General features: G+C 32.6%; 6 protein-coding genes and 3 long non-coding RNA genes across 16 annotated transcripts; 3 read left to right on the forward strand and 6 right to left on the reverse strand.

Moving 5' to 3' along the window:
* Positions 1-2,556: 2,556 nt before the first annotated feature.
* LOC126750246 (neutral alpha-glucosidase AB) lies at positions 2,557-59,764 on the reverse strand. Its single transcript, XM_050459801.1, has 18 exons — positions 59,603-59,764; positions 49,415-49,510; positions 49,115-49,354; positions 48,881-49,057; positions 48,694-48,788; positions 48,092-48,197; positions 47,948-48,031; positions 42,301-42,550; positions 41,919-42,246; positions 26,485-26,580; positions 26,280-26,422; positions 14,933-15,110; positions 14,782-14,858; positions 14,473-14,722; positions 12,063-12,214; positions 3,158-3,384; positions 2,967-3,067; positions 2,557-2,896 (listed from the first exon to the last, which is right to left on the reverse strand). Exons 1-18 carry the CDS (start codon positions 59,611-59,613, stop codon positions 2,787-2,789), a joined length of 2,721 nt encoding a protein of 906 aa, XP_050315758.1. The 5' UTR covers positions 59,614-59,764; the 3' UTR covers positions 2,557-2,786.
* A 2,391-nt stretch (positions 59,765-62,155) lies between these two features.
* On the reverse strand, positions 62,156-65,053 carry LOC126750336 (uncharacterized). Its single transcript, XR_007665687.1, has 2 exons — positions 64,552-65,053; positions 62,156-63,615 (listed from the first exon to the last, which is right to left on the reverse strand). It is a non-coding gene; the product is annotated as an uncharacterized LOC126750336 (long non-coding RNA).
* A 4,521-nt stretch (positions 65,054-69,574) lies between these two features.
* Positions 69,575-79,710, forward strand: LOC126750327 (OCIA domain-containing protein 1). The gene is made up of 6 exons (XM_050459903.1): positions 69,575-69,775; positions 69,885-70,005; positions 70,069-70,249; positions 79,063-79,214; positions 79,268-79,385; positions 79,438-79,710. Exons 1-6 carry the CDS (start codon positions 69,695-69,697, stop codon positions 79,565-79,567), a joined length of 783 nt encoding a protein of 260 aa, XP_050315860.1. The 5' UTR covers positions 69,575-69,694; the 3' UTR covers positions 79,568-79,710.
* Positions 79,711-91,508: 11,798 nt separating this feature from the next.
* LOC126750270 (proton-coupled amino acid transporter-like protein CG1139) lies at positions 91,509-146,918 on the reverse strand. The gene is made up of 9 exons (XM_050459842.1): positions 146,763-146,918; positions 127,706-127,801; positions 127,118-127,246; positions 118,641-118,791; positions 98,057-98,266; positions 97,702-97,974; positions 92,690-92,868; positions 92,424-92,599; positions 91,509-92,261 (listed from the first exon to the last, which is right to left on the reverse strand). Exons 2-9 carry the CDS (start codon positions 127,798-127,800, stop codon positions 92,014-92,016), a joined length of 1,461 nt encoding a protein of 486 aa, XP_050315799.1. The 5' UTR covers position 127,801; positions 146,763-146,918; the 3' UTR covers positions 91,509-92,013.
* LOC126750342 (uncharacterized) lies at positions 108,667-109,980 on the forward strand. Its single transcript, XR_007665689.1, has 3 exons — positions 108,667-108,782; positions 108,841-109,089; positions 109,845-109,980. It is a non-coding gene; the product is annotated as an uncharacterized LOC126750342 (long non-coding RNA).
* A 35,584-nt stretch (positions 146,919-182,502) lies between the features above and the next one.
* Positions 182,503-186,806, reverse strand: LOC126750279 (proton-coupled amino acid transporter 2-like). Of its 2 annotated transcripts, none has more exons than XM_050459850.1 (7): positions 186,695-186,806; positions 186,446-186,626; positions 183,621-183,830; positions 183,295-183,570; positions 183,070-183,248; positions 182,844-183,016; positions 182,503-182,790 (listed from the first exon to the last, which is right to left on the reverse strand). In XM_050459850.1, the coding sequence occupies exons 1-7, from the start codon at positions 186,727-186,729 to the stop codon at positions 182,555-182,557; spliced, it is 1,290 nt and encodes a 429-aa protein (XP_050315807.1). In that variant the 5' UTR covers positions 186,730-186,806; the 3' UTR covers positions 182,503-182,554. The 2 variants fall into 2 exon arrangements, with proteins under 2 accessions (XP_050315807.1, XP_050315812.1); XM_050459855.1 differs by having other exon boundaries at positions 186,683-186,797.
* A 67-nt stretch (positions 186,807-186,873) lies between these two features.
* On the forward strand, positions 186,874-196,215 carry LOC126750306 (UPF0602 protein C4orf47-like). The gene is made up of 5 exons (XM_050459886.1): positions 186,874-187,099; positions 194,977-195,112; positions 195,167-195,406; positions 195,458-195,674; positions 195,963-196,215. The coding sequence occupies exons 1-5, from the start codon at positions 186,964-186,966 to the stop codon at positions 196,197-196,199; spliced, it is 966 nt and encodes a 321-aa protein (XP_050315843.1). The 5' UTR covers positions 186,874-186,963; the 3' UTR covers positions 196,200-196,215.
* LOC126750347 (uncharacterized) lies at positions 190,203-191,276 on the reverse strand. The gene is made up of 2 exons (XR_007665692.1): positions 191,072-191,276; positions 190,203-190,724 (listed from the first exon to the last, which is right to left on the reverse strand). It is a non-coding gene; the product is annotated as an uncharacterized LOC126750347 (long non-coding RNA).
* A 3-nt stretch (positions 196,216-196,218) lies between the features above and the next one.
* Positions 196,219-282,660, reverse strand: LOC126750197 (uncharacterized). Of its 7 annotated transcripts, none has more exons than XM_050459742.1 (16): positions 272,860-273,076; positions 272,731-272,802; positions 267,327-267,480; positions 254,017-254,178; positions 247,970-248,023; positions 247,154-247,864; positions 237,877-238,023; positions 237,704-237,751; positions 219,640-219,724; positions 219,214-219,396; positions 200,661-200,855; positions 200,391-200,608; positions 200,126-200,325; positions 199,916-200,076; positions 197,241-199,859; positions 196,219-197,038 (listed from the first exon to the last, which is right to left on the reverse strand). In XM_050459742.1, exons 1-16 carry the CDS (start codon positions 272,934-272,936, stop codon positions 196,704-196,706), a joined length of 5,421 nt encoding a protein of 1,806 aa, XP_050315699.1. In that variant the 5' UTR covers positions 272,937-273,076; the 3' UTR covers positions 196,219-196,703. The 7 variants fall into 7 exon arrangements, with proteins under 7 accessions (XP_050315699.1, XP_050315692.1, XP_050315722.1 ...); XM_050459735.1 differs by lacking the exon at positions 247,970-248,023 and adding an exon at positions 248,784-248,837; XM_050459765.1 differs by lacking the exons at positions 247,970-248,023; positions 272,731-272,802; positions 272,860-273,076 and adding exons at positions 248,784-248,837; positions 282,495-282,660.
* Positions 282,661-288,358: the final 5,698 nt, after the last annotated feature.

A 288,358-nucleotide genomic window follows, 5' to 3' on the forward strand; every position in this document is an offset into this window, starting at 1 on the left:
TGAAATCGATAAATAAGTTTACGGATGTTTTGTGTTAATTTTAGAATGTGTTGGTCCCATTTTAAATGTTTATCCACAATGATACCCAGATATTTAGTAAATGAAACTTCCTTGATATCAATTAATTCAAGTTTAATTTGTTGAAAGCTGGGGCGATTAGCAGCTGTTATAGAAAATGCAATATAGTTTGTTTTTTGACTATTGAGACTTAATTTAAAAGAATCCAGCCAGTTCTTGACTGTTGCTAGACCAAGTTCTGCAGTTTTTTTTGTGTCTCCCCAAGAAATTCCGTGAAACACCGCAACCGTGTCATCTGCATATGATATCAGTGACCCGTCATGAATTTTAAGATTGGTAAGAGCGTTAATATAAGTTATAAAGAGTATAGGTCCAATAACTGTTCCTTGTGGAATTCCAATTTTTATATAAGATGGTTCACTAATCTCATTATTTATTTTTAAAGACTGTTTTCTGTCCCCCAAGTAACTTTCAAAGACCCTTGACACTGGACCTCTAATACCATAAGATCTTAAAGTATCTAGCAAAAGCTCATGCGGTACAGTGTCAAAGGCCCTTGCTAGGTCCAGAAACACTGCCAAACACTTTCTATCACCATCAAAAGCCTGATTCACTCGCTTTGTTAATTCGCAGACAGCATCGGATGCGCTGAGCCCCCCAATGAAACCAAACTGATTTTGTGTTAATATGTTATTTTTTTGTAAATAGTCAATAAGTCTATCTTTCAAACATTTCTCGAAGAGCTTGGAAAAATTATTGATCACACTTATAGGACTATAGTTACCTATTTCACATTTATCACCTGATTTATATATTGGAGTGATTATTGATACTTTAAATTGAGTAGGTACTGTTCCTGTTTTAAATATTAGGTTGATAATGTGAACCAATGGTTCAATAAGGTAAATATGAAATTTTTTTATAAATTTTGAGCTAATAGTATCTATCCCAGGCGCTGAATTGTTTTTTAACGAAAAAATATGTTTAATTATTTCATTCCTATTAGTTGGTTTTAGAAACATTGAAGACACACTGTTATGATTAATTTTGAATTGTTTTTTTGGTTTTTTTATTTGGTTTTGCATATTTACTCCTACGTTTATAAAATACTGATTACAAAAGTTTGAACAAGCTAGCAAATAAAACATAATATAAACAAAAGAATATAGATACGTCTCAACTGTTACAAGAACATACTTTTATTAGCTCTCCGAGCTCGTTTAGTTGGTACTGCAGTACTACTTCCGCTACTGGAACTTTCCAACTCATAGTCAGAATCATCCTCTGAATCATTTTGATAAGGATCATCCACACTCATATCAGAATCTTCCTCCCACATTCTACGCAACCTAGCTTGTTCTTCCTCGCATGTGTTCATTTCAACAACAAAAACACCGTATGTGGTATATGCGACACAAGAACTGCACCACGTTCCAGACGAAAATAATGAATATTTGCGGTTCGGAGGATTTTTCCTGTCTAAACCGTGTATATCGCCGTATACACGGGGCGTAGAAAATATATACTATATATATATTTTTTTTCACTTCTACGCCACGTGTATATTATATTTTATACACTAGCCCTAAGGGCATAATAATAATAAAACTAACATTTATAACATATGAGTGGGTATTACAGAGCCATTTTAAATAGTTTTCTATAAAAAAATAACCTTGGCGCACGTGACCCTTCCATTGAATTTGGCATGGCAGTTAAAGTGTTAAACAAAAATTGCAGAACAATTAGCCATGTATGGACCCTTGTTGCGAATGATTTAAGTCACTTGATTAGATTAGGAATAAGGGTGACTTGTGAGCAACCTCTCATTTCGACCGCGACTGTAACTTGCCATTGGATTCGCATATTACAGGCAGACAGTAATCCAATTTGACTGCGACATCAAGTAAAATTGGCTTTGTACTTCCAAAAGTTTGAAACAAAAAAAAAATCTTCAAAAATATAGAACAAATAATTCGATCGTCTCACGTTGTCGTCGGTTTCTTTCGAATTTCCCAAAATCATATTCATGTTTTAAAAATTAAAAGGTTCTTTATAATTTATAACATTATGTTCGTGGATCAAGAACTATCACCAACTCATTATTACTTGGTGTTTAAGCTTTAAAATGTGGTTTTTCTTCAAGTCCGATTTATCTCAAAGAATTATATCTATCAGTGACTGGATCATTCAATGCTTGTTTTATCTTTATTTTCTTACTATAAAATATATTAATATCTCTGGACACATTCTCGGATTTCTTATACTTTCTTATTAATTTTCTCAGTTAAATATCTTAAATCTGCTTAAAGTTTATGTCCAAGTTTACGAATTTCTTGATCTATATTTTATAAAATACATCACATTGATGTGGTTAATCTTTTCTGGTCCTATTCCAGGAAGACTGGTAACTCTATCTACGAATATAGGATTCCGTTGATTTATGAATCGAATGTTTCAGGTTTATAATTTATTTAGCTACGATCATCAATCTTTTTCCTTCTTACAAACTTCAAAACAAAAAAAAAACCAAAAGCATTGTATGTAACTACATTATATTTACGTAACTTTTAATTCACAAAGGCTATTTGTTTGTGAATTGGCTATTGAGAAATCCCAAAAAAGTCTGATATGACTAACTGTATAGTATCACTTTCACATATTGATTTTAATTAATTTATAAAACTGACAAAAAGAAAAATGAACGCCCTTAATAGGAACACAAACCATAAAATGTACTTTATAATCTAAATATCTTAATTAAAACTTTAATAAAGTTCTATTGTAAATGGTTCTCTGATGGAAACTCCCGGTTTTCTCACCGTGAGTGACCTGAACTCACTATCGTAAGAAGTTTCCAGCTCGACTGTTCCTAAGCCTGCAAAAATGTTATTTTAGAAAGTTCCATTAGACATTTAACAAAAGAATGCTTAAAAAATAAAACTTACTTTTGCTAGTAAGTCTTGCTCCCTTAATACCCTTGGGAGCTCCCAAAACTACCACTCTTTCAATCCATTCCTTTGTAGGATAATCAGTCTTATCGATTAGGCTAAAAGAAGCAAGAAAAAACTCTTCCTAAAGATATTCACTGATATGATTACCGAAAGACGTGCGAAAGAAACTGTAAATTAACCCTCACCTGCTAGTTAACTTATTGTTTTCATAATTAAAGTGGACATAGACATATTTTTTGTCATTTTTGTACTCGAAACTCTCATAGTCGTCCACATATAAAGTTCCAGAGGCGGACTTGCTGCTATCAAGGGCCACATATAAAGTGAAAGGGTCGTTACGCATTACAGTGGCTGAACGTCTTGGGCGGTCTTTGCGAGGTACTATTGAGCCCCCCCTGTAGAATACCACGTGCTACAAAAAAAGGAAAAGAAATTAGTCAAATATCTAGCGCAATGTAACTGAAAAAGAAGAAAATAGGTTATTTATACAATATGGGCATTAATAATAATAGTACAGTCAGAGTTTTGGTACCAACAACTTGTGGACCTTACTAGAATAATAATGAGGTTTATTACAACATACGATAGTCGCAAAAACATAATCTAAATTTAATTATATTATACGTATAAAAAAAAGTTTCAATAACTTTTTTTTACAAAAGCACAAGCCCTTGTACACGAATAAGAGGGCAAATTAAGGGTTTTATCAAAATTCGGTGTGAAGTGCCACTTTTATTACTGATTATAAGGCCGGTCGCTACGATGCTAGTCGTACGAATTAAGTGCGCACACTGAATACGTTGTTCCCCATCAAATAGGATAGGGGATAAGCAGTGTTTCGGTGACATTGTATTCATTAAACCCTCTTACTTTTTATTTGTTTTGTTTGGAATTTGTAGCGTAATGAACCTATACCTTCAAGATAATTCTCTTCTAATTCGGAGACTGTGGAGACGTCGTCACTATCGAAGAACTGAGTAGGTGCGTGAAATATATTTGAAAAGAGAGGAATTCGGTGAATTTCATTATATTATGGAAAACTTATCTAATGACCAATCACTGTATCATGGTTATACACGTATAAAGAAAGAAACTTTTAAATACATTCTGAACATTATCAGACCTAAGGTAACTAAATACAGTAACTTTCGCGACACAATATCACCTGAAGAACGATTGATTGTAACTTTGAGGTAAGGAAGTAAAATATAGTTCTTTTAATCATACTTCTTTATTCAAAACATAACTTACATATTATATTAATTACTGGTGTTTGGATTAAATTGCATACTGAGAGAGAGCACCTGTTGAGAATTGTGGACAAATATATTCCTGCGATAGTCCTTGTGCTGAATTATTTTGTGACATACTGAGATCAACATTAAGCTGGGACACTAGATTGATCAAGCACTACCACAGGAGGTACAGCATTTTGTTCGTCTATAAGAACTTGCTTCAATTTTGATCTTACCATTAATTTGCGATGATTAGGGATATCTTTTAAAAACGGCAGAAGGCTCATTAGAAATTGGGCATCAGGATCATTTGCAGTCTCTTAAAAGCACTTTAACTTTTCCTCTTTAATCTGTAATAGTCTTATATCGATTTCATCTCCCTGACGTGTTTTAATTTTTTTTCTAATTGGAGATTTAAAAGTCTTCTTTGGAATTTGTTCCCTACTTGGTTCCGAAGATTGACCGGGGAACTGCTACTTGTCTTTGAACTATCTTCTCCATCAGAACTGTTACAAGTGTCTGGCACGCTACTTTTAAGCTCACTTTTACACATTGTACTTCGAAGAAATAGCAGAAGCTGAAAATATGGCCATTTGGAATCGGGATCTGAAGTACTTGCTTGGCCAGATTTTTTGTTGCTGACTTTTTTGAGCTCCTTCCCAAAAGTATCTTGTAGACCTCGCCATTTCTTTTTTAGCTTATCAACTGAAAAATAAAATAAAATTTGTCTTTTATTACAGGTACCTAGCGACAGGTTCATCTTTCAAGACTCTTGGATATTCATTTAGAATTTCAGACAATACTGTTGGTTGTATTGTACATGAAACTTGTAACGTTATTTGGGAAAATCTTTCCGAAATTCATATGAAGTTTCCATCAAATGAAAATATGGTTAATATCTAATGATTTTTGGACAAAATGGAGGTTTCCTAATTGTTCTGGGAGCATTGACGGTAAACATATACGGATAAATGCGCCAGCGCACTCTGGCAGCATGTTTCGTAATTACAAATAATTTTTCTCAATTGTATTGCAAGCTGTTGTAGATGCAAACTACAGATTTATTAATATAGATGTGGGAGCCTATGGCAAAGAGAGTGACGGTGGAATATTCTCTCATTCAAATCTCTCAAGACAATTGAAAAATGGTGCTCTCAACGCAAGCCAGGAAAAAGTATTACCAGGTACTAACATAGCTTTGCCTCACTTCTTAGTTGGTGATGAAGCTTACCCGTTAAAGACATATCTCATGCGTCCCTATCCCCAAAGAAATTTGGCACCGAAAGAAGAAATATTTCACAAACGCTTAACAAATGCAAGGCAAGTTGTTAAGTGTGCCTTTGGTATTCTGAGCAGCAAATGGAGATTATTATTAAAAGCAATTGAAGTAAATCCCGATCGTGCTAATGTCATAATAAAATGTATATGTTTACTTCATAACGTTATAATTGATAAGGAAGGTTTTTATGATTTGCCTATGGAAACACCACTGCCACAAAATAAAATTAAAAACAAATTCATGACTGCAGGAGAGAACAAAACCACAACGAGAGCCCACAAAATCAGGGATGCACTTAAAAATTATTTTGCTCGTAACACTTAAAGAATTAATTATAATATAAATAACTAAACTAATATAATTAACTTAATCATTAAAACTGTTAATTTATCTGTTAATTATTAATAGCCGTATTAATAAATTTACTTACCAGATATTTTCATTTCTGTGGATATTTCTAGCCATGCCTTGCGCTGAAGATCTCGTAATTGATAACTTGAATCTTTCTGATCCCACAAACATTTGTGATTATAAACCAAGTTAATTAGTTTTTCTACATCCATGTCTATATATTTTATTTAATATATGTAATAAACGCACGAAAAATCCCAACAAGTTTGGATTGACTTCGGGCATCGGAACTAGACGTACGGATACGTACGATTAATTCGGATCCAGTCTGCGCGCTGTCATAATACTTGAAAGGTTGGGATCGTTCGGGCGTGTACGTACGTATTTGCGTATAAACTTCGTACGAAAACGCGTGCAGTGTGCGACCGGCGTAAAAGTTACATCCAGGATATAATTAGCTCCATATTAGGCAGCACTATTGATACTTATATAAACCAAACGAATCAATAATCATTGCAGGAATTTTAAATTAAATAAATAATTAAAAGCGTCTCTGCATTTTTTTAAAATATTCAGTCTTTACCGTTAGTTTTTAGAGTTTTCGGGCTTCCTATTCACTTTAAGTGATACAATCATGGTGAAAAGTATTTCAAGCTTCTTTGACATAACTTTTATTGGTTGTTATTGGACATGCTGAGGTCATCAAATCAAAAGTCATTTGTTGGACACATTTAAACTTTTTTTTGAATAATTTTCAGAGACTCCTTCCCAACCGAATATACCATATGATAAATGGTCTTGAACTAATAACAAATACAGAACTTTCATAGTAATAGATAAATTTTCTGTAATTTCATAATTTGCCAGTTTTCAATTTCTTAATTTCGGGAGAAAATTCCTGTAGGCTTTAATTAAGAAGTGTATTATGGCAAACTGTATCAAACGTTTAGAAAGATCCACAAACAGGCATAGGCAAGCTTCACAGTTGTCCCTTGCATCAAATATATGAGATATTAAAAATTTAATTGCATTGCTAGGTTCATCTTCCCTCTTTAAACCTAAATTGTATATCAGAAAGGATTTTATATTTCTTTAAAAAAAAACTAACAATTATAGGTTCTTCTATTTAAAAAAAAAATGAAAAAAGAGAGACGGGTCTATAAATCGATACTATTTATTTGTCCCCATATTTATGTAATACTTTAATAATAATAAAATCTTTAGACAATCTGGAATTAACCTGTATCAAATAATTTATTTATTATTGAGGTACTACTTAGAAGAGAAATTTCTTTTCATATTTGTTTTAATCACTCCCTTCTTATATGATCCCACGGAGGCGATTCAGAAAGAAACGGAATGAAGATTCTACCATATTTAAAAAAAAAAGGAAATTTCATAGCAGTAAACTGTCAAATATTTCATTCAGTTTATATTTTATTTACATATTGATTTTTTTAACCCAAATATAATGTAATCACGGATTTTAATTATTTCGTACTTTTTAAATTAACTAATTAAATTTCTTATGCACAGACTAATTAGTAGTAATTGTAGTAAAGTTTACAGCTTTATGGTACTGACTTTATGTCGCTAGTTAGCTAGTACGGAAATATCAAGCGGTACAAGTAATAAAAACTTAACTAGAAGTAATTAAAACTTATGGGAAATTGCAAATACATCCTTTTTTAATTCATCAGAAAGTTTATTTCTTGAAACTTTCATTTGTACATTTTAAGAAATTGTGTTCAGGATCTCCTGTTTTCCCCAAATCACAATTATAATTTTTTGTTTTTGGCACAAACAGATAAATGCAATACTGTATCCACTGTCTGCATTGCATCCAACCACTGCATTTTACATATTAAAAAAATGAAAGATAAAGTCACTATTTTGTAAAGTGCAATATCAAAGCACTAAAAATCAATCAAAAAGAACCTCTAAAATTATAAACGACACCTCCTCAATATACCCATTAGGTCACATTGAAAATGAAAAAATAAATCTAATTGTGTTCGTATTGTACTTGTATTGTTCTTAACGAACTTTAGCATTCTGCAAATTGGTGAAAATTGTGAACTGTTGGTTTGAAGGCATGTGATTATCGAAAGATATCTGTGACGTAAGTTGTCCAGGTAAAAAGTTGAACAATATATGTTGCACCGACTTCAACCCTATTATTTAATATTTTATGCAAATATATACTATCCGCTAGTTTCCTCCTAGTTTCGAAAGTTAATATTTTGTTAACTAAATTTTTATATCATTAATATTATTAGTACTACTACATTTAAATTTTGCTGATAAGATAAACTTAAAAAAAAAATTTAATTTGCACTTTTCTATTTAGTAAGTAAGTGAGCAAACAGGACTATATATAATAGAGACAAAATTTAATCTACTATAGACAAATGCTAAAAGAGAAAAGGATATGATTTAGCATGTTGAAATATGTAGATTGTCTATTAATAAACCCGAGAATTTATAAGCAAGTATTTTTGGACCAAGTAATTAACACGTTTATCGTCAAAGATTATACGCCAGGCTTTAACTTCCTGCACTCTATATATAAATTTTATAATTGAGTTAATGATGAAGTAATTATATGTAATTTGGTTTGTATTGAATTGTAAAACCATTTAGAAGCTATATGACTAGGAAACAAATAACTGATAGTGAACCATTAGACTATTTATCAGCATACCTCAAGGCACTGTTCTAGGACCCCTACTTTTTACAGTTTTTATAAATTCTTTAATAGATATAATAATTGAAGAAGGTAATGGTGGTTCTCTAGGCTGATGATATAACTATAGTCTTTGTAGGTGATACTTGGGAGGAAGTTAAAAAGAAAAAACTGCTGTAGGTCTTCCAAGGATAAAAAATTGACAAGTGCAAACCGACCTAGATTTTAAAAACGTAATAAAAGAGGTACCATTAATTAAATACCCTAATAGAAATCTTAATCGGCAACAATATATTATTAGATTAACAAACAATAGAAAGTTAATTCGAAAAGTTTACCTAATAAGAAACATTTAAAATAAACATTTGTTAATTATAACCAATTAAACTTCTGAGAATAGCAAATATATGACAAATTTAAATCTCAAATAAATTAAGTAACTTGGTCGTAAGATCGGTATTTTACCTGATGTAACAAGAAAAATTAATAATAATAAATCGCTTATCCATAATTGTAAATGATATATTAGTAGGAATTTAAAATTTTTGTTCTAAATCCCTTTATTAAGTATTTAATTTGCTTAATGATTAATTAATCACATTTTGTATTATCAGATGTAGCTTCTATAGTTGCCAAACAACGAAAAATTAGTAAATATTGTAAATTTATTATAACGCAAATTTATTTATAAATATATTGAGTATACAGGGTGTTTCAGAACTATGGGATTCTAGAACTAGAACTTACTTCTGGGGGTTGTGCAGTGCAACAGAAGAATCCATTTGAGTATGGTACGACGGCCCTAAGACGCGTTAAAATTTACAAAAAACATTAAGACAGGCATGTTTAAGACCAAGATGCATGATACTGGTGTTGCTCGAACCGTAAGAACGGTCGAATTTGAAGAAGAGGTGCTTCAGCGAGTTGCCGATGAACCATCAAATAGCACACGTGACGTCGCTAATAATATGAATACGAGTAACGCTTCTGTCTGGCGAGTACTACACGAGCAACAACTCCATCCTTACCACTTGCAGAAAGTTCAAGATATGACTGCAGCCGATTATCATCCTAGAGTTCAATTTTGTCGATGGCTTCTGGATCACATCATTGCACAACCAAATTTTTTACGATATATTTTGTGGACCGATGAAGCCTCTTTCACAAGAGACGGTATTTTTAATAGTAGGAATAGCCATGTTTGGGACGAAGAAAATCCTTATGCAATTTTTCCAAGAAAACATCAGAATCGTTGGTCTGTCAACGTATGGGCAGCCATTTTTGATGATTATTTAATTGGGCCATACCTTCTAGCGGAACGGTTAACAGGACCTATTTATCTACGTTTCTTGGAGGAAGTTCTCCCAGAACTCCTTGAAAATGTTCCACTAAACGTTAGACAGCAAATGTGGTTTCAGCATGATGGAGCGCCGGCTCACTTTGCTATACAAGTACGCGAATATTTGGCTCAGCGGTTTGGGCACCGTTGGATTGCCAGAGGTGGAGCAGTTTCTTGGCCTCCTAGGTCACCCGATTTAACGTCGCTCGATTTTTTCTTGTGGGGACATGTAAAGTCTTTAGTCTACGAAACTCCAGTAGAATCAGAGCTAGACTTAATTGGACGAATATTAGCAGCATTTGAAATCATTCAAAACGAGGATCAAATTTTTAGTGTAGTCCGCCGAAGTTATGTTCGGCATTTAAATCGGTGTATTGAGGTTGGAGGAAGACATTTTGAACAATTGTTGTGATGGTATCATATACAAAAGGTAAAAATAAATGCATCAGATCCTATTTAGGTAATTAATATTTTTTCTAAATTTAAACGCGTCTTAGGGCCATAGTGGCGTAGTGACACATTTCCGGACATGGGTTCCTATACTCAAATGGATTCTACTGTTGCACTGAACAACCCCTAGAAGTTTGATCCCATAGTTCTGAAACACCCTGTATAAGTACCTTTCAAATAGCTTGGCGAAAATAAATTAGATGGATACATTATAATAATGTTTAATGCAGGAATCTAGGCAATATGTATCACTTACTTTATTTCATAAGCGTCAGGAAGTAGAAATTCTATTCTAGTTTGAAGGACCATTCAACCTTCAGAAATTTATTCACTCTAAAACAATCAACGATTACTACTTAAGAATTAAAAATTAGTTGAAAAGTTTTCAATAAGATCAGTGAAATTTTAATCAATATTAAGTATTACTTTGTAATTTATTTTTAGGCGTAGATTTAATTTTATGTGAAATATTTTAACTAAGATTTTATAGACTCTGTTAATTTTTTTTAAGAAAATTTGATTTTTTAGTTGCGAAGTTAATTTAAATATTTTAGCAGTTTAATAGATATAACGTAATGATACAGACTATTTTATTACCTGTTTAAAACCGGAATCTGGAAATATTCGTCATTTACTTTATTTTGTATTTCTTTTAGTACTTCGATGGGAATGTATAATATCTCAATATGTTTATTTTTAACAATTACTATTTTTATTCATGAAAACAGCTACATGAAAAGTCTGTATGACAGACAGCTGAAAAAGAGAGATAGGCTTAAATCGTATATAAGCTACAATGTATTGAGTTGATATGTATGTATTGAGGCATATGATACATTAATTGAAAAAATCAAGATATCCTCAGATTTGAGAAAAGCTAGAACTGCTAGAAAAAAGAGAGACAGACAATCTCAGCGGAATGAAGCCAAAAACTGTCTTTCTTACAGGTATTTGAAACAGAGAGATAACCCTATCTTTAAAGTAATTCTATATCAATAGCAATTACCTGGAAGACATTATCTACTGTGGTAATTTCACAATGAATGAAAATAATGACTCCATTAATTGCCTGGAATATAAATAAAAGTCAATCATTTTTCCAGACAGTTTTAAAGTTGTCAAGGAGAGACAATCTACTTCTCGACATACTAATAATTTGTTGTAATAATTTTCTTTGGCACTTTTTATTTGATTTCATAATAAACCACTTTTAAAAAAATTCGTTAGGCGTGATTGTGGTATTTTTTTCGTAGAGTTTAATATGAATCCTGGCATAATAATTATGACGAAACGAAAAGTTTTGGGTTCTTATTTGATTTGCCACAATAGCTTTTTTCCTTCCATATAATTCGTTGTCACCCATTTTCCCATCAAAGGAAAGTTAGTCTTTAGGCTACAACTGAAGAAAATTTTCAATTTCAGAATTTTCTACTTTTTTATCTCAGAATCTCAAGGGTCTGTACCAAATTGAATATAACATGCCCACTAAATATAAAATTAAAGCTCTGGCCATAGGGTTTATAGGTTTCTAAAAAGATTTCATGGTGTCGAAATCCTGGACAAGATTCCGAATGACTTCGGATAATAAGGGAATTCAGACACTTTTTTAAGAAATTCCTAATGTGTTCTCTAAAAAAACTGTAAAATTAGTAAATAGAGCTAATTCATTGTTCTCTACTTAATTCTTAATTCACTAACAGAGTCATCTGTATATTTAAAATTATTTTAGAGTAGATTTAAGATCATTTACCCTATCTAAAGTGACAGGAATCGTGTGTATTCCTCCTTGGTAGGCTCTAAAGTCTTCTAAATCGTACCAGATTGCTTTCGATTCGCCAGGAAGATATACTTTTACAGACGATTCACCAGGGTCTGTCACAGGACGAGCTAGCACTGAATGGCCTGAAATGCAAAAAAATTCAAATAAATGAAATGACTACTTAAAAATAATGTTTCTCATTTATAGTCCGAAAAATCTATTTTGGTTTTTGGAATTGGTTTTCTAAGATGCAGGAATTTAAAATATTGACTAATGGCTTAAGACAAAAAGGAAGACATAGTTTAAGATCTCTAACGGACTGTATTTGACCCTATTTTATTTATAATATCGACAGTTTTATTTTCAGTTATAGGACTTATATTAAATTCCGTCTCAAAGTGACTAAATGTATTTGAATTATAAAAGTTAAGTTTTTCTAATGATGTTGAATTAGTAGGGCCCACGGTGTTCGAAAAAATTATTTAAGTCCTCGGGTAAATTGAGATTTTCAAGAATAGAGTCAATCTTTTTTTTAGTAAAATTAAGTTTTTTTGCTTTGTTCCAAAATTCTTTACCCTTTTCTATAGACATTTGCTTAAAAAAAGTAATTTTTTCGCGATTAATTGCGTGTTTAGTATAATTCTTTAATTGCCTGTATATATTTATCGTTCTTTGCGAAATTAGGTAGAATTTCTTAAGTATCGCTTAAATGAAGCCATACTGGAGAAAAATATATCATTATTCAAATTAGTTTCTTGAAAATTATTAAAACTACGGGCGCATCTGAACAATGGAGTGTTAGACAAATAGTTTGAAGGATATCTTCAGATGCTAAAGGTCGATCTATTACGCAAAATATAAGGATTAACGTTGATATGTAAATTTTCCAGACAGAAAGTGCATTTATTAAATTATTAATAATTTTATAAATCAATATTAAATCAAAATTGTTTCTATGACTCTCTAAGGGTTTCATACCATAAAACTAAGTTATCATAGTAAGTAAAAAAATGTCTTTGTCTATTAAAGCGGAAATTTACTATATTTACAAACTTGCGTTGAACTCTTTCAATTTGGTCAATATATTTCTCATACATCGGATTCCAAGCCACTGTCGCATATTCTATAGTAGGTTTAACGAGTGCATTATATAGTAATATTAATGTTAGATTCCGAAAACCCTTTGTAATTCGAGATATAAAACCGAGATTTTTTGGAGCTTTCTGAACAATTTTTTCTATATGAAAGTCGAAGAGCAATCTGAAATTCAACGTCACACCTAAATCCTTAATAAACTCTACTACATACTTCAAGATAGTGCCCCCGAGATAGACATCACATTTGTTTTGTGTCTGAGATGGTTTTCTGTTAAAAAGTATAGAATGACATTTTTCTGGATTAATAAATAATTTATTTAAGGTACAGTACCTTTCAAAATTTGCAAGATCAGAGTGCAGGGCACGAAAATCTGATACCTTCTTAGTTGTTGTAAAGATTTTTAGGTCATCTGCATATGCAAGATATTTACAGGTAGAGAAACATTGACCAATGTTATTTAAAAAAATTGAGAACAAAATCGGTCCCAAATGAGAACCTTGCGCTACTCCTGAAGTTACGGTTGTACAAGAAGACTCCATTTATGACAACGTACTGAGAGCGATTTGTTAGATAACTTTTAATGAGTTTGATTAGGGCTCCGTGCACATCGAAATTCTCCAACTTGAACACGAAAAGTGTAGGATGATGTACCTTATCAAAAGCCTCGAAAAAGTCGGTGTACACGGCACAAGTTTCCAGACCACTATCCATACTTTCGTTTATACTCTGAATAACTGGTATTAAGTTGGTTATTACCGATCTTTTTTGGAAAAAGCCATGTTGGTTAACATCAATAGCTTCTTTGACTAATACTGACTTATGTTTAAGTATATTTAATTAAAAAAAGAGTGATCGCGTGTCATATGTGTCGAAGCCCAGAAGAAGTCGAAGGGAAAAAAATGCTCCGAGGAAGGTGCAGATACTCAAAGTGTTTTAAATTTAATGAAATTATTGCTTGTATCTCCATAATCAATCAATGACAACACAAGACTTTCCCATAAGCTATATTTTACTTTAGATGATAAAAAGTTTTAAAATTTATTTAAACTCTTTAACCGCATGTAAGTAATACGAAGTTTAGCAGCAATATGTGACTCAAATGATGAGTCTAAAATTAGGTCAAGATTTTTTGATTCTTTAACAATAGGCAACACATTATTTTGAGTTTGAATTTTAGTGGTATTTTTAATATGATTATAATTAATATTATTATTACCAAACAGCAATATGCAAGATTTTGTGGGATTTAAATTTAAGTTATGACTTTGTAATATAGTAAAATGTATGTCTTAATTTCACTTACCAACTAAGACCGTATCATCAATATCAAGAACATTGTCATCCTGCGGGTAGTGATAGAACAATGGCCGAATAACGGGTTCCCCTTGGGTTTCGTGTTCCCAAAACAAAGTATACCACAAAGGCAAATGAGCATAACGGAGCCTCAAAGCGTTTCGGATGCGAGCCATTACATCTTCAGGGAATAAAAAGGGTTCGCGACGCCTGGTGTCGATGTGAGCGTGCGCGCGGAAGAACGGAAGCCAAATCGCACCCTAGAAAACAGAATGTTCATTGTAATTATTTATTATACTCAAGTGATTTTATGACTCACCTGATACCACCTTTGCAGTAATTCGACGTCTGGATTATTGAAAAATCCTCCTACGTCCGCTCCACAGAAACTTATACCTAAAAGGATACAGATTCCTATTTACATTTAATTGGTACGAGAATAATTAGGTTCTAAAGGAAATATATCTAACCTCCCAAAGCTTCTGAAAGACACATGGGGAAACTAGCGGCTAAATGGGACCATTTGGCATCGTTGTCGCCCGTCCATATGGCGGCGTAACGTTGGGTACCAGAAAAATGCCCTCTGGTTAGGATAAAAGGTCTTCTATGGGGGGAGCGGTCGATTAATCCTCGATAAGTACCAATTACCTAAAAATAAAGTAAGTCAAAGTATGGATACTGAGTCAAAAAAGAAAAGGACCCATAGTTATGAGTTAAATTATTTTATTCATATTTATTTATTTATGACAATATAATATATTTATCAAACAGCATATATTTGACTTTAAAAGGTTCTTATTGTAAGATTTCTAAATTGCTTATATGAAATATATGGATTTCGTGGCACTCATTATACAGAGAAGACATCCCCTCGAGTGAGAAATGGATGTGCAAACCATTTTAGAATGAGTCGGAACATAAAATAAATTAGTACTTCTGGTTTGACGACTAGCCATAAAATTTAAACTTGCTAACAATGCATGGCTGTCTACAAATACATGCACTAGGTTATAAGAAAATAAAAGAAAATATAATGATCTGCTAGACTGGATTGTTTTTAAATTAAGAGTGATTAGAGCAAGATTGTAATTAATGTGATGGTTATATTAAAGATTATGAGAGTCTGTATAAATATTGATTTAATATTTCCGTTCTGCTAATTAATCTTAAAAATGTAGTAATAAAAAACTGGACACTGCATGTCCACTTAATGATATGCTTGAGATGCCCTTTCAGTTGCTTATGAATAATGCTTTTAAAAACTTAATTTATAATGAAATCTATTTACATAGTCATAAAATAGTAGAATTTGAAAGTGTTATAGTAATTCCTATAAAAAAAAACCCTGGAAAAATTCCGGATATAGAGAGCTCTTCTAGACCAATATCACTTTTTTATGTGTGATTAAAACCTTGGAAAGACTTATTAAAAATAGATTAGTTTTGATTGAAAAATAAAAATCTGTTATCCACCAATCTTAATGGTTATAAAAAACGATTTGGCTCTACGGATGGAGTAGCACAAATAACAACCGATATTCAAATCTGTTTCTCAGAAAATGATTACGTTACTTCCCTATTTCTGGATATCCAAGGTACTTATGATGCCATATATTTAAACATATTTCAAGAAAAATTCATTCTTCAGTTTTATTTACTGGACAATATTACATATATCCATTATATCCTTATATTCGATGAGAAAAATTTACATTAGAAATCGGAAAAATTCAAAAATTGGCCCCAAATTCACGTATATGGGTCTACCTCAGGGTCTCGTCTTTAATATGTACACTGCTGATGTGCATAATATAAGTTCCTATAGTATTACTCAATATGCTAATGACATCTGCATATATAATTCTCGTAAAAAATATGCACATTGTATAAATAGGTTACGAAAAATGTATAAGAAAATTTCAAATTGGTCATTAGCAAATGGTTTTGAGATTTCTATAGACAAATCAAATACATATATATTTCCAAGACACAATACCCCTAGAATTTTCCATGTTTATGTAACACAAAATATCAGATTATCTTATAATACAAAAAACCATTTGGAAAGCGCTATCTTTCTAAAATACGTCACAAACACTTGGTGGGGATGGGAGCTAACGAAGGCATTAATTTTTTATAAGTCTTACATAAGATCTATAATTGATTATGGATGTTATTTTTATGTATCTGCCTCCAATAGCTTACTATTAAAGGTAGATAGAATTCATTATAGAGCCTTACGTATTAGCCTTGGTGCTACGCGCTCCACACCTGTTAAAGCACTTTTAGTTGAAGCATTAGAGCCTTCCTTGGAATTAAGTCGCAACATGCTGTGCTCCAAGTTTCTTGTAAAACAAAAATATGTAAATACAGAACTATTATGCAAAGTTTCTAAATTCAGCACATATGACTTAACCAATAAATATTGGCGTCCTAAACAATCTCCACCTCTATGTTTACAATTTACTATTTAAGCTCCTTACAAACCACAATAGTCCGATGATTAATGAAAACCTGCTTAAATTAGAATTAAGAAATCACTCTGATAGTGTACAAATATATACAGATGCTTCAAAAAATGCTGAAGGTAATGGAGCAGGAAATCATTATATTCCTCCCTTAGAAAATAGATACCAATTTCAAATTCATAAATATTGCAGCGTATTTACATCTGAAGCTATTGCTATTAGGGAAGCATTTAATTTATGTTTAAAATACAAATCCACTAATTTCGTCATTTTGCCAGAGTCCATGTCTGCACTTCAGTCGATTGAGAATGGATATACATGGTCAAATAAAGTAAATCCTATAATATGGGCAATTAATAATTTAATTATACATAACTTATCAGAATAAAAATCTAATATTTATGTGGGTTAAGGCACATATAGGCTGAGGTAACGAAATTGTCGATTCGCTAGCCAAAAAATGAGTAAATCAAGAAGAACCCTTATCAGACTCACCTGTGAAAGTGATAGAAAAAGGCTATTGGACAGTAACCAACCCCATAATTCATTCAGATAACTCCGGAAGCATCAGCTTTACATTCAAGGTTTCTATACACTTTAAATATAATAAAGTCATCTGCAAACACAAAAAGAAGAATAATTGACTGGTGTCCGTCAAATAATTAACAAAAATTAAATTGTATGGGGGCACAGTGGGAATTCTGCGGACACTCGAAGTAACACTAAAACATTCAGAAATAACTGACTGTGAGATGAGACGGCAGAATCTATATCGTATTCCTATTAACTAAGATTTAGATCTTAAGAATGATGTCTATTATTATGATTATGTAAACTATAATTTTGTTGCTACTAATAATTCCATGATAGTATATGTTTGAATAGCAAGATATAAGAAAATCATTGATGTTTTTTACAATACTCTATATTTTGCTATTAAGTTGTTTGTTCCAATTAAACAATTTAAATAATTCAATTTTCCCATGTGATTATGTAGAAAATTACAGAATTTTGTTGACCAAAAAAGATTGCTCATACAAAATTCAAAAATAGTAAGGATTATTAATTTTCCGACTATGTTTTTCTTACCATCTATTTTTCTTAAAAAGTGTGTGTACTCTAAGTAAGGCTTCACATCACCTGTTCAATCTTTGCTTGACATTAGGCAAATTTCCTGACTATTGGAAGATTAGCTTTTTAACTCCGAATTCATAAAAATGGCAATAGAACTAATATTCGTAACTATCGATGTGTATGTGTTCAGTCTGTAAATCCTTAGCTGTTTGACAAGTTATTTTCTGTACACATTTCATGTAACTGTAAGTGACTGCTTAGTGATCATCAACATAGTTTTACTTGGGGTAGACCCAGGGGGACCAACTTGTTGACTTACCAGTATGATTTGATATGTGCTTTTGAAAGGTCTGTACAAGTTGATATAATGTATACAGCCTTCTGGTTAGGCAGGCTATGGGTTTTGGTGAAACTTTGGTTTAATTTTTCTTGAAGGTTTATGGACAAATAATTATATTTCTGATGGTATTAATTATGCGTGTGTGCCTCAGGGTTTGAATATTGGCCCTATGTGTTTTAACTTCTTCATAAGAGATTTGAATTATGTAATTGTTCATTTAAAGCATCTTGCTTTTGCTGATAATTATAAACTGTATAAACCCACAAAGTCTTATCTTAATGCTGAGTTGCTTCAACTGGATATAAATAATATTGCTAGGGGCTATAGTAGGAATAGTTTGGAACTCAATGTAAAGAAGTGAGTATGAAATTCGTTTAGTCGTTCTAATAAAATTATTAATTATCAGCATACAATCAATAATAATAAGGTCAGATAATACAGTGAAATATTAAGGTGTTCCTTTCGATGCCAAGCTAACTTTTTTACTGCACATTTTGAATATTATTAACCCGTAGCTACTACTGATGGGTCCTGAGGACCCATCCTATTTTTAAATAGGGTATATTTTTTAAGTTTGGCAACATTGGATACTCGCTGTCTCGGTTCTCCTCCGCAATACCATACGCGTGATTTCGCCGGCATAGATTCATACTTCAATATTCGTTCGTGTCGGCGAGGTTCAAAGGCAGTGTTTACTGGGTCCTGAGGACCCATCAGAAGTAAATAGGCGACAAGTTAATAACTGCTTATTGGTTTGAAAGTATCTATTTCGTTGTTATTTTTTGCAAGGTATTTATCTATTTCACAAGAATAGGTACTAGTGGCCATAAGGGATAAGTTAATAGATATAAAATGTGTTTTTTTACTATCTTTCAGTAAATGCAACGCAATGGCGTCCAGTTCTAGGGCATTGTCAGCAGATGCGTTAAGAAATATTTTAGAGTCTGAAGACTTTTGGGAAAGTATGGAAGACTCAAACCAAATGGGCTCGAGTAAGAAAAGTGTATCCGTTGGTGTTCCAAATAGAGAAGCTGTGTTAGAGGAACTAGAAAGATTGGCTGAAGAGAGTCACGAGAAAGAAGAGGACAATGAAATACTGAGCGACCACAATTCCGAAACAGAGCAAGAAAACTCCGATTCGGAAGAAGAAGAGTTGCCCATCAGGAACAGTTGGTATGGGAAAGACAATACCTAATGGTACAAAAGTTAGTTGATTTTACCAATTTGAAGATAACCTCCACCAGAGAAAACTATAAAAAGTCTAAAAGGTTTGCTCAGTCACAAACTAAATTTTGGCCTTCGTTTACTGAAAATATCAACATATGTGAAATCAAGGCGTTTTTTGGGTTGTTGTATCTTCAGCCCATCTTTAAATCTAATCATGAAGACGTCCGTTCTATGTGGGCAACAGATGGGACAGGAAGACCTATTTTTCGTGCTACTATGAGTCTGGCCAGATTTTCGTTTTTATTGAGCTGTCTCAGATTTGACAATGTAGAAACCCGAAAAGAAAGAGTGAAAACTGATAAGTTGGCCGCTGTGTCGGAATTATTTAATGAGTTTGTAGCTAGATCAAAGTCATGTTATTTAACCTAACTGTAGACGAAATGCTTGTACCGTTTCAAGGAAGGTGTGGATTTCGGATGTATATTCCGAACAAACCTGCCAAATATGGAATTAAAGTGCAGATTTTGGCTGACGCTAAAACGCATTATCTCGTAGATGCAAAGATTTATGCCGGTTCCGAAATAAAAGTGATGGTGCAAAAAAGCCTACATTATCAAATTCAACAAGAGTGGTTCTTAGGCTTGTGGAGTGTGTTAAAGGCAGCAACAGGAACATCACCGGGGACAACTGGTACAGTTCAGTGGAACTCGTCGACGAACTCGAGAAAAACAGTTTGACGTACATGGGAACCTTACGAAAAAATAAAAAATCTATACCACCTGAATATTTACCGAACCGAAAACGTGCAATTCATTCATCAACGTTTGGATTTACTTCTTCAACCACTATAGTGAGCTATGTGCCAAAAAAAAGTAAAAGCGTTATATTACTTTCTAGCATGCATCATGACAATTCTGTCAACGAAACAACCAAAAAGCCGGAGATCTGGAGTTGACGCATTAGATGCGAAATGTGCGTTGTATTCAGTATTCAGTGTATTCAGTAAATTCTCGAGTATTGTACCAATTTGCATCAAAAGGTAAAGAAATAAAACGATACTCATTTATCAAAACTCTTGGGAAGCAATTAATAGATGAACATTTGCGACTCAGAATGGCCAACAAGAAGGTGCACTCAAATGTACGAATCCTCATTGCTGAACTTTTGGGGGTTGCGAATCCAGTTTCTGAGCAGCCTCAAGTACCTCCTGAAAAAAGTAAAAGAAAAAGGTGTGCCATATGCCCCACCAACAAGGATAAGAAAACTGCTATCCAGTGTTACATACATATGTAAGTTGCCCATTTGCAATCAATGCTGCAAGAAATTATGCCCTAAGTGTTCTGAAAAATAATTTTAGGTTTTTTTCGGTTTATGTACTGTAATATACCCAAGTAATTTTAAATTTTTGAATAAAAGTTTTTTTTTATTGATTTTATGGCAATTTTATTATTATGGGTCCTAAGGACCCATCAGTAGTACATATGTAATAAAAATGTGTCGGTAGTAGTTCAGGGTTAACAGGAGTATTAACTTTGTATATCTAACTTTTAATTTTGAAAGAAGTTCTGCTATTTTCTTAATTACTTTAAAGGTTGTCCTTGTCTCTCTGAAGTCCTTGCAGTGATATTATATTGGAATATGAAACTTTTGGTAGTCGGGAACTATATATAGAATAAAACATAAAAAGAACCGTGCAATATCTTGACCAGTATTAGCAATAACTGAGTCAAGAACCATACTGTTACGTTAGGATACCCATTAAATGTTTGATTATCTGTCAAATGATGCCAGAAATGTTGATTGGATTTCGTAAAAATAAAATGTTACTGAAATTTAAATCTTGTTCAAATGACGATAAATTTGCTTACAAAACACGAACTTCAAAGAAAAACTTGACATTTCAAAATAGTTATTTTGCATATTTGGCTCTCTTATACATAAGAGTTAAAATGATAGGACTTCAGAACTTACATGTTAACATTTATTTACTTGAATTAAATACCTAGTTCAGGCCTACCGAGAGGGGGAGGCGAAGAATGGGGAGAATTCTCGCGGGCCTGAAGTTTTTAGAGAAGCCCGGAATTCTGAGGTGGTGATTTTTTCTTTTTTTTCAAATGGCATGCTCAAACAACACACGATGCTTAAATAAACGTTTATTTTTGGTTTAATTCAACTACAAATATCGGATAAATTGTCCGCGTGATATACGTTGAGGAATGTAATATTATGTTTATGTTTTATTCACGTTTAACAAAAAGGTTCATTACATATAAATAATATAAAATTATTAATCCATAAAAGTTAAACGTTTAACGTTGGTATATTGTATACTATCTAAAGACGCTTTTAAAATTAAACGCCTTTTATAAACATCTTTGGATGGAATGATATATTTTTTAAAATATTTACTACCAATGTAGATATTTTTTTAATTTGCAGATGTGTTTTATGCATCAGGCGCAGTTTTCGACTGTCAATGAAAAAAAATTAATTTTTACCAATGGCATCCATAAGGAATTTTTAAAATTCTTTTTTAGTTTTGAGCAAATTGATATTCTTGGATTTTTTTTATTTGTATATCTTATTTGGTATAATTATTGTTTCATACACGTTAAAGTATTTCCTACTATTTTCTAGATTTATTTGTGTATGATATTCCATATATGTGATATTGAAGTCATTTTATCACATATTTGAAGCGTAGTAATCGAGTGTAAACTATGTAAATCTCTTGTCAATTTTTTTAAATGCCAAAATTTTCTCTCTTGTGTAAGCATAATCATATATGATATACGTATATTCTACAGTTAATAAATATACCTTGACCATGTACGGTTGATAAATATACCAATAGTTTTAATTTAAAAACTGTATTTTTGCACCTAGATAATGAAAAGTGGTTTAGAACCAAAAAACATTAAAATTTTTCAAAACTTAATGGGTTACTCTAAAAAAAATTAATTTCTACTTATTTGCGATAAAAAATGGCATAACTATTGCAATTTTCATAGCAATACGCATTGCCTTCGAGAAATAAAATAGGTTTTTTTCACGTTTTATTCGAAAACTTTAAGGTTATGTGAGAAAAGTATAGATACAAAAACTATAGATTTCTTTATCACCTATAATTTTTTTAAAACGCATTTTTTTCTCAGGCAATTATTTTCTGCAAAGAAAACATTTTTCAATAACCCTACCCTTAACCCCTCCCACCCATTTTTACACAACTTACCAGTAAGAAATTGTTTTCAAAAACCATTATTTTCCAAAATAATACGCATCAATAACAGCTGGTTTCGTCGTTAATATTTAATCTAATAACGTAGTTTGTTTATTTAAATTTGATATAATTATATTTTAATGAATATTTAATACAAAAACAGTGCTATTAGATTGGATTTTATAGACGAAAAACGGTGATTTTTCAAAGAGTTTCTTACTGGGCAAATATTTGGGGTAGGTGGCGGGGTAAGGGTTGTGTTGATGAAAAAACAATGTTATTGCAGAAAATATATATTCAATATTGAATTTAATAACACTGGTTATTTAGATTCGTTATAATTTTATATATTAATAAAAACAGCGTTATTATATTAGATAATATAGACGAAAAACAGTGATTTTTCAGACGAATTTCATCAAATATTCGAAGTGTAGTAATCAAGTTTATAAACTAGATATATAAATCCGGGGTCAAGTTTTTAAATGCCGAAATATTCTCCCTTTTGTAGGCAGAATATACCTTGACTAAAAATTTACAAAAAATCGTTGCATAGATAAACATTAACGATAATAATATATGTTTGTCTAAGGTCCCGTAATTTTTTAGACCCGGGCCGCATATTCATTTTCTGCCAACGTAATAGACCCTTCGGCTGAAGACGCAAATGTTCGAGCCTACCGTTTGCAAAATATGATTAAATTGGACTAACGTTGGCAGATTATATTCCATGCCGCCCGAAGTATGCGATAGTTTGTATTATTCACATAGAATTTAACGGTTAATGTTATAGGCTAGTAAAAATTGTTTAAAAATTGACCATTATGTCTATCCAAAAGCCTCCAGAGTACAATTATTTTGATGTCAGCCAAAGTGAATTAAAAATTAACATTAATACTGAAGAAGAACTAGATGTAAGTTGTTTTTTATTTTTAACATAACCTCACTGGTGAGGAACATATTATGTTGTACTGATTTTATACACATATGAACTAAATTTCGGTTGATAATGTAATAATGGTTGTTGGAGCAGAAAATAAAAAGTTCATTTTACAACAAAGAGGCACAAAGTTAAATGACTTTAATGCAGAGGAAAGGCGCCTAATTTATGATAAATTTTTGTTGTTATCTATTAGAAATTCAAATTAAGATTGCAGCTAGAATTGCCAACCGCCCTTTATTTTAAAGGATAGTCCTTTATTTGGAAATTTAGTCCTTTGAGCTTTAAAAGGGTATTAAAGGGTTATATATAATTATCAATGTACTGTTAATTTTTTATTTAAGCACCTGGCGCTTCTGAGGTTAGATCGCGCGTTGAGGTTAGATTGTGTTACACATAGTGGTTATCAAGTATACCTATACAATAAATTTAAGAGATAATTATTCAAGTGATTTTAAGACAAAAATATAAAAGAGGAATCAAATCGTTCGTGAACGAGAACGAACTGGAGAAAGCATGCTCCTAACTTTAGAACATAATTTAATGAAAAATAAAAGTACTCTTCCTAAAATTATTCGTATTGGTGATCATTATGCGGTCTGTTTATGCAACGAGCTGATCAGTACCTTACACAGGCCTCAGAAATTTTATTTGTTGATGCATCAGGAAACTGCGACGCGCAAAATCACAAAATTTACTCTTTTGCAACGCAGTCTCCAGCAGGAGGCATTCCAGTTGGATGTGTCATCTCTAGTAGTCAGAAACAAGAGTTATTTGATGAAGCAGTTAAGCATTTGAAGGCAATCATGCCTCGAAAAATTTCTCCAAAAATAATATTAACCGATGATGACCTCAGTGAAAGAAGTATTTTAAAAAAACATTGCCCACAGGCAGAGCTTCTGCTTCGTTCTTTTCACGTGTTAAAGGCAGTATGGAGATGGCTGACTGCATCGAAAAATCCGATCAAAAAAGATGATAGGCAAAGGCTGTACAAAAACTTTAAGGACATATTGACTTCGTCAACGTGACAACGTCAGAACAGCAGGTGAAGTTAAACATAGAATGTTTCTTCAATGAATGCAAGTATCAACCATTGGCAATATACATTCAGAATATGATAGATACGAAAATGCATGCGTGGTGCTTCTATTATAGACAAACACTAATGACTCGAGGCTCAGACACTAATAACTACGTAGAGGTTATGTTCAGGTTGTTCAAGGACATTCCATTAGAAAGAACAAAAGCCTTTAATCTAACACAGCTAACAGATTTTGTCATTACGAACTTTGAAACGTATTACAAACAGAGAATACTTGATATAATTCTAAATAGAGAACGTCAAAGTAGATTAAGGCATTTAGGCCCTGACGAGAAAAACGTTTCCTTAGGTAAAATAAAATGTTTAAATGCAACAGAGTATAATGTTCAGAGCTCGTCAGATTCCGATTTTCACTATTTTGTAGATATGTTATCGTGCATCTGTACTTGTTTACAAGGAACAACTGGAAAACTGTGCAAACACCAGTCTGCAGTTATAAAATTTGTTCATGTTGTTGATGTAGTGAATACGTTGACCACTACCACTAAAAAAATTATGTATGAAATTGCAACCAATATGAAACCTTCTGCGCAAACATTTGCCCCACTGATTTTGGAAAAATTGAAGAAAATTGATGACGTTGATATTAATCCTATCTGTACCCCTCAAACTACCGACATACAAATTATGGATGGTATACAACAAGACGAAAAAGAAAATCTGTTTCAGGAATCTGAAACAATTATTAGTGTTAACAATATATCCGAAGAGGATGTGAAAAACGTCAAGAGATATTGGAAATCATTTAGTGAAAAAGAAATGGACCATTTGAATAATGACTCAGTTAATTTTTATCCAGCAATTAAAACGTTTCTCCATAATTCCCAGGTTCACGGTAGAAGTTCTGGTTCTTTAATGCCAGGGCTTTACACAGCTTTCAAATATCAGGATGTAAAAACAAAAAATAGACAATCGTATCCAGAAAAGGGAAGAAAATTGATGTGCAGCCAACTTCTGTTGCAAGAAGAAAAACATCAATGAGTGGACGCAGAAATTTAACAGCCGGAAGAAAAGCAGAATCAGTGTTGGTTAAGCGCAAGCATGTGTTGACAATAATATTGCTTTAGGTGTTAATAAATTCAAAAAATAATATATTATTTTTTAAATAAATTTTATTTGTTTATTTGCTTGTTTTACTCTTTTTTTATTGAAACTAGCTATAAAATACTAACTATATATAAAATAATTGGAATCTAAAACAAAATTTTGTCATTCATTTAGTTAAAATGTGCATTTTGAGAAGTTTTAAATTATTCTTATATCACTTTTTGTTCATTTTTTCTTCAGATAATTACTGTCTATTATGCATCTAATTCAATTAAATTATTCAAATTATATCTGCTGCCTAGACAGACATAAATTGCCAACGTCAAGTTGCGATACTCATAATTTGCCAACGCTTCACGGCTCACGGGACGAATCCAGCCGAAGTCGTATTACGTTGGCAGAATATGAATATGCAAACTTTATTGTAATTTAAAAGAAATATATTATAATTATTTCATACCTGACTAAGAGGATACTCGTTGTGTATATCTCTATGTTCCCACCCTCCATAATGAACCACATCTTTGGGCATGGTTATTTCAGGACCGTTAAAAACTGAGGGCTCGTTCATATCGTTCCAGATCCAAACGTCATGGCTAGTACCTAAAAACATTCACAATAAATTTATAACATTGATTTAAAAATAATTTTTCTTGAGTTTAAACCTTTGAAAGTTTCTAGGCTGTACAGTTTTTTATAATAGTCCATGGTGGCTGGGTTGTAGAAGTCCAAATAAGATGAGGATCCAGGCCAGCACCAACCTGAAATTTAATTTATTTACTTGCAATAACAGGATTGGTAAACAAAAAGTAATATTTCCCCATAGACTTGACCTTGTATACCTAGCAAATAACTAACGTTAAACGATTCGATTACTATGCAATATTCAAAAATCAGACAAGTATAACGCCAAATAAATAAATTTATAGGAAATAGATAGTTACATCCAGGGTGTCCCACTTAAGATCGATACAAGCCAATAGCTTGGTTGTTTTTTAGCGATCTTTTTCATTTCTGAGGGAAAGAAATGCGATACCTCATAGATGTACGTTTCAATGGGAATTGATATTTTTCGGTTCAAGAGTAAACTACCTTAGGAACACTATTTATTTCAAATCTGTTAAATTATATGGAATCTTCCTTCCCAAGATACTTAAATTCTAAGCTTGATAAATATTGATTTAGATTTTAATACACAGTCTCATTAAAATAAGAAATTTTTATTAATATTCTATTTTTTTAAAGTATACAGTTACGACGCCACTAGATAAACGACTGATCTACATCATAGTAATAATTAATTTACGTTCTTAAAAAGCTTTCTTAGGTTTCAATAATTTCTCTAATATTCCTGAATGGGTTAAACTTTATTTTTGATAGAACCCTCTTGGAAAAAATCCAGATCTAGAAGGCCATGCTACAAAAGGGCTATTGCGACCAATCCATTTATCTTGAATTTTTTCATTGAGCCATCTTCTCACAAGTATACAGTAATCTTGATCGGAGCGTCATCTAGCTGGATATACATTTCTCTACGTAGTTAGCGGCAAATAGTATGAATATTTAATTTTTTTAGTTTTTAATTTTATTTTATTATTCGTAATATTACACATAGTGTTTTTACAAGTCAATATAAACGGTAATATATAAAATTCAATTTCATGATTTAAAACTCAAGTATTAACTAAAATTAATAAATAAAAATTATATACGCACATATACAATAAGATTCTAAAATTTATATATAATTAAAATCTGCAGACACTCAATTTAAAAATACTTATAATAGACAAACAATATTTATAAACAGTTAAATTAGGTCATTAAACTTGTTATTTAGATACTCTTCAAATGAATAAAAAGACTTTTTTAATAAATAGTTTTTAATTTTTTTCATAAAAGCTTGTTCATTAAGTTCGCTAACCTGCAATGGTAACACATTATAGAAACAAATCCCATGATAAACAGTTCCTCTGCGGTTTCTTCCAAGCCTGCGAAATTCTGGCAAAATATTTAGACTGTTTCGAGTTGAATACTGATGTATATTACTGTGTGTTAAATATGATGGTAGATTATTTTTTATAAAAGTCAAACATTGCATTTACACATGGAAAAGTGAGAATGCTAAGTTCGGAACAACAGTGTCGACAACAGTCACGGTGCCCCAAACCAGTCATAGCCCTTATGCACCTGCTCTGTAAACCAGATATCTTCTCCCCATGAGTAGAGTGACCCCAGTTCAGCACAGCATATGACATAACGGAGCTAAAGTAACCATGATAAGCGAACAACAAAACTTCCCTCGATACAGAGCTGGATAGATTTCTTATTAGAAAGGTTATTTTGGATAACTTGATGCCAGCTTAATAATGTGGTTTTCCGAGGTGAGACCAGAGTCAAGAAGTACACCCAAGAACTTTACAGATTCATCCTGTGGCAAATATATTTGAGAGTTTCGAAGTGAAAAATTTAGATGCTGTGTTTTTGAAGCATTAAGGTTTAGTTTGTTTGCTACAAACCATTCCCTCATTTTACTCTCTATTTCCTCTCTACTGGCGATTTTCTGTTTTGCCGGGTGATGATGCTGGAGTAGTGTCATCAGCAAACAGGATCAACTTATGCTCATGTGCCCGGTCTGTAAAATAAGACAAGTCATTTACATAAATAAGGAATAAGAGTGGGCCTAGAACGGATCCTTGTGGTACTCCATGATGTAATGGCTGTTTATCAGGTACACTAGCATTGTATGACACATATTGGAGTCGGCCATACAGGTATGACCTGACAAAGGCAATGCTCTCTGAATGAAAGTTGTAGTAACAGAGCTTGCTTGATAAAATTTCATAAGATACACAGTTAAAGGCCTTTGTCAGGTCAAAGAATGAAGCATAGGTGTCGAAACCCATTTCCAGACCCCTTGATGAAAAATCCATCAAACTCTCAATAGCCAATGCAGTTGACCTGTTACTCCTGAAACCAAACTGACCTTGTATAAGGAGATTGTTATTTTCAAAATGTTGGTACATTTGATCCTTCATGAGTGATTCTAGAATCTTTGAGAAAATTGGCAACAGTGATATTGGGCGAAAGTTTGACACATCATCAACTGAACCTTTATTTTTATATATTGTTATCACTTTAGCAACCTTATAGGATGTAGGAAAAATGTTTTCTTTTATGCAGGCATTTAAGAGATTTGTCAATGGATAAATGATAATATTTTTAATTGTTTTGATGAGTTTAACGTTAAGATCAAAACAGTCTTTGCTCTTTTTATTTTTAAGAGAGTTTATTCTCTAACCACATTGAAAGTCACCTCATGAAATTTAAAAGAGTCAGTGATGAATCTATTAGGAGTTAAAAATGTGAAAAAATTGTTTGTGGGTGTAGGTAATTCTGAGACTATACTTTCTACAATGTTAACAAAATTAGAAACCAAGATGGTGATGGACACAGAATAAATTTATTTTTAGGTCACCCGTCTAAATTTTTGACATGTTACTATTACATTGTTAAGATTAATAAAATTTATACACTATAAACAATTAATATGCGGTTAAACTTTAGCAAAAAAAAAGCAGAAATAGTGAGATTAGTAGAAGATGGTCCGCGAAACCGTCGAGGATGGCCGCACAAGAATTCCATTGGAAGCACCCTGGTGTGTAAAGTAAATCGAATATTTAATCAACGGGACTCGGTGCTATAGTAGAAAGTAAGGCGCAAAGAAGAAACATCAACAGGATGCAAGAATTTTAATCATTTGCAGCTAAATGTAACATCGAGTTTAAAAAGAGAGTACAGTGTTTGAAGAAATGGAATTATTCCGTTTAAACTAAAATTTTTGCATACGTTGTTACCAACCAAATGATGATCAGAGAATAAAGGCGTACTAATTAACCAGGCCAAATTCTACGAAGACCACAGTCTTCCCTGTTAATTAGAATATTATTTACTGATGAGGCGACATTTTCTACCAATGGGACAGTATCATCTCAGAATATTAGATTGTAATATTAGAATTTAATTTTTTTGCAAAATGATTCTTGGGATTCTGTCTATGATTTGCCGTGAACTTATAGAAAAAAATTGCATATTCAGCTAGATGGCGCTCCGATCCATAATGTTGCATCTGCCATATAACGAGAATTTTCAAGATAAACGGATTGGCAGCAATAGTCCTTTTGTAGTATGGCTCCCTAGAACTCCAGATCGCACACCGCTAATTTTCTTTCTGAGGGTTGCTATGAAAAATAAAGTTTATAAAGCCCGTCCAAGAACTAAAAAGTCGAATATGGCAGGCATGTGAACAAATTTCTAGACAAGAAATACGAAATTTGAAATAAAAAGAAATAGGAAAATTTCTGAAAAATGCATTGAAGATGTTGACTTTTAGTTTTTTTTTTAATCTAGTGATGTCATAAGTATGTACGTAAAAAAATAATTATTTATTTATTTATTTATTCTCTTTAAACAAGCAATTGCCCAATTTACAACAATATAAAACATTTTACAAGAAAAGAAAACTCTAACCTACACTACACAAAAATCATAATACCTCATAAAAACCTTAAAAATTGTAGACAGGGTGCAATTTGACATAAATATTTTCACATCACTAAGTAAATTATATTAAAAATGTGTTATTTTAATGACACACCCTGTAATAATATTTATCAAAAATAGAATTTAAGTTTCTTGTGTAAGGCGACTTCAATATAATTTAACATATTTGAAATAAACAGGGACCTAAAGGCAGTTTACTCTGGAATCAAAAAATATCAAACTCCATTAGCAAAGTAAATAACGTAAATGAAAAAGAACGCTCAACAAACAACCAACATATTGGCTTGTATTTATCTTAAGTAGGATACCCTTACATGGCTACATACAGTATATGTACAGTGCTTTCATTTCAAAACGATCCACCCTTAATAACTTTCTTAAAAAAAAAAAAAAAAAAAAAAAAAAAAAAAACACACGTCAAATTAGATATACAGGGGGACGTTTAATTATGCATTTACTGAAGTTCTGTCAATTACCTCCTCACCTCCAGCTAACCTCACTTTAATATGTCAAATGGGAAGCCCCATCGTGTGATACATCATAGTAAGCAGCGTAAAATTCTCTATTCAACGGTGCCAAAAAAAAATGAAATCGGTAAATGTGTAAGCAAATAGTTAGCGAAAATGTCTAGAAATAATGAATATTTTATTTACGCCAAACTTTTAAATGAATACTTTTAGTGTGGTACCTACATCATTTTAAAATTCTTACATTTTTTATAATAAATCAAAAAAAAAAACAAGCAATTTAGAAGTTAAAATGTGTGGTAAAAACAGTACATTTAGTTCAAGCAAATTATTTATTTTTTTAAGTAAATAATGTGTACCGTTATTTGCGAGAAAAAAGAGCGTCTTCAAATTTTTTGCAAAAATCTTTGCAGTCTTATAACTTTATATGTGTATTTATTTCACTTATATTTTTTGCGAAACCTACCTAATAGGTACAAAAAAACACTGCAATACCTTACATTTTTAAGGCGTTTAAAAAGCAGGCGATTTATTATTGTTAAACCTGTCAGTTTGACGCGTGCAATTTTTCAATTTTAGTTAAAACAGTGAGTTAATAAAATGGTGTATACGCTAGCCGAAAGAATAGAAATAATTTTCCTTTATGGAGCTCAACATCGGTGTGCTCGCAGAACCGCGAGAGCATTTAATGAAATGTATCAAGATAAAAACGTGAGCCATAAATACGTATTAGAATTGATACGAAAATTTGAAGAGACGGGATCGATTTGCAATAAGAAAAAATATGAAAATAAAGTTGTCGATGAAGCATGCCAAGTTGAAGTACTAGGACAATTTGCTATGGATCCAACTTTGTCTATACCAAAGGCCGCAAAACTAACAAATATTTCCACTAGTTCCGTACATAAAGTTTAAAAAAAAAAAGTTCTTTCCTTATAAAATTCATATTCTTCATGAACTCGGAGAAGATGATTTTGATAGGAGAATTCAATTTTGTGAAGTGATGTGCCAGCGAATTGACGACGATCCCCATTTATTGAAGAACATTTGCTTCAGTGACGAATCGACCTTTTTTTTAAATGGCCTGGTGAACAGACATAACTGTAGATAATAAAAATCCGCATGTTTTTCGGGAAGGCCATACCCAATATCCCCAAAAAATTAATGTTTGGGCAGGAATTTATGGGAATGAAATAATCGGGCCATTTTTTTGGAAGAAAATTTGACTGGCGAAATTTATTTAAACCTTTTAGAAAATGCAACATACCCTTCCATCATCCAATCTATGGAAAATCAAGTAGATCAACATGGTGCTATATTATTGAATAAAAATAATATACATTTTCAGGAGGATGGAGCTCCCGGGCACTACACTTTGGTAGTTCGAGAGTGGCTTGATGAAAATTTTCGAGAGAAGTAGATTGGCAGACGTGGTGCAATCGAATGGCCTGCGCGGTCTCCGGACCTAACCCCACTAGACTTTTTTCTTTGGGGCTACTTAAAAAACAAAGTTTATAAAACCCCACCTGAGAGTATTTAGAATTTAAAAAATAGAATATTTCAAGAATGCAGAGAAATTAGCGGGCAGACCCTTGCCGATGTTCGTAAGGAGTTTGAAAATAGGCTTTTTTATTGTCTTGCTAATAACGGCGCGCATTTTGAACATTTAATAAAATAAATTTGTTAAACTAATTAAATTTGTTTTTCTACCCTACCGATTTACACTTTAATTGCTTCTTGGTCAATCAATTTAATTTTTTTTTACAACCATTGATAGCATAATGAATGCCCTTTAAAATAATGTATCACACCATGGGGTAGCCATTTGACATACCAGAGTTTGGCGAAAATAAAATATTCATTATTTCTAGACATTTTGAATAGAAATATTCATTATTTCTAAACATTTCTAAACTATTTGCTTACACATTTACCAATTTCATTTTTTTTGGTACCGTTGAATAGAGAATTTTACACTCCTTACTATGATGTATCACACGATAGGGGTTCCCATTTGACATATTAAAGTGAGGTTAGCTGGAGGTGAGGAGGTGATTGACAGAACTTCAGTAAATGCATAATTAAACGTCCCCCTGTATATCTACTTTGACGTTTTTTTTTTTGAGTTATTAAGGGTGGATCGTTTTGAAATGAAAGCACTGTAGACGCAACATATTTGATGCACAATTATATTTAAAATACTGTATCCCAAAAACCCTTTAAATTAAAAAAATATATAGAACCGGAGAAGAATTTAAAATATCTGGAATAGTTTCCTAAGTATTTCTAATCTTTTTCCAGGCATTCACTACATAGGTAAACAAATATTAGATGCATTGAAAAGTGTATTGCAAATTTTTTTATGGCGTTCTAGTCAGACAAAATATCTAACCATCCCTCAAACAAAGCCCAATTTCCCATCAAATATTTTAAAGTTAAAAAAAAATATTTTTCTGTTATTCTGATATGGTAAGTACAGCTCCTCATTGGTTCTAATATTAAAGCAATGGGACTTTTATTAACCTTTAAGTTATAAAAAAAATAAGATACTTAAGTACAATGGAAACAAAGAAAAAATGTGTGAAAACTTAAAAAGCGAAGACTAGCAAGCTGCTATGCTCGCGCTATTCTTGACATAATTATGTTGTATAACTATTTTTCAACAAAACAAAAAAAATACCCTGTCGGTTCATGACTTTACCCATGTTAGCAATAGACAATCGACCCCCCCCCCCTCCCCAATCTCAGCAAAAGCATCGAAGGCACCCCGCGCCCACCGCAGGTCATCACCCAGCACTTCCTTGCATGTTCACATTTGTCTGTCCATTAAAAACGGTCGAGATTTAAATTTAAATTTATTTATATTGAGAATTTTAAAATTGTCTGGTATGAGATTGTATATGCTGAGGGCGTTGAAAATACAAGATCTCCGAAACATGGCTGTTTTATGTTGTGTTACAGTAACGTTAAGAGGGCGGTCTACCTGCGTAAAACGGGGTTAGCTCCTGTACCAAGACAAAAAAAGTTAGAAAGCTCAAATTTTGTGTAGGGATTGTTTATTGGATTATCTAGGCGGGATGCTATTTAAAATTTTGAAAATCAAAAAAAACAATGTTGACAATTTTTATTTTTTATTAAAACAATGTAAAATTGACCATCCCGTGTTCCTTAAATCTAATAAAACATAACACACGAAATATATATGTTGTAAACATTTTTGGTTTCTTTTAAAACCTAACCCAAAAAATAATAATAATTTTGGCTAAAAATTGGGTCTCCATAGGATATTTAGGCAGATCTGGCAACACCGTTCTTGTTTCTTAGGACGCGCAATATTTGCCGGTCAGCTTTCATTGGTCGAAACGGTTTCGATAAACGGGTAGTGCTAAGTAGTCTTGATTTTATTCTAAGTGATATTCGCAATTATTATTTTCCTTTATTTTATTAGTGCATTGTGTTTTGTACTTTCCTGATTGTGTACTTTCGTCGTTGTTTAAAAATTTTCGTTATGGGTCGTAATAAACGAAACGTTGTGGATAAAAAACATTTAGGTTTAGCTACTTTTCGTAAAAGTAAAAAACGTATTTCAAAAAATGCCTGGTATAGTTTAGGTGAAGTGACTTGGTCAAGCTCCAAAATTGAGTATGTACAAAATACAATCAACATACTACATATATATACGCATTAAAATAAACTGCAAAATATATTACGATATTTAGTGATCGATTCCCGTATATATTTACGGTCGATTCGAGTCTTTCCAGCACAGCCTCCGGCGGCCCGTTCAACAATCAGTGTTTGTCAGATAAAGATAGGCAAGTTCGGCGCGGATAACGTATAACGTGAAACAGATACGAGATTCTCTCGATGCTGCTGGGATTGAATTGTGGACGGGCCGGAAATAGGAAACACAGTCGCGCGATCAAAAATAGGAAATGCAATTATTTTATACGTTTCATTATTTTTATTTTACAGTTTTCTTCAACTAAACAAATATAAGCAAAATATTAACTTTTATTGTGCTCCATTATTTATAAACGTAATTTTTTAATAGATATTATATATTATACGACGTGTTACAAATTCCTAGCTCACTATTGGGATCTCGGTAAATATAAGAGTTACGAAGATGGTTAAATTTAGGGCAAAGTTTCGCATTTTTGAGCCTAAAAATGTGCCATTTGAAAATTTGTTTAAAAAATATTTAAATTTATATTTCTTGTTGGGGCGCTATTGGACCACCCCTTTTGTACGTGGAAATAATGTTGCGAAGAATCAACCATTTCTTAAGATGCCTGCCATAATATATAGGTCTGTATATGGTAATAATTAAAACAATTTTGAATTTTGTGAGTGTGTTAAAATTAGCATGGTGAAGACTTGGCTCACCCTAAAATCGGTTTCGCGTTTATATTATACTGTAGTACTTGTTGTTATTCTATTTGTTATATACTGTTGATGTTTTGTTTTATTTACTTTCGTCTCAACTTTTGAACAATAAAAATGATATTTTTGCGGCCTTTTGATACTAGTGATAATGAATCGAATAGTTATGGTAAATAGGTATTTTTAGGCATTTCATAATCTGTTTATGATCGTTTTACCGATCAAATTTTAAGAGAGCATCAATTTCTTAACACGTGTCATTTTTGACCTGAATATATTTTAAACCTGAATTATAATTTTTAAACATAATGTACGTTAAAAAGTATCATTAATATTTGCTTAATAAAAGAAATACAGTACTGTTTTTTTAAGATAAAAATTCAAGGTTAAATAAATTTTTTGACATTAAAATTAACGAGTCACTTATTTTGGGTATTATGTCACTTATATTAAATATCAATTTAGAAAATACTATCTCATACGCTCAAATATTGAAAAGAAGAAGAAAATAAACTTATTCACATATTTAAAATATATTTGAACTTAAATTTTTATTTGAGACCGGTGACTTGGAGTTGTATAAAGTTTTCGTGTTATTGGTAGAGGGCGTTCGTCGCGTTAGTTTTTACTTTTTTAGAACATAATCGCACTTTTAGGTTTTCATAATATGTGAATGACTTAAATTTACTAGATTTTTAGCAATGCAATCCTAAACAAAATAAAATTAATAGCTAAGATTATTTTTAAAAAAATATTACGACTTTTGTTAATTCTTATATCTGCCGTATTTTAAAAAGAAGATCCTCATTATTTTTTAACATATTTACAGATTTTACAATTTTTACATTTAGTTCATTTAGATTATTAATTATAGGACTATCATAAACAATTGATTTGAAATATCCCCAAATACAGAAGTCCATGGGGTTTAAGTCTGGACCACGCGTAGGTCAAAGCAAAGGTCCTCCACGGCCAATCCAACGTTCGGGATATTATTCGTCAAGATAATTGCGTACCTGTCGAGAAAAATGCGCGAACATGTATCTTACATAAAATACATGTTCTGCTTAACATTTAATGGTTTATCTCTAAGTACGAGTCTCCGTTCAAATTATTAAAATTAAATGCCCATTTGTAATTTCAAAAATTAGTACTGAAATGGGAATTAGAGAAAAAAACTTACATTTGCTATCATTGAAAATGGTTCCTTACATCTAAAAAGGAACCACAACTATTACTATCAAATCCAGGGACAGTTGCAAGTTACAAAAAGAAAATTCTGTTTCTTTGTAGTATGGAGCCCTCTTGGATTAATTTTATAGAAGGTAAATCATTGTATTAATAAGTTCTCATTCACCCGATAATCCGTAATTTTAACAGTACTAAAATTTAACTTTCGTTGAGGACATTTAAAAAAAATGTTATAAGATCAATAATATTGCGATAAAGGTATAATTTTAACTCTTACTTTAACTACACACTACATAATGTATTTCTTTTTGAAAAATGTATTATGATTTTTTAAATATGAAACATCATTATTCATTATAGCTATGCCTTATAGTTGTTAATAGTCGTTTTTCTTGCAGATTCCTCATAATGAAGAATTTTGGAGAGTTAAAATGTTGCCCAAACTAAAATATTTTTATGAACATTACCTTTTACCGGAATTAGTTGATCAACTTTATCCAGAAGGAATACCACTTAGAGACAAAGCAGAAGAATCAAACATATTATTATAATACAATATAATCATTAGGTTTGTTCTAGCACAATATTTGGAATAGTTTGAAACTAGTTTAGTGTATATCCCAGTTGCGCGTGATTAGCCTGAAACCTCGTTGCAAACGGTTCCATTACGTAATGCCTCACACATTCACCCATAGGGAGTATTATTCATGTATGGTTTCTGTAATGGTAGCGCATTACGTGCTGTTGATGAATACCGACGTGGTTTTCCAAATCGAAGAATTCCTAATCGAAAAGTTTTTCAGACAGTTTTTGCAAACGCCCAGGAAACAGGAATGTTTCCAAGCATAAGAATTAATTCTGAACGAGAGGCGGACTAAATGTAGAAAATGTTCTGGATATGGCTGAAGAGAACCCGAGTGTTAGTACGAGGCGGATTACAAAAGAACTTCGATTAGCATCACATGTAGACGTTTAGAAGACACTTAGGAAAAACGGTTTTAAGCCTATCCATATTCAATCGGTTCAACATCTTCAAGAGGATGATTTTGGCTTAAGGGTTCAGTTTTGTGAATGGATCCCACAAAATCGAGACCTACATAATTACATTTTATTTAGCGATGAAGCTTATTTTACCCGCAATGGAATTAATAACCGACACAATGAACATCGGTAGTCAGATGAAAATCCTCATGCCACGTTTGAACAAAACGGCCAACAATCTTACAAATAAACTTCAGAACCGATTATTTCTGAAACGGTCGAGAATCGGATTAAAACATATGAGTTAATTTATCTTATTTTGACCTTCTGAACATGTTCCCAAAATATTTCCTTTTCCTCCCGAAACACCCTGTATGTACATATGTAAAACTTTATAACATAAAAAGTAGTTAATAAACCTAACAAGAAGTAAGACCAGTTGACTTGCGTCTCTGGTAATCGAGATTCGATATATCAGGGAGAAGGGAACGGTGGAGTGGGTAATTATGGCAGCCAGTGTTGCTACTTTCAGCGAAAGCTGCACCGGCCACGAAACTACTGTCGCGCTTCGAAACCGATTTTGTCACGTGGTGGACCGCACTCTTAACATTGTGAATTGTTGTGCATGGTAAAAATTTGAATTTAAGAAGTTGAGATGCTTCCGCTTCAGTAAGCAATTTATGACCAAAATTTAAAATATGGTGTGTTCTTCGGTTTTCCATATTCAGCCAGTTGCATTCAAAGATCAAATGAGAGACATGGTCACATTTACGTATTCCATACAAAACACTACAGCTGTATACTGTACTTTTTGAATTTTATATTTATTCTTCGCAGTTAGACAAGGCCCGTACAGAAAGTCACAATAATTAAAATGCGATAAAACAAGGCTATCACACAATATCTTTTTTAATGGAAAGTTTAACAGTTGTCGGTTGTTATGAATTAATTGAAGAGTATAAAATCCTTTTTTAATAACCGTCCGTACATGTTCATGAAATCTTAGATCCTTATCCACTATTAAGCCCAAATTTTTTGCACAAGATACAAAGGATAAATGTGTGGCGCCAATGTGCAGATTAAAAGACTTTTTTACCATGTCTTTTTTGGTTTTACTACCAAAACACAATATCTTTGTCTTGTTGGGGTTTAAGTCAAGATTATATTCGTAAGCTAATTGATTAACGATATTAAGATCTGAGTTTCTTTTTCCGGCAGCTTTCTGATCTTGGGGATTGAAAGAAAAGTAGATCTGAGTATCATCAGCATAGGCATGTGCACTACAAAACAAAGGAGCAGCAATAACGTCTATTGTGTAAATAATAAATAAGAGCGGGGATAAAATAGCACCCTAAGGTACACCAGATTTAATCAAAATATTATTTGATGCCGAGTCACCTAAACTGATCTGTCCCGAAGAAATGATCCAACCAGGTTAAGTGCATCGGCCTCAAAGCCATAGTACTTAAGTTTAGCTAATAGGAGCCTATGGTCTAAAGTATCAAAGGCCTTAGACAAGTCCAACAAAACCAGAACCTTCATCGAAACTCTTAATGACATGATCAAGTACCGATGCTAAAGCGGAGGGCGTATTAAACCCTTTTCTAAATCCGCACTGAAAATCAGGAATAATTTTATTATTGTTAAAATGAAAAAAAGTTGGTTATATAAATACTTTTTGATTACATACTAACTTTTTCCAATACTTTAGACAATGTCGTTAATATACTTATAATTCTTAAGTCGGAAAAGGTCTGAGGATCATTTATTTTAGGTAAAGGGATGCAAATTGCAGTTTTCCAGAGAGTTGGTATATCGCTCGTTTCAATTGAAGAGCATAACTTCTAAAGGGTCTAAGTGCCAAATCGCAAGAATGTGCTTTTGCAACGCGACGAAAGATGGCGCAAGGTCTAAGTCCCAGCATTGCGTTTAAGTTAAAAGGGCCTATGTGCCACCAATGTTAGTCTGTTTATTTAATCATTAAACTTCAGTATAACGTGGCGCTGCGATGGAAAACAGTAAACAGGCTGGCAGAAAAAGGCGAAAAAGAAATACGGAAAGTATCCTAAATGAAAGAAAAAGATTGAGGCTATCTGGAAAGCAATATACAAACTATAAAGGCGTTTTAGTGTCCAAAAGAAAAACACCAACAGACAACATGGTAAGTTAACCTTAATGGATTATTTATAAACCGGGGTATCTAAATATTTTTTTGTTTGTTTTAGGAATGCAAATGTAATAATTTAAAATGTAAACTGATCTCGGCTGCACAAAAGATGCTCCTGTTTAATGAATTCTACAAAAATGGAAGATCATATTAGACAAAGTTCTTACTTATTTGGTATGATTCAAGTTGTACCGGTCAATAGACGGCGTCATGAGGAAAGGTAAATAAGGCACGAAAATATTTTCCGAGCTTAAGAGAACAAATTAAAACTTACATTAATTCATTACCAAAAGAAGAAAACCACTACAGTAGCACTAAATCTTCTAAGGAATTTCTTAGCGCGGAACTATTTATAGCTTTTAAAAATAAATTTCCTGATACAGTGGCAACATACAGATATTTCTCAGATGTGTTTAAAAAGGATTTTCCCAACTTACGATTTGGCAGACGAAAATCAGATACATGTTCCACCTGTGACCGTTATCAAAATAAAATAAAGGCTGCAACTGATGAAAACTCTAAACAGTCACTTAGTTCTCAGTTAGAGTTTCATCACAGAAAGGCAAAAAAGGCTAGGAGTGAAATGCAGAAAGGCAAGGTGGAATCACAGAAGCCAAGTAGTGACCACTTAGTTTTATCTATAGATATGGAACAAGTCCTATTTATTCCTACATTAACACATAGCCAGATATTTTATAGCCGCCAGCTTTCCTGCTATAATGTCTGCGTTCACATGTCAGACAATGGAAACGCCTATATGTGCTTATGGAATGAGTCAATTTCAGGAAGAGGCGGTAATGAAGTTGCATCAGCATTACTCAAACGCATTACGTATTACGCCGAAATGATCTTCGATTGGAACCAAAACTTACTATTTGGTCTGATAACTGCATTGGACAGAACAAAAACCGTATGCTTCTGTTTCTTTTTCTGTATCTTGTGGCAAATAGTGTCTTTCAAGAAACCGAGCAAAAATTTTTACTTAGCGGACACTCTTTTCTGCCATGCGACCGCGATTTTGCTCAAATTAAAAAGAGAAAAAAAGTAATGAAAAACTATGTGCCAAGTGATATCGAAAATATGATAAAAAGTGCACGTCATCAAAATTTACTGTAGTTCCTCTGACAGAAGAGGATTTCAAGGACTTGTGAGACTATGTTAAATACTTCGAAACTTAACATTTCTTCGGTCTGTTGGATAAGAGTCTCACATGAAAATCCTGGCAAAGTTTTTACTAAAACATCATTAAGTGAGGCAAGAGTAAACAATATGTAATGTTATAAAAAAAGAAAGAAAAGTAGAATATCTGAAAAGTATGCATCTCGAACAACTAAATTGCAAAAATAAAATATCTAAAGAAAAACTAAAAAATTTAGAAGATATGATGAACTATATTCCTCTCAAACATCTGCCTTTTTACGACAAACTTATAGAGAAGACACATCAAGCTTTGGATATCCAAACGCCTTCTACCAGTACCTAATGAAGTGACATAAGCAACGAGCTTAGACCCTTTTTGCAAACAGATAATATTGGCACTTAGATACCTTTAAGGATGTTTGATTTTGTTTTGTGTTTTTTTTTTAAATTTCATTCATTTGCTTTAAGTTTATTTTCATGTTAGTATTTTATATTTTAATACTGTATATACTAACAAAACTAAAATAAAGAAAATGTATACCTTAGTGGTTTTATTAAGGTTTTAAAGTGTTTGTACCGATTTTCTCAAACTTTAGCTTTTTGGCACTTAGACTCTTTAGAAGTTATGCTCTTCAATTATAGAGTTAATCGTATTAGTTTTTTTAGCATATCTTCTATAAAAGGCTACACATTTTTAAATTTATTGAATCTACACCTACAGCATTTGATTTAAGGGTTAGCAAAATTGAATGTATTTCTTGAGAAGTTTTTAGTGAAAAGTTAAATCTAGATTTAAAATTATAAACATTATTGTTGTAGTGTTCTATCTTATCCCTACATTATTCAGTTATTGTTTGTAAAAAAGAGGTAAAGTATTTATTTATATTTTCAACGATCGATAGGTTTTAATAATAAAGATAATTTGATACAATGTCTTATGTACGGTAAAACAAAGCAAATATCTTATGTGAAAAGGAAAAAGGCCACACATCTTTGGAAATTATTACAGAAAGGATCTTATTTTTTCCAATGCCTTATTTTTGGGTATTGGTAAAGGTACTTTTCTTTAATTTGTAAACGTGAATAGGATTGATCGGCAATTTTTCAACAAAAGCTTTTATTAGAGCCAATGCTTTTTTTAATTCTATGTTTTTATTTAACTTTTTTATGTCAGAGTTTTAATAATATAATTATTATATCTTACCTTCATACACTCCGCCATCTTTATTCTTCACATACAAATCATAATTTAAAGCATCCTCATGCACGAAATATCCACCTTCCCTCTTAATATGTGGGTCAATAATCACCACCAATTTCCTTCCAGTACTAGTCAAGTTATTCACCATATTTTCAGGCTGAGAAAACTTAATTGGATCCCACGTGAAATACTTTTTACCATCAGTATACTCTATATCCAACCACATCACGTCCACTGGCATATTATTTTGGTCAAATTTGGCTACTACAGTGGTAACATCATCTTGGTCGTTGTAATTCCAACGACTTTGGTGGTAACCCAACGCAAAAAGCTGGAAGCATAGAAACAAAATAGTAACATATCACTTTATTGTTTAAGAACTTACTTGTGGTAAGCCGTGCACTCCAGTTAAAGAAGCATATTGTTTAACGGCATCTTTGGGAGTGGGTCCGGTAAGAACAAAGAATTCCATTGCGCCACTTTCGCTCATAAAACGCACGTCAACGTTAGGATCGGTTTTGGATCCACTCACGAGGTTTACCAGTGATGAAACCACGTTGCCGTCTTTACTGTTGTTTATGTCTACCCAGGTTTCCGCTGCGTTATGCCAGAATATTCCAGTAGTGTGTTCTGGACTAAAAAAATATTTATATATGTAACAAGTGTGTAAAACGATCCTTTTTTTATGAAGGGGAATTTCCCAATAACACTGTAGTTAATACTTAGATCGTTAGCAGTATTATTTATTTTACGAAGCAGTTCACCCCTTTTGGTATGCGATTTCTCTATATTCTCTAAACTCTTCATATGTCCGTACAAGTAATAGTCCAAGGGATTTAAATTTGGTGAGCGAGGAAGCAAGGAAACTACGCCCTTGCACTAAAACCAAAGTCCAGGAAAAGTGATTTAGATATTCAGTGACATTTCTTCTACTGTAGGGCGGAGAACAGTCATGCTGTATATACATTCGTTGTCTTCTTTGAATTGGAATATCTTCTATAACAACGTCTCAAAAGAAGTAACAACGTCATTATCATTATAACAACGTCTCAAAAGAAGTAAAGGCAAATTGTGGATGTCAAACATATAAGAGCTGCCTAATGAAAGTCGACTAATATCCAAACAAACATTAACCGAAAAATGGTATTGGAAAATCTGTTTAATTGTTGCGTAGGAATTTTCAAGCTGCCAAAAATTGAAATTGTTCAAATTATCGACACCCTTTCAGGTGAATGTAGCTTCATTGGTGAAGAAAATATTATTAACCAAATTATGACGTGCAATGAGCCAATTACATAAGAAACTGCATAAGACTGCACAAGAGAGTCTAGCTCAGTGAGCTGCAGATGAAATGGGCACAAACCGAAGTTATGCGTTGTTCTCTATACAGTTATTCGGGCAAAACCACTGCGATGTGCTTATCTGCGAATACTGATTGATCGTGACCATTTAATACTATACAGTATTACTTTTTCGACAGCTGGTGATGGACGTATGAGACAAGCATTTGAAAATGATGTTGCTCTCAGTTGATTGAAAATCTCTCCCAAATACTCGTCTATTAAATATTCTTCACTTTGGATACCGGCGGCGGTATTCAACCACTGCTGCTCTACTAATTCAGTATACTAGCAGCATGTCTGCGTATTTGTAACATGACATTAATTGGTGCAAATTTCTGTCAAACTGACGCAACTGCTATAATAACAAACGCAAGAAGTATATATGGCAGAAACAAAAAAAAAAACAATATGTTACTTAATGCTGATCGAACGTCATACTAGAGATCATTATTATGGCATTGTACTTTTGGGTACTATAATTCTAAATTTTAAAAAATCATATCTTGGTAGGGACGCATTTGCGGTTCATAGGACATTTTCGATTCGAATTTACCTAAAGAACACGTGACATAATTTGGTACCTTACCTCGCGGCACATCCTGTATAAGCCATGAATTAGGCAATTATGTGAAGTTTTTGTACTTATTCATTTGATTTATAAGGATTATACTTATGGCGGGAATAAAAAAAGTAAATTCCAAATTGAGAGGGTTAAAAAATTAGTCACCTTTTCTTGTAATGTCTCTGATTCGGTAGAAATGTTCTTTTTTTACTTCTTCTTTTGTCTGTCAATATATTTTTTTTCTTATTAAATATATAATATATGTATTTATCTTATTTTTTTGCGTCTTATAAGGTAATTTACGTGATATGTATTATTTTTGTTATTATTATTGGTCTTTGTTTGGTTCAATAGGGCACCCTCTAGTTAGACTGTCAAGTGAATGTTGAAGGGTATTTGATAGCAAAGTTTGTAAATTTTTGGATTTCGATATAAATATATAAAAGAATGTACATTTAATTTTATATTATTATTTATAATTTATTATGTATTCAAATACTCAGCATAAACATGAAAAAATAATCTTACTTTTCTGTAACAAATACAAGTAGATCACCTTTTAAGAAAAACTGTTGTAGGTGAAATAAGTAGGTAAGAGAGAAACCGGTGAAGTAAGAAAAAGTAAATATTTGGGAATTATAACAAATTTGCTAAAAAATAATTATTGCTTATCGGGTAAAGGTAATATCTCCTCTAAAATAACCAAATCTCAGCTTGTACATAATTAATTAAACTGGGCAAGTACCTAGTCATTTCAGTGGTAAGCACTATCAAGTAACAAATCAAGTTAAAAATTGCATATTTACAGACACAATTACATAATTACAGCATAATTTCAAATTTTTGAAAAAAAGTTTACGAGAAAGATTACCTTATTTAAGAAAGAAACATATTTCTGCTGTCAGTTGATGGTTCTAAGCATCTTGATAGAGGGGAAAGGTGCACTGCGGTATTCCTAGACTTATCAAAGACATTTGACGCTGTTTCACATAAAATATTGTTTATAAGATACTTGATAAATAGGGTTTATAAAGCTTTTAATTGAAAATTTTAGTAATTATCTCTCTCAGTAAATACAATACACCAAAATAAATAAAGAGGATAGGAGTGCCGCAGGGAACTGTTCTAGGTCCTATATTGTTTAAACTATACAGGGTGTTGCACTGCCAGGCGGGACACAGGAAATCCCATCTAAATTTTAATAGGGTCAAATATTGGCTCTCCTAATTATTTTAAAGAAAAATATGTTAGAGTACTTTAAGGAGCACTAAAATCTGCAACCAACAAGATAACTTTTTATTTTGTAGGTTTGCCCGTTTAGAAGTTATTGGCGAAAATCTTGGTGAAAATGTTGTCTTTTTTTTGTCGCCCCGTACTTACAGGTATCACTCAAGGTGAGAAAGTTAGGTAAGCGTAAATTTCCAAGTAGAGTTGTCATAATAAAATTGTGGTGTTAATTAAATTATAATAATATAAACCATAAAATATTTAAAAAAAAACTTGTAAACTTTAAGACTTTACTTTTTTATCAAAAGTAATTTATTAAACTGAAAATATTAACTTAAAAAAAATGTTATAACAAATGTTCAAATATTCCTCCATAAGCCGCTAAGCGATGACCCAAATGGTCGTAAAACTCATTTGTAACATTTGCTAATTGATAAACTGAAATTTTGTTACTTTCCATCGAAATCGCATTTTTTAACTCTTCGAGATTTGGATAATTCTTATCCTTGTAAATTATATTTTTTAAATGGCCCCACAGAAAAAAATCGTTGGGAGAGAGGTCAGGAGACCTTGGTGTCCAATTTATTATATGTCGCAGGCCAATAACATTCCCATTGAAAGCGTTACTTAGATATTTCCGAACAAGCGTAATATGCGCCGGGCAACCATCCATTTGATACTAAACCTCTTGATTTTCCCCGGCAAGATCATTTAAATTCAGCAAAATTTGTTCCTCAAGTAGTTCTTAATAATAATTTGCTTTTAAATTTCCATTGAGAAAGGATGGTCCTAAAATGTGGTGTCCGAAAATCCCTGGCCAAAATATTAACTTTCTGTGGATACTGAGTTCATATTGTTACAAATCTATGCTGATTTCCTTTATCCCAATACCGATAATTTTGAACGTTAGGTTCATTGTTCAAAGTAAAAGCGCATTCATCTGTTAAGCAAATATTTCTTATAAAATATTTATCCATGTTTGCCCTTTCCATCATATTCAAACAGAATTCCCGCCACTGTAATTCATCTCCAGCTCTAAGCTCCTGATGCCTTTCATATTTGTACGAGAAATATTTTTGTTTTTTTAAATCCCGAAACGCACTTGTATAATCAATGCCCATGATCTCTTGTACTTATCAAGATTTCTTGTACTTATTTTTCCTTCATTTTCTTCCACATTTAAAAAAACCTCTATCATTTTCTTCGTTTTCTTGCCTTTGATGATTCTTTCGTTCATTGTTTGCCTCACATTCGCAAAAATTTACTACAGTGCCCTTTTGCTCAAATGTTTGTTACAGTCCTATTAACTGTTGATTCTCCTGATATCAGCCTATTTGGAAAAAAATCTGCAAACAAGTCTGAAATTTCTCACCTTTCAAAGTTCTTTGGAAACTATTGCCTTGGTAGTTTTTCTTCAGTGGTGTAATATCACCAGTCAAGGCTAGTATAACTGTGAATACGAGACAATAAAAGAAGACAAATTTTCGTAAAGATTTTTGGCTGTTAAAAACTGAAAATACCAGCTGAAAAACCAAAAATAATTAATTATTTTGTTGGTACACAGAAATAACTCGAAACTGCAATAGCCAAAAGATAACCTTTAATAAACCAAGTGTATCTAAAATTAAATTAGCAAACTATTTGTATATCTTATGAAATATAAGGATGATACTTATACAGTTCTAAAAACTTATTGCTACAAGGCATTAAAATTATAAAAAGGAAAACTTGTTTTAATAGAAGAAAAAAAGAAAGAAAGAAAGAAAGAAAGAAAGAAAGAAAGAAAATGTGCTATATTACGTAAGACAACAAAATCTTGTGTACAAGCATCCTAAAAGCTAAAAAATTCCAAATTCACTTCAAATTTCAAATTTCAAACAAAAATAACATCTAAAACACTTTACCATAAAATTTACACACATTAACAAAATTAATCATAACAAAACAGAGTGAGAAAAAAAAAGGATCTTTTTGATAAATTTCATTAAAAAATAAGTAAAGCTGTCAATAAAACAGAATTTAGAAGAAGTAAATTAAATTATTTAACAGGAAACAAAACTAAAACACTAAAATGATGTCAGAGCACAGGTTAAAAGGTATCATTAAAAAAATCGTCAAGGCTATAATATGCCCTGGATAATAAAAGTGATTTTAATTCCTTTTTGAATCTCTTAACTTCTAAAATTTGTCTGATACATAGAGGAACATGGTTGTAAATTTTTTTGCTAAGGTATATAAGTGAGTTCTTGGTGAGGGAGGATGTAGGGATTGGTAAGGGAAAATCGTTAACCTGGCGAGTCATATGACCAGTGTTAGAGGGAGGTTTAGGACATTTATGAATAAGAGTAGCTGTTTCTAAGATAAAAAGAGAAAAAAGAGTTAGGATTTTTTGAGATATAAAGAGAGGTTTACAAGAATCTCTTAACCCAGCGGAACATAGGTATCTAACTGCCTTTTTTTGAAACACAAAAATTATGTTTAATAATCCCTTTTTGGGGTTTACACAAAAAGGGATTATTAAACATAATTTTTGCAAGCCATAACGAAGGTGGGGGTAATAAAGAATTAAATTCTTGATTAAACGTGTACCTTAATATTAATAAAATCAGATCTTGCAATCTGAAGTGAACATATCAAATGAACGAACATGAATTATTGATTTTTTATGATTAAAGGTGCATGTCATCATATTTTCTTTTTAGACATTTCATATTAAAAAAAATCATTGATCTAGTTAAGCAATTGAATAAGTGATAACATTGATGAAGTGTAAAATTGGCAATAGATTGAGGCACAAAAACGTTTAAAGTAATCCTATACCTTTAGGGCATTTATAATAAATAATTTACCCTATTGCAATTTATATCAAATATATTAGTATTAAAATAGGTTAAGCCTACCTGACAGCATAGACCACAGGTATTCCACCATAGATTGCCATAGTACTGTCCATTTCATATTCAAATACATCCAAATTGTATAGCCTACAATCCAATAAAAAAAATATTTTGCTTCAAAAAATCAAAAATAGAGATATTTCTTACCTGTAGGGATCCAATCCACCTGAACCAGTGGTCCTAAGCGCCAAACGGTCTCCATGCTCTGGCAAACCATACACCCTTCGGGCTCCCGGGAAATTGAAATCAGCAGCTGTAGGATATCAAAAAAATTAACTTTAATTTAAAATAGACTTTATTCGTCTTAATTCATGGTAGCATATTATGTCATAGAAGTTATCACTCATATCATTAAGAAGTGTTATGATAGTTGTTATGACGCATTAAAAAGTGTGATATTAGAAGCATATCAGAGTTTAAATTTTAATATAATTGAAAAGATGGTTATAGATCTTAATACTTAGTACAATAAATTAGGAAGTTCTTACAAAATTAATTTCTTGGAATAAGTAATAATTTTATCTGATATTATGGTACCTGTTATTAACTTCCAATTATTAATCAATCCTAAAACAATAGCTGATCTGTTTGCCTTAACTTAAAGTTTAAGCTAGTTTTATCTATATTGAAGAATAAAAGATTTTCATCACATTATTATTTCATCTTAGAAAATGTTAAGATATTTTGGCTATAAAATAATAATACTCGAAAATGAAGTAAAATTAATAATTATTAATCTGATATATTACCAATAGCAGAAGGCCCTTTAGGTTTGCTATCATGATGGCTTTTGAAGTTTTCCTCCCACGCCCCTGGATCATCTTGAATTTGCGGATCTTTCTCTCTATGGAAAAGTAATTATCAAAACAAATAAAATGAAATTAAATTTCTTGTTTTACAATATATTACACTATAATGGATGACTCAATTTCTTACCCATCAGCAGGTTTAGTTCTATAATGTTCAAAGCCAAATAAGCCCTTTCCATTCACCACAGAAACCAAATGCTCTTTGTGGTAGAACTCCAACTTTAAGGGCTTAGCAGTAATAACTGCTTTAGCATCTCCAGCCTTTACTGATATAGATTCTGAGCTCCTACCCAAGATTTCCAGTCTAAAATTAAACAAAAACATTAAAAAATTGTATAAAACTTCAAAGATCTATTTATACTTAGCAGCCTGTGGCTCTCCATTCAAACTAAACTGTGGTTTGTATCTTGGATGAAGTCCCTGTACTTCATCCACAGTTACTTTGAATATATTTCCTGCAATAGCTGTTAAAGTAAGCTTCAAATTAGCAGCCTCTAGTTCAGAATTTTTGAGAGATGCACTGAAGCCATTATTATCTAGCTCTAATGTGGAGAGATCCAAGTAGTATGGGCTCTTATTTTGCTCATATTTTCTTAAGCGTCTTAAATTAAGAATAAACATTATTTTATGTATTGTAATTTCAAGGAAAAGTGTAAGTTACCTGCAAAAGCTGCTTTGTTCACATGTTTTAAAGTTGTTCTTGTCAACAGCCAAAATAGTTGTTAACAGTGAAAGGGCCAAAAGGGGTACAATCACCCTGAAAATTATATTATGTTTCGTAAAAGTGTAAATGACACCACAGGGAGACTGCCTTGAACAATTTAAGCTAAATGAGCATCCAGATAACAATGTGGATTTTAAGGAAGATATACAGTAGTGACCAAAAGTAGATACACAAAGTATTATTTTCATATAATTGTTTAAAGATTTACCTACATGTCCCCTAGATTTTAAATTATTATTATTTGTAAGGCGGTCTATAAAAAGATACCAATAAAATTCAGTTAAATATTTTGCTTGCTATCAGATAAAGCAATAATATAAATATAGCTGGTCAAAAGTAGATAGACAAAAACAATTTTGGAATGATTTTTTTGTCTAGATATTTATAAAATAAAATTAGTATAGTATTGCTTCTCTTTAACTCAAGGTGCAACATGCCACGCAGAATTAGATTCTCTCTTGATTTAAGACAACGCATTATTAATGCATATCGCGCGGGTGACCGTCAAATTGATATTGCTCGTAGATTTGATGTTAAAAGAAAAGCTGTTTGGGCAATTACCAAGAGATATGAAAGGACAGGATCATTAGAGCCAAAAAATAAATCTGGTTGACCAAAAAAATGGACATTACAGCTGTACGCAAATTAAAACAAATTAGCCAGAATAACCCTTTCATGACTTCTCGTCAAATTCAGATAGAATTACAAGCTCTAGGGATTTGTAATGTCTCCTCAAGGACTGTAAGACGAAGGTTGGTAGAAGAGAATCTATTTGCATGTAGGCCAGCAAAAAAACCATTGCTTTCAAAAAAGAATCGCTTATAGCCCGATTGGAATTTGCCCGTCAGCATATACACTGGACAAAGCATGAATGGAAACGTGTTTGCTGGAGCGACGAATCGAAGTTTAATTTGTTTAATTCCGATGGAATTCAATATGTTAGATGTCCTTCTGGCCAGCGTTTGAATCCCAAGTATACAAAACCCACAGTTAAGCATGGAGGTGGATCAGTGATGGTTTGGGGTTGCTTCTCAGGTTATAGAATGGGCCCGTTACATCGCATAGAGAGCATAATGGACAGGTTTATGTATATATACAGGGATATTCTCGGAGATGTTATGTTGCCCTATGTCGAAGACAATTTACCATTGAGATTCCAATTCCAGCAAGATAATGACCCGAAGTATTCCTCCAAAATTATGAAGCAATTTTTCGAAGAAGAAAAAATACCAGTTTTAAAATGGCCATCCCAGTCACCCGATCTTAATCCCATCGAAAATTTATGGGAAATTGTAGATTGTGACATTAGGGATACAAACTATTCAAATAAAGGTGAATTATTTGAGCGGTTGCAACAGAAATGGAAAAATATTGGTTTTAAACTCATAGATAATCTTATTGAATCAATGCCACATAGATGTCAGGCTGTAATAGACAATAATGGGTATTTTACAAAATACTAATATTGTAGATGGTTTAGTTTGTAATTAAAAAAAAATACTTTGAAAAAAAAAAGAGTATTGGTTATTTTTTAAATTTGTCTATCTACTTTTGTCCAGTGTATATTTAGTTATTTCTTATTATTTACCAAATTAGGTGATTGTTTCTAAAGAATGTTTTATTATTTTTATACATGTTTATGTTGTCCATAATATACTTAAATAAAATTTTTGAGAATAGCTTACACCATACAGCAATTAGTTTCGACCTTTGTTGTGCAGAAAATTCTGATGATATGATATATGAGGAATATTTTTATGATTTTGGTAAGGGAGATTACATAGCAATTAACGATGGTCTTGCTGGGATAGACTGGAATCAATTGTTTTTGGAAGAGACATCTATTGATGTCATAGTTTCAATTTTCTATAATGTGATCTACTCCTCAATGGAAAGGTTTATTCCTCTAAAGAGGTACAAAAGTTCTTCTTTTCCATCTTGGTTTTCTTCAGAGCTTCGCAGTTTGATCATAAGAAAGAAACAAATTCACAAAAAGTTTAAAATTAGTGGTCAACAGCAGGATTATGATGAATTTGTATTGTTGAGACAACAATGTGAGTACTTAAGAGAGTTGTGCTATTAACAATATATTAATAAGGTGGAAATGAATCTCGCTGGCAATCCAAGGTACTTCTGGTCATATATTCAAAATAAAAGAACTGGTTTTAGTCTTCCCTCCAGAATGACATAAAATAACAGGATTAGTATGAATATCTCGGATACTGCGGATATGTTTGCAGAATACTTTTCATCTGTCTATTCGGATGAGCAAGTCAATGACATACCATCTTTTGATTTTGATAAATCAATTTGTCTGAGCACTTTAACTCTGTCAACACAGGATGTTTATGAGGTTATTACTTTCTCAAAGAATAAGCTCTGCTCTGGACCAGACCATTCTTCCTAAAGAAATGTGTTTGTGTTCTTACGAAACCAATACTGTTCATTTTTAACAAATCTCTAGGTACTGGTTCTTATCCCACTCTCTGGAAGAGAAGTTTTCTAAAACCCATTTTTAAATCTGGTAGTAGAAATGAAATTTCCAATTATCGGGCTGTGTGTAACCAATCTGAGTTGCCAAAGCTGCTTGACTGCCTGGTCAGTCATAGGATTGCCTGGAGTTTTAAATCTTTATTTAATCCTGAGCAATTTGGATTTATAAAAGGCAGATCTACTGATGCTAATTTGGTGCTGTATGTCAACTACCTCTACCGCTTCTTGGAGAAGGGACTTCAGGTTGACTCAATATATACAGATTTTTCCAAGGCTTTTGATCGAGTTAACCATGGGGTACTCTTGCAGAAGCTTAGGGCTTTAGGTATTGTGGGGCCTCTTCTTCAGTGGATCTCGGGATTCATCAGAGGTAGAACCCAGATTGTTAATCTTGGAGGTACATGTTCCTCTAAAATTTTGGTACCATCTGGGGTGCCACAGGGCTCTCACTCGGGCCCTGTTTTGTTTTGCCTCTTTTTGATTGATTTAGTTTAGAAACTTGAAAATTGTCGTGTGGTAATGTTTGCTGATGATGTGAAACTATTTAGGCTTAACACATCCCTTTCTGATGCTGTGCTCCTGCAAAAAGACCTCAATTTATTCTTTGATTGGTTCCACTTGAATAGAATGTCCCTTAATATCAATAAGTGCCATAAGATTACTTTTTCTAAGCAAAGAAACCCTATTGCTTTTCTTTATAAAATAAATAATGTAGCAATTGGTGTCAAAACAGAGGTTTCTGACTTAGGAATATTTATTGACTACAGGTTGTCTTTTAAAAGTCACATCAATCAGGTGACTGGTAGGGCAATGAAAATGCTGGGTTTTATCCAACGGTCTACAACTGATTTGTCTTTGTTTACTTTTAGATTACTTTATTGCTCTCTTATTAGGCCCATCTTGGAGTATGGCTCAATTGTGTGGTCCCCGTCATATAACTGCTACATTGAGCAGATTGAAAAAACTCAAAATACATTTTTAAGGGTGGCGGCTTTTAGATGTGGTTACAGGAGACAGGAGTATTACTATCAGTAGGTCAGGGATAACCTGAACTTACCCACATTGGAGTCACGAAGAACATTACTCGACTTATGTTTTATGCATAAGGTTTTAAATGCTACTATAGATTGTCCCGAGTTATTGTCTCTTTTTAAACTTAGGGTGCCTTCCAGATTGAATAGACAATCAGAAATATTTTCAGTCCCATTCCACCATACCAATTATGGCATTAATGAGCCAATTACACAAATGGCTCGAAGTGCTAATGGTCTGTCAGGACAGATAAACTTTTTTGACTCTAGGATAACATCTTTTAAGGGGCAGTTAAAGAATATTATTTCATAGGGGCTTTAATTAATTAACTCATCTACACCTTACACTGATTTATAGATAGTTTTGTATATAATGTTTCTAAATATATATGTTTGTATGGGTATGCTATGTAATACTTTTGTAAATGGATTCCATTAATAAATAAATAAATAAATAAATAAATAAATATCTTTATTATAGAATTTTTATTTCCTTTGATTTTTTTAAAAAACCATTTGTCTATCTACTTTTGGCCATTACTGTAATAAAAAAAACTTTAAGCATGCATCATAAGCTCCTCCCGTTGACGTTAACCAGCCTATAAGTCCCACAAACCACACATTTATAGACCTTAAACATATAAGCCCTAACTCTTTCTTTATTCTGGAAGATGGCGGCTGACATTCTCCTCCCTGACCTGAGAAAAAAAATAATTATGCCCCAAAACAGGATTAGTCTTTTTCCAGGATTGCCCTAAACAGAAGGCACATAACCTTCATGATAAACATTCATGTCAAAGAGGGATTGGGCATGAAGGCCTAGTATAATAGGATCAGGTATGAAGGGTTTTGATCAGGTCAATTATGGGATCCTCTTAGGGAAAATGAAAGCTTTAGATATCACAGAGGGAGAACTCAAGTGGTCAATCTTGCAGGATCATTATCTGATAAAATGTGTGCCATCAGGGATATCAAAAGGTTCCCATTGTGGCCCTGCCTTGTTTTGTCTCTTCTTCATTTATTTGGCGAAAAATTATAAAAATTCCAGAGAAATATTAAAATCTTTTTGAAATATTGAGTCTTTGATTCATGCTGCTCTTCTAAAAAAAGATCTGCAATGCCATAAAATTACTTTTTCAAGGCAGAGAAAACCTATACAGCTTATTTCGTTAATAAATAATCTTCCAATTTGCTCTAAAACAGGAGTTTTAGACTTGGGAATCTGGATGGATTCAATATTATCAGTTGAGGATCACATCAATCATGTAACATAATAGAGCAATGAAGGTGTTTGGGTTTATTGCTCCCTTGTTAGACCAATTTTGAAATATGGACCATTTTGAGCACCTCCAAAAAGTCCAAAATAAATTTTTGAGAATTGCTGCATTTAGAAGTGGATATCACAGCGATAAATACAACCATCAGTGGGTGAGGGATTGTCTAAATTCACACTACAATCAAGAAGACTTCTACTAGATTTGTTTTCTACATAAAGTAATAAATGCTTTTATTGACTGTCCTCAGTTGTAACTTTTTAAACATAAAATTCCTTCTCAAAATATCATGCAGTTCAAAACTGTGTGAACCCATTTCACCACACTAATTATGGCATGAATGAACTAACTACAAGAGTGGTTTTTAGTGCTAATGACCTGCTAGGACAAATAAATAGAGTACTTACTTTTAAGCAAAAACTAAGATAAATTTTGTAAATTGTTCTTTCTTCAATCATAGTATTGTTAATAATTTGTGTTAAATGATGTACTTATTGCTTACTATAATTTTGAGTGATATGATATAGAGTGATATATTTATATTGAGTGGTACTTTTCACTAAACTTGATGTTTTTTACTATATTTATTTCTATAATAATAGATAAATAAATAAATGATCCCTCAACTTAGTTAAATTAATTATATTCCTTAAAGACTAGAAACTGCAGCTTAAAATGAATAAATCCAAGCCAAATTATGGAGCAAATTGTGCAAGACTCCCTTACGATTCTCCTATACCCTATTCCATATTTATCAATCCTATATCCCTAAAAACCCCTCCACCTAACAAGAAAAGTAAGATGGAAGTAAAGCTCTGTAGACTATAGATGCTTTTTGCATCCTACAAAAACAACTTCCTTTATGAGAATGCAACAACATATATGGTGATATCTCCAAGTGGATCTGAATGTGGAAGTATTGAGAAGACGAAGGCAATGGTAATAACCTGCAGAAAGACCCATTTAGTGAGAAAAGTCCATATAGAGGGAACAGAAAGTCTGATTATATAAAATAAAATTAAGTCCAAAACCAAATACTATTCTGCAATAAGTCTTAGCATAATCTTTACTGCCTTTTAAACAAAAAAAGTTTCTATTTGCTTAGCAACAAAACCCTTCTATTTAAACCAATCACTCTCTTCAAAGTCCTCGATGCTCCATGCCTACTACACCAAATCTCAAACTGTTACAAACATGCCCTTTAATGATCCCAAAATATCACAGCCAGGTGGTTCAGAATATCTGATTTATAAAATATAAATGTATAATCCTGATGAAGGAAATATAAATCTAGTAGAATTCTTCTTGATTGTAGTGTAGGCAAATTTAGACTATCCCTCACCCACTGGTAGAATGATTTGTACTTCTGATATCCACTTCTAAATGCAGCAATTCAAAAAAATTTATTTGGGACTTGTTTGAGCTGTTAACCAATATCTTAAAATAGATAGTCCAGAAGTACTTTAATAAGTGTCATACACGCCTTAAAGAAGATTTGTATAGTTTAGAAAACCTTCAAATAAAACATTTTTTACTTAGGCCATACCCTTAAAAGATACCCAAACTTTTTCAACTGAGTTGAAATTTAGATATATACTCGCCGGCATAAAATTCCGCCGCCCTGAAATATTGGCCAAGTTTGACGTTTTATAAATTTTTTATTTTTTATCAGATTCTCACGATTTTGCCATCAGTTTTTAGATACATTTGTTGTGATTTTTTTAAATCATTTTGTAAAGTAGCATTTTTCGATTATGCTATATTATACAGGAGTAAAACAAACTGTTGTTTTTTCTCGTAATTTCAAAAGACCCTGTAGGAAAATTAAGGTGGATAATTCTCTTTACATACTGTTCCTTGTAATCTTTGATGTATTCTAAATATTTCGATTTTTGATTCATTCCATTATCTCATTTCTGCTGCGAGCTGCAAATTTTTTATTTTTATTACTCCCGTATAATATAGCCTAATTGAAAAATTCTACTTTACAAAATGATTTTAAAAAATCACAACAAATGTATCTAAAAACTGATGGCAAAATCGTGACAATCTGATAAAAAATAAAAAATTTATAAAACATTAAACTTGGCCAATATTTCAGGGTGGCGGAATTTTGTGCCGGCGAGTGTATATTATAAAACCTAAATTTCATTCATATGTAAAAAATATTTGTTAAAACATAATTATGGGGGGTTTGTGATTGACAACCAACAACACTTTTCACACATGGCTTATTCAGTTAAGCTTATTCAAGAGATTATGTGACCTTTTCATAGCCATTCTGTAATACATTTTCATGGATGCTTAGGTCCTGTACTATTGTTCATAGAGTTGGGAGAAGTTATTTGAGATGGCTTTCTAGTATAGGTAAGAACAAAATATTTGCTAATATTAAAATAAAGCCCATTCATTATCCTAAGACCATTTAACAATATTATTTATATAATTTTAAAAAATAAGGCAATCCACACTGCTTTTTCCGCATACAGCGAGAAGGGAATATTTTTTATAAATGTTGTTATATTATTAATATAGAGTAAAAAAACAGTATATAGATAGGTAGCCCTAGATTAGACCCCTAACCCTCAGCTACTATCGATGGGTCCTGAGGACCCAACAAGTTTTTTATTTTGTCATATTTCTTAGGAATTTTATTTTTGCGGGTTGTCCGTCCCTGTACTCTCCTACTATATAAATTGTTTCCCAATGCAAGATGCAAGTAAACACGCGTCAGTCAGATTTAGCGATGCTGAGCAGTAGGTCGGTCGACTGGGTCCTCAGGACCCGTCAGTAGTGAATTTGTGAACAGTTTTAATAACTTATCTCCTAGTTTGTGTCAGAACAAGGTGTTATTTTTTCAGTGTTTGAATATTGTACAGGTAGGTGATTTTTTTTTTAAAGGTAGGTGATAAGGGTTAAAAAATTGGCTCAAAACTATTACACTAACCTACATAGTTATTTCAAGTTTTTCATATACGGGGTGTTCTGGACTCTCTAGGTTGTTTAGGTTTTTTTTTGTATAAAGCAATGAATGATGGATTTGATAATATTTATATGGATGGGCCATGTAATAGGATCTATATACAGGGAGCGTAAATAGTAAAAGAATATGGTATAATAATATGAATTCGTAAGCATGTGCTTTTTTTGCACCATATGTCTTCCTTTCATAGATTCTTCATCCAGAATAAATTAGTATCACATAAAATTTATTTATTTTCAGTATAATGGCGTGCAGTTCACAAGGTTTGTCAAAGAAACAGTTAGAAGAAATTTTAAACGACGAGCCGTTTTGGGAAGAAGATGCTGTGGATGAAAATTTTGACCAGGAGGATGAATCGAATAATACGGTTTTGAACGAAGTTACTATATTGGAAGAACTAGAGACCTTTGCCGATCAGAGTGACCTGCATGATGACGAGGAAATTTTCAGTGACCACAACACTGCCAGTGAGCAAGAGATTTCAGACTCGGACGAAGAAGAGCTTCCAATTAGAAATGCTTGGTATGGGAAAGATTTCACCACATGGTCAAAAACGCCAATTATAAGGGAGCGCACGGCAGCTCATAATTTAATAATTACTGACTTAGAGGGACTGCTCAAAATGATCCTCCGTCAACACCCCACGAGGCTTGGCTTTACTGCTAACTGATGATATGCTGAGAAAAGTAGTTACTTATACTAATATAAAAATAGGTATGTGTTGAGAAAAATATCGAAAGTTTCGAAGATACCCATATTCAAAAAAAAAAAATGTAGACCTGCATTTACAAATGATACCACCTTATCCGAAATGAGAGCATTTTTGCTCAGTTTTCATTTCTATTAAGTTGTGTCAGGTTTGATGATGTTACCTCTAGAAAAGAAAGGATTAAAACAAATAAATTGGCTGCAATATCAGAGCTTTTTGATGAATTTGTAAGAAATTCTTACAAAGTTATCCTTTAGCCCCGGATATTATCTAACAGTTGATGAGATGCTAATACGGTTTCGGGGTAGATGTTCGTTTCAAATGTTTATTCCCAACAAACTGGCCAAATATGGCAAGTTCAAATTTTGGCAGATGCAAAGACTCATTATATGGTGAATGCAGAAATATATTCCGGTGCTGAAATAAAAACCTTTGAACTGAAATCTAAGCTATCTAATCCAACAAGAATTGTTTTACGACTAGTGCAGTGTACTGAAGGCACTAAAAGAAATATAACTGTGGACAACTGGTATAGCTCAGTTGAACTTCTTGAAGCACTTAAAGACAAAAAATTGACATATGTTGGGTCATTAAAGAAAAATAAAAGAGCCATACCTCCTGAATTTTTGCCTCATAAGAACAGAACTGTTCATTCACGAACTCACACGTACTGTTCTTCACTGTTCATTCATGTCTCTCTCATACCAAAAAAAGGAAAAAGTGTCATTTTACTTTCCAGCATGCTCCACACCTCTTCAATAAACCAGGATACACTAAAGCCAGACATCATTCATTTCTATAACAAAACAAAATCAGGAGTAGATGCTTTAGATGCAAAGTGTGCATTAAACTCAACATTGAGAAGAACAAATCGGTGGCCAGTAGCCATTTTTCATGCCCTTTTAAATATTGCCAGTGTCAATTCTCGGGTAATATACCAATTTTCAAAAGGTAGTGAAGAAATTCCACAATTTAACTTCATCAAACAACTTGGAATGCTGTTAATTGATGAACACTTGCGTTCTAGAATGGACAACCCTAAAATGCCCTTGAAAATCCGCAATCTTATAGCTCATATTTTGCACATTGAAATTCCACTTGAAAAGGTAGTCACAGAACCTACATTCAAGAGCAAACGGAAAAGATGTAGCATTTGTCCCGCCAAAAACGACAGAAAGACAGCCATTAATTGTGATGTTTGCAAAACATCGATTTGTAATCAGTGTTGCAAAAAAATTTGTCCTAAATGTTTAGATAAGTAGATTTGTTATTTTTTTATGCTAGTAGGTTTGTTTTACTATTTTTGGTAATAAAAATTAAGATTTTTTGCATTTTTTTCATGTAGTGGGTCCTGGGGACCTGTCGATAGTACGAGTGTACTTACAATTGCTTGATAGTAGCTGAGGGTTAAGGTATGGAGTATATGTAGGTTTAAAGGCTTTAAAAATTTAATTTAAATAAGACCATTAATGAAGGTTTTCACACAAAAAAAGATAAAAAGAAGGCCGGTACTTAATAACGGTAGAGAGGTACTCCAGACTAAGGCTGACTCATTTTTTCAAAGCACATCAACTGAAACTACAGTTTTGCATTTGTCCAAAAGATGAATGGCTATTGAGCCCTCAAAACTCTTACCTCCTGGTCATCCTGGACTAGTTTTACCAAAAAAATCACAAAAAACTAAATAATTTTTTCTTATAACATAACCTCGAATATATTTTTTTTGACAGAACACGTCAAAACTGACGTGTCACAAACTTGAATTTGAAAATTGAATGCACAAAACACAATGTATAGAGTGGTGAAAGAATAGAGAGGTGGTTGCATACAAACTGATATTTTTCTGACAAATCTACTAGTGGCCTCTGGTTAATCCACGGAAACTATTGTAACTAACTTGACAGTTTGACATGATAGCTTTGTTTTGGTTCCTGTTAGAATCGTCCTAGAATTGTTTTGCACATGCGCAGATTGTTTGATGCGTTTTGGTTAAATTAGAATTGATTCCGAATTGAAAGTTTGGTGTTTTGGTTTTTTTTTGGACCGGTTCAGAATTGTTCTAGAATCGTCCAAAAATCCCTGCTCGAGAGTAGGGATCAATTCAGAATCAGGCAGTAACGCATTCAAGCACATACGCAAAAAATATATCCTTACAATTTTACTCGACTTCACCAAATTTGAGAAGAAGAAGAGGAAGAAGAAGAAGAAGAAGAAGAAGTAAATAAGTTATTTTTTATGCTTTTTTAATGTTTATTGTTTTTCTTGTAGATAGATTTCATTTAACATAAGAGTTATCTATTGTTATTATTATAATGTTATAATTATCGATTTTTTTTTAAAATCTATTGACATTTTTATTCCAGTCCTAATGTTTAAAAAAGTTTTAAAAGGGTCCAAAACCAAAGCAATAAGCAATATTCAAAATTTAAAAACAAGTTGTGTTTAGTAAATAAACAATCAGAATCAGCTGTTTACTGTCAGTGCGTCAAGCGTTCGGGTTCCATACCATGCAGAGTTGAAACGGGAGCGATTCCGGATTTTACTTTACGGCGCAACGAGTTCTGCGCAGTTCTAGAATCATCCCAAAATCGGAACCAAAACAAAGCTGCTAATTTGGTCCAATGGGTCGAAAGGCATGGCCAAAATAAGGCGAATAATCAAATTTAAATAATAAAAAATCTCATGATTTTTTAATTTAATATAAAGCAATATCTAAAGATCCTTTTTGATTAGATTTTTTTGCATATCAAAACGAATTAATAATCAGTTAAAAATAGTATACTCCATATAGCACCAATTTCAAAATGGAAATAAACGTTGTTTTTCTCTACTTCATTGATTATTTTCCGGAAAAAAGCAAATTGGAGAAGATTGTGAAGATGTTTATTTTATTTTCTTATTATGCATCTAAAGACATACCATTAGGTTAATAGTATCCGTATTTTACTAACAATATATATTAATATGGACTTGTTTCTGTTTCCTAATGAAAAATTAAACAAATTTTGAAATCTAATAAAAAATTCTACTAAAGAGTATTATCTAAAAAAACCATATACCTATCTTCAAAACTAAATAAACTATTTGAAAATGAAAGCAACTTATTAAAGTATAACATAAATAACTTACACGGTATATACATGTTTGTTGATCTCTTATAATAAATAATAAAAAAACTTAATTAAAACACAAATATTTACCTACACAAAATAGGAATAATCTTTAAAAAAAAATGAAGTTATAGCAAATTCATTCTGATCAATTCTGGGTGACCAACTCTCTAAACCTTAGTCAGCACAGGAATTGCTCTGACATGAGCATGAAATGAAATTAAAAAATTGCAAACATTATAGATAAATTCACTAAATGTTTTATGTGAAAACTTATGACAAAACAAATGTTTAAATAATTATGTATTGTAGCGTAATGTCAGCACACCGAGAAAAATTTCTAGTAACCATTAATAAAAACTCGATCCTCATAACTAGGAACTTAAGTAAAATAGGCGCTAACTTAAACTTTAGTTCCGTTAACTTTGATGATCTAGTTAATGATATAAAAATAAAAAGTAATACTTACTGGTTTCCTTGTAATTATTAACACATATTGTATATACTTTAATGGCTACTAGTTATGATTAGTTGACATTTAATAAGGCTGATTAAGATATTTGGTAACCCTTAATAAGCGCCATATATCCTGTCTGAGATTCTGGTCGTGGTTACCTGATTATTAGTAGAGCTAACTAAGCTATCTAATAATCATTACTACCACTTCCTGCAGACCACCAGACTGGTTACCAAATCTTTAGTAGTACTAACTAGCCATATAGTAATGGTTACTATAATTATTATAATGGTAATAATAGATTTCTAGGTATGCTGACATTGTAATCAAATCAATTTTAATAAAGTATTTAGTTGAATTGGCTTCATAATCACAGTAACTCTTAGCCATTACAATACAAACTACAGATACAAACTAAAAATCTTTTCCAAATTTCAATTCCAATGATTTGATAAAGTATTCTGGTGAAGAAAATATGCAAAAAAGTTTTATTCTTCAAAAAATATGACATATATCTATATTAAGTACACTTTCTTTTTGGAAATACAAGGTTTTAATTTATTTTAAATATCGACTTGTTTATAAAGCACAATAGTGGAAATAAAAGTATTAAAATACACATTTAAAATAATAACTTTTTATTTTTAATTATTCAGTAACAAATTAATTAATTGTTTTTTACTAATTAATGTATACACTGTTAAAACATGAAATAAATAATAGTCCAAATATTCTTTTACATATACCTGATATGGTAAGAAAATACTAGCATATATACTATACTTATTAAGTTGGAATTCTTTAATTTCATGTATTATTTAAGAAACCCATTTAAAACAAATATAACAACAAAATACAAATTATTACAAAATATAAAGAAGAATAAATTGTTTTTGCTGATCAGTACGTCAAATAAGTCTTATTATTCCTGCTAATTGCACATAAAGCATCAAAAATGGCTAACTGATCAAACAACAACAACTCTCTTCCTCACTAAATTTAATTTCAAAAGAAAACAAATGCTCATGAAATTCTGAAAGAACTATATTAATACAAACAAAATATATTTCCTTCAGCTCAATAATCAAAATAAATTTAATTTTCTTAAATGTGATCCCTCTCAATTCCTCAACTGCAATAATATCATTCTGGTGAAATAACTTTGAATAGTTACAAGTTTAACTGATATTACTTTGCTAAACAATTTTTGCACTTATGCCATATTTCTCACAAAGTTCTGTGAATACAAATTTTTTAAAGATGTTCATAGGGTTATTAAGTAATACTGTAACATAACTGACAACATTTTGAATGTCTCTACGACAAGAAGAATTTTGTGCATACAACTTTGTTATGAATGAAACATTATTGTTTATTAATGATAATATAAATTCTTTTAAAAAATCAGTATGTCAATATTATGATAATTCCCAATTAACTGATCTTTAAACCTATTTTTTTTGGTTACTTAAACTGCCCACACTTGAACTGAAATGTTGAGGTTCATGAATCTTTAAATGTTTCTTAAAACTTTTTTGGCTTGTGAAATGTCTAATGCAACTATTTTCTTTACAATATCTATAATTTTTTTGTTTAATATAAACAATAGATAAATAGGTAAAAAGGGCACTAAGTTTTGAAAAAGATGAGCTGCAGATGAAGCAAACTGGCATTATTATTTGTTAAATTAGTCTAGAAAAAAAAAACTTTTACTAAATGAATCCAAAAAGTTTATTCTTCTTTAGGTTTGTACCAACCATTATAGTTGTAAGTAATATTTTATGTTTCCTAGAGCAGCCTCAGATGGGTTTTTCCTTTCGGATTTTAAATTAAATAGTATCTGTTGAATAAAAATCCCGATATGTTTACTTTCCGCAGGATAGTCAATATCCATAGAATTAAAAAGCTAAAATAATAACTCAAGAGTCCTTAGAGCTGTATCAACTTTGTACCTCAACCACAATGTTAAAATCTTCCTTCCCTGCACCTTATACAACTACTGCAAGGGGCTGTAATATTGTTCCATAGCGTTTCAGTTTTTCTTGCCTTTGTTTGATGCATTGCTCTAATTCATTGAAATTCTGAAATAATAAAACTGCTAATAAAACTGCTTTAATGAAATAAATCCATGATTCGACATAAATTATTACTGTTTTTAATAAAAGGTTATACATCTAATATCTACAGGAATCAATAATTCATCAAGTATTATTTGTAAATATTTTCTCAAGCACTGGTATTATAAAAAAGAGAGCCCTGACCAAGGGATTTCACTTTTAGGGATGGCTGAGTCATTTAATTCGACCCAAAAATAAATAAAAAATATTGAAATTTTTTAATCGTTTTTTTTTTCGTAATTGCATTTTAGAACATTTTTGCAAATGGCATGAATATTTCACTGAGGTAAGTAATGGTAAAGTTTAACGAACATGTGGGATGACATGATGGTAAAGAAGAAAATTTCTAAGAGTTCTGATCTAGATGGCCTCCAGTGCAAACCTTTTCTCGAACTTTTCACATTTACAGTTCGAAAAAGATATGGTAACAAAGTGATTTGTTGGAGTGCTGGATCTAGAATTAATGAAGAATAATTAGCATACTTAAAGTTATAATGGAATGAAAAAATGTTAAAGTAATTTTCTAAAGCTATTTTTTGTGGTGTCCATAAAAAATTAATCAATCCCTTGTAATATTATGGGTTTAGTAAAAATAAAGAGAGTGGGCTTTGCCACAGATTACAAGTTTCATTGGATTAATTACAAACAAGCAACACCTGGAATATCTCTGTTAATGTAAGTAATTAGAGCTGAAAAACTTAGGATGTTGTTTTAAAATTTACTTTAAAATTTATAAAATGAAGAAAAAGTAATATTTTATGGGATTAATGAATTCCTAGTAAATAGTTAGATACCTAAATATATTATCTGTCTAGGGCAGCCATACACATTTCTTTCAGTTGTGGTCATTAGAAAGCATAATTTCATAAATAACTAGGTACTATAAAAATGGTTACCTACCTCGAAAAGCTTGAAAAAAATCTTGCAGCCTGCAGGCCTTTAAATGGTTTTCAAATTTATTATCATCCATTACAAATTAAAGTATAAAATTAAGATCACATTTCATAACGCACAACAATTGCGACACCAGCACACTCCTCGAGAAGAGAAATAAAAGGAAAAGAAGGAACAAAAACGCCGACACGACCACGTTTTGATCCTCTATCAATCATGGCGGACGGACAGGTGGAAGCGGAATTCTGAAATGACAATTGACAACAATGACTGCGCGGGAAATATAAAATTTGCATGATTGCATGGACTCACTATAAGGATTTAGTTACTGTTACTAGATATTTTAATAAGTTTTACTACGTAATTTGTGCGTTATAACTAAGTTTGCATATAGAATTGCTTAACATGACTTTACTGTAACCATTACTAGGAATCTAGTTAATTTTATAAATTTACTAATAAAATGGTTGGGTTAACTTACATACCGCGTAGCCAGTAATAAATAACGTTTAACTAGACCAGCTTCGTTATTGTTACACGAGAATTTGGTTAGGGCTGCGTGTAAAGTGGGTATACCAACTAGAATACCTTTAACTAAAGTTTGTAGTAAGGCCATTTTTCTCAGTGCAGTATCAGCGTTATTGAAATTTTCTGGAGAGAGAGAGCTGATCAAAAGAAATCTCATAGATCCAAGCCCTAATAAAATTAACATTGTATATCTTACTCCATGTTTTACTTTTAATGGGGTACTTTTTATAGGAAATTAAAGAAATATTTTATTAGCGCTAGTTGTACCCCCGCTAAGACGGAAAAACTAAAGAAGGTCACCGATACCAAGAGGCGATCATCAACCTGTCCTAGTAAAAGTAAATACTAGGTCTCGCTCTGGCACCATAGCAGCAGTGTCTTGATGGTTGACGCGTTTGTGGATGCAACGAGGGGTAAATATCTGCCCAGAATGTTGTACACCATAATTCCTTTTTGGCTATTAAATCCCATTAAATCACCATAGATTCTTGTAAATCCCTCTAAAAATTCCATAAATCCCGATAAATCCCCATAAATCTCCATAACTTTCTATAAATCCCCATACATCCGCATAAATCCAAAATAAAACCTTAATAAACCAAGTAATTGATAATTTTGTTTAATATAGTCTGTTTTTTATTTAGTTTTTAACTAGATATTTAGCATAAACACTACTTATTAAGCAATACCTTTATGATTTGGGATGGATTTTCATAAAATAAGACGCATTCGAAAAACTAATTTTTTTTATTTTTAAATAGTGCCCTTACGAGGTAAAATATAACAGGTAAACAAACATTTAAAACTAACTAATATCTAAACAAGTTTGCTGTTTCTTTTTGTAACTAATATTAATCTGCTTTAAGACATCTTCACCAATGTGGAAAATATTCAGTTCATTTTCCTCTATGAATATAGTTCCGAAAAAAATATATTGTATTTCTACATTTGATATGTCTTGTTTCCCAGGCCATTTAAACTCATATCGTTTTCGTTTCATTTATCTTTAAAATGTCATGTCTATCATGGAATTATCGGCATTGCCATCAATATATCTTAATATTTTTCCAACATACCAACCTTCGTCGTAATATACTGCATAAAATTTATCAATCTCTACTGAAGTTAAAATTACCGATAAACCGAGGGATAAACTAGAATTTTTGCAGAGGAAATCTTTTTGTGCGTTTTCTTTTAGGTTTTTCTTTTCATTTACATTAGTTTCCATATCGATATCATCTTCAGAAAATGTTTCTGTATCAGGACTGTCATCGTATTTAATGATCGAGGTATCCTCCGAACTATCTGAGCTATCTGTCTCACTTCTCTTTCTGGATTTTTCTTTATATTTTGATGGAGATTTTGATAAAATATTTTTTTTCCTTCCTTCTTTTTTAGTCCTTTCATGTCTTCCTGTAGTTCTTACGACAAAACGATTAAGTCTGTCTCTACTAACCCTATTTTTAGTTTCCTCCAGCAACCAACAGAGCGATGACTTTCTGATAATTTTTGATTTATCAGCAATAGTGACTCTGATATATGAACCCTCTTCAATCTTTTCATCCATTAATTTTTGATCATAATTTCTGAAAATAAGGTTATCCATAACTTCAATACGAGATATATCGCATAAATCCTTAAATAACTGGCTATTTGGATTGTTTAAGTCATCGCCATTAAAATCAAGTTCAAATTAAATTCAGTTTCTACTGGTAGAGAAGTAAAATTGTAGTGTTGAAGCTCATTAGGTGAAATCTCGAGTGAAACATTGCATGAATTATCATCTTTAATGTCAATTATATTATCATTTATCTGCATAACCTCCTCATCATCTTTTACGTTATTGGTGGAATTGCGGAATAATACAAATTATTTTCTTCGACAGAAATGCCCAGTTCTTGCGCACATATTAGAGCGTCTTGCGTCGCATGATCTACTGCATCAGCTATCATATTATCTGTAAAGTTTTTTAGATCTGTAACTTCTAGCAAATTTGTTTCACTCTCGGTGACAATATTAATTTTCTCTTGATATCTCTTTTCCCTTGGAAATACAATGACATCTTTGAGATCATGTATAATATGATTTACTGTCTTGATTCTATCTAAACGCCCCAAAATATCTTTAACACTGAAATTAACCACTGTAGAATATGTGGAGGTCATAGACCTGGTAGTCCTGAAAGTTTGTTCACAATTCTGGCTTCCAAAAAGTACTGTTAGGAACATGTCACTTGACAAAAGTGGATTTTCACGGATGTTTATTATAATATTAATTAGTAAGTGGGCATTTAATTCTATACAAGCATAGCAGTTTGATGAGATAAAATGTTCTCAAATTTTGTATTTGTTTTTTACAAGCCACTGACGCCAAATTCTAAGAAAGAAAACGCAGTACCAAATTGAATAAATTCTACTTCTGGCATCCATTTTGTGATCTAAAAATAAATTAGTAGCTAAGCGCATCAATTTCAAATAGGCAACAGTACCTGAATTCTCTGAATCTTGCTCTAATAAGCTAATAACGTTATTTGAACATATTTCCTCCGCTGCTTTAAAATTCATTTAATCTTCTAATTTTAAATCAGAATATGTCAACAGGTGCTTGTCTTTGGAGTGCTCTGCAATTAATTGCTTCAATTGTTTAGAACTTGCATAAGCATTACCGAACTTTAACTTGATTTTAGGGTTAAGCAGTCTAGTCCGTAACTTGGTTGCTATATATACCGTGTCTTGAATATAAGAAGTACCATCTTTTGTACTATAATTTGCTTGAAACCACCTCCGTTTGAATCGTAGCAGGACTTCGGTACAGCACAATTTAGCGCCTTGTCTCATTGCCTTTAAAAGACGTGTATTCCCATCTGATCAAAACCCAATAAAATAACACCTCGCTCTTTAAAATGTATTTAATTTTATATGCTGCCATCTTTTTGTAACATCGGCTGCTGTAAATCTATTATCTGTGCCAAACACTGCAAGACAGTATCCTGGCGCGGTCTGTGATGTGGGTTGGGCCATAATTACATATGCATAATTTGACCTGGTAGCGTTTTTAAAGTGGTCCTGTATTGCTTTTGCAGATGTTGCTAAAAACGAGTCTCTTGCAGGTATTCCATTTACCAATGGCATAGTAAAACCAACCAACTTATTAGTCCTCGAATCATATTCAATTTTGCTGGTTACTCTAGTTGCATCCTCGCTGATCTATAAAACGTTAGGTAAATTTCTTTGCTTCATAAACGTACAAATGCCATCATAGTCAAAAAATCCTTCCTCTATGTTTAAAGAATTTTTGGCAATAAATTTATTTAAACAGCTTATGGATGGTAAACTGCCCCTCATATTTTCGTAAAGCGTTTCATAAAGGAACCGTCCACCTACATAAAACAAATATAACGAGAAGTACTCTATTGGGTCATTATATGCATTCCGATATTTTGACTGGCTTGAATTTTTTACAGATAAGTCAAACAACCAGGTCAACAGTTGGCTTGGTGAGCTGGTATGATTTGGACATCTGGGTTCTTGATTGCTTAAATTTGCCTCAAAATTGTCTAGAACAGTTTGTAGTTGCAATCCCATGTCATCTTTTCGTTCGATAATATTCTTAGTATAATTGCTAACTTGTCTTGATGCGAAGGTGTATTTAACAATGCTATGCGTTTTCACGTGTAACTCTCGGTGTAACTCGACAGCTAGCGGTGCCGACGCCTGCTGTTTCAGACTTGTTGCCACTCGTTAAACATGTTATGCGCATGCGTCAAACATAAACAGATGATTTAAATCCCTTGTAAATCCTTAATAATTCTTTATAAATCCCCATAAATCCTCATAAATCCCCGTAAATCCTTTAGAGCGTACACCATAAATCCCCAGATATTTACCCCTCGGAATGCAACCAATTGAATTTCTGCTGGATACAGGTGCGACAAAGACACTGATAAGGCCCGACATGATAAAATCTGCAGTTAAGTTAAGATTTGGAAATTAAATCCTTCTACGAATGGTGTCTACGAACAGGGGCGGGGAATCGATCAAATGTCCATGTTGTGATAGTGGCTGAGATTGAAGATGCGATGATATTCGGAACGGACATAATGGCCTTTAAGAACCTCGAGTTAAGCTTTAAGTAAGGATTCCTGAAGATTGCATCGTGAGAGGGATTACAGTGTTCAAATCACAGAATAAACGAACTCAGTGAGATCGTTTATTCTGTGGTTTAAATCCTATTTCTGGAGAAAGTGTTGATATAAGAACGGAGTAACATCATTCTAGAGGGCTGGTGGCCGCCATTTTTATAGTGGCTGTTTCCTTTTGGTGTTGGTCACTCTGAAAATTTTTAGTGTTGCCAACAAAAAATATATTAAATAACGGCTTAGTAATAAGTTAATCAAAGTAAAAAAACCGAAGAGAGAACATTCAAGGCCTTTCAATGTTTTCTCTGAAAGTTCGGTTTTTTCACTTTGATTACCTTTGACAGGCGAGTGACCTTTACACATTGTTGTTATAATTATATTGGGGTTAGGTTCGTGCCATATTTATTTGTCAAAAAATTCAACCAAAATCGTAATTGTTATATTTGTGAAAATTGTAATTTTAAACGTTATTAAAAAACCAAAATGAATCCAAATCTGCCAGGAGATGAACCCGAACGTAGGACGCCGTTTCCAGGCCCCAACGCCCCACGAAGGCCAGAACCGGTATGTTTATCCCCCCTGTAATAATCAATTTTGGACATAATTCTGTACACACATAAAAGGCCTATTGTTTCTAACTTAAATCTACAACATTGCCCTATTTTAATTTTAGTATAGATTTTCCTCTGATGAGATCAGAGTTCTTAGAGAGTGCCAGCGAGAAAGTTTCTACAATAGAAGCCTTCCATTAGCCACCATTTTCACTGGCTTAACATACTTTGGTATGAGACAAGGTAGCTATGTTGTTTTTTTCTCTTATTTTCAGATCTAAGTTTTTATAATTGTATCTTATCCAGGTGCTGTTGCAAAAGCAAGTCCCATGGGTGTATTTACCCGATTGAGCTTTGCTGCTCTGATGGGTTATTACATTGGTAAATTTTCCTATCACAGAATATGTGCAGAAAAATTCATGGCTTTACCGAACAGTAAGATAGGAAGAATGTTGAAATCTAGACATCTTGGGATTCCTGATGAACAGTAAGTTTAATGATAATTAAATTTGTATTTTATTTTTGCTGAAACAAATAGATCTTTACATAAACTGCTCAACACTTGTTAAATATAATGTGCTAAATTTTAAAATAAAATATCAGGGGTCATATTATCTGGTTACTGGTTATGAATTCTTAATGTACAAAATTATAAGTGCTTTTCTTTTAAGGCTGACACAGGTGTGCAGAAGTCTTTAAACATTACGGCTGTCAATTTATTGCTTTACTTTTATTGCTTTACTATTAACATTGGAGACTGTGGTACTCATCCATAAATCAGCTAGACCACCATTGAATACTATCACTATTTTATTTAATTCTCTAAACAGTGCTTTAAGCTCTGGCCTCGAGAATATTAACTTAAGAAATATACAGTGTTGGATTGTTATACATTTTCTACAATACACCTAAATACATTTTAATTTTTATTAAAAACATCATATAAAAAAATACATGCTTTATTGTTATTAACAAAGAAAAATTGTTCTAAACAAAGCTACCTTAAATTACTACCACTACAGCCCATACACACTCGAGTTCCAAAACAAACATCAAAAAACAATACATAAGAACAGCAGAAAAAAAATACATAAAAAGGTAAATAAATTCCATAATTATCCCCTCAAGTATAAGACAGCAAAGAATTCAAACCATACAAACAAATCAAATAAAATTCAAATACTGTAAACTTACACTTAGGGAAAATTAGAATATGTGGACGTAGTATTCATCCAGGGAATAGTAACATTTTTCGGTCAAAAGTATTTTCAATTTACGTTTAAAAGTATCAATACATGTTGCCTCCCTGATTCCACCTGGTAATAAACTTGGACTTCCTTAATGTTTTCAGGAACTTTATTATATGTGTCACTAGCTTGTGCGATTGGATTGCGTAAACCTATGTTTGTCCTTATGGTAAAATTATGGATATTACCTTGAGCCCTAGTATTATGACTATGAATATGAATTGAGTGTACAATATTTAGATTTTTGTTGTTTAGTAAGAATGTTTTTAATTAGTTTAATTTGTTCTAGTTCTAATATTGTATTGAGTTTTGAGATCCCCAATTCATCATATAAAGCTTCGGTATTAGTAAACCTATCATAGTTATATAATACTTTTAGAATTTTATTTTGTGTTATTTGGATAGTATTAAAATTTGTTTTTGCACATGTCCCCCATATTGGCAGTAGATATCTGAGGTGAGATAAAAAGAAGGCATTGTATATATTATTTTTGGTTTTTGCACTTAGGTAATTTCTACACCTGTAGAGTACAGGAATCATTGCTGTGAGCTTATTGGAAATATGCGTAATATGTTCAGACCAATTTATTTGATTATCAATAATTAAACCTAAATATTTTATACTTTTTACTTCATCAACTTCTAAATGATTAATTTGTATATTCAGGTCTGAAATGTGTTTATTTTTTTGTTTAAATGTCATACATTTCGTCTTCTCTATATTTATTTTTAATTTATTATAAAGCAGCCACTCAAAATAAGTTGTTAAATCTCTATTGATTTCTCTAACCAACGATTCCTCTTCCTACACAGTGTACACTAAAACCGTGTCGTCAGCAAAAGTATAATAACGGGCTCTGAGGTTTGCACGTCTTAGGCTTAGGACATGAATTGAGTATAGCAGTGGCCCAAGCACAGAGCCCTGGGGCACTTCATACTTAGTGCAAAGAACTGAACTCTGGATACCATTAACTTCCACATATTGCCTTCTTTCCGTTAAGTACGACGTAATTAAATTTTTTTCATATTGTTCTTAAAGCCCAAGTTATCGTAAAAGTATATCGATGTTGATCACGTCAAATGCCTTTTGCAGGTCCACAAATACTGCAACCACAATAAGTTTTTTATCCAGAGCTGCCGATAGGTGGTCCATAAAATCCGTGATTGCGCTGAGGATGCTACTATTTTTAACAAAACCATACTGAAACCGATCAAATCCGACATGTTTTTCAATAAAATCTATCATTCTTTTCTTTATTACAGGTTCTACAATTTTTGAGAATACACCTATGACAGTTATTGGTCTGTAGTTGTTCATTAAGTCTTTTTTGCCGGTTTTGTAGATTGGGGTAACCCTACTTAATTTAAGTTCCTCAGGAAAAATGCCGTTTGTTAAAATATTATTTATTAAAACTGTTAAGCAGTGTGAAATATGGTCCTTTAAATTTTGTACATCTCGAACTGTCACACCATCTTGCCCTGGGGCAGAATTTATTTTTAGCTTAGTTATGATTTTGCTAACTTCTTGCTCGCTTGCTAACTCTAAATCTAAAGTTGTTTGGCAAACTACATCATTGAAAATTTCATATCTCGGTCTAGTACGACTCTCACCCTCGAGCTTTTTTACAATATTTTTCCCTACGTCTACAAAATGGCTGTTTAAGTTATTTACAATATCTGTTAAGTTTTTTATTTCATTAGCGCCTATTTTTATTTTTTCTATAATTACCCTAGACTCTTCTCCCTTTATTAAACTATTTACAAATTGCCACTGTTTTTTTTTAATTATTTCCTGTTTTTTCCCACTTTCCTTTAAAATACCTGTTTTTTACATTTTTTATTTTATTATTTACCCTATTTTTTAACAACCTAAAATTTTTTTCTATATTTTCGTCATGTGGTTTTTTTATTTTATTTTTGTATAAAGTATCCCTTTGTTTGATCATCTCCAATATTTCCCCGTTTATCCACTCATTATTACCCCTTATTTTAATTATTTTGGAAAATTCACATTTATTTTTACAAGATTTTATTAAAGCAGTTAAATCTTGAAACGATGTAATATTTTGATTAGCTGTTCTTAGATGTTCACCAAAGACCTGATTAAATTTTTTTTTGCTCCAGTACTTTAACTTCTTTTGATACTTTAGGTTTGTATTTTTTTACGTTCTCTTTAATTTAAAATGACAGAAGCCAATGATCTGATAATGATATGTCTCTAACATTAATGGGCCCACATTCGCCAACGCTATGACTGGATATAACATGATCTATAATGGTTTTTGAGTGGGGCGTTACTCGCGTAGACTTCACTAACCTGATTAACTATTTTAAAGTTGTTAAATATAACCAAATTCTTATAATTAGTAGTAAGATTAGAGTCATTATCTAATAAATTTATATTAATATCTCCTATAACTATATGTTTGTTGGGGCATTTTTTAAGATAGTCATCAAAAAACTCCAGAAAATCGTTACCTGGATATGATGATGGTTTGTATATTGCACTTAACTTTATTTTATTTTCTCCCATCGTCACACCCAACCAATTCACTGTCTCACTTTCATCTGACTTTTCTATGTTTTCAATTTTAATATTATTTTTCACGTACACTGAGGACACCGCCTCCCCTGCCCTCTCTCACTACATGCACAGCTTGATAGTCTTTAATATTGTAAAGAGCAGTTTCTGTTTCCTCCAACCACGTTTCCACTAGCACTAAAACATCACAGTCCTGATTAATAACAAAACATTTTATCTCATCCAGTTTGTTTCTAAAACTTTGTTTATTCATGTATGCAATTTTAATATTGGAATTGCTGATAAAATCCATAAAGATTTGGGTTTCCCAACAACAGATCCACTTACTTATTTGTCAAGCACCAGTATTCAAGGATCATTTATCTTTATACCTACAGACTTGGTTGAGCTTAAGGAGGTATTAATTTCTATAAAAAAAAAACTCAGCCGAGAAGGATGGCCTATCTGCCAAAATACTCCTGAACATGCCGGACATCTCTCTGAGTGTCCTTGCTGAAGCTATAAATGCATCATGGGTTATGGGCATCTTTCCCGCTTGCTTAAAATCTGCTAAGGTTATCCCAATTCATAAGACGGGCAGCCTCGCTGAACCATCAAACTTTAGACCAATATCCCTTCTGTCCACACTTTCAAAGATTATTGAAAAATTGGTTAAAAAACGTGTGATGTCTTATTTAAAATCACAGATTATTCTTAGTGGTTCTCAGTTTGGCTTTCAAGAAAATAAAAACACAAATGACGCAATGTTTAACTTTATGAGTGATGTCTACTGTCAGATTAACGGTGGTGGAGTTTCTGCTGCTGTGTTTTGTGACTTGTCGAAAGCGTTCGACTGCGTCAGTCACGAGGTTCTGCTGCGGAAGCTCTTCCACTATGGTTTTAGGGGCTTGGCGGCGAGTTGGTTTTGTTCATATCTAAAGGGTCGTCGTCAGAGAGTGTGTGTGTGGTCGGAGTATTCTGAATATCAATCTGTTGCCTGGGGAGTACCTCAGGGGTCGGTACTGGGACCAATACTTTTTCTCCTATATATTAATGACCTCATCCGACTTAATATCCAGGGAAAATTCACGCTCTTTGCTGACGACACCACCGTTCTCTGGCATGGGTATGATACCGACTCTTTGAGAATAGCCATGTTGGCTGATCTTCAACTTATATATGAGTGGTTCAGGGCAAATTTACTATCATTAAATCCAGAGAAGACCAAACTAATTTGTTTTACAAATAACCGTAGTCTTGATAATATTCTTATTGCTAACTGCCCTGTCCCGCCTTATTCTAACAATAAGTTTTTGGGTCTGGTGATTGACAAGGAACTTAAGTTTGAGGACCATATACGGAGTCTCAGCAATAGGGTTTCTGCGGGTTGTTTTGCTGTTAGGGTGGCTTGTCGGGAGCTTGGCATGGGGATTGGGAGAGCCGTGTACTTTTCCCTGATTGAGTCCCATTTCAGGTATGGTGTCTGCTTTTGGGGTAGTGCAAGCAACTATCTTCTACAGATGTTGTTTTTTCTACAGAAACGTGCTGTGTGTTATATATGCGGGATATCACCTAGGGAATCATGCCGACCATATTTTATCAGGGAGGGCATTCTTACAATCTACTGCCTATACATACAGGTGGCATGCCTTATTTTCTCCCATCAATACAGGTTTGTCCTACAGAATCCACGATATGTCACCCGCCAGCGGAATAATTTGCAGCTTCCCATTCCAATATCTGCCTTGGTAAAGAGATCAATTTTTTATGAACGTATGAAAATCTTTAACCACCTACCAGAGGACATTAGAGGGGCAAAATCTCTCATCAAATTTAAGTTTCTCTTGAGGCGATTTCTGAGTGGTCGAGCTTATTACTCTGTGGCTGAATATTTCAACGACAATCAGATTTTAATTAATTAAGGGAGACCTAGCTCTTTTCCTAACCTGTTTGTTTTGAATGTTTTTCTTTTTTTTTATCCCTAAATGTTGAACTGTACTTAGTTAAGAAAAGTTAGGTATAGTTGATTTTCTTGATTCAAGAAAAGAAAGGAAAGGAAGGAAAAAGGGGAGAAGAGAAAAGGGAAGAAAAAGAAAATGTAAATTTTAACTATTTAACTTTGATTCGTCATTGTAACTTGTATTTTTAAATATAATTTTAACCTTGTAACTCTGTCTCTTTAGGATTAGGTGAAGCTTTGTTTATAACAATATTTTGTTCAAACAATAAAGCATATTTGAATTTGAATTTGAATAATAACATCATGAGGCCTTTCTAGTTTTTTAGCTGCACATGTTACTTGTCAATTTAATGATTTTCCTTGCCCATACATCATCTCTCACTCAAAACTCCCTTTTTTATATAAGCTGCAAGATTTATAATTATTTCCCTCTCTCTATCAGAAATGTAGCTTGCTTGAAAATCTTAAAAGAGGTATAGGGTTGAGAAGTTTTTTCATGATTTTTTTCAATAATAGTTTTGTGTTATATTATTTTGAGAATGTTAACTATTTTATTTTTATTTTTTATTTGTACCAGTCATCATTTTTCAGATGGATAATGGCTTTAAACTAGTTGTTTTAATCTGCTTATTAGGTTAACCTATGAAATGAGATAGAACAGGTTGAGTAGGAGGAATTGCGCTCACTTTTGAGAATACACTCCAGTATGCAATAATTAATTTAAATTTTAATACATCTGAAAGTTACCCACCTTCTAGTTAGTGTCCCAATATTTTTATATGCTTTGGAAGACCTTAAAATGAATCAACTTTCTATTATTAATTTTTATTACTATTGTTTATTTAATTTTAATTTGAAAAATAAATATGTGTATCAACAGATTAAAGTTTGTTTTAGAAGCTTTTAATTTGACACGACAGATTTCTGAATCATCAAGGATTAAACTGAAAACTGGTAATGCCAGACTAATTGATTACATTTTATCTAGCAAAAATTGTATATCCAAAAAAGCTCATTCAATTCCTGTATATGACAAAAAATATCAGATCACAACTTAACTTATTCTATTTTTGAATATAAAAATGTGAAAAAATCACAATTTGACAATTAACATTTAAATTTTGAGAATTTTATCAATGCTAGCTTATTCCCTAGGAGTAGCTTTATTTGTTTGACAATATAAACAATATTTTTTTTTTTAAATAATATAATTCCACTTTTAAACTCGCACGTTTAGAACAACACAAAATAAAAACAAGGTTTCTTTCACTCCTTGGAGAACAGAAGCCAACAACTTTAAGAAATTTTAAGGATTTTTAAGAAACATGCTATAATTTAGGAAAAGCCCTATTCTTTAACCAAAGAATGTAAAGAGTTTTGGAAACTTGCAGAGAGCATGGGTTAACCATACCTAAATAATGACCTACCAAATAATTTATGTAATCTGACAGATATTCAAAATCACTTCTTGAATGTTTTAAATTTACCAGATACTACTAGTCAAAATATAATTAATTTTTATATAGTAAACTCATTGATGAATTACAGTTAAAAAAAAAATATTATTGCATAAAAACAAATGGCCAACCAATTTTAACATTTACACTCGACCTGTAACAGCAATTTTTTTGTATCATGCCCATGCATAAGACTGAGGCTTTTAAGCGCTCTTTTAAATATGTGGCAGTGCAAATATGGAACAGTCTTTCAAAGGGATCGAAAGTATTATCTTTGAGTGTGGTTTCCAAACAGGTGAAATTAATAATACTAGCAAAACAAAGTATTCTCTCCAAGTAGCTTATACAAAACAACACCTTAGCGCTTTGAGCATTACCCAAATAGAGGCACACATAATTACTGTATTTCTAGTATTAATATGTTGTACTGTTGTCTCCGTCTTTCCGCCTGGTTCCATATGGGGTTTTGTCTTCTTGGCCTGCGTCGGCACAGTCCACCATGCATTGATAGTTTCGAGAGTTAATTTTTCTGTAGCCATAGTTTGGTATAAATAGTTATATTAGTGAATAAATTATTGTGTTAGTCCTTAGCTACATTTATATATTTTTTTCTTTTATTTATATTTTTAAATTGTATCATGGTTGTCTTATCTATACTAAGGCTCGGAATCAAACTCGGTTTATTCGAATATTCAAATATTCGAATGTTCAAATATCAAGTTTTTGCAAAAAAATGTATTCATTTCAACAAATATTCGAATATTTGAATACTCGAATATTCGCATATTCGATAATTTGAATATTCAAGTATTCAAATATTTGAGTATTTAAATACTCGAATATTTAAATATTGCGGGCCCGATCTTTTCTTCTCTTTGCATACAAGCTACGGGCGGTTATCGTTCTTGGGAACATTTAATATTTCCACTTTCCAGATTTCCACGTGGCACGGCACGGTGTAGTTGTATTTGACTCTGGTTGTGTATAAAAGCGAACGATTAAGTACTGTATAAGTGTTAATTTTAAATTAATTGACTTAATTAACAGTAAGTCTAGTAGTAAGTCAATATGAGTTCGAAAAGCAAAATTTGGCAATATTTTAATAGAACGGATGATCGCGTTGAATACAAATTTTGTTTGTATAATGTCAAGAACAAGACAGGAACAAGCGATTTATGGAATCACTTAAGAAATAAGCATCATTCACAAATCATTGTGTAAGTATCCCTTGCTCGATTTGAGTGGTTTGACCACTAAAATGTATTAGTAATTAGTATTACTGTAATTAGTATAATAAAAAAGCTGGACGGAAGGCGACTGGAACAAAACGATTCGCACCGCACTAAAAAGTTTCAATGTCTCTATTTTTTCTATAAGTTTACACAGAAGCTTGGAATTGATCGTATTTTTATTAATACACAATAGACAAAACAAAATAAACTTTGACACTCCGATACTAATTGAAACTTGCGCTCTATTACCGTTTAAGTGTGAAATTTTGGTATTTCTTGGAAAAAATGCAAAAATTCTCATAAAAAATTTATAAACAAATTTCGACCTACACATATTTAGCTTAAAATGTTTGAAATTAAGTCAGCTATCACCCCCTTAAAGGATTGCATCTAGCTTCCGGACACCCTGTATAATTCTCCCCATACTAAAATTCTGTATCTTTGAATTGACTGAGTTAATATATGATGTCACTTTTATCTAAAATTTATAAAATAGACAATAAGTATGTATATGCGAATTAAAATGTCGTCAAGGTATATCCCAAGATATTTTGTATGAGAGGTTTCCTTTATTTAAATATATCTATTAATTACTCAAGTATTCAAATATATTCGAATATTTGTATGATTATTCGAATAGTGAATAATTCAAATATTCAAAAAAAAAACGAAGTGAGTATTCGAATACATAATTTTCCAAAATTCCGAGCCCTAATCTATACTATGTGTTTACGGGTACAGACTAAAGGTTTCGTTCATAATCGAGGGACACTCCCATTTGCCATTGTAAATAATATCAAAATAAAAATTATTGTATTATTTAATATTTGGCAAATAAAACGTATTTGAATGTGAATTTAAATTGAAATTCTACTTATTCTAGGGAAGAACAGTCTGTAGGGAACTTTTCTCTAAGCCCCTTTAGCAGTATTCCAGATACTTACAGTGATATTCCAGATACAGACAGCACTTATGATTACAACAATAGACCAACCATTAATGGATTGGATGACTCTTTCAGGCCTTCTTTAGACAGTAAATATGTCATACAGAATAGATTCGTTTGTTAATAAATTACTTTAATTTAGATCCAATTGTCTTGCATGAAGAGGAAATGCCTCCCGAGCAAAAACACATTACCACTTATGAGGAACTAAGAAAACAGAATAGACAGGAATATGAAAAGCAAAGAATGTTGAATTACAAGTAAGTTTATTATTTCATGGTCTAAATTACAGTTTCAGTTAATGTTTTTTAGGCAATCAAATCCTAGGTCAACATATCCTTTAACCAAAGACATACCTCCCAAGTCTGATCTAGAATTTCTAGATGAGTACAAGCCTCCTCCTGCGGGAGGTCAAACCAAGTATGGAGACAGTTGGGGTTAGCTGCCTGGATAAGTTTAAATTCGTAGACTGTAAATGTTATAAGAGTAAAATGTGTTGTTTTTATAGAATTAACCGCTGGATTAAGCTTTCAGCTGTAGATGGAACTGCTGCCTTTTAAACTTAAAGAATTATTATGTTGTAAATTATTGTTTTTTTTTCTGTGGAGCAGGACACCTATTTTCTTCCAACTGTTGGTTCCGATGCATATATATTACTTTATCCAAACTAGACCAGTTAAAATTATTGTTTATAGTGGATTTATACATATTAATCGAGCAGTGATTTGACTAAAGGCTTATCAGTTAGACTAAAATAAAGTGACGCGACTTCAAAATATAGGAAGTTGGGAAATAATTTCCTTCTATAAACGTTAACACATTAAATTATTATTACGCTGCTAGTTATAAATTTTCGTTTGTAAGTAGAAGTTTATACTTGAAATGGAGTGGCTATAATATAGCGGGTTAGGAAGGGCGGGAAGAGTTTTTTCCACAAATGAAAATGCCAATCTTTATGCATTTTGATGAGTTAACTTATCATCATCGAATTCTGATACATAGATCTGTGATGTTTACATGAAAAACAATGATTACAAGAATCATTCTTGATAACTATACTATTAAAACATCACAATTTCAAAAACTCATACAAAACTTAGTACAAGTAATTTTGTACTAAGTTTTGTATGTAACAAAGATGATACGTAACAAAGATGTATATTTAGTTGTAAAGGTACAAGTAAATAGTATATTAAGTTGAGTTATTGTTTATTAAGCGAAAACGATCAGTATTTAGTAATTGTACAGCCCAAAAAGAGACCGAACTTCTAAATTCAGTAGTTTGATAAAGACGAATTTTAAATCTTGCAATATTTCTGAGGTTTATGTAGGTCTTGTCTAGCTGTAAAGAGTTTAAATACAGAGCGAGGACATTCATGCTTATATATCTAACTGCAAGGTGGACGTTAAAACGCTGATCATTCATACTTCAAAATATTCTTAGCTGTGTAAACAGCTAATATCATTATCATCTGTCCTTTTATTGTAAGTGGCAGGTTGAATATTTATAATAAACAACATTACCAGAGTCCAGCTGTGGTAAAATGAGGGATTCAATTAACATAAGTTTAGTACTTGCTGGCAATATAAACTTGAAGGAATGAAGACTTTTTACTTTAAAGTGTAATGTTAAGAGTTTTGTCTTGACATGAACCTCGAAACTTCAAGAATACAAGAATACAAGAGGGAAAAAATACACCATTTATATACAATAATGTAAAATTATACAAGCAAAATTTATTAGTAGTCACATCGGAACAAGCATGAAGTTAAACTCTTAGTTAGAATACAGTGTGGCCCAAATTGGGTGTACATGTATGGGTATCTTGAAAACTATAAGAGATAGAAAATTGGTTAAATGGGGAAACTTGTAGGGCATCATTTGAGTAAATCACAGTCTTTTTGGCACTCAGTTTTTTAAAATTTTGTAATCATTGCAAAAATAAGCCCAAACGAGTTACTTATAGATTTTGGAATATCAATAATAACAACATCAAAAAACAAATGTCCGAGGTTCGAGCCCTGTGATAATCCTGTGTACGGTGAAAAGATTTCAGACGCTAATTTATTTACGGCGAACACTAATTTATGGCTTATGCTGCCATCTTTTCACAAGAATAACGGAGTATGTTTATTTATTTTATTTTATTTACGCCATACAACAGAAATACATCCAATTACTGAATGGGAAAAAAAATATACATTTACAATCAATAACAATAAGGAAATGCTTAAAAAGAAAAACAATGAGAAAAGTAAAGAAAAAAAAACAAAGTTTTACTAAGAATAGTGTACTTTTTTGATATCTGCTATGCTACAGTTAAATAAGTCACATTGACCCTGAACAGAATTATATGTGTTACAGGCTCTGCGTAGTGGAGAAAATTTGTTAATGTTAGTCCTTGGTCTAAAGGGAGGTAAAATGTTTGTGAGTTTCTGGCTGATATGCGAGGTATGTGAAAGTTCAGTTCCTGTAATAATTCTGGCAAGTCGATTAAGTTGTTCACTAATTTATATAGAAACTGCAAACCAGCAGATTTTCTTCTATCTTCTAAAGAATGAATGAAAAATCTTTCCAGGAACCGTGCATGTGGAAAACCGATTTCTGGGTACACTCCATCGCATTTATAGCAAAGAAATTTTAGAAATTTTCTCTGTATACCCTCAATCTCATTTATATGGTTTTGGTAATAGGGGGACCAAACTTGAGAAGCATACTCAAGTATGGATCTGACATATGAGAAGAATATAAGATTTTTAGGCTGAGGATATTATTAAAATTATGAGAGTTACGTATTACAAAACCTAGCATTCTGTAGCTACGTTTAACAATATCTGTAATATGTGGCTGAAAAGAAAGAGAGCTATCAAACGTTACACCTAAGTCATTCGAAACTGTTGATCTAGGGACTGTGACATTGTCTATGGTATAGTCATAAATAATTTTTTTTTTCTTTAAACTGAAAGAAACAACATTACATTTAGCAGCATTTAGAGGCAGGTTATTATTTTTACACCATGTATTAAGTTTGTTTAAGTCACTTTGAAGTAAAATACAGTCCAAAATGCTGTTAATTCTATAAGAAACTTTTTTATCGTCCACGTATAATAGACTATTTACAGAAAGTTCATCAGATATTTTATTAATAAGTGCGTTGAAAAAAAGCGGTCCCAAAATTGAGCCCTGTGGGACTCCAGAGGCGGCAACAATCTTTGCCGAGCTTCGACCATAGCATTCTACGTACTGGGGGCGGTCACTCAAGTAGGATCTAAAAAGATTCGTTATGCCCGAAGAAAGTCCATAAATTCGATCGAAGTTGTTAACGAGAATGCCATGGTCGAGTCGGTCAAAGGCCTTAGAAAAGTCCGTATATATGACGTCGACTTGAGAGTTGTTATTTATTGATTCAGTTATAAATTCAGTAAGAGAAACTAGATTTGTTGTGGTAGACCTGCCCTTCATAAAACAGTGTTGTCTACTGTCAATCAGATGTTTCATTGATGGATATAAAGCAGTATGCAGAACACGTTCAAAACATTTAGAAAAGTTATTAATTATTGTTATAGGGCGATAGTTTTCTATAAGATTTTTGTCACTCTTTTTGTGTACAGGGATAATTTTAGATATTTTTCAAAGATCAGGAAAGCTTTCTTGTTTTAACGCTAAATTAAAAAGGAAAGTTAATGGTTTAACAAAAGCTATGGCACAATCATAGAGAAGGAAAGCAGGAATTTTGTCGGGTCCAAGAGTTGCTTTTGGTTTAATCGTTTTAAGAGCTCGTAATACTTCATCTTCCGTGAATCTGGATATAATAATGGTATCTGCAAATATATTTTGAGCATTGTTGCCAGGTTGTGTAGCAGTGAAAAAAATATATGCACTTTTAAAGAAATCTGCGAATGCGTTTGCAATAGCTTGAGGATCAGACATAATCATTCCCTGTTTGTCAGTCATATTTTGAGGTAACAAATTGTTATTTTATGAGCTTTGAATTAGCTTCCAAAAATTGTTTGGTTGGGAAAATAAATTATTTTCAAGATTAACACAGTATTGTCTGTGTAACAGTTCAATATCTTTTTTTGATTTTCGATCGCAGCTCTCTAAATTTGGATTGTTAGGAAAATGTTAGGAAACTGTATTTGAAGTTGAACGATTAACCGAACATGAATCAGGGAGTCTATTTGAAAAAGTTATGGCGACTGTTAGGTTTTCATGTGTTATTGTTTTTGGTGCTTTAAAATTAAGGTAAATACAGGGTGTCCGGAAAAAGGAGGCCAATCCGCCGGCCACATATAGGGTGGACCAAAATAATGCGACTTTCGTTATGCCATTTTTTAATTGGGCGCTCGGTATTTAATATACACGGCGTCAAAATGAGAAATATAAAATCGTTTTTTTTAAGTAAGTCGAGTGTTTCATAAGATATTAAATTAAAATTTGGTGTGAGGGCGTGAGGGGGTTTTTTGGAACGAGAAATTGAAATCCGTTCACGGATTCGCTATACCTTGCAGACGGCGCCACCTGCGGTATATTGCATGTGTTAAAAATACCAACACTTTTTTCTACCCCTGTATAATAAAGTTCTAGTAAAAAATTCTAGTTATCCAATCTTTTCTTGTAAAAAAAGTATTCTTAGTAAATGTCGTTTTGAGAATCCGTTTATTAGAAATCTTAGAACCGGAGCATTTGTACCCCGACCAATTTAGCGATTAGGAAACACTTGATGTAAATATTTCCTAACAGTTATAGCAAAATGAGCCAGAGCACCATCGAGTTGAAACCAAAGATTTTGTCTTAAATTTAGAGACAAATCATTAAGCAAATCGGGCAGTATTTCTTGTAGAAACAATAGAAATGAATCACCAGTTAAATTACCTGGTAAAATGACAGCTCCTAAAAGAAACTTATCCACAACACCTGGCCACACATTGACTTTAAAATTTACTTGATGATGTGTCTCAACTATGACCCTAGGATTCTCTTCAGCCCATATGTGTGCGTTATGGATATTTTTCTTGCCGTTTCTCGTGAACGTGGCTTTGTCAGTAAACAGAATCGCCCTTATAAAATCCACATTTTTATTATTCATTTCACATAACCTTCTACAAAAAGTAAATCTTGCCTTGGGATCGTCAGATCGCCAAATATTTTTCGAAGCCTTAGATTTTTTTTAATAAATAGGGCTCGTATGTGTATACAAATGAATGGAGGTCACGTAGGACAAATAAGTTAAGGTCATTATTCTATGTTTTATTATAATAAGTAATTAAGAAAAAATAATTTGCGTTTATTTTGTTCACTTGTTAAAATGTATCTAGATTTTAAAATTAAGATATCTAATAAACGGATTCTCAAAACGACATTTACTAAGAATACTTTTTTTACAAGAAAAGATTGGATAATTAGAATTTTTTACTAGAACTTTATTATACAGGGGTAGAAAAAAGTTTTGGTTTTTTTAACACAATTTTTTTATGCAATATACCGCAGGGTGTGCCCTCTGCAAGGTATAGCGAATCCGTAAACGGAAAATTTCAATTTCTCGTTCCAAGAAACCCCTTCACACCAAATTTTAATTATTATGAAACACTCGATTTACTTTAAAAAAACGATTTTATATTTCTCATTTTGACGCCGTGTATATTGAATACCGAGCGCCCAATTAAAAAATGGCGTAACGAAAGTCGCATTATTTTGGTCCACCCTATATGTGGCCTGCAGATTGGCCTCCTTTTTCCGCACACCCTGTATATCACTAAAACTAATTATTTTAAAGATTTTTGCAAACAATATGATTGTCTAAGAATTATTTACGTAGCAATTTTTACAAATATTGTGTTTTTTATTAAAACTACAATTTAAACAGATCCAAGATGCATTTCGGGTAACGGCGAGCAGGTGTTCGCCACCTGAAAAATAAGTGTTTGGCATTACCCCACCTGTATTTTCTTACTGTATAAAAGCGTTCTAATGTAGATAAATATTTAATACATTTATCTAATCATTGCATAATTAGGTATGTTGTTTTAGCTGCCGAGGAAATATAAAAGAACAGCTGAAAAATGCTCTCGGACCGAAGAGAATATGCTGTCTGGAATAAGGGCTGTTCAAAATGGAAATGAAGCCCATTTCCATTTTTTCCAATTTTCCAAGAGTTTCTGCACGACGTTTCGAGATACCTGTGACAACGCTTCATGAAAGAGTGAAGAAGGGGGTATATTACAAACCAAAAATGGGAGTTCGTACAAAATTCTCCGAAGAACAAGAACAAGACATTTCTAATCACTTGTTACGATTATCGCAAATGTTTTATGGTCTTACACCAATTCAGTTCAGAAGTGCTGGTTTTTAGAAGTTGGGTATGCTGAAAGCTTATCTATCCCTCACAAATTTAATGAGGGATAAAAAGGCAGGAAAAGATTGTATGTATGGATTTATGAGAAGACATCCTGAACTCAGCTTTAGAAAGCCAGAAGCGACAAGTATAAACAGAATCCAAACCTTCAACGAAAAAGAAGTCAACAGATTTTTTAGGAATTTGCAGGACTTAATGGAACAATTTGAATTTTCTCCAACTCGCATCTTTAATGTTGACGAAACGGGAATAACTACAGTTAACAGACCGCCTCAAATAATAGCCAAAAAAGGGCAAAAACAAATCGGTGCTATAACTAGTGGAGAAAGGGGAAAAAATATCATGCTGTGCTGCTGTATGAGCGCAAGTGGTTCATTTACACCCCCTTTATTTATTTATCCTAGGGTTAGAATGGCACCCGCATTGGAACGAAATGGTCCGGGTTCTATTTACTCATGTACTAAGAGCAGTTGGATGACGAAAGATGTGTTTCCGATTTGCGTGAAACATTTTTTCAAAACAAATACCGCTACAACTGACGATCCCATTCTTTTGATCCATGGCAATCATACATATCTTTACCAATCTATGCATTTTGTAGGAGCAATGGAATTCATATGTTGTCAATTCCTCCACATACATCCCATCGTATTCAGCCATTGGATCTGACTTTTTCCTCTTCGCTTGAAAAAGCCTATGATAGCGAGTGTGACTTATTTTTAAAATCAAGACCATATGAACGTATTTTGATGACCGATGTCAACGGTATATTCACCAAAGCCTATATTGCAGTCGCTAATGCAGAAAAGGCCATAAAAGGTTTTGAGAGAGTGGGAATCTTTCCTATAAACCGAGGTGTTTTCAATAGGGAGGAATTTTACGTTTCAAATTCAGCTACACTAATAATCCAAGAATCGGTAGTGGCGACTACAATTGTAATAAGTGACAATATGCTATCCAAAAGATTCTGATGTCGATCTGGGACCCATTGATAGTACTTCTAAAGATAATAAAGAAAGCGACGACAATCATAAGAGCTCATTTATGGACATTATAACTTTGCCAAAAAAGGTCAGAGATTCTCACGTCCACCCCGTTAAAACCAGTATTGGAAGAAAAAAAAATCTGCCACAACAAAATCGGTCATAAGAACGGTGTTTGACTCGTACGGTGAAGATGAAGACATTGGGTGGAATGCATAAAAAGTAGTAGATGCTAATGCTTCGCTAAAAAGTATTTACTTTGTAGCATTTGCTTTTAAATAAAAGTATATACTTCGCCTATGAAGTAAATACTACACTGTACGGCCCAACAGAAGTACCTACTACTTAAGAGAAAAGTATCTACTAGTGTCGCACTAGGCGCGTTTCAAAGTTCTCAAAATTGACAAGAGACTTATCAAAACTCGTTTTTCTATCAGTGCGTCTATTAGTATTAAGTGTGTTCGTGTAATTCTGTTCGGATTCAAACTTTTTAAAAGTTCAGTGATTATAATACTGGTTTAACTATGAGTGATTCTTCAGATTCCGATGCAACAAAAGAGCTAGGACAAGATAAAAACGAAGAAGTATTATTTGTTACTCTACTTGAAAGTTATCAAATTTTATAAAAGATGACACCAAAAATTAAAAACGAAAAAGAAGATGCACTAAAAAAATTAACAACTGCTTTTAATAAAATAATGGGAAAAAACCTAGACACAAAACAAATTTTGAAAAAGTTTAATAACATGAAAACAAAAGTTAAGAAAATAGTTGACTTGAAAAAAACTGGAAATAGAAGAATTGTACTGACGGAATGGCAAAAAAAATTATGGAATGTAAAACTTATAGAATGTAGGAGAACACCCAGTTCTACACAGAGTACCAGGTGCATGTCAGGCCGGTGTAAGCAATGAGATTGATGTTTCCTTCCAAAACAGTGAAGATGACTTCCTCAGTTCTAAATCTGGCTCCAAACAAGTTAAAGTCATGGCACCTAAAGGTTCTAAAGCAGCTGATAAGGAGGAGACACTTCTTTATAATTTCTGTTTCTCGAGCTCAACAGTCTTCAGCCGAAGCTCAGGAACGGGCCGCGATTGCATTGGTAAATTTTGCCAAAGCTGGTGGGCTCAACTAACTAGTTGACCATTTAATTAGGCGGGACATGTTGGATTATTAACAGGAATATAAAATCTACGTATGAACGCATAATTTAAATATAATATGAGGTGTAGTATCCATTTATTTCTTTTAAAGTTTGATATTTTGTCACAAACTTAAAATTGAAATAATTAGTTTATTTAGTGGTTACTTTTTTATACTTAGTTTATTATTGAACTTTTCATAAGTTACCTATTTAGTATATAATTATCATAATAATAATAATAATAATAACTTAAATTATTAGGTGTGTTAGTTATCATTACGAAATAAAAACTCAGCAACTTCATTTCTGCGCTGTGTACCTTGATTTCGAATTTGTGCTTGATTACTCTCTGGCATTAGTTCATTGGGATGGTGAACTTTCATCTCAATTCGATCAAAATCATGGTATGGATCTTGTAGATATTTAGCTATATTGTGAAGTACAAATGCACTCACAATATGTTCCGGAATGTTTTCAGTTTTTAGGCGAAAAGTATACTGGAGCATTGGAAAACGCCGTTTTAACTGACCAAAGCAGCACTCTATGACACATCGTTCCTTTGCATGGATTAAATTATAATTTTCTTGCATTGGTGTAGTTGGATTTTTATATGGTGTCAACAACCATCGGGCAACACCATATCCTTCATCACCTAATAAAGCTGCTTCGTGCACATTAATATACATAATTCCATGCACTATGGAGTTTCGTCAAATTCGACTGTCGTGTACGAAGCCTGGCCAAGATGCATCCACACTTGTAAACATTTCTCGGGCATTACAAGTAGCTTGAACATTTATTAAGCATACCCCTTTTCTGTTCACGTATTCATCACCGTGAATAGATGGTTTTGTTATTTTTACATGGGTACAGTCAATAACACCTATAACCCTGGGCATTCGCTCACCACGTGCTCCCTCATTAATAGCAACTCTAAGCAATTCGTTGGTGTTGGGGAACTTTATCCAATTGTTTCTTTTTGAATAAATTGCTTTAGATACCGTGGCTAAGGTTCTGGAAACAGTGCTTTGATTGACGTCTAGATCAACACCAACAAGGAGTTGCTGAAATCCAGGATCTCCTGTAAGAAAAGTTATTTACATTTTTCAAATTACAAATTTAATTTACTAGAAACACCTAAACTTCTCAAAAAAACCTCCATTTTCCGAGTCGGTGACAGGGCTCCACCCCTTGTTTCCACCGGTTCATTATCATCTTGGAGAAAATAATGTCGAAGCCACTCTACATTTTCTCTGTTAAATCTAAAATACCAAAGCGTGATTAGATGATTGGGATAGAAAAATCTATTAAATTTATGGTAATTACCTAAATAATTTTCGATATAAATCGTCATTATTGTATTCTCTTCTTTGTTTGTATACTTTTTGACGATGCACATCCATAAAAACTGCCATTTTTTACTAAAACACTTTGATTGCTGTGGCCGAAGTTTGTCAAACACCAACTTCATTTAAACTGTAGTAAATTCTACTATAACTAGTAGATACTTCCAAAGCATAGCACCTTCTTCTATGTATCGCGTACATAGTAGTATATACTACAGAGAGTAGTAAATGCTTCATTAGTGTAGTATAACCTTTAGAAATGTGGTATACATTTCTAAAGTTTGACATACTTGAAGCATTAGCATATACTACTTTTTATGCATTCCACCCAATGTTAGCGCAAGAAACCTATGCGACGATGACGATATGGATATGGGAATTATGGAAACTGAGCAAAATGAAGGTGAAGAGTGTCTTAAATGCGGAGATGTTGGAAAATCGGAAGTTTGGTATCGCTGTATTGGTTGTGGAGGCTGAATTCACAAACCACTGAAACAGCAAATAACTATATTTGCGACTTTTGTTCAAACTAAACTATTTTTTGGTCATTTTTATTTCTGTTTGGTATTACCCCATAGGTGTACGGTATTACCGCCAATGTTCAGGTAATGCCGAATTTGCAATATATTTTTGATAAGATATTTTAACTTTTTTTTTAACCTTTAATGCCTTCGTTCCTATAGCATTCTTTCTAATATGTTTCTTGGCCATTCACATCAAATAACATGCCTCTAACATGAATACTTTTGAATTAACATTTTTTTTTCCGTTAAGTGTTCGCAGTTACCTCTCGCTCCCCTATTGTTTTCGATTGTTTAGGTATGAAGTTAGCAGGTAAGCTTTTGTAGATGAACATCGTGGTTGACCTGTTCAAAGACTTTAGCAAAATCTGTATATATTACGTTAACCTGAATGTTATACTATTCAAGGCAGAATTAACATACTGCGTAAAGAAAATTTGTAACCCTCGATCGTTTTTTTGTCAAACTATGCTTCTCCTCTGCAATACCCGCCCTAACTTGATTATAAATATTGTTGTGAAGTATTGATTCCAATATTTTACTGGAAGTACAAATCAATGCCACAGGTTGGTATTTTTTGTATTATTATGTTTTGTGCTTTTTAGTATTGGACATATTTTTTATATTTTCCAAGGTGGTTAGGTTTGAGTATTTCATATTACCTTAAAAATTATTTCCAGAGACCTCACTAGAAACTTCTTATATGCTTTAAATACATACGATGGAATCTTATCAGGTCTGCATGATATTTTAGGTTTTAATTTGGAAATTGCTTCTAAAATCTCACTTTGACTAATCCCATTTAAATTTAAGACTGTGTTTGAAAATCAATTTATTTTTAGGAATGCTATATTGAGCCGGCTGGTTAGAATATATACTTTAAAAATATCGTGCAAATGCTTCGATTATGTTAGAATTACCATTAATTTCTTCGTCCTCCAAGGTAATACAGTTCGATGATTTATGTGAGTTCTTTAAAATATTAATTACATATTTTATATTAATTAAGTTTTTTACATAGTGCAAATTTAATTTCTGCTTTTATTTTTGATCTAAGAAGCGAAAATTGTTGTATCGAAATCATTGTAAATTTTTTAAATTCTTTCATGATAATGTTTTTTAACGTCGAAAATCTCGAATGATACTGGTGCTTTACAAATGGAATATATTCGCAAATAATACCCAAAGATATTTCATAAAAATTATTAACAAACTCATTGGCATTTTAATAACAGCTAGGTCTTCCCAACTTGTGTTTTTTAGTAAATCATACAATTTAATACAATTTACTTTTTGAAAATTAAACGCTACTAAAATTTGTACTACTGTCTTTATCAAATTCAGTGTAAATTTCGCCTATAACTCGAAGAACTGGGTAGTAAGTTACCCCACTTAAAAGAGATCCATCGATATTTAACTTATGACTACATAACACCAAATCCAAAAATCCATTTCTACCATTTACGACTTTGTTAAAAAAACTTATACATTCTATATATTTCAATTCGGTATTTGTCAGTAGATTATCTATGTTACGCACCCTATTAATATTAAAGTCTCCTAGTAGCAGAAACACAAAACTCTTTAGTAAACCTGGCTCTAGATTATTCAAATATAATTCGTAAACCTCACACATTTAAATTGCTGGAATTTAGAGGCCATACAAAACTATATATAGAATTTAATCCCATATCAATTTTTCTATTAAATTTTGGCCCATGCCTTAGAATTTGGGACCAAATTCAATTTCTTTTCTCTAAGTTGTAATTCTTTTACCGTGGCTCTTTTCCTGTTATTCATGTATTTTAGGGATGAAATCGTTTGCATGTCTCCCAGAGATCTAAAATATTTTTTTATATTTTAGGTTTTTAGTATATATAGTTTGTAATATTAAAAAAAAAATTAAATCAAAATTATTTAAATATTATCGAGAATATACTGCTATATAATTGTGTTTCTTCTGTTGGTCTACACTTTTTTGTTTCTTTGAAAATTGAAAAAAGACAATAAAACTCTTTATTTTCCTAACCACAAAAATGATTTTTATTAAATATAAAAAAAGGCAATAAAAAGCTTGTTACAGGAAAAAGAAATCAAGATATCACAATCCCTTCCTAGTCCCTAACTTAAACGACTTAAAATCTTACAAGAAAAAAATTACAAAATAATAAATTACGGTTTAAAACATTAATGCACTTATCCGATAATTAGTTCAACGCTAAAAACGAATTAATCACACAATAAACTATCACAATACGTTAAACAATAACACTAATAATAATTACATCTTAAATTACAATATGTCGACATTATTTTGTGAAAAACACCCCTCAAATGACTTTTCTTAAGGACGTAGATTGGTGGCATTTTTAATTACATAACAAAGTAAAACTCCTTGGCATATTCCACAAACCGGGGGAGCACTTTTCTTCCAACTTTCTCCTTCCAAGGCCCGTCAGCCTCATAAAAAAAGTCCTAAAACGGACCGAAATTACGTGAGGCCGACCCAATAATACCCCAATTTTTTCCTGTGGTCGTCTAACTATTATGGCTAAAGGCTTTCACTATGGCTGAAATACTTTCGTATGTACCAGTGACCATTCCGACGACCCCTATAAGGATAATCAAGCCATTTTTAGTTATGGAATAAGTGGTCATTCCTCCGAATGTCATGGAGCTTACGATATCCAAGACTGGGGGGAAGATTAGGGCTAGAGCTGCACTGCTTACTGCTCCTACCAGGGAGATGAACAGGCTGAGTAATGGAATGGCTTCTGCAAGGATAACTGGAAAGACATAATTAAGTAAGATTAATATTGTGATGAATTTACAATTAGTTATAACGGGCTAAGTAGGAAACGTTTTTGAGGTTCAAGAATCCCTCTTATAAGCGTTTGGAACGTTCATAGAACCTTGATGAAATAATCTGGTGCTATCAAAGTACTTACATGTGACGAGCACAAGAAAAGTTCTAAAGCTGAGCTCTGCAATAACTGGATATTTAAGGTCACATGGAAAAAGTTTTGCTGCCGCCGGCCACATTATGTCCACTGCAATGTAGAACTGCAGAGAGTAAGTTAGCAGGACACCGCATGGGATAAGTATTTTCACTGACTGGGCCAATCTGGAAAAAAATTATAAAATTTAAAAACGTTCTTAAACATTCCGAAATTATCATATCGAATGGGAATATTCTTTTTGTACTTAGACTTACAGCTCTTCTTTTGGTAAGTTCAGAGTTACGCTTCCTTGAACGTCGTCTCCGTATTTCCAATATCCAAGAACGCCGATGATGAGGTAAAGGCACGTCACCATGAACATTCCCACGTTTAATACTCCGAAAGATGTTGTGAACTTTTTAGGTTTTTTCATTTCGTTCTGGAGCGGTAGAACCTGTAGAGAAAGATTTCACATTTAAATCAAGTTCTGCGCGTGTTATTTGTCCGATGCACGTTCTGTCGTTTCGTTGTAAAGGATGATGCTTATACTCTTTATACAGGATGATCTTAGAATATTGAAAGACTAGAATTAGTAAACACCAAGTTTGTTTAACATGTGCTCAGGGGCAACGGGGGTGTTCTGTTTACAAACATATTCACCGTATTCACCGATTCTCGGTTGTCAAGTTTACACACATTTTCAAAAGAGGAAATTTCCAGTTATATATTAACACATATAATAATGTTAATTTAACTTATTGATAAACAGAAATAGATTTATCCTGTTCTAAGTGTAAAAATAACATATTCAAGGCAAAAAGTAAATTATTGGCGTCCTTATTCCTAAAACCGCTTCTAAAAAATTTAGAATGGCATCACCGCAAGCAATAACTAATATCATTTTGCGAAATGTCATCTTGTCAAACGGCTTTGTGCTTATATTCGGCATTTGTGCAGTTCTGTGTTTTTTTGCGAAGTTTTGTGTTTTTGGTTAAAAAAGAAAAAATTTCTCATTTGAGTGTTTTTGTGAACTATTACAATGATAAATACTTGTTCCGTTTATTGTGCCGTACCGCATCATATGAAAAAGGCGATTAAAGCCGATCTTTTGATAAGTAAATACCGATATTTTCTTAAAGTCCAGTTCAGAGATCTATTAGAATCTTCGATGTGTCGCAAATGCCGCACTAAATGGTCCGTGCGCCTATGTCGTATTTATTGTCTCATGATGTACATGTTTAAATGGCAAAATTTTATATAATTTATTTATGAAATCATTTTAAATATACGTAAAACCCCACTTAGGACAAGGCCATATGACGATTGCTCTTAGGATGTGTAAGAACATACCAATTCTGACATCCAGATGCACTACAGAAAGTGGCAAACTAAGGTTAAAGAAGGGTTTTCAAGTCGAAATCCCGACAAGGGAAGAATGGTCGGCGAACCAAGTTAAAGAGCCAAGTGGTTTTCAGGCCTGGTACACGGATCGATCATGGATGAAAAGCACCAATTTAGCCGGAGCCGGAGTGTACAGGATGGAAACGAACACAGGGGAATGCTTCCCGCTAGGGAAACACACCACAGTTTTCCAAGCGGAGGTGTTTGCTATTCTATAGCGAATAAATGAGAGGCATTGGAAGGTGACGGGGGGATTTGCATCTACTCCGATAGTCAAGCTGCCCTCCGATAGTCAAGCTCAGCGCTAGTCCAGGAATGCAGAGACGCATTGGAAAGGCTTGCAGCACACAAGGAAGTGAGACTGAGGTGGGTCCCAGGACACCAAGGTGTTGAGGTCAATGAGCGGGCCGACGAACTGGCAAGACAAGGTTCCGTTAACCCCTTCGTAGGCCCCAAACCTTGTCTCGGTCTTAGTAAAAAACAAATCTTCCAGGCACTTAATAATTGGGCCTGGGAAAAAACAAGGAAGAATTGGAGAAGGACAGAAGGGTGTTTACATAATTTTTTATTTTTCTTTCGAAAATGTCCATTTTTAGAAAGAAAATAATATCAAAAAATTGACCGCGAACTAAAATTCAAGCATCTTACAAAACATTTTAAACACTTTCAGAACTCAGCCTTCTCTCTTTTTTTTTAGCCAGTCTATTAAACAAAGATCTGCGTTTAAAAAATTCGGATCCTCTTGATTTTTTTGCAACATTCTGCGGCAAAATTGTAGGCGTGGTTCGTAGTCTCGAGGCAGTAGGCTTTGCACTCGTTAAACATGATAAAGGTGATATTAAAATCGCCTAGTGATGTCGGTTACTACCGATTTCGGTATCCCTGTTCTTCTTTCGATTGCTCGTGCCGAAGTAGTCGGATCATTTTCAATTTCTTCTAAAACTTGATCAACATAATCAATACGAGGTCTTCCCTCTCGAACAGGAGCATGAGGCATTCTGCCTTCGGAATGTGAGCGGTGAACATTAATAAATACACGATAGTCAGGATATCGGGCCAAATTCGGATATCTTTCTTGATAAAGATTAGATGCTGCTAGAGCATTTCCTGTGCATTCACCATAAATGAGATGCATGTTTGCATATTTTTGGGCGGTATACGGCAAGTTCATAATAAATGATTAATCAATAAAACAAACAGCTTAAAAAACACAGTCCACAGGAAAATGAACTGAAAAACAAATCCAAAGCAAAAGGTAACAGAAACGTTAGGATACAAGCAAAAAAGTAGTTAGTTCACGGAATACTGTAAACAAACTAAATTCCAAAAATGTTTGTTGTTTATTGCTATGGTGATAAGAATTACCTTTGCTCTTGATTTTTTTAATTTTTAAGTTAAATAAAAACATTCTAAACATAACTTAAAAATTTGTTTAATTTTTTTACAATGATATCATAAGGTGAATTAGGGTTATTTTTTACTATAACACAATAAAAAATACTGTTAAAAAAACATTTAGGTAATTTTAAAAAGTAGATTAAATGAGCAAAGTTTTTAAGGTATTAGCCAGGTTGCCGTACAATTTTTTTGGTCCAGTATGAGCGGTCAAATTCCAAAGTTAAAAAAATAAAAATAAGTAATACTTTATTTTAGATAAGATTTCTTATTTAATTTTTTGGCCGTTTAGTTTAATGTTTGTCTTTGATCAGTAAAATGGATATTCAGTGTTGCATAGCTAAAAAGAGATTCTAAAAAATATCTATTTTTAAGGCGTGACAATCGAAAATCTCATCCAAGAGTAGGATATTGGTGACTTTCACTAAAGTGCCAATATCTCGAAAACCATCGATTTTTTACTAAGGTCATTTTATGTTTTTCTGGGTGCTTATGGGTTGCTCCATCAGCCCCTTTAGTATTATCGTTGACTTTTCGGACACCCTGTATACAATATATACTTTTTCTATAATAGACCAATAGAGCATTGGATCTTACCATGGATACCAAATTTTCCGAAAAATGGTACGTTCCGTTTTCAATGTACAGTTTTGAATCACCCTGTATACATTCTTAGGAGATGCCTCTTAAGGCTTCTAGCCGTGCATCAGGTTTCTTTAGTTTTTAGTACAAACTCTTTTAATATTTAGAATTATTTGTCACCCAATTTGATATTAAAAATGAATTAAAAAAGGAAATTTCTAAGTGTTGCAATTGACACGCGATAATAATTATGACAATGAAAAGGGAATTGCGTGGAAAGTGGTGGTGCGACGCCTCTGGCCATGCACAAACTGTTTTTAGCATACATTTTTAAATAGTACAAAATTTTCCATGTTGTCACCCAATTTTATAGTAAAATTGTTTTAAATATCGGACTTTAAAGCGCGTGATTACTTTCAAATGAGATAAACTAGTTTGGGTCATATCTCCGACAGCATTCCTAAAATTTCTGGCTACGTCACTAAACTGTACATCGAAATATTTAATTATATTAATTTTTTATATTTTTTCATGTTGGGTAAATTTTAAGAAAAAAACTTTTTATATGAACGTATGTACTAAAAGTCCTTTTGAGATACCGAGTGGTAAAGATTGATGAAAAATATATGTTTCTTAAGAAAAATATTGTTAGGATCGACTCGGCCTATCCAACGATTTTGATATGTTTCGTCTAAATAACGACGTGCTAATAAACTAAAATGAGCAGGAACCTCATCGTGCATAAACCACATTACTCTTCTAACATCTAGGGGTTCCGCCTCAAGAAGTCCTGGAAGTATGTCTTGGAGAAAACGAGCGTATATTTCCCCATTCAATCTCTGTGGTAGAAAATGTGGGTTAATAAGGTGGTCACCAATGATTCCAACCAATACATATAAAGAAAATTGTTGTTGGTGATGAGCTTCAACTATGGCATCGGGATTTTCATCTTCCCAAATGTGGTTATTATGGTAGTTAATGATTGCCTCTATGTTAGCTTCGTTTTTTTAGACGAAAAATTAAAAAATTAGACTTCTAACATCTAACGAGTGAAGATTGAAGACGCCTAGGAAAATCTCGTGGCAATAGAGCCTGGACTCGTTGTACGTGATATGGATATAATAACTGATCCTTGAAAATAGTCCATACCGTCATAGGATTGACATATTGTAGCTGCAGACCAATTTTTCTAGTATTAGTGTCAAGTAAATTAAGTACAAGCATGCTTCCTTGGTTGAAAAGTTCCAGTTTCTTGTAGTCTTTGATGAAGGCGTGCAAGTAATGTATGATGAGGTGCCATTCATTGAGGGTACATTTCAGCGTACATTCTAGATGCTTGCAATGAATTTCCGTTAGCAAGACCATAAACAAAATGCATATCAGTATTTCTGTATTTAAATAATATCCAATTTTAATCAAATGAATCAAAATTACACAAAAAAGTTACTACTTTAAAGGAGGCAACTGACAATCAACCAACAATTATCAGCAGACATTTAACAGATTAATAGGTTAATACATTATTTGAAAGGTTAAGTAAAGGCAAAAAAGGTAAAAATCTTAAGTAAACAGTAGTGCCATGTTTTTCATCAAAAATATTTACCTTAAACCTTGCACGAACGTCTGTGATAAAAAATTAAAAAATTAGAGAGCCTCAGAAAATACCTTTTGATGCATAGAAAATATTACTAAAATATCTTACAGGGGTTTCACAGGTATTGTAAAAAACTTATACTTTTCTTCAATCTTTACCACTCAGTATCTCAAAGTTTTTAGGACTTTTAGGACATACGTTCATATAAAGTTTTTATCTATTTATTTACACCCTGTATAAAAAGTATATCCTCCGCTATTCGATATTATTCTTCATTAAGCTATCTGAGAACTTTTTAACATTTCTAAAACTTACCAATCCAATTCCTTCAAAAGCATAGATTGCAGTGCCAAAGAACAGCGGCAACTGTTGATAATTGGCTATATAAACACGGTCTGATATGGGAGGTAAGTCTTGAAACATATAATACAAGACTATAACAATTCCAACAAGCATTAAAACGTTCGCTATAGCGGAAAATGGTGCCAAATACTTTAAGTTTCTTATCAAAGCAGTCAGGAGGATCGGTAATAGAATTATTGCCATGTGCAAATGGACGTCCAGGTCAAAACCGTGGACTTCTAGCACCTAAAAGGAAATTGTAACATGTTATACACGTTTTTAGCGTGAAAAGTGTGACTTCAAAATTAAAATATGGTAATTTACGTACCTGCTGAATGTTGTTCGAAATGAAAACAAAATACACGCAACAAAAGCCCAGCTGTGTGATGCAGAGGAAGATGTTTACCATTCGCTTCATGCTTTTCGCGAGGCCCTGCAGCTTGGGGGGTCCATTTTGAAAACATAATTCCACAGTTTCGGCAAAGTCAGGGTTCACGTCAAGCTTTTTGTATTCGTTAAGATTTCTCGCTGTCTTTAGCTGAAAATGAAAAAGGTAACGTAAAAAACTCAGTGGCGGCTTTTCAGGGACGACAGTTTCAATAAATAATAATCCTCAAGTTTAATAAATGAAATAACTAGTATGTAATTGAGTAAATACAGCCATCATAAATTGAGTTATTGCATTTTTAAATAAAAAGCTAAATATTTTTTACATTTACATTTATGATATAATAATCATTTGTCTATAAATTCCTATAAAAAATCTTCTATTTAAAAATCTGGAATTGTGTAATGGCAAGGTATAAGGCCCCTATCATTTACGCTGTGATCCGAGTTCACGAAGAACTTAATAAATGAACCGGTGTAAGCAGAAAGGGCACAAGTCAATATTTTGACAAATTGCCATTATACCTAAAATGTGTTCTCCTATGGTAGACGCAACGGATTATGCATAAGGCGCACAAATCCGCATCCCTGATGTCTTAGAAATGTCGGGTAATAATGCTAGCGTTATGCATAAAAGACACACGTCAGTGACATGTGCCGTTTATGCGAAATGTTAGTGTTTCAAATAGTGGGGTCAACATGTGTTTGTCGTGCGTTTTACATCATCAGCAAAAATTCGACTTCAGTTAATCTGTTGGTTGCTTCGGGGACAGTTGCACGTGGTTTTAGTTTCATTTGACATGGATGACAATTCTGAATTAGCACCTAATAAAAGACGAAAAGCAGAGCCTTCTAAGTATGCTCGCAACATACAGAAAAAGGCAAGATTGGAAGGAAAGTCATTAGTTAAAAGTCAAAGTTATAAAAACAGTAAAGGAAGAGACGTTTGTGAGAAAAAAATTAATAATAGAGTCCTTTGCAGGTAAGTTCTTTTATAGTATTTTTGGCACATCAGTTAATTTCATTATTTAGTTGTAGAATGAAATGCTCTGAAAAGTTCTCTGATACAGATAGATTGGCGATTTTTCAACGATTTTATACTTTAAGCTCTAAAAACGAACAAGACATTTTTCTACAGGGTCTTGTGAATATGATGGAAGTAAAGCAGCGGCGTCCTTGACCAGGTGACAAAAATAAACCCAAGTACTACTCATTTGAAGGAAGTCCCAAAGTAGAGATTCGCGTTAAAGCATTTTTGAATTTATATGCTATCACGTACAAACGCATCAGGAGTATTAACACCTTATCCTCACAAGGCAAGTCACCGAATGACTTACGCGGAAAAATGACAAGTGCATATACTTTCTCAGAAGAAATTCGGAATTGTGTAAAAGAACACATACAATCATTTCCTACAAAAATCAGCCACTATTTAGGACATGAAAAACATTATTTGAATAGCCAGCTAAATTTGACAAAAATGCATTAGCCTTACCTAGAGAAGTATCCAAACCAAAAGGTAAGCTTTTCATTTTATAGATGCTTTTTCTGTGAAATTTTTTTTCGGTAGACCACAAGTTGATGTTTGTTCGACTTGTGAATTACTAAATAACAAAATAAAAGACCAAAATTTGAACGACACGGCCAAGCGTAATGCCGTCGCAGAATTGATAGTTCACAAACGAAGGGCTAAAAAATGTTATTCAAAAATAACCAAAGATATTGAAGAAAAGGAAATTAAAGACCAAGTTCTGTCATTGGCCTTCGATTTTATGCAAAATGTCCAGTTACCAGTATTGTGGGTGAGGTATTTTACTACCAGCAGCTTACTGTGTCCGTATTTTGTATTCACAATCTTAAGACAAATAAATCCAGGATGTACGTTTACCACGAGGGACAGGTAAAGAAAACAGCTGACGAAATTTGTACGTTTGTTTTCGAATATCTTAATGAATTCAAGGAAAATCAATCGGAGCTTCATCTTTACAGTGATAACTGCTGGGGCCAAGACAAGAATCATATTATGGTCAGGATGCTTTTGGCTCTCACAGATTCTGGTAAATTTAGCATGATTTGGCACTGTTTCCCAGTTAGGGGGCATTCATTTCTCCCGTGTGACAGGGACTTCGCGTTGGTGAAAAAAAATTTACGGAAACATAATAGAATATGCACCATTCACGAGATCTCCACGATTATTATTACCAGTATAAAAAATAATACAAAATTTTCAGTCCAAGAGGTTGCAACAAGTGACGTATTAAATTTCAAAAACTGGTGGGGAAAATTTTATAAAAAAACCTGTGTCTCTGCAGAAACAAAACATTTTCCTCGTAACGAAAAGGTCAACTTTCAAATAAGCACCTTTTCATGTTTTAAATACACATCCCAACAAAAAGGCCCTGCTCAAGCCTATCCTTTTACTGACGGTTTGGTGTCACATACATTTAATTTATCACAACCTGGAATAGCCTGCCCAACTTTGCCAACGAGCCTTGCGCATCCCTTAGGAAAAGTGCCTATTAAGGTCAATAAAATGGAGTATATGAGGAAATGCACTGCTTTTGTTGCAGAAGAACACAAACCATATTTTGATGCTATTCTTCAGTGGCCTACAATCAATGAGTGATCCGAAGATTAGTTTTTCCAAAACATTGTACTATTCTATTGAAATTAGCTGTTTATTTTTGACTTGTACTTAACATAACTAAAGCTGTATTAAAAAAAATAAATATTTTTTAAATTTACTAAATAGCATTATTTCCAAAAAGACAAATCGTGCTAATCAATTATAACAATAAATGTTAATAATTTTACTTAATTTGATGAAAAAACAGTTTTTATCGATTTCCCAAAAATGTGTTTTTTGACATGTGCCCTTTCTGCTTACATCGATTCAAATATACCTGGACTGCTAATGCATATGGCCACGATACCCAAAAATGACCATTGCCTGGTGGCCGCCATTTTTATAGTGGTTGTGTCCTTTTGATGTTGGTCACTCTGAATATTTTCAGTGTTGCCAACAAAAAATATATTAAATAATGGTAATGAAGTTGACGACGCTGACGTTTGACGTGTGAGTATAGCGGATTGCCTAGTTTTTAGCTTTATTTCATACGTGGATAATGTATCTTTATTCTTATTTAAGCGTATTTAGCTCACTGTTTCTTAAAACCGAATTATTGTGAATTGTCTGTCTGTGTTTATGATGATGAGAATAATATAGAGTTGTTTATTTTTACTATATAAACCTGAAAATTGAAAGAAAATAAAAGTGTTTTTAACTGAACTTGTTAAGTAAATGCAAGCAAAAATTGAAATGATGACCTTCATCTTCATGGTATTAGGATTTATAAGATTTAAGATTATCAGAATAATAAAACAAATATTTTAAACTGCATGCATCTGTCCCAAGTTAATTGAAACTTTCTCTTATTTTAGGTGAGGATTACTTTCTTTCATAAATTTTAACGAAATTCTTAAAGTAGGAGCAAGAAAAATCACAGATCTAACGCAACAATCTTAAATTCTTAACTAAATGTACCCGCTACCTTTCAGCGAGATGTCTTCCTGAAATTCCATAGCCAGTCGCATCCAGGAAACTCAGCTACGCTGCGACTCATCGCAGAACGCTTTGTGTGGCATACCATGAACCACCAAGTCAAACAGTGGTCTAGAGAGTGCCTCTAATGCGAACGCGCCAAGGTTGGGCGCCACACCATTACACCTGTGTCGTCACTGGGTATGCCAGACGAACGATTCGCCCATATTCATGTTGACATTGTAGGACCACTTCCGCCTAGCCAAGAATTCCGGTACCTCATTGATCGATTCACAAGGTGGCCTGAAGCCATACCTATCTCCGAGATAACTGCTGAGATTGTGGCAGTAAAAATCCTTGAAGGATGGATATCTCGCTTTGGTGTTCCAGGTACCATAACTACCGACCGAGAAAGACAATTTGGGTGCCAGTTATTCCGCCAGCTCAATACAATGCTGGGGGTACAGCACATCAAGACGACCCCCTATCACCCACAGTCGAATGGGTGTATTGAACGTTTCCATCGGACTCTAAAAGCTGCCCTTATTGCTGCGGACGTTGTGTCCTGGACCGAAGCTTTGCCTCTGGTGATGCTTAGCTTACGCAACACCTTTAAGCCAGACATCTCATGCACAGCCTCTGAGTTGGTGTATGGTACACCAGTTCGCCTCCCCGGCCAGCTGTTGGCCCCTAGTGCCGCCGCTCCTGATCAACACCGATTGGTCCAGCGGCTCCGCGAGATTATGGGAACATTACGACCGGTACCAACCAGCAACCACTCAACTCGCACGTTTATTCGCAACGACAAAGTGAAGCCACCGCTAACAGCTCCATACAGTGGTCCGTACAAAGTACAGGGTGTCCATTTATAAACTGACACAGTTTAACTGCTTATAAGTCGAGAACGAAAAATGACAACAATGTGCGGTTTTCACAGAACTTCATCAATATTTTTAAAGTTTTTTTTTGACAGTGTTGCCAAGTTTCAAAATTTACCTGAAATAGGAGAAAAAAATTGAAGATTTTCAAAGGCCGATTTCTCAAAAATTTTCAATGTAACACCCCGTACTTTTTAATTTCACATTAAAGCCTGTTAAATCCCCTTTCCGAAAATGTATAAATTGTCTTATTTTTTCATTATTTTTTTTTACAGAGCTAATTTTAGTAAATGACACCTTTTTGAAAATTTTCCTAGAATACATATTCGGTGATTGATGAACATTTTCTGGTAATTGCCTATGTATCGCTTTAGCATGATCATAATTTAATAATTTGCGCTATTGCCATGTCTATAAAAAGTATTTATTCTATGGATTAAATTACAATTATTTATAACAATTTTAACAACAAACAATTGAAGAAATTAATTTTAATTTGTAACTAATAAATTAGCTGCTGAATATGACCCCGATTTTGCTCGGAACACAAATGTAAACGGAGAAATAAGTTGCCGAAGGCGTTTTGTAGCATTCGCGGTGTAATTTGGTTAAAAACGTTTACTATGTTGTTGCGCAGTTCATTCAAATTTCTTGGGTTTGGATTGTAGCAACATCTTTTAAATATCCCCATATACAAGAATCTGGAATGGTTAGATCGGGAGAATAAGGTGCCCACTCGATTGGACCTGCTCGCCCTATCCATCTGTTTCTAAAAGTAATATCTAAGGAATCCCTTGCGACCCTGGAGATGTGTGGTGGTGCACCGTCTTGCTGGAAGTAGACCGTGTCTAAAATTCCATCCTGCTGAAGTTGAGGATAAAAAAATATTTCCAACATATCGGTGTAATTGTTTCTATTTACTGTTGCTTCTTGAAAAAAAATGGCCCATAAATTTTAAATTTCGATACTGCACACCAAACGTTCAGCTTAGGAGAATCTTTTTCAAATTTGTTAAACTCTCGAGGATTTTCATTTCCCCAAATTCGGCAGTTATGCTTATTTACTCGACCACTGATGTAAAATGTTGCCTCATCAGACATTATTAAATTGGTATTCGGCTCATTTCTAAAAAGATCTAGTAGTGTTTTGCACATTAAATATCTTTTTTCAAGGGCGCGATTTTTTATTTTTTGGAAAGTTTGAATTTTGTAGAGTTTAAACTTAATTATAAAAAAAAATAATGAATTTAAGACAATTTATACATTTTCGGAAAGGGGATTTAACAGACTTTAATGTAAAATTAAAAAGTACAGGGTGTTACATTTAAAATTTTTGAGAAATCGGCCTTTGAAAATCATAATTTTTTTTCCTCCTATTTCAGGTAAATTTTGAAACTTGACAACACTGTCAAAAAAAACTTTAAAAATATTGATGAAGTTCTGTGAAAACCGCACATTGTTTTTATTTTTCGTTCTCGACTTATAAGCAGTTAAAATGTGTCAGTTTATAAATGGACACCCTGTATTGCAACGACACGATAAGTTCCTAACACTTGATGTCCAGAGTGTCTCCCAACGAGTGTCCATGGATCGCCTAAAACCCGCATATGTTCCAGCAGCTCATCGTCTCTTGGAAGAACATTCATACGCTAACCGAATGCAGCTCAATGCATGTCAACAGAATCGCTCGCAACTAGCGGGTTCCTCACTGGAGGGGATCCCTGTGGCGAATATACATAACAGGTTAATTCGCCCCAAATCTGATTGGCTGCAGAAGTCCGGCAACAACCAGCTGTTATCTGTCTTGTCAGAGGTAGACGGATGACAAGTGACGGTAGACGGCAAGTTCTCCCGCGCATTCCGACCGACGACACGTGTCGAACATTACTCGTGTTCTTTTTAATAATTTAAGATAGTTTTAAGTGCAATTAGGTTATTTAAGGATAATAAATTAAGTTCCTAAACAAGTGTGCCTTATTTGCTGACCGCAATAGCCACATATTTGTAAACATAACCGCTCAAAAACCTTAATTGTTTTGTTACCCTACAATTGGTACAACTGAAATTTGTCAGAGTGGCCAACATCAAAAGGACATAATCACGCAAAATGTCGGCATCCTAGTAGTCATTTACTTTTCGTTGAATTGGCAGTCCAGGTATATTTATTAAGTTCGACGGAAGAACAATTGAAGTAAACGCGCAATATTAAAGGGCAGTCGCCAACATACATGTTAAATTGCGTGCATTTATATGGCAGACACGGCAAATGCTGATTTGCCGGGGGAGTTGTAGATTAATATTTCTTTCTGGCAGTGACATTTAACATTAGGTAATGAAATTTAATTTACGACATCTGTCATTTTTCTTGTGGATTTTTTAATTTCGGTTTAAAACGCGCCAAATTTATCGATTTTGATCCGTAAATTTTCGTATTGATTTGTTTCGATTTGGGTTTTATCAAGACAATTATTTGAATTAAAGAACTATAATTTAATAATTGTGTGTATTTTAGTGGTAGTGGTAGCTTTTTCTGTAATTTTCGAAAGGAAAATATAGATAATAAGGACATATTTGGTGCAAATAGAACATAGAACGGTAAATGACAAATCCGAGGTAAAAAATCAAAACTTACATCAGGGCACGATAAACGACGACCCGGTAAGTTTGAGAAAAAAAAATATAAGTGAAAATTCCGAGAAAAATGACAATAACGGAACTGATGCAGAAAAACAAACTGTTAGTACAGATAGTAAATCCGATATAATATCGGAAAATGTAATTAACAATATAGGCGATATTGTTAATTACATTTTACAACATGGCTTTTCTTCTTTGACTTGAACAGAACCATTACAATGGGTTTTTAACCACAAATGAGACCTTTAAATGTGTGTATATTGTTGTAATACCGTTGTTCTTTATTTTTAATCTCGTTGATTAGCAAAAAAACATTAGATTTTGACAAATGCGAAAAGCTTTTAAAAACATACATGGGCAAATTCGCCAATGAACCATAATCGGAAGGTAGTAAAAATAAAAGCCGCTCTGCTGCTTGTCGGCAAATTAAACACCTGACAACCTTAAAAATCACAGAAAATAAGCTGTGCAGGATCAGGCTTTCTTGGTTCTAGTCATTGCTTGTTTATGGAAAAAACCTTTTGTGGTTCAGCTTTCTGTGATCTTTCCAAAGTGTTTGATTATATATTGCATCCTAAGTTACCTGCTTTTTTCTACGGTCGTTTAAAGTTACTTGAGAGATACCTCCAAATACCAACAAATAGAACCAACAAATAGCAGGTAAGCAACCTCTTTATTAGTCTAAGCTCTCAGAAATTAAATTGGTGATACATGGAGCACCACAGGGTTTCATGTTGGATCCTTTATTATTTTTAATGTATATAAATAATATAACAATAGCTATGCCAAAATGATTTTTGAATATCTATGAAGATGATACCAGTTTCATGGTAATGACCTCGGAGTCACAAAAGAAGGTTGCTTGATTGTATAAACTCTGTGAGTGATTGGTTTAGTGCAAATCGTAATAACCTTAATTTAAATGAAACTAAAGAAATGATTTTTACATTAAGTCACACTGACTCTGTAAGTTATCCTGACAAAATAAAGTTTATAGGAATAAGTTGGACCAAAAAGTAAGTTTTGAAAAACATTTATGTCTTATTTGTAAAAGGGCTGCATCAAGTGGTATTTGTTCTGAGAAGTGTAAGTCAGACTTGAGCAGAGGGTTGTATTGGTAGGCTACCATTCTCTTGTACATTCAGCTTGTGCATATGGTTTACTTCAGAAGGGCCTCCGTTCTGAATTTGGACAAGGCTGTTTGGTTGCGAGTTATTGCTGGAGTTGCCTACAGAGATTATGCAAAAGCTGGATTTCGCCATTTTAAAATACTTACAATATTCTATCACAGTATATCTGTGAATCACTTCTGTGTACTTTTAGAAATGAGAGTCAATATAAGATTGTTGAGGAGCCCTATGATCAGCTCACTAAGAGCTAAACTGATCTTTGTGTGTACTTTCTTAGAATAAGAACTACTTTGAGTACAACGCTCCACTATGTACCCACCTTTACAATTAGATTACCCACAGAAATTTGTAAATTACCGCTAAATAGGCTTAAGGGTGTTGTAAGGAGATTTTTAAATGCCAAGTGTGTCAGAATTTTTAACTTGTGATTCTAATTTAATAAAAAATTATTTAAATTCTAATAATAATATTACTGTTTTTTTTTTCTTAGTTTTATACCGATTTATACCGAATAGCTTGATACCGAAACTGCGTTTGTAATTAACCTTTTTATATGTAATGAGTCTTATTCCAATGCAGGATATAGATCCTTTATGGCCCGATGTAAAACTATGTTTATTTACAGTAATATATTCATGTATCATTTGTCAAGAGGAGTAAGAAACCGCCAAACATGGTACCGTGAAACATTATGCAGGCTTGAATTTTGGATTATCGAGTTCTGCTCCAGGATACATTTGATTCATAACAAGAAAGTAAAAAAGTTGAAATCTTCACGTCAAGAAGAATTGTCAATATTTGGTTTTTTTAAATGTCAATGTTTTTTTTGGAGAACAATTACAATTTTTATCCGTTAAAACTTTAACAGTTCGAAAATTTAAAAAAGAAAATTATAAGCTGGATTTTTTCCGAAAAAAAGGGGCCTATCAAGCTTAAGTCTATCATTCATATAGCATGAGTGTGATCACTTTAAACTATTTTACACCTCTTAAAAATCTTAAGAGAAAAATTTTACCGAAAGTTTTTAATATAAAGGACTATAATAAGACTACTACTAATAGTCTAAGCTTATTATTTATGTAGTCTTGACAAGACGCCTAAACCCTCCAAATATCTTAAAATACCATCAACTTTTTATTACTTTTTAAATGTTTGAGATGCATTAAACTCTTTAGACGCTCAAACCTATTTAAAGTCTCTAAGAGGGGTAAAACTTCATAAAATTCTTTGGAAATGTGGAAATCTTTTACTACGCTGTACTTTAGATACCTTAAATTACAAAATACATTTAAGCTTTAAACGAGTAAAATTGAATCATTTATGTTGTTCCAATTTAAAGAATTTGAACCCGCGAAGCGAAACCTTGTTTTAAACCATTGATTTCTATTGCAATCTTATATAATTACCCATTATTAGTAAAAAATGTTATACTCATTACATCATTATTGGTTATTATCACGGTAATGATTATTATTATCATTTAGTGCGCAAAACAAAATGTATTTTTAAGCAAGAATTAAATACTTTCCGTTTTACTTGAAATTGACCTAAGTCAACAATTTAAATGGCACCCTGTATATTTTATTATATGATTCGATAAGGTGAAATATTCCCTTTTTAATAACATATCCCAAGCACGTTTTTTTTTTAATTACCGGTACAGAAGACGTTTTGTTCATGGAACCTGCTGTATATTTGCCTTTTTACATTATCGGTTTCTCTGGAAAATTCTGGAAATGTTTTATGTTCAAGGAAGGCCATTTAAGATTTTAAGTAAATATTTCTTTCAAAATTTGGTTTTATTGGAAATACGTTCATGTGGCTGCCATAACTAGCCTTACAATAGTCTATTCTTTTTTTTCAACACCCGATACGAAAAAGTGTGCTGCCTCCTCCGGGTTTTGAGTCATATTTTTTTGTATACTAAGATTATGTAATTCCAAGTGTTTTTGTTGTAAGGTCCATTAACCCTGGAATGCTATTGTACGTAATATTTACGTGCGGACAGCACTGTTTAGCGTGTCACTTCAATTTTATTACCTTCTCCCACCTACCTCAGTAGTGCTCTGAGCGGTCTATCAGGAGTATGACACGCCTAAACTAGTTTGATCTGAGTATTTACAGTATTGGTTGAAGCCGAATTTCTAAAAGCCGACTCGTATTTTTTACGTAGCAATAGTATTAACCGTATTTTATTTATGACGTAATTTTGACGTGGTAATAGTGATAAGCAGTATTAGATTACCAAAAAATATCTCAGAAAAGTTTAACAGATAAACAACCTGGAAGAGCTGTTGTACCGGAGTAGTGACTCTGACGATAGCGTAGCCGATCCTAATTTTGTTCCTGATGAGAAGGACATTGAGGAAACGTTTGAAATGACTTAAAAAACACCTTTTGTTAGCCAGGTACTTTTCAAATTTCTAAAAGACGTCAAAACTCTAATATTGTTCAAGCTAGGTTGTCTACCCCAAGTACTTCGGTAAGTTTGTTTTTTGCTTTTTAATATATATACACATATATTGTAATGCCTATTTTAGGATAACCTAGTAACGCCTGATGAAGTTACTCACTCTAGACTGCATAGTTGTTCCACAGGTTAAAAATTTACTAGGCAAAAATGGTTGTATGTGGAAAACTTAACCTAAAAAGAGACGAAAAATACCATCCATAAATATTGTTCATGTGAGACCACATCTAACACAAGAGGCTGAGGAATTGCTACAACACACTTTCAGTGATTTTTCCCTGATACACTTTTAAACAAAGTCTTATTTTACACAAATCAGGTAATTATAAGACAAAATAAAAATTATAAAGTGGCATCAAAAACTGTATCTGAAACAAATCTGGTGGAACTTAAATCGCTTTTGGGTCCATACATACTTGCTGCTGCTTTAAAATACAACCACTTATCAACAAAAGTTTGCTTTGTTCAACTGCATAGACTGCGTAAAAGAAGTTACAAACCAGGCACGTACAATTAGTAGGGTTTAGAGGAAAATGTCCTTTCAGCATGTACATTTCAAATAAACTGTCAAAGTATGGTCTAAAAATTGTAATGCTTTGTGATAAGGCGACCAAATATTTAATCAACATCTCACCATATCTGGGTAAATCAACAAATACATATGGTAAACCATTAGTTGATTTTTTTTGTGGAGCAGCTTACGAAGCCTATTCATGGAACTACACAAAAGTACCATGGATAATTGGTTTACGTCTGTGCCATTAGTAGATCGGTTTGTAGCAAAACCATTTAGTCTTACGATAGTGGGCACCATTAGTTTCATATAAAGCAAAGAAAAATAAAACAGTAAATCTTATTTCCAGAATGCATACTACCATTGGAAAAATTAAACCTGATTCAAAAAAGTTATATATTATAGAAACATAAAACTCAACTAAAGGGTCAGTTGATACCTTTGATTAAATGTGCCAAAATATGTGCGCTAACCGTAAAACTAGACGATGACCTTTGAGTTTTTGTTTTTATAACATGATTAACATGGCATGTATTAACTCGTATGTAATATATTTTCAGAATATTATTTGGCAAGGGGGAAATACCATTATGTAGTCAAACTTATATATGACTGAACTTCATAAGTCACAAGAAATATTTCGGTTGCAAAGTACACCCAACATTAATCGAAGCTTAAAGAGAACAATTGAAAAAGTTTTGGAACAAGAAAAAAATAGAACCTATTGCAGAGGATAACCAAAGAGAAAAAATTGTTCAACTTGTCCTTTAGCTAAGAGACGTATGACAGTTACCTACTATCTCTAATGCAAAAAACCGATTTGTGAAGAGCTTCAAATTAAAATATGTCAGTAATGTTTTTAGTTTTTTCTACCTTTTTTGTCCACGTTTATAAATTTTATATTCAATATATATTTATAAAGACAGTATTTTTTCAAGTCTTTTATTTTCTGCTAATCCTTTTAAGAGTTTAATGTTTCAAGTATTTTAATATATACGTAAATTTTACGTAGTAATGTTATCAAATACGAGTGTTCATAACACCGGGCACTATCTATTATTTTCCAAAGGCTATTGGGTGAACCAAGCGAATGTGATACAGTCAAATCCCTCATAAAAATTAAGAGGGTCTTTACTCAGAGTAGGAAAGCGCTATGGTATGTTGGAACAAGCAAACTCCAACAGATTATTTTTCTGTAAAAATGATTATCTTCGGAATTCGGGAAACCGAAAACGTGCCATGGTCATGACGCTTCAGTTCTTATACCAATTGGATTTTGTTGACCTTCATACCTAGGTCTTCACGTAAAATTCTCAGGGAAGTGCGAGAAATGAAGAATATTGAATTTCTGAGAACGGTGGCGAATTGAGGTGGATGGACGTTTACGCACATTTTAAGCAAAAGCAGCAACGTTTTCGGCTGTGCATACCGGACGAAAGCGGGAATGCGTTGTTTTATTTACTAGTAATCAACATAATCAACAAACTCACTTGAAGGCCAATCACTTCTGTCAAATTGTTTTTCCATTATTAAAAAGTTTTCCTTATTTCCCAATTTTGTTTGAGACTATATCCTCCCATTTCCTTAATATGTACAACGTTTGACTATATTTTTAACATTAACATTCTGACATTTGAGTGGCTGTAGTTGAAATAACAGCTGGTTAAATTCCAAACGCTAGATGGCCCATTCGTTATAATAATAATAATAATAATAATAATAATAATAATAATAATAATAATAATAATAATAATAATAATAATAATAATAATAATAATAATAATAATAATAATAATAATAATAATAATAATAATAATTCATTATTTGGTATTATAGGATGGAGTAAAACGGCCGCAAATTAGAAACTTGCGTTCCTTTTTCTTAAGAAAGGCTGAAACATCACACATTCACCGTGCGGTATGTGAAGCAGACGACTCAACACCACTTAAACTACAGAAGCTCCATACACCATCGCACCGAGCAAGAAAAAATGCAAGCTTGGATGGGAAAACCACTACATGGAAGGCATGTTCACGAGGTTCAACAAGAGTATGTCGACATAGCGGCGTCGAACTACTGGTTGACTTCGGGACAGCTTTTCCCTAAAACTGAAGAGTTTCTTGTGGCTATCCAAGATCAAGATGTACCAAGAAATTATTTAAAGTTTTTCGTGGGTGACTTGACGGTACAAAGTGACAAATCTCGGTATGAATGTGAGACAACGGAGTCTATTCACCATGTCACCGGTGGATGTCAAACTTTCGCACCAACGGAATATAAAGAACGACATGATCTAGTTGCGAAGATACTGCATCAAGAGCTCGCAGAAAAACTAAACCTCTTATCGGCAGCCAAGGCACCATATTATAACTATAAGCCGGAACCAGTTTTTGAAAATGACCAACACAAATTGTATTAGGATCGCACTGTACTCACAGACCAATGAGTAAGTAACAATAGACCTGACCTAATCCTAATCGAAAAAAATTTCTAGGAAGACAACCCCTATTGATGTATGTAGCTATTCCCAATAATAACAATCTAAGAGCAAAACATAATGAAAAGATTGTTAAGTACAAGGGTCTAGAACTTCAGATACGAAGACAATGGAAAATGAGAGAAGTGCGGACAGTTCCAATTATTATGTCAACAACAGGAGTAATACCAAAGAGCCTGGTCGAAAACATGAAACTGTTCAACCTTAAGGAAAGCATATAAGCTGATGCAGAAGTAGACGCTATTATCCACATCTCCAATCTTTAGAAAGTTCATCGGAAACGCAGATAACATCAAATAGTTTAAAAAACACATTATGTACTTTTAGTCTAAGACTCCACCAGAGCTTCATCCTTCTGATATCTCAGATATCTGGGATAAGTGAACGATCCCTCCTTCCCCAGGGGGAAGTGCGATTGCCGTTTGGCATGAAATCTGATAATAATAATATTATTGATAATAATAATAATAATAATAATAATAATAATAATAATAATAACCTTTAGTAACTCCCAATAAAATTCAACATTTACATTGCTGCAGATGAAATAATAATAATAATAATATAATTATGCGGGATTAAATGGGCTATTTTTCAGCATCCTAACAATTCAGGGGTTGAAAGGTTGAAGCCACAAGTTATAATGTCTTATACCTATATTCAATTGTTCACTGAATAATTACGTCTAAATAATAATTATACCATTTTATTGCAACATTAAATAACCAAATACAATCTAAAATGTATTTTATCAAATGCTAAAAGTGGCTGCTATTAACAGCATTTCAAATCAATTATATAATTATTTATAACTAGTCATATCAATTTACTTACACCTTTGCTTGGGAATATTTAACATAGATTTCAAATAAGTGTCAATTATTTAATACCTGTGTTGTTACTTGAAAATATTTGCGATGTGTTTAACTGAGAATCGAAGTATTAATTATGCTTGGTTATGGTGAGAATGGACAACGAAATTATCTTCAACAATAAGTATCCGAGGAGTGTATCGTAAGTCAGTACAATTGGGGCTAAATGGAGAGATACTGGAACTGTTCTTGGATCGTTTTTATCATTAGGAAATACTGGCCTCATGATCAAAAACAGAATATCCAGGTTTTATTGCACGAAACTCCTCATTAGTACTTAATTTGCTTTAAACACCACGCTTCATAGAGCGACTGTAACAACATTATTAAAGAAGGAAAAGTAGCACTCTTATAAAATACAATTATTTCAAAAGCTACTAAAAGCTAATTAATTATCTTAGAAAGAACTGATAATGAACAAAACTAGTGTAACATATATGCTTTTCAGACGAGACAACTTTTCATCAGAAAATACACTGGTTTAGGAAAAGTCATTATGAAAAGATGAACGTATGGCCAGTGATCATTAATATCAGACTAATAGAACTATACTTTTTGAAGGACAGCATTATCATGACTTTTTAGATGACTTGATTCTAGTACTGGTGACTCTGTATCTGTTGTAATTAAAATAACCCAAACATGCCAACCCAAGCGTTGTGGTTTCAACAGGATAAAGTGCTTCCCCACGTGATTGTTATAAGATTCCTAGATAAAATTTTCCCAATACGGTGGATAGATAGAGACGTGAATCAATAGAGTGACTCACCCGATCCTAACACATTAGACTACTTTCTTAAGGGTTATGTAAAAAATTAATTGTACAAAGAGAAGCCACACACGCTTGATATCCTTAAATATTGCATTCGTAATGTAATTAGGAATATTTCTCCAGGCATAGTTGAAAATGTACGTACAATAATAATTTATCGATCGTCTGGGAGTACTATAGAGTTGTTAATGAAGACCACTTTCAGCATTTGATTATAAATAAAAAAATAAATTTTGAGAATGTGGAAGGATATTTATCAATTTGTATCAGAATAAAGAGTTATAATTATTATATAAATGTAATTATTTTCAACAGTTTAAAAATAGGTATAGGACATTATACTTACCTACAATATATTTGCAATTTTTCGATTATCCGAAAATGCAAACATATTTAGGAGGTTCAATTTAATAACTTTCTGTCTGTCAACCTCTGTCACACCACATATGTCCATACTCAACTAGCAAGATACGATGTTACACAGTATCAAGGGCCTTAGTCAGGTCAATAAAAATAACCATGCACTTCTTCTTGTTAACTTTTAATAAAATGAGCACACAGTTTAATTAGGGCATCCTCTGTAACGATAAATGATAATCATTTATGCTTTTATAAATATTTAAATAGCGTCAACTTAAACCATTTTTTAATGATGGTATTCGAGATTTAGGCGACCATATTAAGTGATTATATTACTCGCCCACACATATGGGCATCTGACTGGATGCCTACCTCAAAAAAAAAGATTTATTGAAAACAATAAATGTTTTATTCGAAATTTATTGATATACTATTTCCTATAATCTATAATTTCTATATTTCATTACTAGAAAAAGGCTTAAAAAACAGGTAATTTTTTATATTTTCTTCCTCTTATAAAGAACTGACAATGGGTTGAGTTTTTTGAATTTTTAAAAGTTAACGTCCCTCTCACAGCACTGAAGTAACTATTGAATCTCCCACTGTGATCGTCAACACTTCTAACGCATCCTAACTTATTACTGTAGAAACTCTAGGTCTATTACAGTTTTCATTTGTGGAATATTTTATAGTTCAAGATTTTTATAGTTCAAACGTTCAAATGGATTTTTGACACAAAGCTTATTCTTATTATTTCGATGTCGAATAGAATTTAATAGTCCCTGTGTAATCTAGTTGTTTTCCTTTGTTTTTGCAATTTATAGATTTTTTCGGTATTTTAACAATATCTATCAAAGCATCAATTAGATATTGTTTCTTCATAACCCAACTCTCAGTTTGAAATAACATCATCATTTTATTATCATTATTATATTCCTCATTCAAAGTTACATTGTAGGGTGTGTTATTATATGCGGAAAATATTTGTTCTAGGGAACGATCCAAATTTTAAAATTCTTACTGCAAAAACAAATGATTTTGTTGTCACTTGGTATAAATCGTAATTGACAGGATCTACCAGTTCGATCTGGTTTAGCTGAATAATTCGATCCTTCGGGTGGAGAACGTGTTAATGATACCTTGCAAAACTGTATTATAATTTCCTTTCAGGCGGAATGAGGAAACCTTATTAAAGCCTTGAAATAAAACATAAAAAAATAGTTTTTCGGACATGAAGTAAAATAAGTTATTTTTTCAACGACAAGCTGCAATTATTGCATTCCACTGCAATTTTTATTGAGGCAATAAATACGGAAGCGAGCTCGAAGGTTAAAAAAGCTATGTAAATCAAGTAAATAACGTATATATCCGAGAGAGAGAAAAAAACTAATTATAATTTCAATTAAATAATAAGCTGATGGCGTATTAGGGTGCCATTACACCCACTAGTGAAATGATAATAATTCACCACAGGATGTATTTAATTTAATCTTTTTTTTCGAGGGTATTACAGAGATTCATCAAAAAATTATATGTTTTAAGAATATTTAGTTTAAAAAATTGGTAAAAACAAGGAGTTTTTTTTTGCTTAGAATATTATTGAGCTATCATTTTGTCAACAAACTATTATTCCCAATAATTCTAATAAGATAAATTAACCTACGAATAGTTCCAATATTTATTGTTGCTCCTACTAAGAATGAGGTTATTATTTAGGAACAGAGTCATGCAAAAAGCTTTGATAAGATATCACATTTTCTCCTTACTTAGTAGTTGTTTCTACACTTGACGTGCTAATAATTATGCCATTCTGTGAGGCCATTTCTTACCTATTTCTTACTAGGTATTTTGGGACATAGCTTAAAGTTTTTTTTGACATAAAATTAAAATCATTGGAGCAATACTTAGAGACATTTTCAACATCTGCTCAACTGATAAAATAATTTTTTGTTTTTTTCAGGCACTTTCACCAATGTTCGATTATCCAGGACTAGGAAGCCATTTTTATGTTGTTCCTGGCAATCTTTGATTTTCTGTTTTATTTCTTACAAGCAAATCAAGGATTTTTTGCTAAGCATTTGCAGCTATTTTCGGCAAGACTGAGAGAGTCTTATCTGTCTTTTAACTAATTTTTATTCCCAAAGGTCATATTTTAATTTGGTTTAGTCTTTTTAACTATTTCAATAAACTTTCAAGGAGTATGGTCCTACTTCTTATTTCTCTCAGGCAGTTTAAGTAATTTATAGTTCTTTTGAGTAATTAAGACCTTTTTGTCTTATTTATAGAAATTCTTAATTCAGTCTCCAAATAATTGATTTTTTTTTAATTTTCAATAATGTTTTGAAATTTTTTGTTTCCAAGAAACCCATATAATCCAGATTGATTCACAAAAAGGTTATGACACCATTTATCTAAATAAACTATGGATAATCCTTTAGCAAAAAAACGTTAATTCTTTTATAATCAGACAATTATAAAATAATTACAAATTTCTTAAGTAAAAGCGAAACTTTCACAAAACGGTCTTCATTAACAGAGGGCTGCGACGTTTTGCCCTATTGTTACCCTATTTAAGATGTATACTGCCAAAGAATTACATTTATGGAAACGTTTTAGTAATCGTAAATATTTAACTTAACTGCGAATAATTTTTGAAAGAGTGATTTTATGTAAAAAACGTTAAGAAATCATTTTATAGAGCTTTAAATTCCCTTTTAGAATATATATTGCTGTATTTATTTGTTCGTTAATTACAAAATTTTAAAATAAAAAAAATGTATCAATGTTTAATACTTGATTATTCGGATATGTCTTTCAAAGGTTTTTTGTAGGGAATTTAATTTTCTGTAAGTATAGATAGATATGTATAGATAGTTTGCAGCGTTGACGCAAAAATTAAAGCACAAATAATTTGATTTATAATTCAATTCAATTTTATAATTATATTCTTCACAATATTTGTTTTAAGGTAAACATCTCCCTTTCCGATATCCTTAAAAAAATGGTCGGTTTTTTCTCCCAATCTTATGTCTATATACGTTACAGCTTGATGATCAGCCTATCATGGCCAATGAAAAAGAGAATATGGCAAGAGGAAAATAGAAAATTAGCCAGAATAACCCTTTCATGACTTCTCGTCAAATTCAGATAGAATTACAGGCTCTAGGGATTTGTAATGTGTCCTCAAGGACTGTAAGACGAAGGTTGGTAGAAGAAAATCTATTTGCACGTAGGCCAGCAAAAAAACCATTGCTTTCAAAAAAGAATCGCTTAGCCCGATTGGAATTTGCCCGTCAGCATATACACTGGACAAAGCATGAATGGAAATGTGTTTGCTGGAGCGACGAATCGAAGTTTAATTTGTTTAATTCCGATGAAATTCAATATGTTAGACGTCCTTCTGGCCAGCGTTTGAATCCCAAGTACACAAAACCCACAGTTAAACATGGAGGTGGATCAGTGATGGTTTGATTTTCCAAAAAACAAATGACGTCCCGTTTGGAATTGACCTGTCAATTATCCAACTAGGAAATACCGATATTATTACAATCTGCAATGAATACACTTATCTCGAAGTTATTTCTGATTTTAAAGAGAGAGATAAAAATTAAATAAAAAAAATACTCATACAAGCATACCTGACTCAATGGATTTTTTTTCCTCAAGAAATAGGGAAAATACACGATATATACATATATAATCTTCTGTACGGAGCTGAGACATGGCGACTAACAAGGAATACCAAAAAGAAAATTAGAAGCGGTAAAATGGAGCGCTTTCAGAATAAATTTAGGAATATCTCGTCGAGATAGAATCCGAAATGCGAGGTAAAAGAAGCACTAATATCAGAGATAAGAAAAAAATAACTAATATGGCATGGACACGTCCAGAGAATGAAAGATGCAAGATGGACGTAAAAAAAACATGGGAATGAAACTGGGTCGAAGCAAGGAAGAAAGACCCAGGAAGACTTACAAGAAGGAAGGAGTTATACAAGGCTATTAGAGAAAGAATCTTGTTGAGGCTCAAATTTTACTCCACGTTCCATCAATATCTGTAGATTTACGCTTCTCAATTTCTGATAACCTATGTGAGCATATTAGGCCAATCAATGCTCTCATTGGAGAAGGGAGCAACTATATTCACTTGGAAGTTTTGTTTGTGCGGATTGCCATATTTAAGACGTCATATTATTATATCATAACATTTAGCATAACGCTGTTTTTAATCTTATATTTAGAGTGTAGAAATAAATTATGTCATAAACAGATTGAACCAGCAGTCATTATTTTGTCATAGTAATATGACGGGCCAAGTCATAGAGACCCAAACAAATCTTACAAAAGGCCAATACAACGACGAATATTTTTTAGTAATTTTTTATATATATGGAACTGTCTTTAATCCATTTCAGAATGTTTTTTGCATTCCCTATAATTTTTTAAGATTCTACTGCCTAATGCCTGTAAAAAATTAGAACCAACTTTCACTATCTTGAAGAAGCCATTAACGACACAGACTACCTTACATTGTTTAAAATCTAAAAAAAAGCTTTCAGACTCATAACTAATAGTTAACGCATTGTTATTTATTCAACAGTAGCAGCAATCAAGTATATTTTTTAAGAAGCTCTAATGAGCCTATTATTTACCAGTACAAATTGACTTAAACCAACAATAACTGCTATAGCCCTACTTCTCCTTTTGCGTTTCTATAACCATTTATCTGAGAGAGTCAGAAATATACTTCGAACGATAAATTCCAAAATAAAATAAGAAAGACTAATTATAACTACCTAATAATGCTCTATATCTACGACTAATGAATGATCTAAAACCAAATAATTTTAACTTACCAAAAGGTGCTGACAGTGCGTACAAATAATTCCTAAAATGATAACAATTACGGGTCCAACAATAATTCCAGCATTCCTGATGCCATCGCCCATTGCAAATATACCAGATCCCACATTGCCTTTTAAATGGTGCATAAGGGTTTCAGAGAAACTAAAAACGAACGAAAATTATTATTTATGGAATGGAAAAGTTTGCAAAATGTCAATCATTAACGAAAATTAAAATGTCCGTAAAAAAATGTCGTATCTGTGCGTTAATTGCTTAGCAAACAATTTTGGCATAAGTTGACCCGCTAATTTTGAAGATATTTTACCAGGAAATTGTTCGGAATAGCACTAATTGAAATTGCAAATGTTTTCTCTAAAATCCTACTGAATTAGTGTTATTTTTAGTATTAAAAAAATATATGACTTTCTCAGTATTGTATGTAATCGTCTATGGGTATGGTAATTTATTGTTAATCATCGATGGAATGTGTGGAATGTGAATTGTTTCCTTGAATTGATGGGGTTTGTTTAAATATTTGAAAAAAATAGAATTCTTATTAAAGTATTAATATTTTGTCAATTGTCATTGTCAATATTTTCGGTTTTTTTAGTTGACACTTTAAAATAAATTATGAAGTTTATTTGTTTTTTCAAATCACAAAACAGTTTCATCACTAACCAAAACATTTTAATTTAATTGTCGACACGTGTTTTGCTAACGAAGATTCATCTTTGGGAGAAAATTAAAATTTAACTAAAACTACTTACAAGTAGACAATGACTAAACATGAAAGCTATTTTATGTTGAAAGCAATTACTAGAGTCACTAATTACGTACCTAAAAGTATTTGCTTCTTTTCTCTAAATAAATAGTCTTTTAATAAGAGCGCAAGCCTTCAGGGTTCAATAAAACATGGTTTTCTGTAGCAAAGTATTGAAATATTTATTGAATTAGAAAATATATACAATTAAAAATTATGTACAGGGTGTTTCAGAACCATGGGATCAAACTTCTGGGGGTTGTTCAGTGCAACAAAAGGATCCATTTCAGTATCGGAACCCATGTCCGAAAATGCGTCACTAGGCCACTACGGCCCTAAGACGCGTTAAAATTTATAAAAAAAACATTAATTACCTAAATAGGATCTGCTGCATTTATTTTTACCTTTTGTACACGATACCATAACAACAATTGTTTAAAATCAACGCTTATCAATGTCAATTCTCAATGTCATGTTTAAAAATTTTATAGCTTACAATTTTTAAACATTTATTGCTAATGGAAAACTTTACCAATCAAGAATTGGCGGATATGCATTTGGCATACGGAGCAACAAACTGCAATGCACGAGCAGCATCGCGGTTGTATCATGAACGTTATCCCGAACGACAGCATCCTGGATACAAAAAGTTTATTGCGGTTCATCGGCGGCTCGCTGAGACAGGCATGTTTAAGACCAAGATGCATGATACTGGTGTTGCTCGAACCGTAAGAACGGTCGAATTTGAAGAAGAGGTGCTTCAGCGAGTTCCGTCTGGCGGGTACTACACGAGCAACAACTCCATCCTTACCACTTCCAGAAAGTTCAAGGTATGACTGCAGTCGATTATCATCTTAGAGTAATTTTGTCGATGGCTTCTGGATCACATCATTGCATAACCAAATTTTTTACGATATGTTTTGTGGACCGATGAAGCCTCTTTCACAAGAGACGGTATTTTTAATAGTAGGATATGTTTGGGACGAAGAAAATCGTTATGCAAAACTACAGACTAAAGAATACATCAGAACATGTAAAGTCTTTAGTCTACGAAACTCCAGTAGAATCAGAGCTAGACTTAATTGGATGAATAACAGCAGCATTTGAAATCATTCAAAACGAGGATCAAATTTTTAGTGTAGTCCGAAATCATGTGCGGCCTTTAAATCGGTGTATTGAGGTTGGAGGAAGACATTTTGAACAATTGTTGTGATGGTATCATATACAAAAGGTAAATGCATCAGATCCTATTTAGGTAATTAATATTTTTTCTAAATTTAAACGCGTCTTAGGGCCGTAGTGGCGTAGTGACACATGTTCAGACATGGGTTTCTATACTCAAATAGATTCTACTGTTGCACTGAACAACTCCTAGAAGTTTGATCCCATAGTTCTGAAACACCCTGTATAAAACAAAATATCTTTGTACCCTTTTGACGAAATTTTCAATAACGTTATTGTATACATGTGGAGGTATTTGATTAATACAGCGTCTTATTTTGGATTTCAATGCTTTGATGGTTGCAGGCTTATTGGATAAACCTGTGACTTCAGATAATCCTACCGCGACAAGTCTAAAGGCATTAAATGCACGAGCATGGTGGCCTGGTGATAAAATCGGAAAATGACACAACCAGGAGCATATTCGTGCAAGATTGTTAATGTTTCATGGGTATTATGATATGTTACACCGGTCATATTTAAACCACATGTTGTCAAGATCAAAAACTTTTAAAGGACCAAAAGACTGTGTTATCGTAGCACGCTAACGTTCGCCGTTCACGGTTGCTGGATAATTTTTTTCGTTTCAGAAGAAAAACGGTTCAATTATTCCTCTAGACCATAATCCACACCATAAAGTGACATTTTATGAAGATATCGCTTTCTGATGAATCATTCGTGGATTAGCTAAACCCCAAATGCAACTCTCTGTCCTTTCTAGTCTCTGGACTTTCTGTAACACTCTCGCGAACTGCTGTCATGTTTTGTTCTGAACAACCTCTAAGAGCTCGTATCTTATGTTTCAAATCACTAACCAAACCAGCACTTTTAAATTTTTTGATTATTTTTTTGTACATTATATAAATTGAAAAACCAGCAAGCAAAACCATTTAAATCCACTATTTAACAAACATTTTTTTATCATGGATTTGTATTTTAGTTCACCGGATAAATCTAGTGGGGAACATGCAAAACCCACTAGATCCCTTTTAAAATCGACCCCAAAGTCAAGCAGATGTTCCAAAAGTAGATAACGCAAAACGATACAAAATAAAATTGCGATTCATATTTTTTCCTTGTAGTGTTAAGAAAATAAAGAATAAACATGTAACCATAATAATAATTAATTTTACTTTCTTTCTTTACGAAGGAATGCAATTTGAAAAAATACTTTTTTTCGTTTTTCTTTTATGTACCAAAAAACTTTTCTTTATTGGAGCTTTACATGGAGTGCAATTTAAATCTTGCGTTCTTATTGAAAAGTCCCTTAATAAATTCTAACCTATTATTATTTTTAATGACCAAAGTATCTAAGAATGGAAGGAGGTCATTTGTCTCTTGTTCGAAGATAAATTTTTTAATACTTGAAAAACAGTCATTGAGTTTTTTTTTAACATTATCAATATTGCATTTGCTTTGAACACGTAACAGACAAACCTTAACCAAATTTGCATACCCTCAAACATTTTTTAGAAAATTAGTTAATTAGTTACTTTTTCAATATTTTCTTTAATATTGGGACGCAAAATAAGATTATTCATTTAATTTTGATTTTTTACGCATTTTCCAGAATTTGCACCAAAATTATTTCTAATTTAAGAATATTCTCTTTTATTTTTAATTTTATTTTGATTTTTACCTTTTTAACATTTTACCAGAGTTTTTTAGAAAATTATTTTTCAATCCGAATTTAAATATTCTTTAATATATTTCAAAATGAACAACCCATAACAAGGTCTTAAACAAAAAACAAACCCTTTCTCTTTACATTTGACTTCTCACAAGTTCTGTCAATCACCTCCTTACTTTTTTTTTGAAAAGGAACGCAAGTTTTCTATGTTTTTTTAACATAATCATTTTAAATTAGCTTTTTATAATTCTGTCTTTCTAATTTTTTTTTTTAATTTTTGGATTTTTACTCAAATTTGCATGCTTTCATGCGTTTTTCTACTAAATTTGAGGTTAACATTGCTAATGCAACAAAAAAGAGTAAGCAAAAATGGAAAAATAACTAAAAAATTATCAAAGGTAAATAAAGAAAAAAATATAAATGTAAGAATGAAATACTAAAAAATATGTCTTCTTTATATTATTTTCGAAGAATTTTAAAAGTAATATAAAAAGTTAATTTAAAATTATAGATTTTATTTATGACTTTTCCCACTCTTTTAGATTTTCGAAATATACTTTACTTTCCCATAATTTTTAAGTTTTTTAATGAAATTAAAGATAGAATAAAAATGGTGCAAAATAATAAAATATCATTAAATAAATAAGCACGAAAATAAAATTTAGCCTTAATAAAAAAAAATAATTTAATTTCCTATATGTCTTAAACTTTATTAAATTTTATTATGAAAGCAATATTTTCTTTAAGTAAGTCAGAATAATAATTAAATGATAAATTAACTTATTTATAACGCAAGGCTATGAAAATTATAATTAAAAAAATATATACTATTTCCTTTATACGTATAATTATCATTGAGCTGTACCCAAGATAGATTAACATTCAGCTTGGAATGTTTCAAGGGAATATTAGATAACAAAATATTCTTGGAATCAAAAATAATCGACAATTTAGCCACAGAATATCCAAATTTCTCTTTAAATATTCTGAGAATATTTTTACCTTGAGAGAATATTTCTAAAAGTTCTGTAAAAATATTTTTGCTATTAAAATGGCCAAAGGTTTGTGAAAAAAGGAATCTTTCTGAACTGGAATATTTAAATTTGTCTGTAGATGTTTTTTTAGAATATTTTTTAAACATTCAGAAAACATTAAAGGTCACAGTTATTTTAAGGTATATTTCAAAATATCCTTCAAGTTGTTTTAATATAGTCGTATAAATGTTCAGTGCATATTTGACACATGTTAGTTCTAGGAATATTCCAAAATACCATTAGAAATAAATAGAGATTTAAGATCGAAGCATCGACAAAATTATTTTCGGCTTTGGTGCTGTCAATTAATATTCTTGACAAATAGCAATGTCAATACGAAATTATTCTTAGTAATGTTTATACACACTGCTATTTATAGAATTTTAGAATCTATGAAGAGTATTTGTGGAATAGCAGCAAATTAAAGAAACAACTACTTAGATTATTCTGTTCCGTCTTAAAAAATATTATGAAAATAATTTCGGACAAAATTGTAAATCTAAGAGGCCTATTATTAAATTAATTTTATCCTCATTAAACAAAAATTTGAATTTTAAAAAGTGTAGAAATTGATTAATTTTTTAAATATGAAATTTATTTAAATTTTTTCTCATTTTTCCACACTTTTTAAGATTTTAAGTCAGCTTCTGAGAATTCTTTGGTTTTTAATGAATTATTTGTTATTTAGTTAAATTTTTATGCCATCCTACGTTTTTCTACCAAATTGAAGGACTTTCGTTGCAAATAAGTTTGCAATTAATTTAAATAAGCTAGGAAATAAAATATAATCTTAACAAAAAAGTAGATATTTTAATTTTCTATTTGCCTTAAGCGCTTATAATTTATTCATTTTTATTTATTACACAATAAATAAAGAAAAATATAATAATAAATTATTTATAATGGAAGGCTACTTCTTCTTCTCTTCTTCTTTCAGCAACCCTTCACAGTCCACTCCTGGACATAGGTCTCCCCTATATTCTTCCATGTTTCTTTGTTGTGTGCCAGTTGGTTTGGCCAAATATCTGTTGCCCACTTTGTTTTTGACATCATCGAGCCAGCGTAACTGTGGTCTGCCAGCGCTGCGTTTATGTATGCGAGGTCTCCATTGAACGATGTGTCTTGACCATCTCAAGTCGTCCTGTCGGGCGACGTGTCCTACCCAGCTCCATTTCAGGTGGGCTATGCGTGTTATGACGTCTTCAACTTTAGTTCTTTGTCTAATACTCTCATTTGTGATATTGTCTCTCAGGCTTATTCCTAGCATCATCCGTTCTATGGCTCTTTGGGTGGTCCTAAGCTTGTTAGCTGATTTAACAGTGAGTGTCATGGTTTCCATTCCGTAAGTCATCACGGGCAGTTAGCAGGCACTGAAGACCTTTCTTTTCAAATTAATTGGAATAGTTTCATTTCTCAAGACGTGTGACACGCCTGTTTATTTCGGCAGTTTGATTTTCTTTGCCCAATTTGATGCAATATCCCAAATATACATATTCTTCGACGTTGTCAATAATTCGGTCTTCTATATGTACTTGAATATTGGCAGGTGTCATGACTTTTGTTTTATTTAAATTCATGGTTAAAGCTATTCTTTTCGATTCTCTTTGAAGTTCTGCCAACATCTCCTGTAATTCTATTATATTCTGGCTAAAGAGCACTATATCATCCGCAAAGCGTAAATGGCTCAGATGTGTGCCGTCGATTTTGATGCCTCTCTCGTTCCAGTCCAGAGTTTTAAAAACGTCTTCCAGTGCCAGTGTAAACAGCTTTGGGGAGATAATGTACCCTTGTCTTACCCCTCTTTTTATTTGAATTTTGTTTGTTTCTTTCTCTTCCGAGATTTTAACGGTGATTGTCGCATTTTTGTATATGTGTTTGAAAAGCTGCTTGTATCGAGAGTCGATTCTTGCATTGTTCATGGCCTTAAAAATAGCCCACAACTCTACGGAGTCAAAAGCTTTGTTATAGTCAACAAATGCGAGGTGTAGTGGTTCATTGTACTCGTTGCATTTTTCTATTATAGTGCGAACGGATTAAATCACCTGGGCCTTTTGCCATGCCTGGGGTATCACGCCTTCTGTCATACATTTATTAAGAAGAATTGTCATTGCTTCTACAGTAGTTCTTTCCCCAAGTTTTATCATTTCAGCTGTAATTTCACCTTCCCCTGGTGCTTTACCGTTTTTCATTTGAGACAATGCTAGTTCTACTTCTTCTCTGGTGATGTCAGGAAGATCTTCCGAGCCTACATTGAGAATCGTTTCATCAACTCCCATTGCTTGTTCTGGGTTGTCTCCTGTGTACAGTGTGCTGTAGAAATTTTCCACGATATCCATTAAATCTTTACTGTGCTCTTTGATGTTTCCGTTTGCGTCCCTTAGTTGATGTATTTGGAGGCGTTCATCATTGTTACGTGTTTTAAGTACTTTAATGTTTTTGTTGTTTTCGATAATCGTTGTTATCATAAATCTGTTAATTTCGTTGTATTCATGAGTCCCTTTCTCCAAGTTTCTTCTCTTCGCCATGAGTTCTCTAGTTTCCTTTTTTATTTTTGAATTATTTTTCTGGGTAGTGGCACATATCTTTTTGAATGTCGTTCTAATGTCAGTACTTATTTTGTTTTCTAGGTCGTTTATATTCAAGCTGTTCAGTGCTTCTTTATTAGACAATTTCTTGTTGAGTTCAGCTTGAAATTTTTGGCGGTTTTCCTGGATTGTTTTTGATGTGGAACATGGTTGTATTTTGATTAGCTTATTTCGTTCACTCTTCACGTTTATTTCTATTTCAGCTCTTATCAACCTGTGCTCGCTACCACTATCAAAGCGATTTAGGGCCGAAACGTCTTTTATACTAAGCTTTTTATTGGTTAGTACGTAGTCGATCTCGTTTTTCGTATTTGAGTTCGGGCTTCTCCATGTCCAACGTCTATTTTCTGATTTTTTGAAGAAGGAGTTCATACAGTACATACTTTCTTTTTGGAGATAATTGATCAGTCTTTCTCCTCGTTCGTTAATACAACCCAGTTCGAATTTATCCACATATTGATTTCCGTTTTCCGCTGGTACTCCTAGTTTAGCATTGAAATCGCCAATAATGTATTTGTAGTGTGCTGTTTCTATTGGCAGCACTTGTGAAATGTCATCGTAGAATCTCTCTATCTCATCATCAGGTGCAGAGCTTGTAGGGGCTTATACTTGAATTATTTGGACGCTATATCTTTTCGATATCTTCAATACTATGTAAATGACTCTACTCGAAGGCTACGCATAATATATATATTTAAAAAAATATTCATATGTGCATATTTCTTTTATACGTAAAATTATTATTGAGCTGTACTAGAGGTACAGATTTTGAAGAATTACATGAAAATTTAAAGAACATTTAATTTTGAAGATTTCAATATAACTAGGATACCTCTAAAATATATTTTAAAAGAATATTACTGTAATTAAAAAAGGATACATAATTTAATAATAGAAAGTCCCATAAATTTTTTTTCCTTCAATAATATTATTCGAATATTTAAAAAAATCAATTCTAGCGTCTTTAAATATTCCAATATATTCCTAGAAATGGATTGAAAAGTTCTTAAATATTGGACACAAAATATTCATTATAGGCATATTTCAAAATACATTTAGAAATAAATAAAATATTGGCAAAAATTCATGTTTTTATCAGCACCCAACAGTTTTGCCTAGAAGCAGAAAAAATATAATCTATGAATAATATTCGTGAAATATCATTATCAAAAATTCTACTATTCAGATTATCCTGATTCGTCTTTGACTTTTGTCAGAACATTTTTATGATATTCCTGCGATTTTCTGTTAAACTTACGATGTAGGATGTTCAGCGGGAATCCCATGGCTGTGTCCTCCACCCTGCTGCTTCTCATTGGTAGTAACTTTGTCTAGAGGAATATTAATAATAGGATCTCTTGACTGATACATAAATGTGCTGTCCATGCTGCAAAAAAGAGAAAATAAACGTTAATCCATTAAGCTTTTAATTGCACTTTAACGAGCTTCAGGGCATCTCTGAAACTTGCTTTGAAAATGATTAAGAGTTTAATATAAGACATTCTAAACGTTTTTCTAGCATTAAATGTATGTGAATCGACTTAATCGAAGAATAATATTTTAAAGGTAAATAATATATTAAACTAAAAACTACTTTATTTAGAAAGCTATAGTGATAAAAACTGTATCAATGTCATATTGGGTTTGTTTGCTACATTTTAATTTAAAACCGATTATTTCTCAATAATATTGTCTAATTCAGGTGAAATGATTGAAAATCAGCAGACCGAAACTTCGAAGCGTGTCTTATTTTATTTCGTCTCCAAAATAATATTATATAAAGCATTATTAAAATATTACAAAATATGGATAAGGGCACTCCTAAGCAGATTTAAAGCATTTGTACCTTTTTTCTGATGTGCAACTGGTTTTAGAACCATACCATGGTTCTTGTGGGTGCTGTTTGTCATTTTGCTTAGTCGGTTCCTTATGCAATGCCATTCTGAAAAAAAATAGAAACGTTACAAAACAACTCGATTCTCAAATCTATAATATGGTTGTATGTTTTAAAAATATTTAGATTCTTGTAAGCCTTTGACAGTATCAAGATTTTTTAGTCACTGAATTTTATAGATACAAGAAAACTGGTAAGGACCTCTTTGGCAAAAAAATTATAACTTTTCGAAATATTCAAATTTTTCCAAAACCTTTAAAGGTATCTGGCAAAGAGACTCATCAGCTTTCAAACAAAACTAAACCTAATAAAATCGTTACAGTAGGTTTTGAATGAACACATTATTGTCAAGAGTTTGATGGTGTAAAGAAGTTTTCTATGCTTTTTTTAAAACCAAAAACTATGAATCCTAAAGGGTCGCATATACAAGGAAACCTGAAAGAATATTTTTGGTTAAGAATCTTATCGGTTTTCATATCGCAGTACTAATATCATTAAAATTGCTGTATTGCTGTATAATTATTCAGATTCTTGTAAAGCTTTTGACAGTATCAACATTTTTTTCAATCTTTTAAAAACCATTTGGTAAAGAAACTCAGCTTCTTTAATACGAAGCAAAACTTAATGAAGTCGTTTTCGTTTTTGAAATAGTTAGATTTTTCTAGAGCTCTTGATAGTAGTCTAAACAACTGTTTTTACAAAGCCACTTGAAAAGATCCTTTTTTGTAAAAAAACTTACTAGCTATCCTATTTAAGTAAAATCAATAAAATTGTTACCAAAGTTTTTAAAATATTTATATAGTTCTTGTAAATCTTGCAATGTTATTCAACAATTGCTTCAAATATTTGATACAAGTCTATACTCGACAATTTAACATCATGAAGGATAGGATAACATATTACCACACCCTACACTATTTTCATCATTTTCAAATCAATGGAATTAGAGCTTTTGCCGAAATATACTGTGACTTACCAAAAGCACTTGACTATGTAAGTTTGCTGTGAATTGACTAAGGTTTTTAATGCATACATTAATGGTTATCAAACAGAAAAGGCCCTTAGAATTATTAGTATAGCAGTTGAATGAAGTAATAAATACTACAAGCATCAATTTAAAATGGTAATAAATCAAATAAGTCCAGTTATATACATTTTATTGACAATATTAAAAAACACTAATCGAACGATTAATCGTCCGGAGCATGTATGATGTGACGTCAATTCCACCGCACACTTCCACTCTTGGAATGGTAATAAAACCATTAAAAAACAACTTATAAAACCATCCGCGGGTGAAAATCTGATTAGCTACATGCGGTCGAGCATACACTTAAAAAAAAACAATTCAAGGCATTTTCGCGAAAAATAAATAATTTACGGTATAATATTATTAATTAAACGGTTAAGCGGTTTTTTTGTTTATATTTTAATAGAATGGGGCTTTAAATTGGAAATTTATTCTTATGGTTAAAGGACAATAATTGAATATAAATATTTATTGGATGGCTGACTAGCAGCTAATTTATTTATCTTATAATGACTTCTTGGCCGTTTTCAGATTATCTCCGGTTTTACCATATTAAGATGAAAAATGATGTCACTTTGCAGGCAAATTGCAATTCTAATGCAGATGACGTATCGAGAAGAAAAAGAAGAGTTTATGTGGCCAGAAGTAGGTCAATAGCTACTAGTTTTTCAAAAGTAAAGGCTAAATGCATAATTGCTCGTTTTAAGTTATTTTATTGTATAAGATAGGGAAGTAGAATGAAAGTAATGTACAGAGAGATTTTATAGAAATTGTTTCTTTTATTAATATTTTTTTATTAAAGAAATATATTAAATTAAAAATGCGACATTATTTTTTTTTTACATTTCAGATAATTGTCTAGTCGAAGAAATAAATTATGAGAGCCTTGAGTGTATTAACAAGGCCATATATGTATTTGCTTTCTTCGGAGTTCTTTTTCTTTTTTATACTCGTATTAATAAATTTTGCATAAAAAGAAATATTTATTAGCATATATATTTTTTTACACTTGTAAGTAGATAGGGAGGGCAATCATTAATTTATAGGAGCCAAAGTTAAGTTTAAGTACCAGTTAAAGTTTAGTTTAGGTTTAAGTTAAAGTACATTCTTTTAGCGTGAATATAGTTTATTTTTTCAGATTTTTTTTCAAATATTTCCAAATAGTTACAGAAAGAAGTAAATAATCTATGGTAGATCAAATTATATTGGCGGATCTGTTTAATTAATTTTGATCACAATTCAGAAGCTTTATTTGCTATAAGTTTTTTTTATAATGCTTAAAATGTTTGATTTAAATTTTATCTCAATAAAAAAGGCAAAATATTAACAAAAAATATACATATTGTTAAATTCTTAATATTGTTATACAATCATTGAAAAATAGGACAAAGACATATTGCGTATATTAACAATTCACTCAATATACATATATATTTTTTTTTGAGGAATCAATTAACTATGGTACCTTAAATTGTATTAGCGGGGATATCTAAACCACTCACTTTTCCGGGATTTTGATAGCCTTTATATTTTTATTTTGATTTATTTATTACTAAAAAATACAAAGTAGTGAGATCAAAGTTTTATTATTTTTTTAAATATATACGGGGTGTCCCATTAGTGCGATAACGGACGATAGCTCCTTATACAGTGATACAAAAAAAAATTTTTTATACAAAGTTACTTTACTGTCTAAGGCGCATAACATAAAAATATTTTTGGATATACAGGGTGATTCATAAATGTGATATGATACAAAACTTTTTTAATTTAAATGGAACACCCTATATTTTATTGCATTTTTGGATTGCTTTAAAAATTCTGCATACCTTTTATCAAGCATCGTCTATACCAAAACTTACCCGTCTGTGAGATATTTAATATTTTATCAAAAAATCGACGTTCGCATGTCTCCACAAAAACAAAAATAATTCACTCATTTGGGATCCTACAAGCCAAATCTTTTGTAGGTTGTTAGTGCATACTTACACTTACTTTAAGGTCCTATGAGAATTTGATAATATTCTACAGGGTGTTCGCAATACTCTATCCAAAACCAAAAAATGTAAATAACCATATCTTATTTTTTTCAAATAGAATGACCCATATTTTTTTATCTTAAAATGTTCATAATGTGATAAGCTTTCTATTTTGTTAAGCATGTCCTATACCTATCTGTAATAGTTATCGTACTTATTTTATTTTAAAAAAGAAACTATATGAGCGATAAACAAAACGCTCCTTGTCCACTACAGACATTCAAAAAGCATTTTGTTGAGGAGTTTCTTGAAATATTAATACTATTTTTGCGTTTTCTAGTCTGTAAATCTAGTAATTATTTATGCAATTTTTCTTATTTTTTTGTTACAAACCGCACTTTCAACAAGACCGCAAGTCTTTTCCTCATATATAGTAGGTAATCACTGAAGTATAGGGAGAAAAAGCGTATTGATTGGTTTGATGAGGCCTTACATATTACTTTTGTCTAGAATTTTTTATATTAAGTTCTTATATTTAGTAAATAGTCCAATTATTTAACTGTATATCTAGTAACGAAGCCATATACATCAGTAATAAAAATACAATATTTTTATTCACCAACAAACAAATATACTTAAGAAACAAAAATTAAAATTAATACTATATATATAATTAAAATTAATACTATATTAATTCTTATATATTAAAAATTTATTAACTATTTTTTTTTATAAATAAAATCAAAATTATCGGATCACAAAAAGGATGGGAGCAGTCGTTTGATTTTGCGATATATTGGTGACACCTTATATATTAGTTTTTATCTCTTATAACTGCAAATTTTTAAATAAAAAAAATATGCATATATTTTTTAAATATCTAAATAGTTTTATATGCATTAGAGCAATCAATGAACTAAATATATTGACGCGATCTTGTATAGCAATTTACTTCAGCGCAAAATATCTTTTGCTAATAATATTTATTATCTTTTAATATTGTAAGCAAATATCAAAGCTGAACTAAGTAAAATATATGGTTTAAGTTTTTGATCAGTTTTCTTTTAATTTAAAATTTTTTTAATATCGTAATATAAAATATTTGGCTTTTACATACTTAAGTATATAATATTTAAGTAATAGAGAATTCATATATTTATGAAGGCCTAAACTATTTTGACAAAGCCTTTTATATTAATAGTACTGATATTAATATTATTATTATAGACACAAAATGGCATATATGAAATCATTTAATCACAGGGATCCAAAAAAGGTATACTGACGGGACCTCGTATATTACTTTCCTTTAGGGTTTCTCTTTATTTATTATATTATTTTAATATTAACATTAAAAAAATGCTACTTTAATTTGTATATGAGTTCTTATCTTTTTTAAAAAAAATATTTAAAACCAAATTTTTAAAAAACTTTTATTAATAAAAATATCTTGTTTTACATGTGTAAGTGAATACAATAGACTATCATTTTTTATTTTATTTTACTATATTTTATAATACAAACGCAAAAAATGCAAAGTTTGATATCGATTTTAAAATAAATCTTAAAAATTTTTTTTCCAGTATGAAAATCCTAATAACACCCATTTTTTCTAAACAATAACCCATTGTAGACAACAATAGAGTATAACCTAATAATTGTGAAAATGATAAGCGCCTTAATCTCGTTGAATTATTTTCGGGAACTTTTCGCATTGCCATCGCCATTTTATAATAAATTTTAAAATAATACTTATATTTATAAATATATTTATTATAATAAATATTTAATAAATAATTAATAATCATATATTAAATATATTAAAAAAAAGCTTTTATTTGGTTAGTGGCTTTTAAGTTTTTGGGGAGTCTCAAAGGACAAAAAATACCTTAAATATTGAAAAAAATTACAAATTTACTTACGTTTCGTCCACATAAATGCTACGAAAATCTATGTCACACCGCAAAAAAATTTTTGGCTTTCAATGATTTACTAATTAGAGAACAACGTGTTAAATGTAGTACCCACAAATGCGTTACTGGATGAGAAATTATGGTATCAAACCGATGGTATGAAAAATCATTAAAGGTCAAGATAAACTTGCATATTTTTGAGAAAAAAACACACACTTGAATGTTGTTCTGTTATACCGGGTAACGTTATAAAGTTCAATTAGTACCATGGGAAGTATAAAAGGAATTTGCTTCTAAGGACGGTTAAATAATAATTTTTAATTTGATGAATAATGTTTAAATAAGATAAGATAATTGTTTGTATTTTTCCCATCATATTCTTGTTTTGGAAAAACATAGTGGAAAAATTACTGCGTTGTCCTGAAAAGTTGTAACAACGCATCTTTATTCATTGAAATGCTTCAATTCAGCTCTTTATGGAGCGTGGCTATATAATTTTTATCTCAGGCCATATTATGTTTTTATTACATGAATAAACCTTTAATAAACATGTAAAGGTATAAATAATATGGTAATATAATGCATTTCTGAATTAAATAGGACAGGGATTATTTTATTGTGATTAACGTTAAGCCTTAATAACTGCAGATCCGGTGATAAGATCAAAAATTACCTAATTTTTTAAATAATAAGTTATTTATTAATAACCTTCTGAAAAGTCTAATAAGGCCTTGAACTAAAAATGTTTCAAGTAGGTCGACCTAAAAGTGCATTTGTATAGTGTATACTTAAGTGCCTGATTACTGCTTTATTTGTGTAATAATTGAGCAGCACTCTATACTGATCTCATTTTTTTTATGAAACTTTTGTGTCGTTAGCTAAGAACGATATACCAAGATGCTGAAATAATGTCTCCAACAGTCCGTGCTTATCGAGAAAAGGTGTGTTAATTATAAAGATCGTATTTTTTTTATTCCAAAATTTTAGGAATTTTTAATGAAAATGTTGCTAATGATGTAGAATAATTAGGGGCTCATGCATTCATTTTTCTTGTACATTAAAATCCGGAATAAAAAATAAATGTTAAAATTAAAGAAATATACCTACTAATGCTACCTTAAAAAATGATCAATGTATTACTGACAAAATGGCGAGAGAGCTTTATTTTACATCACTTCTTCTGATACAATTATTAACATGAATGCTGAGGCATTATTTTACAAAAATTATTCAATTTTTTTATTTTTTTTTTAATAACATAACTTTAAAATACATTTTTTTTTTAAATTTTGGAGCTTTGCAAATTTATAAAAAAACCATAATGAATTTATAGTTTCGTATAATTTTTTTTTCGATATAATTTATATACAGGGTCTGCCAACAAGGTGTACGGCTAAGATAGCGCCTATACGAGGTGGAGCAAAAAGTTCTACAGCAAAGTTGTAGGGTTAACAAAAACCTAGGAACCAAAAATATTTTTATGTATACTGGGTGTGTCACAAAAAAGTTACTTTAAAATATGATTTTTTTTAAACATTACGCCCTGTGTATAATGGTACTAAAATGTGAGGCAAAGAGAGTACTTTACTTTGGTATAAGGTTTTTAAAATTTCCGTGTGGCGTTGCAACGTAATTAATTTTTTTATGTTATTTTTTGCCTTTTAGAGGGTTCGTTTAAAAAATCATAATTAACTTAAAATTTATTCTGCGCCGATGAAACTTGCACCACAGTTAGCCTAGGGTACCTCCTCTAGGCTGACTATGATAATTTGTAATTTTTTTATACAGGGTGTTTTTAAAGAAGTTTCAAACTTGCTGAAATTAAATACGCAATATCTCAAATTTTTCAAAGGGATAACCCTGTATATTTTTATCCAATTAAGTTTGTCCATCAAATACCTTCATTTTTTATTTAATATGTCCTATAGCTAAACCAAGTACTTTTTAAGATATTTTAACTTTTCTGTAAAATACTATGCATAAAGCGGGTATTCTTTAAGTTTTGATCAAGATTGCTTAGAAACATTGGTTTAAACGTCAAATAATAATTGTCAGATTATTAGTTTTATGACAGCAGTAGACAAGATCAATGTTTTTTCTTCAAAAACCATTTTAGAAATTATTATCAGTGAGTTAGTTAATCGATTTTTAATTTTTATTGTTTATTTTGTAATCAATATGAATTTTCCTCGTGAGGAATTTGTTGATATGATATAGGCCCTTGGAGCTGCTGAGAGAAATAGCCTTTTGGCATCTAGAATTTATGCGCAACTTTATCCTAAAAGAAGACATCCCCAAGCACAAGTGTTTCAAAAACCAGAAGAAAGATTTGAGAGAACAGGAAGTGTAATTTATGAAAAACATGAACGTGTGAAGCTAGTTACAAATGAGGAAAACAGGATGACAGTAGCTTTAAGTGTCGTTGAAGATCCTCATAAAAGCGTTAGGCAGCTTGCTAAAGAATTACCCTTTAGTGCAACATCAATATCTCGCATGCTTCGAAGCAATTATTAAAATTTCCATCCTTACCATATTCAATTGTTGCAGGAGTAACTTCCGCAGGATTATGAAAAAAGAATGGCTTTCTGTCAGTGGGCGCAAAATAAAATTCGTAGACTCAATTTTTAATTTTGTGCTTTTTTCGGATAAAGCTACATTCCATAATAATGGCAGTGTTAATAAACATAATTTTCATTATTACGACACCAGCAATCCTTTCTTATTTAAACTTTTTACAAAACGATTTTAATATCCTTCTACAAATGTTGCTTGACCATGTTCGAGATAGGATTTGGTTTCAGCATGACGGCTCATTATAGCCATGCTGCTAGAAATTTTTTAAATGAGCATTTTGATGACCGGTGGATAGGGAAAGGTGAGCCGTTCCCTTGGCCTGCAAGGTCCCCAGATTTGACCAAACTGGATTTTTTCTTGTGGGAATATGTGAAGGAAAAAGTCTATCAAACAACTCCTACCACAAGTGAAAATATGAAAAATAAAATTCGGGAGATTTTTCAGTCACGCCAATTATGTTGGGAAAAGTTAATGACTCATTCTCAAAAAGGGTAAACGCTTGCGTACAAAATTTAGGAGGTCATATTGAACACAATTTATAATAATTGTAATTGATCTTTAAAATTTAAAATTAGTGTAACGATGTACATTTATGCAAAAATACGAAGTACCTACCTAGTATGTAATTTAATTTTGCCGTTTTTTTTAGCAGTTTAGGTGAATAATTGTGTTGGTTAATTTTGCAAGTATGAAATAATAATAATAATTATTATTATGATTATTATTATTATTATTATTATATATTTGGACTCAGGGCGACTCTCTGAGTCCACCTTGGTTCTGTCTAGCCATGAATCCTCTATCATCTCGACTCAATTCCACTTCTTACGGCTTTGCTATTAAGAAGAATAGTAGGGAAATCGCAAGAGTCAATCATTTGCTCTATATGGACGATCTAAAGCTAATGGGTGCCACTAGTAATCAACTGGATCAGATGCTGAACATCGTGAAGGAATTCTCTGCTGATATCGGAATGAGGTTTGGGCTGGATAAGTGTCGTCTTAACAACATTGTACGAGGAAAGATGCAGCCGGGATCCTTCGAGATGCAGGATGGCCAAACTATAGATGCCATGGAAGAGGGTGATACATACAAATACTTGGGAATGGTGCAGGCAGCGCGAATAGGCCACCGAACAATGAAAGATAAACTCACTGCTGAGTTTACAACAAGAGTAAAGCACATAGTGAAAACGAGCCTCAACAGTAAGAATGTATTTAAGGCGTTGAATACGTATGCCTACACAGCACTAACATATTCCTTTGGAATTGTGGGATGGAGCAAGACGGACATCCAGAACTTGCAACGGAAGGCACGAACATTATTGACTAAGGCTCAAAAACACCACCCTCGAAGTGCCACAGAAAGAACTACGCTACCAAGACATCAGGGAGGTAGAGGATTGGCAGACATTGGCAAACAGTTAGACCGACAAATTTCAGTTCTGAGAAATTTCTTTCATGAAAAGGCTAGATCGTCCGCTCTGCACCGTGCTATATGCGAGGTCGATGACTCTACACCTCTGAAACTGAAGAATCGCGAAATCGAAAGTCACCACGTCACTGATGAAGAAAAACATCGATCATGGGCGCAAAAACCACTGCAAGGGAGACACGTCAACGAGGTCAGCCAGGGACATGTCGACACCAACGCGTCAAACTACTGGTTGACTTCGGGACAACTGTTTTCCGAAACGGAAGGTTTCCTCTTGGCCATACAAGACCAAGTTATTCCAACTAGAAACTACTTGAAGTGCATTATTTCGGATCCTTCGGTACAGAGTGACAAATGTCGATATGGATGCCAAGTGACAGAATCCATCCAACACATAACGGGAGGATGTCAAACGTTTGCCCAAACTAAGTATAAGGCACGTCATGACTGCGTGGGAAAAATACTGCACCAAGAACTTGCAGTTAAACTGAACCTCTTGAGGACGGACAAAGTTCCATATTACAATTATACACCAGAGCCAGTTCTTGAAAATGGCGAGTATAAATTGTACTGGGACCGAACTATTCTCACCGACCAAAGAACTGTCAATAATAGACCAGATCTTATCCGGGTGGATAAGCGACTAAGGAGAACCACGCTGATTGACATTGCTATACCTAATAATAATAACCTCCAAGGAAAATACAACGAAAAGATCATCAAATATCGAGATCTTGAAGGGCAAATCAGACGGCAATGGGAGATGGAGCATGTTCAAACAATTCCGATAATAATCTCGTCAACTGAACTTATACCAAAAACCCTTGTAGAGAACCTCAAACAACTGGGACTAAGTGAGCACCACTACAAAAACATGCAAAAAGCGGTGCTACTGGGGACAGCACGGGTCGTCAGAAAGTTCATGGGTACAGAAGACCATCCAGGGGTCGTATTTTTGAAACCATTCGACTTTGATTCGCATACGAATTTAGAGGATTTCGCACGAAAAATCGATATTCGTATTTTTGACCGCTTCGTATGCGAACTTTTTCGCATACGGTTTGTCGAATGGGTATATATCATTCGAATTTCAAAGTTCGTGTGCGATTCTGCCATTCGTCTTGTTTTGATTTTAAACTAGCTTTGTTTTTTTTTAATTTGTGAGTTGGTTAAGTATTTTCGTAGTGTTTTTTTGTTGTTTATTGAAAAAAAATAACAATAATCAAATGGCAAGATTAAACAATCTAGTGCAAAGAAACGTCGTCGATGCATTGGAAGAGACTAAAACTCTGGCAGATAGAAGGAATAGGATGTACTCTTCATTTCTTGACCCATTTGAAATTTAAGCTCAATTTAATAAATTATATAGATTAAGCAAGCCTATTACGATCGAATGATTAAGCTTATTACGATGATGTGCTCTTTATGTGCTCCAGAGACTGTATAATCTGTCCGCTTGTTTTATCCACAAGGCTTGTGCAGTTTTAGCCGAAAAATTTTGGGTGAATTTGCCCGACTTTAATTCCGGGTGCTCTTCCATAAATGAAATTAGTTCTTTCTTTCGCTCGCTCGACACAAAACCGCAATATTTTTTATTTTTTTAATTCATTATTCGCAAAAACCCAAGAAACGCCATGAAAAAACCTCAAAATTCCCTGATGTTTTTAAACTTACATTTTAGGTTAGGTTAAAAAATCTTTATCGTCTTCATCCCGGTTGACACGGCCTCCAATAGCACTCGACTTTGCTACGTTGCCACTACATTTCATGTTCGCATGCGAATGAAATTTCGAATGCTGTTCAAAAATGCACTTTTTAATTCGTGTGCGAATTTTGCCGCTCGACTTTGTTCGCATTCGAAGATTCTCGCATGGTTTCGAAAATACGGCCCCAGGGCCCGACAACCTGGAAAGGGTCCCCTCAGAGCTTAACCCTTTTGATATCTTAGATATCTGGGATAAGTGAATGTTCCCCGTCAAACGGGAGTGTGATTGCCGCAAGGCAAAATTCTATAATAATAATAATTATTATAATAATAATAATAATAATAATAATAATAATAATAATAATAATTATTATTATTATTATTATAATAATAATAATAATAATAATAATAATAATAATAATTATTATTATTATTATTATTATTGTAGAAAAAATTAATAATTCTAATTCTTCAATAATTTTTTCTCAGCAATTTTGATCAAAACTTAAAGAATACCCGTTTTATGCATAGTATTTTACAGAAAAGTTAAAATATCTCAAAAAGTACTTGGTTTAGCTATAGGACATATTAAATAAAAAATGAAGGTATTTGAGGGACAAACTTTATTAGATAAAAATATACAGGGTGTTCCATTTGAAAAATTTGAGATATTGCGTATTTAATTTCAGCAAGTTTGAAAGTTCTTTAAAAACACCCTGTATTAAAAAATTACAAATTATCATAGTCAGCCTAGAGGAAGTACCCTAGACTAACTGTGGTACAAGTTTCATAGGCGCAGAATAAATTTTAAGTTAATTATGATTTTTTAAACGAACCCTCTAAAAGGCAAAAAATAAAATAAAAAAATTAATTACGTTGCAACGCCGCACGGAAATTTTAAAAACTTATACCAAAGTAAAGTACTCTTTTTGTCTCACATTTTAGTACCATATTATACAGGGCGTACCATTTAAAGACAATCATATTTTATAGTAACTTTTTTGTGACACACCCAGCATACATAAAAATATTTTTAGTTCGTAAGTTTTTGTCAACCCTAGAACTTTTTGCTCTATCTCGTATAGTTAAGGCGCTATCTTAGCCGTATACCTTGTTGGCACACCCTGTATATCGGAGAGTTCCTTTTCTAGATCCAGGATTATTAAAGCTTTTACAAAATTTTAAATAAAAAACAATAAAAATTTATAGGGTAATACAATAAAAATTTATAAACCAACTGGCACCCGAATAGGATTTTCGATAAATATGACAAAATAAATGATAAAAATGCTTTTTCAATTAAAAATACCTACACATACTTTACTCAGTTGGAAAACACCTTATAAGAGAGAAAGCTCTATCGCTTTAAGCCTCCATAATAAAAGGGTCCAGAATAGGGAGAATATTTCATAATCAGATATGTTCCATAATTAGGCAAAGCAAGTAATTTTGAAATTCTTGCCACGAGTTTGATGTTTTTCGATCGGATAGTAAGGTTACACATGTAGTTTTGGTAAGCACATTTTTGGATTTGTGTATTTTGCAACAAAAAAATCGTTTTCCTAGGTAACTCTTCTATCCTATAATTGTAGCCTTAATATTTCTTTGGGAACTACTAGTATAAAAACAGTCTGTTGATTAGATTTTCGGCCATTTTATTGACATTTTATGAGCGAGTTTACTTTTGTAGGTTATGTATATTATCACAGTCGAACTTAATTTTGTATTGCTGCTTACGTTCCACCTTAACTGACACGGCATGTCTATTTTATAATTGGACGAATTGTCTTTCTAGTCATTGTATATTCCAGAAAATATAGCTCGAGGACATTAGCGAAAAAGCATTAAAGGCCAGTTTGATGAACAATTTATGAGAGCTGTTGTTAGGCCGAAGAGAAGATACAATTTAAATTTGCAAACGGTTTATGAATATGTAAAAAAGCAACAGAAATTTAGGAAAAAAAAGCAAACAGAATTCCATCAAGGAGATTGAAATTACTGTAAATTAGGCATGTACAAAGGGTTTTTCTGAAAAACAAGAAATGCTAAGAAAGGGGATATTTTGTTGATAAACATGCTTAGTATTCCATGTTGCCAGTGATTTCTCAATTTTAACAGAAGAAAATAAAGTGATATAATAAAGTATTATAATTAGCAGAAACTGAGTTGCATTCTTTATTATAAAACAAAAGAAAGAGTGAAACTCGTTTAATAAGAAATTTCAGAAGATACGGGCATAATATCGATAAAATAACAGCGGGCACGGACTATATATAGGTTACTGGCAAACGACATGTGCTGCGTTCTAGACTTTGGTTGCAGAATATCGATCGGGCGCTAGCTTCACAGATATGAAAAAATGTCTATAAAAACAACACAAAGTGGCAACATCGGATACGTGCACTGTAAACTTATAGGTATTTTACGTTGCCAAGTTGCTTTTTTTTCATTAATTTTTTCGTCAGGAATCTTTTTTATTCTGAAAAATTTGTTGATTACTCTCGAAGTATATATTATTAGTCAGCAAATAAACGAAACTTTTAAAGAGTAAATTTTTTACCTGTTACAAAATACAACACATTAAAAAATATGTAGTGGATTAAGAAAATTATATATTGAATGAAAAATTGGAAAGTCGAGTTGACATCATTGTCAAGAGAGATGATGAACTAAAACAACCTCGCCTATGGTTTGCAGCTATTCTAGGCATTCAATCTTCTAAGGCCATAACCAATTACATATTAACTGTCTCAAAAATATGTTACGGGCAATGTTAATAATTATAAAACTCCGCAAAATTCGCAAACAAACAAGAAAACTGGACGCGAAGGTTACATTTTTCAATTCATGAAAAGCCTAGTCATTTCATATAACGTCAGCGTATACCCTAGCATAAAGAAAAAACATTGTTATGCTATCTGCCACAAACTATGACAAACTACCTTAACTGTTCTTATTAAAATATAGATATTAAATAATTATTTGTTCTTAATAAAAACAGCTACGGTAGTTAAGCTGTTTATTTTAACATTTGTATATGCAAAAAGTAATGCGCAACATTCTGACCTGCATTTGAGCACCGTTCAACATTCTGCCATCGTTTTCAGCACTACTTTGTGATTAGTTGATTATTTGAAATGGACCAATCAAATTCGCCTAAGTGTCAAATCCTATACCGGAATGTTTAAATGCATCCGGGAATAGTCAATCATAAATTCATAGTCAATCATAGTTTTTCCACGGAAAAAGTTTAATCCTAAAATGACTTATGGAACGTCGTATGATAGGTACTTTGGCATTGGTTTTCGATTCTGTATGGATGACTCATGAATTATTTCCATCATTGTAACCCACCTCATTGAATATAGGTTCAGTATAGAAAAAAAAACCATTTTATTTTTTGATAATCCCAAGGGTCACGATAAATCTGGCAGAGATTTTGATCTTATCACCGCATACTTCCAAAAAGCTGCAACCATTAGATGTCCACCAGCGATTTTTTTATTCAAATCATTCCATACTGTCTTACAAACATGTTTACATTTTTAGAAGTACTAATTATTTCGAAAAACTGGGGTTTATCCTTTCGATAAATTCAGATTTACACATGACGACTTGGCAAATAAAAAAAATATGTCAGTCTCCTTACTTTCATCACGTACCTAAAGTATTACAGGTTATAGGTTACATTAAAGGTTACAAGTCTATTAAGCATGATAACAGCTTCATTTACCTCGAAATAGAGGACGTTTCTTTAATATACTTGAAAATCAGTCAGATAGTGTTACTAAAACCGTCTTTTGTCTTATTGTAACTACTTTTGTCTTTTTGTAGAACGTGAAGTGTCTGGATGAGCATAGTTTACTCTTGAAACTTATACTCATCTATGCTTCTCAGCTTTGGTTGTGTCTAATTATGGAACACTCGCGTACTCTTTATTTGATTAACCTCACTTAAGATTTTTTATAATAATACATATATTTTAGTATAGAGCATTTTCCATAAATCCTTAGATTGATATCGTGTATCATAAAATTACATAATAATTAATACTTTTAGTGGCAAGGTGTCTTAAAGGAAGTCTAGAGCACCGTGTATATACATATATAATATACAGGGTGTTTCCTAACTACGGTACGAAACTATACAGGGTGAATCGTTAGGTCGTTTTATGAAAAAAAAGTTTCTATGAACGTATGTCGGGAGTTGCTTTGTTTCTGAGATACAGGGCGATGAAGGTTCAAAAAAATAACGGTATTTTAAAAATACTATAACTATCCTTAAACCGATTTGGTTGAAATTTGGTGCAGTTATTTGAAGTTATAAGACGCTTATTTAGCTGTAACTAGATTGAAATTATTAGGTCCAGTGGCGTGTCAGTGGGCACCACATGATTATTGTTGAGAAAAAACAAGGCCAATAATTAATTGTTTTGCAGGTTTTTATTTATTTTTGTATTTAAGCAACTAAAAATACAACTTTTTCGTATCTTACCTTATTATCTTCATATCTGGCTTTGTTTTGGAGAAAAAAAATTTAAAGTATCTTTAACTCATTCTAAAAATTATCCATGGACGACAACATGAAATAAAAACCAATTAATTCAATAAACAATTTCGACCTTAAAGTACATGAGCAAAATGTTCACCCTCCAATGCACGACTTTTTGGTCTCTTGTGTCTTGTTTACTATGATAATAAACATTCAACTTCTACGATTTTTATTATCAGATTTTTGAAATACAACAAAATAACAAATACATTGCTTCTTATGACAAATAATTGGCAAGTCCATTCAAGTACCTCCTTTGTACCTACCTGTTTTGGAGACCAGCTGACAGTGATAGAATTGCTATAAGTAAAATTCAGCTGTCAATTAGCAGTGATTCATTACTCCATCATGAATAATTTTACTAACCATGAAATGACCGACATGCACTTTATTTATGGATTCGCAAATGGAAATACGGAAGAAGCACGAAGAATTTACCAGGACAGATATCCTAACAAAGTAATTCCATGTGCAAAAACATTTAGAAAACTACATGATGTCAAACTGGGAGTTTTAATAAAAATATGGGTGGTGGAAGACCAGAAACTATAACAACGCCTGAACTGGAAGAAGCTATACTTGATGCGATAGAAGAAGATCCTTCTAATAGTATCAGGAAGATTGCACTGCAGCTTGAAGTCAGTTCAAAAACCGTTTGGAAAATTCTAAAAAGAAACCTCCTGCATCTATATCACATACAGCGTGTACAAGCTCTACTGCCTCGGGATTTTCATCCAAGATTAATGTTTTGCAGGTGGTTGATTCATACGATGGCACACAATAATAATTTCCTACCAAATATTTTATTTACGGACGAGGCAAATTTTTCAAGAGATGCTATTATGAACTTCCACAATGATAATTTTTGAGCCGACGAAAATCCCCACGTTATTAGAGAAACTCATTTTCAGCAACAATTTTCGCTGAACGTTTGGATAGGAATTATTGGTGACTACCTAATTGGTCTATTTTTTTTTACCGGCAAGATTAACAGGTGAATCCTACATGGATTTCTTGCAACACCATTTACCCACTTTATTAGAAGAAGTACAAGGAAGAGTCAACATGTGGTTTATGCACGACGGGGCTCCAGCTCATTTCAGTGTTCTTGCTCATCAGCATCTCGACGTCATCTACCCTAATTGCTGGATTAGACGTGCAGGAGCTCAAAATTGGCCGGCTCGCAGTCCTGATATGAATCCCCTGGATTACTATTTATGGGGCCATCTGAAGGCTCTTGTTTATAAAACTCCTGTTCTAGATGTGAATCACTTGAGGAATCGGATAATTGTCAATTGCAATATCATAAGGGATACTCCAGGTATTTTTGAGCGTGTCAGACACTCAATGACAAATCGTTTGCAGTCGTGTATTTTATCAGAAGGTGGGCATTTTGCTCATTTACTTTAAAGTCGAAATTGTTTATCGAATTAATTGGTTTTTATTTCATGTTGTCGTCCATGGATAATTTTTAGAATGAGTTAAAGATACTTTTATTTTTTTTTCGGAAACAAAGCCAGATATGAAGATAATATAAGATACGAAAAAGTTGTATTTTTAGTTGCTTAAATACAAAAATAAATAAAAACTGCAAAAAAATTATTGGCCTTGTTTTTTTCTCAACAATAAGCATGTGGTGCCCACTGACACGCCACTGGACCTAATAATTTCAATCTAGTTACAGCTAAATAAGCGTATTATAACTTCAAATAACTGCACCAAATTTCAACCAAATCGGTTTAAGGATAGTTATAGTATTTTAATACCGTTATTTTTTTGAACCTTCATCGCCCTGTATCTCAGAAACAAAGCAAGTCCCCACATACGTTCATAGGAACTTTTTTTCATAAAACGACCTAACGATTCACCCTGTATAGTTTCGTACCGTATTTAGGAAACACGCTCTATATAATATATAATACATATATATTATATTTGCACGTTTATTGTACAAGGTCTTTCCCCATATATTAACTCTTCTCTACAGGGGTTAGGTGAACTTTTGGGGTTTGACTTTAAATTTTTGAATCCGATGTCAACATTTTTTTTTCTTCTAGAAATATCACATTTTCACAGATACTTAGTTTTATTTTAGGACACCCTTTATATGTATGATCTCATAGTTAAAAAGGGGCGAATTTTCTGATTTCAAATAGGTATATATAGTTTAGCTACTTTTAATGAAACCGTTTTGGAAATCGAGCTCCAAACTTTAAAAAAATAACATATTGAAGATCTTAGTAGGGGGTGCAATGTTATTGTTTGACATTTACTAAAAAACAAATAATTCTATTAATATTTAATTTGAAGCGCGATATTTCCAAAACGGTTTAATAAAAAATAGTTGAACCGTGTATATTTAAAATCAGAAAATTCCTCTCTTTTAAAATATGAAGTCATATACAGCGTGTCCCATAGGCAAAAACTAACCATCTGTCCAAATTTGACATTTCTAAAAGAGAAAAAATTACATCGAATTAAAAAATTAAAGAGTAAAAGTAAAACTTTAAAAGTTTTATATAATTTTTTTTTTCTAAATTTTCACCTAACCCCTTTAGAGAGGGGTCAATATATGGGGAAAGACCCTGTACATACGTAAAAAAATTATATATTGAAGGATTTAAAAGAAATATGCATTGAAACTTTTAAATATTTAGGTTGTCCAATATTTCAATTTATAGAATCCAGCACATTTATTAATTAATATTTTTTTAAAATTTAATGTTATTTAACGTAAGATTTACTTTGTCCCTAACATTTGCAGATTATACTGAATTAATTAAAAAATAATACGATAAAACGATGAAAATCCAAAGAAAGATGAAAATGATTAATGGAAAGAATATCAACCTAAATTATAACCAAGAACTACCATGAAGATTTGAATTTATATTTTTACAAAGTCTACATATTTATTTTAAAATATATTTTATTATTATATTAAAAAAAAAAGAATTTCCATATTTAATTCTGCAAAGAATTTTAAAAAAACAATCAAAATATTTATAATTAAAACTAAATTTATTTTGAACAAAAATTCACGTTTCTAATAAAATAATGTTAGGTCTTTAAATATTTTTTTAGAAACGTAAATAATTATATAAATTATAATATTTCAAGTTTGGATTTATTTTTTATCATCTCCTTCTATTTAAATATTTTCATTCTATTTTTATTCCCTGCTAATTAAAAGTAAAAAGAAACTTAATGATTTTTTTGTATTATTTTCGAAGATGACGGACCTAAATTTTTTTTGTTTAATTTTTTGTCATAGTATTTAGGTTTCTCATTATTTAAATTTATAGAATCCACAATATGTATTATAATTTTATTTTTAATTTAATGTAAGGTTTTTAAAATGGGTTTAAGGTTTAATTTTGGGGTAATAGTTGTCTGCAGTTATATTATAGTTTTTACTAAGAGAAAAAATTAATAACTACTATTATATATTTAGGCAAAAATATGAAATTGAGCACAGCATTAAAATAAAAAGAATCAATAATAAGAAAAATAAAAATTACAATAGACCAGAAAAATTTTTTAAAAATTGAGCAAATATAAAAAAAAATCCCTTTCCAGACGTATGAAATTACTACTACAAAGCAAACTGTGAAATTATTCATAATTAAAATTATTATTTTTTAGTCGCTTTCTTATATTTCCTTTGACGTATAATTAAAATCTTAGAATAGCCAAATTTCTTAATTTATTGTAAAAAAAATTAACTTTAATTGAAAATTTGCCCATAGAAATATGAGAAAAGAAGAGGCAAGAAGTACAGTTTGAAATAAAAAAGTAAAAAAAATATAAAAAGCCAAGCTACCTTTTTCTATTCAAGAACCTAATTTTTTTGTAAACTTCCGCAAGTTATTTAACACTATTATATGCGCGAATGGACTCGTATATTTGAAATTAGTACCGCTCAAGAGAACCGCCGCAACACCACTACCGCAAAACCATTGGTACCTTGCCGCTTAAAAACTTTTTACACCGAATCTTATTCAATTGATATTTTGCGTCAATTAAAACAACCTCCCACCTTTTCTATTCTATGAATTTTTTCCCTTTACAGTTGTTGTTTGTTCTTGTTTACTTCAAACAACTTGAGCACCTTTTGTTCAGTCAAAGTTTATATAGTTTTCTCGTAAATTTCCATTGTCCAACTGAAGAGGCCACTCGAATTGATAAAAATATGAATCGGGGGCATATTCTTGATTGGAGGATACATTCAACTACTGCTTATGAGACATTTTTGTAAAATAACGAGTGTGATTTTTGCATGTCAGTGATTTTATTGACAAATTGTAACTCATTTAAGATAAACTATAAATTTGGATAAAATTTATGCAGAATGCAAAACTTAGATATGGTTTTAACTGATGAAATCATTTATATGTTTTATGCCAGTTAAATTCAGAATAATGTTGGGGTGAATAATCGGTATAATGTTCAGAATGGTTATCTTTGACATAAGGCACATCGGGATAAGAGTTAGCGTTGGTCTCAATGTTAGTTAACTCTTGGGACACAAAATTTCGGGGGCCTGATGATTGGAAAAAGTTTGGTTGTCAAAAAGGCATTCTTTGTTGATACTGCCTAGAGGGTCCAGTTATGAAGATTGACATTGGAGTAGGGGGGTCTAATTTAGGTTTATTATGATTTTGGGGAGCGAAGACATTTCTTGGTTTTCCAAAAACTTGACCATTTGTCGGATAATGTATTTGAACTGGTCTAGGTCGTATTTGTATGGGCTGACTGGGAAATTGTTGCTGGGGAATGCATGAAGGGTTGATTCTGGGGTAGTAATCTTACGGGACTTTGAAAGCTATATTGTTTTACATAGGAATTATGGTTATTATTATTATTATTATTATTAGTAAATTGGTTATTATGAACATTAGACAGATTTGAAAAATTTACCTGTGATTGAATCATATTATAGTTAATTACATGCGTATATGCATCATCAAGTGTATTAGGGCGTTGTAACATTAACATCGTTTTTAATGTCTGAGGCGAATTGGCTGTCAGAATTAAAACCGAAGTTTTTTCTATTTGATTAATTAAAATTAATTTCGCATTTACATCTGAGACTTCGCAATGTAATTTTAAAAAAATTCTTTCTACAAAGGATTTGAGTCTATCTACAAATTGTAGTATGCTTTCATTTTTATTGATCTTAAAGTATTGTAGTTGTTGGTGTAAAATTTGATAAGTGATAGGATCACCGAACTTTAGCCTTAGGGCCTCTTTAATTGAAGGCCATGAATCTAAATCTGGTCTAGAAAGTAAAAAGTCTCGAGCATTGTCAATTAACTTTGACTTAATAGCTGCTAAAACAACTTTATTTTGTTCAATACCATCATTTGTAAAATATAATTGGTAAAACTCATCTATGGATATTATAAAACTTTCTAAATGGTTTTGAATTTCAGAGAAGGTTGGTAAGAGAGAAGTGTGGAATCTCATGTTTTCCATTTTAATATTTAAATAATTAGGCTTGGATAAATTAGAATCTAAAGTTAGGTTATGTAATAGGTTACTTATATTATTTAAATTATTTTGATCGGAAATATTTTCACTACTTAAATTAGAAATGTTAAAATTTTTGTTTTCAACTACTAATCCTAAAGATGCCCCATTTCGTATTAATATGTTTTTTAATTTTTGCGACGGATATGGACTAGACATTAAATAATGGCAATTCAAACAAAAACTTACAGTACAATCAAGGGATGACCCATAGCGCTTGCACAGTAGAGGTTCACAACCAAAGTAGTCCCTATAAAGGCGTGGCTTGAATCGTTCTGGTCCAGATGAGATGTTTGGGAAGGCAGCACTTGGATCAGCTAGGTCCCTGACAACACGGTAGGCGGCTTAGCAGTTTCTCGGCTTGGTCTTCTCCAAAAGGATCGCAGTACCAAGAGTTGCGGTACTTGGGGTTGGTCGATGTCTTCAGATTCTTGATGGATAGTGTACTAAATTTGACAATCACTTTTACACAATGGTACACCGATAAAGGGTAAAATTGCACTATCCTGTTCGCAGCGCTAGTTTTATAGATGACACCAGTGCGATTTTTGTTATAATTTGATCAGAAAGTGATAAAATTAAATACAACCTACATTTTCGATATAGAGTGTCCTATAACTGTTAATGTTTGAGAATATTCGTATATGTTCCAACGAAAATAAAAATTAGAAAAAATAAACAGAAAATTTATTGTATTATTGGACTTATTAAGGTATTTTATATGGCTTTAAGATTATAATAAAATGTATAAAGGAAAATATTTCTTTGATTTAATAAAGTTATGCTTTGCAGATAACTTTAGTATTATACAGTGCATTCACGATGAAAAGAAATTTATTTAAAATGCATGTGTTTTTTTCCTCTATTTTTTGGAAACGTCGATTAGCTTTATCATTTGCCCGTTTTTTGCAATAAAAATTTTCTGTACTGGGTACCTCAAGTAGATGGCGTCAACATTATTTTTTGTATGGAACACCCTGTATATCAGTGATATGTTACAATTGTATGATATATTCTGAATACTTTTTGTATAGCATTCCATATTCCCAAAGTCAGCGGTTTGCCAAATTTGACGTAATAGACTAATTAAACATACGACATTAAAAAATTAAAATGTATACAATATTTATTGCAAGTGATGTTCAATTTGTTGTCCATTTACTTCAATGCAGATTAGTTCTAATATTATTAACACGTTCACTGTCAAGAAAAATTTGCTATTATGTCACTAGCGCCTGTTTTATACCTATCTTTAAATTTTTTGATTTGTTAACAACTCTATTATGATACGAGGGCGGGTCAATAAGTTTTTATATAAAAAGTTATTTTATTTTTCAACATAGTCTCCTTTCAGTTCTATACAGTTAGTCCAACGTTTCTCCAATTTTTTTATCCCTTCGGAAAAATATGATTTGTCGAGGTCATCAAAATAGGCATTTGTTTGAGAGATGATTTCGTCGTTGGAGTCAAATCTCTTTCCGCCGAGCCATTTCTTTAAGTTTGGGAATAGGAAATAGTCACTGCGGGCTAAATCTGGAGAATAGGGCGGATGAGGAAGTAATTCGTAACCTAATTCATGGATTTTTGCCATGGAAACTGCACATGTGTGGACCCTTGCATTGTCCTGGTGGAAAAGAACTTTTTTTTTTGGCCAAATGTGTTTTTTCTTTCATCCTCATTGAATCTATCCAATAAGTTGGTATAATATTCTCCATTGATTGTTTTCCCCTTTTGAAGATAGTCAATGTGGATTATACCGCGTGCATCCCAAAAAACGGTCGCCATGACTTTATTGGCTGACAAACCCACCTTTGCCTTCTTGGGCGCCGATTCACCCCGAGAAATCCACTGTTTTGAGTGCTGTTTGGTCTCCGGCATATTGTGGTGGATCCACGTTTCGTCCACGGTGACGAAACGACGCAAAAATTCGTCCATATTGCGGTTGAATAACGCCAAACACTCCTGGGAAATTGTCACACGGTTGCGTTTGTGGTCGATTGTGAGCAAACGCGACACCCATCTTGCGGAAAGCTTTCTCATACCCAAATGATCATTCAAAATTGAAACTACTGAACCATGTGAGATGCCTATGGCTTCCACAATCTCCGATCGGCTAAAACCATATCGTGAATTTTTTCGATTGCTTTGGATGTAGAGACCTCGACTGGGCATCCAAAACGTTCGGCATCTTCCGTGCTTGCGGCTACATCGAAATTCAGTAAACCACTTCTTTACCATGGAAATGGATGGTGCAGAGAGAGTCCCCATAATATTTATCAAGCTTAGCCTTGGTTTGAGTGATGGTTTTTTTCCGTAAAAAATAATGCTTAATGAGTACACGAAATTCACTTTTTTCCATTTTGTTCTCAAAACGAGTGGTAGTCTGCTATCAACAGCTGTCAAACACAAACTAAATGACCTGTCAAAATTCAAATTTTGACAGGCGTCAACTAACAGTTGTTGACAAAAAGTCACGGACTTATTGACCCGCCCTTGTATCTAAAACATGTTTTAAATTTGAGTTAGTCAACCTAAACTGAGTTAACTTCTAAAAATAACTGGACTGCGAAGGTCTTATACATCTTTATGGGTTAATTTTCTTAGACGATAGAATCGCAGATAGAAACTATGAACCCACTGATAATGAATCATCTGGAAGTTCCGATATAAGTGCCGGTAGAACTTTTTAACTCCCTATTTGTCTGCTAATTCTGGCACAAATTCTCCATTGCCAGGAAGTAGTGCTGCCTCCGTGCCTACACAAAACACGGATACAGAAGGCGATTTAGCTGATAATATGATATGGAGCAATTGATAGCTGATAGCACAGTTCCCTTACTTCAGTTTCGAGAAGCTGTCAATTATGAGTTATGTGAATCCAAGATCCTTGAGAGAAACCAGATGCAGAGATTACTCCAAAAAGAAAACGCCAAAAGCACGAATAAACAAAAGTGACTATAAAAAAATGAAGACCTTGCAGTAAATGCTATAAAAAACTTACAACCAAAAAAGAATGAAACGAAGCACGAAAACTCACTGGAGTACGTTTTTATTATAAAGGCTGTGATGGTGAATCGTTTTTCTGCTTGGAATGATTCAATAAATTTCATAGATTTTTAAATCCATAGATAGATTTTTTTTATTACGTTTGTGCATGCATTATTATTGTAAACTACTGGTTTTTGTTTTATATTATTTCAAAAAGAAACAATATATTAAGTAAAATGTTCTTGTTTCTCTAATCTTCCATATCTAGAAATCAAATATGCAAAATAATAAGATCATCTCGAGTTTGTCATATTTTAAAAAAACTTATATGTTCCAGCTATACTCAGGCGTTAACTCAGTCTATCACTAGCCCTAAATCAATATAAAATAAAACAGTTGGCATAGGAATATTGAATATTTTGCTTGGTGCTATAGATCGCGTTAGCGAACGTGGCAAATATTCGTCTCAGTTTTATAAACCATAGTGGCGAATAAAACTAATACATTTTTGGTCTTATAGACCGAGTTGGCAGCGAACGTGTTAACGAATTTTACAAGAGATGTGGTAGTACTGAAGTTTCTTCGAAAACCAGATTGACAATTAGGTATTACGCTCATTGATTTAAGAAAAATGGTTAATTGAGCAGATATGTGTTTTTCTAATATTTTTGAAACTGCACGTAGAATACTAATTGGCCTCAGATCCTTCAAATTTATAGGATTGGATATCCTAGGTAACGGTATAATATTTGCTTGTTGAAAACGAGTAACCGGGATACACGTTTTCTAAGATACAAGTATTAATTATTTTTAAAATAAGCTTTTTGCAAAATAAAAAACAGAGTTTAATATCACGTATAGAAAAAAAATATCTATCTTCACCCGCTGCATTTGTCTTTATAGGATTTACAATTTTTACAGACTTGTTTCGTCTAACAATGATATAAATAAATTATTTGTCAATTTATCATATATATTTTCTCTGTAAAATTCAATTTTATAGTTATTAATTTTAGTTACATCAGCAAAGTGAGGAGAAACATCAGCTTTTGAGTCTTTTTGCGGTTGCCCAGAAATCCTTCCCTTTTTTTAAACTGACTGAATTGAAATATTTTTTAATTTTTTTTCTCACAATAGCGTGTTTGGTATAATTTCGCCGCTCTCGATAATATCGTAAATGTGGGTCTCTTTTATCTTTCAAATAATTATTAAATTATAATTAAAAATTACACTCTTGTGGATGAGCGAATAAAACAACTAAAACACGGATAAGTTGTCTATAGAAAGTCTAAGTAGCGCTCTCCGCTTAATGTTTTTTCGAAAAAAAGAGCCAGAGATTCGATTTTTCACAATATTGGCTCACACATTAATTTTTCGACACACATTAATTAATTAATGACGCTGTGTTTGGTATTCTTGATTCCAATAAAAATTTTCTGTTGCCCAATATCTACAATTTTACCTGATAACGTGTCCATTTAACGCGGTGGCAAAGGTGGCCTGAAAATAGAAAAAACAATATTTCGAATGAAGTTTCTGTTATCATTGTTAGGCTCAAGAATCTGCTCATAAAATTGCACTCGGCGGTCAAAAGCGTTTTTTAGCATTTCATGTATCAGTTGTACTTTATATAAGGATGATATTTGTATACGCAAAGTATTTTTGTCACTGATCCTACTGATAAATTCTAATTCCTGGAAATTGTACTAATCGCAACATGGAGATTATTCTTCGTTTCTAATAGAACATTCAGCATAGCATCTTCAGATACTTTTTGAGGTTTTCCTTTAGACAAATATCTTAGATGGCACGGTTCCCTAAATTTTAATTCAATTCAAATCAAGGAGGTTCTAAAATTGAAAACTATTCAAAAGTAATAAGGTCTACTTACCTTTTAAGAAATAATATAAAAAGTTCGTGTTGGCGACATAGTTTATACTTGAGACCCCCTGTAATTAAAATTTTTATTGCAAAAGACGCACTGAATCAAACAACAAATTAAACATTGTATTAGTTACAATAAATGTATAATAATTTTTTTGTTTTAACTTCATATATTTCCTTAGTCTGTTGCGCCATACATGACAAACCATTGATTTAGGCATATGGTTGGCTATACAAAAAGTATTCAGAATATACTTACATATACAGTAATAGCTATATATTTATTTTCTTTATAAATTAAACTTAAAAACAATTATAAATAACTTAAACAATGGCTAGCAATGAGGTTATTATACTTAATGAATTAGAAAAAAAGGAAATCCAACTTGATCTAATAAAAACAGTCGTTATGGCATAAAAAATTTTGACAGCTTTTTAGCATTTATAGATACTTTTTGTCTTGATAAACCCGACACAATTGTACTGGGTGAAACTAGGCATATTCCATGAATAAAAAACTTTACTATCCCAGGGTTTGTAACTAATTATAACAATAGTTCAAATAATATTTGTGATAGGTTAATTTTATACATAAGAGATGGTATTTAATTTGAAATAGAAGATACAACTTTCCCTACTTCAAAAATAATGCTAACAAAACTCACATTCTCCTTAAGCTCTATACAGTATTCACTCATAGCATGGTACAGATTTCCCAACACCTCAGAAAATTTACTTCTCACTGACTTTGATCTTTATCTAAATAATTTACCAAAAAAAGAAGGCATTAGCATCTAGAGATTTTCTCCAAGCTAGACTACCCTAGTGATAATACTAAAAACTCACCTAAAAACCTAACCTAACAACTCATTATACAATTTTTGTTTATAGAACTTATACAAAATCAAACCTGGCAAGAAGTATATGAAATAAAAAACTCCATCCTGGCATATCAAAACTTCATAAACGTTTTTAGTTCCATAAAAAATAAATGTACAATAAATAAGTTATACAACAAAAAAACACACAAATTGAAACCCTGGATAACTGAAGGTATTATTACATCAATTAAAAAAGGAGACCAAATGAAGAAAAATTTATTAAAAAATAAAAATAATGACGCACTGAAACTTGAATATAAGACTTAGAGAAATTATTTTTAGAAATTAATAACTACTATTTAAACAAACTGCAAGATTCAAAACATGATATTATAAAAGATGTATGAAATTCTGAGTGCCGCGAGATCTAATCTAACCGAGACATTTATATAAAAGATCTTAATAATAAAGACTTTAAAAATGACACAGAGATGGCCAATTTCTGTAATGAATATTTCCCTAAAATAGGAACTAGTATGGCGTGTCAAATTCCTGATACAACCACAAAGCTTAATCTAAATTATCCATCTTTCTTAAACTTCATGTCGTTAAAGCCTATAATAAAAAATGAACTAATACTTCATATTAATTTATCAAAGAAAAACAGTTCCCCAGGTCCAGGTGGCAAAGCTTCTGAGACAGTAAAGCTGTGTCAGCCACATACTGCTGAACCACTTAAATATATATTTAACCTTATTTTCTCATCAGCAGAGATACCTGAATAACTCAAACAAAATTTTTGAAAAATGTTTAAAAGAAAGATTATATGGCTACCTAACTAAAAATAAAGTACTTAACTACAATCAGTTTGGTTTTCAAAAAAAAACTAGTACAAATGATGCAATGTATAGTCTAATAGAAAACATAAAATATGGATTGGAGCAGAGAAAAAAGTGTGTTGCGGTCTTTATGGATCTAGCAAAGGCCTTCGACACTGTACCCCATTCCAAGTTACTTCATGTTCTTGAAAGATATGGAATTAGGGGTGTAGTGTTGAGGCTCTTTAACACCTATCTACAAGAAAAAAACCAAATGGGAAAAATTAGAGATTCCCTGAGTGACCCTAGCACTGTGCAAATTGGGGTGCCTCAAGATACAGTGCTGAGACTCTTACTCTTTATTGTATATGTAATCTCCCTTTTATCCTTGCATATAGGTGGCATGACACTATCTTACGCAGATGACACAGTTCTTGTATTTGAAGATGTTATATGGAATCTTGTAAGAACGAAACTCATAAATGACATGAGGAATGTAAAACAAGTATAAATTGTCCCTAAATATTTTAAAAACTGTTGTGTCGCCTTTTCTCTAACAGATGCAAATCGGCCAATTTTAAGGAAATAAGGTACTTGAGGGGAATAAGGCCTAGCTAAGAAAAAAATTGAATAAAGTGAAAGACTGTAATGTTAATATTTAGTTTAATACAGCAAAGTGCTTATAAGGCTATAATAATTTTAACAAACTTAAAAAAATAATCTCTAAAAAAACTAGAAAACAAAAAATAAATATTAAGAAAAATAACGCAAATCGGCCTTATTATCCGATGGAGGTTTAACAAAGCCTATGCATAAAAATGGCACAACTCGTTAATTGGGCGAAGTTTAGTAGCCATCGGGACACTCAAAATCATCCATGTCATTGACTGTTAAGCCAACACATTCCTCATGGTACCATTTAAGACATTTGCTGCACTGCCTCAAATCGGCCTGCCTGTCTTCCTCACATCCATGGCAATACCATTCGATACTTAACTTTTCCCTGGGGCTTTCAATATCTTTATTCAATTTGGCACGACTTTTGTTCTCCTCGGTAAAAAGATCTCTAGTGACTGGAGTTCTTTTGTAGTTTAGAGCTTTTTTTCGATTTTTTTTAGGTTTTTCATTAGTTTTTACTGGTGTGGGCAAAAGCTCATTAAAAGAAGTGACTTTTGTTGTTCGTCTCTTTAATTCAGCAAGAGGGATATAGTCATCAGTCGAATCCGAGTCAGAAGAGTAAACATTGGAATAGGAAAATTTGCCAGACTTGTTGGATGCCATTCCAGACGGACCAGGTTGAGGAGATTCAGGTGGACGCCTATTTTCTTTGTTGGTATCATCCGGTGCCGGTACGTCTGAGAGAATTGAAGGAGCAAATGCTGTTTCTAGAATTGCCTCGGGAATTAGTGGAAACAGACCAGTAGCCTTAAAACCGTTTATAATGTTACTAAGTGTCATGCATTTAGACCAAACATTTGAAAGTATGATGTTAAAACGTGATTTGGTCAGCTTTTTATTAGGATTCTGATCCAAGAATAATAATACCTCATTATCCCAATGATGTTCAAATGAACGATATACAGATTTGTCGAGGGTTTGAAGCTCATGTGTTGTATTCGATGGCAAACAGTAGAGATCTATATCAAGTAAGTCTCCAACATCAATAATTGACAAATCAAGATGACAAGCTGCACCATCAAAAACTAAGAGGCACCTTCCTGGACTTTTGTATCGGGCTAAGTGCTTAAGGAATTCTTTAAAAAGTTCGTTAGTCATGTAGCCTTTACTTGATTTTTCCACTAGAGTTCCTGGTGGCAAATTATCATGTCATTCTGGCTTTAGCCTCTTTCCTTTAAAAATAATCATAGGAGGTATTGGTATTCCAAGGGCATTGACACATCCTGCAATTGTCACACTCTCTGCATGTTCTGACGATTGAAAGTGAACACGTTTTACCCCTTTCTTAGCTAAAACGGTTGGCTGGTGGTGAATAATCAAGCGGCATCCTTTTTCATCCATATTATAAAGTCTTTCAGAGTGATTAATTATATCAAGATTTTATCATATATTTTCCCTATTTTTGAAAAATGATCAACAACTATAAATTTATTAAGTTTTTGAGCCCTAGCTGGATTCATAAACTGTGCTTTTCTTTTAGAAATTACAGAATTTCTCTTCATAAAAGCCTTTAGCCAGTCTTTACCAGCAAGTTTTGAAGTTGTATTAAATTGATGAGCAATTTTATTATCTTCGCAGAATCTGAATACCAATCGACGAAGGATCCGTGGAGTCACAGGTAGATCTATTTCACTAAATCTTATTATTCTTTTAACGAGATCAGCTTCTTGTTCTTCTTTCAAAATAGATTTACGACCTAGTCTTTTTATTAGGATTCCATTCTGAACATGAATTCTAATGGTTCTTCTGGGAATATTAAACCTTGCCGCAGCCCCATATGTACTCAGAGTATCGCGTTGAACAGATCGAACTGCTGATATTAAATCCTCCTCGCACCAAGGTGCCCTTTTAGGAGGCATGATGTTAAAAATCACTGAAAATAAAACGAGAATAGTTTAGAAGTTTAATAATATGTTAATAAAAACATTAATTTGTCATGAGGATAATAAGGCCTACATGGAGGGTAATAAGGCCTATAGTTTATTTTTATAGGCCTTATTACCCATCCATGACGAAATATTATGTAAATTTATTTAAATTATGTCGGCTAAATTTAATCTAATAAACTATTGAAACCACAAAATATAAAGTCTAACCAAAATATCTGCAGTTATAAATTAAAAATACAATTATAAATACTAAAAATACTGACGTTTTTGTTCGTTGTATCCTTATATCACACGCGGCGACCCGTCGAGACAAGTTGTTGGAACTTACTCACGCCCGAAAGCGAGGAACGAGGGTAGTCCGTTCTAATGTCGTTTGTAAATGGACCAATAGGAGACGCGGATCCAACGCAATCGGTTTGCGATTAATTTAAAGCGGTTTTTTTGAATATAGGCCTTATTACCCGACAGGTACCTTAGTTATTGATGAACAACAAAACTTCATTGTAAAAGAAGTAGAAAACACTAAACATAAGGTCTATTAATAGACAAAAAATTAAAATGGACACCACACATTCAAAACTTAACATCTAAACTCAAAAGCTTGATTCATACATTTTTCCTTATTAGAAATATATTAGATAAAAAAACTTTAACAATGTTGAACCTATCATTTGTGGAATCTCTGATATGCTATGGTATAATGACCTGGGGTGGACTACAATAATGCTCTTAAATCCTTAAAAACTTTTCAAAAGTATATTACCAAAATAATCTATAAAAAAATCTCGCTCTTATATGATACCAAAATACTTAATATCAGATCCTTATATCTATACTCAAGTTGTGTATTCTGGTATAAACTTAAATATAAAAACTACATAAGTCACCCACATGAAACTGAAAGACATCCTAATGTATCATTTCGCAGATTCGATGGAAGCCAAAGATGTAATTCTGTAATAGGACCAAAAATTTTCAATAAGTTGCCGCGAACAATTCGAGAAATTACAAATAAACAAAAATTTTTAGAACTTTGTAAAAGATTTATCTATGAAAATTATGATGCCTTACTTGACCTTCTATAAATAACTAATAACGTTTTCCTTTTTTCTCTGAAATTTTTAATCTTTGTGTCTTATAGTTATTTTGCCTGTGTTTTAAATGTACTACCCTCAGGTTTATGTAAATTAGTTGTATGAGGCCCCCATGTAAATGTAAATATCATAGAGTTGTAAAATTTGATAATATTCAAAGTGTTCTAGTTAGAAAAGTTAATGTTGACGCCTTAGTTCTATTTGAGGTATTCTGTATAGAATTTTTTTATCTCAAAACACACGCAAGTGATAATAATACTAATTGATGTGACCAAAAATTAAAATAGACTAAATATTAGGCATTAATTTTATTATTTCATAAAAAAACACTACTAAATACCGCTTACTCTACTACTTTCTATACAAGCCGTTTTATAACTCTTAAAGTTTATCAATATTCGGGCATTTCAAAAAGAAAATTAAAATTGCCTAAAAGTTAAAAATAAAAACGTCTTACAGGAGAGAACAACATATTTCTTTTTTGCCAAATGAGTTAACAGCATTATTAGAGGACTCTCTAAATATCAGAATGTAAATAGAAGAGTTTCCAGGACTATAGATTGATCGCGGTGATTCTATTAGTTTACTATACCGACCAAGACCTCCCGACCTCACACCACTGGACCATTGTTGCTGAGGCTGGTTTAAAAATGAGGTGTGCAAAGTGAAAATTCACACTCAGAAGGCCCTAATTCGACGCACTAGAAATGCAGAAGTTTTTGTCACAAGATATTAGAAAAGCAACAAGAGCCTTTCGCAGACCAAATACAATGTTTAAGTAGGGCTATAACTGGATTTTTTTTGTAATTACGCTATATTTTGATGAAGAAATGAGAATCTCAGAAGAACATATGGGTTTTTTAAAAGTATTTTCACGTATACAATGTTCACCTGGAATTTGGTGTTTTTCCTTGCTACTTACCCTGTAGGTGATTTTTGCTATATTAACTTCTTTTGATGAGCTCTACAAGGTGTTAACTACTTTGAAAACATCCTGTATAAATAAGGTAATGATTGTACTATCAATTGATCAAAACAATCACACGAAATATTGTTAGGAATTCTTAGGAAGTAACGTATATTTCTAGGAATATTTCGTGTGATTGTTTTGATTAATTGATATGAAGTATTTTTTGTTATAATTTCATTAAAAATATACGTAACTAAATACAACCTACTTTTTCTATACAGGGTGCTCTATAACTGTTGATATTTACGAAAATTCGTGAATTAATTATAAAATTGTTTAATTATACTGGGTGTCTACTATAAAAACCGCCAAACTTTAAGAGGTGATTATACAAGTCATTTGCAACAAAAAAAAGTCGTGTAACATTTTTTCGAAAAGTTGTTAGTACTTCTGGTATTTAACATTTTTTGATTTTATCAAATTTCTTTGTTTTTTTTTTCATATAAACAAGAATATCTCCGTTATTAATAGATTTACATCACCTACACATTACCACATTATCATCACATTACCATCACATAAAATTTAGATATACTATCTGAAACAGAGTTAAATTTTCTAAAGGATGGGTATATTTAAGTTTTTGATTAATTTTTTATACCGGCTGTTATCAGAAGTTAAATGTAACATTTGGGAAATGTGCAAAATTAGTGGTATCTTCTTCGTTGTCGTTTTTCTAAAATTTGGTAAACAGGGACATATTTTTTTTTTCAGCAAAAACTACTGTATTTATTATGCTTTTCAATGATATACTTTCTTTTGTGATAGCTATTTGTTTTCACAGCAATATCATGAGCAAAAGAAAGAAAATCACAAAAATTGAAAATTTTCAAATTTTATATTTCTTGATTTTTTGAGCACCAATGCGGTGAGTACTTGTAGATCTATTTTCCTTAACATAACGACTCCACAAATTTCCATTAGAGAAGCCGTAAATAAATAACATATCGCGATATTTATTTTTTAAAAAAAAGGCAGGTTTTCCTTCTTTTGTAAATGGCAATGAATCCGCAAAAGAATAAAATTCACAAACCATGTATTAGTTGATTTTAAAACAAAAGCATATATATTTACAATTTGACAAGAACTGTCATTAAGGTTTCACTTCGACCTAAAGTAGTTAAATAAGTAATTTGATTTAAATGTGCCTAAAAAAATAATGCCTAGTTCCACAAACAATGAATAATTACGATGTCGCAAATGCAAACTCGCGGGAGGCAGCAAGGGAGTATGCGCTGCGTTTTCCTAATAGACGGCAACCCCATAGAAGTACATTTGCAGAAGTATTCAGACGCTGTGGGAAAACTGGTTCCTTTCGAGGTTTGCGGATTAGAGAAGGTGGTCAAAATGGTCAATGCTGGTGACAAGAACCTGCGATTATGAGAGCTGTTACAGAAGATAGATCTTAAAGTACTCGCTGCATTGGTGCTGCATTAAGGATTCACCATTCCACTGTACATAAAGTTCTTAAAAAGAATAATTTGCATCCGTTTCATTTGAAAGAAGTCCAGGATTTAATGCCAGTGAATGGTGAGGTGAGGCTTCCATTCTTTTGGTGGTACTTGAATAAGTTGCAAGAGTGGGGAACAGATCAAATATTTTGGACAAATGAAGCAACATTTACAAGAGCTGGAATAATTAATTTAAGAAATAACCATATATGGCATACAGAACACCCTCATGCGACTGTTGTTTCACATTTTCAGCATGAGATAAGGGTCAACGTATGGATAGGATTAATGAGAGGTCGCCTTTTCGGGCCTGTAATACTTCCTGATCGGCTCAATTCCAATGAGTTTTCAAATTTATTAAATAAAGACCTTGTTAACTTTCTGGAAGAAATCCCTTTAGCTGCTAGACAGGAACTTTGGTTTCAAACGGACGGATGCCCAGCCCATCAATGCTTTGGGGAGAAATGGATCGGAAGATACGGTCCGGTAAGATGGCCGCCCAGAAGCCCTGACCTTACGCCCCTTGACTTTTATGTCTTGGGCACATTAAAATCTAATGTTTATAGTATTAACATTAATACTTGAGACCATCTAATTAATCAAATTAGTGTGTGTTGCAATAAAATGCGACAAAAACGCGTTGAACTTGAACGGGTTGTTGATTGTGTCAAAAGAAGATGCATCAAATGTATTGAACAAGAGGGAAGACATTTTAAACAATTGTTATAATTTAAGTTTAATGAAATTTTGATTTTTTAATTTTGGTCAATCAAGAAATATAAAATTTAAAAATTTTCAATTTTTGTGGATTTCTTTCTTTTGCCCATGATATTGCTGTGAAAACAAATAGCTATCACAAAAGTAAGTATATCATTGGAAAGCATATTAAATGCAGTAGTTTTTACTGAAAAAAAAAGCATGTCCCTATTTACCAAATTTTAGAAAAACGACAACGAAGAAGATATGAAAAAAAACAAAGAAATTTGATAAAATCAAAAAATGTTAAATACCAGAAGAACTAACAACTTTTCGAAAAAATGTTATACGACTTTTTTGTTGCAAATGACTTGTTTAATCACCTCTTAAAGTTTGGCGGTTTTTATAGTAGACACCTTGTATAGAAATGTTGTTTGTATGATTGAACTGACAGATGCTTTACAGATGGCACCAGTGTTACATAATTGGGGCAGTATTGTGATAATATTTCTGAGAATTTAAGAAAGCAGAAACACGTGTCGGCAAGTACCAGTTTTACGTCTTCTGCTTAATGACTTCCAACGTATAACAAAAGTAACGGAACAACACCTTCTAAACACCTTCTAAAGTACAATTATCTGTTATTAAATAAATCTTTCCATTTCTTTTGTCATATTAGTAAATATTTAATAATAATATTAGCAAAATGCAATATCCTTCTTGACGTATCTAAAATTTGTACTAAAATCCTAAGCGCAATAGACGCATCTCATTTTTAACTAAAAATCTCTTTCTAAACAAATAAAACTTCAAAGTTATTTATTACTCAAACACATTACTACAAATAATTTAAAAAAAAAATTTAAAAATTAAATAAATACGAGTGCTGTAATAAAAAACCGATAAATCGCAATAACTCAAAAACTTAAAATCTTGAGATGCGTCTTTTTGGCTTAGGACGGCAGTATAGTAAGGTGGAAGGTGACGATGATGAGCATGTTGAAGAAGATGAAAGAATAATATTTTATTTTATTAATAGATCAAGATCATGTAGAAAAATATGACAGATTTCAAAAGATATTTCAGAGATCAGTTGACCTTGAACGAGGCTTAATGAGTGTTTTCTTGTTAGTAAATCAGATTGGAATTATTGCGCATTAAGAGGATAAAAATTACTAAAGACTGAAATAAATGGATCTACCAAGATTTTAGAATCTCGAAATGAAAAGACTATTATTATGAGTCAGATACAGACATTTTTTAAGTTCCTAACATTATAAATTAGATGATTAAAGTTAATTTAAAAAAAATTCAAGATAGCACGGAGAGCTAAATAGCAAATTGATTGTTTGTTACTGTTTATGATCCCTTACTTTTTTTCCTTTACTTTTTCCTGTGGTTTTCTGGTGGCCCTGCTCTGAAAAAGCCAAAAAGCAGAAACACGTGTCGCCAGGTATCATCTTTACTTGTTCTGCTTCATGTCGAACGGGGTATCCATAGAATGGGATAAACCAACACCTTCTAAAGTACAATTCTAATTGTACTTTAGAAGGTGTTGAACGGAACCCCCCCTCGTATTTTCTAACAAAACGTTTTAGAGAAAAATTGTTGATTTTGACTTAAAAAAATTCAGGAGTGAATTTTTTATTGACCCCAAGGTCATTTTTTGTGATTTTAAAGTAAACTTTTGTTTTTTAAATGGAAACCCCTATTTTTTAATTTGGGAAATAGAATGAGCGGAAAATTTTACATTCAGATATCTATTTAACCTTGGGGCCAGAGTAATTCTACAAGGTCATTTTAAGGCCAAACGAATTTTTCAATAAGACAGCAAATTTTGAGAAAAAAATAGACCACTTTATTTTGACTAATCTTATAAGTAAGTACTTAGCTAAATTTTTAATAATTAAAGAAATTATTATATAAGTGGTTTTTTGAGTAACTTATATAAGGCTATAATGTATTTAATTTGTAAATACATTTAAAATTTAAATAATTTGAAAAGATTAGATAAAGAGGTTACACAACTCTTAATATTCTTATATAAAAAATATAATTTGTTAGAAAATAAGTTTATAATTATTGAATAAATGACATAACTTATATGGTTCAATAAAGTTATGCTTTTCAGGTAATATTAGTTTTATAGAAATCGAAGATGATGAGATTTTTAAAATCAATTCTCACAATAAAAAAAATCTTATAATGTACAGCTCAAAAAAAGCAACTTTTTATACACAGGGTACCCATAAGGGATGGTGGTCCCTTATTAAATTCAAAATAATAATAATATAAAGCAAAAAATCAGCATAACCAAAAAGTAGTTTATTTTTTTTAGTTCGAATATCAATGATAGTCCGCATACAGCATATACAAATACACAACTTTAATCTATCTATATCACTCATTTAATTTTTTTTTACAGAATTTGGTTTAGAAATCCCCTTATTTATATTTTTGATTTACATTAAAATATTTCATAATATTGAGTGACAAAATTCAAAATTGTAGATCAAATCACTTATATTTTTTCTTCTCGTTACGAACTCGAGTACCTATTAACTGACAAGCACCACTACTAATTTAAAGTTTTCAATTATTCAGAGATAACGTAGGATACATTATTTGAAATTTTGTACACACATCAGAAAACAAATTAACCATTAACCAAAACTCTTTATTTTATTCTCGACAAGTCTTGCGCTTAAAAAAATTCAAAAAAGCATGTCTGAATAAAGTATAAATACTAAAAATTCAATCAAAACATTTTGTCAAAATAGGATCACGCGGCATTGAACGAACGTTTCCTTATTTTCATGAAAAGTTTTTAAATTTAAACTCATGTCTTTTATTCAGCTTATGTTTAATCCTATCGTCATAACCATTGACACTGGCAATCGTTTTAATTCTTTCTTTTCCTTTATTAAATCTCCTATATATGTTACTAAATACCAATATTTTTTCTATCAAATTTTGTATTAAATTAATTTGCTACGGTATGTGTTTTTTATTTGACTTAAAACTACTATACACTTTTATAATTTTGGGTATGATACAATGATACAATTAATCATTGTCATTCACAATTTATTTATCTATTAAGTGCAAAGGTATATGATCGATTTTATACATGAGATAATTTTACTGAAGTTTTTAATTATCACTTTAAATTATTTTTTAAAAATTAAAATATAAATGCTTTATCTGTAATCAGTCATGTAAATCAAATATAATTTATCTATAAAGGATGACAATTAGGTCGAGCTGCTCTTAAAGCTAATTTTTTTTCATTACTGATAGTAAGATAAGAATTAATTGGGTACTGGCTGTAGGATTCCCAAAAGCAAATATTATACCTTAGAAGGACCAAGTACAGACTCTTGACAAATCCAATAATTTTAGACTAAAAATTAAAGTATGCTTACTTTTTGTGAATAAGAAATACCAGACTTAAACCGAGATAAGGCAACCCTAAATTTCTCAAATGTAAAGTCTCTGCAGAAGAATCACGTGATTAACATTTCCAAAAGGCTTTGCCAGATCACAAAATGCTGCCGCAGAACTACCACTTTTATTACTGCCTTAGTAAAGATTCTTTAACTTAAAACAGCATTCTTTGTAATTTAATCCTCCCGAAAACCAGATTGATCAGCATGCAGCTTAGTACTAAGCTAATTAAACAGAAAAAGACTGGAAATATAGCAACTACACCATATTATTTTTGTAAATTAGATGGAAAAGGCACTTGTAGCAATGAAAATGAGGAGTAACAAGTGCAGGGAAAACCTGTTATAAGACTTTTCTATAGCTAAGGGCAACGTAGAACAGCTATACAGGGTGTTTCAGAACTATGGGATCAAACTTCTGGGGGTTGTTCAGTGGAATCCATTTGACTATAGGAACCCATTGCCGGAAATGCGTCACTACGCCACTACGGCCCTAAGACGCGTTAAAATTTATAAAAAACATTAATTACCTAAATAGGATCTGTTGCATTTATTTTTACCCTTTGTACATAATACCATAACAACAATTGCTTAAAATTAACGCTTATCAATGTCAATTCTCAATGTCATATTTAAAAATTTTATAGCTTACAATTTTTAAACATTTATTGCTAATGGAAAACTTTACCAATCAAGAATTGGCGGATATGCATTTGACATACGGAGCAACAAACTGCAATGCACGAGCAGCATCGCGGTTGTATCATGAACGTTATTCCGAACAACAGCATCCTGGATACAAAAAGTTTATTGCGGTTCATCGGCGGCGCTGAGACAGGCATGTTTAAGACCAAGATGCATGATACTGGTGTTGCTCGAACCGTAAGAATGAAATTAAAGAAGAGATGCCTCAGCGAGTTGCCGATGAACCGTGATGAACATCGCTAAGAATATGAATACAAGTACTACATCATCTACAGGTACTAACTCCATCCTTACCACTTCCAGAAAGTTCAAGGTATGACTGCAGCCGATTATCATCCTAGAGTTCAATTTTGTCGATGGCTTCTGGATCACATCATTACAATTTTTTGAACCAATTTTTTAAACCACATTTTTTACGACATGTTTTGTGGACCGATAAAGCCCCTTTCACAAAAGACGGTATTTTTAATAGTACGAATAGCCATGTTTGGGACAAAGAAAATCCTTATGCAATTTGTCAAGAAATAAAACATCAGAATCGTTGGTCTGTCAACGTATGGGCAGGCATTGTTGATGATTATTTAATTGGGCCATACCTTCTACTGGAATGGTTAACAGGACCTATTGATCTGCGTTTCTTGGAGAAAGTTCTCTCAGAACTCCTTGAAAATGTTCTACTAAACGTTAGACAGTAAATGTGGTTTCAGCATGATAGAGCGCCGGCTCACTTTGCTGTACAAGTACGCGAGTATTTGGCTCAGCGGTTTGGGCACCGTTGGATTGCCAGAGGTGGAGGAGTTTCTTGGCCTCCTAGATCACCCGATTTAACGTCACTCGATTTTTTCTTGTGAGGACATGTAAAGTCTTTAGTCTACGAAACTCCAGTAGAATTAGAGCTAGACTTAATTGGACGAATAACAGCAGCATTTGAAATCATTCAAAACGAGGATCAAATTTTTACTGTAGTCCGCCGAAATCATGTGCGGCGTTTAAATCGGGGTATTGAGGTTGGAGGAAGACATTTTGAACAATTGTTCTGATGGTATCATATACAAAAGGTAAAAATAAATGCATCAGATCCTATATAAGTTGGATTTTGGTCATAATTTTGACACCCTATACCATTAATAATTACAATTTTTGTTATGAACAGTAAAACTCTAAATTATTTCTTAATACTCCAGGACTCCAATGGGCCTACGTTTTTAAACCGGAGGACCATCTGCTATACAAATAGCTCCAGAACGAACAATAGATGTAGGGTTCTGTGGTGAAGCCTCATATTCCACAGAGCATACTCACTGGGGGAGCAGCTACTTAGATCTTCTAGGCTGAAGTCTTTGCTGCATTGAAACGAGGATAGAAAATACGAAACAGCCTTAGGCTCGTACTGGAGGAACTGGTGAAGGTAAACTACAGGCATCAGCTTGTCAAGGTATCTGGCCACTCAGGCTATGCTGGAAACGAATAAGTGGATTTCTTTGGAATCTGTGAAACGGCCGGCAGGACCCAAACCAATAGTCGATTTGGCCAAATGTTCAGTAATAAATGAAGAGTCTGCCGGGTAAGTGGACCCTCCTAATTCTCAATTTTGACGTTTTACAACATAAATTAAAACTTTACTTTAGCAGCGGATTTGATTTTATTACTTTCTAATATTATAACGGATCATAAAATACATTTTTTATAAAAACGATGAATAAGCGTATTTTTACTTATTGTTAACAATAATTGGTTTAAATTTTAAATGATCAGTATATAAACTCAGATTTCTCGAACTGTTACATTTTAATGTTGGTCAACCTTTGATAGTTAAACGATTCGGTTGTAGCGGATTTTAAAGTGACGTAATTTACTAAAATGGTACTTATCTATCTATTTAGCTTGCTATTAAAACATTCCTAATTTATTTACGATTTCCCTAAAAATTAAAAAATTCATTTTGGGCTACTCATCGTTATTGTCATGGTATTTTCGATCGAGTGTAGCCATGCTCGGCTGCACTTGGGGCACGTGTCCTTCGAATATTTGCAAATTATTCTGAAGCATCATAAATGCAATTCTCGGTAGAATAGAAATTATATGTAAAGAATAAATTATTAATATGCCTTGCCGTTAGAGGTCAATAAATTAATTACAGTAGTTTGCCTACAAATTATATAAAAAACAATGTCAATTGTTTGCTTTTACGTAAGTATAGTTATGTGTTTGCTTTCAGTAGTTTAAGAATTGAAAGAATATTTAAAATTACCATATGTTGCACCGACCAGGGGTAGTTGGTCTGGAATCTACTATTAAGAACTAAGTTAAGAAATCACCCTTAGTAGGTATTTTTGCAGATGATACTAATTTCATTTTTCAAAGGCATAATTTATAATGTGCGATGTGTATCTTTGAGATTTTCTTTCTTAAAAACATATTTTTATTTTTTTCATATCTCACCAACTGAATCTATCCATTACACACTCAATTCACATTTACGTTGAATTACAATTAGGCTCATTATTGTCGGTTTTATTCTACTCGTTCATTCAGGAACCAGACGAATTTGTTCCTATTTCACTAATTTGCTTATAAATAACTACGTCAAGCTTTTTTTCGTCATTGGAAATATAGCACGAAGGTTTATCGCAATAATGGGTATGGTGGCCGCGACCTTTGCCACAATTGGAATACCCCAACGCGATTTTGGTCCTTGGCCTTTAAGATAAAATTTTGCATAGCTTAGGGTATTTATTTATTGAGTGCCAATAAGGAGGGTGTAATTGTGAAAATAATATTAAGAAGAAAAGGTAATCATCTTCTGTGTGTGATTTTTTAATTTCATTACATTATATTGCCTTAGTAAATTTGAAGCTAATATATTACATAACATTCCCTTTTTTAATAACTGAGTTTAACGTTGAGTTTTTAGGGTAATTCTCTATCAATACTATACATTTTATATAAATTTATAGTACACATTTTGAATTAGTTTAATTTAAAAGTTTGCCTTAATAGGTTCACAAGGCATCTTTTTCTTTTTTCTAGGATTTAATAAAGTAAATCATTACATTCAAACAGCCCATATTTGTCTACTGCTGACCATAAACCTTTATGATTCCTTCCAATTTCCCCTATTTTTTGTACCTCCTGTATTCAATTTGCGTGCATCCGGTTAATATCTGGGGAAACTTTTCTATTTAATTTAAATTTATTTGTGTCAAACGTTAGCTGTACCATTTTTATATACAGGGTGATGGCAATTTAAAAATATGAAATGGCCGTATATTCGGAACGAAGAATTAATTAAAGAAACCGCTGAAAATAGTTTCTATAAAACGAAGGGGGAATAAAAACAAGTATATTGTTTCTTTCTGATCTGCAACTTCTTCAACAGAGTGAGGTACAACCCTAAATTCTTAAATAAAAAAAATCGAGTAATACATCATCTTGAAAGTCCTAAAAAATGCTTTCCAAGGATACTATAGAAAATTAAATTTCGGAAAATTCTTCTCTCTTTATCAAGGAAAACAACAAAAACACTTGCCAAAAATGACGGCTACCGATATACTGAGAACTTTAAACGTGTCAAGCCAATAGGTATTTTGTATTTGTTTAGTTACTATGGTTTTTTTTTTGCCAAGAAAAGCGTTGTTTATAAATGTTCACATTTTATTATCACATAAGTTACTTTTAAAAGTAACTTGTACCAATATTATTATTTTCAGACTTTTGGAGAGAGTTGACTTTTGGTTCAATTTGAACGAGGAGTAGCACTTCTTATCTTTAGCAATGGGGTATTGCATTTCTGAATAAGTAGACATTATTTTTATTTATGGTTACCAGGATAAATGTTTCTTAAGGATAGCTCAATATTTTCATAAAATGATCCAGGTCAAAATGTAAGCCCAGAGTATGTTCGTCAACTGGTAACCAAATTTGAAAAAACTGATTCTGTCACGTAGAAAAAGACTACCCGGACAGAGGAGTCCAATTTTGTGAAATAATGGTAGATGGTAGGACCTCAAGTAGTTAAAAATATTTGTTTCAGTGATGAATGTATCATGATATAATATGCATGTTAATAAGCAAAACTGTCGTTATTGGAATGTCGAGAACCAACACGTATTTAAAGAAGGGCATACCTAGTACCTACAGAAAATTTATGTTTGGGCTGGTATGTTGAGAGATGATCTTATCGCTTCAATATTTATGTCAGGAAATTTATATTGCAGAAGTCTGTTGAACCAATAATAGTAAGAAAATTAAAAATTCAGAGAGACATACATGAGATTGCTATCTGTAGAAGAACGCTTACTGTTATTGAAACAGGATGAAGCACCTCCTCATTACGTAGTTCCCGATTGAAAGAAGACGCCCTATTGAATGGCCACTTAGATCGCCAGATCTAACACCTCTTATGTCTTTTTGTGGAGTCACCTAACATATATGCTTTTTAAAATGCAACCTCAGTCATTACAGCAACTCTAGCATAGAATAGTTTTAGTAATGCCGTGCTATATTAGTGCCTTATTATTCTAAGCTTTAATGTTGCCTTAAAGATAACGAAAATAATTTTCAAAATTTAATGAAATAATAATGAAAATTTCAAAATAGTTTTTTTTTATTGTTTTCTTAATAAACAAAGAACAATTTTTTGAAATGTGGCTTTCTATGGTATCATTGAAAAGCATTTTTAACATATTACTCGATCCTCAAGTATTGAAGGAGTGTATGGGCCCCTTGGACACTATGTCCAATGGGCCATTTCATGTTCTTAAATTGTCACCCCCTTATAAACTCTATTGCTAACGTATTTATATCGGTAGTCTTTTCTACAGTCGGGAGTCACTTTAACATTGATACTAGTTTATAGTGTCAAACGGGTTTTCATAGTCCTCGATAATATCAATGATTTTTTCAATAAAATTCTTTAGGGCTGGCTGTAATGGTTCGTGCCATAACCTGGTCGAAACTATTTGCGATACTTCGAGTGAAAAACTTGCACCTACATGTCAGATATCAGACTGACGGAATAGTAATTTCCAAGAAGGTTATGACATGTTTTTATACATTAGGGTTATGGTTCTATTGTTGTGGTGTTTGGCCTTGAATAAAATACTCGTTAAATGTTAGACAATAAGTTGAAGTCTCTGCAGTTGAAAGACAGTTGAAATTTACTAATAGGTATTATTGAAAGACACTTAAAATATATAGACTTTAGTGCGGATAAGTCTTTCTACATTTTTTTTATCTTGGCTTCAGAGGAGAGATTGTCGGTTTAGATTTCTTTAGTATTTTATTGTTATTTTGGGAGATTAGGGTATGTTATACTGTTTCAGATATTGCGTGCATTAGTTTATTTAGTATTGTTAATATTATAATATGACTGGGTTGGGTAGAAATTGATCTGTATGAACTTTATGATTTGTATTTTAGTCGGTGTTTACTCTTTGTATAATTTCTTGTTTTACCACATCTTTTTCATAGTTATGTATTTCAATGCATTCCGATCGGTTTTCGTCTTCTACTGTGACTTCAGTTTCAGTCTCTGTGTTTGCATCATGCGCATTTAGATACATGCGGGTATCATCGTCTTGGTGCTCTGCCCTGTCGGCCATGATCTCCTTCTTTACCTCCGCTTTGATCTTGTTACGGTCTTTGCTGGGTATCTTGTTCTTATTTTGTATAAACCGCTTTTTTGGTTTTATTATTGAATTTTAAATTGAATTTGTAAGGCAGTGGGCAGTCAAACGATTTTTTACGCACATAAGTCGCCTACTAAGCCCGTTGTGCTTTATCGAGGGATACCAGCGGCCAATAGCCCTGGAAAAATCATTAACGTATTCTTGGAAATCTTGTCAGTAGACAGTAGGTGTTACCTATTATTTGAATCTAGCCCAAAAAATGCCTAATAAATGCTACGCATTTCCCGATAACGTAGTCTGCAGTTTCATCTTTTACTCAGTACCATCTGCATTTCGGATTGTCCACAATAGTTAGTGTCCACAGTAGCCAGTGTCGGTTAAAAGACCTATGACTAGCCGATTTTGGCGTCTCTTTAAGCGTAGTAGTAGTTAGGCAGAGGGCCTATCTATTAGTGCCTTAATCTGTCTTATGCCAGGTATTTTCGTCCATATTCAGCGGGGGTAGTTGTCAAGCAGACTCTTCATTAATGCAACAGGTATAAATTTGGCTATAACGATTTTAGGCTCCGGGCCTACCAGCCGTTTTGCAGATTCCAGTCTAGCCTAAGTCCTAGGGAGTCCTCTTTCAGCATAGCTTCTCGTTTTCATCATAGACGATAAGTTGAAGACTCTGCAATAACTTTTTACCAGTTAAAAGACAGTTGAAATATATAGACTGCTGGCACCCAAATAAGTTGAACCTAACCAGTTTCTTTAGGACCTTTATCCAATTCAGTACGAACTGAGAGCTTACCTTTACCGCCTTAATGTCAGCTAAAATGAAAACTGAATGGCTAAAGGTAAATATCACTGAGGAAAATATTGGAGGAAATGCTATAGAGAAATACATGATGTCTCAATCTCACGTTGCAGTAGAATATTTCTTAAACTCTTCAGATCGTGGCTACTGCCAAAAAGAGCTAAAAAAGGCACTCTTGTTACATTAGTCTTTTCGGTGGATCAAAGATCAGCCAGTGTACCGTTTTCAGACCTAAGTTGAGAACGTAAGTGCGGAAGCGTTAGTTCAACAAATGAAGGCGGTGAAGTTAGAAGAGGAAAAAAACTCTTTTCACAAATCATAGGTAACCAAATATAGTGTGTCCAAATACATTTGCATTATGATTAGGTTCTATTGGCCAAAATATGCAAAAGGTTTGCTGATGGCACCATAAAAATAGAAAATAAGGCTTTTCAAGACCTCTGGTTGCCGTACGAGGCCGTATGTGAGGCCTCCATGTACAAAACACTCGGGTAATTTATGACACCGACGTAGCTAGGCGAAGGGCTGTGCTTATCATGAACAGGTATACTAAATATAAGCCTCTTACATCAGAGACTATCCGCAAGGTCGTAGTTCTCATATCAGCTGAGATCTCGTTTTTTTAGAGCCCCTTTTTGGGCTCAAAATTGACGTCGAAAAATTACTTTTTGCCAATTTTCAAAGTGCTCTCATTCTCTTAGTTCTGCTCGGATACCATCTTAACCCAGTGTTTTCGTGATGTATATGATGGGAACAAGCCGTTGATATAGTTAGTTCGAAATTGAAAAAAAATCAATTTTTTGTGAAAAAATTCGATACGGGGAGGTATACCCGCAAAATGAAAAATTCCAAACTTTGTATACATATACCAATAATATATAGAATCTGTAACCTACTGTTCCACAATTTGCAAAAGACTGTTCAAACGATTCCTCTTTCTGAACTTCTCTGATACAGACATCTGCAGATGTCAATACGCCATTTCCGCCCTACCAGCGTCAAAGTTCAGGAGCTTTTTAGAGTGAATCAATCCATTGGTGTCATTCCAATTGCGTTATCTTGGACGAAGTCCGTTTCGCAATATCCCCTGTAAGAAAACCATTGTCGAACCTAAAACATGGGGTAGGTCCAATAAAATGCTGCTCAGCCTTCTTTTGCATAGATGTCCAACATCCTCATCCCGGCGTACTCCTCATGTTCTTGTACCCAGAACAGAGTGATCTGATTCCGAGTCGCGAGGTCATTGACCCTTCTTAATATTCCAGTAGTAATCTGAACATAAATATAATAAATAAATACATACAACACTCAACTCCCCTATATAATATGGTGGACGCACTATCTGGATTTATATCCAATAAGTCATTTTGTGACTGAAACCTCAGGATATACTAAGTATTGCTATCCAAAGGTTCCTCGTAGAAGGTCCAAGTAATAATTGCGAGGTCCGGTTTTAAGGTTTTTTTCAGGCTCAGACTTTTGTATCCAAGACGAGCTCCAGATGTTTTACCCTCTCTCTGGGAACGATTTTGATGCCGTTCATCAAAACGAGAAAAAATTCTGCGAATCTTCATCACCCTTTTCCATCTATTTATAGTCTATGTATCAATGCTATAATGGCGGTCTTCGCAGGGCTTATAGATCCACTCTTACATCTATTGTACAATCGTCTCTGTGTAGTTTCCTATAGTTATTACGGAAATATTAATTAGCAGTCTCACTGAGGTCTCTTAATAATAGTCTTTAACGTAAAAAAAGATTTGGTGGTCTGCGGGACTTGAGATTTAGGGAGTCTGCTTTCACCATTGGATATGAATATGACCTCTACCACCCTCTAAGACTTTGGAACTGGTGTTAGACCCGTTCAAAAGATGTTGACCATTTCCAGATAGAGGATAAAGCTTCCTCTTGACAACAATGCGTAAAAAATGCCATCTGGCCTCGGTGACTTTTAAATTTTGGAAAAAATGAAAGCCTATTCCATCGGCTCAAACCTCACTATCTTTCTGATGACCCGTTTTGTCGCTCTTCGCTGAACATGTGGCACACTTGTGTGTCAGTATCCGAAGCTCAAACCTGCGGCCAGGAAAGTAAGTTTAAAGAAGAAGCTCTACTGTTCCATTAAAAATATCTGTGTAAATTCCACTTGCCTTTGTGCAGCCTGGCTGTGGTTGAAACGTCCTTAGGATACTCATACAAAAGCTTTCATAATTTTCTTTTGGACTTCCTTAACTCTTTGTTTTATCTGTACCCTTCCCAATCTTGCTTTGCTATGTTTTTCAAGATTTCTGTTCCACCGACGTACCCTCTTCGTGCAAGATTTTATCTTGACAGCACAGTTGTCTTGGAATGAGGATATAATCAGTTCGATACATCCGTCTCCTCAGGTGACGTAAAAGAAAATATATATACGCTAATGTCTGCAGATCTTGCGAGTATGTCAACTAATCCGTTGCTCTAGCTTTTCTGTACAGCAATTGACTCTATCGATCCTCTTGTTCCAAAAAGGATGTGATCCAACATGGAGTGCTCTTTAGAGACCGTACATTCACTGATCATATCAAGGGAATTGTTAGTTATGAGGGATTATTTCCTTTATTTGCAAACCCCATACAAGTATTAGATATTCTCGGAGTGACTCACCTTACTGATGTCCGTGCTTCTTCATACTTTATTTATATATTCATCAGTATTCAGTATACAAACAGGTAAAATACACTACAGTATCCACTAATAATGTTAACATTATATGCCTTAACGTAATTATATAGATAAAGCTATAATATAAAGTGTATAATGATAATCTATATATATAAAAAAGAGTTTGTCCTGACTGACTGACTCATCATCGCAGAGCCCAAACTACAATAGCTAGAAACGTGAAATTTTGCCAACGGGTTGCTTTTATAATGTAGGCACCGGATAGAAAGATTCTAAGAACAGATTTTTCGAAATTCCACCGATAAGGGGTGTTAGCAAAATGATAAATATCGCATAGCGGCATAAAACTGATTAATAAATACGATTGAAAAAGTGCCTCTGTATTATTTATATTTTGGTAGACATAACAACAAGGCGGGTCCATGCGAGACTGATACCCGAGAGGTGACTCGACTCAATCTTACCGCTCGCTCTGCATCTAATTCATCATCATTTTTAAGATTAATTGTGTCTTGGTTTTATAATAATTATATTATATTAATCGCGCCCCTTGACCTCAAGAAAAACGGGGTGGCAATTGTGGGTTGCATTTACTATTATTGGAGGCCTTCTTCGACTTTTCTTTTATTTTCACGCGAGCAACGCCGCGGGCATTCAGCTAGTTTATTATAAATGAAAAAAATCAAGAAAAAAAAGTAACGTAGTGATATACTACAAAGCCAGTTACAAACTATATGCGTATGAGAAAAATAAAATGACTGTACAAAAAACCCTTTACAAAAAATTTCTTTTCAATATAGCCTTTAGCCGTTTTTAAGTATTAAAAAATATAGAAACATTAAAGAACTTAAGTATGTACTTAGTTGAAAATCTCATCATTCTGCATAGAGGAGATCACTGACAGCTATTGGTGTTTCTAAAAGGTATGTGGAAAAAGTTGCTATACCTTAATTCGCGTGGTCGAGTATTGACTGTTAGACATTGGATTAAATTAGGACAATCAATCTTTTTATTCAATAGTTTGTGAAGAAAAAGCAGATCTGAAACCTGTCTTTTATTTTCTAGAGTAAGGATACCGAAATAATTACCTAGGAGATTTAAGTCATTGGAGACAATGTTAAAATTATTTTTATAAGATAGGCTTTTTAAAAATTTATTCTGTATACCTTCCAATCTATTTTTACACACTAACAGGACTCCAAACCACAAACCCAAAATTAAGTTTACTATAAATAAATGCGTAATATAATGAAATATATGACTTGAAAGATTTTTGCTTGTCGATTAACACATCCTAACATTTGATATGAGCTTATAACTAAATTGTTTCTGTTTGTCAAAAAATTATTTTACGTCAAACGTAACATCCAGATCGTTAACTTCTTAAATTCTTTTAAGAGTATTGTGGGCGTTTGTATCATAACCAATTACCAGGATCTTTCTGTGCCATCGACATTATCCCGCTGGTCCCTTGATAGTGAAAATTGGTGATTTTTCTATGTCCCCTAGAAAGTGGGCTGAGGCAAGAACGACCTCTCTCCCTCTTACTTTTGAATCCAACTCGACTATCGCCACAGCAATGTCTCCATTTATATTCCAAACGTCCATAGGTATATGCATGGCATATAAAGCATGTCAATGCTTTAGTGCACGTGATTTTTTTGAACTTGAACAATGAATTTTACAACCCTATAATAAGGTTGGTAAGTGCGAATGCGTCATGAAGTTATTATATTATTATGAAAATGTAAATACGTTAATTATTCTCCTAGTTTTTGTACTACTTTTATTAGTATTCTGTAGTTAAAGTTGATTCGTAGGGTTTCTTTAGGGTTCTACTTACGTTTGGTTTATTATTTTTATCTATAGTGTTTAGTTTTTAAGTAGTTCATCTTGTTCGAGAGCCCCATTTTGGCCCCAATTTAGGTTATTTAGGTTATATTATTGTAAATCCCTGTAGTTCTAATTTTCTAGAATTTGTATACTTGCTTGCTTTGACTGTATTCGCCTAAAATTATTGGTCTCTTTCGGCAAAAACAATGAAGATAATTCTAAATATTTCGAAACTGTTCCATTGGGTTTTAAAAAGGACGCGCTTTGTAACAATTCATTCAGTTTTAATTGTTTAGTCAGTTTTTACCTTGAAAACAATTAAATGACAGTCAAGGCGAGTTAGGTTAGTGTTTTTGACGTTGACAATAAAAGTGTGTTCCCGAATTTCGTTACAATTGGTGTCAGAAGTGGGATATTTGGAAGCTCATTTTAGTCAATCGCCTTTAACAAGAAGTCAGGCCAAGATGGAGATCGAGAAATTGATGGAGCTGCTATTAAGGAAGTTTGACGAGCAAAAAGTAGAACAAGAAGAACGAGACCGTAAACAGAAGGAAGAACAAGAAGAACGAGACCGCAAACAAGAAGAGCGAAACAAGAAACAGGAAGATTTACTAAAGACAATTAAGTCTGACCTGAAGAAGGAAAATGAAGACCTGATTCGAACCATGAAAGATGACTCACTTAATTTAAAAGATAATCTTAAAAAGGAGCAGGTGGAACGAGACAGAAAACAAGAGAAACGAGTTTTACAACTTAAAGAAGATCTGGAGAAGAATCAGAAACAATTAATGACTAACTTTAAAGCAACGGTAGAAGAAGAATTGGGGCAAGTACAGAAAAAGATCCAAGAACTAGAGATGAAATTAAAACGGACTCCTCTTCATCCCTATCCTGGAATGCAAACAATGATGAAAATAAAGCCACCAAAATTCGACGGCAAAGAAGCATGGAGTACCTATTTGAATCAATTTGAGGCTGCTGCTAGGGGAAATCGCTGGAATAACGAAGAAAAGGCAATAAATCTTAAGCTAAGCCTTAGAGGAGAAGCTACAGAAATATTAAGAATGGTGCCATCCGAGGATTAGCTCAATTTCGACGTACTGGTGCATACCTTAGAGATGAGATACGGTGAAGCCCATCTACAACAAGTGTACCAGGCCCAATTAAAATCTAGGAGACAACAACCCGACGAAGGACTCCAACAGTTTGAGGCCGATGTTGCTCGATTAGTAAGTCTGGCTTACCCTTCAGCCCCGACACAGTTCCGAAAACAAATTTCTATAAATTCTTTTATTGACGGAGTTCGAGATCCAGATACTAACCACGCTCTAAGGATGGCTCATCATAAAAGTATTTCAGAAGCTTTGGCCCATGGACTAGAGTATGAGGCAGTTTTTGAAGCAACTAGAAGGCAGACAAATCAGAACTTCGGAAAGTGCTCTCCAAGACCGCCTAAAGAAAATTAAATCATTATTAGCGAGGAAACCTAAAAGGCCATTGCAATGCTGGAATTGCAATGAGGGGGAGGCACCTTAAACGTCAATGCCCCAAGCCTTTAAGAGACCCAAGGAACCAGGAAAACTTCAAATTCAAGCTGGCTGGGTACTACCAAGCCCCACGTATAAGACTAAACCGGCTGCCACATCCTGAAGAGAGCTTGGTAGTACCGGGAAAAATATGCGGCCGTGAATGTGAGATGGTAGTGGATACAGGATCAAGTCATACTATCGTGAAGCTGAATATCGTAGCACAGTGTAGGCTTTCAGCACCACACAATTTAATTCTGGAGTCTGCAAATGGAAAAAGGATCCCGATTCTTGGATTGCATGAAGTTACAATCACCATTGGCTTAAAAACATTCCAACAGCCAGTACTAGTGGCAGAAATCATGGATGATGTCATATTAGGATTAGATGTTATGAATGCTCAGCAGTTTAAAATGGATGTATATAACCGGATATTGACGACGAGAAATGAAGAGATTTTTATGCACCACCTATATAAAGTAAATACCAGAGTCGTTAAGTTATTCAAGGATATTACCATACCAGCAAATTCAGAGGTGGTGGTTAATGCTACAACTGGGGGAAAAGAGGGAGAAACTGTTTTGATTGAGCCCATGGAAAACTGCAAACTATATGGTCAAGGAATTTTTCCAGCCAAGACGTTATCTACGCAGAAGAAATCTACTATTTTGGTTCGAATGGTAAATTTAAAAGGACATGATCAACACCTGAAACAAGGAGAGAACATCGGCGTATGCTCTAAAGTAGTGGCAATCATGAAAAATGCTGATAGAAGTCGTTATTCAAACAGACCTTTTCCTGTATGTTTACAAAACCTATTTGAAGAATCTTCTGCTAATTTAAACATGGCCAGTGTAGTAAATTGCGACGTCTTCTTGAAGAAAATCAAGATGTGTTTTCCTTGCACGATAATGACCTGGGAAGAACTGATTTGGTGCAGCATCGAATTAGCACTGGAGACAATGCTCCGATTAAACAGGCACCTCGAAGAATTCCGATAGCTAAACAAGGAGAAGTTTCCTCAATGTTTCAAGAAATGAGGACACAAGGAGTGATAGAACCTTCTCAGAGTCCTTAGATCTCCAGTGGTGCTAGTGAAGAAAAATAATGGATCCACTGGATTTTGTGTAGACTATCGGCGACTAAATGATATTACCAAGAAAGACAGTTATCCCCTACCAAGAATTGACGACACCCTGGACACGCTATCAGGTTTACAATGGTTCTCAACACTCGATCTAAAGAGTGGATACTGGCAGGTAAAGATGCACCCAGACGATAAAGAAAAAACCGCATTCTCGACTGGAACAGGACTTGGGCAGTTTACAGTCATGCCCTTTGGACTCTGCAATGCTCCAGCTACCTTTGAGAGACTTATGGAAACAAACAAGTCCTAAAAAATGTTGCTTATTTCAAAAAGAAGTTCGATACCTTGGTCATGTAATATCAGAAAAAGGTGTCAAGACTGATCCTGATTAAGAAGCTTTCTGGGCCTTTGTACCTATTACAGAAGATTCGTAAGAAATTTCGCTAATCTTGCAAAGCCTCTACATAAGCTCACGGAGGACAAAATTGGATTTAGTTGGTCAACAGACTGTGAAGAAGCATTTCAACGGTTAAAAAGAGCACTATGCACATCTCCAATTTTAACCTATCCGATTCCTGGGCAAACTTTTATTTTGGAGACCGATGCAAGTAATGTTGGAATTGGGACCGTTCTATCACAAAAATATGAAGATGGCGAGCAAGTGATAGCTTATTTCAGTAAAACGTTATCACAACCAGAAAGAAACTATTGTGTCACCAGACGAGAGCTATTGGCAACAGTAAAAGCTATTGAACATTTCCATAAATATTTGTATGGTCAACGATTTATCCTTAGAACTGACCATGCTTCGTTGAAATGGCTGTTTCAGTTTAAAAACCCCAAAGGACAAGTAGCAAGGTGGCTTCAACAATTACAAGAGTATGACTTTACAATAGAACATAGGAAAGGCGAATAGCACCAAAATGCCGATGCTTTATCGAGAAGACCCTGTTTTGAAACATGTCAACATTGTTTTAAAAAGGAAACAAAACAGCATCCAGAGATATTTACTTGTAATCGTATTGGCCTTCACAATTCTAAAGAGTGGGATGTAGCTAGTTTAATCCAAGATCAGTGTGATGACCCAGTATTTGGTCTTATTTACGAACTCAAATCTCGAGGAATTTAAAAACCAGAATGGAAAGATATTTCTGACAAATCTCCAGAACTAAAAGCTTATTGGTCTCAATGGAATTCATTGGTTATAAAAGATGGATTGTTAAAAAGAGTCTGGGAGAGCATAGATGGAAAAGAAAAGACATATCTGACAGTCCTTCCTCGAAAACGGAATCCGGAAGTTCTTGAAGCTGTTCATGGCGGTGTCGGCGGACGACATTTTGGAGTTAGTAAGTCCTTGGGAAAAGTTAAAGAATGGTTTTACTGGCTGAACCGTCATCGAGATGTTGAACGCTGGTGCCGACAGTGTGAGCAGTGTTCGTTAAGTAAGGGTTCACCAACCCGGACAAGAGGAAAGATGATGCAGTATCTTGTTGGTGCACCCTTTGAACGAATTGCCATAGACGTAGCAGGACCCTTTCCTACTAGTAGCTCCGAAAACCGATATGCTCTTGTTGCTATGGATTACTTTAGTAAGTAGCCCGAGGTTTATCCGATTCCAAACTAAGAAGCAACGACAGTAGCTGAAGTGCTGTTCCAGAACTGGATTTGTCGATTTGGTGTACCCAGAGAGATACATTCAGACCAAGGAAGGAACTTTGAGTCACAAATATTCTAACAAGTATGCCAGTTGCTGGAAATCAATAAGACCCGTACAACCCTACTACACCCTCAGTCTGATGGAATGGTTGAAAGATTTAACCGCACATTTGAAACCTATTTGAGGATGGTGGTAAACTCTAAGCAAACCGACTGGGATACCTGTATACAACCTTTCCTATTGGCATATCGTTCTTCTATCCACAAGTCAACTGGAAAAAGCCCGGCAAAAGTTGTCTACGGTGATGATCTTCGTTTACCTTTGGACACAAGTCTGGACTTTGGACTGGAAGACCCCATAAGTCTGAAACCCTTGAGGAGTACGTCGACCATTTACAAGAGCGTTTACAAATTGTTCACAAACAAGCACGGGATAAACTTCATCTAGAAAGTAACAGAATGAAATCACGTTATGACATAAAGGCAAATTCTACCGGTTTTAATCCTGGGGATAAAGTCTGGCTATACAATACACGGAGGACGAAGGGCAAGTCACCAAGCTCCAGAAGGATTGGGAAGGTCCATTCAATGTGGTCGCCAGAATCAACGACGTGGTGTACCGTATCCAGCGACATCCGACAACGAAGATGAAAATTGTAAACATCGTCCGGCTAGGGCCCTATCATGACTCAGGTGGTCCCATGTTTGATAGGGACGATCAAACTTGAGAGGGGAGCAGTATTATGAAAATGTAAATACGTTAATTATTCTCCTAGTTTTTGTACTACTTTTATTAGTATTCTGTAGTTAAAGTTGATTTGTAGGGTTTCTTTAAGGTTCTACTTACGTTTGGTTTATTATTTTTATCTATAGTGTTTAGTTTTTAAGTAGTTCATCTTGTTCGAGAGCCCCATTTTGGCCCCAATTTAGGTTATTTAGGTTATATTATTGTAAATCCCTGTAGTTCTAGTTTTCTAGAATTTGTATACTTGCTTGCTTTGACTGTCAGTATTCTCCTAAAATTATTGGTCTCTTTCGGCAAAAACAATGAAGATAATTCTAAATATTTCGAAACTGTTTCATTGGGTTTTAAAAAGGACGCGCTTCGTGATAATTCATTCAGTTTTAATTGTTTAGTCAGTTTTTACCTTAGAAACAATTAAACGACAGTCAAGGCGAGTTAGGTTAGTGTTTTTGACGTTGACAATAAAAGTGTATTCCCGAATTTCGTTACAATATTATAAGATAATCTCTTTTTGAATACTGAATTTATCTTTCAGATTATTTCCGTATCAATAAGCTGCATTTTATATAAAATGGCACTAAAAACTTTATTAATTATTCTTTAATTATATGTAAGAGAATCACGTTTTAAGTAAAAATTAAATAATCATTCCACTTATTCTCAGTTGTTAACCAAATACTTTAATATATACAGTATGATCTAACGACTAAAACTCTTTAGATAACAGCATTATACTGGCAGTAGTTCCCATTATAGTAGAGGTAACTCCAAATACTATAATCAGTAAATCTTTTACCACTAAAAGTGACGAAACTGTGCTAAACCCATAAGCAGTCACAAGATCTATAATTGCTGGAAAAATGGCTATTAAAGCGACACTTAAAAAGGAGCCAATAAAAGCCAGCAGGATTTGGAGTCTCGGGATTGCTTCAGCCATAACAACTAAAAAGAAATATGGAGAATTCTCACGTAAATCAGAAAAAAAGCCAGTTTACTTATTGTAATTACAAGTGCTGTCCTAAACCACACCTCTACTAAGTATGGATACTGAAAAGGTCCCAACCAGGTTAGTATTTTGGGCCATAATATATCTACAGCCACGTAAAGCTGTAGGGCAAAACTACATGTTATTCCTATAGAGATTAATGCTAAAACTGTTTGACCCAAACTACAAAAAAGACTTATTTTTTAATACATTTTTAATAATAGACTTATACCAACATTTGTGATGAATTCAGGTTTAAAGTAACAGTTTCTTTAATAGCGTCTCCAAACTGCATATAAGTTGCTGCTCCAAAGAACATATAAGCCATAGTGACAATATGCAAACCCAAGTTTAATACTCCATAAGACTCACTAAACTGGTTTCGATCATCGATTTCATTATACAGAATTAACACCTAAAAACACAAACAAATAAAAAAATATATAAAAACGCTTACTTACTAGTCCGATTCCCTCAAAAGAGAAGATACACTGTCCAAAAAATATTGAATAACTGGATAAACTTGGTATCTTTAGCCCTACAGGACATTCCGTCGCTGGCTGCATAAAAGCATAGTAAATCACTATAACTATACTAAGCAGTAAAGCTGCATTTGCCAACATAGACAAATATGCCAAACATTTTAGGGTTTTTATAAGGCAAGTAAGCCACACTGGAATAGCTACTAGCGCTATAATAGTGTGGATATCCAAGGCAAACTTGTGGGCTCTCAATAACTACAAAATACCTAATAATAACCTGAAAGTAACTATGTAACTAACTGTACCTCTCGCACGTTCCATGAAATAAATACCAAATATGATGCGCAAAAACCCACTTGCGCCATTATGAGGAAGACGTTGATGGTCAGCTTAGCTATAAACGCTAAAGCTGGTAAGCTTGGGGCGGCTAATCTGAAGCAGAGTTTACCAGTATCTGCATAATCTGGCACTTTATCTAAGCTGTAGTGCTTGTTGAGCAGACGAGCTGAATTGACCTGCAAAAAAGCTGATTGCAGCTTTAATTTATTTAACCCTTAAGTACTATGCCCCAAATAAAACACATATTTACTATGCGTGGGTCCCAGTGACCCATTTTTTTAACTTAAAAATGAAACCACTTTTTAAATAAAAAAAAATGTTTTTAATGTCAAAATAGTTTATTCATATAGATATTTTAACAATTAGTGCAAAATTTATTTATTTAAACATGGTTCACACAAAATATTGCAACAAGAAAAGTATATGGGTTTATTGCACTTTTTGCAAAAAGCACTTGTTTTTCTATCCTTCTTTGGGGGACAAAAGGCGCATCTTTTTCTTTTGCTCTGGTATAGGGGTTGGATAAACAGGTAACGACGTTCCAAGTCTCAGCGCAATCGATTCACGTAGCTGTCGGCGAATATGTTCATACGGATTTCCATATAGTCCTTGCAAAGTGCCATTCCAAGTTTCTTCAAAAAGGAATACCTTTCAATTTCAGTTCCCTTGGGAGAACATTGGTAAAGTACCCGAGAATTTACACCAGCTATGTTAAGCATTTGAAAAAATAGTACCATTGACCAGCGTCTTGTTCTGCGGGAGGTTGAAAAATGAACACATTTTTGATCCAAGGCGTCTACTCCAGATTTTGTATCATTATAAAACAAAATTATATCAGGTTTGACAGTGCTTTTATCAATTTTTGCGTCATGATGCATGCTAGATATTAGAATCACAGATTTCCCTTTTTTAGGCACATGACTTACCAAGGTAGTTTTGCTCTGGAATCCAAAGAGGCTTGACGATTCAGGTCGGCTTCGAATTGCTTGAAATTCAGGTGGTATTTGTCTCTTATTTTTTTTCATTGTGCCGACGTAAGTTAAGTTATTCTTTAGGAGTTCATTGACCAATTCTACAGAAGAGTACCAATTATCACCAGTGATATTTCGGTTTGATTTTTTAGGCAAAGAAGTAATTAGACGAAGGACTACTTGAGTTGGCTGCAAAAAAACAGATTTTTGCACGGGCCCATTATCTCTACCAAGATATACTTCAGCATTGCACATATAATCTGTTTTACTATCAGCCAGAATTTGTAATTTAATGCCATATTTTGCTGGCTTATTTGGCATATACATGCGAAAGCCACATCTACTTCTAAATGCCACAAGCATTTCATCCACAGTCAAGAATTCACCTGGTATGTAGTTTGTTTTCGATCTTTCGACAAACTCTTCAAAAAGATCTTTAATAGGCGCTAATTTTGTCATAGCTCGCCTTTCAGCTCTTGTGGTTTCATCATCAAAACGTAGAGTGGATAGTAAAAAATTAAAGCGTGCAAGAGTCATAGTGCAATTAAAAATATCTCTACCGGTGCCATCTGTTGCCCACATAGATCGTAAGTTTTCGTTATTTGATGATCCCCTGTAAATACAACAAACCAATAAAAGCCCTAATTTCTTCGCCAGTTGTGGTAGATAAAAAGGATAGACGATTTTTTGCAGAAACAGTATAGTTGACAGCCATGATTTTTATTTTGTGATTGGTAAATTCAATAATTTTTTGAATCATATTGTCTGTGAAAAGCAAATTCCATGCTTCCAAAACATTTTTTGGTGGATTTTGCCTTGCCTCTCCAGCCAATCCAGGTAATATTTTTATTATATTTTCCGATGTTGTTCTGCTTCTTGTAGGCTCTTGTTTTGACCAAATCGTCTTATCTTTTCCATGCCATGAGCTCGATCTCTTCTCTTTTTCCGATGTGGATATACTTGGAGGGACTTCAATAATTTCTTCATCCTGGTCGAAGTCTGAGTCGTCTCCGGAGCTCCATGAAAATTCACTTTCTGTGTCATGATCGCTTAAAACCTCATTATCTTCTTCCTCTTGATCACTTTGATCATTTGAAACTACAATATCATTGAACTCTGATGGAAGCAGTGCAGCTTGGGTTGTAATGTCTTGGTCATTCCAAAAATTTTCATCTTCAAATAAGTCTTCTATGTCTTTATCAGTCAAAGCATTATTTTTTAAAGCCATATTTCTTTCTAAAATTAAAAAAAAAACATAAAAATTAAACAAAAAACAAAAAAAATTAAAACTTACCAAACTAGAAATTGTAAAGTAATTACAATGCGTGGGTCCCACAGACCCGTCGACACTAATAACTCGAAATTCGATACGTCCACTTCAACAACAGATTCACGACTGAGAAGTGTTTAATGTTACTGGAGATTACACAAGCGGAAATGCCAGTGGCGCGCGGCGTTGCCAAAATCTGCATGAAAACTTATTTACATGGGTCCCTAGGACCCACGCATAGTACTTGAGGGTTAAAGAATCAATCGTAAGCATTCAGAAGATCTTATGGAAACTAAAAATTCTTAAGTAGGCTCTTATCTTGAAGAAAGAGTTAATAGATTTATGTAGATATTATCTGAAGAAATGTGAAAGGAAATACTTATTGAAATCAAGATTAACTGAATAATGAACTACTCTTAACCAAGAGGATCCTACCTGGATCCTCTTTGGAAAGATTCTTTTGTAAGAACAGATTCAGAGATCATCGCTTTCTAAAGATTAAGAACAAGAACCTTTAAACTCTTCAGAAAGTAAAATATATATTACTTACAAGTAAATGGCAGCAATGTAAACAGGTCATGCCAATAAGCAGTACACTAATGGGTCCAAAAATAAGTCCCGAATTTTTGATAGCGTCTCCCATAGAAAACACCCCCGTGCCCACATACCCTTTGATCAAATGCATGAGAGCTTCTCCATAATGGAAATTGTGGTCGCTTCTCTTAGGGGTTCTAAAATTTGAATGATTAGAAGTAGAGATGAGAGACAATCTGATAATATCTCTTACCATTTGGCTTACCCTAAGAGATATATGGATTCTCTGGAGTCATCCATTAAAAAAAGAAAAAAGCTATTTTACCATTGTAAAAATATATAAATATACATGACAACATTTGTCATTTATGGAAAAATCGGTTCAGGAAGCTTTATCTTAGGATCATAATTTGCGAACTTATCGAAGCTTTAAACTTATCTAACCTCTAAAATTTGCCAATAGTTGGTTATTTTGTCATTATTTTATTTAATTTTAAGACTTATTATTTACTCTAAAACAAATTTTGTTCTACAATGGGTAAACCTGGAAAAAGCACTTTCAAAGGAGAAGAATTGGGCAACCAATATGGAAAACCAGATATTGAACGGTTAGGCCTTTTCAGCGAAATGCCTTTCATGAACGGGAAGGGCTATGTATCTCCTTTTCCAAGTAAGTATTTATTATCATGAACAATAACCGATTCTCTTGGTGATGAGGATGGTGATGATCTCTCAGAATCAGTTCTATTAAATTTATTATTGAACCGGACTGACCATAATATTAAAATAGATAAGAATGAAGAACACTAAGATTTTTAGATTACACATCTAGTTTCACCTTAATCAATGACCTATAGGCGGCACCCAATTAGCAATTTTTCGACGCGACAACATTACAACTCAACGTTGCATTGTTACGTTGTCTTAACCGCAGAGACAACCCCGTTTTACACAAATTTGAAAGAGATTTTTTTTTGGTTGTCTCAACGTTACGTAGTGACTTCCCGTTGCTTTCTAAACGCTTTTGCAACGTTTTTAGAGTTACTGATTTTTGGACGGATGGACGCCATAAGTACAGAAAAATTAATTACTTTTTTAACAATAAGCCAACAGATAACTCTAGTAGGCTAGTAGCTACTCCAAAAATACAACCTTATTAATCCATCTTTTGAACAGTCCTTATTAATATTTGTTTTGTATGTAGTATAATATAGTGAATTATACGGGTAAAATACCCGTTTTGAAAGATGCACAAGCACTTAATTTATAAACGGAACATAGTTTACTGTGAAAAGATGTTATTTTAGCCCTAAACAAAAAAAAATAAGTATCGTCAATGCGGGTGACTTGATAACAATTTTGACACGTTCATCCCTCTACGAGACACAGAATAAAAAATTGGTTTGCAAAAAAATATGGGAAACTTGCACAACAAGTTTGGGGAATATATATAGATCGGAAAAAAACTTTCAAATTTCTTTTAGTTTTCAAAAGAAAAAATAATAAACAGAAAATTTCAAGTCACCCGCTCTAAAGGGTGTATCGAAACAAAATTAGTTAATTAAAATTAATTTCTTTGGTTGTACCAATTATAAAACATTATTTTATATAAAAAATATAAAACTAAATATAGCTTAAAAACTATTCTAATTTAACATTGTTTTAAAAAAAAAATTTTAGTGCTCCTCTCCTTAACTCTTCAGGACGCTCAAACTTCCTGATCACCTGCTCCATAGTACTATCACTAATATCTGGCTTAAGGGGAAAAACAAAGGCATCTTTGATTTTTTCAGAAGGCCTAAGAAATGAGCAATGTATAAATCTTTGGTCTACTTCCAATATTTTTGCCAGATATCTTTGTTGCTTTCTCTTTAGTGTAGTAAACTCTACCAAGATGAAGTTCCCTTCTTCCAAGTTGTCTAGAGCGATTTGCGCTTTCTCGACTTTTTGTGAGTTTTCTGAGTTAATTTTTTTTTTCTCGCACTGGGTTTACAAAGCAGGGCAGCTCAATATCTTTAAGTTCCTCTGATCCTTTATTTGACAATATATCTTCTTCTGGCTCGATTATAGTTTCTTTTTCCGATTCCGAAGATCTTGAAATCTTTTGATCTGTAACGCTTTCTCCGGGCGCCACTACCAATTTCTTACGGTTGATTTGCTTGGCTCGCGGTTCTTTAAATCTGGATTCCTTAAAAAGAAGTGTAACTGACTCTGCAACTAATGATGTAACACTATTATTGGCGTCAGTCTCATTGTCGTCTGGGACTTTAACAAGAACCTTTTCTCGGTTAAGCGGATATAAACCTGTAGCCTCAAATCCAGATTTGATATTTTTACCAACTGTAAGAGCAATCGATTTAATTATCCTGTTCAGAACTCGGGAAAAATGATCTTTCTGTAGCACACCTGGATTTGACATTTTCCATTTTTTTAGCTGCTGTCGCCAGGCAATCTTGATTGGTCTGAAGCAGGACACATCAAGGGGTTGTGTCAAATGGGTACTGTTTGCTGGTAAGAAAATGAATCTTATATTGTCTTCCTTGCATTTTTTTATTACAGCCTCTGACAAATAACTTGCTAGATTGTCCCCGATGATAGCTTTTGGGCCATCTAGACCTCTATAATAAGGAACAATGATCTTGAAGAACCCATCCTCAAACAAACTTTGATCGAACCACCCAGACTTGCTGCGGTTGTAAATACAAACTTCAGGGCCACTTTGAGTCCAAGTGGACCACAAATTTTCAGATTTGCAGACAACGTATTAAGGTAACAAAAGTCCAGCCGCTGTTACAGAGAACATGACTGAGTGGGCAGACTTGGTGGAATCACAAACTTTCTCTGCGTGCTTCATAGTTCTTCGTATAACAACTTTAGGCCTTCCGGGATCATCAACAAAATTAGTTTCGTCATAGTTTATTAAATTCTCTGGTGGTACGTCTTTGAAAGAAACTTTCAATTTATCAAAATATTCATATAAAACTTTTCTTGATACACCTGCCCTAGATCTTTTTATATTTTCAGCCAAACGAACCTTTAATACATCTTTATGCCTTGTAAGAAAGTCCGTGCACCAATCTTTTCCAGGCATGTTACTAGAAAACTTGGTCACCTGCTTGCCGACCAAGTAGTTTTTAACTAATAATTTTATATCCTCCTTCTCATATGGATAGCCTCATTCTGCCGCCGTAACAATAGCTGCTACAATGGCATTTTCTTCTCTTTTACTTAAAACAGGTTGTCCACCAAACTTTTTCGGGTGTTTATTCTTAATCTTCCTCCTTAGGTTCACCAAAGAAATGTTATATGCTTGAGAAGCCTTGGAATCGGACATCCCATCTCTAATAATTGCGGCTAGAGCACTTTCTAGGTTGTCATTTGTATAATTCACATATCGCCGTCCGCCAATTTTCTTCTTATATTTCTGTGGCATGATTTTTCAATGTGAAACAATTTGTTAAAGCAAAACTGTGATGACATCTTCAAAAAAATAATTTTTTCCATTTAATATTAAAAATCCATTCCTGTGACTGAGTTCCAACTATGGCTCAGAAGTAAAAGTTCTAGAGGTTCACAAAATCAACAATTTTTATTAGATACTTTGACCTACGGCTACGTCACACTAATTGAAAATGGCGCGACAAGTTTTAGCCTAAAAGTAAACATGCTTGCTTACTTGCTTGCTTGTTTTATGGCACTGCAACGAGGCAATTGCCAGCACAATTTGGAAGCGACCTCGATGTTTGTTAAATAAAAAAAAAATTAAAAAAATAAAGAATTAAATAATTATAATTAATCAATAAAAATTTATTACTTTAATATTGCTTTAATTATACTTGGATTAAATGAAATTTAAATGGACGGATGGGTAATAACAGGAAGGAAAAAGGAGAGTAAAGGTATGGGAAGTTGGGAGTGAGGGTTAGAAAATGGGTACAAGGGAACCAATGGAAGGAGTTTCCAGTATACTTTAAACTGATTACTCATTCCTTGATCAGGTTAAAAATTTCCATAGAATCCACTTTCATATCTTTAGGGACGTTCAGGTCTTTACCTATTTTTGCCAATAAAGTAAACCTGTACCAAAGTCAAATGCGCGGCATTGCCTATGCAGCATGCTCCCGTGCATTTAGGTGATAACTTAAATATCCGTCCGACCGCGTAAATTTTTCCACTTCACCTTCTGATTTCAAATCACCCACTTTGACGGTAATTTTTTTTATTGGTTACATAAGAAACCCGCTGTCGTTGTCCCTGGTTGGCCTGAAGCAAGAGAAAGAACGGATGGACCTAACCTAAAATTTTAATATTTCAATTATTGTTTACAGTTTGTTGCGCGTATGCAGCACGTTTTTTTTTACAAACTTTAATAAACAAAAACTTTTACAAAAAAAATCATAAGCTCTTCGAAAAATATCAACTCAGAATGTAATGTTAATATTACATTCTGAGTTCTCATTGCTGCTGCTGCTTAATAAATCCTAAAAAATAAAACTTTCTAAAATTTACCATTATTTTCAAACTGTTTGGTCTCTTGTGTAAAAAAAGGCTATAAAGTAGGATATAGGAACCATGAAGGAAACCATTTACAAAAAGTAAACCCAGTTTTTTAAACTTTAAATATATAAAATTTAATACAAACCTTTTCACTGCTATCTTCAGCCACTTCCCTTGATTCTATATAATCCATATCAACTTCAAGTAAACTAGTTGCAGCCATTTTTATTTCCATTGCAAGTTTTTTTTTGCGCCTGTAGTAAGTTGCAGAATATTTAGTCATTATATCTCTTCATTTTTTAAAGCAAAACGAAAATAATAAATCCCAATAATTCCAAGCAAAAAATTAATTATAAAAATAAAAATATAAATTAAGTAGGTTATGCTAAATTGAATATTTTCTCTTCCTCTTATTCTCTTTACCTTTATTTTTCATCTTCTTCCTAAAACTCTTAACATGTCAAAAAGCTCCATCTACAGTGAAAAATGCTTAACACAGACGATCAGGCAATGTAATAAGCCAAATTTACACGTATCAAGTAGCTTGAGCAAGTTACTAAAGCAAGTAACTAAAAAATGATGTATTTCTATTTAGTTGTGTCTACACACATTTTAGTAATTTAGTTTAGTTCTCGTTTTTAAATATGGCAGCAACAGATATTCGTGCCTCTGTGAAGAAATGTGTTTTGAATATACGTGGTGAAATATCAAATATAATTAGTGACGAAATTAACAAAAATCATGAAAAGCGTTGTTGGGTACGAAATTGGCTGGGTCGGAGAGAAACTCATGGTGCTTCTTCTACTTTGCTGATAGAACTTGCTAATAAAGATCTTTTGGAATATAGAAATTGTATGAGGATGACCAAAAAACGATTTGGCAATTTGCTAAATAAAATTTCCTCTAAAATTACTAAAAGTGATGCCATAATTAGGGCTGCTATTCCACCCAGGATGAAATTAGAGATCACATTGGCTTATTTCGCGACAGGAAACAGTTACAGAACTTTGCAGAGATTATTTCCTGTGTCAAGGCCTGCAATTTCCAACTTTATACCTGAGGTATGCGATGCCATTTATGAAGCTCTTCAGAAATATATAAAGGTAAGTGGACTTAAAAAAAGAAAACAATTATTCTTTAAAATTTTTAAATATGGTTATATTTTTACGTATATACAATATATGAGCAACTTAACTTATATGTTGGTGAACGCTTGGCTTATGATATCTGCTTGAGAATAATTTTCGGCGGCATTATATTCATAATGGATTGAGCCATCACTCGTGGTGTTCTCATATTCATTCGGAGATTGTAGAGGTGGAGAGGTGTAAGATGGAACAGTAGTGTGGGTGGTTCCTGATGAAGAAGAATAATTATTATTAGCCCGCAAGTCATGAAGTTTAAACTTGGTAAGAATAGACTGGATTTGTTCTTGTGCTTGTATTGCTGAAATCGGTTGTAGCGCCATCAGCTGTGTAGCCACACTCTGACCAAAAATTACGTATTTATTTACATTTGTGGCAGGCTCCTGTGTTACTGTTTCTTCGCTGATAATGACTCTGACTGTCATTATCAAACCTAGGTTTTTTTGCAGGGTTAGCCGTTTCGTTGAAGGTCAATGTTTCCTGTTCTTTATTTCTGTGTTCACCAACTTCTTGCTCACATTCTGATTCCTGAAATAAAAAAAAATATGTACTTATTATTATTATTATTATTATTATTATTATTATTATTATTATTATTATTATTATTATTATTATTATTATTATTATTATTATTATTATTATTTTCGATTGTAATATTTTTATTCTGTATATTTCAGGTTCCTGCGTCTGAAGAAGAATGAAAAGTAATTGAAAATGGATTTCGACAAAGATGGAATTTTCCAAATTGTTACGGTGCAATTGACTGAAAACATTTTACCATCCTTGCACCAGCACACTGTGGAAGTGAGTTGGATGCTCTGGAAGGCAGTCAGACGGGGAAGTGTTCCAACAATCTTCTTTGTCTCAAGCGCTAGAGAATGGTTTATTACCAGCGGGCGGATTCATCGTAGGTGATGATGCATTCCCGCTAAAGGAATATTTGATAAAACCTTTTTCAAAAGTGGTGCTTTCAAAAGAGCAAAAAGTGTTCAATTACCGCCTCTCACGTGCAAGAAGAATCGTTGAGAATGGTTTTGGGATTATGGTTAGTAGGTTTCGCATCTTTGAAAAGCCCATAGCATGTTTACCAGAAATTGTTGACAAAATTATCAAAACTTGTTGCGCATTACACAACTAGTTGAGGATTACTTCAAGCAATAATTACACTCCGAGTGGATCTTTAGATGAAGAAGACCTAGGCAGCGGTCAAATGCGATTTGGTTCTTGGAGAGATCTTAATGTCAGATTTTCCCCAATGGAGAAAGTACACAGCAATCACTCTGCAAAATCTGCAAGGAATATGAGGGATCAACTGTGTCAGTATTTTATGGGTAAAGGTGCTGTACCATGGCAGGAGAGAATGATTTTTTGAATTATTTAAATATGTATTTAAAGTGGATATTCTTACGTTACTAAAATTATCTTGGGTATGTCTCTTATTTTCTTCCAAAACCCGTAGAAACGCATCAATTTCCTTAAACCACTTTATACTGGGGACATAAATATCTGCAAATCCTGCTCCTGACTTCATAGAATCTTTTATCTTTCTTTTCTCTTGTGAATAAGTTGATCTTAAGGCCCTTATTTTATTTTTGATTTCTCCTGCTCCAAACCCTTCGATTCCCATAGTTTCCTCAATCTCTTTCTATGCTGCATCACGGGCTTGTTTATTTTTATAATTCGTAGACCTTGTGTCCCATAAACATGGTCTATCACGATACTCGTGTACCAATTTTAATGTTGTCTCTTCACTCCAACGAGACGTCATCGTGTTCCAAAAAAAATCTCACAAAACAATCCCAGTAAACTCTTACGAACAGGTCGACCTAATACACTTCGCTAAACTTGTCTGTCTACACTTGTTTATTTGGAATTTAGTTGCTGTAAAAAAAGAGTGGGGGAGCTTACTTGCGCAAGTAAATAGAGAGGTGTTCTATTTACTTTACTAAATTGTTAACTAAATGGCCTACTTGCGCAAGTACTAAATCCAGTGGTTTACATGCTGCAAGTAGCTAAATTTAGCTGCTTGATTTAGTAACCTGCTTTAGCTACTTTACACGTGTAAAGCCCGCTATACCCATTCGATGAAGGAACGATGAAGTAACGTTGTTCTTACTGGGTTTTTGATTCGAAAAATTGTACACATCTGCACGTCGTTGTTTTAAGTGTAAATTACTACTGCTACCATCTATAGTAAAAAAATACGTTGTAAAAATAACAGACTTTTACAACAGTTGCGATACAGGTGCAATACGTCGAAGTTTGGTCAAAAATAAACGTTGTTGCAAAACCAACTAAATTTTGCACTGAAAACAACGTTGCACTAGTGAAAATAAGAGTAATCTGAACTCAGGTGACTGCAAATTGTTACTTGGGCATTAGTCTAGCCTAGAAAACTAAAGATGATACTTTACTCAATAGTTTCTGGGCAATCTGAAGAACTCCTGAAATACTTTCAATCCACTTTAAGTCCTCTAAAGAAAAAGACCGAATTAATGAAAACTACAAACCGCTCTTAATAACAGTTTATCATACAATATTTCTGGATGCTTCATGATGAATTTTAAAGAGCTGATCCTCATGAATTTTTTAAGTGGAGTCCATAACCCATGTCTGAAGAATCATAGGATTATGCTAAAGGTAGAAGTCCACCTTGGTGGGTCCTCTATCTTTAGAATGACTGCCAAATAAAGTTTTTTCATGGATTGCTTTGGTGGACAGAACTGGTGCGACCTCTTAAAGGTGGAATGATGAACCATGAATTTAGTACTATAGATTTAATAGGACTGAGTATACCTAGATATACTTTGAATATCCATATATCCAGGACTACGTGGTTTAGTAACTAGACCACACTGTAGTCCAGACAATGTATAGACAACTGAAAATCCAATTGCCTTTTTAGAACCGAGGCCAGACAAAGGAAGAAACCTCTTAGCAGGAGGCTCCAAAGTAAAAACAGACTGGCAAGACTGCTACTTTGATAAAGAATTCAAGCGAATATTTAATGGAGAAGCGCTTAAAGGTCGAGGTAAAAAACCGTAAGTATTTTCCAAAATTTCCAAACATTTTCCAGAATATAAATGAAATTTTAGAAAACCGTCTGCTTTCAAAAACGTATCTGAACGGCCCTTCATCCCCACTGGAGACACCAAGAAGCATTCCACTCCAGGTGATTGGTATGGGACTTTTGAAGGTCATTTGGACGCTTTTAGTAATAAGTTGAGGCCACGTCCGCCATTTAAGCATGAACCAGCAAACCCCATAACCAATCCTACTAAAAAAGGAGGACCTGGATATGTTAATATCTGCATTAACCCTTATCCAGAACACAGGTATTTTTTTAAAAAGTTATTGATTAAAGTCAAATAGAAGTTGTATTTTAGTGTAGAAAAGTATGGAGTAAAACCAAAATTCAAACAATATGGACAACTGCTTGACGGGCCAATGATTACTGGCACACACCCCCAGCCATACTTTGAAACCAACCCTTACAGAGATCCGGAGAAATTTAAACCAGGACCTACGTATGCTCCTCTAAATGTTAAAGAGTTTCCCCTACTTCCTCCTGGGAAATTTATTCCTACGGGACCAGCAAAACTGGTAAGTCGAGGAGAGAAGAAAAGTGTTGAAATAAGTTGAGTTGAGTAGTGTCGTGTCACGTCATGTAGCGACTGTCATGTCGAGACGAGTCGAGTCGAAACAAGTGGAGTTGAGTCGAGTTGAATTGACTTAGGACTGTGTTAGGTTGGCTTAAGTTAAGTTTAGTGGGCTTGGGTTTAGTTTAGGTTGTATTAGGTTGGGTTGGATTGAGCTAGGTAAGATTGAGTTGAATATTTACATGTAGAATCGGTTGCGGTTGACAATTTTACCTAAATTTAACTTTTTTAGCCTGGTGGCTGTAAGGCCGGCTGTTTCGAAAAATACCCAGAATACAAATCCGACAAGTACAGATCTATATTGGAAACTATGAAACCGCTAAGGAAAGCTGGAGGAAGCTTCTTGCCACCATCATATGGAGAAAAAACGTATTACACGTGCTCCGTTGTCAACGAAAACCTCCGTTTTAGAGTAAATGAAAATAATTATCAAGTTTATAAACCAACATTTACCAAACACCTCCTATAATAAAGTTAAAAAAACACCGTTGTCTTTTCTTTAGTTTATTTTTAACGTAAAACAACGAATAACGATACATAACTGCCGACAGTATGTGTGTGGTTGTGGAGGGGAAGAATATAGCAACTTCAAAACACTCTAAGAACATCAAAAAACTAAACACAGAGCTTTTAATATAAATTGGAGAAAAATCAGTATAATATAATGAATATTACATTTATCCTTACATAACAGTTTTGGTTAGTGCCTTAAATAAATAACATAAACCATTATATACATATCAACCATAAATTAAATCTACCTTACAACAGGTCGTTTATTTGCCACCTGCACTCGGACTATGAATGAAAACCACGACATCTAACCGAATAAGATAAACTAATGTTAGTGACAATAATAATATTGGCAGGGCAAACAGAATTCCATAATTAGTCCGAGCGTCGGTATTCTCGGATTTTCATCTCGGTCCAACAATCCCGCATCAAGGATTGGTCGAAATGACGTTTTCTCAACTTAAAAATCAGAATAGGGCGATCTTGGCTTGTCAAACGTTAACGGTTTATATACGTCCTTGGTCTGACCCCAACCTCTAGCGGCCGTGTTATAATTCTGGAAATTATCGAAGCTGATTTTCTTAACTGGCAAAGGGGTGGAGATGAATGAGTCGTCGTAAGTATGAGTGGGGGTGTAACTTGAATCGGTCTGGTGAGCGTTGTATTTCGGACTGGGGTAGAAACTAGGTAGAGGGCTGTTGCTTTCTTGGGGTACAAACACTGGCGGCACCACGTTTGGCTTGTAGCTGGGTGATAGTGGTGGCTTCGATTGGGACCTTGGAAGTGTTGCAGAGCCTAAAATAAAAATCCAAACACCTTAATGCATACCGGAGGTTGGTAAGGATGGATGACAAACTTCAAAAGAAGACACCAAAATGACAACATTTTCTTCAGAATGTCATGATGAGGAATAGAAGAGCTAAAACCTCACAGATAACAAATACCAAAACGTAACATTTATTGTGACATTGAACAAACAAAACAACAAAAGTCTTGCCTGACTCATAAGCCACTCGTGCGCTCTCTATCGGTTGAAAAGTAGAAGCAGTTTGAAGCTGCGCTTGGCTGCAAGCTTGAGAAAATTGAGATGATGTTTGGGATATTTGGGAGGAAGAATATCTGCAAAATGAGCTGTTTTCTGATTGCTGCAAGGAGTAGAATTTGCTGGGATCAGGTTGGGAGAAGCTGGAGTTTTGAACGGTGGAGCTAGTCACATAGTACAAATTGTCAAATTCTTTTTCGGCTTTTTTAAGCATTTGGTCAGTATTAGAGCAGGGTGGGAGTTGAAGCTTGGGCTCTTCAGGTATCTGAGTTTGACTTTTACTTTTTGTAAGTTTTTCAACCACATCAGGTAAAGGATCTCTGATTTGCTTGTATTGCATTGGGGGCATTATGGACTGTTCGAAAGTTTTAATAAGAGATTTTACAGGGACTTTTACATAGTCCTCATCTGCACTCTGATCACTGGGATAACTTGGCTTTTGATACTCTTGTTGAGGCCTTGGCTGAGCATAAAGCTGCTGAGGTTGCTGGTGTTGGAAAGATATTTGTTGTTGGAGTTGCTGACTTAGTAGCTGTTGTTGTTGCTGGGTACTTGATATGACCTGAGCATACTGAGCATCGGGTTTCTCCTTTCCATTTCTTAGTTGCTCACAACTGGGTTGAATTTGACCTCCAGCAATGTATCCAACAGCGGGTTGTTGATACAAAACTTCGCCAGTGAGTGGATCAATATACTCTTCCTGTACGATCTGAAAATCTATATCAACTTCACGTTCTTGCTGATAAAATATTTTTTCCACCTCCTCATTTGCGCTCGGCCTAAATATTTCAACTTCAGCCTTCTCGTTCGTTTTGACTGTCTGTTTTAAATTACTGTTATCAGTTGTTTCTTCTTTAGTTTCCAGTTCGGTTTGCTCAAACTGGGATTTATTGGGATCCCTGACTTGGGAGACATTTTTGGAAGCATTTTGGTTATATCGCCTTTGGAGCATCGACTTCTGCCTGCCTACCAACGCTTTTCGGAATTCATCGTTAATATTGAGTTCCCCAAATAGGGGTCTTGCTCCTATGATGGCACCGGGAGGCTTCTTACAGATTTTTTGCTGAACTTCATATGTGAGGTTGTCTTTTGGTGGGGATTTTTTGAGAGAGGGTTTTCCAATCGTAGGTTCTAACGGTTGAGATGTATCTTTAGGTAAAGACTCGTTTGGCTCAGATGATTTAGTTGGAACATCTTTTTCAAGTGTCTGACATTCATTACTTTCCAAGTGTGTTAATTTAACTTCGTTAATAGTCTTTACCTCAGGCTTTCCTAACTTAGAAGACTGAGAAACTTCAGTTTTATCGAGATCTGGTTCAGTTTCACTATATTCCTCAAAAGTAGTTTCCTCCTGTGAAGGAATACCTTCTCTCGTTTTTTTCATACTATTTAATATAGCAAATGCTTCCCTTTCTTCTTCCTCCTGCTGCAAAGTGAGGTCTTTATACTCAACATTGGCATTCTTTAACCCACTTATAGCATACTTGTCAACCAAATTGTACGTCTTTTGGATGTGTTTTAGCTCATTGAAGCATCCCTGCTGATACACCATTACTTCAGCTTTTTCCCTATCACTCTCGATAGCTAACTTTCGAGCATGTTCTTCGAGTTCTGGATTCTTCTCTACAGCAGTCTTTTTTATGATTATTTTGGTCTTGTTGTCTGGGACCTTCTGGTCTTCATCCTCCTGTTCCACCTCTTGGGTTTCATGTTCTTCCGGCACGAAAACTCTCATTGGTGATAAGGCCCTGGCGTTAAAATGCCCATGGCTTTGAAATAGTTCTGACTGGATTGTCCTTGAGTTATCATCGTTTTTAGTAAAGCTACGTTCACATAGTTTTGAATCAAGGTCTCCTAAGGAGTAAGTGAATTCAGGCTGAGTAGGTTTTGAATCAACGATCGTATTAGGTGATTTTATATCATACTTTTGGTCATTTAAAAAGATTGGGGCATAAGGTTTGCTGGCTAGAGGTCTAAAGAGCTTGGACTCGGTCTTTTCTGCTGCTAGGTATTTGGATATATTTGGTATAGTTGGGAAAGGTATATTGGCTGAAACTTCTTCTGCAGTAGTTGTAGGCAGATCAATAAAGTCTGGAGGTGGAGGAAAATCTTCATTACAAAGACTTTCATCTACAGACGGTTGCACTGAAAAAGGTATAGGACTAGTCCTTAATGTGACTACATCTTGTTCCAGAAGCTCTGGATTTAACGTTATATCTGGCACCCCAGGAAACGGTGAGGATGCTCTTAAAGACGAAGATACACTTCGATTTTCTTGAAACCCTTTGATATCCCTTTCAACGATTTCAGGTTCCAGCACCACATCTGGTATGATAGGAAAGGGAGATCGAGCATGCTCTTCTCTTCTGCGAGCAATTTCTTTGATGGCTTCCTGTTGATGATCAGGTTTTGATTCAAGAAAAGACGGGGTTACAGAACGAATAACCTCAGACATAGAAGACCCTAAAGTCTCAACTTGAGTGACATCAGGAATAGTAGGAAATGGGGAGGTGGGAGGATGTTTCTCTTCTATTTGAGCTGCAAAGATGTTATTTAATGCTGCATTTATACTACCTAAAAAAGCGTTAAGTATAAAGCTAATTAAGCAGTATGGGCTGCATTATACTAACTGTAATTTTGCTTCTTGACTGGTCCAGAGTTCCAGGCCTGGGGAAGTGCTGGTTTGTAAACATCGGTGCTGCTAGAGCCTTTTTGGAGATTCTCAACGATTCGATTAATGCTGTCGCTGTTGTAGGCTGGGTTGTGAGTAAAAATCTTTTGGTCACCATACCTATGATTTAATTTAGTATTGTGGGAATTAGAGGATTTTTGCTTCTCACCCATTGGATTTGGGAATAGTCCAAGAAGCCAGGTTGTCAGATTTCAGAGCTTCCTCGTATGAATTCACGGCTGGTGCCACGTAGCTACCCTTTGTGGGCCAAGCAGGTTCTACCTGGAAAGCTGTATCGACTGATCCAGTTTCCAGAGCAGCGTCCCAGGGGGATTTTATCAGTTTTATACGTGGACGAGTAAACTTTTCCTAAATAGTTAGACTCAAATAATTTACAATCCAAGGAAATATGTATGGAAATACGGTTAGTTCACCTGTATTTCGTCAAGTTTCTCCTTATGAGCTAACCGTTGCTGGGTCTCTGGAAGGTAACTGGGAGGAGGCACGTTAACAGGAGGAGCAAGAGGTGATAAAGTAGGCACTGGTGATGGAGAGATAACGTCAGGTATAGTGGATGGTGGTCTACTGCCGTTGGTTTCTCCAACTACCCACTTCTCGGAGCGCTTGCGTCGTTTGGCAAATAATTCTGCACCTGGAAGGAATCAATAAGTCGTTTGTCATTTGTTTTCTGTCAGTTTTAATACCTTTTCCTTTGGGTGAATTGAGACCTTTGACGATTTCCAAACAAACTTCTGGAGATAGAGCGGTTTCGAAGGTGTAACCTTGTTTCTTTAATGTATTGATATCTTGGACTTGACCTGCTGGGTTCATAACAAGTTTAAGGGGGTCTTTTTTACCTGAGCCATCGCTGGATGCTGTACCATTAAGAGTACCACGACCTAAAATAATAATTTCTTAAGATTAGAGAAGAGGTTTTATAAGGAAGGTCATATTGTCTGGGACAAATATCGAAGTCTTATTCAGGAATTAGTTTGAAAATTGTTTTAACAGTTTGATATTGGTGTATTGATGTGTCGAATATTTTAAGATTTAGTTGGCTTGAGAGCAAGTTGAGTAGATTGAAAAGATATGGTGGGTTAGTAAATTTGCTAGTAAACTAGCCAAACGCCTCAGTTAGCTTTGGTTGGGTTTGATTTGGTTTGGTTAGGTTTTGTTGGGTTTGGAGCGAATTGGTTGGATTTGCTTCAATTTGATAGATTTTGTTTAGTTGGATTTGATTTGAATTTACTTAGGCTTGGTTGAAAAATTACACTTATTCATAACAGTTGATAGAATGCTCTTAAAATATGTAAACCTAATAATTTTAATATAATATCATATTATTTTACTCTTCTACAGATCACAGTCATTACATCATTTGCCAACTGGTATGCGGCTAAGGTACCAGCAACCAACAGCGCAACAAAATAATTTTCGTATAACAAAATGTCAACGCAAACCAAAAATTATTTTTCCAGAAATAACAAATTTTAAAAAGGCCTCCTAAAAATTTTTCTCTCTACGCATGCCAGCCTAAAATTCAATTTACAACAGACTCATAAAAACAATTTTCCAGGCACAGGAACGCACATATATAAAACTAACCTTAATTTCTCCAAAAAATAAAAAACCACCAGACTGAGAGATAAATATAGAAAAAGGAAGAGATTAGAAATTATTAGGGGAACGAATTCGATTAACACTAATTCCCTTTTGATGGTCTGTTTGTTAATTCGACCGCTCGCAATTTATCTGGTTCTATTTTTGGTTTTTTGTGCCGAGACTATTAGTTTCAAAAACGAGCCAGGATAGGACTGGCATATACCTTGGTATTCCAGAGATTAATTTTCACTGATCACTTTTACCAATTATAAAAGAAATCATGGGATCATAAGAAAATGATTTAGAAAATTAAGAAATTTTGTTGAGAGTCCAAAGATTCAAAAGATTTCTGAAAAATCTGAGTTTTTGGAAAAAAAGTAATTTGTTTCAAAAGGTAATTACTAAAACTGTCATAAGTTAATCTGTCGTCTATATATTAGGAAAAGTTGATGATGGTGGCCGAATTACGAAACGTCCTATTGGAAACTCACAATCCTATCACAAAAATATGCTGTAATATTGCAAAAATAACAATTAGAACTGGGATTAAATCTTAACAAAATAATGTTCAAAACTCGTCTCGGAGGTTCTGGAAAATGCTAGAATATTTATTAAGCAGGAATAAATATTTTCAAATATCGTATTGATTATACTCCGGACCTGTTTAATGGACATTATATGGCCACTTGCCAACTTCACGCCATTCGGATTTTTACATCCGGATAATGCCTGGACATATCGCTAACTTCGAAGAAAGATTGAAAATACTTCATTATGTGCTAATCTCTTTATTTTGCAACATGAACGTGGGTCGTTTTCTAGTGCAGTGTTTAGAAAAATATTCATAACTAGGCCTCTACGATTGAAGCCGAAAAGCAACAGTTAAATCTGAAAATTTCTTTTCTTAAACGTTATACAATATACGTCAATAAAATGTAAAGAAACGTATTAATATTTGTATGTATATAATATACTAGACAGTTTTGAAAAAAATACTTCAATATACACCCAGAGAACGTCCTAATAAGATACATGTTCCAGAAGATTCTAAGTGATCTTTTATAACTAATTTAAAAATATAAAAAATGTTATAAGCATTGTTAAAATTAACTTATTAGAATATAGTCATAAGAAAAGATATATAAAACGTTAATTTTCAGGTCCATATGTTGAAGCACTTCTAAAAGAAGCTTGAAATACCCTTTTAGAATTAATTTTTATTTTTTGTGAACGTAAGCAAGAAGTCGTAGCACATTTTTAGTCTACCCTGTATACATGAATTCATCATCAAAAAAATTGCTGAATCGCTGAAAAAACCTGAATTTTAAATGAATTTGGTCCAACTTGCGCGTCCTAACTGTATAATATTGACACAGAAAATAAGGAAAAAAAATACTATGCTATGCCAAGGAGCAGGAAAAACATATTACTTTACTCAATTTATTTATGGAGAAAAAATTGTGCATCATGTTTAACATTGAGAGGACGCTTAAAAAGGAATCTTGAATCTGGAATCTTGTCTTGCTATTTTGTCAACCCGTTCATACACCCTGGTATCCTGGGACCTACCTTAGTCTGACCTCTTTGTAAGCTCGAAAAATTCATCCATTTTCCCGAAGATGCTGGTCATACACTTTTATAAAAGGTAAAAACACAAAATCTACAGCATCACAAATACTATATTTTTGTATAAATTAGTGTCCGTCTTTGTTTTGTATACGTCCTTCTTTTTCTTTCACTTCTTCCTCTTCGAGAACGAATCATTCTTGCACTGTTAACTAACACGTCAACAATATCACTTTTCTTCTTCTTTTTCTTCGTAACATTCATTTTTTTCTTATATGTTTGCTTTTTCATTACCTCTACTAGCTAATAATTCCTTTCATTGATATTGACTTTTTCGATCCTAAGTCTACTTTCCACCCGTCAGATGAAACAGAGAATGTAAAGTCCTATGGTTGGAACCTTTGGTGTGACACTCAAATTGCGAGACAGTTTTACTACAAACCAAAACTCTTTATTCTTACTCTCGACACGTGTTTCGCTAACAATGTTGAGAGTAAAAATAAAGAGTTTTGGATTGTGGTAAAATTGTCTTGTAATTTAAGAGAATGTAAAGCATGTAATTTTTCTTCTTCCTCCTAATTCCCCTAATCTCCCGTCTTCTTCTCTGTCCGTACAAAAGTAAAATCATTTTTAGGTCATGAAATTGAATATAAATGTCATTAATGCCTCTCTTCCTCATCTCTTTCTCGTTTTCCTTATTCTTTGTTCTTGGTCTTCGGAATTCTGTATAAGGCTGGGTGGCCTGAGCAAAATACTTCGATCGTTCTTCTTCTTCAAGAAATGGCATGAGCCTAAGCAGAATAGTTCAGTTGTTCTTCTTAAAAAACGTTAACAGGGTCACTTTTCTTCGACGCTGTCTTCCTCTTTATCTTGAGTAACTAATAATTCCTTTTGTTGACGGCATAAAAACTAAATATACGACTTTAACCCCTAAGAGGAAAAGAAAAACAACAATAATGAAATTTTTCTTCTTCCTCTTACTATTTGTTTTCTACTTCGTCTCTGCAGGCTGAAAAACAAACTACACTTTCGGCGCATTGTATGGACAAGAAACGTCATTAATGTCACTTTTTCTTCTTCTTCTTCTTGAAATACGTATGTCACTTTCCTTCTACTTCGTCTTTATTAACTAATAATTTCTTTCGTTGGCATTGATATTTTTGGCTTGAAAACTAAATTTACGACTTCAACAGATAAAAAAAACCGTCAACAATCAATCCTTTACTTTTCTTCTTCTACTGTTAAACGGAACCGAAATGTCATCAATGTTACTTCCTTTTTTCCTCTTTCTTTTTCTTGGTTTTCTCTAGCCTGTAAAAAGCTGGGTGGCCTAAGCAATGTAATTAGTTCCTTCTTATTCTTCTTGAAATATGTGAACAATGTCAGCTTTCTTCTACATCGTCTTTTTCTTCATCTTTATTAAATAATAATCCTTTCGCTGACATTGATCCTTTTGGCTTAAAAGCTAAATCAACGACTACAATCTTCAATGTAATTGTTCGTCTTCCTCTCAATATATGACTTCTTCTTCGTCTCGGCAAGCTGGAAATTCAGTCACTTTCAGCCCATGAAATGGAACAGAAATGTCATCAATATTTCTTCTTGATAATCAAATTGTAGTTATTCTTGTAACGAAGCCTTTTAAACGACAAAGAGCCACAGTATATTTAATGTATCTTCTTTCTTTTCGCAATCTTCGCGAGCCTGTTTAAAGCTGAGTGGGCTAAGTAGAATAGTTGGGCCCTTCTTCTTCTTCTTGTTCATATTTTTAAAAAACATGAGCAGTGTCATTATTCTTTTTTGTCTTTGCTAACTAATATGTCCTTTGGTTAACTGCTGTTTTTGGATAAAAAAGTAAATCTACGTCTTCAACCCACGAGATGAAAAGCCAAACGTCAACAATATCATTTTTTTTATTCCTCTCACTATTTGTTTTCTTCTTTATCTCTGCGAACCGGAAATCAAAATTTTCTTTCAGTTTGTGAAATGAAAAAACATTTCATTAACGTCACTTTCTTTTTTCTTCTTCTCTTTGACTTTCACAGGTTTGCAAAATTATGTCGGACTTAAGCAAAAGGGTTCAATTCTTCTTCTTATCTCTTATCTTACTCATTTCTTTCTGTTCTTCTACTTCTTCTTGATAAGTCACTTAATGAATTTGGAAATTTATTTTTTGTTATTCTAGTAACCTCGAAGTATATTAAATGACAAAAGCTCAAAGCATATTTAATTCTATTTCTTCTTCTTGCTCTTCGTAAGCCTATAAAAAGTTGCGTGGGCTAAGGAGAATAATTATGCGCTTATTTTTCTTCTTGTTATTATTTTCGAAAAACATGAGCAGTGTTTATTTTTCTTCTTTGTCTATGCAAGCTGGAAATCAAAATCCGTTTTCAACCAGCAGATAAGGTGGAGAAAATTATCAATTTCACTTTCCTTTTCTTCTTCTTCTACTTCTTGGTTTTCACAGGCTTGTAGTATAATTTTTGTTGGTTATATAATTTTTGTCATTCTACTGATCTCAAAGCATGTCATTAACATATAACGTCAATACAAAAACCACAACATACTTAATTTTTCTTCTTCTTGGTCTTCGCGATTTTGTAAGAAGCTGGCCTAAGCAGAATAATTTGGTCTTTCTTGTTCTTCTTCTTCTTTTTTTTCTCGTTGACGAAAAAATTTGTGAATGTCCTCTCTTCATCCAAACATCGACGGCCCCAACAATAAACCTATTAAAGATAATAACAACTTGTCAAGTCATCCCTCGACGCATTAAATCTCTTAACGCCGTTATTAACAGGAGTCTCGTAACCCAAATAAATACGCGCTTATTGTTATAAAAGTGGGTCAAACGCCTTCTCCCTATGCATTTTATCGACTTTTAATGCCGAACGGGGATTCCGACAAATACTGTATTTGTGATGCTGTAGATTTTGTGCTTTTACCTTTTATAAAAGCCTTTGTAAGCTGTCAATCTTTTTAATGTGTATCTGCACTCCTGGACTAGCGCTCAGCTGGCCTTGGGTTTTTGGGTAGCCTTAAGGGTACCTTGACTATCAGAGTAAATACAAATCCCATCGGTACCATACAATGCTTTCCGTTTGTTTGCTTCTATAAGCAAACAACTATGCTTGGGGACTTGTAGTATGTCTCCCTAGCGGAAAGGGTCCTCTTTGATCGTCTCCATCCTGTACGCCTCCGGCTAACTTGGTGCTTTCCATCCATAACCCAACTGTGTTAGGTATGGAAACCATTTAGCTCCTTTACTTAGTTTATTGACCATTTTTCCTTTGTTGGGATTTCCACCCAAAAGTCTTTATTCGACCTTAGTTTGCGACTCGCTGTAGTATACCTGGAAGTTAGAATGGACTTTGTCTTAAGTGACCATTGCGCCATTATTCGCTAATTTTAATCCTTTTATGCACCGCCATGGCCTTTTAATCCAAACTAGGAGTTCCGGTATTACAAGAAGAATGTTTAGAGGTGCCGCAGCAGCTGTTTGGGCGCTGATAACCTTTAATGGCGGTCGTATGACTACAGCATAAAGACACTAAATAATATGTGGTTTTAGACCCCATCTTGTACCTATTGTTCGCCACAATTGCCATTTTAGGGCTATTACCTTATTTACTACTTATTCTATGTTGATATGAGTTTGCTGTCTAAAGTAACTCCCATGTGTTTCACCTGCTGCCCTAATATTAAGCGAGTCTAACACATAGTGGGAGGTTTAGGTCGACAGAATTGTCTTCTGATACAACTGTTTCACCATTCTGCACGCAGAATCCATTACATTCGCTCACAAATAGTCCACGACAATCCATCGTCCGCGTATGCTTAGGCATAGAATGCTTCAATTTCTAGCTTCCAGCTTAGAAGACAGGAACAGGTACCCCTGGTCAAGGGAGTATGGTAAATGGTAACTGTTTTTGCTTTATTAAATGGGTCCTCCAATATGCCCCTATCCTTCCACGCCAAAGAAAAGAGCAAGTGCCATTTGCTTGTTTTCCATAGCTTGTTCAGCCTTGCTCACTATATAATGAAGAGTCGTTTCAGTGAATTTCCATTCAAGTAGGTATGTCGATGTCTATTTAAAAATAGTAGTGATTCTGTTAGAATTTCGTCTGTTATATACCTGTCTCTAAGAGTTTTGGTTTCCTTTCGGTAATTAAAACTCTCAATCTTTCGCAATATAAGAACGTATCTGTATCTATTAGATATTGGATATTCTAGTTAGTAATATATGGCAGCAATTTACTAAAGGTACCTAATATCACATTTCATTCCACCAATAAATATTTTTACTCCAAAAACTGAAAGTCTATCCAAAAGTTCTTTTAAAATCAAGAACATCCTCCTTCAGAAGGATACTGTTAAACTATATTAGGATTCAATAGTATCATTGTAGCTCGTGGTGAGTTTTACTTGTGCCAATAATTGTCTGTGAGAGACAAAATTCAGAGTTGGTCTATAACTTAATTAAGAATTTTGTTCCTAGATATTCCCTCGGATAGCATAGTAGCTGTTTCAGACTTTCGACGAATACGGCGGGACTAAGGAATGGAGTCATTGCTCCTAAGCCTGTTTTTGATATATATTATATTTTTATATATAGCTTTATTTGAATTTTGTCAACTCTTAGTAAATTAGTTTTCCAATTCCTTTCATAAAAAATAGGTCCAGAATCAATTATCGAGCGAACAAAAGATGTATAAAATAATAGGCACACTTTATGATGGGTACCGCAAGATGCTGGAGATATTTGTCGAAGTAAAATTAGGCCCTTTTTGTTTTCTTTATTAGATTAAGTATTTCTAGCAATTTGTTATTGGAAAATTAATTAATCAAGCTTTCTAGAAAATCATAATAGATCCATCCATATGTTACTATTTTTCAGCATTTTTTTTTATTAGTTTAATAATAAAGTAAACACTTATGATTCCCATGATTGATTCTTTCAAGCACATTAAACTTTCTTAAAAATTGCAATTAATTCTAATGGTATTCTCTTTAAGTTATTTTTTCTGATTGTAGTACGATTTGATCTTGATTGATCTGATAATAGTAAAGCCAACTGATAATTCTTCCAAAAATCCTAAAAGTCATAAATGACCCATTAACCTGGTGCTCTTTTAGAGCTAAGTTCTTCTGAATAATTTATTAGATTTTTGGTACCCCTGATAATTCTTTCAAAATATCTTAAAAATGATACATCTTAAAAAGATCTATCAACATGGTACTCTTTTCCGCCCATTTTTTCTGATAAAGTTGATAGTAAAGTCATCCAAAAACCTACTTTCTTATAACTACTTTCTTAAACTTTCTTAATAATTATAAAAGATCCATAGGTATGATACTCTATTAGAGCTACTTTTTTCTAGAAAATTGTAGAGACAAATCAAAGTTTTGGTATAGCTTGTCAAATATATCTAGAGTCGTACGCCCTGATCTGGAGCCAAATTTGACATTATTAAGCAATTATTTCGTGCATTTTTGAGATCGAAATACTTGTACAGGGTGTCCAAATTTGTACACTTTTGTAGGTTATCTCGTTTGCTATAGGAGATAGAGCCATTCCCATTTTAAATTACTTTGTTACTTTTTTATGAAACAAAATGTACCATTGTCAAAAATTTAACAGCTGTCATATTTTTTAAACTTCAGAGTGATTTTGAAAATTTTGGATTTTGGGACCTTCCTTGTATCTCCTCAATATGTTAAATTATAAATTGAAATTATTAAAAATATTATTGAAAAAGCAAAAAATGGTTTTGATGAGGTTTTTTCTGTAGAACACGATTATGTAATTTTTTTATTTCATTTTAATAATTTAGAATTTTCTCTTAAATAGAACACTTTGTATATTATTTTAAAAAAAAATCCGCTTTAATTTATTCCTTTTTTTGTTTTTTATCTGAAAATCTTAAATTTATCCTAAACAAAACAGATAACATAATCGTATTTTACAAAAAAATCGTATCAAAACCATTTTTTAGGTACTTTTTTGATATGTTAAATAATATGGGAGATAAAGGGGGATTCCAAAATCCAAAATTTTTAAAATCATTCTTTAGATTACAAACAATGACAGATGTCAACATTTTCTTTCATAAAAAAAGTAGAATAGTAATGCGAAAGCCGCATAGCTCTATCTCCTCTAACAACCGAGATAAAACAATGTTAACAGTAAGAGCAATCAAATCAAGGAGTACCTCAAGGATCTATACTTTTGTCACTCACTCTACGTGGTAGACATTTATGAAGCTGTAAAACATTCCACATTGCAGCAGTATGCTGACGACTCACAACTGTATATTCCTGTTTATATTGCAGATATTCATAATAATTCAATTTAACGTAAGACTCAGGTCGATTTACTGAATCTAGAAAATTACGCAAAAAATCACAACCTTAAATTAAATGTCTAAAAAAAAATCTAAAATTCTTTTAATGTATTTTTTTAATAATTTTTTTCTTAAATAATAATTTAAGGCAAAAGTTTAAAAATCGTATAAATCGTTCCAATTGTTCCAGAGGGAAAAAAACTAGAAATCACAATTCAAGTCAATTCTCTCTCTTTTGAACCACATGTAGAGAACAAAATTAAAGCAGGCTATTAATGCCTGAAAAATACTAAACTTAAACGAAACTTGTCCATAAAACAAAAATATTTACTTTGTGAAAGTCTTGTTTTATCGTTATTCGATTACGGTGACATGGCATATGGTAGCTCTTTGTATACAAACACCAAACAAGCAATTTAAAAAATTCAAAATTCCTGTATTCGATTTGCCTATAATATCCCATATAGAAACCATACTTAATATATTAATAATAAAAATTTAGTAAATATGACAAATAACATAGAGCATAATATGTTTACCTTTACTTATCGGATTATATAGGAAGGCCAACCGGCAAACTTGCAAAATTAATTTTTGTATTTTGAGCATTAACACATGATGCGAAATAATATAATTTTTGTTATGCCACAGAACCGCTTCATTCCAGCGCTCTTTTAAATTTGAGGGGGTTAAAATGTGAAATAGTATTACATCGAGCATTAAACAACTATCTTTAAACATATTTACTAAACAAATTAAATAACAGTTGCTAGTTGAACAAAGAATAGGTTAATTAACATCAGGTACAAAAAAAAGGAAAATTAAAAAAAAAAACATTCTTATTTGCCATTAGTTGAAAACTGTCTTTACCTTGGTAGACATCGGCATTTTCCTTTTTTAGAATCACCCTCGAGGAAACGCGTCTCAAAAAATCTACCACTAAGGAACGCGTTGGGTCTAATATACCCACAAAGGAAAAAAACTACATTTTTGTAAGTACATCCAAAAATTTATTTTTTTGTTAGAGATATTAATAGAACAAACAAAAGGTAATATTCTAACAGAAAATAATCGCAATATTCTACTTAGTTAACCTAAGAAGTAAAAATTAAACTTATGACACATTTTAGGCTCCGCCTCACTGACACGCCCTCTATAATATTTATTTGGCAATTTTTTCTTTACAAACTTCACAAATAGGTACAGTATGTTCGAGACATATATACTTTTTACAAAAACGGCAGGTATATTTTGTTTTACGATCTTTACAGAAGTTGCATCTTCCCTGTTTATTTTGAACGTTTTCGACAACTTCCACCAACTCAGTACCACTAATCCTCGCAGCAAGTTATCAAATTTCACTTGGCAAGTATTGCGAGGTTACTCGACTCTTCATGTAGTCCAATATGAGCTCCATACCAAGTTGTTTCAAAAAAAATCTTCTATCAATGCTGCTTTTATTAATATTATTGTTTTTATATATAACAAGAGCGTTAACACCAGCAACATTGAGCAGCCCATACAAGACTACCATGGGCCATCTACGCGTATTTCTAGCAACATTATACTTTGCGGTAAGTTGGTCGACAGTATCGACTCCACATTTGGTAGAATTATAAAAAGTAATGATTTCTTCTCCAGATAAAGCATCAATGGAATCGTCATGATGTAACGTAGATAGCAATATCACCTGCTTGTTTTTTTTTGGGATATACGATACAGTAGTCAAATCTTTAGTAAAGCCAAACACACTTGACTTTTCTGGTCGTACGGTAAAAAACTCTTTTGGAATTTGACGCTTATTTTTCCTAAGGGTGCCCACTATGGTCACCTGATGATTATTTAGTAATCTGTTGGCCACTTCAACCGAGGTGAACCAATTATCCATTGTCACGTTCCTTCGGGATTTCGATATTGGTAGGCACAGCCTTTCAACCACATCGGAAGCGTTGTTACTTACTGAATACTGCCCTGCAGGTTGTTTGCCTCAATACATTTCCATATTTAGAGTATAAAAAGACTTTGAGTCTGTCAGTGAGAATACTTTGAGTCCATATCGGGCCGGCTTATTGGGTATATATATCCTAAAACTACATCGGCCCCTAAAAGCACACAGCATTTCGTCGATTGTTGTATGTTTTCCCACAGAGTAATGTTTTTGGCAATTTTGTACTGCTGCTTCAAAAACTTTTCGAATTGGAGCTAGGTTGTCTTCACTTTTACGCTCTTTCCTTGTATGAATATCATCCATTCGCAAACACCTTAGTAAAAAACGAAATCTTCTTAGAGCCATTGTTGCTAGAAAAATTTCCACTCCTGTACCATCCCTCGACCAAAATTCAAAAATTGATGTCCTTCCTCCATGGTAAACTCCAGCTAGATAAAGTAGACCAATTAGTGCGCGCATCTCAATTACATCTGTCGGCCGTACATCAGATTTATTTTTGAATCGCTGAGAGATCATACTTTAAATATATATGTTTGTGCTATTTACTAAATCCATAACGATATCATCGTCAAAAAAAAGCTGCCACGTTTCGAATGGAGTTTGCGCATTTTGAGCTGGGCCAATTGCTCCGGGTAATCTTACAATTATGTTTTCTTGCCGCGTTCTCACATTTTTAGGAAAGCATGTTTTATTCCACTTCATTGCGTCTTTTGAACTTAATTGTAAATGAGTACGTCCATCTACTCTCGGTCTCCTGCTCGCTATCAGACTGGTGATCACTGAAGATTTCATACTGTGGATCCGCTTCTGAAGCCTCAGAATCTGAATAATTTTCAGGATCGGATGGAACTTCTTCATAAAGTTGGGTCAACTTTTGTACCTCTTTTTCATAAGGATCCATTTTTCCGTAAAAACAAACAAACCAAAATAATTAATAAAAATAAAACTTACCAAAAGGAACGCGTTGGGTCTGCGAGACCGAAATTAACTATAAAATTGTTCTCACTTGACTGGGCCAAAACTACTAATAAATGCCTAGCGGAGCGGTGCAGCACTAAAAGGTACTAGAGCGCGCACTAATTGGCGAGCTTTTTTTTTCAGAATTACAGAAACAAATATTTTTGTCTGGGTCTATTAGACCCGACGCGTTTACTGTAGGGTTAAATATTGGGCGATACTCTCCTTGGTGCGTTTAATCCCCGCCGCTCTCCCGTTCTGGATTAATTTTCTTTATTATTATTATTTGTTTCCTTTGATTTATTTTATATAAGTTAATTATTTGTAAGGGTAATTTCGTCTGTACCAACAGATTAACAGTTTTTATAATCGAGACTTAATCCTTTTTGTCAACATTTTAATTAGGTTTATAACTGTATTTTATAATTTTATATATGGGCAAATAAAACATTTGGAAAAAAAACCTCCAAGGGTTCAAACTTGGTGTCCAAGTCCTCTACAGTAATAATGTTTTTATACCTATTGTTTATCTGCTTTATCTGAAGAGAATTATTGCTATTATTATTATTATTATTGAGACGAAGTGGGGAAGTAGGTGGGAAGTAGGTTTAAATTTCTCCATAATTTTGCAGTAAATGTATCGATTAATATATTTTGGAGTACATTTTGCATTGAAATTTTTCATCATTGTATAAATCAATTTATGGTAGTTTTTGCTTCCGTTATTTTCTAAGAATGCTTATAGTAAGCTCCTTAAGGTTTAGCTTCAGAGGTGTTTAGGCACTTTTTATTAGCCCCAGTTTTATATGTAAAAAAGGGAGGAAATTACTTTTTTTCTTAGCAAAAAATCTTGTGTTTTTAAGAGATATTGTCCAAAGTTTCATATGCATTTTGGTAATACGTAACATTACCTGAGTACAAGTATATAATTCCAAATAACCGCTTTCCCTGTAGACATGAAGCGACAAGTTCCGATTTTTATGTTAATAAATTGCGATCACGACGATTTGTTAGCTCCAATTTCTGATTCGCTGTTCTTAGAAAACTACTGTCATTTGAAATCAAAGATGTGATTTCTTGACAATTGAGTGACTCTGCTTTTAGTGTTGGTGGTTCACGTTTCGTGCACTAATGCTCTTTCAAGCACATTAGACACCTTCGCCACATTTTCCTCCTCAAATTATAGTCAGGAAAAAACATCAATCAGTCACATGATATGTAGGATTCCTCCATTTAAATGACACCAAAAGATAAGTATGACTGATTAAAGGTCCACGTTTTTTTTACATTTCTTGCTTCGAAATCAAAATATTGCTCGTAATCTGCTAAGATATATGACATCAGCTTTTTAGGGGCACTTTTTTTGTATATATATATATATATATATATATATACGCACTAGATAAGCTCTGTTTTAATTTTTTCTGTAAGCTCGGTCTTGCATAAACCTTTTCTTTTATGCAACCCCAGTAAAAAAAATCGAGAAGGTTTAGGTCTGGAGACCTGGGAGGCCATAAAATTGGACCAAGTCGGCCGATCCATCTGTTGGGGTATGTTTGGTTTAAATACCGACAAACTTCATGGGAATAATGTGCCGGGCAACCATCATTTTGGAACCGCATTATTCGGCGACTGGCCAAAGAAACATCTTCTAAAAGAATTGGTAGATTGTTTCGACAAAAATCTAAATAAGCCTGCCAGTTCAAATTTTCTGGTAATTCGAATGGGCCAATTACACGTCCGTCCAAGATACCGGTCCACAAGTTTACTTTAAATCGGTACTGTGACCTTTCTTCTCGAATAGAGTGGGGATTTTCCAACGCATAAGTGTGCAAATTGTGCATGTTCATAAAGCCATCCTTTTTGAATGCACTCTCATCCGACCACAGTATATTATTTAAAAAATTCGGATCCTCTTGATTTTTTTGCAACATTCTGCGGCAAAATTGTAGGTGTGGTTCGTAGTCTCGAGGCAATAGGCTTTGCACTCGTCGAACATGATAAGGGTGATATTGAAATTGCCTAGTGATGTCGTTTACTACCGATTTCGGTATCCCTGTTCTTCTTTCGATTGCTCGTGCCGAAGTAGTCGGATCATTTTCAATTTCTTCTAAAACTTGATCAACATAATCAATACGAGGTCTTTCCTCTCGAACAGAAGCATGAGACATTCTGCCTTAAAAAAATAAAAATAAGTAATACTTTATTTTAGAATAGATTTCTTATTAAATTTTTTAGCTGTTTAGTATAATGTTTGTCTTTTATCAGTAAAATGGCTATTCAGTGTTGCATAGCTAAAAAGAGATTCTAAAAAATATCTATTTTTAAGGCGTGACAATCGAAAATCTGATCCAAAAGTAGGATTTTGGTGACTTCCACTAAAGTGCCAATATCTCGAAAACCATCGATTTTTTACAAAGGTCATTTTATGTTTTTCTGGGTGCTTATGAGTTGCTCCATCAGCCCCTTCAGTATTATCGTTGACTTTTCGGACACCCTGTATAAAGAAAAAAGTAAAAAGAAAGCAACGAGAAAAAGAGTATTATTGGGACCTAAAAAAAGACTTTAAACAAGCGAGTTTATGATTATAGAAAATTACCCTGAATGTCTGGCAAATGTAATCCAGACATACGTTTAATATGTATCTAGCAGCTGTTAAAATCTATCTATTTTCGAATCTATTTCAAATAAACCGCATGCTAAATGCATTAAAAAGCAATATTTTTGTTCAAAGTTTTATTAGTTCGCCCACCCAAATGTCGTCCTCCAATGACACGGTTTTAAAAATAAAATTTATAGTGTCTGTAAACAATAGTATTGAATTTTTAAGATGATGGATTAAACTCATTTATTTTGATATATTAAATGTGTTTTTAAAAATTTATTTTTTTGTTGTAATAATTAAAAGTGTAATTTTTACGTCAAAAAATTGTTGAAGCCACGGCCATATTAAAATGACAAAGACAATTAATTTAAAAAAAAATTTAATGTTGGTCAGGGTAGTGAATACTAGAATGTGAATACTGTAATATTGTATTTTATTGTGTAAACTTTGGTTTAGGGAATAAGAAAACCTTATTTTTTATGGAAAAATGAAAATCCTAATCCTTAGGTTAAGGAAAAATGAAATATTTTCATTTTACCTTAACCTACGACTCCACTGGAAGTATGGACTATTTCCTCCTTATTTTTTATGTTTAGTTTATAATAGTTTAGAATAATTACAAAATGTCAAAGATTTTTGTTTAAAAACTGCACTTTCATTGTAATTTACATACCATTTAGGAGATAATTGGAGAAAATTTTGAGAAAAAATCTCTCATTTAATGGAGCTTTAGGAAATATTATTTTATTTTCAAGGATTACGAATTCGAATTATTTTGATATAATCTTAGAACCCTGTATAGAACCTTAGATTATTCTTACTTTTTTTATATAATGCATTTGAAATAAAAGTCAAGTCATCCCACTTCTTCAGTATTTATAAAAGAGGGGATGAGTTATGAAAAGGGATGAAGAAAGTGAAATTTGAAAATTGTTAAAGAGCTTTTCTACAGAGATCCTCCTCCTATTGCATATATACATTTTCAAAAATTCAAGATATTAATTAGTTCAAGATAATTTTACATCAGAATTTCTGAAGATAAAAGAAATACAAAACCTCATGTACTTATTCACAGTAATTTAAAAATCCGCGTTTGATCAGCTCCTTGAAAAGTTTCAATATTCATTTGAGTTAAAAAAACAGAAATTATATATAGATAGCAAAATTATAAAAAGAGATTTTTAAATTAAATGAGTAAAATTAAAAGACACCCAAATAACATAAACAAGAAACGTTACCGACGTTAACAATCTAAGTCAATCTTATTTCAACTTAATTAGCAACATAAAAAAAAATGTGGGGCTTCAGGTATATTTATTCTTACAATTTATAACAACATACAACTTCATCAATTTTTTTTTCGTCTATAAAGAATAAATACAAAGATTAGCTGCTTGAGTGACGATTGTCTTATAGCTATTGTCTCAATTCATCTCCTAAAGTAGATAGTTAAAAAACTAAAAAGTCTAGACTATGATAATTTTATAAATCGTTGTTATTTATTATGGTTTTATAATTATTAATATTAACGAAGACGATCTACGATATATGTATAGAATATTTCTTATATTATCTGTTGTAACGCTCGTTAGAATCATTCTTAAATATGCTTCGCAAGTTTGGTCTCCTTTTTATCAATGTCATATTCAAGATATCGAAAATGTCCAACAAAAATTTTTGAAATATCTCTGGTTTAAATGTGACAATGTGTATCCGGAGATCGGTTTTCCACATCAAACTTTACTTGACAGATTTTCCATACAACCGCTTATTGTTCGACGTAAATCAGCTGATCTGCATTTTTTATATAAATAGTGGTAAACCACTTGATCGACTCACCAGACTTGTTGGGAATGTTAAACTTTCACCTTCCAATGGTCTTAACAAGAAATCCTCCTACCTTTTACTCAACAAGAGCCAGAACTAATATTTCTATCTTTCTAATTTTCTCCCTTGCGCAGAGCTGGGGATATATATAATGCTGTGCACAGCCAGTGTGACATATTTAGTTGCAGCATTAGAAATATTAAAAATGTAAACTTTGTAGTTTAAGTTCATTAAATTGTTGTCATTATTCATTGTACGTCAGTTTTGTATTTGGATAGTTAATTTTAAGTTGTAATTATGATATTTTTCCCACTAAATAATTGGATTTTGTAATCTGTTTATGTGGTGTAAATAAATAAATAAATAAAAATAATAACCAAGCTTAAATATTTTTACTTTATTTTCGACCTAAATATAATTAAACTTAAGAATATTTATAGCCCAGGTTTTACAAAAAAATGTGCCCCGAGTAATAACTTCATTAAAAAAATAATTATTTTATGAAGAAAAAAATATTTCTTTAACTTTCTAGTTAAACGGAAAATATCAACTATTTATTATGATTTTTTTTCTAGAACGAATTTTGTACAAAAAGCGTAAAAAGTTGTTAAAAAAAATTAACTTTGGGAAACTAGTTTCGGTAAACTGATTTAATTTAATAATTAGTTCTTTAAACATTTTTTTTTATATTTATGCAAGAAGGAGGCAAGCAAGCGGTAAATAAATTTATAATATGGTTCTTCTAAATTTATTTACTTTTTCCAAGAAATGTTTATATAAAAAAAGCTAGAAAGAAAAACGCTATACTTTAATGTTTATTTTAATGCTTAATGAAACTCTTTTTTTATGCGAATTTTGGAAGAAGAAACAAATACAAATATTGATAAAAAATATGAGCGAAAATCTTGTTTTTTTAATTTTTGCCAATCTTGTAAAGTAGTTTTAGCAAAGAAAAAATTTGTGTTTCATTCAACATTATTAATTTTTTAACCTTGAGTTGATTTCAAATTTATATTTAAGTCAAGAAGATGAGGAAAATTGGGACGTTTTAATGCATTAAACATTCATCCCTTATATGATTTCTATTTACTTATTTAATAATTATACAATATATTAATTAATTAATTATACAAAAATACAAAATACATAAGATAATTACATGAATGTAGGAATACATTCATAGGCACGTAGGTAACTTGAAAACCTGAATGTGACTGTTTTTATAGAACACACAAACTATAAATAAATTTATATGATACTAATATATCACTTAATTTAAATAATATATTCAGTATTCCAAACTTGTTGTTATATTATTTCTGCAAAAATTCTTAAATTTTTCCTATTGATGATTTTTCTTACATCTTTTGGAATTAAATTGAATATTTTTATTGCAAGAATATTTATCAAATGCCTATTTAAATTTTATTAACCTTGGGAAATTGTTAGTGCTTGCTCATTTATGTTATTGCGAGTATTATAGATACGTGTTATGTTAGTTCGAGATTTTTATGAACAAAGTAACAAACTTCCAATAGAAAAATTGAGCGGACCAAAAATATCACATAGATATAATAAATTGATTGAATATTGTTTACTTTTCCCTAAAAAGGTTTTTAAAGTGTAATTCTATACCATGCATTTACTGGTTTGAATATACCCTGATATATTCCACCCCCATACAATGTGTGAATTATGTTATCTGTGGTATATTTCTGTTTTTTGTTTTAAATATTTTACTTATTTTATTCTTAATTTAGAAAAATTCCTGTCATTTAGTTAGATAGCTTAGAAAAACTCACTGGAAAAACACTGAGCCCTTTACTCCATTTGAAGATAATACGTTCAATAGTCGATGATTTTTTTTAAATTTTCGTGCTCATAGGGCCAAAAATGATAACATTTTAGACTATTTTAGTTATTGTTTAAAAAAAAAGTTGCAAGTAAAAGTACACTGATCATTAATTTAAATTTATTTTAATCATACGTTTGAAAAAAAAGTAGCGGCAATTTTTTTTAAATGTGTAAATTTCCATTTAATTTGAATCATTTATTTGTGACAAATTTCTAGTTCTATTTCTGCTCTACAAATTTCTTAAGATGAATTAAAAAAAAGTAATATTTGAGTTCTGTAACTTCCACGCAGAGGGAAAAAAGACATGAAGCAAAATAAGCACCATTTTGTTTGGTCTGATTTTAATAGAAGAATTACCATTCTTAAAGATATCTTTAATTTTTTATTGCTCTATATATATATTATTTTTAAAAACGATTTTTTTTTAACTTTCTACCCTTTTTTCCTTTTTAGATCGTAGCAGAGTATATGCCTTCTGTGCCCTCTCTGCTAATTAATGCAAAGTAAATGAACGAACAAAACGGCGATTTTTTAATTACCGAAACAGAAAACTTACCTTCTCCCTCGTGCACCCACTTAACAGATCGCTTCTTCCTGTTAACGTACATCTGCAACCCTTTACTACTCTGATTGCTGATGTCGCTCAAAGAACTGGAAATTCTCTTGGCCAATTCCACTTGGTCTTCTACGGTCGGATGGAAGCCTTTATCGTAGAATGCCGATGAGGCAAACATTTTTCCTTAAAATTTATAAATTCTTAGGATTAGTTAAGGAGTATTTTTAATTATAAATAGTACAAAACTCTGTTTAGAAATTCAAAAAGTATTCCGTAAGACCGAAGGTCAAGTTGATCATAAACCAAAAGTTAAGTACACAAACGCGTGTAACCAGAAATTAGTTTTCTTAGGCCAACTGCTTATTTTCATATTGTACAAGTCGCAGTAAACTTGCCAAATTATTAAATGAAACGAAAATAACTTACTAGTAGACTTTGGCTGGATTTGTTCACCATCTGCTGGAGTGAAGATTTTTTCCAGGTTGATTTGTTTTGGCGCGGCATTTTCATCCTGGAATTAACAGAGAAATAAATATACCAAAATACATGGTCCTGCAACAATGCGTCGGTCTGCCATAAAGCGTAAAAATTAAGTGAACATTTTCTAATCTCTTAATTTTTTTCTGGAATGTGATAGCGTATGCCTGGAAAAAATTGAAATATATAAGGTGCTTTAAAAAAGTGGCGTCTTTTTAAAATGGAGTGCTATTCTTTTTATTTCATATTTGGGACCACCTTAGGCTACTTAGTATACGTCCTAAATATGGGAGTTTGACTGCAATATTAAAAGAAAAATAAACAAATCACTGGATTCTTTAATTTCATTTTGACATCAAAAATGTTAATTTAATATAAATATTAGGTTAAATTCAGATTATAGAAGATTAGAGGATTACTTTGATTTAAATAATTTCTTTTTGTCATATAGTTATCATTTCAATTTTACGAATTTTAAAGCTTCATTTCTTGCTTTTTTTCAAATGCAACACCCTATATATTTCTTATTCATTTAATAAAGAATTAATAAATAAACAATTTTATTATGTAAATAAACTTTAGCTACCTGCAGTCGTTTTTAAAATATCCACGATAATAATTAAACAAGCATATTAATCTCGTATTCTCTGCTCCATGTCTACTGCTATTACAGGTGGATTTCTATAAACAGCTTCTTTTATAAAATCTCATAAAAAAATCTAATTTTGTTAAGTCAGGTGATCTGGCTGGCCATTAATTAGGCCTATTCCTTCCAATCTATTTTCCTTCAAAGGTCACATTCAAATGTTCAGTTTCAAAATATCTTGTTAAAACCACATTCGGTTTCTAGTAATTTAATGAGCATTCACATTATGCTGATAGTCAATCTGCCGCATGAAATGCGGGTTTTCAGATGAATAATAGTGAAAGTTATGTCTATTATCTGATCTATTTTTATGAAATCTTTCTTCAGTCTTATACTGATCCATTTTTATGAAATCTTGCCTTATCTGTAAATAGGGCGTAGTAAGAAAATAGGGGTTGCTTTCTTATTTATTTCTGCTCCAAGTACAAATTTCAAGTAGGTTTTGTATATCCCTATCAAAAAGTGCTTGATGTTCATGGATGTGGTATGGATGAAAATGATTTCTTTTTAAAATCCATTGCACTAATCTTTCACTCATTCCAACTGCTCTTCCGATATTTGCTTGCCTTAGGTGAGGATCTTCGGTTATCGTTAATAGCACATTTAACTCTTGCTCCTGAGCCTTATTCTTTCTATCTTTGGGTAACAAATATTCATTGTCTTCACGAATTTCGCTAATAACCTTTTAAAAGATTTTTAATCTGGAAATCTTCTATCAGGATAACGCTCCCCATACATATGAGAGGCTAACTGGCAATTCTTTTCATATTCACCCAACACAAATATCATCTCAACAAATTCAACCTTGTTAAAATGCATTTAAGATGCAAATTCGTTTAGAAATATTTTGAACAAAATTCCTTCAGAAATATAGTTACGGAAATTCAAATAACTGAATACTTAGTTGATAATATCCACATAAAAATAGTATTATCAAAAATGTCACAGAAATATGTAAATAATTTGTTTAGAATATATGTTGAAATATTTTGCTTGGTAACAAAAAAATACTATTAAAATATCTATTTTGTTTAGAATGCAGATTTCCTGGTTCTTATTTAAAAAAAGCGAGAAATGAAGCTTTGAAATTCGTAAAAGTTGAATGATAACTACAGACACTCTGTATAAGAAAGAAAGAAACTATTTACATCAAACTAATCCTCCATTCTTCTAGAATCCGAATTTGGCCTAATATTGACATTAAACTAAGATTTCTGATGTCAAGATGAAATAAGATGAAGTACTGATTTTTAATTTAAAAAAAAAAAAAATATTGCCGTCAAATTGCGCATGACAAAGTAGCCTAAGGTGGTCCCATAAGTAAAATAAAAAGCATGGCACTCCATTTTGAAAAAAAAATGCCGCTTATATCTTTTTTGAAGCACCTTGTATATTTCAAAATATTTTCCATACATCATATCTCAAAAAAATGTTGGGACGTTAGACAATGTTAACCCCTTTTTTTTTGGTTTATGGAAGACCGACCCACTATTGCAGGACCCTGTATAGTAGTAAAGATCAAAGGAGGATGAGTCTAAATATAGGAATATCTCAAACAAAAAAAAATTATAAAGCACTGTGTATTGTAATAATTATTTTATACAAAATCACTTTTGTGTTCGCTCTAATAGATTCGCAATTCCAGATATTAAGCACCTCTCTGAATTTGTTGGGTCTTGTGCTTGACTACAATTCTTTCATATGAGAATTTTAATCATGACCGTGGACAGCGCTTTCGATATGGGATCCCCAAAAGTACTAGGTCTTTCTATTTATCTGAATAATTTGTCTGATTTTACATCATAAAAATGGGCAAAAATGAATTTTATTTGCAATGTCGCAACTTCGCTGAAATCTTTAATCTGGGGACCCGGATGTTGTGAGAACTGTCGACGAGCTCAATAATTAGATCCTAGAATGGTTTATATCAAATAGATTTATCCTTGATAATAGAAAGATGTAGAATTTAAACTTTTCTTTGAACAGGGTTTAATCTGATCTTCCATAAGATGAGTCTGTCAGATTTCTAGGTGTCTCGCTCGAGTTTCACCTGGGAGGCATGTGTGACAACTGTTCTCCAGTAAACTAATTTTACGACTACATAGAAGATGCATTCTTGTTTTTACTCTTGATATCTGCTTGTAGCAGCTTGAACTTCAGCCAACAATTCACACGAAGACGATACCTTACTTGCAACAGTCATAATATTGTAACGAAATTCGGGAACACACTTTTATTGTCAACGTCAAAAACACTAACCTAACCGGCCTTGACTGTCGTTTAATTGTTTCCAAGGTAAAAACTGACTAAACAGTTAAAACTGAACGAAATGTCACGAAGCGCGTCCTTTGTAAAGCCCAATGAAAGAGTTTCGAAATATTTGGAATTATCTTCATTGTTTTTGCAATGCATTAGGAGAATACTGACAGTCAAAGCAAGCAAGTATATAAATTTTAGAAAATTAAAACTACAGGGATTTATAGAGTAAGGGCGACAAATATGCAATAGGTCAGTAATATGGAAAACCAGAAAACCAGAAAAAGTAGCAAGCGCCCTCTATTAATTGCACGTTGAAAGTGTCGAAGTGCATTCATCTAAGGTTTTTTTGATGTCTCTAGTTTGTTTTGTTGGCTCACCATAGACAGTCGTTTTTTTTGCGGCATCATAAAAGTTTTGCAGATCTTGCTGTTTTCGTGTGTTAGCGATAAAATACTTATTTTTTATTTAAACTGTTGTGCATTTGTGACAGTTCAAACATCATAGATTACAATAGTTTTTAGGTAAGTTTGTTTTTTAACATAGAAATATTTTTTTTGAATATTATAAAATTAGGTTATGAGGGTCAATAATATAGAATTTTTTGAGCCACAAATATGGAATAGTATTCCATATTAGTATCCCATTAAGAATACTAAAATAGTGATAATTTGTTGCTATAAAAGCATTTCTAAATTTGCTTTTATACTAAATAATATATCAATAATAATTATTGTAACTAAAAAAGTAATAAACAGAAGGGAGGCCATTGTAAACCTATTAAATCTTATGCTTGTACTCTGCGTTAGAAACCTCAATTTTTATACGATGAAATAGAACTATGTGTTTTTTTTTAAATTTCAGTATGGCGTCAAAGGGTAGTCGAAAAAGAAAATGTTACGAAAAAAATGATATGGTACAAGCAATTTGTGCTGTTAAGGAACAGAAAATGGGGTACCTGCAGGCAGCCAAAACTTACAATGTTCCCAGAACAACCCTTTTTAGACACTGTCAGAAAAACGAAGATCCAGATATCTCTGCTGAAACAAAACTAGGTCGACCAACAGTGCTTACAAAAGAACTAGAAGATGAACTTATAAGGTACTTACTTCATATGGAAAGTAAGTATTTTGGTTTAACCAGAAACGACATAAGGAATATGGCATATCAGCTTGCTGTTAAAAATAATCTGCCAAATCCTTTTGGCAAAGAAACAGTTGGAAAAGGCTGGCTTAGGCTGTTTATGAGACGGCGCTCAGATACATTGTCATTTAGAAGACCTACAGGCACATCTTTTGCTAGAGCCAAGGGCTTTTCCAAAGAAAACGTTTAGTAATTTTTTACTATCTTAACGAATGAATATGAAAAACAAAACTATTCAGCAGACCGCGTTATTAACGTTGACGAGAGTGGTCTCTCTATAGTGCCTTTAAAGATACCAGAAGTAATTGCACGTAAAGGTAAACGACAAATTGGTAGCAAGTTCGAATGTCATCCATCAGGGTGGACACAAAATAACATTTTTACAAAATGGTTTGAACACTTTGTAGCGACAGTAAAGTCTACACCTGCATCTCCAGTTATGCTCGTATTAGGCGGTCATAACTCGCATACTCGCAATATTGATGTCATTAATATTGCCCGAGAAAATAATGTTACGATTGTGTGCTTACCGCCACTTCTTGGCAAATCTTTTATGGGACCATTCAAAGCTCATTACAGTGAGGAGATAAGAACGTGGGTATGACAAAATGCCAGACCAGTAACTGCATTTGATGTGATGGAAATTTTCGGCAAGGCTTATTTAAGAGTTCAGAGTGGTGAGATTGCTGTTAATGGTTTTAAAGCCACCGGAATTTTTCCCCTTGAATCCAAATATCTTTCGTGAATCTGACTTTCTTGCCTCCGAAACTATCGAAAAAGATGAAGTTGATGCTGTTGTCCCTCTTCCAGTACCTCAAGATACTGCAAATCCGACGCCACCAATAAATATTGTAACTTCTGAGATGGTCTTGCATCCCAATCATTTGTAAAAAAACCAGCAACGGAAAACAAGGACGAAAAGCAGGGAAAGCTGCCGTAATAGCTACGTCACCTTACAAAACAGAAACTTCAAGTTAAAAAACAAATTGGGCAGAGTAAAGTAAGCTTGAGTGATTCCGATACTCCCAGCACGTCAACAGCCATCTCATCAAGAAGTCAAGCTAAGAGTAGGACAAAAAATTTGGGATAGAGCTAAGAAAAATCAACTAGCTTTTCTAAAGAAGACTTTGTGGCAGATGATGACCCAGATGAATCATTATGTACTGGCGAAACTGGTGAAAAAGTTCCGGATGTTTCTGATAATCCAGAGTGCTTGTTTTATGGTGGAAAGTTTTTGGAAAGCAAAAAATCCGAGAAACAGTGGATACAGTGCAAATCCTGCAACTCATAGTGTCATTTGCAATGTACCACATATGTATCTGGCATTTATATTTGCGATTTCTGCCAATATATTTAGTATTTAGTTTAGTTTTCTAAGTATTCCATATTTGTGACCCTATTTTTAAAAAAGGGAAATATTAATATTTTCGTTTTTTTATTACGATTTTTGAAACGTTTTTATTTTTTACAAATACAAGTTATAATAGCTTAATATAAAAATGTTTTCTAATTACTTTTAATATTTTTGTGTTGAAAAAATAAAAAAGTTCTTATAATTTTGCAGTTTTAAAAAAAGTATTCCATATTTGTCGCCCTTACTCTAATAATATAACTTAAATAACCTAAATTGAGACCAAAATGGGGTCTCAAACAGGATGAACTACTTAAAAACTAAACACTATTGATAAAAATAATAAACCAAATGTAAGTAAAATCCTAAATAAACCCTACGAATCAACTTTAACTACAGAATACTAATAAAATAGTACAAAAACTAGGAGAATGATTAACGTATTTACAATTTCATAATAATATTGTCCCGGTTAATAGACTTGACTTGTCACTGACTGACTATTTTAGGATCTATACTGTATTGCCGGGTTAAGTTCAGAATTTAGGACAACATGTTTTCATATAAGACGTTAAAGAATAATCGTTTTGTGTAATTTGGCCAATAAATAAATAACATAAAAGGAAAAACCACGATTTGCAAGAGGGTTGCAATCGTGGTTGCGAGAGGGGCAAAGATTGCCTTAAAAAAAACATTTTTTTTTCAATAAAAAAAAGCACAAAGAAAAATTGCACTAAGAACCTCTTCTTTACAGCATAAAATGAAACCACCGACATACTTCAAAATGCACATGTTTCTCCTTTTTAGGTGTTAACTTCTTCGATTCTCCCAGCTCCTCCAAATTTCCATTAAAATACGCATCTCTGTAACTTTCAAAAAAATTTTTATCCACGTCCTCAGCGCGCTTTTCAAAAAAAAACTGCTCGTTTCTTCGCGACACTACCGTACAAATCTCACCACCCAAAAACATATTTTTTCAATTTGTCATCCAGCCAAATTATCTAGATTTAGAGCGCTTTTGAAAGGCGCAAAACTATAACCCGCACGCAATTAAAACCAAATGAAAAAACGCAATTTTCAAAAAAAAAGAAAACTTTCGATTTTCGCTAGCCGACTTATCGGTTACTTTGCGGTTAGTATACTGGATGTCGATCACACACATGGGAGGCGAGCGTCTGCTTATGCGAATTTCCCAATTTTTATTTGTTACTTTTGGGATATGATGTAACCTCGCCACAAAATGTTTATTGTAGTTTGACTACGATATCCTGCTTTAAATATAGTTTTTCAATGAATAAATAGTGGTTTATTAGTATGAAACGTCAAAGAAACTATTATTGACTAACCATTAAGTTTTGTTTGACCTTTAGAATATCTCTAATTAAAATTACGGTGAGGTGTAAGAGTTGTCTTCTACAAGCTTTAAGGCCTGGCAAAAACCATTCTCTAAAACTTTCATTTACTCTGTGGCACATCTGATTTTTCATGACATGTTATTATACTTACCAGTCCCACTTTAAAAACCCTCTTAGTCAGACTAGTCAAGAATTCCCTTTTTCCAGGATCGCTAGTGTCACTGGGCTTGAATCCCCTACTGGACTCGATCACTTCAGTGATGCTTTGACTCTTCTGGAGCTGACCAAAAGGTCTTTGCATCCAAGAGGTGGTTGGTGTATTCGGTAGACTGCCAGGTACAAATCTAGTACTACTCGTATTACTTTTTTGCATCGAGTAAGATTTCCGAGACATTGAGTAGGAGGAGGTGTTTTGGGTCGATTTGGTATCGACCACTTTAGAGATAAGGCGCATTTTTGGTTTTGATGATCAGCAGATAGTCAACTTATAAGTCATTTCTGTATTTAAATGTGCATTTTTTTGGATAAAAGTACGTTTTTACTGTGACTTTAGGTTGTTAAGCTTAACTGAGGAATAAAAGAATTAAAAAAAAGATCTTACAACGATATATATTTATGTTTTCAATGGTTTTTATTCAGGAAAACTAAGTTTAGAGTCTGATGAATTACCTCATCGAAATACATCACTCTTAAAACAAGATTGGCGATTGGTTTTAAGTTTAAGAGACAAGACAAGTTTAAGAGAATATCTTCCTTATTAACCATTCACTATACTTCAAAAATGGACTTCTTTAACAAAATTTTACAAAGACTTTTCGTCTAAAAATCAAAGTCTTGCGATGCCTGTGATGTCAATCTTGATTTATGGTTTGAAATTATGGTCTGAATTATTGCATATATAGAAATGGATTATTATCGGACGAACAGTATAAGGCTGAAACAATAATCCTTATTTTGCTGTGGACTCGAACAATTGTAAATCACTTATCTTTGTTCAAAATGTATAATTATAAAGTTATGAAAAGTGACAATAAAACAGTACTGGTTAAACGTTTGAGCAGCTCAGTTTATCGAATGAATATAAAAAAGGTTGATAAACCAACAAGGAGAATAAAAAGAAATTGAAATTCAATGAGCACATTTGAAGAAAGCCACCATAGAAGAGTTAATTATTACTGTGTAATGTTGTATAATGAGTGCCATTAGTAGTTTAGAAAAGAACCATATATAATGATACCATTAAATTGAGTAAATGAGAATAATTCTTCGATGAAGGGCTGGAGCATCTTTTGGTTCTGGAGATGTCTTTTCAGCTCAATATATGGATTTTGCCTACTCCCCAATAAGTAGGGTATGACCTTTGCACGTCATGATACTCTGATTTTAAATTCTATTTGAATGGAATTTTTAAGAAATCTTCCTCTCTTTCTCTATCTTTCTAAGGAAATTAAAAACAAACTCAAAATTGATAGGATATATTCTCCAAAGTCCAAAAAAAAGCCTGAAAGATACATGAAAATTTCAACACAATGATTGAGCTACCTGAACCTGAATAGTAGAAATATACTATATGTCCTGAAAGTAGTCTCTTCCAGGTAGTTGAAATAAAAAGAGGCCTAAACATAAGAAAGCTTAAAAAATATTGGCTAACGAGATGAGACTCAGAATATAAAGAATTAATAAGGAGTATCTGTCTTTCGTTCTGAGATAGAACAGACTCAACATAAATATTTTGAAGAATAACTGCTTAGAATTAGTAAAATATTTCCATCTTTTCCAGGCAGTTAAAATATTACTAAGTTTCCTGGATCCAAGATCATTAAACCAGTTTCTTAATTACCTTTATTTATTAATGAACGTTCAATCTTATAAGTAGAAGGTCTGCTATAGGAGCTGTAGGTACATAGATTTCGAAATTCTTTGAGATCCACGGATAATACTGATGCTACGATACTTCTTAAAATTCAAGAATATGATATAATAAAGGATATTTGAGATCAGGAAGTTAAAATGCTTTAAAAATAGTGTGAAAAATTAAATAGAAAAGATAGAAAAGTATTGAAAAAGGCCACCGAAGAAAAACAAGAAGTAATAGAAAAAAATAAAAAGCTAGAAAGGTTGCTGACTAAAAATCTCGTGAAACGAGATCAGAATAAATAATGAAGAGTACTGATAAGTTAAAAAATGTCAGAACTATGGTAAGAAAAGGGAACCTATGCAGAAGATTATCATTCTATTGCTTTGTATATTAATTATAATTAAAGACTAAGGTATTGGAATGAATAGAAAACAAGGAAGAAAAATGCGAGTATATATACATTGCATACCAAAAGTTATCTCTAAGTTCATTTAAAATTTAGGGGTGTGTTCGAAAAAAAGTGTTTGGACCCGTCGATTTTTATTTCAAGTTGCGTATTTTTGTACGTGATGTTTGTATATACAGGGTTGCTGAAAAATAAATTACGACTATCAACTTCATTTTTTCAAATGAAAGCACCTTTTTTATTTCATCTTTGAACTTCACGTGGAATTCTACGTATGTTTCATGCATCAGGTCCTATACCTAAAGTCAACAGTTATCGAAAAAAAGACGATTCAATAAACAAATAAAAAAAGAACAAAAATTAAGTTAAATGTTCAAAATGGTTGCCATTCACGGCTTGACAATCTCCTAGGCGATCAATAAAGTCTAGTTGCACATTTTCAATCATTTTCAAGTTACTAGATTATTTGGCCTATTAACAAATACCTTCGACTTGAGGTATCCCCACAAAAAAAAGTCCATTGGTGTTAGGTCAGGTGACCTAGCAGGCCATTCGATGGGTCCTCTCCTTTCTATCCACCGATTGGGAAAGGTTTCATCCAAAAATGTATGCACAGTGGCAGCAGAGTCCAATGGATTTGGAAATAAAGCTAGTAATGCTGGAACTAATTCAAATTGGAGAAAATCGAGATACACTTGTCCGGTTAAAGTCTGTTCAAAGAAAAAGGGATCTATTACTCTTCCGCGCACTATTCCACACCACACATTTAGTTTTTGAGGGTACTGGGTGTTTACCTCCATCATTCAATGCGGATTTTCTGTTGCCCAATATCGACAACTTTGTCTGTTCACACTACCATTCAAATAGAACGTGGCTTCATCAGAAAAAATAATATTTGTTACTAAATTATTATTTAGATTGCACATGTTTTGTAAGCATTCACAAAACTCATTTCGCCTATCGAAATCGTCATCAAATAACTCTTGCACAAGAATAACTTTGTAGGGGTGATATTTGTGCTTTTTAACTATTCGGTGAACTATAGATTTCGCCATGTGTAAATTTGCTCCAATCTGCGACAGAGGAGTGTATGGATTTTCTTCCAAAGAAAGCAAAACGTCAAGTTGTTCATTTTCATCTCGAGCAGGATGACCAGATTTCGGCAGATCTCTAAAATGACCGAATTCTCTAAATTTAGCCTCTATTCTACTCACAACCTTTTGACATATCGGAGAACGATCAGGATGGATTTCATTGAATAATTGAGCAGCTTCTCTTTGAGTACGTGTTCTATCACCAAACCCAGCCATACACAGAATTTCTATTTTTTCTCGTTCCGTTGACTTTACCATTGTGAAACCGCAACTTTGCTCGTACACTTCACACTTGACAATATCTGTTGTCTGGCGTACAACTGTCATACAGTTTCTATGAAAATACACGGTCACCAGCCAACAATAAAAAAACACGAATGAATGGAATTTTGCTCTGTATAAAAATTCTCAGAGATAAGGTGACTCGTAAGGTGAACTACAATAATAATGTTTGGTCGTCTTTTTTTCGATAACTGTTGACTTTAGGTATAGGACATGATGCATGAAACATACGTAGAATTCCACGCGAAATTCAAAAATGAAATAAAAAAAGGTGATTTTCATTTGAAGAAATGAAGTTGATGGTCGTAATTTATTTTTGAGCGACCCTGTATATACAAACTTCACGTACAAAAATGCAGAACTTGAAATAAAAATCGACGGGTCCGAGCGTTTTTTTTTCGAACACACCCCTGAATTTTAAATGAATTTAGACATAACTTTTGGGATGCACTGTATATAGAAGAAGGAAATGTATCAAATTTTTTTAGCTTCATAGTGAATACTTTCTCAAACCTTCCTAGGTTAGGTTACTGGTGCTAAGTAGAACTCTCAAGTCAATTCCTATTTTTGGTTTATAAAGTAAGCTTAACAAAGATGAGAATTCGACAAGAATGCCGTTGATAAGTAAGAAATACGATAGTACAGGCAAATTTGGCTCTAATATTATAAAACTCGAAAAATTCATCCATTAAAACTAATATTATAAATTACATTTCATGAATACGCTATTATATTTCATAAGTAATACCCTGTCTATCCTCTCAAGATACGTATCACTAATGACACGTAATCAATAATACGTATCTGGATGAAGGTTTATACCAATTCGAGTTTTTTCTCTAACAAAGAATCTGTATCTCTGAAAGATCAACAGTATTTTGAGAAGAGTGCTTTTTCTTAGTTAAATATAATTTTTCATAACATATGGTGCTATACATAGGGTGACTTTTCGGATATGACCTTGTCATGTTTCTCAAATTCTCAAAATTTTGTTTAGGCTTGTCAAAGGCCTAAAATAAAAGAAATATGTGCATAAGTAAAGTTACTATCAGTATTATTCATATAGTTGATTTGTAATTACAATATAATTATAAATTTAGAAGTCTAAAAAAAATATAGTTCGTTAAATTTTGAGAGTAAAATTTAAGAACATTTTATAGGTCGCTATACAGGATGCTATACATAACATATGGTGAAGTAAATTTCTATGGCATAGATACCTACTTAGACTAAGAGCTATGAAGTAACAGAAGTACTCTTTATCATTTTTTTTGAATGAAGATACATAAACATAATTTCTCATAGGAAGTATGATATGTTCTATGCAGATGATATTAGTTTTTAGACGTTATTAATTTCTAAAATTCATGGTTAAGGCATCTGAATGAAAAAGCCTGAAAACCCGAATAAGACAAAAAAGACTTGCTACTACATTCAATTCTGCAGTGTGTTAGTGAAGATTAAAACTGCATTAATTATTTTCACGAATCTACCAAGTGGTAAGAAGCAGGTACTATCCGTAAACTATTGCTTAAATTAATGTTTCTGAAGAATATTCCTTTACTATTTAAATAGCTTGCATTAAAACAAACGATGTCTTACTCATATATATCTTTTGACATTAAACTTGGATTAAATTGTAACTCTCTGGGCATCTAAATATAAATTCTTCTCTTATGTACTATTTTAAGCTACTGTAGTGCACTGCGGGGTCATAAACTGTTTAAGACAAAACGCGTATGCTTGTAAGTAGTTTTGTTATGGTTATCCAGAGTGTTAGATATACATGTTAAGAAACATTATCTACTACTAGCGGTGCAGTCGAGAATTAGCCATAAATTGTTTTAATTGATTAAAAACAAAATAAATTTATACATCAGAGCTAACAACTCATATTTTCTTACTTAAAAATGAACTATTAGCCAATAAACAAAATTATTTTTAGCACACGTTTCCCTGGATTTATATATGCCTCGGTTCGTTTTGTTTTCAGACATATATATTTATATATCTTTGAAACTTAAGAGTTTAATATAAAAATATATATTTTCAATCATTGATAGTATTTTTCACGAAAATCCTGAAGTTAACACAGTTAAAATTTATGCTAATATGGCTTACTCGTCCTACAGCAGTGCAATAAAAATCACAATATTATTATTTTTTTCATGTCACAATAAAACCGAAATCTTTTAACCCAAAAATAGCACACCAACCACTTTCGCGCACACTATAGCCGAAGAAAAAATGTGGGACAGTTAAAGTCAAGTGCCGGCGACACAAATCGTGTATATAACAATGTACCAGGGTCCAGAAATAATCTAAACCGAACACCTTACGTACATTTTGGCCTGGTTCTGGATCGACTCCAATAAAATCGAAAACGATTAACGTAGTACAAAATGATCTGTGTTGGATAAGGAACAAGTCTATATACATGCAGTAGCGTAGGATGGTGTATGGAATGTTCTAGTTTTTGGAATACTATATAATTTTTTTATAAATTTTCATTTCACGGGTTTATTAAATAGCTTGTCATCTAGGCCACAATATTTTGTTATCTAGGGAAATGTAAGTGAGTACTGAATGTTGGGTTATTGTTTGGTTTATTTTGTGGATAAGACAGCCCTTAAACTGGATGTTAAGGTATTTTAGATACTGGTTAAAACAAAGTTTTTGCCTATACAGAGCCGATAAAATTAATTGTGTAATGGTGCGCAGAAAATTGAGTCTTTTGGGGTTCTGCTAATGCCATTAATTAAAATTTTCCTTATGGAAGAAAACTACCAAAGAAGAGCAAATTGGAAAGTAGAAATAAGAAAGCTAATTACTACTGCTGAATAGGAAACTTACAATTCGAGTTTTCTGTAATTAATTAAAAAGTGAGAAATGCCATTAATTTATCATTCAAAAACGTATGTTTTTTTTTTGGCTGTTTTGGTGGTTAATTTTGTTTTATTATTATAATTTTTTATTTAACTATGGCTACAATTTTAGTTTTGATAATTAATGTGTTTTTATTTAATAAATGAAATCGTGGACAAACAAATTATTTTTTGTTTAAATGAGTATTAATAATTAATCAATATTTATCAGTTAATTTAAATTTAAATTTTTTTACATAATAAATTAAGAACTTAACATAATTAAGTTAATTAAATTTATATAATTTATTGAAATTATTATTCGTTGATTATTTATTAATTTTTTTATAAATATTTTCTCTGTATTTGAATAAGTATTTTTTAAAATATAAAAATTTAAAAATTAAGTATATTTGAAAATTTATAAATAAATGCATAAAATACAAGTAAAATCATGGATAAAAGTTTTGGTTTAATTAAATTGAAATTTTTTATTTCTGGTAAACAAAATTCATAAATAAATAAATAAATTAAATAATAAATCGTGCCAAAGATTTTAGTTTTATTATTTTTTTTTAAATTAATATTTTTAATTTTTAACATTTCTCATCAATACGTTTTTTGTAATAATTTATAATTTTCCCTATATTTATTTAATTTATAAAAATCATTTCCCATTTCTCCCTATTTTCTCTCCTATTTTAATAAGTAAAATTCAGAAATAATAACAAATAAACAAATAAAATCACGGACAAACGTTTTAGTTTAAATATTTTTTTTTGAAAATTATTATTTTTAATATAGATGTATTTACGTTTTTTGCTTAGTAAATTCAAAATTTATTATTGTCATTATTATTAATATTTTTAAATATTATTTAAATTTTTTTTATATTTGTATAATCAAAATTAACAAATACAATTAAAATAAAAATTTCGACAAATAATATGTCTTAAATAAATTATTTTAAATATTTAATTTTTGTCTTTAAATTTTTTATTTTATATTTTTTATAGCTAAAGCAAATTTCTTTTATTCCTATAATTTTTTTTACTAAATAAGTTTATTTAATGTAAATAAAATACTGCTCAAAATGCTTGATTTTATTAATTTAAAAAAAAAAATTAAAAATTTTAAAAAATTAATTTATTTTTAATTATTAATTTTATTGATTAATTTGTTAGTACATAAGATTTACACATTAATAAATTAAATAAAAATAAATTCAATATTGTAAACTTTCTTGTCTTTTAATGCAACATAAAGTCAAATTTATATTTTGTTTATTTTGTAAAATCTCTTTTATATTTTATTTTTAAAATTTGGATATTTATATTAATACTAAAATTTTATAAATAAAAAAATACTTTTATTTTTGTCAAACAAAAACGATTTTTGTAAATTAATAAATTTGTATATAAAATTTACTTTACTACAAAAAACTGAATTAAGACAATAATAAATATTTTACTTATTAGGCAAATCATTTTACACTCCACTGAATTTTCAGGATATTTTGATATTGTGTAATTTTATTTATATAGCTTTGATTTGTATACATTTTTTATTAATAAAAAATAAGATTAAAATTATTACTTACTACTTACTTATTTAACTCTGACAAAGTAATTAACGCGAATGGAATTTAATTAAGTAAACTCGTTTTATTGATAAAATTTAAATTATGTAAAAAATTTATGATGTATGTAATAAAATGTTTGCATATTGATTCAAATTTGATTTTTACACAAAATTAAATATTTTTCAGATACTTAGTATTTCTTTATTAAATAAATAAAATTATAAAAATAAATCAAATTAACAAAAATAAAGAAAAAACAAAAGTATAAAATTTGTACAATTTATCAGGAAGAATGCAAAAATATCATTTTTGCTACATTTTGCTGTTTAAAAATATCAAATCTTCAAAGTTCAAATATTCAGCTAAAAAAAACTTTAAATTAAAATGTGTATAATATATAGATGGAAAGATCTCGTGAAATTTAAGCATATTCATACATTTACTTATTTTTCATCTTTTCTTTCTATCTTTTTATTATTATTAGAGAAAGTATTTATATAAACTGAAAAACTGTGAAAACTATAGATCTTTAAAATTCGCTAAATTACTTCGACTTTGCATAATATATAATAATAATAATAATAATAATAATAAGACGTTTATTAGCCACCAATACAAAAAAAAAGCATAATTACAGAAGGTAATATGATTATATACATGGAATTGAATATTAGAATATTAAACAAAGAGAGCATATTAAAAACAATAGGTTATATAAAGAATTTAGTTAACACAAGTAAGGCAACTAAAAAGCCATGCATTCAGACTTCCAGAAAAGAAGGAAACAACTTCCTGGATTCTGTTAAGGCTTATAATAGAAGAAGTGAGAGAAAAAAAAACAATTCTTATAGACAAACTAAAAAAAACAAATAGGTAGACATATACTTATGAGGGGAAAAAGCAGTATGGGGGAAAAATGGATGAAACGGAATGAAAAAAATCTTCTTTTTTCTTCTTTTTTTTTAAACAGTTAATTTTTGAATAATAAATGTTAATAGAATATTTTACGTTGCATTCAGTTAGTTAGCATGTGCGTAATATTTCATTAAAGAAAGGCATTCAAGAAAAATTAAGTTTGATTTAAAAGAAGAAGCTTGGTTTCTAATTTAAAAGTTTTTTCGGTGACAGTAAAATTAATTATTTTGAACTTATTAATAAAATTTGGTACGACATAAGAAAAGGATCGCTTAAAGAGTTCTTTGCTATGGCAAGGAATTGTTAAAAGATTTTTACGTCTTATATTAAGATTATGCACATCAGTACGATAGGTAAGCTTTTCAAGTAAGTAAAGCGGAGTTTTTGATTTAAGAATTTTGTAAGAAAAACATTAAATATGTAATATTCGTCTATTGTGCATATTTAGACAGCCTGCTTCTTTTAATTTATAAGAAATATATTGCCGTCTTCTTATACCAAATATAAGTCTTAAGACGAGTTTTGAAGTTTTTGAATTCTACCTGAGTCGGAGTTATCGAGACATGGTCCATAAATTGTGTCGCAAAAATTTAACGGTGATAGTACTTAAGCATCACAGTTTAGTTTTTTGATACTTGAGCTTAAAAAATGTCTTTGACGATATATTGTTTTTAAGGCAGAATATCCATTTTTTAGTTTAAGGGTAACATGTTCTTTGAATCTAAATTTATAGTCCACTACTAGTCCAAGATTTTTTGCATAGTTTTTAAAATTTATTATATTGTTATTAAGGTGTACATTTAAATTATTTAAAATATTAGTTCGATGATTGTCACTACAAAAAAGAATAGCTGCTGATTTAGTGGGGTTAATCTTTAAAAGTAATTTTTGAGTTTCTATATTTAAGGTATTTAAATCCTCATTTATATATTGATTAGCTTGGACAACATTAGTGTGATGAAATGAATAAAATAGCTGGGTGTCATCTGCATAGCAATGGTGCTTACAGTGTAAATTTTTTTTAGTAATTTGTTAAGTATAAAGAGTATAAAACAAAGAACCAAGAATGCTACCTTGGGGTTCCCCAGAGGTAACATCCAGTGCATTTGATTTATTGTTATTAAGCACTACTCTTTGTTTTCGATTAAACAAGAAAGAAGACACCAATTCCAACGCAGACTCAGCAAAACCCATATATTCTAATATAGCTAGTAATATTCTGTGATTTACCATGTCAAAGGCTTTAGAAAAATCTAAGAGAACCAACACCGTAGCTTTATTTTTATCAAGTTCCTTAAAAATATCATCAGTCACTTTAGATAAAGCGGTTGCACAACTATACCCCTTACGATACCCAGACTGGTATTTAGGAATTAAATTATTTACATTTAAATATTGAACTATTTGATACTCCATAACTTTTTCTAATATTTTATAGAAAGTACAGATATTGAGTGAACATCATTAAATTCAACAGGATTTTTTATTTTGGGCAAAGGAATAACATTGGCTTCTTTTCATTGATCGGGAAAGCAGTTTTGTTCTAAACATACGTTTATAATATGAGTGAGTGGTTTAATTATGGCAGGACAACAAAGCAAAATCAGGGTAATGTTTAATTGATCAACGCCAAATGCTTTAGATTTAATAGACTTTAAGTAATTTATTAATATATCTTGTGTCACCAAATTTAAATTCAGCCAAATAATTACCTAATATATACCTAATACAATCCAGGCATTCCCACATTCTACACCACTGATAAATTGTATAACACCTTCACATGAATGATTTTATACATTTCTCTAACATATTTTTCTATGTTCCAAGGCAAACGTTGGAAACCTCAAAATAATATATTGTTTAATTTTCCAGTTATTCTTGGAAATCTGGAAATTAACCAGCACAGTAGCCAAGCTGAATAAATTGGAAAATTGCGCGTAATAGTTACAATTTCCTCAATTTAAATGGCATAAGATTTATAATCATGGTGATTTTTTAGATTTTTACGATTAGCATATATAATATTGTCGCTTTAATATTAAACAAATATAGAAGTATCACTTTGATATTTTAAATACACCTTTTTTCAAAAAACATGCTAAAGCTTAAACAACTGCAATTAAAAATAGCCTTAATGGCTCCCGTCTGCAGAGTATTTTTAACTTAACTTAAAAAGTATCAGAAACTATGTCACGTATATTTAAAGTAATAACAAAATATTTTTTTTCGAATTGTGAATATGAAACAAAGTCTCTTACCTGCTCATCGTCTTGATCTCTACACCTCTGCGTTATTTCTTGATTAATCTGAAACATTTAATAAATTATTATTCAAACAGTATTATGAAAATAAGAATTAGTGAGAGAGAAAGAAAGAAAGATGCAACTAAATTTATGACTTTTTGAGGTTTTTTTTGGGAAAAAAATTATACCTGATCGAATCGATATTTGCTTAAAGTACTATCGGGTGGTAACGATTTTGGTCGACATTTAGGCGGTTTCGTAATGGTGGGAACAGTGAAGGACAGTCTGGAAACCCAGCTTTTGTTCTGATCGAGCTGGTCGTTAGAAAAATGATTCTGAAAAACACCACATGCAAGATAGGTAAGGTTGAAATAGACGAGAAGACAACAAGGGTATAATTTTAAGCTACAGATTTGTATTAAGTTTCTTATGCGCTAGCATTTTCTTTCTTGAGACAAAATTTAAAAAAAAACATGTTTTTTTTTTTTAATTATTAAGTGCATTTTGTAATTTAACATTTTTGATGTAATGGCATAGAAACTATAAATATTTGGTGATTGTTAATTAATATTTTATTTTATTTATTTAAAAAAAGTACTTTTTTGGCGCGATATGTATTTTTTAAGCGTGAAAAGATTATTTTTTGACAAGGATAACTAAAATAGTTTCGGTCATTCATTTCAATCGCTCAGTTCGTCAATCGTTCGGTGTTCATTTTTTGTTTTTCTTTTCAATAATAATATTGTTACAAAAAATTGAAGAAATTTTAATTGCTTATTGAATTTTAAAAAAATTAAAACGAGTTGCCTGGACTTAGCAATAAAAGGAAATAATCCAAATATGAAAATTAATGTTGATGTTTATGCCCTTTTTGACATAATGGTGTAAGTTTGTTAAATATTTTAATATTTTTTTTTTTTGTGATAAAGTACCCTGTATATGAAAATTTTTTTGTATTTCTGATATTAGTCCATTTCAAAAATATATAATTTTATCCATTTTTTTGTTTAGTAATTTAATAATTAATTTTTAATTATTAATGTCGTACTTAATGGAAAAACAATTTCAGTCCATTTACACTACATACCTAAAATCAGTGATCATTCTGTAATTTCAGTGGGTCTCCTAAAAACTGTTCCAGAAGATACTATTTTAGGCCTATAAGACACTATAATACAGAAAAGTTACAAAACTATTTGCTTAATATGTAAAATATGTCCTACATTGATAATTACGATGAATAATAAATCAAGGCGATTCAAGAAGATTTAGCAGAGTTATTGTCAAATTATAAATCAAATAGTAAATAAAATTAGGATGAGAAAGGATAAATATTTCCGAGAGGTTATAGATGAAAATAGAAACAATTGCAGAGCTATGAAAAAATCTGAAATTTTTGCTACCAGGGAAAAAATATATTTTACTTAAAGAGATTTGATTAGAAAATATTCCAACAAGGAGCTATAGCAGAGGAAATGGTTATTCCAAAAAAACTTAATGTATATATTTTTTCAATATCATAAATAATTTTGTTAATATTTTACCTCGGTTTTCAAAGATTGATAAACTTGCAAATAAGCCATTTTTTAAATATCCTTAAAAAGACAATTTTAGGAAATGAGACGCAGAATAAAAACAATGAAAAATATGAAACTTGGTGAAAAAGGTATTTCGAAAATTGTGCTCGTATAAGATATAGTAGGCAATCGACTAGACCTAATTAATTCATCTCTTAAAAATAGGAGTTCCCTGAAAATTGAAGAATGTTCACCATTTTATCAGCTTCTAAAGTTTAAGGAAAAAACTAGCTAATGAGTTTAGACCAATAAATACTGTCCCAATTAATTATTAAAAATTGCTTATACATGGTGTCCCGAAATTACATCGCAATATTTTACCAGCCGCTTGTCTAAAAATAAGACAAAACCTTCATATACAGGAATCTTGAGAAGTGAATCGTTTTCATGTTACAGGGTGTTTTATAATGTCTATTGAAGATAGTTTTTTGTTAATATTTTCGAAACGCATGGTCGTTATTTTTATCGTATACTACTGTTATTGTTACTAACTGATTTTATAACATTTTATGCTAAAATATATACAGGATGGTTAGCATAGATAAGAATGTCAATTTTTTTTCAGGTTACTTTTGAATTATTAAAAACCAACATTTTTACATAAAAAAGGTACTCTACTAAGTTTTAAATAAAAATACATTTTTTTTTAAATATTTTTTTAGATAGGAAGAATGGTAAGAATCCAAGGGTTACATCCCTATCATTACCAGAGATTTCAAGAGTTGGTACCAGACGATTTTGCGCTGAGGGTCCAATTTTGTAAATGGACAATTAACAAGCCAAACTTAGTCCCTTTTATTTTATGGACTGAGGAAGCTACTTTCACTAGAAATGGCTCGTTTAATATGCAATTGTTTTAATTTTTCTCAATTATTTACACATTATTTACAATTTTGAAGTAAAATTTTAAACAAAGAAAACACTTTTTAATCTTAAAATGTATTTGTAATAGTCTTATGTCATGTTTATACCTGATAATTTGTAACATACATTTTAATTTTATTAAACGTGATCAAAAATATTTTACGAGTGTAGGTTGCAAAACATTTATGTCTGATTATTTCAAAAACGGGCGCTCTCATCGAAATAAGACAAAAGCACCTTTTTTAATTAAAAATTATGATTCTTTTAAATTTTATTACCAAAATTATGAGAAAGTAGCTAATAAAAAAGTTTTGACCTTTTTAAGCAAGAAAACTCAGGGGGAGTTTCCCTGCTTAAAAATAATAAAAAAAGTCCTTATTAACCTATGTCCGCAAATGCTTAATTTCATAAAGCAATAATACAGCTCTTAAAGAAACTTTATAATTTCTTAACATCTTAGTTCTTAAAAAAATATCAAAAACCCAAAGAACAGGCAAAGTCAAAATCAAGGGACTGATAAAATATAAGTGAAGAAATTATGAAGCAACTGGGAAGAGTTTTAGCCTCTCATAATCTTGGCTTGACTTTATAGCTTCACAATTGTTATACCCTAGCTAGAAAAAGATGCAAATATTGCTTCAACTTCAAAAACGTAAGCAAGAGAATAAAACCATAGTGAACTAAGTTGACTGTCTCGAAGAGCCTCATAATCTTTTACAAGTTGTGTCTAAGAAAACATGTTCTGAGTCATATATTATGAAGCCTCTTTAAGAAATTACGGTAATGTAATAGAAATCGCTCCAAGAGCTTGATAAATTTCACTGGAATAAGACATAGAATATTTTCATCTAATCAGCGCATTTTAGGCTATTTTATCTACATTATAGCAATTTTATTTACATGACCTAAGAGCTTCATAATTATCACTAGAATCAAGCAATAAGAATAAGTACCCGAGCAATCATGAAGCTCCTTAGACTAATTCTGAATCACGTAAACTTGAACTTTCATACCTTCACTTTTTTATGCTTTAAGTTATACAGTGAGGACGCAAAAGTTGGAACAAATTCATTTAAAATTCAGGGCTGTGTTTGAAAAAAAAACGCTCGGACAAGTCGATTTTTCCAAAAAAAACAATGACGATCAACTTCAATTTTTTAAATGGTAATACACCTATTTTTTATTCCATTCTTGAATTCTACATAGAATTTTAAGTTTATTTTGTATACCATGTCTTAAACCTACTACAGACATTATTAATAAATTTGCAACTGTTTGGGTCATTTGAGCATATTCAAACATGTTTTTTCATAGTTTTTTAACAAGTATATATGACTGTTGACACCTTGTCACCATTTAATCGCATGGAAACAGTATGTATTACTTTACGTGTCAAGTGCAGTTGGAAAGTTTAAAAGTATGGCACGTTTAACTGAAAAACTAAAAATTAAAATTTTGATGTTGGTAGGATATGACGACAAGACTCGAACACAAGCCGAAGTTTGCTATCTGTTTAACAATAAGTACCCGGAGAGGCCTATTACACGTTCGGTAGTAAGCAAAATTGAAAAAAAGTTTAGAGATTTTGGTCATGTTAGAGACAAATATGACCTGGACCGTCCCACGCTTCCAGAAAACAGACAATTAGATATTTTGCTCAACGTACAAGAAAATCCACATAAATCAACTCGACAAGTTACTGCACATTAGTCGGTTAGTAAATCATGTGTTCTAAAATATTTGCATAGGAATAAATGGCGTCCATATAAAATTCATTTACTTCAGGAGCTTATTGAAAATGATCACATACGCAGAATAGAGTTTTGCGAAATAATGATGAATAAATGTAATGCAAACCCACAATTTTTAAGTAAGATTGTTTTTTCTGACGGGGCAAGTTTTTTTTCAACTAGTTCTGTAAATAGGCAAAATTTTTGTTATTGGGCACCAGAAAATCGACAATGAAGTATGGAAAATCACAAACAATTTCCCAAGAAGTTAAACGTATGGGCAGGAATTGTGGGCACGTCAATTATGTGTCCCTATTTTATTCAAGGCGCATTTACCTCTGAAAAATATTTGATAAATGGTGAAAAGCCATTTATACTGGCAGATTCGATATAGTTACAGGTTAAGATACAGGGTGTTAAAGTTTTTTTTAATATTTTATATTTTATAAATAATTTTGGTACTTATGCAGATATTTTAACGAAAATTGGCATCTGGGGTTTTTTGATATGGTAAATTCAAATTTAATGTTACGAGAGTTCTCACTTGTAGAGGGCGCTGCATACACGTTTTTTTATACTTTAAAGCGTGATAATTTTCTTATAGTGGCTTAATTTTTTTTTTACAAAAAAATAAATTTATCTATCATTTTCAGGTAAAAAAGATATCTTGGTCAAAGTCGCTACGAGCCAGCGTTTTCGAGATTTTTGAAATTAAAATAATAAATGCATTACATTTTAACGTTTTAGATTTGAGATATTATACGCTTTAAATATAGAATCTGGAGTTTTTATTCACTATTCAATGCTCTTATGAAAAATAAATATCAATATTTTATTAAGTTTTATTTTATATTTTTTATTTAATTCTTACGACAAATATCTACTTTTAGAAAAGCCACTTGGTGGAACATAAGTTATAACAGTTGTTCAAAATGTGAACCCGTAACTGCAATACAGGCCTCTATTCTACGACGCATCGATTGGCGAACTCGTGCAAATATTCCGAGTGTCTGTTTAATTGCCTCATACGATGCGATAATGCGATTTCGTAACTAAACTGAAATGAGGTGGGGCTCCATCGTGCATGAAGTACATTTGCAATCTTAACTGCAATGGAACATTCTCCAAAAGTATGGGTAACTTGCATTCGAGGAATTAACGATAAATTTCTCCAGTAAGCCTCAATGGTAAAAAGAATGGGCCTATCAAATGGTCTGCAACATTTCCAACCCATACGTTAAGAGAAAACTGATGTTGATGACGGCCTTCTAAAATTGCATGTGGATTCTCATCCGCCCATAAGTGATTATTGTGAAAGTTCATTAAGGTTTCTCTGGAAAAATTTGCTTCATCCGTGAATATTTGTCTTAAAAACTGGGGGTTTTTTCGACAATTTTTTGTTGCATCCAACGGCAAAAATTTAGTTTTAACGGAAAATCAGTTGGTAATATTGCTTGTACCAGCTGTATATGATAGGTATAGAAGGTTATTCTTTAAAATTCCGAAAGTAAAAAAAGTAAGTAAAGTTTAAATCAATCTTTCTAGTGCTTGTTGCAGGATTTTCCTCAAGTTCATAAACCACATTTTCTTCTACTCGTGGAGTTGCTGCTGTGCGTGGTCTCATGTTACTAGTAGTTTGTTGTTAATAACTTCCAGTGTCACAAAGGCGTTGATAGAGAAAGGCAAATATCATATGATGCGGGATATTTCTCCTTATAAAGACGCTTGGCTGCTAATGAATTGCCGTTGGCCGAACCATAAACAAAATGCATATCGCACATCTCACTATTTGTGTAAACCATTGCAAAAAATTAATAATTTAAAAATTATTAAACCCGTTCGGTATCATGGATAAATCGGTACTAAATGTATGTAAGTTACAGGCCTTTTTATACTTATTTTTTTTAGGATTTCTGTTACCTTTAGGAATTTGTTATATATACGCAATATTCAATAATTAAAAAAAAAACATTATTGTGACTTTTAAAATGTAATGCATTCATTATGTAAGTCTAAATATCTCGAAAATGGTGGCTTGTAGCGACTTCGACCAGGATACCTTTTTTTCGTAAAAATAATAGATAAATCCACTTTTTTATTAAAAAAAATAATTTAAGCGACCATAAAAAAGATATGACACTTTTAAAGTATAAAAAACCATTTATTTAGCGCCCTCTACAAGTGCGAACCCTCGTAACATTTAATTTGAATTTACCTTATCAAAAACCCCCAGATGCTAATTTTCGTTCAAATATCTGCATAACAACCAAAATTATTAAGAAAAAACAAAAATAAAACTGTAACACCGTGTTTCTTAGAAATTGGGCATTTGCGGACATAGGTTCATGAATACTTTTTTAATTATTTTTAAGCAAGGAAACCCCCCTAATTCTTTTCGCATTATTAATGAAACACCCTGTATTCAAAGAGTTTATTTTTGTATTTATTTCCAAATATAATATTTTTTGTGAAAATTCCAATATGTGAAATTCATTTATGGTTACCTAAGGCTTATATAGAAGTTCTTAAAGTTTACTATTTAATAATAACAAGATTATATCAGCAAATCAATTAGGCTTTTGTGTTCACCACTCATGTCAATCTGTTATTGTAAAGTTTAGTGATGATTTTAAAAGGAAAATTGTTCTAATAGTATTCTTAGACTATCGTAGAGGTTTTGAAACAATAGATAGAAACATTTTATTAAAGAAAAATGGAAAAAATGGGAATTAGGCGTGCAGTTTTAAAGTGGTTCAACTCATATACATAACAAAAAACAAGTTGTAAAATATAAAAACAGTTTATCGGATGCTAAGTATGTTAGGAATGATGGCCCTCAGGACTGCGATGGGTCTTTTAATTTTCTTATTGTACATAAATGATAAAATGAAAGTAATCACAAAGAAAAAAACAGTTATATTTGGGGGTGATACAATGATGTACCTGGTACGAAGAAGACTAAGTGAGACAAATTAGAATCTTATTAACATATAATATAATAAATAATGAAAAAACTACAAAAAAAAAAAAAGTATTTAGGCATTATCTTGGATTCAACCTTAATTATTTTTTATGTGTTGATAATCTTTTTAATGTAATAAGTGGGGTTAATAACTAAATAAAATTAAAAGAAAATCGAAGACAACCGTTTTTTGATTATAATAATATTAATAAGATAAAGATTTTTTTGTATTTCTGAGTGCATTTTATTATTTTATAATTTAACAAGTTTTTTAGAAAATAGCGTAGAAATTGTCGATATTTAGTGAATTTTTATTACATAAAATACATGTAATTTACCGCAAATTATCGGAAATGTGTAATTTTTAATAATTAAAAAATTCTTTTTAATCTAATAATATTTAAAAAAAAAACTGGTTAATTCACGGCATATTTCTTACATGGTTTCAATTTCAAAACTATATTATCCAAAAAAAAAACTTGAAAAAATATCAAAAAAATCATAAAAAATTTTGAAAATTCCCAAAATTTTGTTAAATGTAGTGAAGAGCATTAGAGCAAACAAGGCATTTTAATAAATTGAATTGAAAAAATTGGGATGGACGAAAATTGCCGATAAAATTTCAAGTAAGTCATCAAAAATCAATAGGAGGTCTGTAACTGAATCGAAAATAAGCAAATAAGAGTAAAGGTTATGTAAATAAGAAATAAGGTTATTAAGCTTTAAATGACACCTGCTTCTAATTTTAAGTCGTTTTTTTTTTAATTAATATGCATAATTTAAACAAAAGTATATTTTTCTTTGGTATTTTAAGCATCATTCACTATTTCTTATTGGCCAATTTTTAACAAGAATAATGGGATTTAAGCTGCAAATGCATGATGCTGTTGTGAGCCAAGCGGTGATGCCAAGCATAACTAAAATGGAGATAATGTACATTTCCTTTTATTCCCAAAAATTAAGAATGCAGAATTTAATCTATAATTTAATTTCATTTGGTAATATTAAAATTTTTAAATGGTAACAGCTAACGGTAAGTTTAAGCTCATACATTAAAAATGCTTTGAATAACTTAAAGGAACATGTTTCATATTTACTTATTTTACTTACAAGTAAGTAGTAACAGATTTAATAAATAAATAGTAACAATTCCTAGGGTCAATCTATATGATGTTAGGATTATTGATAAGCTGAATTAAAGACATACGTTCATTTTAAAAACTCTACCGCATTCCAAAAAAAAATGCAAATAAGGAATTTTTTTTTAATTTTATTTAAACTTTGGTTGCAATACCGCATACGATCCCATCTTGACAAAAGGCTTTGATAAAGTTTTTAAAGACTTAGAAATTTTTTTGGAAACTCAAAAGATAAAATGAATATCAATCAAAAGTCCGGGATCTATTATAAGATTTATAGAAACGATTGAGATAAGATCAATTAATATCAGGTTTAAATAACATGTAAAATTTGGACTAGTTTTACTGACCCTGTTTTAAATACTAGCCAGTTTGTAGGAATATACAAATTAAAATTACTTAAACCAGTTAATAACAATCGAAAATTATATGCATACGAAAATATCAATATTCTAAAATAAAAAAAAACCATTCTTAATAGGGATAAAGGCCCAATCCCTAATAGCTAATTAGTATAGTTTAGTTAATATTTATACTATATTCAGCCATGCTTCATTGCATGTATGCATATGTAGCATAGTTAGTATAGAGGCTTAGTTATATCTTTAACATATAAGGCCACTTGTAAGTAGTTTTAGATCAGTTTTAATTTGTTCTTGAAGGTGCATCTTTAGTGAAACACTTGTCGAAAAAAATAAAGAGTTTTGATTAGTGGTAAAACAGTTTTTTGGTTTAAGTGTCATACCAAAGGTTCCAATCATCGGACTACTACGTAGTATCTTAAGATCAGTGACGAAGTTTTTAAAAATCATTAGGAAAAATATTCTATTTAGTATAATCGTTATTTTAATCAATATTTCGAAAATAAAAAAAAATCCAATAATGACAATTTTTAAAGAATCACCACTAAAAGATAATACACAAGGTATTCCATAAGAATAAAATCTTATTTTCCGTGAAACATGCATAATCTAATATTATCTTAAATTTCATCCTGTTTATCAGGAAAAAACCCTACAGAAAAGCAGACAACCCCGTACATACATATTAATGCATTAATTTTAAGAGCGATATTGCCCATTTTACAATTTTCTCAAAATTGCAATAAATTTACTAAAAACTGTTTCGTATATTTGAAATACACTTCTGCAGCTTAAAACTCAATGATCCCCTTAACACCCTCTAACAAATACCTTCTGCAAAATATCTTGCTGCATAAACGCCAGACCGCCATCCTCCTTCCTCAGCTCCTTATCCTTCTCAGCATAACTATCCAGATCTTGAATTATTTCCTTCAGAGAGTTCCGTATGTTTTCACCCGTGATCTCTGCCCGGTCATCACCACCATCTAAAAGCTTCGGAATTTCATCATTACTGGAGCTAGTCAAAGTGATTTGGGGAGGAGGTGGAGGAGGCAGTGGAGGTTCCAGTTTGGGCTCAAGAAGTTCCAGGAGGTTAAGAGGTGACAGTGGTTCAACAGGAACATATCCCTCTGGAATCCAGGAAGTTGAAGATGCTTCGTTGTTATTTGAATCAACTAGAGGGTCTTCTACAAGTTTTCTATAATCCAGAGGAGATGGGATTTCCATCTTTTGTGACTTTTTATCTTTTTCTTTAGGAACAGTTGGTAAAACATTATCTTTTTTATGAAATGTTTCTCTATCTCCATTAATTTCTTCAACTTTCGTAAGGGCATTATTATAAATATTATCAATTTCTTTAGCCAATGGCTCCCGTTGAACATTGTTTAGCCTTTGAGCTTCAATTTGTTTAGTCAGCTCAAACGACTTTGGCACCTCTAATGGCTGCAATGGCTCAAAAGGCTTTAGTGGCTCAAATGGCTTTGCAGTTTCTACTGGCAATGGCTGATAATAGTTAGGTTTCTTTTGTTTTTCCAAAGACTCCTGTAAGGTTTAAAGTTATATTTATAACAAACATTTATTAGTGGCTCATTTAACGTTTTCAGCTTTCACGATGCATATTTTACAACATTCACACAACGAACTTACCAAACGACGATCTCTGAGTATCAGAGTCCAGAGAAGAAACAGATTTCTGAAAAACTGAGTTATAAAGGTATTTTAACATTTTTGGCTTTTTATTAGGTCAGCAAACATCTATATAGAATGGCAATAGAGACAGCTTCGACAAAGAGTTTGTATTGTGGTGGTAGGTCTGGATTAAATGTTCTATTTAAAAGACAGATGATGTAAGTGGTCCAGGGAACTTGAATAATTAATTTTAAATACTAGATTTCAAAGTAAATTTAATAAAATACCAGAATTATCTCAATGACCTTGATCACCAACACCACTGGAGTGCAGAGTAAAGTTCGTTGTTATTTGAATCAACTAGAGGGTCTTCTACAAGTTTTCTATAATCCAGAGGAGATGGGATTTCCATCTTTTGTGACTTTTTATCTTTTTCTTTAGGAACAGTTGGTAAAACATTATCTTTTTTATGAAATGTTTCTCTATCTCCATTAATTTCTTCAACTTTCGTAAGGGCATTATTATAAATATTATCAATTTCTTTAGCCAATGGCTCCCGTTGAACATTGTTTAGCCTTTGAGCTTCAATTTGTTTAGTCAGCTCAAACGACTTTGGCACCTCTAATGGCTGCAATGGCTCAAAAGGCTTTAGTGGCTCAAATGGCTTTGCAGTTTCTACTGGCAATGGCTGATAATAGTTAGGTTTCTTTTGTTTTTCCAAAGACTCCTGTAAGGTTTAAAGTTATATTTATAACAAACATTTATTAGTGGCTCATTTAACGTTTTCAGCTTTCACGATGCATATTTTACAACATTCACACAACGAACTTACCAAACGACGATCTCTGAGTATCAGAGTCCAGAGAAGAAACAGATTTCTGAAAAACTGAGTTATAAAGGTATTTTAACATTTTTGGCTTTTTATTAGGTCAGCAAACATCTATATAGAATGGCAATAGAGACAGCTTCGACAAAGAGTTTGTATTGTGGTGGTAGGTCTGGATTAAATGTTCTATTTAAAAGACAGATGATGTAAGTGGTCCAGGGAACTTGAATAATTAATTTTAAATACTAGATTTCAAAGTAAATTTAATAAAATACCAGAATTATCTCAATGACCTTGATCACCAACACCACTGGAGTGCAGAGTAAAGACCAACTCTGTATGTTCTAGGTTTTTCTATTTGATTGCATCGTATTTAAACGAACTGGTTACATACTTTTTTTGGTCACAAAATTTCCTTGAAATTTTCTCCTCTGAATTGATTATATGATAGACCAGTTCCGAATAGAAATAAGATCATAATCGTTAATTTAAGTCTACGTATAATGGATGACTACGTATAATAAAGGGTGTTTTTTTTAGAGGCGGAGAACTTTCATTTGGCAACACTGTTTTTTATGACAGCCGACCTGACAGTTCTGGGTTATTTTTAGATTAGTTTGGTTTGGCAATTCGTCATGAACAGACTCACGCCGGAGCAACGTTTCCAAATTGTTCAAATTTATTTTGAAAGACATGGTTCTATTCGAGAAACACATCGAGTATTACGTGAGTTTTATGGTGCTCATAATCGTCCTTCAGAGAGATTAATTCGAGAAACTGTTGATCGTTTTCGCAATACTTTTATTCTAGTCGACAATACGCATCCCGTAAGACGCCGAACAAGCGATAGCTGCTGTGCAGCATAGTGTTGATAATGATCCAAATGTGTCAATTCGTCGTCGTTCTCAACAAGTGAACTTATGTCCATCCACGTTATGGAAAATTTTGCGCAAAAATCTCGGATTGCGAGCATATAAAATTCAACTTATCCAGGAGTTGAAACCCCAGGATCATCTTTTGCGCCGTACATTAGCTGAATGAGCGAAAGGAAAGATTGCTGTTGATCCACGATTTCATATGAAAATTTTGTTCAGTGATGAAGCACACTTTTGGTTAAATGGCTATGTAAACAAGCAGAATTTCCGAATTTGGGGGGATGAGAATCCACGAGCTAATGGCGAAAAACCGTTACATACAGAAAAACTAACCGTTTGGTGCACTTTATGGGCCAGTGGAATGATTGGTCCTTATGTCTTCAGAAATGCTGATGGTCAGAACGTTACAGTAAACCGTGAGCGATACAGAAACATGATAACCAACCTCAATTGGAAGCCGTTGCAGGCGTTGCCGAAATGTGGTTTCAGCAGGACGGTGCCACGTACCATACAGCGCGCCAAACAATTAATTTACTACAAGAGACATTCGAGCAACGAATAATTTCAAGGAATGGACCGGTAAACTGGCCAGCTCGTTCGTGCGACTTGACGCCATTAGATTATTTTCATTGGGGCTATGTTAAGTCGCATGTCTACGCTGATAAACCCGAAACACTTGAGCACTTGGAAGCCAACATACGACGCGTGATTGCAGAAAAACAGCCTGCAGTACTGGAAAGAGTGTGTGAAAATTGGACCTCTAGATTACGCCACGTACGCGCCAGCCGTGGGGGTCACATGCCCGAAATATTTTTTAAATATTAATGCCAAAAAAAAAATCTTTAATATAAAAGCAAATTCGTTCATATCAATAAAATATTTCGTGTTTAATTTCAATTTAAAGTTCTCCGCCTCTAAAAAAAACACCCTTTATATGACTTATCTTTAATAGATAAATCATCATATATGATGATGATATCTATATGAAGAATACATATTTATGACTGTGGGTTATTGTTCAATGAAATGGGGCTATTTCAGAATAAAAAATGCCTCAAAATATCGAAAATAAAGTTCGAAGAAGGATGAAAGAATTTATAAGCTGAAACCATTGACTTAAGAGATGCTCAAAATAACTCCAAGGGCTTTTTTCACGAACTTAATAAATATACCTGGACTGCTAATGCATATTTCCACGATACCCAAAAATGACCACTGCCTTGGTCACCATTTTTATAGTGGTTGTGTCCTTTTAATGTTGGTCACTCTGAACATTTTTAGTCTTGCCAACAAAAAATATATTAAATAACAATAATGAAGTTGACAACGCTGACGTTTGACGTGTGAGTATAGCGGATTGCCTAGTTTTTGGCGATTTGTGAACGACGCTTGGGTATATCATCTGCAACAGGCGACATAGCTTCTTCCTTATTTAATACGTGGATAATGTATCACCATCTTTATTTAAACGTATTTGGTTCACTGTTTCTCAAAACCGAATTATCGTGAATTGTCTGTCTGTGTTTATGAGAATAATATATAGAGTTGTTTATTTTTTACTATATAAACCCTTGCTAATTACAAACCTTCCTAAAATCATCTATATTTTGATTTTTATAGATGGTTGTACCTATTAATGTGGAAACACTGTACATAGAAGGAAAGTAAAAGTCGTAATAGTAAAAATAGAAAAAAAAGTGTTTTTAACTAAATTTGTTAAGTAAATGCAAGCAAAAATTTAAATGAAGATCATCTTTTCCATAGTATTAGAACTTATAAGATTTAAGTTTAAGTTTAGATTTACAAGATTCAAGATTATCAGAATAATAAAACAAATGTTCTAAAGTGAATGCATCTATCCCAAGTTAATTGAAACTTTGTCTCATTTTAGATGAGGATTACTTTCTATCATAAATTTTAACGAAATTCTTAAAGAATTACAAGAAAAATTACGGATCTAACGCAACTATCTCAAATTCTTAACTAAATAAAACTTTCTATTTTGTATTTGTAAACATAACCTCTTAAAAACTTTAATTGTTTTGTTTCTCTGCAATTGGCACAACTGAAATTTGTCAGAGTGACCAACATCGAAAGGACAGAATCACGCAAAATGGCGGCTCCCTAGTAGTGGTGATTTTTACTTTTCATTAATTTGGCAATCCAGGTATATTTATTAAGTTCGTGGCTTTTCTAGTATGAGTCACTCGAATGACGTTCAAGAGGTATAGAGGGCGTTGAAACTAGAAGAAGATGAAGACGGTGTTTTTCGAAACGCAATAACAGAAGATGATTAAACTTACAGAGTTAGAGCTCACTTGAAAGAATAATGAAATATAAGTTTCAAGTCGCACAAGAGCTAAGGATAAGATAGGATTCTGCGCATAGATTTATTAAAAGATATACCAAATTCAAGAGTTGATAACTAAGTCGTAATAATAACAATAAACTAGAAGAAGATAAAGAACATATATGACAAAAAGTGACAAAGCTACGTAAAGAAACTTTGAATATTAGGTCTAAGACAAACAAGAACAGAGGATGATGAAACTAGACAAAAATGAAGAAAATTTATAATAAAAAGTATTTTGTGGGTAGATATTATAGGTGATATGCCTAATTAAAAAGGCATTGAAAAATTATGTGTGAGAGAATGTGACAGAGCTACATAAAAGAATCATTAAATGTTAGTTCAGCGACATGCAAGAGTACAGGGTGATGGAACTTATTGGAAATCCATGATAGAAAGTGGTATTCTGCATAGAGATTTTTTTAGAAATTACCAAATTCAAGGTCTGCTGTGTAGATTTTGATGATGGCAATAAACTAAAAGAAAATAAAAAAAATGTAACACAAAAAGTCACAGAGCAACGTGAAAAAGTAACTAAATATTAATTTTATACAATAGCAAAGGATTATGAAACTGGTAGAAGAAGATCAGTAAGATAAGAACCATGCAGAGAGCTACATACAAAAAAATAATAAAATATTGGAATCAAGATAAACAAGAATAGAGGAGAATAGAGGTGATAAAACTAGAAGAACATGAACAAGATCCCTGATACGAGATATGATTATGCGAAAGTGACAAAGCTACGTGAAAAAATATTAGGTTAGGTCCAAGACAAACAAAATTAGAGGATAGTGAAATAAGAAGTAAATGAAGAACATTCATGATCAATAGTAGGATTTTGCGCACAGGTGTTGTGAAAAATATCCAAATTTAAGGTCTCCATGGAGGTCTGGGTAACCACAACAAATCAGAAAGGAGTAATGATAATTTGCAAGAATAATAAAATATTAGTTCCAAAACATAAAAAGGCAAATGACTAAGACTGGATGGCAAGAAGATTATAAGAGAGAAAAAGATCATGTATATAGATATTATGAGAATATTCCAAATTCAATGGTTGCCATGAAGGTCTTCATAACGATAATAAATCATGAAGAAAATCTATGACGAAAAATTACAAAATTGTAAAAGAATCATAGAATGTTAGTCCCATGACATACATAAGCACTATGACGAATAAAAGGTGGGATTCAGGATATAGACGTTACAGAGTTGAGCAGTATATATTTTTTATAATATTGTAAATAGTTTAATTAAGTCTATGTTTCATATAATAAAGAAAAGGTGCTGACATGAAGGAAAATATGCAACTGAAGCTTCAAAACGTTACAAAAGACACACAGATAGAGACAGCTACACGCGAAGCTATATAGAACTGAGTCTGCTATAACATTTTGAAGCCCAGCAGCTGTAAAGAAAACTAACATCAATTCTATAAACATTTATTTAAAAAAAAAAACATACAATTTATGGGTAACAAAAGCAACTGAAAACCTAAAAACAGTCCAGAATGTGGATTATTTTTTTTGCATAGTGGATAAAAACTAAAGCTACAAATAAAATAAAAAATAAAAAGCGCCAGTTCTATATAACCTCCGGTATGTCTTTCCGTTTTTATCACAATCAGAGTACTTAGTAAATGCAAACATATAATATTATAAAGAAATAGACTAGAAGAAGAAATGTGCACAAAAGAATACAGAAAAGAAGCGTTACTTGTGTTTAAAAAGGTCTAGAAACTATCCATTTTACTATGTCAAATGAGAAACTCTCGTTCAAATTTGATCGGCGAGTCCTGAAAATTATAAAATGGATAATTTCCTTACTTAATTCTATAAAGGCAATTGATATGTTTTTATCTCAGTTATAACTTAAGTAAAAAGTGTAATCATACATTAAAAAGAAAATAAGCAAATTAACTAAAAACGATTAAAATTTATCCCTCAATCTCATATTCTTCAGTTTCCTCCATAGAAAAGCTTTCAGACGTTTCATACTTAGAGGTAAATACCTGTTTGTTTCCGGTGACGGTGGTGGTCTCTTGCTGTAACATGCTCTTTGATGATTCCGTTTGTTGTGACCGGTTGTCCTCTATGATCGAGGTGTTCTCTTGACCCTCAAAAGTTGCAGTTTTCTGGTGCATTTTTGAGTTTGCCCCTAGATTCTTTGTTACCTGAAAAATAAATTAAAATGTAAAGTTCTATTTCATTAAACAGCAAAAAAATTATTGTTTAGTACTATTCCTGGTTCATTCCACGATAAGAGTATCAAGGGAACCAAATAGGAGCGAGACAATAATAACAGTTGATTACTTTAAAAGGTAAAAGACTGCTTAAAAGTCCTGAATACGTATAAAAATAGATATGGTAACACATGTCATTACAGTGATCAAAATGAGGTTTTGGAGGAAAAACTCACAAAAAAGAAGCAGCAACAAGAATATATATAAAATGTGCAAAAATAAACGAAACTAAGAGCAATCAGAGCTGATAAAAACCATGAAAGATAACTTGAAGAGAGTAAATGAATAATGTAACATATCATAAAAAATTACCACAATAAATATTTCATGCTTACAAGTCAAACAATAATGTTAAGAAGAACTATTATTGGAAGAAAAATCATGATTATAGAAGAACTAGGAATAAATAACTTAATATGCTTGTAGTACATATAAAGAATAATCATCAAACATCCAATTGTAACTATCCAAAAATCCATTTGGAATTTATTTCTGAAGAAGATTAATGTACAAATGAGGATCCTGAGGAACTACTAACAAAAGTTAGCTAGCAAATAGGAAAATATAAAGTTGAATTCATTAGCACAATTATGGATAACTATCATTTTGAACATATATTGTGATTTATGTTTTTGGGATTTTCGTTGTGTGGATATTTTTATGTTCTTCATAAAATAGGGATATAATGGAGAAAATAGTTATATATAAGCAAATGACGGAGGCAGGTGGTTGAACAAGAAAAGATGTATAAGGCTGAGAATAAATTGACATAATAGAAACGTTATTAGTATTTTAAAAAATAAAGTTTATATAAATTAATTAAAAAGATTTCTATAGATCATTGCAATTAATTGATAAATACATATATTCAAAGGTTATCTTCTTCATATCCTTACATCTTTCATAATTATTATACTCTATTGAGTTAACAAATGTTATCGTACTTTCTAGATACCCATACTAGGAAAACTAATGGTAAGATTCCTATTATGCTAGGCTTCCTGAAATAGCAATACCTCATAAACTGGGCTGAAGGCATGTTTCTTAACATTTTAAACTTCATACGAAACCGAAAGCTTTTAATTCCAGAAAACTTCCAAATCATTCCCGTAAAGCTCTTGATGTAACGACAAGTGATACGGATAAAACTTGTGGCGTTTCAAAATTCTCAGGATACTTATTTTGGAGATTCCAGAAGCAGAAGAAATTGATCGTGAGCTGACTGCAGGATTATGGGCAACTGAAGCTGGTAATTTCATTATTTTGACTGGTAATGCTTCTCTTTCGTGATCGATTTATCGTTCTCACACTTTCATCTTCTATAAAGTGGTGCACTACACGATAAAATGATGCTCGCAATTGACGTCGCCGTTGAGGATGTCGCATAATATACAGTTCAATGGCTCTATTAATATTCCGTTCAGATTCACCATAGATAAGGACCATTTCAACTTTTTCATTTATTGTTAGGCATTCCATAGTCACTCAACAAAATAGTCAAATACTTGATAACTGAACGAATACTGTGAATCAAAATAATCTCTCATTTACTTTATTCATCAGTATTTGTTTACAATCGCCTGAAATACCTGGGATAAACACGTGTCCAATCTGTTCACTATAGAAAATTTTCGCATCATAACAACTTGAATTGATCACTGATCAACAATGCCTTGTCACAACAATATTGAAGAGTTGCTGAACCAAAGCTATGCCTGTTTCTAATGTCATAATCAAGGAAAAAATTCGTAAAAGAATCAAGAATTAATATCTTGAAAAGGAAATGTCGCATGTAAAAAAGTGTCAGATGAAAGTTACTTATTTTTTAACGCAAAATTAGATACTATTAAAAAAAATAGAGGTTTTTTATGTTATAAAGTGAAGTTGACCTTCATTTGACCTTGAAGACGTCCACTCAAGATCACAATTATGGATAAAAGATCAAACCAATGACGTCATTTTATGGCCCCTTGAAAACCATTCAAACTTCACATGAAACATTTTCTGATTACATGTTTAGTTTGAGAGATATTGCGATGTCTCAAGTTAAATGGACCACCCTGTATATAGAATGGGGTTTCGTCTCAATCCTACAATTACATCGTTTACAACAGGTGCTTCTTGGAGATCTAGGAAGCTGGATAGGGACCCCAGAACTTCAGAAAGTCAAGACTTGTTCCAGGGTGTGGCGTTACACGTTAGCACGGACCGTGGCGAGCCAATTATATTAAAAACTGATCGAAGTCTTGGTCTGGATGAGGTGTTTGCTGAGATCAATCAGGCTGTCATAGATGTCGAAACGGGAGCAACTTGGAATCAGCAGGCTACACGTCACGTAATTAGGTTTTCTCTTAATGGTAAGGCGTTTTTCCGAATTTTCCTTTAATAATTTAGTTTTTTGCAGCGGAAGAAATAAAGCAAACTAGAGATCTAAAAGGAAAGATGATACACGCTTAGTGTTTAGGAAAAAATGAAGAAAAAACTTAGAATAAGCCGAAATATGATGAAAAATTAATAGCTAGAGAACAAGTTACAAAAAATCATTCATAAAACCGGGTATAAAAAAATAATAAGATAAATATATAATAAGATAAAAGGTGATAAATAATAAGATTAAGAATAATTAGACGAAGTTGGTTAAGTGAGGCATCTACATGCAGGTGAATGAAATAGGAGACATATAAATATAATGCGATAACTGATTATAAAAACCTGATAGATTATTTTCAGTTTTAGTTGGTACAAAGTAGCAATACATAGGCAGTATTACAAAGAATTTAATTTCTTTGCAACTAATAAAAAGAAAGTGAAATGGTGTCCAGAGAATTTATTTCTATAAATGTGATAATAAAACTAACCTTTGTAAATGTCACTTAGAATATACAGCAGTCCAGGAAAAAGGTTTCTGAATTTAATTATAATAGATAAAATATAGTAAGCCAAAAGGATCCTACGATTTACCTACTCTTTAATTAAATCTAAGATTACTTAAGGAAAATATATGAAACCAGCTTCATTTTGTGCTAAATATTACATAAAGTATTGCTTCTAGAAGCTAAAATTCAGTCTATTTCACCTTTGAAGTTATTTAATTCCTAATAAAGTAGATGAATTAGCTTAGAATACAAATTTATTTAGGAAAAACTATTGTCAGGTTTTTGTTCCATGTTCAGGTGATGACACACTGAACGTATTACTACCACCCCACTCGTCTTATTAAAACTCATATTATTTAAAAGCTATTAAACATATCAAAATGAAAATAGTTGGGTTGGATAAAGGAAAGTATATTCCACAAATATTATTTTTGGTGCAACATTAGAACATTAAAAGGCTAGAATTAGCTTTGCCGTGGAACTAGATGCAATTTGTTTGCTTGCAACATCTCTGATGCAATGATGCCAAATGTTTATATGTAGAACTGGCAAAAAAATACACTTTATAATATCATAAAAATCTGTCACTTATTTTGACAGATGTAAAACAATACCATTCCTCTTTAAAGTTAAATGAATGTAGAAAATGTATATTAGAGAAAAAGGCAACAACTTCGCAACGCCGCTCATATTCCACCGACACAAGTAATCTTTACCAGTGACGGCGTAAAAAAATATTTATTATTAATAGATTATGCTTTAAAGTATAAACAATATTACCGTTTATGAACTCTATGCATTTTTAACGTACCTCATTAGGTACGTATCTAATAAAAAACATTTTTTATGGAAATAAAATATCTTATATTTATTATAGATTTATTAATAGGTTTTTATTATTCTACGTTTATGATGATGGTTGTCCCTTGATATGATATTATTACAATATCGGTATTTACCTGTGAAAAGATAGGCTTAAATTGCCTTTTTCCCATGGTACGGCACAAACCGCACAAGTTTTTACTATCATTACAATTTACAAAAACACTGAAATGACTTAACCTTTTCCCTTTTTAGCGTTTTAATTTTTTAAGAGTGCAAAGCTATGTAGACTAAAATTTTCAAACTACTTGATTAACACTTTAATACATGTCGCAAGAGGTCTACTTTCTTTTAAACTTCATTATCCTAGAGGTTCCTATGATCCCCTACAGATCCAGCTGCCTTCAATTAAGAAAAATCCCGAAAAAATTTGGTTATTTATCTCCATTTTCAGGTGATTACCCACTGAGAATATTATATATTATGTCCCACATAGTTCTATTAAGCCTTGTTTAATCGAAAAATTAAAATAACCACATAGCAGTTAACCAGGAGTTAACAGAGTTACAATATTTAGTGCTAGCGGTATAACGGCAATTCTTGCAAAATACTGCATTTTGTGATACCAAGGTGCCACTTGGTACAGATGTTCTTTAGAACCATTTAAAAGATTTGGCCTGAAGAACACTCGAAATTTTCCGTGTGGGTAGATTTTAGAGGGGGAGGGGGGTTAAAATTAAAAAAAAAATCAAAATATTAAATTTACCCTAGAGGCGCGATCTGGGTGTCAATTTCATATAATTTGAACCGAAGGAATTTAATGGTAGTACCAAAAATCTCTGTCAAAAGTCGCCATTTTTAAAAAATGGCCGACTTTTCATTGAATTTTATCTTTAACGTAAACCGGGTCGTGTAAGGTCTCTAGACTTATGTTTTTGGGGTCAGGAAATTCATTTATGGCATTAAAAATAACCTACGGTTATCGAAAATAGACGCTATGTACCATAAGCGATTTTCAGCTAGATAACTCATGCATTATAACCAATGCAAAATGTTAAATTTTATCACGTGGAGTCAAACCCCGGTAAAATTTCCCGCGAAACGGCCGAAAAAGTATCAAACAATTATATTGTGATACCCTTTAAAAACATTGACAGTGCTCCGTGACCCCTGTGCGATTCGTCACCCCCCACCATTTTGGCTGACGGAAGAATAATGTTACACTTGCAAGTGAGTTCATTCCATTATCAAAAAAGTTTCACAATAAAATATAAGCTAAAGAGGTAAGAAAAAAAGGCATAACCCACTTATTATTGTAGAACGCCATCGAGAATGAGGGACTACATAATATAATTGTTCGAAGTTCTGATACAGATGTTCTGGTACTTCTAGTATCTTTCTTTTCAAAGCTCAGTCAGAAAGGTTTAAAGCATCTGTGGCTGCAATATGGAGTAGGATCTAAACAACGCTATATTAGTGTTCACCAAATTTCGCAGACTCTTGGAGATGACAAATCTGAGGCACTGCGAGGTTTCCAAAATTAGTCCGAAATTAGTCCGATCGTATATGCGGACTTAGAGAAATTTACCATAAAACTGTATGGCGTATGCACATCGGAATCAAATGAGGTAAGACTATCTTATCTTTGAATGTACTGGGAAAATAGTACACAGTAAATTAAACATTTATTTTTCAGGATTCACGTCCAGGTATAAATGAGGTGAGAAAGCAGATGTTTGCTTCAGACGGTAAACACCTAGCTTCAATTCCTCCAACACCCGCTGCATTGGAGGAGCACATAAAGAGAGCAGCGTATGTCGCTGGTCACATCTGGGGCTGTGCAAATCCTGTAAAGGAATATTGCACAAGTCCTGAAGGATGGGGATGGACTTTTGATCTTGAGGTCAATCATTGGAAGGTTTTGTGGTCCAAGTTGCCACAGGTTTGAAAGGCAGTTCGTGCTTTAGATAGATGTGGCTGCGTGACAAGCTGCGAGACACTTCGGTGCAGCTGCCGGCGACAGGGACTGCCATGTTCCCCTGCATGCCAAAAATGTATGGGGAATTGCTCAAATAAAGGGTAAATTTATTGAATATTTCCGATACAATCTACTACCGAACCTCCTATATTTATTTTTATGTGCAATTTGTTTTAGTAGGAACAACGCCGAAAAAGACAGGGACGTACTTGGCGATAGTTCATAGTTTAGTAGTTTATAATTTAGATACTTCATATTTCTGTACCTACATTTTTATACCGTCCCTTATATTTAGTTTTTATATTAAACCTTATATTTTTGTTTTATTTGTTGCTGTTGTTTATTTTTATTTGTTAATGTGTATTTTTACGTTGTTTTTATGGGATAAAAATACATAAATATATATAATAAAATATTATTACAGTCTTTCATATACACTTTCGATACCCGTGGGCTATTTTCAATATTATAAATGAACTCCTTGACCCAGAAAACATAAGTTTAGACACCTTACACGACCCGGTTTTGGTTAAAGACAAAATTCAATCAAAAGTCGGCCATTTTTTAAAAATGGCGGCTTTTGACAGACTTCCAGTATCTGCATTACATTTTTGGCAAGCCCATTAAATTGCTTGGGTCCAAATTATATGAAATTGACACCCAGATCTCGCCGCTAGGGTAAATTTATTTTTTTCAATTTTTTTCTCTTAATTTTTACCTAAAATCTACCCACACGGAAAATCTCGAGTGTTCTTCAGGCCAAATCGTCTAAATGGTTCTAAGGAACATCTGTGCCAAGTGGCACCTTGGTATCAAAAAATACAGTATCTTTTGGCGTACCGCTAGTACTAATTTTTTGTAAATGATACCGGTAGGTAAGGACTAGCATGATAATGTATAAAGCTCTCAATATCATGACTTGATACTCTTTTCAAGTGATCTCGTGGACCAAAACGGATCTTGGCAATAACATGAGGAAGACGAGTACGCCGCACACACACACCATAACTGATCTAACCAGATCAACATAGTAGGCGGTCTATTATCAATACGCATCTTTATAATAGTCCTGAATAAACTTGCAGTTTGATTAGTAATTAAAATAATAAAACGTAGTGCAAATTGATGTCCTAGTGCCAGATAATACAATAAAATAAGAAAACTGTAAGTCTAATAATGATTTTATTCATAAAACAGCATTAAAGACAATATAAACAATACATTTTGTATCCGACTGCCTCACAAAGTTGGAATTTGTTTTTTTATGGTGCTACACAAAGATCGATAAGAGATCAACTTCACCGGCAAACTGGGCCTACTATACGGGAAGACCGGCCAAAATAAATGTAGGGTAATGTCGCCGATAACGAATCAACAAAGTTTTGAGTTATTGCAAGAAGCTAAATTGCAACATGACAATATTAAAATTGACGTAGAAGCAATAAAAACAGATTTCAATAGTTTTCAAGGGAGAATACAGGAGCGGGAGCTAAAAATCACTGAATTGGAAGGCGAAAACTCAAAACTTCAAAAAAAGGTACAACAACTTGAGGAATCTGGTAAGAGAAATCAAACAGTTATATTTGGTCTACAGGAAAAGGCGGTAACCTCTAAAGGATTTAATGGGAATGATTTAACGCCTCAACAACAACAAGAACAAAAAGTCCATGAAGCAAATGAAGTTACCTTTACAGAGTTCTTTGTAAGCAAAAAGCAACTTTTTAAAAATAATAGTGCTCCCGCAACTCCGAAACCTCGAACCAAGTCTGACAAACAAAAAACTACCCATCACCCTCCTAAATCTTCTCCGACAAGACCTGAGGTAAATTCGGGAAAAATCTTAAGTGGAAAAACATACCAACAAATTAATAATAATCATACTCCCAAACCCTCCAACATTGTTACCAGAACTGTCGCTGCAAGAAAGAATTCATCTTCAAGTGCGGGAGCTGGTGTTGAGAAGAGGAAAAAAATAAACTATTTGAAAAATTTTTCCTACGAACTTTCCTATTGTGATTTTAATGTATGGTATACCTAAGTTATTTATTGCATAAGACTTACTTCTTATTAGACTTTTTAAACGCTTTTGGTTCTCTATTATCCGTAATTATTATAAAATATCAAAAGTTTTAATCTAAATTTATTTTGTGAGAAGAAGAAAGGATTATTAGTCTTATAATGCATCGATTAAAAGTTGGTCACTTAAATGTGCGTTCTCTTTCGACGGGCTTCAATGAATTACGAAATATGGTTAGCGGAAATGAATTGGACATTTTTGCAGTGACGGAAACTTGGCTAAATGGAAATATTCCCACTGCAATGGTTTCTTTACTTAATTATAAATTTTATAGGCTGGATGGTGTGGAGAGGGGTAGTGGTGTGGGTGTATATGTTCGCATGGATTTACAGGTAAAGGTGGTTCTTAGCGATTATCGCAGAATCAAGGAGGTCGAATTGATTTTTCTGGAATTACAGGTGGGTAGGCTAAAACTTTGTTGTGGTGGTTTTTATAGGGTGCCTTCGGAAAACCTGCAGGGGTATGTGGAATACTGGTATAGTCTATTGTCATATGTAATTACTCTATATGGTCCAGTAGTTTTTCTTGGCAATAGCAATATTGACAACAATGTAACAAATATTTTTTATAACCCACAAGAATCACTGCTAACACAGAAAAAATTATAGACGTGATCTACACAAATAACTTTGATTTTATAATTTCTTCTGGAATACTTTTAGCTGACCTAATATCGGATCACATAGCTATCTGCACCACGTTTGCCTACGGGCTGCAAAAGAGTCCGCCCAAGGTGGTAACTTATCGCGATTTTGGGAAGTTTAATGGTGATCTTTTTTCTGAGGAGGTGAGAAGAGTGTGTTGGGATCGGATATTCTATATGCCTGATATCGAACAAAAAATCAATTACTTAAACTATCAAATATTGAAACTATTTGATCGGCACGCTCCCCTTAGGACCTCAAGAATTACAAAAAAGAGTTGTCCTTGGTTAACGGATACAATAAAGGCAGTTCAGCTTTATGAAGTCCTCTGCAGTCTGGCTTTCGAAAAGGACATAGTACAACATCCGTATTATTAAATGTAATAGACGATATTTATAGGTCTCGCGATGTAAATAAAGCTACAGTCTTTTTTTTTGAATTTTTCGAAGGCTTTCGACACTCTGGATCATGATTTGCTTTGTGCGAAGCTCGAATACTATGGCCTTGATCCGACTTACATTAGGTTTTTTATTAATTATTTGAGTGATCGGTATCAGAGAGTCATGATTGGGGATATGGCGTCGGATATAGTGCGCATTACTTCTGGAGTGCCACAAGGATCCATACTTGGACCGCTATTATTTTTGGTATACACTTCAGACATTTTTGGTTGGATTATATATTGCAGTAAGTATTGTTTTGCTGATGATACCCAAATGCGATATTCATTTGACTTTTCATCCGTTGCCGAGGCTTTTTATAAAATAAATAAAGATCTTAAACAAATATATCAATATTCAAAGAGAAATAACCTTGTGCTTAATGCAAAAAAATGCTTAGCTTTAACTTTTTGTCATCCAAAGCACCAAGAAATGATAGAGAGCATTACTAATCTAAACATAAATTCTGAAAGGCTTCCATACGTGAGCGGTCTAGAAATCTTGGGCTTATGGTTGATAATAACCTATATTTCTGCGAACATGAGATGCTATGCCATTTTAAGACCACTATATAGTAATATTCACATAATTAACCATGAGTTAAGAAAAAAGCTCTGCGAAAGTCTTGTCTTTCCCATCATTGATTACCGCTATTTAGTATATTATGTCTCTTTAGATTTACTTACTAAAAATAGATTGCAGAAAATTAAAAATACTTGTAGATTTGTTTGCGGAATAAGAAAGTACGATCATGTTTCTGAAAAACTGGTTGAGCTAGATTGGCTTAAAGTTGATAAATTATATATACAGTGCGAACGTAAAGGTTGGAATAAATTCATTTAAAATTCAGGGGTATGTTCAAAAAAAAACGCTCGGACATGTCGATTTTTATTTTTAACTGCGGGTTTTCTTACTATAATTTATGTATACAGGGTGGCCCAAAAATAAGTTACGGTCATCAACGTAATTTTTTTAAATGTAAACACCTATTTTTTATTTTAGATTTAGGTTCTACATCAAATTCTAAGTACATTTCATGTACCATGTCCTATACCTAAACTCGACCGTTGACTATTGAACACAATAAAAGACTATTTTTGGAAGAGTTATTTATAGCAAGCAACCTATCAGTTATTGTTTGGTTATTTACATTTGTGGTTGGTGTTTTTGATTGTTAACTTGTCACAATTTGTTAACATCAAATAATTTTGAGTGAATTTAGTTTGATTTAGATGCCTAAGCAAAGTTTTGCTTGTGTTAAGTTTATCAAAAGATAAAATTAAAATTTCAAAAAATGGTACGTCTTAGTGAGCGAGAGCGAATAGAGATTTTGATGATGATTGGTTATGGAAACAGGATGCGCACTCAGATGGAAGTCTGTGAAATTTATCATGCCAAGTATCCTGATAGGCCACGTATATCTCAAAGTACTGTCAGTAAAATAGAACAGAAATATCGGGATTTGGGTCATGTCAGGGATAATTATACGAAAGGTCGGTCAAGTATATCAGAAGAGAAGCAACTAAATGTTTTGCTGGCAGTTGAAGAAGATTGCCATAAAACGACTCGCAATATTGCGTTAGAAAATCAGATATCCCAGACATCCGTCGTTAAGTATTTAGGTATAAATAAATGGCACCCTTACAAAGTTCAATTGGTTCATGAACTAAATGAAGATGACCCAGATAGGCGTTTAGAATTTTGTGAGAGACTTATGGACTTGTGCCATGCTAATCCACAATTTTCAAAAAAAAAATGTATTTTCTGATGAGGCAACGTTTTGTCTTCATGGTAGTGTAAACCGGCAAAACTGCCGATATTGGGCTACTGAAAATCCGCACTGGATGATGGAGTGCCACAGCCAAGTCCCTCAAAAAGTAAATGTTTGGGCGGGGGTGATTGAAAACAGGGTTATAGGGCCCTTTTTCTTTGAAGGATACTTAAATGGTGAGAGGTATTTAGAGTTTTTAGAAAATGACTTGGTTCCATGCCTTGCCACTTTATACCCCGATCCAGAAGACCCGGATATATTAGATAATTCCTTATGGTATCAGCAAGATGGAGCTCCAGCCCATTACACTCGTCCCGTGCGCCAGTACCTGGATACCGTTTTCCCTGGACGTTGGATTGGTCGGAGGGGTGCAATTGAATGGCCGGCCAGATCGTCGGATCTGACTCCTTTAGATTTTTTTTTGTGGGGGTATCTTAAGTCCAAAGTTTATGTTAATCGGCCAAACAACATTGAAGACTTAAAAATTAGAATAACGGAAGAAATAAGATTGATAGAACCTTCTGTTATCGATAACGTTTTACAAGAATTTCAGCATCGACTGGGATATTGCCAAGAGGTTCGTGGCAGCCATTTTCAACACTTAATAAATTAATTAAAATATTTTTATGTATTCTTGCTTGATATAAATAACTCTTCCAAAAATAGCCTTTTATTGTGTTCAATCGTCAACGGTCGAGTTTAGGTATAGGACATGGTACATGAAATGTACTTAGAATTTGATGTAGAACCTAAATCTAAAATAAAAAATAGGTGTTTACGTTTAAAAAAATTACGTTGATGACCGTAACTTATTTTTGGGCCACCCTGTATACATAAAATTATAAAAAGAAAACCCGCAGTTAAAAATAAAAATCGACATGTCGGAGCGTTTTTTTTTTGAACATACCCCTGAATTTTAAATGAATTTATTCCAACCTTTACGTTCGCACTGTATATGCCTATTCAATTTTTATATACCGACTAATTCTTTCCACATCACCTCAATATCTCTGTGATAAACTTGAATATCGCTATAATGCCCACAACGCAACCTTAATGTACAGTCATAGATTTAGTATACCTGGTTCTCGTCACGCATTTTTTAAGAATAGTTTCTTATACATCGCTCCGTCTACCTATACCTCGCTAAATGACAACTTTAAGAATATGAGCCTATACGCAAAAACCATACTAAGACAAGCCCACTCAGAATGACACTCCCTTATTATGAGAAAGGTAGGATAAATAGGTCATACTGTTGAGAACTTACCGCTACCAGCATGGTGAGGTGTCACCCCTTCATCGAAGTGTGTACCTCGCAAACAAGAGATCCACTCCGTTCAAACTAGCAAGTGAGGAGAGACAAAGAAATGTGCAATGGCACTGCATGGGAATTATGATCTCGATTAACCTTTTGTCGATATAATTGCATCGAACGCATGGTTGAAGAAAGAAGAGCTGTTTCCTAGAACAGGCTGAACAAGGCTTTCCTTATAGCAATTCAAGACCTGATATTCAACACGAGGAAGTACTTAGAGTATAGTATTGAAGGTGCCCTACAATAAGTACGCGCTCGAGCTTGTCAATGATACCGATAAGTTCACGATATTCTATAATGTATATATTATTACCGATCGCTACGTATCCTTAAAAAACATCTTACATTATTTTAAATGACAAAGAAAAAAATTGAGATTAGGCGAATCGGTCGGACGGTTAACGAATTATTGCAGACGTGGAACTTGGACAAAGTGATTACCGTGTCAATTGTCCTCTCAAGCACAAATCATCTCAAGAGACCTGCACAAGGACATGGAGATAATAGGAATGCACAAGAACATCTACTTTTTTTATATAAAATAATCATTATGAATACTACCAGGATTGTTAGGAGATTTTTAAATCACGAATAGGAATAATGGGAATGCTTGGTTAATATTCCCTCTTTATTTATTAACCAAGGAAACTTAGGAAAAAAAAAACAATAATAATGATAACTTTAATAAAGAATTTATGGAGCTTTCATAAACATAAAACAAAGTTTAGAACTAAAATAAACTTAAGGATAATTAATTTAAAAAATGCCTTTAAATAAACTTGACTGACTGACAAATTAACCACAAAGTAAACTCCATGAAATCAGAATTTCCAGTTCCGGGTATATAAAACCAACACCAGTAATGCTGATCTAAATAAAGCATCAACTAACGAGCTAAGTTTTAAGGTACATTAAATTAGCACCAGGCCTACACCGATACCAATTAATATCTGGAAATGCACTGGTCCGAACGTCTCTTGGAAGAAATTAATAATTTACTCCTGGCACAGGTAGTAACGACCAATTAAAAGGTGCGTTAAATGTCACTTCGGTTGTTTTGGTTGTTTATTAGTGTGTTCTGAGAACTGCTCGAGACCTTAATGACTTGGTTAAATTTATCGTTAAAATTAGATTTTGAATTTGTATAACTAACCTCGGTTAATGTTGTTTCTTCTACGGATTCGCTTTCTTCTTGCCTGTTGGTTCCTGTGCTGACCACTCCGCTTTCTTTGACAGCTACCTGTGTGTTATTAGAAGACATAATTTCTGGATTAACTGGAAAATCTAAGTCTGGAACGCTTGATCTTCTGTAATCATAATAAAAAAGCATTTATAGGATTTGGATCGTTACCAACATTTTAAGGTTATCTAAAAAAATAAATGGGATACCGGAGACAATGCACTAAAATTAGCAAACGGATTTCATCAAGCTAATCAAGTTTAAAATAAAAAAATCAAGCAACAAGTAGATTCAACCGACTATTCGCGTTGCAATTTTGGCAAACTTTCAAGGGATTTGCTTGATAAAGTCATAAACAAGTTTAAATTATTAAGTTCACGTTACTAATGTAGAGTTAAATATTCGATTGTAGGATAGAAGCTTTTAAGGGTTTCTTCGATCTTTTGTCCTTAGGGGCTAGTTGTCTATTTAATATATAATCCTGATCCAGATAAAATGGTCTGTATGATGCTATGTTAATTTCCAATGCTTAAGTGATGTTTATAATAGAATAATTGGAAAATTAGGATCTATTATATTTTGGCAAAAAAAGGAGTTGCTAATTCGAGGTTATGCATGACTTAACATGACTAGAAAAATGTTGAAAAGGAAAACTCACTTGCACGTTTCAAAGCTAGTTATTTTGAAAAGAAGCTATCTAAAGAAAAAAGACATTAAGCAAAAATGTATAAAACATTTGGAGGACTTTCAATTTCTGAAAAGACCTGATAAGTTGGAAGAGCTGTTGTTGTTCAGGAAGCACAAATACTTGAAATAAATAAAAAGAAAAAAAAACATTATATTTGCCTGGTAGAAACATAGAATTAAAGCTTTAACTGCTTGGAAAAAAATTAATTGTTTCAATTGCCTAGAACTTCAGGAAAGAAAATTTATTAATTTAGAAATAAAAACTGGTATATTAGTATAAAATAAAATATTTATTACTTTTTGAAATAAAAATCTTCAGCCTGGAAGAAATAGTATAATCACTGGTCGAAAAAAAAAATTGTTATACTTTATGAAAAAATGAAATAAAAAATAATAGAATGGCAATCATGCAGTTAAAAAAAATAAATTTTTTTATTCGTATAAATAAAATTTCTACTGCTTCGAGAAACCACATTTTTATAACTATCTGAAAAGAGATAGAAATATTTTTAAGTTCACGAAAACGGCTTTAACTCTTTAAGTATTCATGGTCGAAAATTTAAACCACCCTGACTAATGGTTTAAAGGCTCGGTGGTTCAAAAAATAACCATACTATAAACCATATTTTGATGTTGCTTTGCAATGCGCTGCCGAAGCACAAAATTTAAACCACCTATTGGGTTTGGCGGTTAGATTTCTTATTCGGTGGATAGCAGCATTGATGAAACACCTGTTACGAATTAAATTTGAGGTTAAAATAAACAAAAGTTAGTTATCTGTGTCTAAATTTATAAATACTATTAGATCCTACAAAAAGTGATAGCCTACATCATTCCAATAAGTATAGATATTTAATTTACATATATTTATTAGTATGTAGTAAAAAAAACATTGTTTTTATGTGACCCTTTTTTACTACCACCGCTCCACTTAGAATATTGAGTTTCACTAATTATAAAATACCTATACAATATTTTCTTGCAGGTATGGAGCCATTGCCATTTAAGACGGTAGGAGGTTTGACTTACGATGAAGTCAACACACAAATCGACACATTTTATGTCGATACACTGCCTTCGGGGTCTGAGTCAGAAATTGATGTGGACTCCTCCGATATAGAGGACGAAACTTTAGTTCCTACAGTTATTACAGATATGGAAGAAGATCTGCCGGTTTCTGAGGAGGAAGATCCAAGTGATAATATCCCCCTTTCCGAACTACAACAACAGTGGTCAAAAGGTAAAATTCCTGTTTGGTCTAATGTTCATAGACCTGATCTTCCTCAATTTACCGAACCTTCTGGAATTTCTCAGTTTATCAAAGACACTAATGATCCAACACCATATATGATTTTTGAACTGTTTATTACTAAGGAATTTATTGATACTTTGAAACTGTTTCAAACAAATCTTTATGCCGAGCAGGAAAAACTTTCAACTGGGAAAAGCTATGTCCCTACAAACCAGTGTGAAATTAATGATTTACTGGGCATAAATTTATTAATGGGTATCAAACGTAGTCCCAGCTATAAGGATTATTGGTCAACTGCTCCCGAATTGCATGATGATTTTATCAGCTCAGTAATGACCCAAAAAAGATTTGAGATTGACTCAAGATGGCTCTTGAGTCATCTCCATCTGAATAATAATTCTCTGATGCCTCCAAAATCTATTTATGATAAGTTCTATAAAATTCGCCCTATGCTAGAACTGTTGACTTATAACTTTGAAAAATGCCTAATTCCTAATCAAGTACTAGTTGTAGTTAATGAGTCAATGATTAAATTTAAGGGTCGTAGTAGCCTTAAGCAGTACATGCCAAAAAAACCAATCAAAAGATAAATCTGGTTATTGTCTAAAATTTGATTTTTACACTGGAAAATCACCTACTGGTGAGTTAGAAAAGTGCCTTGGTTCAAGAGTCGTTACAAATCTGATAAAACACTTAGAAAATAAAGACCATGATAATTTTTTTACTAGCTTCGATCTATTTCAACAATTGAAAAATCCATGCTGTTGGTAAATGTTAATCGTCGTCATATGCCAAAATTTAAACCAGACAAGAATTTGAAACGCGGTGATGTGCAATGGTTTACAAGCAGTACCGGATTGTTAGCTGCAAAATGGAAAGACCGTCGATGTGTTCACATATTATCAAATTTTCATCAGCCAGAAGATGTAGGAACAGTAAAAAGAAAAGAAAGAAGTGGATAAATTACTGAAATTCCATGTCCTCAATCTATAATCGATTACAATTCTAATATGAATGGAGTCGACATATTTGACCAAAGACTTTCTAACTAAAAGATTGACCGTCGCAGTAAAAAGTGGTGGCATCGAATATTTTTTTTACTTATTAGATGCATCAAATGTAAATTTCAATATTATTTATAATAGGTTGGAGTTACCAAAAATGTCTGCTAAAGATTTTAGACGAAGTGTCATATACGGTTTAATCTCAGAAACGCTTGTAAATCGAAAGAGAAATTTGGTTGCACCATCAGATGTTGAAATAAACAAATACAAACCTTACGTACCCTTAGAGATAAGACAGCAGTCATCTGCTCATTAACCTACAAGGAATACCAGAAGAAGATGCGCGCTTTGTAGCACTAAGGCTAACACAGTAAGGACGGATTGGGTATGTTCTATATGTAAAGTCCCTTGGTTCTTGGGAAAACGTAAAGAGTGTTTCCAAAGTTATCATGCAACGTAAATTTTAGTACCCAAGTTTGTATGAGTTTTTAAATAAATTTGTTATCTTACTCTTAGTTTTTTTATTTTGTGTCGCGCGCAGTGGTCCACCGAATTATTCAAATTTAACAAAAAACTGATTGGCAAATTTTCATTTTTTTACTATTACTAATGTATTAAATTACTACAATTTTACAAAAAATATAAAAATTCATAAAAAAATATTTTGGCTCCACTAGGTATTTTTTTACCAACTAAATTAGGCGCCGCTAAGAGTTAACTACTTAGAAATTAAAATACTTTCTAGTTCGTGGAAAAACTCTTCAAACTATCCAATAAATTAAAAATATAATGAAATCATTTCCAGTTTATGAAATAAGAGACTTTAACTACATCGAAAGAATAAAAAATTAATTTGCCATTGGAAAGAATACATATTACTGCCTAGGAAACTGTATAAAATGCCTAAAACATAGCCTAAGTACCTGAAATATAAAAACTAATTTTGGAATGAAATATTTCAACACATTCAAGTGAATCAAGAAAATAATAAAGTACGTCAACTGCGTGAAAAAATGTGTTTCCATTATTCGAAAATAAGAGATTTTACTGCCAATAAAAATATCTTAAATGTCTAGAACAAAAACGAAAATGTATTTTAGGTTATAAATAAAATTCAGTTACATCAAACATAAAAAATAAGTCCAAGTTTTGGGATAAAAGACTTCAACTGAATCAAGTAATAAATGACTTCAACTGCCTGGACAAACAAGCTTTCGTTATTTGGAAAAAAGGGTTTACTACCTGGAAAACAGTCTGAAACGCCTCGACGAAAATCTAAAATACTTTTAAGCTGATGGAAAAAGGCTTTGGTTACCTGAAAAATTAAGAGTAAGCCACATTTTGAGATAAAAAACGAGTTTTCGTTAATTAAAAAAAATATATTTTACTGCCTGAAATGTCTAAACGAGAAACCAACATATTTTCTAATTTATAAAAAAAGATTTTAGTTACCCGAAGAAGTAAAAGTATTTTGGGATAAGGCTTCAATTTAATTAAGGAAATTATTAATGATTTAAAACTTATTAGAAAAAAATAAGGTTAATTGAAAGGAAGAATGTAGTTAGAAAGCAGGTTTTCATTATGTGGGAAAAAATGTACTGCTTGAAAAATAGCTTAAAATTTCTCAAAGGCAAATTATCGTGAAACATTATCCTTTGCCATCTTAAGCTTAAAATTACAATAAGCCCATTCTTTGTTTGGACCAAAAAACGTGACGGCTGATTTTGATGGATTTACTTTGAGCTCATTTTTTGTTGCATGAACGTATATATTACTTAGGCATCTATTCATCGAATTCTCGGCATCCACTACATTTCTAGAATTAAAGCTAATTCGCATCTGGGTATCGTCTGCGTACCTTTCCATTTTACAATTACTCTCAACAAGGTTTTCCATATCAAATGTGTAAATTAAAAATAGCAAAGTACCTGGAAAACTCAAATCTCAAATTATCTTAAATAGGAAAATTTGAAGTACTATAAGTGGACGACAAGTAGAAATTTTAAGTTTTACTTAACGAATTAACAACTTATTAGCTCATGAAAAAAGAAATGCTGCATGGAGAATATGTAAAATAGTTTTCTGGAGGACATTTTTTTTGTAAAAAACTTCTGGATAATAATGACTATAAGGAAAACTTATGCCTTGAAAAGAGATCAAGTTTCAAACAATTTTCTTTTTATTGAGACGACCTTCAATTACTTCCCTACCTCATCTACCTTTCTATCTACCTCCTCACCCATCTCCTACCTTTAACCCCTATTAAAAATTAATCTATCAGACTAACTATAAAAAATAATTGTTAAAAATCTAATTTTAGAAAGCAATTCATTAAAAATTTTATTTTTTTTACCTAATTAAATTTAATTGAAAACATTTACCATACTACACAAATGGTTACAAACAAAACATACTTGGCCACATTAATTTTTACCTTTTAGATCTTTGAAATGTTTCCCAAACAATATAAGCTGCGATAATCCCAATAGAGGATTTAACATATTTTCTGTAAAACAATAAAGAAATTTATAACAGCTTTTATTATAAAAAATTGCAAGCTTACCCTTCTAAAGCTTGCTGAGGCGCATAAATAAACCGAAAAAAGACCAGCCAAAAATAATTAAAAAATCCATCAAGCATTTTTCGAAAATTAACTAGTATACCCCAAAGAAAATCCCGAAAGATACAGCACTAGCATTTGGGCAATCACGTAAAGGACAATTTGTAAAATATGCCTTAAAATTTCCCAGAAACGATCGTATGTGCAGCACATAACTTTTTTTGACAAACTACTTGTCAAATGGACATTTAAAATGGCTCGTCACGATATTACGAAGGCGACATTCTTAAGGGACAATTTGGCACAAGGTGCCGGATTTCTCGAGGTGTAACCTTTAAAAAAGGATCTTGACACTCTCGGATAAAAATAAGTTTGAGATGACGACAGTTTTGCTCTTATTTTTATTAATTGGTAATGGAGGAGTGAATATTCGTGTATTATATTAATGATTTGATTATGTTATTTGCTATTTTGCGATTTTATTATGTGTAAAAAAAGGTCCAAACGTGAAGTTGTCAAGACATTTTCAAAACGATAGTGCATATATGTCAACAAGAAAAAATTATGAACACTACTGATTTTAATTATGTTAATTTTTATCTAAATATCTAGTCTTTGTGTTCTAAAGTACTGGCAGCTAAAGGCGCTCCATGTATCTATTCCATACTTATTTGTGAGAAACACTGGCAAATTTGGTTCTATTGAGGTTCTGTCTCAAAAGTATAAAAGTACTTTCAATTCAACAAATTCAATTCGCACTCAGTACGAATTAAATTTTGCTGGTAAATCTTTTACTTATACCATTTATAGAGACTTATACCATTTATACACCAGAGGCACTTTAAGAAACTTGTTGTCTATTTTTAAGTTTTGTCCTCCATAAAATAGTTTGATTAAAAATATTTCTACCAGTGGATATAATTGGGCAGGACTGTACAATACCCATTAACCTATGATATGTATAACTATCCGTTCATCTAGGAATTATATGGCTATTGACATTTTTCCCCAAAAAGTTTATGGTAAATTGGAATGGTTGCTGGAAGAAAATATCGTCCTATTTATAAATCCCCATAACGTGACATTAACAATTTTTTTTAAATAGGTTAGGAGGGCTTCTCAGTGGCTTTTCGGTTAATCAAGGCTATGCCAATGAGATCAATGTAAAGTTTAATTTACACCAAGCCCGCATAGAGAGTTGTACTAATTTTTAGACTTCATCCTACTATTTATAGGAATGTTGATACAATTGAAGCTTATATTGCCTGGTTAATATATTCGCAATTGTTTTTTATCAGGACTATAAAACAATGATTTATGACATCTCTTTATTAGCTAGGAATTATCTTAAGTTGTATAGTAAATTCTTCGATGTCTGGTGATGCAATTCGTATTTGCTCTCATTCATTAAGCTTTTTTAATTTGACTGATAACATTTGGTGGGACGATATAGCTAGTTATGAAAATGTTTAGTCCTCTTTAGATTGTTTCTCTCTGTATCTTATACTTATTAAATGTTTCGAATGCCGAGAATATTATGGCAGTATCATCTGCATAAGAAACAATTACACCATTATGAAGCCTTAGACTGGCCAGTGTATTTATATACAGGGTGTTCATTTGAAAACTTCCCACCACGGATTTATCGAAGACCACTGTTAAAAAAAAACGCCGAAATACGTCAAAAGGTTTGCCAAGGGGGACAACTTTCTAACCTAAAATTACTTCACCCCCTTTCACCCTCTGCCCCCCAGGGTCATCCCCTTAAAAATTTTAAATGGCAAGGGGTATCGAGTAATAGCTTGTTTAAAAGGTCTTTCGAAGTCTTTTATTTTTACGTTTGATTTTTTTAAATCGGTCGATTCGTTTTCGAGAAAATTAGAAAAATCTTTGTTTATCTTAATTTGTTCAGATAGAAAATAAAAACATGAAAATATCAGTTTTTAACTCAATAAGTGTTAATTAAATAAAAAGTTAAATAAAATGTTGCCCGTTTTTGGCCAAACAATGATATAGGCGATGTTTAAATTCCTGACGGACATTTTCAAAAACTGTAGGATATCATGGCAGCTGTCGAGGATGCGTTAACGAAGTTCATCCAAACTTTCAGGTTGGGGAGTAAACACAATAGATTTCAAATGGCCCCATGGAAAAAAGTCTAACGGCGTTATATCAGATCTAGCAGGCCTTTCTATAGGCCCCCTTCGCCCTATCCATTTATCTGGAAACTCGTCGTCTAGCCATTGCCGAATGGGAAGAACATAGTGAGGAGGAGCGCTGTCTTGCTGGAAATATATTTCAGCCTCATCAAGTATAGGGTTTCCATCATCATCGATTTGGTTTTCAATGGATTCAGTGATAAGCGGATTGATGGTATTTTCCAACATATCCAAATAAATGTCTCCTTTTAAATTTCCGTTAATAAATAATGGCCCAATCACTTAATTTTCTAAAATGCCTGTCCATACATTAATTTTTTAAGGGTACTGGGTATGCCCTTCTACAAATGCATGAGGAATTTCATTGCTCCAATATCTACAGTTATGCTTATTAACAAATCCATTTAGATAAAATGTGCATTCATTGCTGAAGCAGATATTCTTTACATGAATAGTATTATAATTAATCGCTTCAGTCATTTTTTCACAAAACTCAACTCGCCTATCGAAATGGTCTTCGGTTAACTCTTGCAATATTTTCATTTTGAATGGATGAAATTTATGAAGTTTGGTAACTGTGTGAACAGAGCCTAATGAAATACCAGTGGCAGCAACAATTTTGCGTAATGAAGTATTAGGATTTATTCCAAAATGACCGAAAACTTCAACTTTAGCGGCTTTATCCAAAATTCACGATGATCACGTTTTTTATTTGCAACAGATCCAGTTTCAGTAAACTTAGTAAAAAGGTCCAAAACATACCTATGCGAAGTTATCTTCTCCGGATGTCCTTTTAAAGAAGCTATTACTCGATACCCCTTGCCATTTAAAATTTTTAAGGTGATGACCCTGGAGGGCAGAGGGTGAAAGGGAGTGAAGTAATTTTAGGTTAGAAAGTTGTCCCCCTTGACAAATCTTTTGACGTATTTCGGCGTTTTATTTTTTTAACAGTGGTTTTCGATAAATCCGTGGTGGGAAGTTTTCAAATGAACACCCTGTATAATAAAAACAATAGCAGTCCCAAAACTGTCCCCTGCGGCTATATTATTTTGATATCTAAAGGGTCACTTAATGCATCTTCAATTTTTACATATTGTACCCTACCGTTTAAGTAACTCTTAAAGACGTCCAATACTGCACCCCTTATCCCGTTCTTTTTAAGAACATCTAAAAGCAGGTCATGGGGGACAGTACCGAATGCCTTGGCAACATCTAGAAACAAAGCTACACATTTTTCCTTATTATCAAGTTTATTAGTTATTTCTTTTGTTAGAAGATAAAGAGCGTCAGTGATACTTAGCATAAAAAATTAATAAATTTAGACTATATATTTAATAGTCTTCCTTTAACACATTATTTGAAAATCTTAGCAAAGTTATTAATTAAATGAATTGGTCTATAGTTTATTATTTTCGATCTATCACCTGATTTATATATTGGAAAAATCACTAATATTTTGATCAAGTAAAAAAGTATGATTATTCTTTATGAATTTTGCAGATAGTTTATCAATGCCAGGGCTACGGGTATTTTTTAGGCTGTTAATTTTTCCAATTATTAATTTTTATTCACTGGCTTGAGATACATTGATCTCAGCTGATTGACACAACTCCTCGTTGTTGTTATTTAATATGGATGGAGTTATGTGACCTGCTTCAGTTTGAGCACTATGTGTTGCCTCCCTTATAAAATTGTAAACCTTTTTTAGATAATTTCCCGCATTTTCAATTTCATCCTTATAAGTAATCATATTTACATTTTTCAATAAGATTTTTTAATTTATTTCTATGTTTTAATTTTTTTATTATCTTCGTCATTAAATCTGTAATAATTTTTGTTTAATTTTTTCTCTATTTTTTATGCTTATCATTAGACTGTTGGTAATCCATGGTTGTCGTTTTCTAAATTGCTTCTGCCTATTTTCTTTCATATTAATAGTAGCTTTTTTAACTAATAGATTAATTTTCTTGTTAAATTCATCAGTGGCTTTAATTATATCTGAAAGGCTTAGTACCGGTACCCAACTTTCCTTTTGTAACAATAAAAAGTTTTTCATTAAAAATTTCATTTTTTTGTTTATTGAATTGCATTCTTTATTTTTTTTATTAATACAAGTTTCATTCAAATTTAATATAATAGGATAATGATCAGTAAGGTCCATGTGAACTATAAAAGAATTAAAGTTATAGAATTTTTTACTTATATTCGTTCTCAAGAAAATGTGTATTTTAAAATTTACATTATTATCATTCTTATTAAAAATGTCTATATTAATGTCTCCTAAAAATATATCTATACGACCCTTTTCAGCCTGCGCCAAATATGCCTCAATCTGTTCCAGAAATAACATTATATTTGTAATTTGGTCTGTATGAGTAAATAATGTTAAATTTTTGACAGGCCTTTTTTTAGAAAGACTTTACTTCCAGTTACATTTCATCTATCCAACAAGGTGTGCGTTATGTCATAAAGGAATGTTGACTTTAAAAAAATTCCTGTGCCATCATTCTTATTATGCTTAGCACCATTATAGAACATCTTATATCTCCTTATATTATATTGCCCATTGAAACTTTCAAAATTTTAATACAAAATTATAATGTCAAAATGTTCCAGATCATAAGTCTCAAAAACAGCCAGAAACTTATTGAAATTTTTATGTATACTTCTTATATTAAAGTGTGCGATATTTATTAGTTTACTGTCTTTAATAGTTTAAGTTTATTTTTGTTTGCACTTCACTACCACATATGATGTTTTAATCAGCGTCCATCTCCGACATCTCTAGGTGTTGCAGTATATTTAATTCTGGTATTTCATACGCCATTTTCAACACCATCTTTAATCTAGTTCAGGAGGCTGTACCTAATCCAATTAATGCGAATCATTGCAACGAATCATTTATTGATATTCCAAATGGATTAAAATATTATCTTCTTCTACCAATAATCGACTTTTTAAGTTATGACTAATAAGTATCTCTTACATTATGATAACTAAAACCATATGATTTTTCTTTTAGTGAAATATCCTATTATAGTGCGTCTCGTAATTAATGATATGATTAACAGTTCCAGCAAAAGACCAGTATGATTTTATTATGAGACTGTTAATAATTACAATGAAAACCTAATTGTTATATATTTTCAGGGGCACCTTCCCAAGATGCCTTAAAATTGCTAAGATGGCTTCCACCCATAAGAGGTGTTCAAGCAGTAATGCCGAAAACTATAATGAAACTATTTGTCTTATGCTTATTTTTTAAGTAACGTAATCTAGGAAAAAAATTCCATTGACAATGCAAAAAGAGATTTATGCGATGGCTTTTAGAGCGACTTGCCTAAATTTTAATTTAAACTTAACAAGACTCAAAAAATTATTTTTGGTTCAATCAACAAAAAAAAATTTAGAAAAGAAGTCTGTCAAATTATGTTGGTGCATTTATTTATTCGTAACCTGGCTGGATTTGTCTCCACCTTCATAATTAAAACTGACTATTTTAGATACTTTCACTGTTTGATATATCAGTTGGAGTGATTCTGGGTATATGTCCAAAATATTTGGGTTGCAAAGGAGGCGTAGTGTATAGAGGTTAAATCTCATCTGGGTTATAAAGCAATTGATAGCATCGAATATCCTTACCTTAGGATGTGCGTATATACTTGCATATAAATCATTGGTAAAAGATAACTTGTAAAGTAATCAGTATGTCAACAAAAGTGTTTGAGTTACTTTGGAAAATAGTACCTAAATCTCTATATCACAATGATTTTTTTTGAGGCAAAACTTGTATAAATTGTTGAATTGTCAGACAGTGGAGAGCTGTCACTTAAGGAAGCTGTTATGCACATTGATCTGTTAATGGACCCACCAGTCTCACTGAGGATTACGAGAGGCCAATAGCCTTAGAAAAGCTAATGAGGTAATTAAAAGGATATACAAGATATTTAAACCCAGCGCATAAGTGCTAGGCACTCCCCGATAGTGTCATCCTCCTTCCGTCACCACTGGCTTTCAGGTTGTCTGCAATATCTATGAGATGACATCTAAAATACCAGTTTCCGGTTAAAAGAGCTGTCACTAGACTGTGATTTTGCGTCTCTTTAAGTGCAGTAAATATTTGGTGAGGTTGGCAGATGGCTCATCTTTGTATTCCTTAGAATATCCCATGCCAGGTGCTTCCGCCCATCTCCGAAGGGTCTATTCGTCTAGAACACTCTTCATTGATGCAACAGCTTCACATCTGGATATATCCATTAAAGGTTTGGGACCCATTGTCTGTTTCGCAGTCCCAGTTTCGCAATCAAGTTTTCGGAATAGCCCCAGCATCAGGCTAGGCACTCAGACTGAGCCCCATAGCCTATCTTCCTATCGTGGTATATGGAGCCCCACCACAGAAATCTGCATCAGCTCTGTTGTTCATTCTAGAGACATCTGTAGCCTGTAATATCATTACCTCGACTTGAATCCCAAGGTCCAAAGGCGAAAGGCTCAACAGAGACTTAGGTACTCTAGTTGAGGCCGTTCGCATGGAACTCGTCATGCTTAGGCATATACAGCAGTTGAGCTCGAATTTTTGCCATATCCATGATAGCCTGGTATTTAGGAAGAGATCTGACTATAGATAAGTAGATACGAGTACAATGAAGGATCTTAGGGAACAGACTCCAGGTGCTATTAAAACAATAATAATTTGTCTCTCTCACCTTTAGAGTTTGGCTGTTTTCTGTCTCTTTTTTAAGTTCTTTGTGTTAGCAACACTTGCAGCCTCAGAAACGTCAAGAATTTTTGTTGTTTTAAGTCCAAAAGAAAAAAGCGGTAAAGTGGAAGGAATTACGCGGGATAAACCGGCATCGTTCTTGCAGTTTTTCGTATAGAAGAAATAGTATCTGGTGGAATTATATAGTGAACTTAGTTATTATTCCACGAAATTAAATGCTTAAGGAGGATTCAAATGTTAGCGTTAATATCAGTTAGTTTCAGTTTGTAAATCTACATTGGTGAGTTATTTTTTAATTGATTTAAGATTTAAGCGTTCTTCTTTAATGTTTTGTTTGTTTATTTAGAATGGTAGTGACCTTACAATAAAATGTTCCTTATATCTCAGTCATTTTATTAATTGCGTCTGCATCCCCAATATTTAACATTTTACTATGCATATGTAGTAAAATTTAGCGTATACAGACGTATTCCTTAAAAGAAATCAAGCAAAAGATTCCTATGAATATATGTCCTAAACATCTTAGATCAACCCACTAGTACACAACCCACAGTATCGTAAAGTTAAAAAAATATTTACTTTTTTCGATAAATTTCATACATCTCTACATGTATTCAATTAGGAAAAGCTTTAAAAAAATGCCAAAAATAGAACTAAAAGTAATACTTGAGAAAGCTAATCAGATTTAGGCGTAATAGCTATCCACAATGATCCACAATGGCGAAAACTTACCTATAATAGAAACCAGATACGTTTTAAAAGAAACAAAGAATTCAATAATATTTTTCATCACAAGTAAAACCTGTGGCGTTTTCTTTTAAAAAAGTATTCAGTTCAAAACCCGCATGAACGCCCACGCCAAATATAAAAATGTGAATTATGTATAGGAAAAGCGCTATGGATGCTTAGAAGCTGCGTACCAATTTTCGGAAAAAAATATCTACAGGGGTATCAAATTTATAGAAAAAAAGCATGTTTTTTTCTTTCAACGTACATGGTGGTTCTGTAGTGTCAAATCTAAGACGTTTAGGTTAGGAGATATGTTCATAGGTACTTTTTTGCTTTTTCGCTCCTCACAAGATCTAATTATTGAGATAAAATGTCTTTTTATTTAAGTTTTTTATCTTATTCGATAGAATTAAATAAAGAAGTATTGACAAAATTAGCATAGTAATAAATTTAGTCTCTCTCCTAATACATACCAAGCAAGGATGCGTCTATGAAAAGTTTGTTATTACAAAGGCTGATAAAGGCAACGGCGCAATTGTTATAACGAAAGAGTCAAGAAAGAAAATGAAGGACAATTTATGGAAGAAATGGCTAAAAACCAAAAAAAATTTCAATTAAAACTCCAAACCAAAATCTGGCTTATCGAACATTTATAAATCTAAATATAGTCCAGAAATCTTTTCTAGCGCATCAGCACCTAATTGAAAATTAACTAATTGGTAACATACTATTCTGTAATGAGAATTTGTGAGTCATTAGTTTTTATATTTTTCCCTAATTTTATTTTTTTAGTTTATTGTACCTTTTTATGCAAAAGTATAAATACATTTAAATAGCGTGTAGTAATTAAATAATTGATAAAATCAGATGATTTTCGATAAATCTCTCCCTAGTCTCCCTATATGCCAATTTTAGAAATCATAATGCTGGAAAAGATTTTTTTATGTAATCAGCCAAACTGTACGGGAAAAATACAACTACCCTACAATCTAACAAATAATATAATAATTAAGAAAACAATGTTTTAGCTATATAAAAAAAAACTTTATCGTTTCATATTATTAAAACATAAAATTTAATGGCAGTTTCTGAGTTTTCCAAAATGCATATAGCCGAGTGGTAAGGAAAATCGCGTAACAAAATACCCAATCCCGCACTAATTTTAGAGGCTTTTAAAATAAATGTTGTTTGTGAAATAAAATGTATGTTTTAACTAAATGGGTGCGTCGTAAATATGATTTCTTTTGGGCTATAATACATTTTCTGGCATATAAATTCTATATTTATGCATTGAAATGCATAATAAACCATATCATTTCTATCACGATCATTCACATCCACATGGATTTAATGAATTAGGGAAATATAAAAATAATTTTAAAAAATAAAATATTAAAACAAAAACCAAAATCTCTATAAGTAAAGAACAGAAATTAAATTATTAAATTAATAAAATCTACAAATATGTACTTAATTATTATTGTTTTAAATTTTTGCTAAATATTAAATATTTGCTGTCTTTTATAATAAAATTGTCTATAAAAAATACAATCTTAAAACAAAAGCTTAACTTAAACAAATTAAACTTAAATACTAATTGAAATTTTATCCTCAGTTTTCATAAGTGAGTACTCACTCTTAATCAGAGTCTTAAGAGAAGTGGGTGCACCAAAAAATAATGATTTTATTTTGAGTGGTGAACAATTTTGAAAATCACTGCGCTGAGTCACTCCATAGCTATTTAGAACACGGCAATTCAGCATACCTATATTTTTCATTTTGGCAAACTTGACGTAAAAATATGTGATAGGTTCAATTAAACTTGAGATCTTATAAAATAAATATTTATATTAATTTAGTAAATAAAAATAAATTTATAAAATTTCAAAACTTTTATAGTAACAATTAGTTTTAATACTATAAGTAAAATTATTAATTTTACTATTAGGTTTAAGCTATACCAGAAAGCCATAAATATATTGTTCTTGCTTTATTTTATTAAAATTATAGTTAATCATAATAAAACTCACCAAAATTAAAAAATTTCTCGAAAAAAAAATTAGTAAAACACACTCAAGTTGAAACAAGAATCTGAATAAAGCGATTTCGAAAAGCAGACGGCCGGTCGTTGACTAAACCGTCGTGACCGGGGGTATTCAGGAAAACGGTGATTTGCGCATGCCAGACATAAGCGAAGCCTGGATAAACGAGATACCGGGAAAATAAGGATCGCCGCGAGCCCGCTATTTTCGATGAATTTACGAGTTTTTGGCCGCGGGCCCATTATTATTCGCCATTTAGTTCGCTGGATTGCCTTTGGTTTACCGTTAAGTCTGGATTAAGTTTTTTAGGAAAATTAACTTTTTATTTCCTGGGATTTTTCAGTTTCAAGCAAATACATAAAAAAATATTATAAAAACGGTAAAGAAGCTTTAAAAAGGGAATTACGGCTCAAAATGTCCCTATTACAAAGCATAAAATAAAAAAATCATCATTTAGATTAAAAAAAACCTGTAGAGTTTTGTACTCATACAGGGTGTTTCACTAAGCATGGATCACGGGTGTATTTCTGGAATTGACAATCACTATCTTACACATTATAAAAGTGTTTTTTTTACATTATAAAAAAATTACTAAATATTATTTAATAATTTTAAGTAATTATTACTAAATATTACTATTATAGAAAATCTTACCTTAAAAATAAGTTTTACAACTCAACATTTCCAACAACACATTTCCAAAGAAAAATGGGCTGAACTGCAAAAACTTAATCCTAAGTCTAATAATAATGATAATAACATTCCATCGGCTTTATCTGAAGATCTCAAAAAAATAAATTAATTTTTTATTAATCAATCAAACTCTACATGCCCTTTAGACAATACCTTAATTCAGACCTACAATACCCATTGTTAAGAAAATTTGCTACTTTAAATAATATTTAAGTTTAATACATTTTTGACCGTACGAAAACTCCTTCTTCTTGCGAAAAGAGCTAGACGGTTTTCCGAGTATCTTCTTCCCGGCTTGAAAAATAATATTTTGTACGTATTTGGTTAGTTAGTTAAGTTTTGGTTGTCGATTAGTATTCGTTGCGATGACATAAGTTTAAGTCCGTGGCCGTCGTTTATTGTAACGATATTTTATATCAGCAGAATTTACCATTTTATGTGTTTAATACCGTGATAAATGTTAATTGAACCAGTGATGTACAGTCTGTGTTTTTAACGAAATAAAAATCCGATTAAGATAAATTTGAGTCGCTTTTATTTCAAACATTTTTGGTCTTCGAGCTCGGATTTTTGGTTTTTGGGTCCTTCCATGTGAACTTTTAGTGTTTTCGTGCATGGTGTTGCACGATTGGTTCTTGGATAAAACGGTATAAATTGGTAAACACAATTTGGGGATTGGAAAGTGAATTTGATGTGTGAATTCCAGTGTGGACTTTCCAATCGTAAATAGTCAGGCCCGGACTTGGAATTTGTTTAATTTGGGAATTTGTCTATTGTGAGAGGCAAGTTACAAATAGCTGGCTTATTAAGCGTTTTGCTGTGGATACTAAACGCGCTGTGAAGAGCTGTACGCTATTTGAAGGGTTTATTTGTGGGAACCCAGGAGGTGTTGGTAGCTGGTGCTGGTGGCCTTATTCCTTATTGTGTGGGCTCTTAAGCGGCAAGTGGCTTAAAAAAGTGGACTTTTTTGGACAGTGCTTCGTAGTGTGGAGTGCGGCAAGTAAAATTTGGTGAAAAATAGTAAAGAACAGGTAACATAGGTTAAGAATTTTGTGGCTTCTATATTACTATAAATTTTGTTGCATATTTGTGTTTGCGTTACGTATTAGGATACAGGGCTTTTATATAAAATTGTACAATGGAGGAAGAGCTTAAATTGTTAATTAAAAAGCGAGGGGCTGTGAAGGGGCGAATCACTCTTTTCAGAAAATATTTGGCAGAAATTGAGGATAAAGTTTCTAATTTGGGGGAAAATGAGCTTTTAGATGAAACCCTTTTTATAGAGTTAGAAACTAGATGTAATAAAATTGAGGAAATCTTTGGGGAGTTTGAGGGTTATCAAACTGAGATAGAATTAAATTCTAATGAAGAAGATTTTGAATTGAGGCTTAGTGAGAGGGATGCTTTTGAAAATGATTATTTTAAAGCGGTGAGTAGGGCAAAAAAGATATTAAAATCTCGTAAGGACGGAGATAATAAAAGCGATATTTCGAGTGTATCTGAGGCACCCTCAAACATGAATTCTGGGGCAAGTTTAAATGTGAACAACGCGGTTCGCAATGTGGTTACGGAAAATCTTTCAAATAGTGTTAAATTACCGTTAATTTATATTCCAACTTTTGATGGGTCTTATAATAAATGGCTGAAATTTAAAGACACATTTGAGAGTTTAATCCATAAAAATCAAGGTATAAGTGAAGTACAGAAATTTCATTATTTGAGGGCGCAGTTATTGGGGTCTGCTAAGCAAGTAATCGAATCTATTGAGTTTAGCGCCGTAAATTACAACATAGCGTGGGAGTCATTATGTAAAAGATTCAATAATAAAAGAATACTTATCCAAAACCACATTTCGGGAATTTTTGAGGTTTCTCCTTTGCGACATGAGTCTTCTGAGGGCTTGAGAAACTTGTGTGATACGGTGTCGAAACATTTGCGGGCATTAGAAAATTTGGGTAGACCGGTGCAATCTTGGGATGATTTAATAATTCATCATTTAGCCTCTAAGTTAGATCGTATTAGTTTAAAAGAGTGGGAGAGCCTTAAGGTTAAAAATGAAACTCCTTTGTTGTCAGATTTTAAAGAGTTTATTAAAGGTAGGGCTGATCTGTTGGAAACTCTAGAACATTCTAGGAGTCCCAAGGTAGAGAAAGATCACATTTCAGGTAACTGGCGTAAACCCAAGGAACAAAAGGCATTTTTAAGCGTTGGTAAGAAGTGTCCAGTGTGTAAAGACCTTCACGAACTGGTAAATTGCAAAAGGTTTTTGAATTTCCCTGTTCCAATTCGAGTTAGTATTGTAAAAAGAAATAGGCTTTGTATGTGCTGCTTTTCCTCTAATCATTTTAGTATGAAGTGTACTGCACCTAAGTGTGCAAAATGTAGTATGGATCATCATACATTATTACACTACTCTAGGGCCTCCTTAGAGGGGAGTAGTGCTCAGGTAAATAAGGGCCAGGAAGTTGTTGTTAGTACTACGAGTGGAGGTACAGAGCAGACTAGTATCACTATGTCTACGAGTAGCGGTAAAAATTGTGGGTATCGCGGCCAACAGGTTTTGCTCTCAACAGCGGTGGTCAAGGTTAAGGATGTCTATGGTGAACTACATGAATGCAGGGCTTTATTGGATTCGGGTTCGATGAGCAACTTTCTGACGGAAAAGATGTATAACAGGTTAGGGTTGCAGGGTAAACCAGTCGACGTTTCTGTGGTAGGGATTAGTCAAAGCGCATGCAATGTAAAAAAAAGGTGTGAGGTTGAATTTTTGTCTAGTTTGGGTAACTTTAAGGCTTCAATCTCATGTTTAATAATTCCGAGCATAAGTGAGGAACTTCCACTTTATGAGGTCAATTTGAAGGCACTGAATATCCCTGGAAATATTCAGCTGGCAAATCCAGGCTTCCATATCCCAGAAGAGATTGATATGCTGATTGGGGCTGGATTTTTTTGGAAACTCGTGCGAGATGGGCAAATATCGTTGGGCAATGGTATGCCATGCCTCCAAAATACATGTTTGGGTTGGATTATTTCTGGAGAGTTCCAAAATAATATATCTGGTGGGAAAAATTCTAAAACTATTTGTAATTTTGCAATGGATTTGGATGTGCAAAATCAGTTGCAAAAGTTTTGGCAATGGGAGGAGCCAGGAATGGCAAAAAATGAGAATTTGTCTTCTGAGGAGGTAATGTGTGAAAATTTATTTGTTTCTACAACTTCTCGTGGTGAGGATGGTCGATTTGTGGTGACTATTCCTTTGAAAGATTCTGTAGATAAACTTGGAGATTCAAGGCAGATGGCTTTGCAAAGATTATTTTCCTTAGAAAGAAGGTTTCAAAAAAGTGAGTCGTTGCGTAAGCAATATGGCGAATATATGGCCGAATATGAAAGAGTGGGCCACATGACTAAGACTAGTGATTTTCAGGAGGATGAGGTGTCTTTCTTTCTTCCACATCATGGAGTGATTAAAGAGGACAGCTCTACAACAAAATTAAGAGTTGTGTATGATGGGTCGGCACAGTCAAGCAGTGGCGTCTCCATTAATGACTTACAATACATTGGACCTAAAATACAGGATAATCTGTTGTCGATTCTGTTACGATTTAGGCAAAACAAGGTGGCATTTTGCGCAGATATTGCGAAAATGTACAGGCAGATTTGGTTGAGGGATGATCAGAGGTCATTACAAAGGGTCTTGTGGCGAAATGATCCATCTGAAGAGGTTGAGATCTATGATTTAAACACGGTGGTTTTTAGTTTAACATCTAGCCCTTTTTTAGCCGTCAGGTGTCTAAAGCAGCTTGCGTTGGACTACCAGGCAAGTCATCCGAATGCTTGTAGAATGATTAATGCTGATTTTTACGTGGATGATCTTATTTCCGGTTCGTCATCTCTAGAAGAGGCAATAGAGGTGTGTAAAGAGACTTCTAGTATTTTAATATCAGCAGGTTTCGAGTTAAGAAAGTTTTGCTCCAATAACAAGGTTTTTTTGAGTCAGATGGGTCCAGATAATCCAGATATAGAAAGGCATAATGTTGTGTTGGATCTAGGTGAAGGTGAAAAAACCAAAACATTAGGACTATTTTGGAACTGTTCTTTAGACGTTTTTACGTATAAAATTGGATCTTCGTTGAATAATGATGTGATAAGTAAAAGAAAAATACTCTCTGACATCGCTCAGATATTTGACCCGTTGGGTTTGCTAAGTGCTAGTATCATAATTCCTAAAATCATCTTACAGAAACTGTGGTTGCTTAAATTGTCGTGGGATGATGAAATTCCAATAGAGTTAAGGAATGAGTGGTTAAGGTTTAAAAGTGAAATGTTGGAATTTAATAGTCTTTTAATTCCCAGATTTGTGTCATGTGAAAATCCAAAAAGAATGGAATTACATGGGTTTCCTGATGCAAGTCAAAATGCATTTGGGGCTTGCGTCTATATCAGAATCGTTGACAGTTTAGGTTGTTTGCAGGTTAAATTACTATGTGCTAAAAGTAGAGTGGCACCAATAAAGGCTTTAACTATACCAAAATTGGAACTGTCAGCTGCATTATTACTCTCAAAACTGGTTCAGGAGGTTTTAGAATCAAAGGTGCTACATTTTGATGAAATGATTTTATGGTGTGATTCAACTGTAGTGTTAAGTTGGATTAGGTCGCCGGCAAATCAGTTTAATCAGTTCGTATCAAATCGAGTGGCTCAGATACAAACTTTGGTAGATTGTGACAAATGGCGATATGTAAAATCTGAAGATAACCCAGCTGATCTGGTGTCCAGGGGTGTCTTTCCATCTAAGTTAAAAAACAACAAGATGTGGTTTAATGGTCCTGATTGGTTGGGACAGTTGGAATATTTTGTTAAAGATGTAGAAATTGTGAGTTTGGATAAACTTCCAGAAACCAGAAAAAAGATCAAGGCTCATGTTTGTGTTGAGAATATTCCCTTTGAGCTACTTAATAAGGTTTCAGATTTTGATAAATTAAAGAGGATTTTTGCTTGGTGTAAAAGATTTGTGGATAACTGTAGGAGCAATAAACTTGGGAAATTGCGTCGTTTTGGAGAGTTATCTGTGGACGAATTAAGAAATTCTGAGAGGGAATTAGTGAAAATTGCTCAAAGTGAAAGTTTTTCTAAGGAGTTGGCTGTTCTAAAGAAAGGTC

The sequence above is a fragment of the Anthonomus grandis genome, chromosome 1 (assembly GCF_022605725.1).
Source record: "Anthonomus grandis grandis chromosome 1, icAntGran1.3, whole genome shotgun sequence".
In the NCBI taxonomy this organism is placed as follows: Eukaryota; Metazoa; Arthropoda; class Insecta; order Coleoptera; family Curculionidae; genus Anthonomus; species Anthonomus grandis.

Coding starts and splice junctions, on each gene's coding strand:
- LOC126750279 (XM_050459850.1), bottom strand. CDS start 186,729: ATGGATGACTCCAGAGAATCCATATATCTCTTAGG. Junction 186,627..186,694: donor GAATCCATATATCTCTTAGG/GTAAGCCAAATG, acceptor TTCAAATTTTAG/AACCCCTAAGAGAAGCGACC. Junction 183,249..183,294: donor CTTTTGAGGGAATCGGACTA/GTAAGTAAGCGT, acceptor TTGTGTTTTTAG/GTGTTAATTCTGTATAATGA.
- LOC126750246 (XM_050459801.1), bottom strand. Junction 42,551..47,947: donor CCTGTGGTCTATGCTGTCAG/GTAGGCTTAACC, acceptor ATATTTTTTTAG/TCCAGAACACACTACTGGAA. Junction 42,247..42,300: donor GAGTGCACGGCTTACCACAA/GTAAGTTCTTAA, acceptor CTATGCTTCCAG/CTTTTTGCGTTGGGTTACCA.
- LOC126750306 (XM_050459886.1), top strand. CDS start 186,964: ATGGGTAAACCTGGAAAAAGCACTTTCAAAGGAGAAGAATTGGGCAAC. Junction 187,100..194,976: donor CTATGTATCTCCTTTTCCAA/GTAAGTATTTAT, acceptor TTGCCTTTTTAG/AACCGAGGCCAGACAAAGGA. Junction 195,113..195,166: donor AAAGGTCGAGGTAAAAAACC/GTAAGTATTTTC, acceptor ATGAAATTTTAG/AAAACCGTCTGCTTTCAAAA.
- LOC126750270 (XM_050459842.1), bottom strand. CDS start 127,800: ATGGCATTGCATAAGGAACCGACTAAGCAAAATGACAAACAGCACCCA. Junction 98,267..118,640: donor CGCACTGTCAGCACCTTTTG/GTAAGTTAAAAT, acceptor TTTCATTTTCAG/CTAAAGACAGCGAGAAATCT. Junction 92,869..97,701: donor CTTTTGAAGGAATTGGATTG/GTAAGTTTTAGA, acceptor CTTTCTCTACAG/GTTCTACCGCTCCAGAACGA.
- LOC126750327 (XM_050459903.1), top strand. CDS start 69,695: ATGAATCCAAATCTGCCAGGAGATGAACCCGAACGTAGGACGCCGTTT. Junction 79,215..79,267: donor TTTCAGGCCTTCTTTAGACA/GTAAATATGTCA, acceptor ACTTTAATTTAG/ATCCAATTGTCTTGCATGAA. Junction 79,386..79,437: donor CAAAGAATGTTGAATTACAA/GTAAGTTTATTA, acceptor AATGTTTTTTAG/GCAATCAAATCCTAGGTCAA.
- LOC126750197 (XM_050459742.1), bottom strand. CDS start 272,936: ATGCTTGATGGATTTTTTAATTATTTTTGGCTGGTCTTTTTTCGGTTT. Junction 200,609..200,660: donor CAATTCACCCAAAGGAAAAG/GTATTAAAACTG, acceptor GATTCCTTCCAG/GTGCAGAATTATTTGCCAAA. Junction 200,077..200,125: donor ACTATTCCCAAATCCAATGG/GTGAGAAGCAAA, acceptor ATTAAATCATAG/GTATGGTGACCAAAAGATTT.